General features: G+C 38.0%; 22 protein-coding genes across 35 annotated transcripts; 9 read left to right on the forward strand and 13 right to left on the reverse strand.

Annotated features, from left to right (window-relative positions):
* Window positions 1-450: 450 nt before the first annotated feature.
* Window positions 451-5,834, reverse strand: LOC129360084 (disks large homolog 1). 2 transcript variants are annotated; one of them, XM_055030177.1, is made up of 7 exons: window positions 5,599-5,834; window positions 4,294-4,533; window positions 4,030-4,119; window positions 3,735-3,812; window positions 3,388-3,471; window positions 2,944-3,039; window positions 451-1,885 (listed from the first exon to the last, which is right to left on the reverse strand). In XM_055030177.1, the coding sequence occupies exons 1-7, from the start codon at window positions 5,713-5,715 to the stop codon at window positions 1,793-1,795; spliced, it is 798 nt and encodes a 265-aa protein (XP_054886152.1). In that variant the 5' UTR covers window positions 5,716-5,834; the 3' UTR covers window positions 451-1,792. The 2 variants fall into 2 exon arrangements, with proteins under 2 accessions (XP_054886152.1, XP_054886151.1); XM_055030176.1 differs by having other exon boundaries at window positions 3,214-3,471.
* Window positions 5,835-6,280: 446 nt separating this feature from the next.
* Window positions 6,281-31,176, reverse strand: lrrc1 (leucine rich repeat containing 1). The gene is made up of 14 exons (XM_055030139.1): window positions 30,333-31,176; window positions 22,182-22,299; window positions 20,798-20,876; window positions 19,896-19,985; window positions 15,608-15,664; window positions 15,467-15,530; window positions 14,824-14,898; window positions 14,263-14,407; window positions 13,313-13,431; window positions 11,817-11,900; window positions 10,299-10,414; window positions 9,100-9,263; window positions 8,100-8,239; window positions 6,281-7,644 (listed from the first exon to the last, which is right to left on the reverse strand). The coding sequence occupies exons 1-14, from the start codon at window positions 30,489-30,491 to the stop codon at window positions 7,486-7,488; spliced, it is 1,569 nt and encodes a 522-aa protein (XP_054886114.1). The 5' UTR covers window positions 30,492-31,176; the 3' UTR covers window positions 6,281-7,485.
* A 1,398-nt stretch (window positions 31,177-32,574) lies between these two features.
* On the reverse strand, window positions 32,575-40,009 carry eloal (elongin A, like). Its single transcript, XM_055030133.1, has 11 exons — window positions 39,868-40,009; window positions 38,466-38,522; window positions 38,271-38,383; window positions 37,315-38,182; window positions 37,119-37,221; window positions 36,881-37,048; window positions 36,714-36,811; window positions 34,749-34,929; window positions 33,645-33,759; window positions 33,117-33,217; window positions 32,575-32,970 (listed from the first exon to the last, which is right to left on the reverse strand). The coding sequence occupies exons 1-11, from the start codon at window positions 39,943-39,945 to the stop codon at window positions 32,909-32,911; spliced, it is 1,944 nt and encodes a 647-aa protein (XP_054886108.1). The 5' UTR covers window positions 39,946-40,009; the 3' UTR covers window positions 32,575-32,908.
* A 1,303-nt stretch (window positions 40,010-41,312) lies between these two features.
* Window positions 41,313-45,183, forward strand: klhl31 (kelch-like family member 31). Its single transcript, XM_055030131.1, has 3 exons — window positions 41,313-41,418; window positions 42,429-43,628; window positions 43,700-45,183. The coding sequence occupies exons 1-3, from the start codon at window positions 41,324-41,326 to the stop codon at window positions 44,430-44,432; spliced, it is 2,028 nt and encodes a 675-aa protein (XP_054886106.1). The 5' UTR covers window positions 41,313-41,323; the 3' UTR covers window positions 44,433-45,183.
* A 3,853-nt stretch (window positions 45,184-49,036) lies between these two features.
* Window positions 49,037-61,621, forward strand: gclc (glutamate-cysteine ligase, catalytic subunit). The gene is made up of 16 exons (XM_055030135.1): window positions 49,037-49,646; window positions 50,869-50,981; window positions 54,571-54,753; window positions 55,038-55,151; window positions 55,356-55,414; window positions 55,612-55,748; window positions 55,858-55,932; window positions 56,090-56,206; window positions 58,193-58,331; window positions 58,735-58,847; window positions 58,942-59,034; window positions 59,120-59,224; window positions 59,309-59,390; window positions 59,471-59,580; window positions 60,656-60,776; window positions 60,891-61,621. Exons 1-16 carry the CDS (start codon window positions 49,497-49,499, stop codon window positions 61,070-61,072), a joined length of 1,893 nt encoding a protein of 630 aa, XP_054886110.1. The 5' UTR covers window positions 49,037-49,496; the 3' UTR covers window positions 61,073-61,621.
* Window positions 61,622-65,986: 4,365 nt separating this feature from the next.
* elovl5 (ELOVL fatty acid elongase 5) lies at window positions 65,987-81,029 on the forward strand. Its single transcript, XM_055030181.1, has 8 exons — window positions 65,987-66,248; window positions 70,405-70,470; window positions 70,589-70,776; window positions 74,070-74,147; window positions 74,454-74,625; window positions 74,925-75,049; window positions 76,775-76,909; window positions 78,012-81,029. Exons 2-8 carry the CDS (start codon window positions 70,413-70,415, stop codon window positions 78,138-78,140), a joined length of 885 nt encoding a protein of 294 aa, XP_054886156.1. The 5' UTR covers window positions 65,987-66,248; window positions 70,405-70,412; the 3' UTR covers window positions 78,141-81,029.
* A 1,235-nt stretch (window positions 81,030-82,264) lies between these two features.
* On the reverse strand, window positions 82,265-86,713 carry fbxo9 (F-box protein 9). The gene is made up of 13 exons (XM_055030156.1): window positions 86,532-86,713; window positions 85,804-85,875; window positions 85,540-85,662; window positions 85,377-85,434; window positions 85,077-85,176; window positions 84,653-84,783; window positions 84,452-84,566; window positions 84,241-84,359; window positions 83,572-83,662; window positions 83,385-83,480; window positions 83,216-83,309; window positions 82,811-82,965; window positions 82,265-82,716 (listed from the first exon to the last, which is right to left on the reverse strand). The coding sequence occupies exons 1-13, from the start codon at window positions 86,532-86,534 to the stop codon at window positions 82,608-82,610; spliced, it is 1,266 nt and encodes a 421-aa protein (XP_054886131.1). The 5' UTR covers window positions 86,535-86,713; the 3' UTR covers window positions 82,265-82,607.
* Window positions 86,714-91,703: 4,990 nt separating this feature from the next.
* Window positions 91,704-99,308, forward strand: LOC129360060 (serine/threonine-protein kinase ICK-like). Its single transcript, XM_055030134.1, has 14 exons — window positions 91,704-91,862; window positions 92,671-92,948; window positions 93,097-93,151; window positions 94,413-94,534; window positions 94,639-94,718; window positions 94,802-94,934; window positions 95,013-95,184; window positions 95,692-95,859; window positions 95,943-96,320; window positions 96,689-96,900; window positions 97,001-97,143; window positions 98,228-98,344; window positions 98,437-98,544; window positions 98,645-99,308. Exons 2-14 carry the CDS (start codon window positions 92,848-92,850, stop codon window positions 98,794-98,796), a joined length of 1,941 nt encoding a protein of 646 aa, XP_054886109.1. The 5' UTR covers window positions 91,704-91,862; window positions 92,671-92,847; the 3' UTR covers window positions 98,797-99,308.
* Window positions 99,309-100,076: 768 nt separating this feature from the next.
* On the forward strand, window positions 100,077-102,217 carry gsta.1 (glutathione S-transferase, alpha tandem duplicate 1). Its single transcript, XM_055030189.1, has 6 exons — window positions 100,077-100,333; window positions 100,417-100,468; window positions 100,696-100,828; window positions 100,921-101,056; window positions 101,131-101,256; window positions 101,893-102,217. Exons 1-6 carry the CDS (start codon window positions 100,247-100,249, stop codon window positions 102,028-102,030), a joined length of 672 nt encoding a protein of 223 aa, XP_054886164.1. The 5' UTR covers window positions 100,077-100,246; the 3' UTR covers window positions 102,031-102,217.
* Window positions 102,218-102,405: 188 nt separating this feature from the next.
* On the reverse strand, window positions 102,406-104,666 carry tmem14a (transmembrane protein 14A). Its single transcript, XM_055030200.1, has 5 exons — window positions 104,559-104,666; window positions 104,129-104,205; window positions 103,870-103,971; window positions 102,815-102,902; window positions 102,406-102,719 (listed from the first exon to the last, which is right to left on the reverse strand). The coding sequence occupies exons 2-5, from the start codon at window positions 104,196-104,198 to the stop codon at window positions 102,677-102,679; spliced, it is 303 nt and encodes a 100-aa protein (XP_054886175.1). The 5' UTR covers window positions 104,199-104,205; window positions 104,559-104,666; the 3' UTR covers window positions 102,406-102,676.
* A 2,085-nt stretch (window positions 104,667-106,751) lies between these two features.
* agpat5 (1-acylglycerol-3-phosphate O-acyltransferase 5 (lysophosphatidic acid acyltransferase, epsilon)) lies at window positions 106,752-117,361 on the reverse strand. The gene is made up of 8 exons (XM_055030163.1): window positions 116,560-117,361; window positions 115,199-115,268; window positions 115,008-115,123; window positions 114,818-114,907; window positions 112,908-112,998; window positions 111,951-112,112; window positions 108,336-108,459; window positions 106,752-107,155 (listed from the first exon to the last, which is right to left on the reverse strand). The coding sequence occupies exons 1-8, from the start codon at window positions 116,776-116,778 to the stop codon at window positions 106,930-106,932; spliced, it is 1,098 nt and encodes a 365-aa protein (XP_054886138.1). The 5' UTR covers window positions 116,779-117,361; the 3' UTR covers window positions 106,752-106,929.
* Window positions 117,362-119,365: 2,004 nt separating this feature from the next.
* On the reverse strand, window positions 119,366-153,503 carry mcph1 (microcephalin 1). The gene is made up of 15 exons (XM_055030129.1): window positions 153,416-153,503; window positions 152,405-152,457; window positions 152,228-152,319; window positions 151,352-151,470; window positions 151,153-151,237; window positions 150,622-150,733; window positions 150,418-150,549; window positions 150,265-150,345; window positions 148,936-150,039; window positions 146,814-146,929; window positions 142,957-142,994; window positions 142,650-142,812; window positions 142,464-142,541; window positions 119,973-120,210; window positions 119,366-119,881 (listed from the first exon to the last, which is right to left on the reverse strand). The coding sequence occupies exons 2-15, from the start codon at window positions 152,433-152,435 to the stop codon at window positions 119,829-119,831; spliced, it is 2,442 nt and encodes an 813-aa protein (XP_054886104.1). The 5' UTR covers window positions 152,436-152,457; window positions 153,416-153,503; the 3' UTR covers window positions 119,366-119,828.
* angpt2a (angiopoietin 2a) lies at window positions 128,762-141,216 on the forward strand. The gene is made up of 9 exons (XM_055030143.1): window positions 128,762-129,019; window positions 132,154-132,309; window positions 133,165-133,286; window positions 133,385-133,623; window positions 134,321-134,448; window positions 134,773-134,874; window positions 135,546-135,712; window positions 137,321-137,451; window positions 139,979-141,216. Exons 1-9 carry the CDS (start codon window positions 128,762-128,764, stop codon window positions 140,149-140,151), a joined length of 1,476 nt encoding a protein of 491 aa, XP_054886118.1. The 3' UTR covers window positions 140,152-141,216.
* Window positions 153,504-155,452: 1,949 nt separating the features above from the next.
* Window positions 155,453-160,686, reverse strand: LOC129360067 (neuropeptide Y receptor type 4-2-like). The gene is made up of 2 exons (XM_055030144.1): window positions 160,620-160,686; window positions 155,453-157,183 (listed from the first exon to the last, which is right to left on the reverse strand). Exon 2 carries the CDS (start codon window positions 157,177-157,179, stop codon window positions 155,791-155,793), a length of 1,389 nt encoding a protein of 462 aa, XP_054886119.1. The 5' UTR covers window positions 157,180-157,183; window positions 160,620-160,686; the 3' UTR covers window positions 155,453-155,790.
* Window positions 160,687-163,844: 3,158 nt separating this feature from the next.
* LOC129360070 (sphingomyelin synthase-related protein 1-like) lies at window positions 163,845-170,422 on the reverse strand. 7 transcript variants are annotated; one of them, XM_055030148.1, is made up of 7 exons: window positions 169,841-170,422; window positions 169,452-169,482; window positions 166,635-167,261; window positions 166,387-166,482; window positions 166,180-166,297; window positions 165,904-166,054; window positions 163,845-165,395 (listed from the first exon to the last, which is right to left on the reverse strand). In XM_055030148.1, coding segments are annotated over exons 2-7 (1,299 nt in total). In that variant the 5' UTR covers window positions 169,454-169,482; window positions 169,841-170,422; the 3' UTR covers window positions 163,845-165,090. The 7 variants fall into 7 exon arrangements, with proteins under 7 accessions (XP_054886123.1, XP_054886126.1, XP_054886124.1 ...); XM_055030151.1 differs by having other exon boundaries at window positions 166,635-167,264; XM_055030149.1 differs by having other exon boundaries at window positions 166,635-167,264; window positions 169,461-169,597.
* LOC129360099 (dual specificity protein phosphatase 13-like) lies at window positions 170,321-171,158 on the forward strand. 2 transcript variants are annotated; one of them, XM_055030193.1, is made up of 3 exons: window positions 170,321-170,535; window positions 170,646-170,860; window positions 170,954-171,158. In XM_055030193.1, exons 1-3 carry the CDS (start codon window positions 170,342-170,344, stop codon window positions 171,154-171,156), a joined length of 612 nt encoding a protein of 203 aa, XP_054886168.1. In that variant the 5' UTR covers window positions 170,321-170,341; the 3' UTR covers window positions 171,157-171,158. The 2 variants fall into 2 exon arrangements, with proteins under 2 accessions (XP_054886168.1, XP_054886169.1); XM_055030194.1 differs by having other exon boundaries at window positions 170,321-170,432.
* A 519-nt stretch (window positions 171,159-171,677) lies between these two features.
* On the forward strand, window positions 171,678-173,412 carry zgc:153981 (dual specificity protein phosphatase family protein). The gene is made up of 3 exons (XM_055030192.1): window positions 171,678-171,890; window positions 172,279-172,496; window positions 172,594-173,412. The coding sequence occupies exons 1-3, from the start codon at window positions 171,685-171,687 to the stop codon at window positions 172,803-172,805; spliced, it is 636 nt and encodes a 211-aa protein (XP_054886167.1). The 5' UTR covers window positions 171,678-171,684; the 3' UTR covers window positions 172,806-173,412.
* A 12-nt stretch (window positions 173,413-173,424) lies between these two features.
* Window positions 173,425-179,359, reverse strand: LOC129360062 (dual specificity phosphatase 29-like). Of its 3 annotated transcripts, XM_055030136.1 has the most exons (9): window positions 179,182-179,359; window positions 178,921-179,046; window positions 178,598-178,839; window positions 177,744-177,960; window positions 177,537-177,659; window positions 177,244-177,461; window positions 174,828-175,017; window positions 174,491-174,714; window positions 173,425-174,364 (listed from the first exon to the last, which is right to left on the reverse strand). In XM_055030136.1, exons 2-9 carry the CDS (start codon window positions 179,043-179,045, stop codon window positions 174,123-174,125), a joined length of 1,581 nt encoding a protein of 526 aa, XP_054886111.1. In that variant the 5' UTR covers window position 179,046; window positions 179,182-179,359; the 3' UTR covers window positions 173,425-174,122. The 3 variants fall into 3 exon arrangements, with proteins under 3 accessions (XP_054886111.1, XP_054886113.1, XP_054886112.1); XM_055030138.1 differs by lacking the exons at window positions 177,244-177,461; window positions 177,537-177,659; window positions 177,744-177,960; ... (1 more) ...; window positions 178,921-179,046; window positions 179,182-179,359 and adding an exon at window positions 176,132-176,650; XM_055030137.1 differs by lacking the exons at window positions 177,244-177,461; window positions 177,537-177,659; window positions 177,744-177,960; ... (1 more) ...; window positions 178,921-179,046; window positions 179,182-179,359 and adding an exon at window positions 175,771-176,650.
* Window positions 179,360-180,054: 695 nt separating this feature from the next.
* Window positions 180,055-190,005, reverse strand: LOC129360077 (adenosine kinase-like). 3 transcript variants are annotated; one of them, XM_055030160.1, is made up of 11 exons: window positions 189,856-190,005; window positions 187,665-187,739; window positions 186,860-186,913; window positions 184,197-184,275; window positions 183,929-184,101; window positions 183,748-183,856; window positions 182,944-183,114; window positions 182,827-182,862; window positions 182,631-182,745; window positions 182,466-182,552; window positions 180,055-182,390 (listed from the first exon to the last, which is right to left on the reverse strand). In XM_055030160.1, exons 1-11 carry the CDS (start codon window positions 189,945-189,947, stop codon window positions 182,266-182,268), a joined length of 1,116 nt encoding a protein of 371 aa, XP_054886135.1. In that variant the 5' UTR covers window positions 189,948-190,005; the 3' UTR covers window positions 180,055-182,265. The 3 variants fall into 3 exon arrangements, with proteins under 3 accessions (XP_054886135.1, XP_054886136.1, XP_054886137.1); XM_055030161.1 differs by lacking the exon at window positions 189,856-190,005 and adding an exon at window positions 188,983-189,803; XM_055030162.1 differs by lacking the exon at window positions 189,856-190,005 and adding an exon at window positions 189,029-189,798.
* Window positions 190,006-190,901: 896 nt separating this feature from the next.
* On the forward strand, window positions 190,902-197,248 carry ap3m1 (adaptor related protein complex 3 subunit mu 1). 2 transcript variants are annotated; one of them, XM_055030157.1, is made up of 9 exons: window positions 190,902-190,987; window positions 191,306-191,615; window positions 193,237-193,408; window positions 193,489-193,626; window positions 193,722-193,807; window positions 193,893-194,026; window positions 194,377-194,584; window positions 195,169-195,313; window positions 196,106-197,248. In XM_055030157.1, exons 2-9 carry the CDS (start codon window positions 191,343-191,345, stop codon window positions 196,204-196,206), a joined length of 1,257 nt encoding a protein of 418 aa, XP_054886132.1. In that variant the 5' UTR covers window positions 190,902-190,987; window positions 191,306-191,342; the 3' UTR covers window positions 196,207-197,248. The 2 variants fall into 2 exon arrangements, with proteins under 2 accessions (XP_054886132.1, XP_054886133.1); XM_055030158.1 differs by having other exon boundaries at window positions 190,906-190,987; window positions 191,303-191,615.
* A 125-nt stretch (window positions 197,249-197,373) lies between these two features.
* Window positions 197,374-222,851, reverse strand: LOC129360050 (vinculin-like). The gene is given in 23 exon segments (XM_055030120.1): window positions 197,374-199,502; window positions 199,597-199,701; window positions 200,126-200,329; window positions 202,155-202,331; window positions 203,380-203,565; window positions 204,355-204,479; window positions 204,577-204,879; window positions 204,979-205,087; window positions 205,179-205,328; window positions 205,472-205,600; window positions 205,833-206,032; window positions 207,150-207,340; window positions 207,561-207,736; window positions 207,860-208,013; window positions 208,107-208,254; window positions 208,352-208,442; window positions 210,419-210,579; window positions 211,517-211,639; window positions 212,990-213,098; window positions 213,657-213,807; window positions 216,011-216,081; window positions 222,359-222,420; window positions 222,423-222,851. Coding segments are annotated over 23 exon segments (3,375 nt in total). The 5' UTR covers window positions 222,526-222,851; the 3' UTR covers window positions 197,374-199,355.
* Window positions 222,852-226,807: 3,956 nt separating this feature from the next.
* On the reverse strand, window positions 226,808-231,673 carry LOC129360076 (tissue-type plasminogen activator-like). The gene is given in 13 exon segments (XM_055030159.1): window positions 226,808-227,474; window positions 227,477-227,627; window positions 227,831-227,979; window positions 228,067-228,207; window positions 228,928-229,073; window positions 229,184-229,324; window positions 229,326-229,356; window positions 229,443-229,496; window positions 229,582-229,664; window positions 230,450-230,594; window positions 230,751-230,784; window positions 230,875-230,968; window positions 231,580-231,673. Coding segments are annotated over 12 exon segments (1,170 nt in total). The 5' UTR covers window positions 230,929-230,968; window positions 231,580-231,673; the 3' UTR covers window positions 226,808-227,433.
* Between the last annotated feature and the right edge of the window lie 2,138 nt (window positions 231,674-233,811).

Below are 233,811 nucleotides of genomic sequence, written 5' to 3' on the forward strand. Positions count from 1 at the left end.
AGGGTGGACTTTCACTTTGCCATGACTGTACTACATTTTGAACAAGGGCACCTGATGGAAAATTAATTTTCCCATAAAAGCTGTGCTCCACCCCTTCAATCAACTCCCTGACTTACAGAAAGGTGTCCCGAGACACTTCCCCAGAGCGAGCCTGACCTTCCATTAATTGACTCTAAATTAGATTGTGACAATACACGAGCTTTCCAACAAGACTGTGTCCTCAGAGAAGTTTCACCTAAAAGCTGTTGTGGTACAGAAGCATTTTTATCTTTTTATCTTACCAATTGCAAACCCACAAACTTCCGCAGTGATTTTCTTGTTTTCAGCCTAAACATCATTTTGGAAATGCCTTCTGCTGCCTTTTTAAGACAAAAACAACAACTGGAACAGCAGTTTATTAAGAAAAAGAATTGCTTTTATTACTGTGAGAATATAAAATATGTAACACAAAATAAAGCTAAGTATAAACCGCATTTAAAATTTACATATACTTGTCTTCTGAAGTGAATATAAAGCTGTTTTATTATCTTCTTCTGCATTGTTTATTCTCAGGTGACATCATTTACTGTATCTTTAATGTGAAGACGAAAAGTAATTCTTCAGTGAGATCAGACTTCCTGCCGTGCAATCTGTTCAACAATGAGTGATTTCATCTCAGCAGACTGAAAAAAGTCAGAATCTTCACACTGTCAGGGGTAGAAACACTTGACAGTATGAGGTACGTAAGCGTGAGGTGCCTAAATCTTGCAGAGCGCTGTAACACAGAGATAGCAAACATCAGTCATTGCTTAATGGGTTTGACAAACAAAACAAGTGTTTTCACTTTCACAAATTGGTTCTATTAAAAAAAAGTTTTTTTTGTCAGTTTACAAAAGACTTAAATTCAACTCTAAAGGCTGACACTAAAAATACATTCCACTGGTTTTACAGTAATCCCCAGTAGCAACACTGGTAGTCTTAAGTTATGCTTATGCTAAAAATCACCATGAGTGTTCGGTGGACTTGCAGCTATTTTCAGGCTTTTGGTGCATCCTATGAAGTTTGAATAATGACACAACATACACAGAATTATAGCAAGTGGAATGAAGCTAATACTTTTACACATCATAATGTACTAGCTGCCTAGCATGGTGTTGGCAATATTATGCTATGATTCTGTTTCAATGTTGATGGGAGGGTTAATTCAGAAACAGCGCAATGTCCAGATTCATTATTATAATCTCATTGCATATAAACTTGGGCACAGTTAGAATAGAAAAAAACTTTTATTGCATCTATTTTTGAGTTTATCAAAATAAAAATGATTTCAAACATAATTTTTATAATAGATAGAGCCTGGTAGCAATAAGTTTATGTAGTGGATAAAAGTCTTGACTGTGGCAGGAAACAAAAAAAGTCTTTATTGTGGGTGTTGGTTGAGGTTTCTTTCCTAAGGAACATTCATCTAAATATTAAATGGGATGTATTACAATTGAACCTGGATAAAAAAAAAAAATCTGCTATAAATGTACACTTTTGCATCAGATTCTTGTTTCTAAAATCTATTCATTTGTATCTTGTATTATCAGTCCAAATGTTTAAAAATGTCTTAAGTAAATCCTCAAAATCCTAAAATTAATATGGTTAACAAGCCCATGCTGAGCGAATGTAAACTCCTATGCTTCAATGTATATCCCTGAAGAAAGAGGAACCACAACTGGCCCCTGTACTGCATCCACAAATCTCCAAAATGGGCTCCAAATGAGTGAAAAGCCCCATCATAACATCCAGAGTGCCCACATTGGTCTGCTTGTCAGTCACGAAGCCACTGTCTTCTGGGAATCTGTGACAAGAGCTCAACATCTTCATCTGAGGTAGAGGGGTGAGTGAGTATAATCCGGGGGATCTACAAGATGAAAAGAAAAAGAGTGAGGGGAAAAAAGCAAGTTGTCAGGGATGTGAAGTATTTAAGGAATAGTTTTTACATGCTTAAGGGGGAATTTGAGGTTTTGTGTTAAATACAGAGCCTTTCAACATATTTCTACCCCTTGACATTTTCCACATTGTGTCACGTTACAACCACAAACATCAGGCTATTTTATTTTACATTTTGCATAATGGACAAACAAAAGTTGAGCATCATTGTAAGGCAAGTAAATACTAACGTGTAATTTATTCCAAAATGGATTGAATTAGAAACTGGATGTATAGTAAAAACCAAGTGATCTACCCCACTGTGGGAAAGGTGTGTGTGAAAATGAACCAGGTGAACTGCTCTGCTTCAGATGAAGCATGAAGCAGTCTTTGGGTTATTTCAACACTTATATCAAGGAGCTTTGTGTAATCTATTATTCAAAAATAAAAGTTGCAAACTTACCAAGATTCTGCTTGTAGAATCTCTTATGAACATCGTTTTAAGCTGCACTGTCCATATGCAGACACCACTTTTAATTTGTTCAGTTTAGAGTTGCAGGTGCTAAATGTAACATTGATCCTCCCAGTATGAGGGCTCCCGGTATGTGAAGAGCGATCATACTGGGAGCTGGACGGCATGCATTAGAATTATCCAGTCAAACTTCAGTCTTTGTCCTTGATTTGAAAGTTTCTGTTCGTGAAGGCTCTCAGTTGGATTTGACTGAATTTATGCTATTTTGAAAAGAAAAATGGGCAAAAATGTAACTCTCAAAACGTACCAAGCTGGTAATGACGTATTCCTAACGATTCAACAAAACATCAAATTACCAGACCAAAAATTGAAATGTACATCCTTTTTGGATTTTTACAAATATTTTTAATACAGATTCAAAATTATACAATTTGTAATGGTTTAACACAATATATAAAAAAAACATAAAAGTCAAAGACATCTATGGTTGTAACCAGAGGAAAAATGTGAAAGAAATCAAGGGAAGCAAATACTGGCAGCATTAATAGCCAATTGTGAATCATAATTATTCTACTTACGGACATTATATGATTCATCTCTTTGAGTGAGTCCAATTTTAATTCCTCTGCTTCGATTTCAGACAGGGTTCTGTTCAGATCATTGTCAGAATCACACTGAAACACATAAAAAAAGGCTGCAGTATCAACAACACTGAACCAGCTGTACAAGAAAGACAAAATATTAACAGTGTTCTGTTCTGTATCTGTTGGGATTATGAGTTGTAACACATTGTCAGATTTTAAAATAGTTTTTTTTGCTCAAGTTGAAATTTGAGTGAAAACACCCACGGCACTGTTCCCATTGCAGACAACAGCCTCAATCTTCTTGGGCAAACATTTTTCTGACTCCTCCAGCTGGGACTGTTTGCTCATCTGGCACAGTGGCCGACCAGCCGGGTCCGGTGGATCCTGAGGCACGGCCGGGACGTACATGTCTGAGGGCGGCAGCCGTTCTCTGATCACCTTCAGCTTAATGCAGCACCCAGCATTCCTGAGGGCAGCAACTGCTTCGTGGTGGGTTGCACCCTGCATGCTGACGCCGTTGACCTGGAAGGCAGGGATCAAGTTAGAAATTGCTGCAACAGAGAATGGAAGTGGGAACCCAAAGACTGGAAATAACATGCATGCTTTCTGTATTTCTTTTTTTGTCAATCACATTGTCAATGAGTGAAGTCCAAGCTGAGAATCTTCTGTTAGTCATGTGCTGCCCCCCACTGGTGAGATGTGATAAACCAAAGATTTATAGCACAGCAGATACTCCATGCAATATTTTCCCAGAGCAAAAAGAAATTAAAGTTTCTGTTTTCTACCTCAAGTACTCTGTCTCCAACATGGACCCCAGCCTTTTCAGATGGCCCTCCTTGAGCTACTCTGGAAATAAAAATGCCCTGAGGGAAAAAAAAAGAAAGCAAACTTGTTGGCCGGGATGAAGATTGAGCTAACAGTAAAAGTAAAGTATTGTCAGTTTGTACATGCTGTTGAGATTCTAGAAGCGGCTGCTTCAGATCACATTCGTTTAGAGAGCCAAGAAGCTGCTGAGCGAATGACTGATGAGCTATGTTGCAAAAGATTGGGCAATATTTGCTCTCCTACTCCACCACTCACTTCATCTTGATCTTTATAAGGCAGAGAACCTTTTCCACCAGCGATGCTGATCCCCAAACGACCACTTTGGCCGGATACTTTGATCTGCAACTGAAAGAAATGCTTTCATCACTAATAAACCTTAGATTATATGACACGAGCAGCTCTGTATAACTAACAAGAGGCGAAAATATATTATAAATACGCAGAGAGGCGCTCCTGATATGGTTCTGGCAAAGCCAGAGGGATGTTTTGACATTTATGTAAGATGCAGAGCACATTTACTCTCAATGGCACTTGAATGGTGGATGATTCTGCAGGAAGACTCGTCTCGCTCAGTGGAGAAGATCTCAGGAAGCCTGTGACTGATGATGTCTTTATCTTGCAGACAGGGTCTCTATGGAGACTGGACCCTGCATTAAGAGCTCTGGGAGGTGAAAAATTCTTGCCCTCTTGTGCTTCACCTCTCTGACGGCAAAACAGGCACGGCCCAGCTTCTCTGGTGGACAGGCGACCTGCACAGCTCTGGTGACAACAGAAAAACTGATGCGTTCACTGTCCACCGGTGAAAAACATGCAAATATTTCCAAACAATAATTTATTGTTTCATTTAGATATCTTCCAAATACATTCTTGTAATAGACTGAAGTGTTCTTGGTCAACAGTTCTTATTTCTGAAGGTCTTTCAAAGGTTTTCTAATTTTTGAGAACATTTTGACTGGTTACAGTTACAAACCTCAATGAATTTTATTGGGATTCATGTGGCAGAAACATTAATTTCAGGAAATGCCTGTGCAGATTCAGTGTTAATTTTTTAGGCAGCCATCATATCCAAGGTAACTCTAGAGGAGCTGCAGAGATCAGGAGCTCAGGTAGGAGAACATGTTTGACAGAATATTTATTAAAATTACAACAGGCTGAGCAACTTTCAGTCTTTACAGATTTTAAAAAAAGACAGGTTGATTTCAGCAGAAGTAATCTTCAAAGAGGTAAAAAGAGGAAAATTCACACTTTCAACTGGGGCTGCTGAGAGATCACAGGCTACATGATTTGTTAGATCAACTAGAAATGACTGAACTCAAGAAACTTTCATAGAAAGCATCGACAAACTTTCAATGTTGCTTTTCTTTAAGACATGTTTCTTACATCTTAATAATGATTACAGTATTTGAACTGGACTGCATAAAAAAAGATTTAGTATTCAAGATGATCTAAGCAGAGCTAGAAATGTTCATTTTTAAAGCTGAATCCAAACCTTGGGAAAACGATTCTTCTAGCTAATATATTTCTTTCTTCTTAAAGAGAATTTTTACATTTGTTTAAAATTTGCTGTATTATTCTGCAAAGGCTTGCCATCATTATGACAGGAAGCTTTTTTTTCCCTTCTTTTTAATCACAATGTGTGCTCCTCTGCAATGTGCAAACTAACTGTGTTTTATCATTTCACAGGAAATCAGAGGAAACCAGTCATTGAAATACCCTCAGGCATCCTAGAGCAACCCAAAGTAAGAATAAAAAGTAAAGCAAGTCCTGTTTCTCCAGCTAAGACAGAATTTACACAGAACGTGAAATAACTCCGCTGAAACCGACCTCCCCTGCTGGTTCAGCTTTATCTTTGCTCCTCTCCAGCTCACAGCAGCGAGCACACACATTATTCTTGACAGCAAACATCTGAGGTCCCTCCTGCAGCCTCTCTTTAGTCGTCATCCAGCTGAAATCCGGGACTGTCCAGCTTTGACAGACGGTCCCGGGGTGCGCGTCACTGTGAGGATTTTTAATCTCCTATAGATAATCAGAAGAAATCAGCGATTGCTGAAGAAGAAGATGTTGGTGGATATGTGGAGGCGAAAAAAGTCTCCTATTTGTCAAAAAACAGGAGCTATATTAAAATCCCGTTCCCTTATCCACAAAATCTTCAAGGGTTAAAAGAAAAAGTGAGAATTCAGAAGGTAACTGCAAAACTGCTCTGCAACCACATACCTTAGATTAAACCTGGAATGTGAAAAGACAACATTAAAAGCAGAAGTAACATGCAACACATGCAGGGTGGAAATGCTCTATCATGCTCAGCTGGTTGGACCCAACAGGAAAAACTAAAGGATCTGGGATCTGATGCGTTATGTCAAAACAAGACAGTTCAATTCTCTTCAGCAGCCAATTTATTTTTCCAGAAGTCATTTTGAACCTATCGAGCCATTAATTTTGCTACGCTCTGTCAATCTCACATCACCTCAACACAAAAAGCAATCTGAAGGAATACCAAACATATGGATTTAGTGTTGCACTCATTTTTATTGATCAGTGGTTTGAAGAAACATCAGCAAATCTCAAGTTTAGAGCCAGTCTGAGATCTGTTCTGTGCAGCTTTATCGGAGAATAATTCGAAACAAAAAAGAAAACTGTTCAAACTTTTTGCTCTGGCTCACTTTGTGCCATTGATTTAACAACAAAACAACATTTTATCAAGTACCATTTAAAAAAAAAGGAGGAAAGCAGCAATAAGAAGTGCATCCGAGAGAAACCATAACATTTTAGAGTGATCATTATGCTAAAAATAAAACCCTCAACCTTCCCAAAGCTCTGATAAATCATCTACATAGTACTCCTTAAAAGGAGGCAAAATTTATAAAGTACAAATACGTCTGTTTTGGCATCTACTGAAAAAACAATGCAAAACAGTAAGGTACAGCACATTTAAATAAAACATGATCCTTACAGCGTAACAACACTGCAGATGGCAATTTAAACTTGATGTGCAGTACTTGAATTTCAATTTGAATAAGCTAATAAACATCCAAAAATAAGATCGCCCAGTGGATTAAATAAGACATTAGTGTTTTTGTTCATTACCTTTATTTTAGCAAAATAAAGATGTACCCAGTTAAAGAGAGCGGGAATCTTAAACCGATTAAGAAGATACTTGCTATACACTTATTTACATCTGAGCTGCCAAAAAGTATAAAAGTATCAATATTCACAAGAGATTTACAACAATTTTTAGATAAGAATGTCCAAAAACACTCCTGCTTTTGTTTGCCCCAAAATGTAGAAAGACCCAGTGTTTAAAAAAAAAACAACAAAAAAAAAACAACAACACCACATTTAAAAAAGTTTATAGTGCATCTACCTAAAAATTCTTTAAAGATCACTTTTGAAAAAGTATTTCATCTTAAAAATACACTGTCAAAAAAGAAGCATCTCTCTGCCATGGATTTTTGCTAAAAAGAGGAAGGCACGGCGGCCCAGGTACAGTTTTTTTTTCCACAGGACTGGAGTTGGAGATCTTAGGCTCCTGCATGGCATGATCAAACGAAGGGGGAGGTCAAAACTGGGACTTGTGAGTAAAAGAAAATCTAGGGAAAAAATAAAAACAACAAAATGCAACAACACAGGGCTGCAAGGTTGTGCAGGACGATATGGCGAGACACAGAAGGATTTTAAAAAAAACAAACAAAAACAACACTTCTGAGGTAAAGGTCAGACAGACGTAGTGACTCCATCTGCAGCATTATTGACCTCGTTTTTGTTGGAGTCCAGGCCTTTGGCAGCGTTCATGTCGTTGCGGAGGTTCTCGGCTGCTTTCTTCATGGTTTTCAGCTCACCGGGGTGAGGAGTGGCCCTTCGTAGCAGAGTTCCCTGTGAGACGGATGCAGATTTAGTAAATTATGGTTGTAACTTAAAATGTTTTAACATAGAATACTAATACATAAGAAAATAAAGTCACTGCTTATTTTGAGCATAAAAAGTCTTAAATATATTATTTCTTCTTGTAGCAACATAATCTGCTGCAAAGCAAACCTGTAAATTGACCACATCAACAACTAATCATGTTGTACAAAAATAATTGATTATAACTTCAGAAAATAGATTCAGGTGCAGAGGAGCAAAGCTGCACCTAAAAGTTGTAGGAGGGTAAAGGTTTAGGGAATGTTGCTGTTGCAGTAAGAAGGAACAAATATCCAGAAAAGTGTAGAAATTCTTTCAAGAATGATGATGAAGCATCACTTTATGAATGTAATCACAGAAATAAATACATTTTTCAAGGTTCTAATTTACTGAGGTGTTTCTGTGTGTATGCTCCTTGATCTTACCGGGTCGTCGTCGTCGTCCTCACAATCATCCAGGAAGTGAATGGAGCTGATTCTATTCATGGCTTTGCTGTCCCAAGCCTCATCAGCCATCCCATTCACAAGGCTCTCCAGAGCTCCAAAGCGGGCCAGGTTGTCATAACCTGAAGGTTTTTTTTTTTTTTTTTTTTTTAAGAAATGAAATATTTTGTCTTAGTAAGGCTCTGACAAAAAAAATAGCACCAACAAACTAAAGAAAGGTATTTCAGCTATCAATATGCTTGTCACAATCTGCTCCCAGCTCAATATACGAGAGCTGTCACACAACCAGCTGCTAATAAGAGCCGGGATTTGAAACTGCCAGATCACAGTTTCAAATCCCAGCTTAGTCAAAGGCTCACAGCAACACAGTCCCCTGCCCCCAACCGCAGCCTCACCCAGCTGACTGTGTCTCTTTAATACCTGCATCTCTGCCATAAGAGAAGGACACTGTGCCACATAACAAGCAGGTTTTTCAGTAACATACTGATGAAAAAAAAAATTGAATACTTGCAAAAATCTGAAATAATATACAAACAAGAATCGGTGAGATTTTACAGCCAGTCATTCGCATCCCAATGCCATATGGGTGAGTGTTCAATGTCAGTCAGCCAGGCACTGTTAAGCCTCTTTTTGCAGCATAGTCCACAACATTTCTGGAAAAAGTCAGCCAAAGAAGGCCTCAGGAGACAAGAGCGAGTCTGATCCATCAAAGGCTCAGCAATCCTTTAGAGGACCTTGCATTTGATATCGCAAGACCAGAGTGCACAGAACCCACAGCGGTTCGCCAAGCAGATAATGTGATAATATCATCAAAACTGCAGGGCAGTAAATATTTGGGGGAGAACTGATGAGATACTTCTGAATGTAATCAAAATGGATTGTAATTTGAGTCAGGAGGTAAATTGGCGTCAGAAAAATGTTTCTGCTTCTAATAACATGCATGACTTAAAACTTATTCAAGATTTTTACAGAAATAAAGTACCTGAGTCACTGGGCTGCTGAGGCAGCACGACGCAGGTGAGCACCTTCTCTCCTGAGTCAGGATCTTCATCCGTCTGAAAAGTGAGGAGCGGCTTGGACTGGTTTTCTGACAACCACAGGGCCTTCAGATGTAGCGAGGTCAGTGACATCGGCAAGTATAGCAGGCTAAACAGAACGAAAAAGAAACCACAGAACCAGCAATAATCTTGAGGTTATTGTTGCTGGAGTGATAATCACATTAAAATCCATCAAACATTCTTAACAGAAGAAAGATGATTATAAGGAACAGGAAATATGAAAATGTTTTTCAGTAATTTAATTAAAAGTGTGAAAAACATTATATGAATTCAAGTCGCTTCAGGCTAAAAAAAAATGCATCAAGAAGAGGAAATGAACATATACAAGTCACACTGGATTACAAATAACAAAACTATGAAAAAAGTGACTTATAGTTGTAGGAGCACAAGCTATTGACCACATGAGGAGTAAGTGCTTCAAGAGCCGATATGCACAGATATATCACTGAAATGTTGTTAGTGCAGCATTTTTGGGGCATCACCGATCCTGAAACAGATGCATTTGCACTTATTTTGGAAGTTATGGTCCCCAAGGCTGGAATGAGTGCGAAGAAGCAAAGCATCCAAATCGCTTGGGGTCCAGGATGAAGTTTCTACGTTCAGCGAGGATTTGAGGAGACGTGTCATCTGCTTGTGTTAGTCCACCACTTTCTATCATGATCTAAGTTCAGACTTGAGAAAGTTTGCCAGGAGATCTTAGAGAAACTTCAAACACACCTTTGTTGACAAGTTTAACAAAGGTCAGGATTTTAGTTTTCTGACCTTTGGCCGAAACTATCACTTCAGGAAAGAAGCAGGTTGATCATCTGACACACCAAAATAATACATGAATTGATGCAAAAGAGGACCTGACCACATGTTGAATGTATATACTACAAAATAGATGGAGTTTTTGTCATAAAAACATTTTTAATTGATCTGATGCTTTAATTTTCTAATATATTTTGGATTTTCCTTAGCTGTAAGGCAATATTAGCTGTAAGGCAAGTGTGAATTAAATGTAAATAATCTAATAGTTTCACCTATTGATTTACTGAGACAAAGCCCTGTGTGTTTTTCTTAGTTTTAATAAGATGTTGTTTTGTTGTCTGAACATGATCGCTACTTCTGCCATTAAACGTACCGGTTCCCAGAGACGTCGAGTACATGCAGTTCGGTGGCTTGCGACAGCTCTGGTGGGATCTTTTTCAGGTAGTTGTCGCGCACAGTGAAGACGTTAAGACTGCTGCAGCCTCCGATCTATACAACAACACAAGCATTCATGTCAATCACTGCACAAACATCTTGTGAAGGATGGTAACATGATCAGAAGCCTCCTCAATAAAAACATGACTGATGCAGTGTAAATACTGTGGTGCAAGACTTATTTTTGTTGTGAAAACAGCTGGGAAAAAAATGAAACCAGAGGAAATCCGTTAGCATGTGGGTGGTCGTGTGTCCCAGAATCGGTAATTATGAAGGAGAGGCAATTGTGTGTTAATGAGATGTGGCAGAGGGACCTAAATTAAGGAATAACTAGGGCTGGGAGCCAGACAAAACAAGGATTTGATGGGCCGGCTGACCTCCAGCTGTTGCATCATTTCATCTGCGATGCAGATGTTAAAATTATTCAAATTACTATTAGATTTATCAGCATAACAAGGCATAAAAAGCAAAAAAAAAAAAAAAGAAAAGAAAAAAGAAGACCACAAAATTGCAGAGATTGAAAAAAATATAAAAATATGTGATTTCTTAAACTAATTACCAGTTATAAACATATTTCTTCAAGTCTAATCAATAATGAACACAATCTGTAAAACTAAGCCAATCTGAGGTAATGGTTGCACAATGACAGTGGTCTTGTTGCCTCATAACCAAACAGTTATTTTTGTGCACACACTGCAGGCTTTGCATCTTTCCCACACAGTGGCATTGTACGAGCGTTAAATAAGCCTTTCAGATGAAGCTTTAAACCAAGCGTGACTTCACTTAAACAGACAAGAGGCTGGAGAAGAATGTCACACACTCTAACACAATGGAGACACTCAAGACAGAGCTGAAGCTGAACCAACAAGTAGACACACAACAAGCAAATGTATTGTAGGAAAAAAATTAAAATAAAGGGCTTCAGTTCAGTTTTTAATTCAACTGTTGCAGTATCTATTGGACCGTTATGTCGACAACAGCGTAACTTTGGTGTCAAATTCATGTTTCCAGTTTTGTTAAAAAGCTTCAGGTTGAAGATAAGCGCCCTGCAGACAGGTGAACACACCTAACAAATGTGAGCACACTGATGAGTGGTTTAAAAATTTTGGGAAAACTTTGATATAACTCTTGGCGGTTTTTGGTGTCAATGAGCACAGTTCAAGCACTCTAAAAAAACTCTTGCTTGGATGTGAAAGTAGGATCTAAATTGAAAAGTTTTTAGAACAAACTTTATGATAAAGGAAATTACAAGATTTTCTTTCCTGGGCATAAGTTCAGTCTCATAACCAATATCCATAGTATTATTTCACAGTGATGAAAGATAAAAATGAATTAATTCAGTTTTAACCACTGAATTTATAAAGTGAGTACACAGCACTCAATTTGTCCTACTTTCCCATTTTTATTTTGAGGTTGCATCTGAAAACAGATTTCCAAGTGATTGTGAAAGCCATACCTGCTTAGGTAATAGTGTTAGATGGTTTCGGTCACAGTTCAGGTTGGACAGTCGCTTTAACTTCCCAATACTAGCAGGCAAAGTCTGTCAAAAAACAAAACTGTGGTCAGACAGCATATCAGCATGTTCCTCCTGAGTTCAAACACAAAACAGTATCTTCATTGAAACATAGAATATGTGAGGCTTACTTGAATCTTGTAAATAAATACTTTTCTTTTAAGTCAAACTTTATTTAGTTGTTTGCCTCACTGATCAGTCACAGCCAAGAACACATCAATAAGGTTCCAGCTGGATTCAGTATTATATACCGTTACTCACACATCACTACACAAAGCAAATTGCAAATAGACTGCCCTAAAAGGCTTCAGTAGTCTGCTGTTTATCAGGGCTAAACTACATTTCCTGCACAAACTTCAATCTTTAATGCATTAAATTAAATCATGTGATCTGCAACAGCTATATGCAAACTTTAATAGTGCAGGGTAATAAAGCAGATATGGGTCAATAACTTATTTTATACTGAAGCCCTTAGTATTAATCATAATAAATTAGGTCATTATGGAGTTATGATGACCTCAGCATGCAACTATGCAACAGTTCTTCTGCTAGACTTGGATCAGATCAGTCAGGTCTGTACTAGGTTGCTTTCTTTAAACTAGCTATGTCTGTAAATATGGACAAATTTAGATGAAGAACTTTTTGGACATGGATTCAAACACTTGAATGGCATGTTCACTTGGGTTTCCTACTTTGAAAAGTCGGCCAACAAATGAGCTGCTGTGTCACAGCACATAAGAGAAGCGGAAAATCATGGATTCCCAGTTAAAATTTGATGCATCCACCTAGAAATGTTTTTTTATAGAAAATATTGGAATTCCCCCAGCTAAAATAGGTATTTAAAAGAAAGGAAAAAAAAAAAAATCCCAGGTTCAGATCAAGAATATCCACCCATTGAAAAACAAGTCTCCTGATTAAATGACTAATTAAAGTACAATTTGCTGAATATTCTCACAAATAAATTAGGCTACTTCAATAATAGATCAATTTATTGCAAAGTGTTTTCTACATCTTTGCCAGAGGTGCCAATCACTCAATACAATGTAATGTGAACAATTACTGGGAGTTGTTGTGAGAACATTACTACATTTATACTGGTTACAACATTATGTAACCTATGTACATAATTAAATTTATTTAGAAATGTATTACATTTTATCTTACATATTCTGAAAAATATTTTATCTACTACATAGGAAGTAATGGATAAAATATAGATAATAATTCGTTCTATTTATTAGAACGAATAAATAAACATTTTCCCACCGTCTAAAGTGGATTTAAATCACTAGACATGGTTGCTTGACCCATTTCCCTGATGTGTGGCATGCTTTTAGGCCTCTGCCCAGAGTGGCAATTACAAACTGCTCTCTGATTTAAACAGCAATCAGACACTGTTGTCATTTTGAGGCACTCAAACACAATAGAGAAAGACCAACCTGTATTTGATTCTCTGTGAGTACGAGCTCTGTAAGACTTTCACAGTTGCCAATTGTTTCTGGAAGAAGTGTTAACTTGTTTAGGTCAGCTTTCAAAATGGAAAGATTCTTTAATTTTCCTGCAGAGAGAAAAAACACATCTTGTTAAGTGTGATTTTTTTGAGGGGCAAAAACATAACATGTCGGAAATCTGAAATCATCATAGAATATAGAGGGACATTTTTTTTACAAACCTCTGTAAAAACTTGTTCAGATGTTTGTTCATTCATGTAATATAATGTAACGTGATTACAGTAAATGTACGCACTAAATAATGTCAGTACAAATACAACACTGTAAAATGTTAACTTTTTGTGAAGAGTTATACAAATGGTGTATGAGCCATCAGTTAAAGTACAAACACTCCAAAACAAGCTTTTAAATAAAATCTGACTAAATATATTCAACATACAATCTTGAACAAAATCTTAAAATCAGGGAGAAAATTACTACTATATTGTTAAAAATTGATATTTAGTGTTAAATAATTGAAGCTTAACTTATAGCATGGCTACAACACAAGGAAGCAAATTTCAATTCAGGTGGTTTTACCACCTATGATTTGTTTAAATTTAAAGGCCATAACCTAGAAAATGCAACAAAGGACTACCACGACAGCTTGACCTTTCAAACTTTAAAAAATGCAACGTCCCAATGGGTCACTGAAGAGACGCTCCACAAAAATCTAAGGGGTTTTTCCTCTTAAATGAAACAACAGAGCGAACATCCATCTTGGCTAAGAATCTTCTTCTGACTTGGTCTATCTACTCTAAAGGCTTTGGTCAGAAGTGTAATAGAATCGTCTGATGAGAAAAATGTCCTCTTCAAAAATATCACTAAGCCATACAAAAATAACCATAATAGGGAGTTAATTTATGGTGAAAAGAAACAAGAAGATTCCCGATGCTTACCAATGCTTTCTGGAATATATTCAAGGGAGTTTTGTGACACCAGCAAATCAGTAAGTGACACCAGTCCTCCGAGCTCTTCTGGAAGAAACTCCAGTTTGTTTTCAGATAGATCCAGACACAACAGGCTTTTAATATTGCACAGCTCCTAAAGTGTGACACAAAGACAGGTAATTGGTGAATGTACATATAACAAAAACAAAGCCCCAGTTTAACAAAAATCCATTTGTGGGGAAAATTTCTACCCAAGTAATTTTGATTGATTTTATAAAAATATTTATTGTTCTGGGTTTTTTGTGACTTTCTGGAATAGTTGTTAACCACATGTTGGAGTAAATTTGGTAGAACAGCCACTTCAGCGAAGGCGCAGCAAAGTCGTAAAGCCTTAGAAATGTCAGTCACCTATCAGCTTCCAGTATAACAGAAGTCAATGACTTTGCTAATATTCTTATCAGTTACATTTCTATATTAACAGTCAGCTAGAATCTTGTAACACAATAAGATTCTAAGGGACAAAGTTTCAATAGAAAAATCTGAGATACAGACAATGATTGAATGACTTACAGCAGGTATATCGGACAAATGGTTTCCATCCAGCCACAAGTTCTTCAGGCTGATAAGGCAGCCAATTGACTCAGGCTAAAGATGAAAGAAAAGAGAAAGAGACCAAGAAATAGAAAGCAGAAAAACATACGGTAGAATGAAAAATATCAAATTAACACATCCAACATTTTATGAGTTAGATGTGTTAATTATAATTTTATTTATTTATGATTGTTTACATTTATGTTGTGGTTGAAAGAATAGATAGAACAACACTGTAAACAATCATTAATCAGCCCTATTTAGTAGTCTTCAAAATGAAAACAAAAACATCCTGACATTGCTCAGCTAAATAGATAACAAAAAGTAATTCTGTCTTTGCTCTTTGTAGCCTCTATATCCATCACCGTCTGAAGTTAAGCCATTAACATGAGATTACAACTTAAAACCAAGGCTTAAAACAGACAGCCTGCCATCTGCATGATAAGATGGAAAATCTGTTCTCAGGGAATGCTAATCTGCCCGGATGTGACAAGAACAGGAAATAGGAGGACCTTTATTCATTTATTTATTTTATAATTTTGTTGTGGCTTATTTCTCAAAAATCAAAATATCTGAAAAAACAAACAAACAAACAAAAACAACAATAATTTTAAAAACTCACCAATTTGTAGAGTTCATTATTGCCTATGTCAAGTTCTTCAAGTTTGAGAAGTTGTGATAATGACCTGTGGGTGACAAATATTTTAAAAGCCAAACACAAAACAACAAAACCTAAATGTACATGTATAAATGCAATACTTACTCTGGCAGGAATGTCAGAACATTTTCTCTAAGTTCTAGCGATACCAAATGAGAGAGGCTGAAATCGGAAACCAAAAGGAGGATGATTATATGTTTGGAAATCAAAGAGTTCATGAAAACAGACAAAGTAGACCATATGGCCTTGAAATCAGATAACATGGAATAGGAAGTACTTTTAGAGGTGTGTCAGTCTTATCGAAAACTGTAAAATTGCAGCAGAATAAACAACTGCTCCACACTTAAAATTATAGAGTGAAATGTCTAACCAACTATGACAGACAAAAGTACAACACATCTTTGTGTCAACAAGTGTCCAATGAAAACCAGATTTTATAAGTCTACCTACTTTAGTCCAGCCTGTTCACTACAGGCTGAAGTACTGGAAGAAGACCAAAATGTTTTTGTGTTGAATGGATCTGTGAAATTTGAGGGAAAATGTTTACACAGTACACGTTTGTATTTTTTACACTAATGTGTTAAATATGGTGGTATATTATTATAATTTTAAGATTTTATGCTGCAGTCCACCTCAAAGTGTTTCAAAATTGTGAAGTGGAAAATAATATAACACACACTTTTTAAAATAATTCACAAATAATCTGATAACCCAGTGTTCATTTGTCAGTTTCCAAAAGTATATTTTTTTTTCTATTGTCAGAAGAGTGGATTTAAAACTAGGGATACTGCTTTATATCCTGCAAGAGCTCAGCTCATCCTCTCTACAACATCCTCCCTGACCTGTCTACTATACTCCTTTGTCTTCGTGATGCTGTTTGATGATTTTCTCTAGATTATGGGCATAAAATGCAAGTGACTGAAGTGAATTTTATTTGGGGTATCAAACTTTGGGGTAACACAAATGCACATAAACATTTTTTAGATGTTTGCGTGTGCCCAAACAATTTATCAAAAAATGTATCACTATCCTTCAAAACAGAGATAACGCTCTTACTTATTTATGCTTATTGCCTAACATTACAACACAATAAGTATCATTTGGTGATTGTAGCATAAGCCTTCCTATCTGTGCAGAGTTCAAGCAAATAAATGTGAAGGAGAAAACCAGAATCCTGTATTTTCTCACAGGATCCTACATTAAACCATATAAAGTAATTCTTGAACCACAAAAATATTATCGCCTAAGCCCACATGAAATACAACTGCTATTTAATCTTCCTTCGTCTTAATGACTATTTGTATTCTTTTTGACCACAGCAGATCACTAGGCTACCAAACAGATTTCTCGTCAGGGAAAAAAAAATAAAACACTTCCACTGCAGAGATAAACTACTGCTGGCTTCTAACCCCTCGTTCATTTATCTTATCTATTCTGAAAACCTGTAGCCTTTTACGCCAACTGGGTTCTGCTTTTCATTACCTTCTGTCTTGACACAGAACAGACATTCCAGCCAAAGTGTTATAAAAGAGAAATACAGCACGTGTTTAGGGAATAGGCTGTACTGCAGGGCAAAGGAGGGAAACACTCTGAACACTGTTGCAACATGTTGTTTCTATCATTAATTGCAAGCCACAACATTAATTTATCTTAAAGTAATTTGGGATGTGTAAGAAAATTACTCTCAATGAGGTTTCCCAAAACAAATCCACAAATGAAACTCTCAAAGTTGCAATGCTTATTCCAAAAAGGACTAAATCCTTACCTAGTTTGGTGAAAATATTTTTAAAGTTGAGTTTTATCCCTGTTACTGAATGTGATGCTGAGCGCAACTCAAAATAAAACAAAAGAATGACAGTATCAACAGCTCTCTCATTTTCATCCCATAACCATCCATAATCCCTGAACACATGGAGAACCTGAACAAGAATAAACAAAAATATTTTGTCTAGGTGTCGAGTGAAGTAGATACGCCAGGGATGTGAACTCTGACATTTGGGGACATCCTTTTCACTGATCATAAACATGAATGTAATGTTAAATGATTATTTCCTAGATAAAACAAATTACACCACATTGGCTTCTTAAAAATAAATAAAAATAAGCCAGAATATTGAACAGCTCTTAGAATGAAATGGATTCATAAGATTTGCCTCCCGACAAAGTAAATATCTAGAAAGCCCATGCTTTCTGGAACCATAAACAAATTTTGGATCAACTCTGGCTAGAAAGATGGCCATTTCTCATCAGTAATTGTAGCTCCTTTATATTGGCTGGTTCCTTGCTGTAGGGATTCTACAGCACAGTATGAATGATTCTTTGACTTAGCTTAGAGATGATCAAGGAACGTGAGATTTTGACTGAAGGACTGTTTAACTGAGGTTGGGTGGAACAGGCAGACAAATTCCAGAACTTTTTTCAGTCGTCTGCGTTAAATACCTACTTTACCCATAGAACCTACCAAACGGACAATTATTATTCACCTTTTTGTTACACAAAATATGTTCACATAATTTATTATCAGCTTCACTATAGTTAAAGCTATGCCCTGAAAGTAGACAAAGAAGTCTAATGCCAGCAAAGAAACTAGACATGAAAGATAACGATACAAAGACACACAAACGACAAGCTGTCCTCTGCAATGACAGGAAGCTGGTCAGGATGTTATGGAGCAACACAGGAATCACTGTGGCTCCAGTCCATCATAAACTGGAAAATAGTGAAACACTAGTGTTACTGTGAAGAGTTTAGCATAGACACTTTCAAGCTTCACTGAGATTTGCAGCTGCCCCTGAAGAAAACTAAATTACCATCGAGACACATTTCAGATGATACAAAGATGGAGATATCTGTCAATAACTACCTCTGAAGGACAAAAGGCAAGTCTTTAAAATCTAAGGACACTGTATCAACTCAAAGCACTAATCTAAAGTTAGATGGTTGAAACTTGAATATAATTGGGTGTTCCAAGAGGACATTTTTCAGAAACACATCTGAATAGGATTTGGACATGATGCTCCAAAAACAACCACAAAAAATGACCTCTCCCTCTTTCAATAAGAAGAATGGTCAAATATGCAGCCACAATTAAGCCACAAGCTTATTGTTTTCTAACAAAGGTGTGAGATTTCTTACTATAAGACTTCAAAAGCAATATAAATAAGAGTGTGGGTATATCTCTGAGTCTATGTAAATATTTTGGCCTTACTTATCTCCACAATAAATTTAAACATGTATAGTTTTATGTATTTATTACAGCCCATGTGTGGAGGCCTTAGTCTCAGCCTGAAGTCTAAGAACTCCTTCCAGTCGGCTGCCTTAAATACTTACCGTACTTTACACATAGAACCTACCAAACCTACCAAAGTTATTATTTCCCCTCTTTCCCCTCTCAATACCCACTTTCAGATAAAGGCCACTAAAGCCGATAAAAACATTTTTCTGTTTTTTTGTCTATTAAAAAGTAGAAGAAAATAAATAAATTGATAAGCTGACCCTGAACCAGCACTATATATTTTTCTCATTAACTGCATCTCTGTAAATCCTTCCCCTGTAAGGTTCAAATCCAGTTTATCCTTGCATTCCAGACCTTTTTAAAAAACATTCCCTGTAGCCCCTTCATCCCAAAACACATAACTTTGTTATTAAATTCACTTACAGCTAAACTCCACAATAAAGAAGAGCTTACATGAGACAGAATATTGGCAGACGTGTCATTCACTACTCAGGACCAACTATGAATCAAGACAATGCAGCCCAGGAACAGACAGTGACTAATGTATCTGGAAGCAGCAATGTGGTAGTTTGGGGAAAAAATTAAGACAATGAAAGAGAGCAGTCTTGCTGTGTCTGTTCCTGTTCCTGACAGCATTTGCTGCTTACATTTCAGTATCCGGGCGTTCAGTTATGATCTGAAAGGAACTTAGTTATGTTTTTCTGAAACAAAAACAAGAATGTGTGGGAGGTTTAAAGTCCAGTGGATTTAAAACAACAGAAACAATTGTATGCAAGCCTGTTTCACAGCCCACATGAGTTATTCACAAAAAGAAAGGCAGCAACATTTTAAAGCAAGTAATTTTTTTTTTTGGACCGCAAAGCCTTATTTGAAAGCACAGCCTGAACAGGTGTGCTGAACAGGTGTAATTAAGTTGCTAAAACTTAATTACGTTTTATCAACCTAATTAAGTTGTTAAAACTTAATTAAAGTTTTCAGCAAACTTTGGACATTAGGAACACGGTAAAAATAACAACCCCAACAATACGGACAGTTTTAGGGGTTTTTAAACATTAATAATTGGAAATCATTGGGACAACAATAAAAACAAATATCATAGTTAGGTGATAAGATATGATAAATGCCAACTCCTAATGCATAAAAAATCCAAATCCTTACCTTCCAATGTTTTCTGGAAGAGCCTGCAATGAAATATCATTGATAGAGAGGGCCGTTAGATGTTGAAGCTGTGTAAAGCTTTCAGGTAACCTGGAAAAAAAGAGACACAAAGCACAATTTGAGAATCCAAATACATTTGCAGAACATCATCCAGGATTCTGCTGGATGATGATTAGTGTTCAGAATGTTTTAATTCCAAATTATACACAATAGGGCCTTTTTGTATTTATCTGACTTTTGAATATGTAAAACAGAGCCGTCTGTCATAGGTGCCTTCACAACAATACAATAATTTCTACCTGTTTTAACAACATATGGATTACAGAAATCTGCTACCATTTGCTCCTATAAGAAAATGTGAGCATGTGACCATTCAGCTGATCAGACCTAAAGGAAAAACTGAAATTAATGCTAATGGTTAGGAAAAGTCTATTATGCTCTTGTAATGAATTCCTTTCTACCCACTGCACCTTTTTCTTGATGGACAAAATTGCTTCACATCCCAATGGATCCAGAGAAAAACCACAGTGAAATAAGAGTTGGAATATAAGTGATGCACAAGTGGAAAATTGGGTTCTTACAGTGGAAAAAGGGCTGATGGGGTTAAATGTGTAAACTATTGAATTGCAAAGACTTTTGCTTCCACCCACTGCAGCTTCCTAAACATCACACTGTCAAAGGCCTGTGGTGCTGCTCATGCTGCGGTGTTAATTAGACTGGATTTCAAAAAAAAAAAAAAAGATAAGCAAAATTGTTTCTAACGGTGAACAGAACAGCAAAGGAAGTTGAAAATCTATGAACAATGCAAAATGTTTTTTCTGAGTTTTAGGGCTCAGTTATATTTAAATTAACTGAGCCCTAAAACTAATTTGGGGAAAAAGCGAAATTATCCATCACGTTACCTTAATAATGGATTTCCACTGAAATCTGCCACTTGCAGGGATTTGCAGTTCGAAATGTTCTCTGGGAGTTCTATAATGTCTGAATAAAGAAAAAAGCAAATCCTTGTTAAGACATGTAGGATACAGAAGTAATGAGACATTACGAAACTGTTTTCATAAAGGTGATGCGTGAAATCTACAAAAGAAGAAAAAGATGTATAAATAATTCAACACAAATTCAGTTTAAAATTGTACATCCTGTGTGAGGTACATGGGAGATGAAACATTTAATGTGTTTGTGTTGACAATGAGCTACAGTCAGGTCAGCAGTGTGAGCACACACACATTCACTTATTTGCAAATCCATATAAATGTTTTGTTCGACAAAAAAACATCTTTTGCCCTTATTTATTTTTTAATTTGTAAAGCAGCAGAGCACAAATGAAAACTGCTTAGAGTAGACATAAACAAGCAGCTGTTAAAACCTGAATTATGAATCAAAAATACTCAAGGGAGTTAGAAGAAAATGTTTTGCCTGCACAATAACAGATATGAAATATCGCTAACGAGAAAGGGATGATCATCGCAGTTCATTGGTTATTTTTTACTTTTCTGTAGATGAGTAGTGAGTTCTCCCTCTTTATCTTTTATTCAGATTATAAAATGTAGATTTATTTTTAAAAATTCCAAAAATGTACTTTTTTTTTGACAAAAAAGACATTCAACAATAACTATTAACTTTTGTCTTCTGGGTGCTGTTTGTTCTCTAAAAAGACCTTTCGAGAACATTTTCATTTTCATTGAGATTGAATTACACACATGAGAAATCTTTTTAGTTATGCAACATAAAATGGATGGCAACTGATCTCGGAATAAAGAAATTAAAACAAGGAGGCTTCTCAGCATTCCATTTGTAAAAGAATAACATATCAAACATTTTCCTTCTACTTCATTATCTAATAATTGGTGTTGATCCATCCAACAAAATTCTGTTTTGAAGCTGCAACAACTTCAAATCCTTGCAAGACAGAGGATTTCCAACATTACATTCAAAATTTCACTGAAAAATTAGTTTTAAGCCTACTGCAAATCATCTGAAAGAGCGAAACTTACAATTTAGTTGCCCTTCTGAATGTATTTCTACACCCGAAATTCTATATAGCCATAGAGCTTCATGCTAATGGAAACCATTCTGTGTTTTTATGCTCTCTGGTTACATCAGCTTCACAAATGAGGAGTAAACCTGTCAACGTTAATTTATTTGCTGAATTCTGCACTGTTGCTCAACGCAGGCTGCATAGGCTGTTAGGAATAAAGATGTTTCTAAAAAAGCACACAAATGTAGTTGCATCTCTTGACTATTCTGGTTCACTTCGGTGTTGCAATGTTGCTTTCTTTCTTTTACCGTTTCGAGAAAGATCCAGTTCGACTAGTTCCATAAGGTTGCCGATCTCTGGCGGAAGTCTTGCGATCTCGTTGTCACTCACAGTAAGTTTTCGAAGTTTCAACAGTTGGAAAAGTGGCTGGAAAAACAAACGATATACAATCAGTGAAACCTTTAATAAGAAAGCACATTTTAAACCGCACACAAAACAATACTGTGGACATCCTTAACAAGGTTTAAAGATCAGCAATTATGTCCACATAATTGGGTTATTATTTTGCACAGCTGCTTGATAAAATACTTCCTACCACATATAATATGAGGCTGCATTTATCAGAGGAAAAACTGCAGAGGCTTAATATTGTGCTGCGTCAGTTTGCAACCCACAACAGCACAAGATAAAATCAGTGATGGTCAAACATATTTAGCTGTATCAGACTCTCTTTGCTGTCACACCAGACAGCAATACAACACATCCATAGGGGTAAAATTAAGATAAGCTTTCCTACTCTGAACTGGAGCACAAATCTGCTTCATTTTATGAATTTTTATTCATGAAAAAAAAATTCAAGCAGACAGCACATACCATGATCAGAATATTGTGGTATTATGCAATCAGGATGACAAAACTGTCATCCTGATCTCTGCAATCTTTGTCCCTCACAAGAAAACCCTGAGGAAAATAATAATAATAAAATAAAGAATAAAACAATAACAACAACAAATGAGGTGGAGAGAATGAAATTTTAACGCATCTGTTTATTGCAAACAGATTTTATTTTTGTATTTTTTTTTACTTTGTCATTATCTTTTATCATTTTCCCACTAAATTAAGGCTAAGGACAAGAACCAAATGAGAAATTATGCACACAGAGCAAGAGATCCAAATCAGCAAATATGTCTTTTACTGACTTTCATCAATAATCTGCAGGTCAATCACGCAAATGTCACATTTCACTCCATTTCTCAATGGTATGAATCTAAGAATCCCTACTATTTTTTATTTTTGTGCTACAATCCTAATGTAAGAGAAAAAAAATCTAAATTGGTCAAAAGCCGAGCAGACACCTCTAATAAACCGGCATTTGCAATAAAATGCCTCATCAGTGCATCTCTATCTTGCTCGTATCAGACGCTCCAACAAATTTTACCCTGTGGCTTTTGAGGTCTAATCACTCTGAATAATTGAAGCAAAATTGACTAATGAAACTCACATTTTAATTTACGCACACTTCCATTTGATAAAGCGAAGAAATCCAATGGCATCTTCACCGAACTATTCTGAAGAAATGCACATCCGAATTCAAAAAGGACGAAATCAGTTTAAAAAGTTGATGTCCTGACAAGAACAGACAGAAACTCGCCTGCATAGCTGTGCAGCACTTCGCTAACAATATTGCTTCAGGTTGCCTTAATATATTGGCAGGAAATGGGGTTTCCCCTTGGGGCTTTGCATTTTCTCTGCTTCGCAAGTACCAACAGCCATAAGGACTTTTCTATGAAGCCTATTGCTTAATTTTGCCCTACATATTCATTATTAAATCAATCTCTTAGTTTGTTACACATTCTATGCTATATTTAACTGTAAATCTTTATTTCTTAAGAAAGTTTAGAGATGTCTACTCGCTTCGCTTCATGCACAAACTTGTTCTACTAATATTTTAAGGGGCTGAGAGAGGATGAGGAAAGATTTTAAAACCTTCAAACATATGGAGCTCAACAGTTCTGGGATGTTACATTTTAAGGAGGAAACTAGACTATTGTTCCTCTTTTGGTTCCCTATTGTCAGACTGACACACAGTTACGCTTTCAGTCTTTAAATTATTTTTTTGTATATATGTGGTTACTGGCATCAAGGTGCACCGAGATTTTTAAAAGTTGTGGATTAAAAAACATCAACAATTTATTTTCTTCCCGTTTTTAATGAGCTACCACTAGCTCTTGCTAGTCACTCTAGCAAGTGCTAGACATTTGGGGCAAAGCAAAAATCAAATGCTGCTCTTACTCCACAGGTTGTTGCATGCTAAAAAAATCTAAATAAAAATCATAACTTTATTTTTAACTTAAAAAATTTAGGAAATATTTTCTAGTTGAGCCACAGAGAGAGAATACTGAATAACATGACAAGATAAAAGTTACAATGGGCAAGCTATGAGTGGTATGTCTGTTAAGGCAGGCTTTACCACAGCAGATAGCGAGACTAATTTACAAGCTAATATCAAGTTGTTTGGCATTTGTTTGGCAAAATGGCAAAAAAAGTATAACATTCTGCAAAGTAAGCAGTTGAAAACCGATCCTAAAGTGTAGATTTTTTATGTTTGCATACGTCCATATATTAAAAAAACAATGCATGAGAACATTAATATAATTGCAAAAATCAAATGATTTTAGCAACAGGAGGAATAATTGTTGCTTTTTGTTCCAAATAAAAGTCATAAGATCACTGAATCATAATGGTAGTTTTTCCTCAAGGTTTTCATACAAAGAGAATCTTATAATGACCCATTTCTGATCTGTAGTATAAATTTAACAAAATGTAATCATTGCTCCAACTGCTTAATTTTTAACACTGTGTGTGGTTACTTTGTTTATGAAGCACCCAGAGTGCGACTTTAGCGTAAACCCAGGCTGGGATTAATTGAATATGCAGTTTGTGGAGATTTAATCTTTAGAAAATGCAATGCACTACTTGGATTTTCCACGGTCCACGACCAACCACCATGTTTCACAGCTTGGATTTATTTTTGACATTGAATTCAGGTCAATTTCACAAAAGAATGATGGGAAATAACGCATGTTCTTCAGTGATTTCTAATTTATTTTTAAGAAATGAAAAGGAGAAAAAAATCTATTTTATAAGCCATATGGCCCATCCTTATGTCAACCAGCTCTGAATAACATCTGCAACTGGTTTTCCTTGTAATAACTGAACGATACTCAGAGTCCAGAGTCCAAAAGTCAAACTTTACCCTGGTGCAAAACACATTCCAACATCTTAAAGACAGTTTGAAAATCCTCTAATCCATCATTTCATCTCGCAAACAAACCTGTATGCCATGTTTGATTAGCATTTAGGTTCTAATTATTATTTTCACTTTCGGGTCTGTTTAAAACGGGTTTAATAATCACGAGGGAAGTGCTCGAGTTTGTCTCTTGTTCTTGAAAACCTTTCCTTTCCACTGAATGAGATCAGCCCAAATGAAACCAAAAGCAGAAACTGCAGGAGATTACAGCTTCAGAAAAAGAAACAGCATCTTTTTATCAAAAACAATAATAAAAACAAAGGTCTTATCAGCTGCTGGCTTCAAAACAGGACTGCTGCTTGGAGGCCAGACTGCAAACCTGTTCTTCCCGTTAGGTGTCATCAGCACCCCGCCCCAAAACAACCACCGTGAAAAACAAAGAAAAACAAAAACTGGTCCGGTCAAGAAAACACAGCGATTTTTGAAATCTACGGTGTCTGAATGACCCGTTTCACCCTTATGCGTGTTTCTGCAGACAAAATTCAACAAACAGTGGGCCTTTTTTTCTTTTGGTGACTAAAACTCCAAGTCGACTTCCGAGCCACAACACCAGAGGCAAATGTTCAGAATAAGACATTTCATAGTTTGATATTTTGACAACTAAACACGCATTTCACTGTAACATTACACAGCTTCAGAGCGCACTAGGTATTAGATATCGCAGCACATGCTCGAGTTAAAACGGTCCCAGGAATTGGTCAGACTCTTGACAACTCCACCACCTTTACAGCGCTTTTTCCAGTCATAACATGAGAGTTAGTCTGTCAGGTTGACCACCAGCGTTTGGCCCCGGCGCTCGCAGCAGCTCTTCCTTTACCACTTCATACAGGTCGTACACCCCGCAGCTTCCTGTTGAAAAACCCAATGTTGTTCTACTCTAATCTCCCCACCCCTGTGTGCAAACATTCGAAAGGCTTCAAATGAAGATGCACCAGCTGATTTCACAATGCTCTGCAGCAGCCAGATATCTACTTGCTCTAACTAAAATGACACAAGACATTTTTTGCTTGCTGTCTGACTGCAAAGATTACCGAAACTATTTCTATTTGTCAAGATACTAGGATCAGAACTGTAGTCCTCCGCAATTCTGGTTCACCCTGGATCCCAGATGTCTGAAGATATCCTGTTTATATGCACAATCAGTTACGTGCAACAAGGCAGATTAGAGTCTCAAATGCACTCTGACATAAATACCTCCATTTTGGAGGCATGTCTTATAGTCTGATGAAACTAAAACTTAATTGTTTGGCTATGTCATTTTGATAAAAATGGTGGAAGAACATCAGTGCACCTGTGAAGTGCAATGGTAGCAGAATCATGTTGAAGTGTTTTTCTTCAGGAGGAACTGATGCAAAACGGCAGCTCAGGCCAAAAATAAAACCACAAACTGGTGTCGGCCAGCAAAAGTCTGATTGATACAGCTCTGGTATAAATGCTTAATTTTAACATTTCCTTTGCTTCAGCAGTCTTGATGTCAATAATATATTTGCTTTAATAGAGTAATTATTACTTACAAGTGATAGACAGTGTTGTCAGTCATGATGACATTAAAAAATAAAATCAGGAATCAGTAATTAAATTATTCTACAATAATAAAAAAAAACACTGATCAGTTGAAGCATTGAAAAGCTTTGCAGCTGAGATCATAATACTTCCTGTCTTACAGCTTCACCTTAGCTGGGAAAGGTAGAAACTGCATTCATTTTTAAACCTGATAAACTGGCAAGAGCCTCTCAGCAACCAACTAGTCTCGAATGTCTGCCTTTTCATTTAAATTAAAGTGCTGTTTACCAAGCCATAGAAGCACACCGTTCACATTCTACAAAAATAACTTGAGAGAAACAAGTTAATGTTTGCCAAGCTGCTCAACTTCCTCAATACACATATCATATAAAAGAACTTACAAAAGACCAATAGGACATTATAAACCCATTGGCTTATCTCCTATACCTGCTTTTTTCAAAACTATTGAAGCCATTCGCTCCAGTTGAGCTTGTCTTGTCTTGTTTTATTGCAAACACGCCTTTCTTCCCATTCAAACTCCCAGTGCATGTTTTTATCTGTCTGCTGGTGAGAATGATCGACTGAGAACATGTTGTCATGTCCTGGTTCCCTTGCATCATTGCTGATACAATGATTAAGTTAGTGGCATGTCTCGTAAAAGATCTCTGAGTAAAATTTAGTGAAGGAGCAGAGTGAGCCCTGAGGTTCATCCACAAGGGTTTGGTCAGCAAGCACTTCAGACTCAATTTACATTCCAAGCAGCACAATAAAATCTTATCTTCTTGACATGGAAATAATCCAGCTCCATTAGCTGAAGATGCTTTGAATATTTGCAGACTGAGTCCCAAAGTGACTGAACTGTTTCGCAGTCATGTGAGTCCTGTCGCAATGAGAGTGCACCTGCTAAATACAAACTTTCAAGCACAAATGGGGAAAAATCTGTTTCCCTCTACCAAGCATCTAGTCTTATTCTTCCCTGTGTGTTGGTTGATGGTTTTACAAACTTTAACGATTCAACTCCTCGTTTTACTAAGATTTCATTAGAAAACCAACACAACACAATCAACAGCTTGATTGTGTTGTGTTTGGTTTTCACCATGTGTTTGGTAAAAACCAAACACATGATGCCATCCTTCATTTTCTGTCCAGATACCTGTTCCTCAGCCAAGAAAGCAAGAAATGTACCACAGGGATGAAGAGGTTTCTGTACACAAAGTTAATAATGTAACCAGAACTAAGTGATTATGCCTCACATGTGTCAATGCAGGAAAAAAAAATGTTGCAAAGACAAAATAGTTCTTCAGTCCAGCTAAGCTTCCCACCTGACACACAATGCCTGAGTTATGAGCTCAGGAGAGTTTCTCCAGGGGGCTAAAGCCTCATTTCATACTTCGCCCACTTGTCTGCAACAGCTGTGAATCCAATAAATTAGTATCTATACTTCTTTGCTTTTTAACAGTACCAGTACCATTGGGTTTTACCGTGTCCATTAATCGCAAGGACATGGTTAGTGTCTCAAAGAGCCGAACAGACAATGTTTTCTATGACTAAAACAGTTTACTGGATAGGTTTAAGAAAACAAATGTAGAAACACAAGAAATAAGAAGGTTGGAAAACATCTTAGATTACAAACACTGACATGAAGACTTTTTTAAAACCCTGTTGCATATAAGAGCAGACTTGTGTAACCCAAGTTTTCAAAAATGTCTCGCTGCTCGTCAACAGTCCTTCTTTGTGGTTTCTGCAAAGCTAAAATAGAATCCCTGTGACTGAGAACTTCTATCTTTACGTAATCTGGAAAGCCTGTGCCTGGAGACAATAATAAGCATCCCAGTTTTATGGTAGTGAGAAAAAAATGTTTTTATTGGAGCATTATTTCACTAGATTAAAATAAAAATCGAAATAAGATTCAACCTTGGGGACAGTTCTAATTTTACATCCTCTGTTTGTATGTCAGTAGTTTTAATTACCTATCTAACATTTTGGCAATATGGCAGCGAAGCATTATCTCATTCCCAACTTTGATGCATGTCATATTTGCTGATGATTGAAACAAACTTTCTATAATTTCCTCACACTCTCTAGCAAGGAAATGTGATGATGTGGTGGGTCTAGTAAATGTCTACAAACAGATAGTCCCTCACCAATGTTTTGGTTGAATCAAAGGACCTAATCTCTATTGCAGTCCACCGGTCAATGAGATCATAACAAAATCAATAATAATGTCACATAAATGTAAAAGACTTGTCTGCAGGAAGTAAAAATAACACTTGACAAATCGAAATAAGTAGAAAAAGTCATTTCAAAACTATAATAAGAATAGTTTGACAACAGATTTTATAATTTAATGAACATGACTTCACCATATTAGCATCTGTTCATGCTCAGGTACTGATGACACAAATATCTATAAAACAAAACATGCCAAAAATGCAGTTTCATATTTCAGAGTTAGATAAAACTATTCATAATGGTTCAACACTTTTTGGCAGTAAAAATAGATGTACTGTTCAGTAATTTCCTAGTTTTATTTATTTTTTTCCGTTCATACCCATTAGTCACATCTCATGACGTTTGTGAAAAGATACTTTGTCATATCAATCCCAAGTCCATGGTTAAATATAAACCAGGCATGAGTATAAGATTCTTACAGTAAGATAACTTTGAGTAAAATTGGAATGGCCTTACAGCAGCAATGTAAAACAAACATACAGGAATGAATTGCTGAATGCACATTTTTTTTGTTAATTAAATTCAGGATAGCCAGCAGTCAGTCTGGTACAGCTAGATGAGTGGCGCAAATTCATTTTCTACTGCGTAATCATCTGTTTTTTATAGACACATATTTCATAGCAAATGCATTACTCTTATTTTGTAAGGCAGGGAGAAACCCATTGTAGCCTTCTCTCAGCCAGCTGACCGGCAGTGAGCAGGAAGGAACAGTGCTGTGTTACTTTGTGGTTCAAACAACCACAGAAAGCACTGGAGTGGTTTCTGTGGCATTCCTTTAGGAGGACTTTAAATTGTAGGAACATTTTGGTGATTACTGGAACCAGAACCGGTTCCTCTAGCTACCATGGCTAATTTGTACCATGGCTTCTCAAAAACCCACAGCCTTGACAAATACATTTAAATACTAGTGTTTCTCATCAGGAGAAATAGTGCAAGGAGAATAACCTCCAGCTTCCAATGACAGTCATCGTGTCCTATGTGGAGATTTATCAATTTTTTTTTCTTTTTTCCAGGAAGTTAAACACTGCTCTCTGCATTTGTATCATAAACCTCTTAAGATAGTAGCTTAAACACAACAGGTCAAGCTCTCTTGACATTTGTTAGACATGAAGTCAGAGATCTGCTGTCGGGATGAAACATCTGGAACTCTCATAAAAATGTTTATCTCTTTCTGCCTCGTCCTTCCAGTTAACCTGTGATGGGTGGAGGTAGTTCAGGAGAAAAGTTTCCACCTCTCTGCCTTGCTGATCTTGCGTAATTATTGTCCCCCGTGTCCCACCGCTCTGTCGGTACGGTTCTCTGAATCACTAACCATCGGGACACATTTCTAATCAATAGAAACACGCCATTTTTTTTAAACCATACATCTGAACTTGCCATTTAAATGGACGAGCGGAAGCCGCTTTCTGCGTACCTTGGGTAAGTCTCGGAGTTGGTTGGCATCCAGCATCAGCTCCTCCAAACTCCGGGCGTAGCGATAAATCTCGTCGGGAACATAATTCAGAGTGCAGTGGCGTTTATCGATCGTTTCGACGTGACGGTTGCACCGCCACAGGGGGATGCAGTGAAACATCACGGCGGGGGGAAGGAGAGGGAGATAAATCCCGTATCCGTGCGATAAACAAACTGCGGAGAGGAAACGGGGGAGGGGGGGATGCAACAGTTTGCTGCGGCGGGACAGTCCTCAAACTCGACTCGCCAAACCAGAGCACAAGCGAAGGAGAAATTCGGCGCGAAGTAAACACTGAAAGTCCGGGTGTGAACAAGCGGCGACCGAGCTGGCGTTTGCAGGTCGCGACGAACGGGAGAATCCACTCTCCGTCGTTGGCTCACTTTGTAGTTCGTAGTTTGGCACCTGTGTTTTCTTCTTCTCTGCCTTCGCCGCCAAAAACAAAAAAACTAGTTTCGGAGTAAAAACGACGGGTTACATCTCCGCGTAGCAGAGGGTGGCATTCTGTAAGTATGTTGTGATTTTTTTTATTATTTTTTTTGTCGTTTTGTCCCGGAGTTAATTTCCTCTCCCGTCCAGTTTCTGACCCGGAACATTCACTCCCTCATTCCTAACCTGCGTCATCGCGCCAAGCTGCTCCTCCCACCGGTCCCTCCTCTGGAGAGTCCCGTCCCGCACAGGGCCGCCATGATGGCCCATAAGCTCAGAGAGCACGCAGGCAGGCAGCCTAAACAAATTAGGAATCCAAATTTACTGTGATGTGCTGTTTTCTTCTCTCGAGGAGACACTGGAGTTTTTAAATCACTTTCTAAATGTTTGTTAATTGAAAATTTCTGATATGAAGTTTGCTCCCCCACCATACATAAGAGAGATATGAAAATAGCCATTCAGTCATTACATCACTGTCTTTGCATTTTTGTCCTGTAATTTGCTTACTTATATCGATATTTATTTTCTAAATTATTTAATTTAATTTAGTTGAAAATGTCTTCCATAACTCTTATTGTGCTTGTTATTCTCTATAGATATTATATTCATGTTTAAGATGCCTTTCATTGCTTCCTGTCACTTGTCTTTAGTCGTGAGCAGCTAGAGTCCTGCAAAAAGCACAACTTGTTCCCAGTTGGTGTCTGGAAATTGAAAAGGGCAAGAATTTGGCAAGCTTAAAATAGATTTTTTGAAAAGGGGAGACAAGTTGCGACAAATTTCTAGTAACTTGTATCAAAATTAAATTTAAAGTTTGACAAAGTTTTGTTTTGACAGAAATCCTCACTTAAGCCATTTGTTTAAATAGTTAGAAATAAGACAACTTCATATTAACAACTGTCTTATTTCTTGAGCTGAGGTTTCTTTTATTAATTGATCCATAGCTCAGCATTTAGATAAAAATAAGCTTTTAGAAGAAATGTCTACAAGTGATCATGTACATGGGTTGTACATTAAAAATGCTTTGTCAAAATCAAATTTTTCTGGTGACTGCTTACTTTTACCACTTTGCACAAAGGTGATTACATGTACAGTTTCCTCAAAATGGTTTTTGAGGACACCATTTTGTGTTTCCTCAAAAACCATCCTCTGACAAAGAAGTACCTCCACCCTCCTTTGGCACGAGTAAATCATGCAAAAAGCATTCCTGCAGATTAACAGATCTGGATATATGCTGATGAAAATCCACCCCGTCTTTTTATCTGTGATTTCTTCCTTCTTTCCAGGTCGAGAGTTGACCTTAGTTCCATCAAACCGTATTAAACTCTAGAGTAATCTCTATTGCATAATTTAGTGCAAATCATCACAGGTCATGTCTATGTGAGGAGCAATGGGTTTGTATTATCACAAGTAACCAAAATGTGTTCAATTGAAAATATGCAAATGCTCTCAATTGTTCAAATGTTTGTTCATGCAGAAAAAAGATGAAGCATCTTGTGGCCACACACCAAAAATCCTCCTACAGATGACAAGCTATTACAAGTAATAAGAATATTTTTGCTATTGTTCAAGTTTCTGTTGGGTAGAAGTATCACATATCTACTACTGATAATTAACTAAAACATCTGACTTTAGCAGGGGAAAAAACTGTTTTCCAGTTTAGTGACAAATTTTGGGGACAAATAAATCCTCTAGAGGGAGCCATATCCCACTTAGCTCTTTTAGATTGAAGGATTCAAGACTTAAAAGTTTTTTTGTATTACTGGTGGCCTTTATTTAACAGTTTACAGAAAGGAAGTAGGGAAGATAAAGAAAGTGCAGCAAATAGTCCAAGGTCAAGAATTAAACCAGGAACAACTGCATTGAGAACTGCAACCTCAATATGGTACATCTGTTATACCACTGAGCTGTGTGGCACCTCCATTAAAGACAAAATATTAAACTGGTTCAATTTGCAGAGTTCATTCTCAGGTTTATTTCATTCAGGTTTAACAGAAAAGGATGGTGATGACCTTCATGTCAGTATATCACATAAGACACACAATATAATTTGAAGTTGATGATAATGTACATAATTTTTCATAAGCAATCTGTAAATAGAAACATCTCAGAGTTCATCTGCGTCCCAACTGTTTCTTAAATGCCTTTAAGGACTTTGCCATCATTGGAGCAACTTCTGTGAAAACAACAAAAATGCGATTACTGAGCAGGAATTTGACATTATTTAGTATTATGCTTATCTACTACATTTTCTCATTTGACTGCAGAAAAAAAGTTGCAACATTTATCTGAGAAATTGCTGTCAAGTCAGACGCAGCTCACTTATTTTTTTGCGAGGATCTTGGTTGTTGCTTCCGCTGGTGCTGCTAGACCTGGAGGGCTCATTGCAGCTAGATCCCATTGGGCTCTCCAGATGTTTACTACTGTAAACATGCAAAAATATATAGGTTTAGATGATTCATATAAATATTTAAAAAGAAAATAAGAATGGTGACTAAACCAGTACTAAACAGCAAAAGCTACCTCTGAGCAGAAGAAACCAGTTTGTCTGGCACACACTCCCAGTTCTTGTTTGTTTCGCATCACTCAAAAAGCATTTCCTGCACTGTTATGACACAAGTCTGACCTTTACAATCTGCTGTTGTCTCGTGATCACTTTGTACATTATGTGGAAGAGCCAGGTGTACATGTTTTTTAAAAGATAAGAGTATGCACAATGCTGCATCAGAAAGTCATGTGGTTTTTGCATAAAGTCTATACGATACAAAGAAATGACAAGCAACATCCAAAATAATTCCAAACAAGCTATTGAGAAACAGTCTTAAATTTCAGAATGTGGGTGGTATCCACCTGCTCTTGAGCTGATGAGGCTGCTGCACAGCAGTTCCATGAATTTCCTGCTGAATTCGCACATCTCTTGGCGGCTTAGCAACGGTGTGAATAAATGCCATCTTCACCTGCCGTCCTAAAAGGGGCAAAGACAGGGCATGGTGGCTGAAAGACTTTTATTAGCCATGAAAAATAACCTCTAAAATAGCACTTTAATTATGTGATGTGATGTTTAGCTATTTGAAATAGTTTTTACTTGATACGGCCAATTATTTATTGTGTTTTTATTTATACTCTTGTGATTGTCTTTCTCAAACAAATGCCACTATCAAAATTGTCTGGTTGATTAGGTCATTAAAAATTTGTTTTTTGCCATGTAGATGTCGAGTAAAAACTTAAAAAAAATTGGAGTAGCATAATTTCAACTAAATATATATATAAAAAAATAAAGTTGATTAAGTCAATTGGTCAAATATATCCTCTTAAGACAAGACTGTTTTTAACAATGTCTGGTGCTACAATTAATGTCTAAAACTTCCCATTAAATAAGTTTTTAATATGTTTTTAATATATAGTTCACTTCAGACTATCGAGGGTTGAAATCCATGTCTTCCTGGAAAATGTCTTTAAAATGTGAGCGAAAATGTCTTGCCATTCAAGTAAGGCAGATGTGTTTTAGGAAATGGTTTCAAGAAAATTGACTCATCAAAGTCATGCTTACATCTAAATTGAGAGTAATATTAAGGTTTTAAAACTCGGAATATCACAAGGCCAGATGAGGGTTGAAGTTCATCTTGCCAACATGAACAGTCAGGTTGATCATAATCTCGCTTTTTTCTGATTCAATTTTTGTCAAACATCAAAGACAACCTGAAGAACTTGTTACTACTTTAGCCATGCTCAGGATCTTGCTCGATTCCCAGAGATTGTGTAGATTTAGATTTTCTCAAAAATTCAGAAAATAATCTTTTAAAGATAAATCCAGAATCCTGCACCAAGTGCACATCTTGTTACAAAATTGTGGAATCATGAAATTAAACCGCTCTTTAAGGAGGAATGTACTTCAAAAATTCCATACTCGTCTTTTAAGAAAGCGAAGAGCTGTTTTCAGAGCAGAGAACCCACCCTTCGGCTTCTGAGATTGTGCCGAGACGATCGTTTTTGTCAGTCTTTTGAGCTTCCTCTCCCTCTCCTCAGATAGTCTGATATACATCTCTTTCCATGACTCATATTCCTGAAGTTGGCAGTCTTTGAAATCCCTCTGGCAGTGCTTTCCCCATAAATGGTCTGTCACTCCAATGTATATCTGTTGGAAGAAAAAGAAAAAGTCAACTCATAATCATAATCAAGTGAGAATTGCTTGCAAACGTGATGTATGGAAAAGAGATTGTCAAGCTGGCATGTAGCATGTAACATTAAATTGTTTTTCACATAAAGCAGTTCAGGAATGAATGTGGGAGGTTTTGTGATGGTAGATGGAATGATTATCTCAGGAAAAAGCAATGCTTGAGTAAGCTAAGCATCTTGACAAACATGATAAATGGTATGTAGCTATTGCTCATCTACAGACATGTCGGCAATAAAATGGCATGTACAATACTAGTGTGCAAAGGAAAGTGTAGAACTAAGCTAAATTCAGCATGCCTCTGAATGTTGTGCTCATGGGAGCCAGTAAAATAATATGTAATTGATTAATGGAAAATTAATCTGCAACAAAGCTTTTGGTTTATGCAAGTAAGCTTATTGTGGTAATCCGTGTTCTGAATCCTACTGCACCTAAATCATGTATTCTTAACATTTCTACAATAACGGTGATCAGACCAGACTTCAGACTGATTGGTTTGAATTTGGATAGTTTGATCTGTGAGCCACTTCAGATTTATTTTCCCCTGTTCTGTTGGCCGGATTCATGCTGCTCAAGTACGACACTTAGAGGCTATTTAAAGCAATTACATTATCCTGAAGGGATTTGATTTAGAGCTTTTGATCAGTTGATATCTGGTGTACTCTCAAAACTATTAGTCAAATAATACAATGTCAATGTACTTTTCTAAGTGAAGTCAACAGTTATTATCCTATGGCCAAACAGCAATAAAAACATTGCAGTTGCATATATTTTTTTTATATAATTGCAAGAGGTAGCTAAGAAGTTGAACCACTCTGAAATTTAATATCAAGCTTGATAGCATTAAAAAGATGTGTGATATCTACTTAAACTAGCTAGAATATTGGAATATTTACATCTTAAAAGGACTAAGAGTATTTTTAGTGAGAATAAATTCATATAGGAAACAAACTTCTAGTTTTTAAATTATATTTACAAGAGGAAATCCTTTTAAAATTTAGTCTGGAGTGCTAAGAAGAGCAACAAATTTTAGGCTCTTACACAGAGATATAAATTTTAGGTAACAAAACCTTTTCATCAATGTCATACTCTGAAGAGCTACAGCAATTTCAACAGTAGTAGTTTGATCACCGTTTTGTCCTGTTTGGGTAAATAGGTCTAGTGCACTGAAGAGGTCGGTCCTGTCCTGTCCAAGACAGTGACTCAACCACCTGAAAACACCAGGGACACCATTTTTACTAATTGTGGGGAAAAAATGGGTGCGATTATTATTTCTACAATAATAAACACAAGGATTGTTGGACAAGGAAACACCGAATTTGCCCACATGTAGCCTCCATACGTTCCTCTGTCTGACAGAACTTCAAAGTTTTTTTTTTCTTAGTTGGAGAAGTGAACTACCCCAGTGCAGGAATAGAAGTAGTAACAGCAGCAAGGAAGGATAACAGACAGGGTTCTTCGTTGACTAGCAAACAGGACATCTTCTGATCCAAATATATTTCTGTTGTGTTACTTTGGGTCAAAATAATAAAACATACTATAAGTTTAGTTATGTAGTTTAAGAGATACACTATGAGAGACATCAAGAAAATTATTGGGTGAATTTCTTCAGCTCAATGTTAGCACAAAGACAAAGTTTTAAATATGAAAGCTCTGTCACTATACTGGAAGTCATCAGCTGCCCATAATTTTCATTCTAAATATTGTGCTGGCATTAATTGAGAAAATATTGAATGTCTTCTTACTGGGTTATATTCTTCTATTCGGAGCAGCTGCTCTGGTGTACATCTCTCCAGTACTGGCTCAAGAAGTTCAAATGGGACACCACCGGTCTCGTAGAGCACTGAAAAGAGATGCATGCTTCTAAATATAAAATCCAAGCACCTTGCAAAAGCTTTCAGACATTACTCACAGTTGAGGTTGTTCTGGAGTGTGCGTATACACTGTTGAAACAAGCTCATCATAGTCGGGAGGAAAAGGGTTTTTGCGCCAGAGTACACGTGCATCTTCTTATTCATTCGCTGACCAGTGAAGACTACAGACTCCTCCGAAACGTCACAAAAATCCAGCTCCTTATCAACTTCAACAAAGAAAATATATCAAGAACAACTAAAAGAGAGATTACAGATGTAATTTCTACCAAGCATTACCTTTCTTTTCAAAGTAGTAGACGATGTTTGAAGGCTTTTCAAGTTCTGGCAGAGCGACGGGTAATGGGACATCCATCAAATGCATTAAAGATTCCTGTGTCTTCTGGCATATTTTTAAGAATTGTTACAAAAAAAAAACCAAAACAAAAAAAACTATGGCATCCATTTTACGCATAGTTTTACATATCAGGTCTACCTGTTCTGGAAAAGAAGCAGATGACTTCAGAGGCTTGGTCCCTGGATGCTTTGATGTTGGCTCTTTTGATGCAGTCTTGACCATTTTTGGAGCTCTCTTCACTCCTGAATGTTCTTTCTTCTTCTCCACATTCATGTCATAGTTCAAGTAAGATTCAAAAGACATGGAGAGTTCCTCCTCATCGCTATTACTCTCTGAATCTTGGTGCCCCATTTTGGCCTTTTTGCGTTTTGAATGTTTCTCACTTTCAGAATCTGGATGGGGTTTTAGATTGTCATGCTTTTCATAGTTTGTTTTTTTCCTTTTTCTGTTTCGAGTCTCTGAGCGCCTCGACATCTCCAAAGGTCTGTCCTCTTTGGCCCATTTCAATGAAAAGGTCTCTCTGTTTTTCATTGATTCTTTTGATGGCTTTGATTTTGTGTTTGATTCTTGTTCTCTCTCAGAGGTTCCTTTCAACTTTTCCCTAGACTCAGATTTGGATTTTTTATAAGAAGCCTCAAAGGATTTGTTTCCATGCGTGTTATCACTGTTTTGTTTCCTCATCTTGGAGGCAACATTGTCATCCATCTTGTCCTCTTGTATTTCAGCTCTGCTTTTTGAAATGTCCTTCTGAAGTTGTGTCTTGCTTCCTTCTTGACGCTTTTTATCGTTCTTGTCCACACTGAGTTTTCTTTTCTGCTCTTCAAAGTCTTCTTTCTTACTCAGCATTTTGTGGTCCTGTTCATCTGAAGTATCTTGATCCTCATGATTAGATGTTGGGCAGTTATTGTTATCGTCATTCTGCGGAGTCTCATTATCAGAACAGCGTTGGTCATCCTCGTTGTTTTTAGCAGAAACACTATCCAACCATGCTGCATTATCACCAGGGCTGCATAAAGTGACAATTTAAGATTGGGATAAAAAATTAATTCAGGAATATTCAAGCAAATTTTACAATCAAAAATTAAATAAAGTACCTTGTGGATTCCTTTGGAATCAGTTTTTTCCAGCCTTTAACTAGCAACTTAGCAAATTCTCCCGCTTGTTTGTGTCTCCGCAGCGAATTAACCGTTTTGCCAATTCCAGTTTCCTATTGTGAATTTCAAAACTCATTAGAGCATACAGTAATTTTTTTAAAATATTTGTTCTTGTTTTATGACATGCAAACTTACAGAAAGAATATCTAGTGTGATATCCAGATCCTTTAGTTTCTGCAAAATCTTTAGAACCTGAAAGAAGAATAGGAGACATTGGGTGAGTTCAGGTTTTTGAAAGTTGTTCTCATGAGAAAAATCAGTAAGGAAAGTCATTTTAAAATGAAAGTACAGAATGAAACACAATCCCATTTCCTGTTTCATGTAATTATTTGTGAGCAATTCAACCATTTATGAGCAGTGTGAGGGATGAAGCAAATACTTTGCTGCCACCTGAGGTGTGAAAGGATCTCAACATATAAGGAAAAGGGTGATTTATTTTGTTTTCATTACTTTATAAAAGAAAGTCAAACTAAAATTAAGAAGTTATTGTTTTTCTTTGCAAATAGATCATATGTGGGACATTTTTGTTGATAAGAAAATGGTTTTACACAAATACTCTTCATGCATATTTACAAATATAATTTATGTTTAGGAGTCATGGGACCCATTCAGGAGAATGACTCTTGTGTTTTTTCTCTACTCACCAGAATTTTAGAAGTGTCTTCATCTTATGTGTTTTTGAATATTCAAGAAAGAAAATTAAGCCAGATTTGCACTTCAATTTTTCTACTTTATTGAGCACAGAAAGCAAAAGTGTCCGTTTCATTTTTATATCTCTCATTTTGAAAACAGAAATCAAACTACTACCTTTTTTCTTCACATTTCTGGCGAGTAGTCTATTAAAAGAGCAGTGTGCTAAAATGTATTTTATGAATAAGCCGGCCAATAGGTAGATCACTGCACGGAAACTAACACTTGAAGCACCAAATAAGGTAGTGCTGGGTTGGGGTCAACTCAGCTGCTGACTGTGCATTTGGAGCAGATCTATGTATGGATACTCACACCCACCAATCTCGCTCCCTAATTTATAAATGGTCACTGGCTTCGTGTCTTTAAAACTAATACCATCTCTATTTCATGTCTGCATTTAAAGTGCTTTCTGTAAAATTTGGTGCAACACTTAAATGCAGCGTAACAACAGCATGCACAGCGCCCCCAGCTTCTCTGATGACGGACAACAGCAGTAAGTTGAGCAGATGGGTGAGATGCCAGTTTTAGCCTGAGGTTCTCCCATATAAACAAGACCGACTGTTACAGTTACACTTTCACCACGTTAGTCCTAAAGATGAACAGAGGACACTTTAAGTAATTTTCTTACACTCTCAGTACTAATTTGTGTTTTTTAAATTTAAATTAAATCGAGTGGTTGGGAACTTTTCTGGTTTTATGAGAATAACTGGAGCTCTTAAAAGTAGCCTACAAAATAGAGGGTTGTATCGGCTGCTATAAAAGAAAAATCAAAATTTAAACTTTTTTTTTTCTCCCCGCCTTGTTGGTTTTATGAGCGGACTTAAATAAAGAAAGAAATGAAATCTACCGTTGTGGGTTCTGCTTTGTCTGACAGCTGAAGTTTGAACTGCATGATTTCCTTCACCACATCTGAGCTTCCGGCCATCACGATGGTTCACGTGCAATCGCTCGCGCACACCGGGCAGCGCGCGCCCATTGATGACAGTAATATAATGGGCGGGACCGAGAAAATGAAACTTCTCGAGATAATAAATTAGATCAAACAACATTTGTGTGAAAACGACTCGGTACTTTAATAATGTTGTGAGAAGAAGTTCTTATATTTTCTTCTGTTTTTTAATTTTATGTATTTATATATTTGTGCTTTATTAAACTCTAGATATAATACTAAAGGGGTCACCTTTATCTTTAGCAGTAGGGACTAAAACAATGCTGATCTCCTACTATACATTAAATTAACTTAAAGGTTAAATTAATTACAATTCAAAATATATAAACAATAAATTCTTAATTCACAAGATTATGTAATGAGTGTGAAGTCGGTGAAGACTTTGCAACCATGAAAGCTTCACTTCTTTAGAAAAGTCTTTCCACAAGATTTAGGTGTTCAAGCTTCTAGGAATTAGTGTCTACCCTTGCAGATTTAGAGTATCCTGTCAATTGTGAGGTAAGACACTGATGTTGGATGAAAATTGTTCTTACAAGCTGAAGATAGAATTCTTTGAAGGACAAGTTCACCAAATCAAAATTGTTTCCAGAGTCACTTTAAGGGCTATTTTTTTGTTTGAGGTTGTTATTGAAGAAACAAGAATATTTTATATCCTTCGTGGGTCCTAAAGCACTTCACAGCACTTGCCCCAAAGCAGAAGAAGGGAGTGATGGATTACAGAATGGTAGTAACAATTTTTTACAGTTTAGTGTTGTGCTTAATGAAGAGGGTGCTGTACCATTGGACAAAGCTGCAGAGACTGTGATGTCAGCATAATCTAAGAATGTTAATCGTTTAATACAGCATTCATCCATCCATACTTTTTTTGTCCAGATTTTTGATTTTGAATGCTTCTCTTAATATTTAGAATACAGTAAAATATGTAACCCTTGCTGTAAACTATGTGTAAATAAAAAAAATATGCATTTTATCTTACTCCACAAATGTCCTTTGCATAAGAATGTCATAATCTTATGAGGATTCTGTATGTCAAGTCCAAATTGGCCATACTCTCTCTAATCAGAGCACATCAGGGGTCATTATTTCCATCTTACCCAGTCTGTTTAAATTACCTCCAAGATAATGTTAAAAAAAAATTATAATTCTGACCTTTATTTTATTTCCCATTTCAAAAGGTAGAAAAATATTATTTTCATAGGTTTTCTATGCAGATACAAATTGAGCCATTCAGTGTTTTGTCATAATAAATGGAGGTTGCCATGGGGAACTATTTGTTGAGAAGAATCTCTGGTCCCTGCTTGCTGCCATACAGTTGTTGATTGGCACTCAGATGTATGGAGGAGGAGTTTACTCCATGTCTTTCTGTGGGGGTGAAAGCTGGTCTCTCTCTCCTGCTCCAGTAACTGGAGGCACAGGTTCCTTCTTCTTTGGCCTCAACTCCATTCTCAGGTAAGCTGAGCTTCACAAAACTTTATGACGGTAATGACATTGAAAATGCAGCTGAGAAAATGGAGTGTTTTATTGCTAATTATATTTTATAGAGCTCTACAGAAATACTACAAGCATTAAGTCAACTGAGTATGTGATACAGTGAAGAGATTTTATTCCCGTGTGGAGGGTATTCACTGCAGACTTATTTAGGATGATCTAGAATGTTTATGATGAGTAAAAGGATACAGCAGTTTTTTGTTGTTGTTGTTTCAATTTGATTTACCAGAGGACATGAGGCCTGCTGCTCAAGTCCCAAAGACTATAAAAGGAGGGTCATGAGAGAGCCACCCAGCAATGCTATTCCTGGACTTGCTACTGATAAACTGCGACAGATGCATGGGGGGCATGTTGAAGTGCTCCTGCTTTGCAGAATAAACCGGTGGCACTCATGTTAAGCTGTCAGGGAATGGTTTTATCAAAATTCATTTAAATTTTTAGAAAAATAAATAAGAAATGTAAAGCTTTGAACGGACAGATTTGTGTCCTAATCTGTCACTAAACTAAGCAGTACAAAAAGTTAACAACCACTACCAACCTAATATTGGTTATGTTGGTGCTTTGCCACCTAAAGTAACTCCTACAATTTAAAGTATATACTGTCTGATTCTAAGAAATAATTGTCTGTATTGCCACTAAGATTGAGTCAGTATCTGTTAAGGTTTCATTTAACCGTTGTTTTAAAACGTCACAAGAAGTTTTAGTGCCAGGTGAACCTTCACGCATGACTTTGGTGTTTTTAAGAGTAAATGTTTTGGCCCTGACAGTTCAGCCATTGAGTTGTGGTTCTTCTATGAGGTTTAGTTGGTCAGAAATGTGTATTTAATGCCTGCAATCGCAATGTTTATTAGAGTATACATAGGTAGGATGCATTTGTTACACCTCATTTGCTGCATCACAGAATTATTTCTGCATTTTTCTTAATCTCTGAAATGATTTTCTGGTAAACTCTGACGTGTGCACATTTTCAGAAGGATACGGCTGAGTTCCACTGCTACAACCATGGCACCCAAAAAGAACAAGACAACCAAGAAGAGTAGAGGAGACATAAATGACATTATGGTGGAAAACAGTCCCATTAACAAGATTAATGGACTAAATGCTCTGATTGAGGGAGGAAATGGCTTCAGTTGCATCTCAACTGAAGTTACAGATTCTGTGTATGCACCAAATCTTCTGGAGGGTTTGAGCAGCATGCGACAAGAAAGCTTCCTCTGTGACCTTACTGTCACCACCAAATCAACAACATTTGATGTCCACAAGGTTGTCATGGCCTCTTGCAGTGAGTACATTAGAAATATCTTGAAGAAGGAGTCAAGCCTTCAGAAGATTGACCTGAATGATCTCTCACCAGTTGGTCTGGCAACTGCAATTACATATGCCTACTCAGGAAAGCTTACCTTATCCCTTTACAGTATTGGCAGCACGATTGCTGCAGCCAGGTTGCTTCAGATCAACACCCTGGTAAAGATGTGTAGTGATTTCCTCATGCAGGAACTCAGTGTAGAGAACTGCATGTATGTGGCCAACATTGCTGATGCCTATGACCTTAAAGAAACCAAGGAGGCCGCTCAAAGGTTCATGCGGGAGAACTTCATTGAGTTTTCTGAAATGGAGCAGTTCCTGAAGCTAACATATGAGCAGATTAGTGAATTTCTCTCTGATGATTCCTTGCAGCTGCCCTCTGAAGTCACAGCCTTCCAGATTGCCATGAAATGGTTGGACTTTGACGAGAAAAGGCTAAAGTACGCAGCAGATCTCCTAACTCTCATCCGCTTTGGTACAATCTCTGCTCAAGATCTTGTGAATCATGTCCAGAGTGTTCCCAGGATGATGCAAGACCCTGAGTGCCACCGGTTACTTGTTGATGCCATGAATTACCATCTCCTCCCGTATCAGCAGAATATCCTCCAGTCACGTAGAACAAAGGTACGCGGTGGCCTCAAGGTGATTCTCACAGTTGGAGGGCGTCCTGCTTTGACGGAAAAATCTCTCAGCAAAGATGTGCTCTACAGAGATGAAGATAAAGTTTGGAATAAGTTGACGGAAATGCCAGCAAAGAGTTTTAATCAGTGTGTGGCAGTACTTGATGGCTTCCTGTACATAGCAGGTGGTGAGGACCAGAATGATGCAAGGAACCAGGCAAAACATGCTGTTAGCAACTTCTGCAGGTACCAGCTACTCTGTTTGAGTTTACTTTCTGTCACTTTTCTGTGGTGACTTATTGCTTTTCATTGTTTAGGTATGACTCCCGTTTTAACAGCTGGATTCACTTGAACAACATGATCCAAAGACGCACCCACTTCAGCCTCAACACCTTCAATGGCCTCCTGTTTGCTATTGGCGGTCGAAATGCTGACGGTGTCCAGGCCTCTATGGAGTGCTACGTACCCTCATCTAATCAGTGGCAGATGAAAGCTGCCATGGAGGTGCCTCGCTGCTGTCATGCCAGCTCTGTTATTGACGGTAAAATCCTAGTATCAGGAGGCTATATCAACAATGCCTACTCCAGGGCTGTATGTGCCTATGACCCCTCCACCGACACCTGGCAGGACAAAAGCAGTCTGAGCACTCCCAGAGGGTGGCACTGTGCTGCTTCTATTGGAGATCGAGCCTACGTTATTGGCGGCAGCCAGCTTGGAGGACGAGGAGAGAGAGTTGACGTCCTTGTTGTTGAATCGTACAACCCACACAGCGGCCAGTGGAGCTACTGTGCACCCCTTCACACAGGGGTTAGCACTGCTGGCATTTCCATTTTGAACAACAAGATCTATCTCTTGGGGGGCTGGAATGAGGGTGAGAAGAAGTACAAGAAGTGCATTCAGGTTTACAACCCTGATCTCAATGAATGGACTGAAGATGATGAGTTGCCTGAAGCTACAGTTGGCATTTCATGCTGTGTCGTCACCATACCTACAAGGAAAACACGAGAATCCAGAGCCAGTTCAGTTTCATCTGCGCCAGTCAGTTTATAGGGGTTTAGAGCTCACCAGTGATAGTTCAGTCAATCAGATCTCCACTTTGTCTGTTGGATTCTTTCTGCCAAATGGACATCATGTTTCTTTATTTAACTAAAGATTTGCAAAATTGCAAGGTTTACCAAGTGTTTAGAAACTATTTCATTACTGTTACACTTTGCTTTTTTGATGCAAAATAATATTTTTAAATTATACAAAATGTAATATCACATAACAAATTTTTAAAGGGGCCAATTCAACTGGAATATTTTTACTTCAGCCATTACACTTAAACTAAGGCAAATTTCATCTTTAAACATGATGGGTTGAAAGAAACATGAGAACAATGTTGATAAAGGTTATAATGCAATTTGCTACTGTGATGTTCTCATACTGTACTTGAATATAATAAGAAGCTGCAGATGGAATGAGTGTGATGACACCTACCAGGAGTAGGTGCTTGTGATCAGTGCTTCAGGGTATTCAACTAATCCACATCATCTCAGTTGCAGCATACAGTACACCTATGCTGTACGCATTTTGTGTTTTAATCACCGCTGGTATAATTCAAACAGGTTCTGTGCTGAAAGTAGGTGACTGGGTTCATGAATGGGTTCCAAAGGGAATTATTTATTTTTAAAAATCCAAAGAAAAATCCAAGACAGCAACAAAGTTCAGAGCCTGAGCTTGTCCTGAAGGTCATAAATTTCCTGACTGCTCATGTCTTTATGTTTTATGTTTGTTTTTAAATTAAAGTGACGACTTCTTATCTTCTCTGCGAACTGTGTTTTATCACAAAGGAACATTTTGTAAAAAAAAATTTTTTCAACTATTTTTATTATATTTTGTGGGTGTCCATGTATCCAAGGCCTTATTGAAAAGCAAAACAAAAACACTTGAAAACGACCAGCATGTTATTTTGGGTTTCATATCATGGAGATGTTTAAATATTAATATTTTATTTTTAGTATCTCATTTTAAACCATTAGAGTATGATAGGAAAAAAAGTTAAATATTGCTTCATCAAATTTGTGTCGACTGAATCACTTTTTATCAAAAAATCCAAAGTTTAAAGCAGAAACATGAGAAGTATTCTGTTTTTGTTTTTGTAGAGCAGCTGAAACAAATACAAATTAAGTTTAGAGGGTTTTCTTCCCTTGCTGATGTACACATTTATAAATTAATGCCTCTGCTTCAGTATTATTCTAAATGAGAAAAAATGATTGCTTTACTTTTTTAAATGTTGTTTTACATAATTAACATGTTATTTACTTCTGATAAATATGAACTTTTAATAAATCAATGCCCCTGAGATAGCAGCTATTAAATATTTTTCTGATCTTTGAGAAACTGCAAAATGAAGAACATAATGGAAAGTCACTGTCATTTCTCCAAGCCACAATAGGGGATCATTTCTACTTTCTACTCCAAGCCTTCTATTTTGAATTTTTGATGAAAATAGTAGTTTAAATTGCTGCAACATTTAATTTTCCTATGAGATTAACATAGTATGTTTGAATTTGAATTTAACTTATTTGACTTATGATTTGACTTTTAATTTGAAATATGTTATTTCGACTCCTAATCAAGCTTCTAGAACCTCATATGTAAGAACACAGGAAGAAAAAAGGTAAGAACATAAGATAAAAGTTGCAAAAAAAAAACACTTATTTAGTGGTCATTGATATATCAGTTCTGTGGCATTATAGCACGTTATCCCTGTTTAAATATTGCATTAGTCTTGTACCCAGAGCATGACTTGCCCATCTACTACTGTTTGTACTGACTCAAAGCTTTATGCACAATACAATAACAACAGTTCATATCATGCCTGTACCATTATACTCTTTGTCTGAATGTGTGTAAAAGTTGCCCTTAGTCATGACTGAGCTGCACAATACTGATCACCAAGAGGCACTCCCTTTATTGAACACCTTTTACAAACTAGCCAGTGGCAACATGTCACTGCTTTACATAATCTTTGACTGGAGATGAAATGTGATATGGGCTGCACAGGTGCGGCATGTCTGCCAAGGGCCTCAGTTTCTCTACCATGTCCATTGTGTTGTTTTTAAATGTTTTGTGTTGTGCTCGAGATTCTTGAAAAAAATGTTTGGTGTAAATTTTTTTGCTTTATTCATTCACCCAGAACTTTAGAGTCTCAATAAAGTTATTACTGAGTATAATGTGAAACATGGTAAGCTCTTGGATTCTCCTGTTTCCTGCGTGGGTGTTTGTATTTTAAAAAGCAGGATAAGTAGCTCAGACTAATCACAACACTGCAAGCTAACTGCCTCCATATTTGGGATGGGTGTAATTGAAGTTAAAAGAAAAAATGCTTTATACTGACCCATGATATTGCTGTCAACACACCCTTCCCTGGAAGCTGCTGTGTCATTATTGCACATGCTTTTTTTCATAGAATAATGGTGCATTCAAGCATTTCTGAAAAACTGTCTGTCAGCATCAAATGACTAAGCAACTTTTCACTACTGTTCTGCACTCAACAGTAAAACACAAAGAAAAACTAAAATGAACACACATAAAAATATGATTTTTATATAAATAATAGCAGGTTAAAAGACAATAAAGATCTAATTTTGTGTCCTAAGCTTTAAAGATTTTTTATGTAAAATTGTTTTTCTTTGTTCTTTGTTCTGTATTTTTTCTTTTTGAACATGAACACTGACTTGATAATGTCTAATTCTGTTGATAATCTGTAGTACAGAATTCAGGTGAAAAGTTCACTCCCTGGACATGAATGAGACATTCATTTAGGTTTTTCAAAGATGACTTTGAAGTGTTTTTACAATGTGGAAACCATACAATAATTAACTTCATCAAATTGCTTACAACAACAGATGGATCTGAGTTTCACTTACACAGATTTTCTTTGTCTATGTGAGACAAAGAAAATCTCATATTTTCTTTGTCTGTATTTGAGTATTACTGTATCAAATACCATAGCAAATACAGTAATACTCAATAAATTAGAAAGCATGTTCTGTTTTTAAAAGAATGTTAATGGTCTGATGTAACGTTCTAATCTTAAATTACTATAAATCATTATTCATTTATTATAGAAAGTCCTAATTAACAAAATAAAAGCTTGAAAACATCTATCTGTATTTTTAGTAGCAAGGCTGTTCTTTAGAAAGAGTTTACAGGGTAATAGCCCACTGGATGTTTTGGGATCCCAAAATATTTTTATGTCTTCAAAACTGTTCATAAAACTTGTTGGTTTTTATGTGGATCACCAAGGGGGAATATTCTAAAAATGGTAATATCATAGCTCAACTTCTGACCTATAAGTTGTTCCTGAATACCTCAAACATAACAACAAACTTTCAACACACATGCTCCATGCATCCTTTTGGTTTCTTACACATTTCAGTAACTGATACACCACAACATACATGATAGTTACTAAAACAATCCAGTGCAGTTTTGTTTTTATAAAACTGAAGACATTGCTATAAAGTATGCTAATTATTCCCAACCCTGTCTTCAAGACTCACTGGCCTGTGGATTTTAGATGTCTCCCTGCTTTAACATACCTGATTCAGATGATTACAATTCAGCAAAAGTCTGTAAGTCAGCCATCAGCTGAAATGAGGTATGTCCAATCAGAGAAACATCTAGAACAAAAGTGCTGTCCCACAACTTTGAAGAATCAGGGTTGAAACCACTTACTGTAACTATTCCATGTTTATGAGTGACTATCTATGTAGGACAAAAAGATTGTTTTAGAATTATTATAGTTTCTTTCAAACAACCCTGAAATTGATGTGTACCCAGTAATAAGTATTGTCATTTGGATGCAAAAGAGAAACATTTGTGGGAAGAACACTGATAATGGCTGTAATTTAGGTGCCTTCCTTTTTGTGGAATTAGCATGACAAGTGGAAATGGCAAAATTATAATTACAAAAACGCCTGCGACAGACTGGCGACCTGTCCAGGGTATACGCGGACTCTCGCACGAAACATTCACTGGACATAGGCACCAGCACCTCTCCCGACCCCACTAGAAACAAGGGTGAATAGAAATTGGATGGATAGTTAAATGCAAAAAGCAAAGATCACAATGAAAAACCTTGTCCTCTGTTTTTATCTTACCTCTGTATTTTCATATGTAGATTCATATGAAGACAATAAAATTAGCTTTGTCACAGTAGTCTGCATCAATTTGCACAAGAGAAAATCATAGTTATTATAATAAAGATACATTATAACATAATAAACACTGATATCAAAAATGAGTGAAACAATAGGCACAATTTAGAGTAAATTATCAACAAATTCAACAACAATCAACAGTAACAGAATGAAGAGCAGTTCAACTGCCAGTATACACAGACTATAACATTTAAAAAGCATTCATGTGTTTTATTACTATTATTATTATTATTATTATTATATTATTATTATTATATTATTATTATTATTATATTATTATTATTATTATTATTATTCATGATAAATAATGCTTATTTCTAAGCACAATCGTTGTCTCTCACCCTCTGATTGACAGGTCGACAGGAGGAGCTTAGCTAAGAGGATGCTGAGTCATGATGACGTAACTACGCTCCTCCCGAAGGCGTCACGTGTTTCATATGTTTAACACAGCGTCACTCTGCGTGGAGCGGCAGTCTGTTTCAGCAACGGCAAAGTTCAACGGCTCACCTTTTAAAGGAGCTTAGGAGAAACGGTTTCAGTGCGTTAGCCGTCAACCAAACCGACATTACGTGACACCGGCGAGCTGGTCCAATTTGTCCCCAACTAACGATAGTGCTCGGCCGAGCTAACCAGACATTAGCAGGTGATGAGCAGGGGGGCCTGTCTGTACTTGGATACCTAGTTAAGGTTACCGAACTGGCACGCCGCGTAACCAGCATCAACAGACTCTTCCTGTGAGCTACCCGCTTCATCCTGTGGGACCCAGACTGTATCGCTTGTTTGGACTGAGACTTCATGCTAGATCTCCGCAAGTTGGACCAAGTAGCTAGGTAGCTAACGTTTGGCTTGCAGTTCGCAGTTAATAAGCAGCCAGTAGGACACCGGTCAACTGTCCGTCTGTGCCATGGGGTTACTATCACAAGGCTCTCCCCTGAACTGGGAAGAAACAAGGAAGTATGCCGACCACATCCGAAAGCATGGCATCATCCAGTTCCTCAACATCTACAATAAGGTCAAGGATCGTCAGAGAGATGTATTGAAGTGGGGTGACGAGGTAAAAACATGATTTTAAACAATGATCAGCGAGGCATGATGCAACCGCATGCTTCAATTTCTACCTCTATTTATATGCAGTAAAGTGAAATTTCTACATTTGTTTGATTGCTTTTTATAAAAACTTCTCTCTTTTTTCCATAATGTTGGCATTCAGGTTGTTTAATATGTTTTGTTTTTGTCTTTTATGTATTTTTTACATGGTGCCAAATTCAAAACAATGGTTATCTGAAAGTGCTTACCAACACATGGAAGTCTACCACATGGAGATGTGATCAAATAAATATTCAATAATCAAATTTAATGAAACGGCTTTTTTAGTTTATTAAAGATCAGATCAAGTTTTGGGATAGTGGTACACCATTCAGTAGAACAGAGATCAGAATGAGGATGTCTTTTTATTTAAGGACTTGCAGCATGTACCAACTGTGGACAATTGCTGACATTATGGTTGACTTTGCAGCTATCATTCATATCGAGCATGGCTATAACCACAGTGGAGAGGAAAACTCTCTTTCAAAAGGAAGAAATCTGGGATTTTTCAGTTTATTCAAAACTACTATCTCATGTCATATGTTTTGTTACATACTAAAAAAATGCACATCCAATGTAAAAAAGAAAAATATTAACATAAGCCTAATAGGTGCACTTCTACAATCATACTGAGAAGTTCAGTTTAAAAAACACCCAGACAAATTCTATGCTAGTTATAACATAATTCTGTTAAATCCTGTTTATTATACTAGTTGATAAAAAGACATCTCTCTTGAAAACCAGCTAATTGTATACAGTCAATGATATTGTGGTAATCAGTCCTCCTGGGCAAGCTTTGCTGAGTAATTGATGGTACAATCCCTCCTACAAAACGTATTCAAGATTTATGTGCTTGACTCTTCAACGCCCTGTTTGCATTACCAATTCTTTTAAGTTGTACCTTTTTTTTTTTTTTTTTCAACCTTTACTGAGAAACAAAATTTCACTGTGCTTCAACTTGAACACTGAGTCTTTAATTTGAATCGACATGGAATGCTGTTGTTATAGAATAATCCCCCTTTCAGACAGGGGATTACAGCCCAGCAGATTCCAAGTCAAGGAAACCTTCCTGATGAATTGGAATTGATGTGATGGCTTCCCAGTCTGCTCAACGTTAAGCCAGTCCTAGGATTAGGAGTCGTGCTGCGTTTGCGTGTAAATTTTCAGTGTCTTTATTTTTGTGTGTTTAGGTCGAGTACATGCTGGTAGAGCTGGACGACAATGATGAGAAGGTTCGACTGGTGCTGAATGGTGGAGATGTTTTGGAAACTCTCCAAGAACAGGGAGAAAATACAAACCCGAAGTGAGTCATTTGTACAGAGATCTTGATCCACACTTTTCTTTTTAATTAGCTTCACTCCCAACACTGTCATGAAAGGATTCTTGAGACATTTGTTGTACATGTGAAAGCATGTAAACACCAGCGTAAGGAGAAATTCAGAGCTTTGATTACACCGTGTTCCAAATTATTATGCAAATTGGATTTAAGTGTCATAAAAATCACATTTTTTATTGTGCAATAAAATTGATTGATGCTATTGTGTGTCAGGGCTCTTTGAATCTCTATAATTAATTTCAGAGAGGTGGGTTGATTAGTTTGTCTCAATTAAAGGAAATCTATGTAAGAAGGATGTTCCACATTATTAAGGAGGCCACAGGTTTTAAGCAATATGGGAAAGAGAAAGAATCTCTGCTGATGAAAATCATCAGATAATGTAGTGCTGTAAGACAAGGTATGAAAACATTAAATATTTAACAGAAACTGAACCATTAACATACTGTGAAGAGATTTATGGCTGATTCAGAACAAAGATGGGTTTGTACAGATAAAGGCATAATGAGGAAGATTTCTGCTAGACAAATTTATCGGATTAAGAGAGCAGCTGTCAAAATGCCCTTACAAAGCAGTAAACAGTTATTTGAAGCTGCTGGTGCCTCTGGAACCTCAAGGTGGAGGATCCTCCTGAGGCTTGTGGTGCATGAACCTACTAACCAGTGCTCACAAGCAGAAACGGTCGCAATGGGTCCAGCCGTACATGAAAATTCATTTTCAAACAGACTTGTTCTCTGATGACTGCTGTACATCCCTGGATGGTCCAGATGGATACAGTAGTGGATTGGTGGTGGATGGGCACCACGTCCCAACGCAGATGTGATGTCAGCAAGGAGGTGGTGGAGTCAATTTTGGGGTTGAAATTATGGGCAGAGAGCTGGTTATAATCCTTAAAATGTTTAGAAAGTCTGCTGTATAAATTGGAACAGTGCAGTTTGAGTGCAGTTTTTTACTTTTGAAAAAAATACTGTTCTCATGGGAATCTTTGTTCAGTAAAATCTTATTTATATTGTAATAGTTCATGACTTGAAAATTATACTCGTCACCATTTAAGAAAATCTGAGAAAACATCACTTGCATAATAATTTGGAACACACTGTATGTCTAAGTTGAAACTAGGAACTGAAGTGGAAGATAAGTTCTGTTGAAAATCTTGAATTTCAACATAGTTGAACAGTGGCGTTCATCAACACTTTTTGGATTTGCTCTGGCAATGAACATAGTTCCCATATTGGTACTATGGGTGTGCATTTATGCAAATATCCAGTAGCAAACATCGACTACAGTCTGAAGCATTATTTAAAAACCTGTTCCTGTGACAGAGAAACACTTACTTGGCTCAGTTGTTAAAATCTCAGAAATGAAACAGTTTGTTTCTGCTTTTTATTTACCTTAAGTGGGATTTTTATTTTTTAGTTTAAGATACTTCTAAAATTAAAACGTGTCAAATTAAAGGCAACTGTTGCTGTAGGTGTCTTTTTGCTTACGTGACTCTGTAATTCACACTTTTGTCGTGTTGAGAAGGATAGGTGTTACCTGACCGGACATCTGACCCAGCTTTGGTTCTGGTGAGGACATACAGTAAAATTGCTCTGGCTTATTCAGTCTCATTTTTTAACACAACCAAGGAGAGAAGTATACGTATAAGAACGACTTACACTTACATTTCAAAGGAAACTGTATTCGTACAACAATGAAGTATAGTAATCTATTTTTCTTTAAAAGACAAATCCTGCTGATGTGACTTTTTAAATATATGTCTCATTTATATGCAGGTATTACCTTTTTATCTTTTCTGGATTGATCATTTGGGGAAAAAATTTGTATTAAAATAAACATAGACATTTTAATTGTTACTACTGAGAGAACAGCCATGCAGATAAAAACTCCAGGTGATGTCATTCCAATCAGCCCTGTTCAGTAGCAAAAATAGACAGATTAGTTTGGAAAATGATTCTTCTCCAAAACTAAGTTCAGTGCCACTGTACTGACCTGTAATGTTGCTTGTTAATGTAACACAAGCAGAATATATTACTAATGAAAGAAAAGCTTAGAGATCAGTGAAATCAGAGCTAAAATTCAACCCATAAGTTGATTGTATCAGTTTGGATCTCGGGTCATCGCTGTGCTTCTGCTTTGCTTTGTTTGGTAGAATCTAGTTATAACTTTTGTTCTATGTGATTTACATTTGATTAATGCAAGTCACAGAACAACTGCCAGATGAGAAATGAAATGCTTGAAATACCAGGTCTGAGTGTCTGAAAAGCCACTCCTCTTCCATCTTGTTTCTTGAAGTGAAACTCTGAACCTCATCAACCGCTGTGCCATTATTGCTGTCTTTAATGAAATCCATCAATCACTGGCTGGGACTTTTTGTACTTACTACAGTCAGCATGCATGCACTGTATCGCGTTATCATACTCGTCATTAAAAGTATGCCCTCACGCATGCGGGAGAGTTATTAAACTGTTATTGTTACATGATTTAAAAAACAGCACATTCTTTCCCATGAGTTCTGCCAGGTGCCGGTGGACTGCTTTGTTTCTCTTAAAACAACTCAAGCCTGGATGACAATGAGAGTTTCTAATCATTACTGCTAGACTTAGCCTTTTACAGATTGGAGTCACATAACCTGAAGTTTACCCATTAAGACCTTCACAGACCTATTGATTTGTAAAGTGTTGCAACAGATTTTCAATTTGAAAGCAGTAACTGATTATTGCAGGAGGAAAGCACCTAAATCTCATCAAAAGGTGGAAAAGCTCCTCCTGCTTGTGTTTTTAAAAAGACACAAACACTTTTTTGGAGGAATTTCTAGTGGAAGACATTAGATTTGTATTGAAACTGTTTTCCAAAAACAGTTTCAATGTTTTCACAAAACATTGATGACGATTTTGTTTCCCAGTTTAGCAGTAAAATATAATAAATATAATCAGAAATGCCATAGAAATTTTCCAAGAATAATCTTTTTGAAATGCAGTTTTTCAAATTTGGACACTGCAGGACATATTGAAATAAACTCTAAATTTGGAAATATTATGCAAATAATTTTTTGTGCAGAGCTCCTGCACCTAATGCTGTTCAGAGACCTGAATTTCATTCATATGCAAGGTCCGACCACTGAAACCTCTTCAGTACTTTTATTTGGAATTTTATTTACCCCAAAATAACGGCAAACTCTGTAAAAGTACTGAAATTTGACATGAGAAGAGCTGTGTAGGAGCCTTGTTTAAAGAGCCGTCCGTCGTTGTGTTTATACAGGCTCCTGTCTGCCTGCCTGCCTCTGACGTCAGTGTAAATCTGTATGGCTAACTTGACTGGGGGGGAAATGCCAGCAGCATTGACCATAGTAGATCCCATGCATGCCTCATTACTGCCCCTCTGTTGCACACACCAAAGAGCACGCTCTGAAGCACAAACGCACCGTATTTGTTTATGGCGCCAGGATTACTGGTGCCATCTCCATAAAGGGAAAGCATGTAGTTTATTTTCTGAAAAAGGTCAAGAGAGCTGACATGAGAAAACAAAAGATTTCGCAACATATTTTGCACTTCCGCAGTCATCCGACACTTTGGAGACCGGAGTATGGCAGCTACATGATCGAGGGAACTCCTGGGCAGCCATACGGGGGAACGATGTCAGAGTTCAACACAGTGGAGGGCAATATGAGGAAGAGACGTCTGGAGGCTTCGTCTGTCCTGAAGAAGAATATGACGCTCTGCACCATCACCTCCTTTCCAAGGTTTTTATCTTTTGTGTTGGTCAATGTAGATCCATTAATTATTGATGAACTTAATAGGGCGACTGTTGCTCAGCTAGTAGTAATCATCTTGCAGTCAACAACTTGTGGATTTGATTCCAATCTCCTCTTGGCACTTGTGCTTACTGTTGCTGAACGGTGTATAAATGTGTGTGTGGTTGAAAGCAAGTTGTTGAATGTGGCTCCAGTATAAAGTTGAGTGGTCGGTATGTGTGTAATTGAAAAGTTTGTTTCCCAAGCCGCTGATACCTGCTTTCCTTTTTCAGATTAGGTTGTCCAGGTTTCACCAAACCAGAGTACCGACCCACTCCCGTTGAAAAGGGAGTGTCAAAGTCTTTGTTTTTCCCAGATGAAGCCATAAACAGACATCCCAGATTCAGGTGGGCTGGTTGACATTCTAAGGTTTGAATATCATATTCTAAATATTGTTACATTAAGCATTGACCTCAACATAATGTAAAAATCTAATTATGGATATGATAACCATTGCATTCATTTTAATAGTTTTATATTGGCATGAAAGTTCAAAGGACATGGGTACTTTGGTAAGGCTCTATATGTTGTCATTGTATTCTTCTCTTCAGCACTCTGACCAGAAACATTCGGCATCGAAGAGGAGAGAAAGTTGTGATAAATGTGCCAAGTAAGTTTGATTCATTTTCTTTCTTTATCTTATTGACTGCATTTATAATCTGCTGTAAATTAGGTCACGGGTGTAATATCGATTAATTTGAAGTGCTGTACATTCAGACTTGTGTGCTTAATTTAGTACTCCATAGACTTTAGACAGAATTTTGAATAAATGAAGCAAAAGATGTGATTTGGCTGCTTTTCTTGCAGTCTATAAAGATAAGCACACACCGTCTCCATTTGTGGAGCAGTTCCCTGAGGACGACGGCGAAGCAGCGAGGGCAGCCCTTCCTGACCACATCTACATGGACGCCATGGGCTTTGGCATGGGCAACTGCTGCCTGCAAGTATGTGTTTTTGAATATGCAAACCTGGGTTCTGAGAACTCCGACTGCTCCGTTGTCTCAATCAGTGATTTATAAAAGGACTTCAGCCTCATTTATGACGCTTCTGCAGGTGACATTCCAAGCTTGCAGCATTGATGAGGCAAGATATCTTTATGACCAACTAGCAACATTCTGCCCCATCGTGGTGAGTGGTTGCATGAAATTTGTGCTTCCCATTAGAAATGATTCAGCTGTGATCAAGAGATGCATACAAATACTAGGATATGTCTACATCTTTACTTTAAAAATACTAGATCATAATTACTGGTATTATTTGTAAATAAACCTGTCTTTCGTTGCAGATGGCGCTGAGTGCGGCCTCACCCTTCTACAGAGGGTACATGTCTGATATTGATTGTCGCTGGGGAGTTATCTCAGCCTCGGTGGATGACAGGACCCAAGAGGAACGAGGCCTGAAGGTGAGGACAAGCTGCCTCTCTGAGCTCCCGCTGGCTGTTTGTAAATTACAAATGTAGACTTGATATTCCACACTGCTGAGACTGTGCAAACAATAGCTGACAGTGCAGGAAGACAGGATGTGGCATGCAGCGTCGGCACTGTGGAAAAACGTAACTATCGTAACTCTCCCCATAATGTTAGTCACCCTGATGAGAGCCAAGCACAAGATTTAGATTTAGTTCACATATATGACTTAATTCATTTCTAATCAGAAATGTCTTGTTTATACTTTTAAATCGTGCTGCGGGTTGCACATCAACCATCACTTCCTCGACACAGGAAGCTGACTTGCCGCAGTAAAAGTCAGCTGATGTGGGCTGTGAACAACTCGCTTGGTGAGTTGAGGAGCATCACAATGGCAGACTTTGATTGGAGTTCTGCCAATCAAAGCAGAACTCCAACTATATCACTATTTCCACAAAGCACATGGAGATTGGGAAAAAGACACTTTTATCAACCCCTATTTATTTCATACACCACCTTCCCTGGTTTTCTTTTTGTTAATTTATGTCCTATTTAAAAGGACAGTATTTTTTTTTGTCATGTCATACTCCCTCATAAAAAATATTGGAGTGTTGCTTTGATTCTTACATGCATGTTTGCCAAATCCTTGAAACTCTTTTGGCAGCCATTTGCCTAAATGCTTATTCTCACAAAATAATCAAACATCTGGTGGAACTGCACGTCTGCTAAGCTTATCATATGAACTACTTCTCCGTCCAAAACTTTTATGTGCCTGGGAAACTACATAATGCTGTCCCTTTCAGCAAAAGAATCTTGTGACAGCTGATTCGCAGTTTGCAACAACGCGTGGGGAAGGGGCACCGGCACACTAATCTAGCCTCCATACAGCCAGAGCTTGTTTCTCCGATTTCTTGTTAAAATTATGTTAAAAAATATTTTTTAAACTTTGATTTATCTCAATATTGGTACCTGATACATGACCGACTGATGCAAAAAAAAAAAAAAGATTCAAACACTGTACCATTTCCTGATACAGCTCGCAGAGATGTATTGTGTTTCTTAAGGAGAGTTATAGAAACGGAGCACAGCAGCTTCCAGCAGTTTTAGTGAGTGCTGAAAGGCTTAATGTGTGGCTTTTTATTTGAACTGTGAAAATGACCGTGCTCAGTTCAAGCAGATCAATTAGTGACTGAGAGAGTCCAATTTGTCACCGTCTATTCAGTGGAAGAGCTGTTGGTTTCCTAGGAAGTGCATTTTTTTTCTACTTCTCAGCTTCTGGGGCAAGATAATGAACTGTGAGGGTTACTGATTCATTAGGTAGACGATACCTAATGAGTCAGGTATTGTGAATGAGGTATCACGATATCTGAATCCCTTCCAAACCCAACTACACAGGAATGTAAAACAAAATATGCTTAATAATATATAACGAGCAATATAATTTATCAAGCCTCACTTTACATACATTAAAACGGTAAACTGACAAATGTGGAGTAAATGCATTTTTCAAATTTCTTTTGAACATGGAAACATTTGAGAGAGGTAATAGAGGCATTAGAAAATATAATAAACAAATATGGGAAAAGTCTGTCTTCATGGGAAAATATCATCACTGAAATCAAATAGTTAAGCAGCTCAAACCAAATGATTATTAAATTCCCTATTTAAACCCAGTAAACAGAAGTATAACGGCCCAATGTTGGGGTCTTAGTTTTAATTAGAAGAAGCTTTGTTTTGTTGCTATTTTTGGTTTAGTTTCATAAATGCAGTTTCTGTGTTCGTACTCTGGATACACTGACTACAACAGTTGGCTGAGAGAAAGATTTTTAAAGTCTCTTCTTTCCCCGATCTTTTCCCTGTTGTCAGTAGCAAATAAAAATTAAATAAAAATTGAGTGATCCAAATGTTTAATTACAGGCAAATTTATAGATTTGCAGTTGGATATTATAATATAAGTGTGCTTTCTCATTTCTGTTTTGCAGCCTCTGAAGAACAACAAGTACAGGATCTTTAAGTCCAGGTATGACTCGATTGACAGCTACCTGTCTTGCTGTGGGGAGAAGTACAACGACATCGATTTGACGATAGATGAGGAGATCAGCAAGCAGCTGCTCGGTGCAGGTACTGATGTCTCTTTTAGATGCTTGTTAAAGTTATAGTCTACTTTACAATCTGTGCTCAGTAACGAATTACAGGAACATGGGTATAAATGCATAATGATACTGCATGGCGGTATAATTCGGGGGCACTGTTCTGAGTTTGAATCCCAACCTGGGATTCTTTTGCATGGAGTTTGCATGCTTTCCTGTTGCATGCGTGGGTTTTCTCCCAATATTTCTTTCTCCCACAGTTCAAAAACACATGCGTTAGGTTAATGGATCTAAATTACCTTTAGGTGTGTCTGCATGGTTCTATGTCATGTGAGGACTGATCACTTGTCCTCCAGCAAGGCCCCGCTCCTCTCCACCACCATGCCAGGACAAGCATGTCTACTGAATGTACATTACATATGTCTTGTGTGCAGGGATTGACAAGCTTCTGGCTCAACACATAGCTCACCTCTTCATACGAGACCCGCTCTCCGTCTTTGAGGAGAAAATACATTTGGATGATGAAAACGAATCTGATCACTTTGAGGTGAGGATTTTTCAAACTTTTTTTCAGAGAAGCTAATCTCTTGCCACAAACAAAACACAGGTCTAAGCTCAGTCAGCGTTCATTTTTCATTCAGAATCTTCAGTCGACCAACTGGCAGACGATGCGGTTCAAACCTCCACCTCCAAACTCCGACATCGGCTGGAGAGTCGAGTTTCGCCCCATGGAGGTATTTGTGATATAGACATTTGTTTATCTGGGCTCATTTTGGAGGACTTTCAATAACGAGTTACGTTTCTGGTTTTACTTTTCAGGTTCAGCTGACTGACTTTGAAAATGCTGCATATGTGGTTTTTGTTGTCCTGCTTACCAGAGTGATCTTATCCTACAAGCTGGATTTTCTAATCCCCTTATCAAAGGTATCAACAACCGCTTGAACACATTGTTTTTATTAAAATATTAGTTCTAAGATTTAAATCAAAATAAAACCTGTGATTTATCAGGTCGATGAGAACATGAAGGTGGCGCAGAAGAGAAACGCAGTCCAGGAGGGCATGTTTTATTTCCGCAAAGACATGTTTAAAGGTGGGCTCAACAGGAAGTGCAACTCTTAAGTGTCCTTGAATGGTTCAGATGGAAATAACTGTAAAGCTGTTTCCTAACAGGCTGCAACCCAGGCTTGGATTGTGCTTCTTCTGCTCAGAATGGCGTAGAGCTTGAGGGCAGTAACGAGGATTACACACTGATGAGCATCGACACAATCATCAACGGGAAGGTGAGTTTGAGAATAAACCCGAGTCAGATGAGTTCATCTCGTCACTGCTATGTCAGTCTTTAGTGTTTTAATTGAGTGCACAAACAATCGCAACTAGCAACACTCAGGTTCAGATACATGAAAGGAAAGTGTTGCAAAAGTATTCATACTGGTTAAACTTGTCACAGCCACAAACTTGAAACGTATTTTCTTGTGGTTTTGTGGAGTAGATCAACACAAAGTCGTGCAGTTGTTAAATAACATAAAGTTTTACAATGGAATATTTATTTAATTTGAAATAAAATTCAATTCAAACATTTGCCTTCAGAACTCATCTAATCATGTAAATAGCGTGGCCCTGTATTTAATCTCAGTGTAAATCCAGATGGAAATCCTGAGACCTCTGATGGTCTCTGAGGTTTGTAGGACATAATTAGTGAACAAACAGCAGCATGAATGCAGAAGACAGGTCAGGAATAAAGCTGTGGAGAAGTTTAAAGTTAGATTGGATTATAAAAGACAAGCAAAGTCCAGAACTAAATCCGTTTGAGGTATGCAAGTACATATCTCAATAAAACTGTAGCATTCGTTGCACAGAAAGACGCTTTTATAAACTATTCAAACCCATTCAATAAATTAGAATATTTTTGGAAAGCCTATTTATTTCAGGAACTTCATCAAAAAATCACATTATGTAGATTAATCACACACAGATGGGTGTTTGAAGGTGTTAATTTTTGACAATGATGATAATTTTCTGCTTATAATTAATCAAAACATAACACTTAATATTGGAGTATTCTATCATACCAATTTAAAAAAGATATATGTAAGTATTGTAAAAGTTGTTAATTTCCTCCTGCTTAGAGAATATTCACTGCTTTGTTTTGGTCTTTAACATAAAATTTGATTCTTTTTTCGTGGTTGTAAGACTAAAGCTGAAAAGTTTAAGATTTACCAATACTTGCAAAATACTGTATTTTGTTGGATCTAGTGCTAAAGCAAGGTATTTATATAACTGTCTATACTTTCCTTTATGCTATTCTAAGACATCAATTCACACCTGCAGCTTCACTTTTATGTCTTACATCATCAGGAGGGAGTATTTCAAGGCCTTATCCCAATCCTTAACTCCTATCTGGAAAACATGGAAGTTGACGTTGACACCAGGTGCACTATTTTGAATTATCTGAAGCTCATCAAGAAACGTGCCTCAGGTAAAGTACCAGTAATGGTTTTTATTTAGAGTCTAAGCAGAAAAAACAGAATCCCTGTCTGTGCTCCGATGTTCATTTGTTCCCACTGATTCCATGCGCTGTCGATCCAAACAGGAGAACTGATGACCATGGCCAAGTGGATGAGGGAATTTGTTGCAAAACACCCCGAGTACAAGCAGGACAGTGTCATTACTGACAAGATCAACTACGACCTGCTCAAAAGGTGCGACAGGATTGCTAAAGGCGAAGAGCAGTGCCCCGAGCTTTTTGGTAACCCAGTCAACCGAGTGAAGTGAGAGAGCTCCAAACGCACGTCAGATTATTTTTTGTTCAATCATGCACGAAGAAGACGCACCAAATGAAAGAGGTCCAATTAAAAAGAACGCAGCTGCATGTGTGTTGTGAAGAAACACACCTCCATCACATGCGTGTGTATATACGCTGTATGAGATTTTTATGATTACAGAATTATTTTAATAGGACTATGAAAGGGTAATGTAATAGAAAATCAGATGTGTATTTATTTTTGTCTGAAAATTAAGCATATCTGTGTGAAATTGTAAATGTAGCAGAGATGTACAGTAGGCTGCTATTAATCTCTTATCCTGTAAATACTGAATCTTTTGCTCTTTAAATTGTTGACGATTGTTTTTGTTTATTGTTTTTTCTATTTGTTGATTAGACATCTAACATTAGGGTTGATTTTTCTTTGTTTTGCATTTTGTTTGCTTCGTTCTGCTGACTTCTTAGAGGGACCTTGAAATTATTGTTGCATTCAAATTAAAATGTTAAAGCACTGTTTGCAACGTGACTTTTTCCAAATAAATCTATAAATCTGCAAGTCATTTAGTAATTTTCTTTGTTGTTGTTTTTCCTTGTTGCCAGTTGCATATTAACAGCTACATAGTTCAAATCAGGAGAGCTGAACTTGTTAATGATTTTTCACCAGATATAATGATTTTAGAACCTTTTGGTATAAATATATATCCACATGTATTTGCAAAAACAAGTTGACAGTAAAATTATTCAACATTAGACTTTGAATGTTTGAAAGTTTTGTTTTTAGCAAATTCACTTTAAATATTGTGACATCAAGTCATTTATGTAATTTTAGAGAGCTTAAAGTAAAAAAGAAACTCAGCTATTCGAATATTACATAAACCATTAAAAATGGATTTTAAAACACAAAGCCAGACTGTTCCAGCTCCAGTGGAAGAAAGTCGGGGGGTATTGTAATCAAGGTATTGTGGATTAAATAGAATCAACACTTGGCCTTCACAGGAATTACTTCATCAAAGTAACAAGGCTGAAATGTTGATCAGCTTGTTGCTTCATGAAGTGGTTATGCAAGATCATATCTCTTTAATGGCAGACTTCAGGTATTCTGGATTTTTTGAGTTGGGTGTCTCGTCTTCTTCCTGGCAACACCGTGTGTTTCTATTTCACGTCTGTCAGATGACTTGTTTCTATTTCTTCAACTAAACTTTCCATTTCGAGGCTTTTTCATAAGTCCCTGAACAGCATATGTCATTAGCTATGACTTTTTGTGACGTACCCTGCTTCTGAAGGGTTTCTATCTGCCGAGTAATACATCTATACAATATGAGTTCGGTTATTTTTGATTAAATGTCCAAGATAAACTATTTGATATTTTCTAACTCACCAAGACTTGTGACTGAGGCACATCATGAAATGTGTATGTCCAACCACGAGGTGGTGCTGTTGAACCAGAGTCTGATTCTACAGTGCGTTGCAGTGACAGATGAGAGTATTACCTCATTTTGACCTCTTAGATAAGATAATGATTATTGCTGCTGCAGACCTACCTAGTGGACACAGAGCTCTGGGAACATTTGTAGGTTTACTCAGATTAATTCTGATGTTTTAAAATTCCACATTTCAACTCTGAGACTATTCTGATTGATCCCCTGTAACACATTTTTATCTATCAGTTTCTATGTAATTATGTTAATATGATACGTTATAACTGTCTAAAAAGGCAGAGAATGATTAATATAAAACTAGCTGGCAAGAGGAACCTCCTGCCAACAGGTTTGTTACTTTATTCATAATTTCTCCTTGATTTCTGAGTCTTAATATGTCATCACCCTGAATGGAGAAGAAACCACACATTTTTGACCAAAAGTGGGAGGTCTAATGATTTGAATGCCTTTTTATATGTATGCCCTGCAGCAGGCTAGTGGTGCACTAGATGAGGTCTAGCTGAAAATACTTATCAAAGGTGGGAATAACCTGGAATGAATAATGCATGGAATATAAAACCCTATCATTTTGCATGTAAACTTATAAATTATGTTTGATTGAACAGTGCTGCAGCAGCACTTGTACAATCAAATGGAATGTATAAGTTTAAAAAACATTTCCCCCCTAGTGTTGCAAAATACTTTTTTCAGCTAAATCAGAACAAACAAAAGAGTTCTGTGTTTTATGACGGTTTATCATTACACTTTAAGTCCTTGAACATTTTTTTCCCCCCATACAAATGAGATGTTGCTATTATTTCATATTTCAGCAGAGCTGATACTGAGTGGGAGGTGGTTCCTGATCAGGCCACTGAAGCGACCAATCAGATCAGGTGACCAGGTTTTTCAGAAAGGGGGGCGCCCTGACTTTCTACCACTGGAACAAGACATCTCTACAGACTACAATTTGGCTCGGACAACATAATAACAGCTTGACAATGTGTTTCAACCTATTGATGCGTAATTTTTTATTTTTTGCATTGTATCAGATAAATGAATTACAGATGGAACCTCAGTTTGAGTTAAAGTTGCCAGTTGAAGTGAATACCCTGTGAATATAGTTTGTCATCCACAGAACAACATGTTTTGTTGTAAATGTTTATTTAGTCCAGTAGATAAAATCTTCCCTTCAAGAACATGGCACAACGAGAAATCAATCAATCAATCCATACTGACAAGCTGAGCAAGGAGACCCTTCATCAAAAAAGCAGATGTCATAGAGCTACACGCATATTTGACCTGCTGAGTGACATAAACACTGAAAAAAACAAGCAAAAAAATAATAATTCTCAAGACTAAAATGTGTAAAACAATACATAAAAAAATAATCATTTCAATAAAATAAAATATGAAAAACACTATTCTCATCAGGCTTGAGTGAAGGGATTGAAAGTATTTTTTGCAAAGTGTGGATCACTCAAATATAAAAGTAAGCTAAAGGAAATTTTTATTGGAAATGAAGGAAAAACATTTCCAGTGTCCAGATGGATTTGTTTAAAATCTGATGGTGAAAATCTCCAAATGAAATGCATTCACTATGGACATCAATATATTTGTATGAAAACATTAGAAGCTAAGAGTAATATTGATAAAATCCCATCACAAAACTATATTTGCTCGAATGTGTTTTGACTTTTGATGTTGCATTTTGTCTTTCAGTCTGGAGGCAAACAGGCTGCAGTTAAAGTGGCTTTTAAAAATCGACACACACCTGTTAAGATGGCAGGTTTATCACTTCTTTCAAAGATAATATCGTCTTCATCAGACAACTCATGATCAGACAAAAACAAACTGCAATGATCTGGCTGAATACATGAATATACCCTTAATATTATGCAGAGAAGTTACAAAGGAACAACATGATCTAGTCAAGAGATGGTTGCGACTACAGCATTATGCAAGATGCACACCGCTGCAGAATTAAGACAGTCATCAATGAGTGGAGGAAATATGGAACAAGAGCGACTTAACAAAAGCTGCACATTACTCCAAAAAATGAATGAGGAAACAGGAGATGAACTGCCAAGAGGAGCTGCAGGAATTTTTGCCAGGACAGGGATAACTTCTGACAACAATCTCTTGTATTTTGCTCAAGTTTAGACGAAGCAGCAGGAGTGCAAACAAATGGCTTATATTTCACATAAAACATGCAGACCTGAATGAAATCTCCCTAAACATTCTGAAATTAATAATATTAATTACGTGAAAAATTCAAGATTTAACTTTGGGAAACACTTTCCAAAAGGTCAATTTGACACAAAGCAGTGAAGCAAATCACCAAAGATAATATGAGAAAATTCAGTTAGGTAGATGAGCTCTGCGCAAGCTTCAAAGATGAAAAAGGCAGCTGCAGTGAAAGGTGGGTGAACAGTATGAAAAACTCCAAATGCTGGTCAACTTTGACCCAGAACCTACGGCGGTCAGCTAGTGAGCTGACGGTTAACAGGGAATTCAAAATATTTCCAAGGAAAATAAGGTTGGCAAAATGGCAAAATCTGATTAAAAGTTGCACAATTTAGAGGTTGCACAAGCAGGTTCCACCAGTTTTTACATCATGCAGTACTGGATATGTATTTCACGTTAAAGCTGGATATATATTTCACATTAAATTAAACGGTTTGAAATGACGAATCAGTCTAATTTGTTTTTATGTCCCAAAATCCCAGAAATTTAGGGGGTAGAGTGGACGTTCCAGAAAGCCACAGCTGTCTTGTTGCAGTTCTGTTCATTTTCTCCTCCGAGCTGTACAGAGGAACAATGTGATCTCACTGGGTTGTTCATCTAAAAGTATAACATTTTAAAGCTGCACTAAAATCAGTTCTTAGTCGAAATATTAATACTTTGGGTGTTTTCATGGGACCGAGAATGAAATTGTTCAGACCAGGAAAAAGCAGACTTCTCTGAAAACAATAAGAAAAGTGACTTCTGCCCCATGTTCCACTGCAACGTTGTGCCACCACCTTTGCCTCCTGTGAAACGTTTGTATTTTTTTTTATTTGAATTTCAGCAGAACTGGTGTGGAATGGTGGGCGTGGCTTGATCAGGTCAGAGCAGCTGACCAATCTGAGCAGAGCCGGCTCTGTGGGAGGGGAGGGCTTAACTTTACCCCTTAATGGTTTTACAACCCTTAAAATTTTCTTATCACAGATCAGATAAATCATTTTTAAAAAGGCGATGTACTGTAATTACAAAACGTTTTATCCTGAAACAAAAAAAAAACAAAAAAACATGGCAATTAAAAATATATATATATGGATGCTGCTTCATCAAAAGATGAGTGAAGGGTCGTGGATATAACGTTGATCTCAATAGTTTAAAAGGATGCAGAGATATATTTTTTTCTCTTTCTCTGAGAAGTCTTCTGACTCTCCCTGACACCTCACGTCCTCCCTGTCTTCACCTGCTTCCCTCTAGAGTCCATCTCCAGTCGTCCTCCTGACCACAGCCTGATGTCATCCTCTTGATAGTGAGTGGCATTGCGACACAGCAGGTCACCTCCTGGATATAACCCCAGCGGCAGGGCAACAGGCCAGGGCTGTGTGTTCCTCCCACTCCTCTCCACAGACACACACACACACACACACACACACACACAGGGAGAGAGGAAAGCAGAGCGGCACCGTGAGCTCAACACGGCCAGCCAAGGTTACTCATCAGTCTGCTGCACTCAGCTGCTTCTCCTCCACGTTTCCTCCACAGACCCTGTATGGTGAGTCTTTTGTTTTGTTTAGTTTTTTTCTCTCATTTTAACATGCTTCACTTCGCTTCGCTGTAGCGTCTGAACTTTAAAGCCGGGTTATTTATTGAAGTAAAGTTTGTGTTTGTATTCGAGTAATTCATCCCAGGGAAGTTTGCTGCGATTCATCGGATTGTTATGTAACTGCAGCAGCCGCCATCGGCTCGCTCGGCTCTTCCAGTTTCACCCGCGGCTGCTGGTTTGGTTTCCACTGTAAAGAGCAGCTTGATGTGAAGTTACTCTGAAACAATAAAGCGGTGACCCGAGGAGGAACCGCGTCTCCCACGATGGACGCTCCAACGCCGGCAAGAGGAGCTCAGCTTCGCCGGCGGAGGAAAGTTAAGAGAGCTCCTTCTAAGGAAAAGTCTGGAGCCTTCTTCAGGTTTATGATCTCCACTCTCTGGATGTTTTGACATTTTCCAGTTTAGCCAGTCGATATTGAAACATTGCGGAGAGCGACTGCTATTGCGTTATGTGATCTTTGGACAATCATTCATATATCATAGTCAAATGTACGTGTGCTTGCAGAATGACCTCATCTCTCGGGACAATTCTTAATTGGCTATAGAGGATTGGACTTTGACTAGGCCATTCCCACACTCTGGCTGCACTATCTTATTGGATAGTGTAGCTGAATGATGCTGTGATGACACTGATTATGAAAAGAACAAAAAACACATTTGTGGAGAAGCATTGTATGGAAAGTCCATGTTGTTAGCATATATAATTTGGATCACCCAGGATGTTATCATGCCGATCGTGATTCAATGTCTCATTCAGCTCTCTTCTAAAGTCTTATATTGTCACGCTGGTTGTTTTTTATGGTCGCTATCCTGCTTTTTGGGTTTTGTCCAGCTTTACCTCCATAATCATCTCCATCCATCTTCCCATCTACTCAGACCAGCATCCCTGCAGCATCATGCTGCCACTTCGTTTCAGTGTTAGTTTTCTGAATTCAGACGGAGGCCAAAAAGCTTCTTCCACATGTTTTCCCGTGTCTCCAACCTTTAAATTGGACTTCTCGTGGTATTTGTCCGAACGACGGCTTTCTTCCTGCAGCAGTTTCCCGTCAACAGAGTTCCCCACCTGATCTCTGCAGATAATCCAGAGTTTGACAGACTTGTAGCTGCTTCCCTGATTAATGCTTTCATTACCCAGTTTGTCAGTTCAGGTGGAGAGCAATGGTTTGGGGTGGCCATTAATGTGTTGATAATACTCAGCAAGATGCTAAAAGCTTCAGATACTGCTTTTAAATTTAAATCACTTTATCCCTGACCTGTAAGGGGTGTTCTTCTATTAACCTCTTAACTAATTAGGTGAGTTCGGAAGGCACTTTTTTTTTCTTCTTTATTTCATACATGTCAGAGGAACAAAAAAAAATCATAAAAATATTAAACATAAACAAAACTTTCACATTAAGTTTGAGAAAGAGCTAGAAGTAGCCAAAACTTGCTAAATCTTGTCCAGATAGGTTCGACATCATAGATTTACACACATCTAATTTTTACTCATTTCACAATTTCTACTCCTTCAAAACTGTATCTGCACAGTTACAGATAGGTCAGCATGAAAGTAATTCTTCACATGCTTTCCATGCATCCAGACTGACAATCTATCTTTTGTTTTGGCTCCAGTTATGGCCACTCAGATTATGGCGTTGCAGCCTAACATGTAACTGATAGACAGAGCAAGGGCATCACTGAGGTAGAGTTGACCGAAATAAGCCAGGTGTGGAGAAACGCAGCCGTCAGCAGTATTCTGTATTGTCTCTTGACAGCGGTTTAACCCACTGAGTTTGACCAGTCTGTTCACTGGGATAAAGGAGGAGGCTATCTGAACAAAGCGTCTCCACAAACACACATTATTCATTTCTTACCTGATTGATGATGTTGTTTCAAAAGGCTTAAGAGAGCATACTGGCTTCTACTTTTCTGATCTGAAACATGAGTTTCAAGGGATCATCTCTTCTGGTCAGGGTAGGAACCAAATATCATCTTGCCTGGAATTCACCCCAGAAAATGTTTCACTCTCTCTAAACGTGTGTAGTATGTTTTGTTTATTTTTTTTATTTTTTTGTATTCAGATCAGGAAATATAGCAGCAGTTTTTTGGGGGGTTAAAGTCTGGGGGTTAGGTATCATCAAGTATGGTGTTTTGTTATCTTCTTCAGAAGTCAAAATAAATAATATAAACTATAATAAAAGGTGGAAAAGTTTTTTTTAAAAAAAACAAACAAACAAACAAAAAAAACTTTTGTTGATGCTACTTCTTTTGCCATCGTTCCCTTAAATGAATCGATGCTTGTGGTGGGTTTGGAGTCGGCCCCAGGGCCACACAGGGAGACAGGAAGCGATGATTTATTTCAAAGAAGAGTTTGCGAGTGTGAAAAAGAAATAAGAGGAACTGGGAAAACCCACCAAAGAGCTCCGATAAGAAATGATGTGCTTGCAATTGTCTGGGGGAGACATGGAAATATAAATACTATAAAGACAAAACAACAATTTATCAAATGCAGCACCAAAAGATGAACAAAGCTTATAATGCTTGTATTCACGAATCCATAGTCTAAGCTTCTTCTGTGGCAATTTTGTGGGTCTGAAACTGCTGAAAACCATCATCCCAGAAGATGGTGTGCAAGTCGTTCTTTCATTTCATTTTTTATTAAACACCTTGAATTTTAAATCTGTTATATTTGCTTTTTTCCTTAAAAAAATCAAAACTTTAAGGTTTTTCTACCAACCTTTCACACTGTTTTGCGCTTACAGTGTAAATAAACAGCTCTGTGCCTCGACTCTTTCTCGCTCAAATTGTATATATTGTGTGTGTTCCAGTATCTCACAGAGGAAATAAACTTCACAGAAAACATGCTGCGTCTCCTGATGTGCGTCCAGCCAAGGACACAGGTGCTTATGCAGTGAGAGAGGCAGCTGTCTGTGATGTAGTGAAACGCATTTTAATGCATTTCAAGAAAATACATCACAAAGAGTGCAGACTATGTAATTCTCTCAGGATGTTGAAAATAGTATGACTGGTCATAGTAGCTCTGGGGAAATACCGACTTTAGGCTGTTTTCTTGAATGACCAGGTTTCTTGGATTTATTCATCTTTTCTCTCAGCAGCAGCAAAACATTATTTTTGAAACATTACAATAAAGATAGAAGCTTTCTTGTTCTCATTTTAATCTTCCATGAACAGTAGGAAGAAAACTGGAAGATGATCAGCGATGAATCCATTTATCTGTATTTTTGTATTGATTTTTGTGAGGTTACTGCAAACCAGTCTGACCTGAGACCCTTGAGTTCAAGCGGTGCTGCCGGTTCTACTGTTCACTCTGGGTCTCAGTAAACTACACGGTATGGACATTTATTTGGTCAGCTTCAAAGATCAATAGCACTGAAGCCCAACTGTATGTTTGACGCTTCAGCTTATGGCTTTGATGAGCTCTGCAGAATTACAGTTTAAGCGAATCACAGAGTTGACCATGTGACTGTTGTTATTCCTGAATTCCTTCGAATTAGTAACATTTGGAGTCAGATTGGTCTTTCTTCTTTCTACATGCATTCATGGGTCTTCTTGGGTAAAAGTTGTACTACACTCACTACAGAAAAAGGTTGAGCTCTACTCTCTGTTTAGCTTTCTTGACGATTAATGTTTTCAGAGAAGGGATGTAGAGCCATGCTTTAACTTTCCATTCAGCGTCTGTTAATGGGATTCCATGACATAAACTAACACAAAGTTGTGGATGTTGTAATACAGAAGGGAAATTAAACACGGTCTTCAATATTTTTCACAAATACAAATCAGAAAAGTGGGGTGTGCACCACATGGGTCATTGATAATGACTTACAGCTGCAATTACAGCATCAGTTCTTTGACGTCTCTACCAGCTTGTTTGGTTGCTATTTAAAAAACTTTTTTTTGTTTTCAAACTCAGTTGAACTGGTTGGTTGGGCCATAACTCCTTCCCTGTAACAACAATATGATATTTTATAACCTTTGTTTTCACTTTGCACGCAACGCTAGCTTTTTTTTTTTATAAAGATTTAAGCAATCATTCTTTAGCTTTGCTGGACATCAAATATGACATACTATGTCGTCAATTAATTTTTATCTCCACGTTGTGTTTGCAGGTAAAAAAATGGAGACCTTAAATCACAAACTAAATGCCTACTTTGAAACATGGATGGGTCCCAGAGGTAAGAGCCGTGATGCTCATTCAAACACCAATAAAATGATTCCTCTCTGCTTTTTCACCCACTGACCTTTCTTCTCTAATTCATCTCACTCGCATTCTTCTTTATCTCTTTGTTTCAGATAAGAGGGTGCAGGGAATGCTCCTGCTCGACAGTTACCTACCAACCTTTGCACTCACAGTCATGTACCTTCTGATCGTGTGGATGGGGCCCAAGTACATGAAGCACAGGCAGCCATATTCCTGCCGAGGCCTCATGGTGCTCTACAATCTGGGAGTCACCTGTTTGTCCTTCTACATGTGGTATGAGGTGAGCAGAGTGCAGAAATGAGTCAAAACAGTGCAACGTCACAGCAAAGACGCTTAGAAAAATACAGATAAGGACCAGAATCAGGTGTTTTGTTCATCTATATTTACAAGGAGACGTGTTGTCAGAAGTTCATGGGAATAAAGAACAATATTCATTTTACGCAAACATATACCTATAGAAATTAAAATCAGAGAAACTGATCATTTTAAATGTTCTTGTCATTTTTTTTCCAGTGGTGTGTTCTGCTGTCATTGTTATGAATACTTAAAAGATCACTTGTGTTTTTGGTTTTCTGTCATTCGTTAATGTTTCAGATGATCAAAATAATATCAGACAGATAACTTGAGTTAATATCAAAAGGCAAAAAAAAAAAAAATGCTGAAAACACAACTGCCCAGCTTGGTAAATCATGAATAACCTATGATTAACAATTTAATTTGGATTACTGAGTTCATTATTAATCCATTCACCTGTTGAAGTAAATTCATATCAGTCTGGAACAGATTATAATGTTATTTTCAAGACTTTGGGACTCCAGCAAACCTCACTTGGGAACCGTTATCAACACATGAAAACATTTAACAGGATTTCCTCCAGGAGCTCACAAAGAGTTCACAGTAAAACCCCAGACCAGCATCTAAAGCACTTTATCTCACTTGACTTGGTGAAGGTCAGTGTTCATGACAATAATACATAAACTGGGCCAAGAGAGCGTCCTGGGAGGAGTCCAGAGGTGAAAGTCGTCGGTGTGGGACCTTGGGTTCACATCATGGTGGCTGAAATAGCCAAAATAACAACACAACCATTAGTTTAATAGTTTGAAAATCTCTTTTTTCAAAATAAATGGCCGTTTTTTTTGTTACAAAATCTTTGTCTGGCGTAACATTTGTTTGATGATCCGAAACATTCAAGACATTTGCACCACATTGCTCACTTGCCCAGCCATTCTTTGCACTTATTTGAACCAACATAAGATCTTTCTCAACCCTCAGGAGACTGTTAGTTCATCTTAGCACGAAGCCTTAAAAACTATGGGCATCAGCAGGTGTTAGGATATAAACATAAACCAGCTGTGATGAATCTTCACATCTAAATTAGAGAAAAAAATATTTCAACCATTTCTTCACTGCTGCTCTTTGTTTTGATTGTGTCTCACTAAAAGCTGTGCCTGAGGACAATGTTATCAGGAAAAGACAAGGACATATAACAGGATGCTGATAGGCCGACTGTTTTAGAAATCAAAACTCTCACATGTCCTGATTAACGTCAGCACAGCCAGCCCTATATTTCTCTGTGTGTTTCCTCTTCAAAGCAGCTGACGAAGCTGCTGAAATTGATAGATACAGTGATGTAAGCACACTTGTGCGTATTTGGCAAGTTGGCATAGACTGAGCTGTCACAGCAGCAAGAATATATATTTGTTGATTTGTTTTTCTGTGACACAGATGTAGCGATTGTGTACAGCAGTCCTGAGTATCTGTCCTGTCGTTCACATCCGGCTTCCAGTCTTGCCGTCTGCATTGCGTAAGGTCCCAGTGAACAGTTGGCCGTTTTATTCATTAAACTCTGGACTATGCGAATGGCCCAGTCCCAGGGTGAACTTTTAGTGGGCCAAATCTGATGTCACCTGATGTGAATCAAAGTGCAGAGCAGCTCTCTGCTTCCTGTCTGCCTGCCAGCGCTCAGTCGATATTCAGGCTGTAATGTGTTTTGTTTAATATGCCGGATAGTGGTTGTTACAGAGAGGTTAATGTCTGTGTCCACATAATGAAACAATTCAAACTCAAACCAGAATTAATCTTCTGTCTGTTGACACTTCAGTAACAGCCTTTTGTTTTGTTGGCTTTTCATCCACAGATGGTGAATTCATGTATTTTTACTTTCATGTTCTTTGAACAAAGCCATCTCTCTTTTTCTTTTGTGTTATCACATTCAGCTCTCTCTACAGTTATTGGTACTCTGTGTACAAAACCTTTAAAATAGATGTATTATTTTCTGCAGTATCACAAAAGATTTTTAGTCATTTCAATTTTTATCTCCTTCAGCATCCTTGGCATGGTGGCAAGAGAAACTTTGTTCAGCCTTAATTTCTCAAGAGGTTTGAAACATTTCAATCGCCTGTGGACATTGGCATAGGATATTAATAATAAAACAACTGTAACACCACCTACTTGTTGTTATACTAGATCAACAAATTCACCAGTAATCCTTAGGTGCCATTCTGCTCTTTTTACAGTAATTCTAAAATAACAAGCTGATATTATCTGGTTAATTTTTCAGACCCGATTGTCGGACCCTTGACAGACTTTGCAGTTTAAATCAGGCATTACTTTAATAACTGTTATGGGTGAAGCTCCATTTTTCAAGAGCAAAACACGTACTCCGCTCTGCTGGTGAACCCAGATACGTATTTCCCCTCCAAACGTGGCACAAGTTAAAGGGAAATAAACCGCCTTTTCAATTAGATACAATTGTGGCCTTGAAAGGATAAAGAAATCACTCGTTTCCATACTTTGTTGTGTGTCGAACCAAATTCCACACAGTCAAATTTGTCTAACCGGCACAGCAATAGATAGAATAGAGGCACTATTGTCACTCTTGTGCTCATTCTGAGTAATTATCCCATTTTAAAAAAAACTAAAGATACAATTAAACCATCCTGTGACCTCTGCTAACCTTAAAAAGTACAGAAAGCTTTAAAAATGTTTCACTTAAAATTGCTCTGCATCAGTTGCTTGGGATACCACTGATTACAGCAATAGCTGTTTTGTTTGTTAAAAACAAATATTTCCAAACATGATTGCAAGAAACCAAACATATTTAAACATTTGTACATACCTTTGCATTGTGAGTGATATTGTAACATATCCAAAAAAAAACAGCTAAAAGAAACACTTGTTTATCATAAATCATTGGTATTTCTTTTTCAAATACTTACTGATCAGCAAAGTGCTTTCTATTTTTGATTTATTTATAAATTGTTTCGCTGTAGAAGACATGTGTGTCTCTCAGCTGGACCATTAATCTTCTTTTGGGGCTTGAAGGTTCTGCGGTTTTATCATCTGTGGTTCATGGTCGGCTCAAACCAGAGTGGGCTACTGAAGCCAAGTCGATCCAACCTTAAGCAAGAGATAAGAAACTTGATCTGCTTTTCTAAGTTGCTCTGTATTGATGTGTTTGTGTCGTTACGCTGGAGCAGTGCCTTTAGGCTCCTCGCCGTCTTTTTGTTGACTTCACTGTTGTGATTTTACAGCCAATTCATTCATCGTTTATCTTAACGGCTTCCTCTGCAGCTTGCTACGAGTGCATGGTACGGCGGATACAACTTCTACTGCCAGAACACTTACAGTGCGCCAGAAGTGGATGAAAAGGTCTTAACAATTACACAAACTTACTGTTTATCACTGCATGCTGTTTACTTTTGCGTGGCATTGTAATAATGATTTGTTTCGACTCACTTTAAGCAAAGAGTCGCATAAAGATAAATACTGATAACAATGAAAGTTTTTTTTTTGATGACCACTTGATTTTATTTATTTTGATTGGTGATTCATAAAATTAGCCTACACTAACTTTATGTTGTTCTGAACTAGAATCTACCTCCAGAAACGCTGTTGTTTGTTTGTTTGTTTTTATTTGTGTTTGTGACATTCCTTTGTGCCGTGACCCTCTTCCAGATCATAAGTGTCCTTTGGTGGTACTACTTCTCCAAGCTGGTCGAGTTCATCGACACCTTTTTCTTCATACTGCGGAAAAACAATCACCAAATCACATTTCTCCACGTCTACCACCACGCCAGCATGCTGAACATCTGGTGGTTCGTCATGAACTGGATACCCTGCGGTCACTGTGAGTGTTTCACTCAGATTCACACTCCTCCGCCTCCAGAATCCTTTGTTTTGTTTTGTTTTTTTTACCATTTGGCCCCTTAATAGAGCTAAATAATTCAAGAGCTTCCTCGTTAAAGTCACGTCTGAAAGCAGTTAGTTCTCCCTGCACAGTTGAAAGGGCACACTAACCTGAAAACTGCAGCTCTGTGCGAAAAGCTTTTTGTTTGGGAGCTTTTCATCCCGAGAAAGCTTTAGGAATTATTCATGTGTCTTTTTTTAGTGTTTGGTGCAGATAAATAACTTCGCGTCTCTCCTCAGCATATTTCGGGTCCTCCCTGAACAGCTTCGTCCACGTTGTGATGTATTCCTACTACTGCCTCGCAGCCATTCCTGCCCTCCGACCGTACCTCTGGTGGAAGAGGTATATCACCCAGCTGCAGCTGGTAGGTTCACTCAGAGCAGTCGGTTGCTTTTCTTGAGTAAAGCAGAAAGTCGCGGAAATGTCCCCGCTGAAATGTCCCCACATTTTTGTAATGTGAAAAAGTAAAACCACGATAAATCATGTCAAAGCTTGTCCTCTGATACAATTCAGTGGAAAAACAAATCGAGTTGAACAAGTATGCACACCCGTGCACAAAACTTGTTCATTTAATTTGACATTGTTCGCCCAGTTTGCCTGGAAAAAGTTCACCAAATGTGTCAAACTGAAAGGACATCTTCATTTTTTCTGTATGATTTCTCTGAATATTTTTCTGCCGGCTCAGTTGTATTTCAGTGTGAGCACAGTTTCATTGTACTGATGCACAGGGCTGTTTCTGTGCTTTTGAAGCCTTAAGCTGTGAGACATTTTCAGCTCTTGTCTTTTCCTCAGGTCGCTTCCTGCATTTTGACAAAGCTGTGACCTCGAGTCCGCTGCATACGTGGAGAGTTTGAGCATTGTTCAGATTGAGTTATATTGTAGCTCTGTCACGAGAATCTCCCTGAATTTGCTGCCTGTTCAATCATAATGCTCTCTGAAGTGGAAAGTTTATATGACGAGAACGTCTTGTTCACTGTATTCTAAAATGTCAATTGAATGGCTTAAAGAGCTTGGAGGATTTTTGCTGGATCTATTTGTGAGAATATTTCCTGCCTTGATGAAGTTTATTTGAAGAATTTTTCCCAAGGTGGACAGACACCATCCTGAATTTATCCTTCCTACACATTGTCTTATTTGCATTAAATCCTTATTAAAGCAAAACCTCAGATGCGCCAGGAAGAAATGGAAAGTGCACTGGCAGATATATGCTTATTTACTTAAATATTAACTTATAATCGTTTTTTTTTTTGTTTGTTTTTTTGTTTTATCTGAACAGTCAGCTTCATTTGAGTCAGTGTTTTGTTAGTTTCTAGCAGTTTTGTGCATCTACAGAATGCAATTCTGTCCATTTTTCTTTGGAAAACACCTCAAACTCAGTCAGATATATTATGTTGGGGGCACCCGTTTTTAAGTCTCTGCACAGATTTTCATCTAGGTGTTGGTCTTTACTTTAATTGGACCATTCCGACAAGTAGCTCTGAGTGTAGTTAAAGGGTTGTTGTCCCACTGGACGGTGTTTTGTCGCTGCTTCAGTTTAACTTGTTCCTGCTGAAGAAAAGCGTCCCCACAGCATAATACTGCCACCCCCATGGATAGTGCTAATTTATGGGTCTATCCAGATTCCTCCAGATCTCATTGGCATGTTTTACCTGCTTCCCTGATAAAACTCTCCTTGCTCTGTTCAGTTTGAGTCACTTTTCTTCACAGCACTTTCTCAACTGAAATGGCTTAAAATTCAGATCAGCAGATTTTGTGGGGACATCTTGCTAAAATAATTGCCCCATTTAGAGTCTAAATTGCCTGATCTCTTGTATCATATGGTGCATGGGAAATACAATTTAATATGCAACTTTTTTTCATAGAGTCTCCTATAGGTGTCAAAATTGTTAAAGAATTGGTGACATAGGAATTCAGTGTTCTTAATAGAAAAAAGGGAAACTTATTGTGTGTCTGCTGAGCCTTTTAAAAATAGCAAACAGCAGTTGTTTTATTGTTCTGTTTAAAAAGCGGATACAGACTCATTAGTCTGTTCGTCTTCCCTGTCCTTCAAGCGCTTCAGTGTTTGCAAGTTTTCTTGTTCTCTCCGCAGATCCAGTTCTGTTTGACCGTGATGCAGACGGCGTTGGCAGTGGTCTGGCCGTGCGGCTTCCCCATGAGATGGCTGTACTTCCAAATAAGCTACATGTTCTCGTTCATTGTCCTTTTCACAAATTTCTACGTCCAGGTGAGATTCTTCTGCCTTTTACATGTAATAGTCGAAGACATATACATGTGTGCTATAGATATATAGCACACATGCAACAAACCTCCCTGAACACGGATGTGTGGAATCTGTAGAGTAACAAACAGAATGATGCCCTGAGGTTCAATAGTTTCTTTGATAAATTGCGTCACTTGGGATGATTTGTTTGCTCCTTTTTTTTATTTCTGCTTTTAAGCTTTAGTCCTCATTTTGTACGATTCAGTGTTTTATGTTATGTTGCTTGTTTTTTCTTTCTTTGAAAATCATAACTTCGGTCGTAGATCCTTTCATATTGTGTGCATTATCATGCCTGGCTTAACAGGAAAGCTAACTTGACGACCCATTCTGTTTCCTCCACGCATTTCTGTGTTTTCAGAAATGCGTTTCATATTTTTAAGAAGAAACGAGAGCCTCTGAGGTCATGTTTCCATTGTCATATTACTCTGAACTTTTTTTCCCCTCTCTATGTTTATTGTGTGTGTTTCAACTGCTGGTGTTAATATGAGGGAAGTTCCTGTTGAGCGAAGAGGAAGAGTGTTACTGAGTGTGTGAGGGTGATGAAAAAATGCTAACTATTTTTATACTGGTAGACAGACGATGCAGTGAAATCACACAGGTGTCAATTCTGATCCTAGAAATCCATCCTGATTCCTGGAAAGGTGGAAAGCCTTATAAAAACCGTTTTAAAGCCATTCAGAATTAATTATTGTGACAGCAAAAGCTTTTAATTTCTTTACAATAAATATTTATCTGTCATAATTTTTTAACACATTGCATTGCCACACTTAGTTGCCTTTGTTTTTCTAAGGAATTTTTATAAAGATTTTCTTAGTTATACTGTAAATCTACCCTAAACTAGACTCATTCAAGTGTTTGTTGTTCTGTAATAGATATTCTCATGAGACAAAATGTGATTTATGCTGATTGCATATTTTATAACATAGCTATACAGTCTGTTACATCATAAACCATATGATTAAAGTGCAATTTAACCTTTTACTTCACTTTGTTTTAGAAGTATACATATATGTCACTGAAAACGTATTCCTCAATTGACTTTGTTTTTTCTCTCTTTCCACTCTAGACGTACAAGAAGCGCATCGATTCTCAAAAGAAGGGGAAGCAGAACGGTTCCTCCGCGTCGGTAAACGGACACGCCAACGGAACGGCGTCGATGGAGCACACAGCGCCCAGAAAGCGCAGGGTGGATTGATATTTGAGAAACTACCACCAGTTTCCCACTGTAGCCCCTTAGGTTATGCTGCTAGAGTTATATGAATATTTTTATCTAGAATAGACCAGACCAGCACTCACCTGGATAAAATAAGCCATAGCCACAGACAACACATGCAGAAACTTTTCCTTTATTTCCCTCACATAAATACAAAATAGGTCTGAACTACTGAATCATTATAGCTGTAAGTGAAGAGTACTTTAGTATTCCTGAATCTTTCCACTGCGCCTCCCTCGCCTTTCGGTCTGTTAATTCTAAGAAAAAGCTCAGTGCACTCAAACATACAGTCAGAAAAATTCAGCAATGCTTTGCACAACAAAGGTCCAAAGATTAACAACAGAGCATGTTGGCAGAACATTTTTTTGCACATCATGATATCAGTTTAAGAGACGCTTTAAAACAAACAGCAATTAGTATGTTTTTTTTATCCTGCATCATGATACATATGTGTCTCACTTTATCTTATTCCTGCTTGCACAATCCAAACTTTTGGTCTCAGTCAGGTACTTTTTGTCAGGTCGGTTTGAAATGCCGAGCCGTCTCATCAAGACCAAAGTGTTGCTCATATTAGCATTCAGGTCAACTGTGTCCACAGCGTGAAAGGAGAGCTCCTGTGTTTTCAAAAGCAGGACAATAAATGATCCAACGGTGAAGGAGTTTTGTCAGAACATTAATTCTCCTTTCACACTGTGTTGCATCGACTCAATTATTCATCTGAGAAATCATTGCAGGACATTATGAGAAATGCAAAAAGCTTAAATGTTGTGTTGTCTGTTGGTTCTGGGCAGTTGCATAAGCTTTCAACACGACATATTTTTACCTGAATAAGCTGATGTTCAGAAACTTCTGAAAAAAAAAAGTGAGTGCTGAAAACTCTAACGCGACTGGATAGTTTGGTATCAACACTACATTACAGTTTTAATGGAACTTAAAAATCTAGATTTAACCCTACATGAAGAACATCAGAAGAAAATTAAAAAAAAAAATTCAAACAGAAAAATTGAGTTTCAAATCCCTGCCTGTGAATGGCATTAGTAGTAACTCTGCTTGCTCTTTAATAGATACGTTTTGGTGCAGACATTGTGACTATTGAGTGGCTAAAAATAGCAAAGGTTTCTCTCAGTAATCCAGTGAACCTTGACCAGTATGCAGACCAGCAGCCGCACCATCTTACAAAGGGAGGCAATGGAAAAAGCTAATGGAGTTAAACGCTGTTAACTTTTTCTGTTAGGACAATTCAGGAAGGTGGCTTTGAGAAAACAACCCTCGAAAACGACATCAAAACATTTCAAGCACCTTCCATTCTTAAACAACACACAAAGTATTTTCCATGCAATATTAATGTTTTATATGAAATTTCAGTTTTGCAATTCGATATTTATCTAGACCTAAACTGTGAAACAAACATTTATCATCCCAACTTTCATTTATCAGCAAAATGCTGAAGTTAGCTCTCAGATCTGGCAGTGTGGTTAAGGCTATTTTACTCGTTTCTTGGACCAATTTTGTCAGCAATGCTTTGACTTGTCAAATTTGAACTGTATTAAATGCAATTGTTTAAAAAAAATGAAAGAAACTTTGGTCATCCATTGTTGTAGAGAGTATCATACATTTGCTTTTCTGAGACAATAATAACAGAAATACATAAATACATAAAAGCTTTAACTTTTAACACTCGTGTGTTAACCCTCTCAGGCTCAAATTACTTGCAAAGACTAGCTAAGTAGCATTTAGCTGTTGCAAATCTGCAACATCTGCCTGGAGAGGGTTAAAAGTTCAAACTTATAGCATTTTTATAAATAAACGTGCTGCCTTCTGGACCAGCTAATATATTTTGTCACACAGCTTAGAATTATAATTTTCACTAATCAAATTCATCAAATGTGTTTAGTTCCTTCAGAATCCCTCATGTTGATTTGTATCTCACTAACAATTGAAAATCAGAAATGTTAAGTTTTTTTAAAAAAACAAAACGTATGCGCAAGTTGATTTTGATAGAAATAAGACAGTGGAAGTGTAGTGCGTAAGGTTGCAGACAGCACGCTTAACTCAGCGTAGGCGCTGCAGAGTGAAGCACCCACTCTGTTCTGTCACAAACCGAACCCATCAGACCTCCTCTTTAGGTCTGATGGGTTCAGACAGAGCCAGGCTGGATGTTTCCCGCTAAAATCTCCGGCCCGGTTAACTGACTCCAGCTCTCAGGGCACACGTACGTAATGACTCAGTAAGACGCTGCCCAAACACGCAGACCTCCGTTCCCTCCTCAGTTGTTCGGAAATGTGAAAATCAGCAAATCCACATTTCTCAATGCCGTAGACGTCCACGTCCGTGTAACTGCTAATATTATAAAAACATACCATAACTGTAGCTGTTTTTGTTCAATTTCAGGTGTATTTGTATGTATTTATGAGCAGAGTTAGCACTGGTTTAATTCATAAAGAAGGCAAAAATGAATGTAATGGTATGATATATATATAAATATATATATTTCTGAGGTCTGGTGTAAATTTCAGGTGATATGTTATCACTGATGCTTTACTTACACATTAAAAACAAACTACAACTCTGACCAGTCACAGCGTCCAGCATTACTTTTTTTTTCCAGGTGGAAAAAGATGTAAAAATGAATAATGTTTCCATGGCAAAAATGAAACAACATGTGTATCCCTCACTCTGAGATCCTTGTCTGATCAGAACTGTGTTGCAATAATTGTCATTTGTCAACTGACGTTTGTTGGCTTTAGTTTGAAACTTACTTTGAAACTTACAACTTCAAATGGAAACTTTGCTTTGAAGCTGTAAAGTTTTAATTTTGTATCAAGTACTAACTTAAGTAATCAAATAAATATTTGCTTTTGTTATGTTTTATCTTCCTTGTCCCTCTCTATGAGAAAAGTTAAAAGTTAGGATGCTGAATGTAAAAACGAGATCAATAGATTATATGTTCAGTTTTTTTTCTTAATATTTTTCTGACAACGGCTCCCACCAATTGTGAACTCTGAGCGTGATAGGGTCAAGGTTTCACACATTTTTGGGATTCTTGGTCATAACACTGAACCTGATAACATTTGTAACTGATTTGGTTTGGCAGACTCGGACCACAAATTGTGAACAAAGAAAAATTAAGATACACCGTTCCAGAGAAAAAAAGAAACAAAGAAAGAAAGACTTGCTTCTGGAAGACTTTTTCGCTCTGACGTTCTCGCCTCACACACCGTGTGAGTGGGCTTGGTGGACTGGAGTGTGACACACTGCACCACGTGTTGGGAGCACAGAGAAACTCTTTGTGAAGTTTGGTGGCATGCTTCCCAGGCAGTATTTCAAATAGATACTCCCTGGTTTTGTGAAGCCGTCGTGTGAGGCAGCAGAGGAAGGTCAAGCGTACGCTGCCCTCCACATTTCTCCACACGTCTGGTAAAGGTTTGCAAAAGCCTCGGAAAAAAATTAATCTGCTACTCCCTTTGTCACAGAAAATTTGAAGGGTACATGAAGTCTGAATTTTCACCACTTTTCATACTCAAAGTGAAAATGATCCTGGTAGAAACTTCCATGTTAGAAATGGAGAAAAATTTTTTTTGTTCCCACAGACTTGCTGAAGTCAGACATCAGGGTGTGACATGGACAAAGGTAGTAATAGTAAGATCTCTAGTTTTACATAAGGCAAACATGGTGAGATGGAGGAAGTTAATAAAACTGTTCTTGTAATTTAATAAAACCTTTTTTTAAATCAGTCCATTGATCCAGGGCCACACTTTAGACAACCCTGCTGTACTGTTTTAAACGTGGAAGCTTTTTATCTTTTACATCAGTTCATTAAAAGCTTCTGAAACAGCTAAAGGCAGCAAATAATTTTATCCATTTTTATCTCCGTAAATCCCTTTGGCTCTGCTTGTGTTTGGTTCTCAGAAAATACATGGATTATACTGATGCGTTCAGCTGTAGGACAAATGCAGCAAGTCAGAAATCAGATCTGTACTGTCTGTTCACCGGGGTTGTGTAACAGGATCTCCACGACTTTTTCACGAATCATCATTTTATCGCCACAGCTGTGCGTGCACAAACAAATGTATTTGCATTGTTACATATTGCAATACCAAGACCCATTTTATTTTCATCTCATTTATTTGAGGAAGAAAGTGCACAATGAAACAAAAACAAATCACATTCATTGCTTGAAACAGGTGGGGAAGGTTGCTAATCAGTGTAGCTTTCAGCAAATCACTGTAATTTCTGATTATCAGAAAATAAGCAGCATCCTAACAGGCAAACCTGAAACAAAACATGCTGGCATGTGGGGTAACATGAGGGCGTTAGAGGCGACACCATAATCCTGCTACAGCACAAACTGCACAGACTGAGGAGGATTTGTTTTTTTTTTGTTTTTTTAGATGGCGAGTTAGCTTCTTCTGTGATTTTCACGGGATCATGCACGGCTGTATCTGCTCCTTACAGCGGCTGCTCGGAGAAAGCGGTGTAGCTCTTCACTCGTGCAAAGAAGAAGGGCGTGTACATCCTGTCGAGGTCAAATTTTGTGATGACAGTTTCCCCAGTCAACCTGAAGACATGATTATGGTCAATTAAAAACTACAAATGCAGGAAGCACGGGGTTTTTTTTTCTGCTAATTTACGACAGTACTCTGGAGTCTTACTTGTAAGTGATGTGGCAGGAGTGGTGGATCCACACAAGCTTACTGAAACTCTGACGCCCTCTGGAGGTCAGATGCAGCCCCACATGGAAGGCGTGCTCAGCCTCGGGAGCCTGGTTCCGCCTGCAGAACCGATTTCTTTGAAACTCGGTCGCTTTCTGCAAAGAAACGACGACGGTTACAAGCTGATTCGGGACCTGAAAACTCACCTGGAACATTCAAGTTCGAGTTTATTTGTACAGCACTTTACAGCCAAAAGGTAGTTTGAAGTGTTTAACAGGCAATAAACATTCCATTTTGTCAAGTTTTGCCGTCAATGCACATCAAATATGCTGATCATCACCATTTCACACACAAACGTTGGAGAAATTTAATTAAAATTAAACCACAAAAGGAAAAAAACTTTACATCCTCCTTTTTCTTGCAGACGACAGCAAAGACTTTGGTTTGGTTGTCCGTCTCTTGTGACAGACGGAAATGACCGAGCAGAACAGAATCCATTCTGTAAGAGGAAAGACAATTTCAGCAGTCCCAAATGCTGATGGTATTTCAGAGCTTGTGCAGCACAGAGCTGTACCTGATGTTTCTCGTACGCAAGCGGGGAACGACTGACAAAGGTTCCTCGGGGGTGGTCAGCATCAGGACAAAGCCGTCGGGGAAGAACCGGAGGTACCTTGAATGGCAATGTCAAAACATAACAGATACTGGTTTGAAACTTTGTGTGTTTAGCCTTTTAATTGAGACATGAATAAACAGTAGCGTACCTGTAGTACTCAACATGATGCCAAGCTCTGTAGAATCCGTCCAAGGACTCCTCTCCTTGACGGATGTACGATGTCTTGCTGATGTAGACACCTGACGAAAAGTCGCACGAAGGGACAATAAATTATACGCACTAAATACACACTTACTCCTAAAACAATATTCTCACAAGAACTCTTTAATCACATCTGTTAAATTTTTCTTTCATGAAAACAAGACTTGGATTTGGGATATCGTATTAATATGTATCATCCCAGTACCATTCCAGTAAAAGTTAAACTTATGACTTTAGGGACTTTTTATGAAATTTAACATCAATTGCAAAGCAAGCACAAAACAGGTTTACTTACTGACTTGTAAATAACTAACCTAATAAGTTAAATGAAAGTCAACCAACAGCCATTTGTGGCCCTTTCAATGATTTTTGTGCAGCCCCTTGACTGGTTATAAATATACTTTTATCTTAACTTGCAAATTTCTGAGTATTTTTTGTTTCCTTACAGAATGCTCTGTCTTTTTGTTTTATTTTTCTCTTAAGTAAAGGCCATTTTTTTAAACACTCGAAGGCATGATTTAAAAAACAGAAAGACTGAAATATTCCTTAAATATATTTCTTAAATATTCCGACATTTAAACAAAATAAAATTGAAGCTGAAACAATGTTTCGCTACCATCAAACCGGACACGTGGCCTTTGCAGGAACATTTCCCTCCAGGACTTGAAGGGCACTACTTTGGTGCAGTTTCGTCCCCAAACTCTTAAACAAGCAGAACGCCAAATCTCAGGGTCTCTGAGGAAGATACAATGAATAAATAATAGAAAAAGATGAATATTTCTGAACCTGTTGAGCAGAAACAAGTTGACTACAAACCAGCCACTCACCTGGCAGAGATATAGAACCCCCGGCAGACCAAAGACAGCTGCTCCAGGGCCCGCATGTCCAGTTCGCTCGACACAACCCAGCGAAATATGTACATCAGGATTTCCCGTGGCAGCGCTGCAATTGGAGAACGCAGCTTTCAATACAGACACAAACGTGAGGATCTCAGAGAGTTCACACAAGGTTCAGGAAGCCGTCTCTACCTGAAATGTGTGTCTGAGTCGCTTCAAGCTCAGGAGTGCAGATCTTTGGAAAGGAGCCCTCCAGAGTGAGCTGCTGCTCAAAGTAGGTGAGCAAATCCTCAATCTCCCCATCAGTGTCACTGTCCTCCATGCTGAGAAAATTACAATTCATTGATAATTCATGAGTCTGTGTTGAATAAGATGGTGATGCTGGAATTTATGATTTGATGCAATAAGACAGGTGTATCAAACTCGTATTCAGTTTGGGCTACATCAAGATTAAGAATGTCTTCAATCTAAGGCCGGGTTGTAGGAGAATATAAAGGGGAAGTTATCTATTAGCCAACTGTTAAAATATTATTTAATCAAAAGAAGAGAAGCAATTTAACTTTACATTGCATAATTTGACTGCGCTGACATTAATTGGGTGTAAAATGTAACTTACTAATTTCCTCCACCTCTGTCTGCGTCAGGAGGACGGCTGTAGTTGATTTTAAACTCAATGTCAGGGTCAAGCTGCATAGCCATGCGATAGAACTTGATAGCTGTAAATGAAAACGTACTTGGATGACACTGAATCATGCAAGTTCTCACACACAACTCAGACAGTACAGGTGGCAGTTAAACAAGCTCAAATACCAAAGGAATCATTTAAAAATAAGATTGTGATTGCTTCTGAAAGTAATTTTTGAAGTTGATTTATCATTTCACTAACAAGTATGTTCACCGCCTTCCATTTACTTGCCTTCATAGACAGCCCCACTCTGCTCCTCCTGAACAGCTCTCAGAAACAGCTCTGTAGCCTGACAGTAAAGTGAATCTCAGTTATCTAATGTAACACTTTACCAAACTGTTAGTCACGCAAAAAAAAATAAAATAAAAAAAAAAAGATAAGTAAACCAGCTCACTTTTTCCTCTCGAGCAATGTCTTGAGTCCTCTTCACACCTCTTACCCTCTGCAGTCGGTCACTCATTCCAGGGCTCGGCTTGAGTTCAGACATCCACTGAGCTCTGAACACATTGAGTTCAAGCTGGCGAGAAATTACAGAAGAAAACATAAAAGACATGTTTCCCCCTTATTAGCAGTGGATAGCTGTCTTTAATCAACCAAATAAATAAAAAACAAAATGCATATAAGAATATAAATATGAGTCTTTGCATGGTTTTATTACCTGAAGGTTTGGATCATCTGAACTGTCATCTTCATCCTCTAGCGTACCTCCAATATCAGCATTTTCATCAGCCTGCAAAGAGAAGCAACACTGTTGGAAGCCTGGTAGTTTTTCATACGACTAGGCTTTGCCAAGATTCTTTGCAAAAACGTTGTCTGGTCATGCTTACCACTAACCAGTCTTCATATCACTTTTCAGTTTATTACTGAAGTTTCTTTTGCATGTCACTTCCATGAGTGTACTTTGGTAATATTTCCTGGAGGAAGTCATTTAACCAATACTTCCTCCAGAAATAGTACTAACGCAAATCAATAACTGCCTTCCTTTTTAAAGTACAGTGCATTAACTTCAATGCTATCAACCTGTTATTTTGAACATGGGAAGTTGAGAACACTTGTGAGTTATGTGTCAGTTTTTAACTAAACTAACTTTAAATAAACATCTAATGACAAAAACAACTGTCACACGCCCACCAATGGCTCACAAATGCCATGTTGTTTACTAAACGCTAACGTTGATATCACATCAAGCGAAACAAGGTCATCTTTTTCCGCACTGTGTGCGGATTTTGTAGTTTATTTGCTAACTAACCCCGATGTTTTCTAGTGAGTTCGCGCAGAGACCTTGTAGCTAAACAGGTAACCTGGAGGAAACTGTTACTGTTAGCTTCGTTAGCAACAGAGCTAAGAGCCAAAAACCAATAAAACGTATTAAACACGGACACCCACCATGACACGTCGACCAATAGGTCTCTCTCTCTTTTTTTTTTTATCTTCGCAGGTGCTCACCGGTCCCGTTTACAGTTCACGGTCGGAGAAACGAACCACACAGCAGACATATTTACGAGCTCGCAGAAACGCAGCCATCTTGCTGAGCGGCCCCGGAGCGTCGGTGACACGTTCGGATAAAGGGTTCGCTGAGGCGGGGCAGAGAGAGCCAGTGAGAGCCGCTGTGCGAAGACAACGCCATACACCAGCGACCACCCATAGAAAAGCTCCACACTGATTCCAGTTTATTCACTGCTGGTCAGCTCATTAAAACGTAAATAATAATAATAATAATAATAATAACAAAATTCACAATAAATTAGACGAAGGTTAAATGAGGAAACTATGTTATTTTTATTCCACAAAACTTAAACAAACATAGTAATGTGTTTCTTAGTGTAATATTGATTTTACATAAAATATTATTACTGTCACAACAACTAATAATAAGAATAATAAGAATAACAACAAAAATAAAAAACTTTTCTCCCACATTTATACCCCAAAATGTCTTGTTTCATGAAACAATTTGAAAGTGGTTTTTTCCCCCCACCTCATTTACATACAGGGAATTTTCAAACTCGGTCCGCTACTGCGGACCGTAACTACACGGCACATCCACCCGCAGGGTCCGGGGCGGTTGTGCGCATGCGCGGGGCCGGGGTGGTTGTGCGCATGCGCGGGTCCGGGGCGGTTGTGCGCACGCGCGGGTCCGGAGCGGTTGTGCGCATGCGCGGGGCCGGAGTGGTTGTGTGCATGCGCGGGGCCAGGGCGGTTGTGCGCATGCGCGGGCCAGGGCGGTTGTGCGCATGCGCGGGGCCGGAGCGGTTGTGCGCATGCGCGGGGCCGGGGCGGTTGTGCGCATGCGCGGGGCCGGAGTGGTTGTGCGCATGCGCGGGGCCGGGGCGGTTGTGCGCATGCGCGGAGCCAGGGCAGTTGTGCGCATGCGCGGGGCCGGGGTGGTTGTGCGCATGCGCGGGGTTCATGCTTCCGGGTTTTATTAAGCGGATGTGGGGTTGGACAACTTCCGGTGGCTATCGCGTTAGCATTAAAAGGTTAGGAAAACGGCTCAGTCTCGGCGCAGTTGTCTTTGTTCAGTCCCTGGTTGTTCATGTGGGGCAAGAAAACAGCCTTATCTGTCATATCCTGCGTTCCCGACGGACCTGGACTAACGGAGGCAGTGGATCCAGGCGATCCGAAGAGATGAAGGTCCGGACTTTTGCATAAAGACGGGGAGCACTTTCGTATGTAACCGCCACTTCACACCGAAGGATATTGTTAGCGGATCCACCACCAGCCGTCTTAAAAGTGGAGCTCTTCCTTCCCTGTTTGCCTGGAATAACTTCACTGCACCGGCAATGAGAGAGTCTGCTTTCGAGAGGGCTAAGAAACGGCAGCTTGTCTTCTCTCAGAAAGCTAGTCAGGCTGAAGATGCTACTGCAGACCATAACTACACGGCACATCCACCCGCAGGTAAAAGATAGTATATTGCATATTTTCCATGTAAGATAATTTCCGTAAAATATAACTGTTGCTATAATATTATTTTTTATTATGATCACATAATAATGAAATTATGAGATTATGTGGTTATGTATTTTGTGGAGAGATTAAGTCAATGACTTTATACATACATGCTCCGACTCACAACATGTATTGATTTTCACAGAAGTACTGTTTCAAATATATAATTAAAACTTGTTGCTAACTGTATGTTTTGCTATTTTATTTTGTGGTTTTACAGGTGCACTTGATGAAGCTCTGGATTATATTAAGGAGTTGGAGGCCAGACTTCAAAAAGTGGATTTGTCTGCCACACTTTTTAGCCGCTACTGTGCCTCTAATGACCAGATCCGATTCTACACCAAATTTCCATCTGAATGTGTGTTCTGGATCTTCTGGGAGTCCATTGCAGCCTCTGCATCGCGCCTGGTGTTCTGGACCAGCGCACAGAAACTTGGAGAGGAAGCATGTGCTGAAGCCAGCCCTGCCCACTGCATGCCTCTGATTGATGAGTTCCTGATGTTCTCATTCAGGGTTGCTGTGGGCATGAAGGAGCAGCTCATTGCTGACATGTTTCAAGTCAGCATAGCTACTGTCAGCTGAGTGACCATCACCTGGGCCAACTACCTCTTCATTGTGTTTCTTCCATCAACCTGTGGATTAGTCGTGAGAAGGTAAAAACCAGTATGCCTCAGAATTTTCTGAAGTTCTCTCCAAATGTCCGTGTCATCTTGGACTGCACAGAAGTTGCTCTGGAAACGCCATCACCCCTCACCTTACAGTCTGAAACGTTCTCTGCCTACAAGAACCACACCACTCTGAAAGGGCTGATTGGAGATGCTCCCTGTGAGTTGGTGACATTTATTTCAGCGTTGTACACAGGCTGCATCTCCGACAAATAAATAACGAAGGTCAGTGGAATCCTTCCTCTGCTTGAGCTGGGAGATGAAGTCATGGCAGATAAAGACTTCCTTATTCAAGACCTCCTTCATGAAGTTGGAGCCAAACTCATCATTCCACCATTTAGGCATCCTGGTCAGTTCAGCAAGGAAGAGACAGAGGAGACCCAGACCATTGCTCGGCTGCGGATCATTGTAGAGCGAGCAATCGCTAGAGTAAAGTGCAACCACATCTGGGATTCCCCGGTGCCTCTTACTTTAATAGGAACTGTCAATCAAATCTGGCACAACTGTTTTGACAAATTATCAAGGCCCATTTTGTGTTGTAGACTAAATTATTTATGTATTGTGGAGGTTCCTCCATCTTCTCAGTGTTAGTATTCTTTTCTTTAGTGTTAGTATTTAGTTAATGTTTTATATTGATATTATTTATATTGATTATATCACTTTTTCTTTGATGGGTTTTTGGTATTAAGTTGTTTACTAGATTGGGTGCTCACCTGGACCTTGAGGTGAGCAACCAAGCATTTTAGTAAATCCTTGGTTTATTTAGAATATTAACTATTTTGTTTTGGTTGAGTTGAAGGACTGGCTGGGAGGAGTTGATTGTCTCAAACCAGTAATTGGAACGAACCATCAGGCTGCAGGAAGCAGGAAATTTGATGTGGAAGACTCCTCCTCTCGCCCTATTGACATCTTCCTTTCGCTCTATTGTTATAATATTTACGGTGTTAGGTTGTTTTGTTTTATAGTTGTGTTAAAGTAAAATGTTGTGATTTGAATTTGTTATTTATGTTTATGTATTGGTTGTTTTTGTTTTCTCCCCCGCCCCTCCTTGTGTGTGTGTAGGCTAGCCTTTGTATATAAATTCCCCTGTGTGTTCATTGAGAAGAGTCAGTTAGTTTTGTTTGTTGAGTTGGTATGCTTTAGTTGATTATTTTTTGGGCCCATTTTTCTTATATTTCTTTTTGAAATTTGTTGTAAAAACATCTTTAAACTCTTTTGAAAAATTAAATAGTTATTTTTTATATGCCTTTGTCCTTGAGTTTGCTGGTCGGACCATCACATGTATGTTAATTGTTGTAATGCTATGTAAAAAGTTAAATGTCTAGACTTTTGCAAAAAATATTAAATTAAAACACACTTTAGCAGCAGACTTGACTTTCTTTTTGTTTTAAGTTGAATTGCAAGGAAAACAAATCAAGTACAATTTACAATATCTAGTAAAAACAAAAAAATCCATAACTATTTTACATTTTATAATTGTACACCATACATTGATTTAAAAAAATACTTAAGACAACCTCAAGGAGAAAAATTTTAAAACAAGTTTCAAGACAACTGCAGTTAAGAAAACAATTTTTTGTAAATTATCCAACTGCCTTTTAAAGACATTTGCACATCTCTGTATGTTTCATGAGTAACAACTATAGTGATTCACACAGCTTGAGATTGGATATTTGAAATGCAAAGGAACAAAAGGGTTAGTTACACATTTAATAATTCTTATTGCATTGACATGAACACATCAATGAAGGTGTTGAAGTAAAATAAGTCCAGTTTAGATTTCATTTGATCAATGAAAGCCTCATCACGCCACACCCGCTCAACAGTTATTGTTGTTAGCGTGTCTGTAATAAAGTCTCACCATTCCAATCTGCTGATTGCCAGCTGACCCTGTACCTGCCAGTAGTAGGCGTGTGAACGCCTCAAAACTGAGTGGTCATCCTGGACCTTGAGGTGAGCAACCTGAGATGCATCATTCTTCATGCTGCTTTTCACCTTACTATCTGGAGTTGCACCAAGATATGAAGTGTCAGGGCGAATAATGAATCCCACAGGAAGCACGTTGACCCTCAACATCTCAGCATAGTTTGCCAGCACCTCAGACTCCACCTGCAGACCACGCTTCATGGCGGCAGTTTGTCTAGTGGAGCCTCTAATCATCCTAGATGCCAGTGCTGTGGCAGCAGACTCCTCCTCTGCATTTCCTCTGCAAGCATCACGGAAACGGCTAGCAGTAAAGTCTTGGTTGTTGAAGATGTATCCATGCAGGACATCTGGACTGCTGTCTTGTTCTGGCTTCTATTTCATAAGACATTTCCAGTGACACTTGCAGAGAATGAAGATGCATAAGTTGACCAAGTGTGGGCACAAAGCACATATTTGGAAAACTACGCAGCATCAAAGGAAGAGATGCTGCCGGTTGCCGTTAAAAAGGTCTATTACACTGAACACGTGACAGAGATTTGGAGTACTTTTCAAATTTCTCCTCACAAATATACTTCTTGTTGATGAAGCCAACTTTCGCAAGATAAATATGGATTGTTTGTACTACGCAAAGACAAATACCGTTAGATAAATATTCATATCTAGTTTTTTTTTGTGCCACATGAGTTATAATTTATTTCAAGGGAACTGCTTTTCTGATCCATGCACCAAACCAATGATTCAAAAGCAATATCAGCATCTCACCTTTGCAGTGACAAACTCTATTTATCTTTGAATATAGAAGAAATATTCTCCTTCCGTATTCACATTATAGCAGTTGAATACGATTATTTTAGTAATGTACGTATATTTATAACCATTAGCATTAAATATTTAAGTATACATCTATTTTGGTATGTTTTCGTTGCTCTTCTTAATCTCGGATGTTTTCCGCCTGCCCGCGAGGCTGTGATTTGTTGTGAAGAAACGAACTACTGTAACATCGCGAGATTTTGGCGAGCGCTGACGAAATGGCCTTGCTGAGAGTTAATTCTCGGCTGGCTGGACGCGGTGCTCGCATAGCAGTGCAACTCGTTTAAAAGCTGCCGACACTAGCAATAAGTTAAACATTAATTGCAGTTTCTTGGATATGTGTTGTTATCGCTTCGACACAGGAAGGGTGAGTATTACTTGGTCACATGTTATTTTGAGTCAGTTAGGAGGACCACCCTCTTCCCCCTCGTTTTTCTGCAGGGTTGGCCCGTTCTTCGGTTGTTGTGACACTAAAAGCCCGATTACCGATTATTTGACGTGTTTGCCGCGATTGACCTTTTAAGTCCTAACCTAAAACATCAGGAATAGGTTGCGGTAGCAAGCTCGGTTAGCTCGAAGTTAACGGTGCTTCCCAGGTTAGCAGAAGCAGCTGAGTGTCAACTGAGTTGCTACAAATGCATTAATTACATTGTCATCTTAATGGGAAGATGCATGCAGCTAAATACAAGGCAGGACTGGAAGAGAACTTGGGGTTTAGTGATTTAGATCAAATGATATTTATGCTTTAGAATGGCCCAGTCAAAGTCCAGTCCTTAATCCCAAACAGTAGCAATACTTGTGAGATGTTGTTGACAGACTTTCTCCTCTCAGTCCAACTGAGTTTGAAATATTTTTGCAATAATTACTGAAAAATTGCTGAAAATTGCACCTTTATTTTTGATTTTGTCCTTCTTCTTTACAATTATGCTACAATATGTTGGTCTGTCACATACAGTCAGTGGTTTCAATGTAAAAGATCAAAAAGTATACAGACTTTTGCAAAGCACAGTCTGTACCTGAGACAATCATGAAACTGCATTTGAAATATTGTGTTATTTCAGGTACGTTGTCTTCTTACAAACTAACAGAATTGCTTTTAAGTTATTTGGTGAATACATGTTTTTTTATCTGTTATTTCCCAATCAGATTTCTTCATTTTTTCCTTTGCTTTTCAGCTAAGAGGAAAAACATTTCTGTCATCATGAGTCCTCCAGCTCAGCCGAACGTCTTCTGCTGTTGCCACAGAAAAATCTGGTTGCATTCAGCAGTAGAAGGGGAACACAACTGTTTTTCCTCCTAATTAGTATCTGCGCTACGCTCCCTCCAAAGGATAACATGGAAGTACAAGCACAATGAATAGATACACCACCCTTAGACAGCTTGGAGATGGCACCTATGGCTCTGTCATCCTGGGTCGCAGTCTGGAGTCAGGGGAACTTGTTGCCATAAAGAAGTGAGAATGTAGAGAATATGGGATTTATTTATTTTTCACTTGTTACAGATTTTCTAGTTTTGTGCTGTGCTGTATCATTGTACTTAATGAATACAAAGGATTTTAGTGTTGAGCTCAAACTAACTAAGCAGAAACATTCGTTTTTCAGAATGAAACGAAAGTTTTACTCCTGGGAGGAATGCATGAACCTTAGAGAAGTCAAGGTAAGTTTATGTTGGACATATTTTAGATTTTTGAATCCCAAAGCAAAAAGTTGTCATATAAAAATGGTTTTACATAATTACAAACCAGAAAAAAATGTGGGGGGTTTATATGAATAATTAACAATTATTGATCTAATTTGTGCTAAGTGGTATTTTTATTTTAGTGATTTTTTTTGGGCATGCCAAAAATATTCCTTAACATAAATTTTTAAAAGTAAAAAAAAAAAGTATTATTTCTACTGGGAAATTATTTATATCTCAATAGATTATAAAGGAAATAATTTGCCAGTGGAACCAGTAATTTTCATCAATTTTAAGGAATTATTAACTTAAAACAATATTTATGTTTGCTTTTGGTTAAATATGTTTTTCAAGTTTTACAAAAAGTACTTCTTTCACTTCTCTAATATTCAGAATCCTTTTGAATCAGAGGTGAAACGTCCTTGTTTGCCCAGCTGTACAGTCCCCTCAGAGTAAAACTGAGTGGGCAGAACTTTGAGATTTTTGTTTTCAGAAACAATAAAATATTCCTAAAACGACACAACAGCAAAATAAACATGATCAACAAAATAGATTGCAAATCTCAGAAATGCAGATGCAAAGAATAGAGTTGTACTCGTGCTCTCACTGTATTTTGATTGGGTTTCAGTATTTCAGTTATCCTTCCTTTAAGATGAAAACCAAATGTGTTTCGGTGTTATTCTCGGATGTTGTTAGTAACTCAGCTGTCATGTAACCCAAACCTTTCTCCTGTTTTACTTCCACGCCATTTCAAAATGTCAGAGTCCAAATTTCTTCACCCCAGCTCTCAGAGCAGCAGGTGATTCTAGTGAGCTGTTAAATTCACAAAAACCGCTGGCCCGCCCATAGCACAGCAAATCAACAGCAAAGTCAACAAAATAATGCTACATAGATTAGCCGTAGCATGCCACTATTAAACTCCCTTTCACTTTCCCCTCCCTCCTGAAATGCTCTGGGTTCATGTTAAGTACATGAACCCGGTGCATTCACCCTGCTTCCAGGTTGTTTTATGTATAATTTTCCTTTTTTGAATTTTAAGCAAAAGTCCTCCTTCAGCAGCAATAGCCCCCTAAATCACACAGCGTTCTTACTCTGCTCTTATTTTATCCTGCAGGTCGTGCTTCTCAATGTGCTGCATTAAAGCTATTTGCATTGTCCAGCATGATTAGATTTATTTAGTTTCAAGTACATATTTCACATCTTTTTTTTTTTTTTTACATGAATTATTTTATTCTTTCAGTCCCTGAAGAAACTAAACCATGCTAATGTGATCAAACTCAAGGAGGTAATCAGGGAAAATGATCACTTGTACTTCATTTTTGAGTACATGAAGGAGAATTTGTATCAGCTGATGAAAGACCGGTCAGTATTTTTATTTCTTCCTTTAAAAATGTCCAAATATTTAAAGTGCTTTTGTAAATTATAATGTCTCCTAACAATTTCTTGACTTTTGTGTCTTGCTGCAGGACACGTTTGTTCCCTGAATCGGTTGTTAGGAATATTATGTTTCAGATCTTGCAGGGACTTGCATTCATTCATAAGCATGGTGTGTTTTTGCAACCAGAGCTTAATGTTAAGCACACTTGTTGTTTTAGTCCTGATGAGTTCTGCTCTCGGTGTCTATGTCAGGGTTTTTCCACAGGGATATGAAACCAGAAAATCTCCTGTGCATGGGCCCAGAGCTGGTGAAAATCGCCGACTTTGGGCTGGCCCGTGAGATCAGATCTCGACCGCCGTACACAGACTACGTCTCGACTCGATGGTGAGATTAAATGATGTGCGTGTTTATTGTACATTCGTACGATTTCAGGGTTTTAGTTGCCACCGTGTTTTTAACCAGGTACCGAGCTCCAGAGGTGCTCCTCAGGTCCACATCATACAATTCACCCATAGACCAGTGGGCAGTGGGCTGCATCATGGCTGAGCTTTACACACTCAGGCCTCTGTTCCCAGGATCCAGTGAAGTGGATACCATATTCAAGATCTGCCAAGTCCTGGGTACGCCAAAGAAGGTAATAATTAGTGACGGAAACAAAAATATTTGATCCATACAAACAAACGAAGTGAAACTTGACATACACTTCTTCTTTTGTATCTTATCAGTCATGTACACGGTGGCTTCCACCCATCTCTCTCCTGTAGGGAGTTTATCCAAGTTTCTCCGGATTCTGGTTAATTACATATAAATCTATTACCAATAACAGTTGTATTTTATAATAAACAGATATATTTTTTCCTAAGTTCTTTTCTGATGAAGTCAAATACTGTTTTATAATCAGCAACAAGCTTCCTGTTGATGTTTAGACCTTTTTCCTTTTTTTTTTAAGGCATTTATTGCTCCTCTAAGTTTGGATCAATATTGTTTTGTCCTCATAGTTTTTATGAAGGAGTCGGGAAGAGAGACTTTTTTAAGCCGTCTCTTATTCATGGAACTGTGATCAAGAGTTATTATTTTCTGTAATGAACCCAACTGCAGTGGAAATCAATCATTAAAGATGTACTGTGGCTTCTCCATGCAGACTGATTGGCCCGAGGGATACCAGCTGGCGAGCGCCATGAACTTCCATTGGCCTCAGTGCGTTCCCAGCAACCTGAAGACACTGATCCCCAACGCTAGTCCAGACGCCATCCGTCTCATGACGGACCTGCTTCACTGGGACCCCAAGAACAGGCCGGCCTCTGCTCAGGTACCGTCCGCCCACCGTCTTCCATTCTTGCAGCCAAACGATCTGAACAAAAAGTTAACTCTGTTGGTTGAAACCCTATTCAGGCTCTCAGGTACTCATACTTCCACGTGGGCCAAGCTCTGGGCACCCCTCAGCAGATCCTGGAGCAGGGCAGACCTCAGCCGGGTCGAGTGCAGCTGCAGCCTCCTCTGCAGCAGCAGCAGCAACAACAGCAGCAGCAGCAGCAGCAGCCTCTCCTTCTGCTGAAGCCCATGCCCCCCACCCAGCCTCCACCTTCGAACCAGCACTGCACTCCCTCCAGACCTCTCCAGCAGGTCGTGCCGCCCCCTGCATCAGCAGCTGCCCAAGCAGCGTCTTACCAGCGGCACACGGGGCCCAATCACATTCCGAAGCCAGAACACACTGAGGTCATGTCACAGAGTCACCTTCCTTACATCGTCGACAAGAGTCTGCAGAGTAAGGTGAGTGAGCTTTCTGGTCTGATTTCACCATATTAGGCCTGAAATCTGGGTTTGGTGATGGACTCTGACCTGATACTTCAGAACCACATCAAGACAGTTACAAAGTCGGCCTTCTTTCACCTGAAGAACATTTCCTGGACTAAAGGATTCATGTCCCAACAAGAGCTAGAAAATCTCATCCATGTGTGTGACAAAATGTAATGTCTGTTATAGGGATCTCAATTGGTACTGTATGATATTCTTGTGACTTTTATTTCTGTGTTTTTATGATGTAAAGCACTTTGAAATGTGCTATACAAAAAACTTGATTGATAGATAGATCCGATGTGGTTATTTGTTCCTCACATGTTGCTGATATCTGTGTTTAGCCAAGGCAGCAGGAGACAGGCAGCGCAAACCTTCTCAACTACCAGGTGAAGCCAAAGGGAGGAGGGCGGCGGCGATGGGGACACGGCGCGGGACACCTCAAGAGTGACAACTGGGACAACTATGAAGACCGAGATCTGTCCTCTTTGAGCATCCTGGGGAAAAATAACTTTTCCTCAGAGAAACGGAGGCAGGGAGAGGACGCTCTGAGCAGGTGAAGATGCAGTCAAGTGATTTACTCACCATCTCCCTCATATGTGGAAAACATAAAGTATGTTTAGATACAAGCAGCTCTCAACTTTTCCATCTTACAGGTACGGAAATGTTCTGGATTACAGTCGACCCAGTGGAAAAGAAGACACACCTTTGAACCTGAACAAGACCGCATCGTATCAGGAACCGTCGAGAACCGCCTCAGCCAAGCAGCACTACCTGAGACAGTCTAGATATTTACCTGGTAATAAAAAGATTTTTAAATACCTGCTTGTGTGATTGGAAGCAGTCCTTCTAGATGTAGTAGCTGCTTCTGAAAGGATCTTAAATGTAATTGTCAGAATGATAGACCTGAAGAAATCTTCAATAAAGTTAAATTCGATTTCTCATATAAAGTTATAAATTAGATTTGGAAGCTTTCATAGCTGTAATCATTGCACATCAGGGTTGAGGAATTAGGATGTTATGCTTTTATGTAGTGTAGTGATCAGCCCTGACATGGAAAAACCATCTCTTTCCTAAAGAACGTAATAGTTTTCTTGGTGAAATAAAGTTCGAAAAATGTTCTAACTTATTTTGTCAATTCGACGAGGGTCAGTGTGAAATTGAAGACTTCAGATGTTAACAACAGCTGGTATGAAGTTCACTCAGTTTGAAGGCATTAAAGTGAAGTAGGCTGTAGATGCAGAAACGCACGACCAGAACCGACAAGTAATTTGTGAATAAAGTTATTATTGTACTCATTTAACTTTTTTATGTAAATTATGTACAACGTGGTTGGCAAGCAACTTTTTAACTTACCTAAAGTTAATTTAAATTCACATAGTATTTAAATTTAATGCATAATGTCCTGAAAGCTGCAGTGTGTAACTTTTAGAAACAATGTTTTTTTTTACATTTTTGTTGAAACTTTCATGTTGTGACATGAGACATAATCTGAAAAAAATCGAGCTCCTCTTCCTTCTCCCAGTGTTTCATAAATAAATCACATCCAGTCACAAACAACCAATCAGAGCCAGGAGGAAGGTCTTGACGCTGGCTGACAAACATGCTTGTGTATGCACTGCTCAGTGTGCTAATGGTGGCGAAACAACATGGTATACCAGAAAAACTGTTTATGCCCCATTCTCTGTGGTCATGCTAACTCGCCTTAGCATTCATGCGGCATGGCAGGCTCTGTTCTGGAGAACTGGCTGGAGCTGCAGAGGTTAAAGGAAGGGAGGGTGTGAGCAGCATTTTTGATGGATAAAACTTCTTGTTTATGTTCATCACACTTGTGATATGTTAGAATACAGTTTGCAGTGATCCATTACTGTTTTTTCCCTCAGGCATAAGTACAAAGAAAAATGTGGCCATAGATGCCAGTAAGGACTTCACTGGAAGCCATCTTTGGGGCGGCAGTAGTATTCCTTTTGGAGGAACGCTGCCGAGCAGAGGAGCGCATGGTAACCCCCCTTTTTTTTCTTCCAACTTTTGCCGGTTTGTTGCCTCGAACTGTTTGCAGATAAATGTGTGTCTTCTTGTCTTTCATCTTCAGGTACAAATACAATCCCTGGTGGATACATCCCATCATTTTACAAAAAAGATGGTGGCTCTGCTGGCCACAGAGGAAGGCAGGGTACAACAGTGGAAGCTACGGCATCAAGTGAGCTTTTTCTAATATTCTAATAATTACAGCTAGAAACCAAAATGAAGGCTTAAGCAACCTGCTTGATAGGAATTTTTCTTGTTTTGTGTCGTTACAGATTATGCAACATGGCGATCCGGTCGGAGTCAGATGAACTCCTCTGCCAACGCGCCCACAGCCAACAAAAGCACGTCCAGTCTGCATCCTCGCCCGCCGCTACAGAGCATTCACGGCCGAACAGACTGGTCTGCCAAATACGGACAGCGTTAGTGGCATCCATGGAGCTCAAAAATGAGCTTCAATAACTCTTTCGCTTCCAAAGAGTAGGCCTAGTTGTTTTATAACCCAAGCATGTAAATATAAACTTTACACAGCAATAATTTTTGTTTCATAGATGTACAATGAATGCTTCGAGTTGTAAACTATTTAAAGTATGACGAAATGCAATGAGCCAAAAACGTGAGTGCAACCCTTCCCTTTCTCTCTCTCTTACTGTCTCTGTATTACAGCTGCTGCAAAGGTTATGCCTCAGTTTTGTTTCCCTGAATGCTGACCACCCACATGTAAACATATAATATGCATATTACAATGGTATAAAACCTTCACTGTGATTTCTTTTGGGCTAATTAATTGTTTTTTTTTTTTGGTACTTTTTGCATTTTGTTCAATGACAGTTGCCTTGCCAGTCAACTATTGTTTTGTGTTCATGTTTTCAGTAAAAAGATGTTGTAATTTTAGTGTTGATAAATCGCCATGTTGCATAAAGCTGTTTGTTGCATAAACCCAAACTTTCAGTCTCAAGTTATTAAGTATGAACATTTTGTGTGTCAAAAAAAATTTCACATTTTCACACTTGAAATGTGTGAAAATGTGCACTTAGAACTCGTTGGAAGTGTCAATCTTCAGCACAGATTAGTTAATCTCACAGTGTTATACTACAATGTAATCAAAAGGTAAGGCAGACTGCCACGTGCAGCGCCGCATTTGGATGTGTCTGAAGCTTGGAGCTTGACTTCCCTACGTTTCTCCTTTTGGCCTTGAGCTTGTTTGGAGGTTCTAGCAGGGGAGCGCAGCTACTGGTACACCGAAGGATGGTCGTCCGCCGCGGGGGGACGTCGTCCGCTGCCACCGAGCGCAGAGCTTCGGGAGGGACACATGTGGAGCAGTGAGGGAGGAAGGGGACACCCGCCTAGCCAGCCAGATCAGCCGAATCAACCCTAGCGATCAATGGGGTGACAGATGTCGCAGCCAGATCGCCCTCACATCCGAGAGAAACCGAACCGCCGAACCGGTTTATAGGCGAAAGAAAAAGCTATTAAAGGCATAACGGTTTTAATTGACTGGGAATTTTACTATCAACTGTAATTTACGTAACTTCACGTAAATAATCATAATTGACACGATCCTTGTTTTTCTTTATTTGTAAATAATAACTAAAAGATGGCAGCTTGACATTTATCCAGGATGCTTTGCGGTAATGTGTAACTTTACCATATTGCTATTGGATCACTTCTACCAATCACATGCTTCAGGAGTTGTACACGCCTCCGGTTTTTGGTGCTTCTTTATATCTTGAACCAAACGGTTTCTTCCTCCCGGTTTTCAGCTTTGAACTTAACTCTGTCCAGCTTCTTTTGTTTTTCGTTTTTGCACTTCTGTCTTTTGTTATAATACAATATTATATATAAGCACATACTTCTAGATTATATACTCCGCTGTCATGTCTGGAAAAGTTATCCTGCACTATTTCAACGGAAGGGGGAAAATGGAGTCAATCCGCTGGCTTCTTACAGTTGCAGAAGTGGAGGTTTGTTAAGGCAATTATATTCAATCATTACTGTTACTGGTTACTGTCATGAAATGTCTCATTTTGCTGCTTTGTGTTTACAGTTTGAAGAGCGTTATCTGACCAAGAGAGAGGAGTACTTAAAACTCCTGAATGGTGGGTGAGACAATAATTATGGACTCTATATGACCTATGCAAAATGTGATCTTTTTTTTCATCTTAACTGTTGATCTTTAACCCGCATATGTTGCATTGTATGCGGAAACACTGTTAAAAATGAAAAAAAAAAATGAAGGGAGGGAAGGGAGGAGATATTGTATGTCTTTCTTTTTTTTGCTGGGAGTGGTGTTCTGCATGACCTGGTTCTTTTCTTTTCTCTGCAGAGGGATCACTCATGTTTCAACAGGTTCCGCTGGTGGAGATTGATGGCCTTAAACTTGTGCAGACAAAAGCAATCCTGTACTACATCGCAGAGAAGTACAATCTCCACGGGAAAGACCTCAAAGAACGTGCCATGTATGATCCAGCTCTACCCTCATGCTAATCTAAATGTGTTTGTTGTTTCTGTGACTTTTAAATCTTTTGACACATTTAAACTTCCCCATCAGGATCAACATGTATGCGGAGGGACTGATTGATCACATGGAAATGGTCATGGTCCTCCCCTTCGTCACAGACACCAAACCCAAACTTGACAATATCCAGAGCAAAGCAAAAGAGCGCTACCTGCCAGTGTTCGAAAAGGTATGCTGTAATAACTCACTTTTTAAAAACGTAAATCATTCATAATTAGGGTAATTAAAGCAATAACTTTTCAGGCACTTGCTGGATCCGATTACCTGGTGGGAGGAAAGCTAAGCCTTGCAGATGTGCTCCTGGTTGAATGTACTTTGATGCTGGAGGAGAAATTTCCTGACATACTCAAGGAATTTCCCAACATCAAGGTGAGATTGGACCTGCAGAGTCTTGCAAAAGTGTTCATACTTCCTTTATAAATTTTTTTAAAAATTATTATTAAGTCAGTAATGTGTAGAAAATTTTTTTGCTGCTATTATAGCTGCAAGTATTTTTGGCTATGTCTCTCACCATCTTTGTTCAGGTAAATTCTGACCCGTTTTTCCCAATTTAATAGTTCAAGTTCAGGCAGATTGGATGGAGACATTTTTTAGGTCTTGCCACTAATTTCCAGTGTCATTTAAGTATTGAAATTATGTTTGATGGCTTGTTTAATAATTAAATCTTCATTTGTATGTAGGAATTGACATGTAGGCCAAAGAATTGATGAGTTGGGCCAATTTCTTTCCATTTGCAGGTGCAATCTTCAGATTTATGTTTGGAAAATCTTTTTTTTTTCCTTTCATTTCACAGCAATTCACCATTTTATCTCATACAACACATTGTTTCTGGTTGGAATGTTACAAAATGTGCAAAAGTTCAAGCGATGTGAATTCTTCTGCAAAGTACAATGCCTCAAACATTTCTTTCCTGTTTTGCTCCCCAGTTATCAGCCTTCACAATTTAAACTGTGTTGAATTTTAAGTTTTTTGTTTGTTTTATTTTGTTTGCATTTTCCTGTCCAGTCCTTCCAGGGCAGGATGACTCAAATCCCAGCCATCAGCAAGTTTCTGCAGCCGGGCAGCAACAGGAAGCCGCAGCCAGATGAAGGTTACGTCAAGACAGTGAAGGAAGTGTTCAGCATCACAGGACCCTTTCCATAATCATCTCTTCCAACAAAATTTGGTTCATTAATCAAGAAAGCACTAAAAAACCTAATCATGTGAACATCTCTGGTGTAGTTCTGTTGATAACACTGGACTGAAAAACTAATCTTATTCACAGGAGTCAATTGATGGAACCTTTTCAAAAAGGCCTCAACTAAATAAATGGAGAAGTTTTCAGATAACATCTCAGAGGCTGTTGCGTTTTTGTTTTTAATCACTGGCCTTTAGAAATGTTTATATATGAAAAAAACATGCACTGTAAAAGTCAAATTTCTTCAGTTTTTGTGCTTCTACAAATATTTTGGACATAGTTCATTATTTACTGTTTCCCAGTTGCAGACATGCAAGAATGAAATTTTACAGTTTCGACTGTTTAAAATTTCTGATCTTTATTTGCATTTTATTAACAGATATAAAGTACAAAAAAATTGCAGTGTTTAGAAATATTTGCCATAACAATAGGTAAATTAGAGTTCATTTGCACAATTTTGCTTACAATCACACAGCCTCACATAGAGGTCATGAGTAAATTCCTCTTAAAAACTCACAAAAATACAGATTTGGGAGAACAGCTTCCTTTTGTTTAGACTTGCTTGTCGAGAGTCAAGAGTCGTCTTGAGTCTGGTCAGTACAGCTTGGTCGGTTACATTATGGTCAGAAGGAACAGGCGAAACACCATCAGCAAACTGAAAAAGAGAGAACAAAACAGCAAATCGGGTGATTTGTTTCAACAGTTCATTGCAAAATCAGCTTTTCTGCAAGATAAGCAATTCTGACTGACCTTAGCCCCGACATAATCCCTGCTGGCATTAATTTCCCTGATTTCTTGTATCTCATTCCCATGATCACTCCCAGCAGCCCAGAGGAGGCTGAAACACAGACCAAATCCAGTTTGTGAAATGAAAGAAACCCCCTGACACGAAGCAGGGAAAACATGTACTTAACACATAAATATTAAAATGTATTCAGTTTTTTGTAGAAATGGCAGTACCAAGGTGTCTCCTTTGTGGAGAAACTACCCACATTGACCCATCTTTCCATTCAAACTGTAAAGGTTTTTCTAAAGCTGTTTGCCATTGTTTATTGTCCCTCGAAGAAATCTTTTGATTATTTTCATTGGATGTCAGAAATCTTTGATGGAGCAGTTGGTGGTTATCAGCAGACACACACAGCCTTGATAAAATGATTATTGGTGTAGGTTGTTACAGTGTAAAAATGACAACGTAAAAATTACGTAATTTCAAACCATTTCCTAAGTGACACACTGCACTGTTCGGTTGCAAAACATTTTTCTATTAGAGAGAAATCAGGTTATTTTTCCCTTGAATTTTTTTTTCTGACCAGATTTGTTCATTTTAAGTTTGGTTTTATTGGATATTTGTAACATAAGTTGGGAAAAGCTTAATTATTTTTCATGTTCTCAGGTTTATGTCATAAGACTAGGATTTTAACCGGCGTTGTAGATTTTATAGGCCCTGAATGTCTGTAAACAGAGAGATCAACATGTTGTGTAACAAGGTTGCAGATGTCTGGAGAGGCCTCTTGGTCGTTACCCAACATGTTTCTTCTGTGAGGCTTTGGTGATTAACAGTCCTTTCAATGGGCCATAAATTAGGTTTACAGTATCTTATATTGACCAGTGCTAATTGGAAGGAAAATTGTTTTCTCAATATTGACAGATTCGCTTTCAGTACATTTTTTGCGGCTTCTCTTCTTCAAATTTTCATTAACCATTAACTGTGTCATTTCACTAAACTTCTTTGCATGTGTGGATTAGGCTTTCTTGATTTTCTTTTTAGCCAAGATAAGGTCCAATTAACTTTGATATATACTAACCCAACAGCACCAGGGTATCTTTTGGGTCATTGGAGACGTTATAGGCTCCATACGCAGATAATCCACCAAAAACTAAACCAGCAATCAGGGACATCACGCTGCCTGCAAACATTTAAAGACAGTGATGATGAGAAAATACAGAACTTTGAGAAGGAGGTCTATGAAAATTCTAACTCAAAAATAGTCTTGTAACTCATTAATCCAGCGAGTCTTCAAAACGTTCTTGTAAATGAATGCAAATGAAATTGGTACGTTTGACCTTTTCTCTTGTATCCCATAAATCCACCAAAAACGATGGCTGCAGCATAGCCGAAACCAATCCAGTCCATAGCAGAGCTGCAAACACAACATTAACTTTTTCAATTGTCTGCATGAGAAAAGGAGCAGAACAATCAACTAAAACCAGAAATAATTCAATTCGCACACAGTCTTGTAAAAGGATTAGCTAACTCTGAACGTCGACTTGAAGTTTAACTTCCTCAGCATTGCTTCGCAATGTTAATCTCTGTAGTACACAGGATTAACCGCTAGATGTCGCTGTTCGTCTTTCAGTGACACAAGCAAACGACTGCAAAACAACCGAGGCAAAAACGAAGAATTAGGCCCTTAATAAGGCGACTTCTTCTGACACATATTCTTATCTTACGCTAAATAAATAGCTCCCAGATCGCCGAGGAACTCTTTCTTACCTGTTGTCCAAATCAAAGATCAGCACTGACAGATTTCAATTTTAGGTCCAACACTTCCTGTCGCTGCTGCTCACCCGTCTTACTGCGCATGGCAGATTTGGTGAATGTTGTGTTCGCGGACCTTCATCGAAATTGGAAATGTGAGTAGATCAGTTTGTTTGATACGCGAACCACTACAAATTTAAGTGTAGCTTAGTGTAGCGAACTAACGTCAGTACAAAATGTTAATTATATTCAATCCTTGTTCAGATTTTGATCTATGTTTGGACCCGATTCTAAATAAAATAAATACATTCTCCTACTTGATACATTATAGTTTTCAACCAAACCCTTTTTGTTTTGAATGAATCCTCTTCTTATGAGGGGAAAGTAGAGCCGCAGCACCATGCTGCCACTAAGTTTTCTCCCTGGTGGTTCTCATCTTGGAATTGGAAACATGTCTTTTTACATATAGAATACAAGTACTTAAAAGAATTGGTGTTGTGATCATCTTTTTGTCAGTCTCCCTGGCCTAGTATCTTTTTTTTTTCCCCTTTTGAATGCGGATATTAAATCATAATGGATAATATTCATAGTGGAAATAGATTTGATATGATTTATCATGGGCTTCTTGTTTTATGTCACAATAGCCTAAAAATTTGCCTGTTTAACTCCATAGACAGTAAATTATATATATAAAAAAGAAAGGTAACACAGAAAATGTAAATCCCCAGAAAAAAGAAAAAAAAATCTTTATTTCCATCTGACCCCAAGGTTCCACACCTCAAACCACATTAAAGGTTTCGTTATTTCATAATAGTCTTCAAAAAAGTATAAATCAAAGCATTTTTTGAGCAAAAAAAGCCACTACGAGCTGTAGACAACATGACCACAAGCTGCTGTAAGAGTCAAGTCCAGCAAAGCGGCCCGGTGCAGTCGCCTGGTGGAGAAGAGCCACTAGAGAAGGCACACGTTTCCAAAAATCTGATGGCATTTAAATACCGTCTACAGAGTTTCCTGACGATGTTACAAGTCCGCTCTTGTCAGGATAAAAATGAGTATAAAATGGCTGACAAGGATTTTTTTTTTAAGGAAGGATTCTTCAAGTGAGGTATCAGAGCAACATGTAAAAACGATGCGATTGCTGTACTAAGATGAAGAAAACACAAAAAACTAACAACAGAGGAGGACAAAACTGCTTACAGACAAAGTGACAAGTAAACAATGGACAAACAGTGCTTTTCTTAATACAATAATGTGATAATACAAATGGCATTGAGTGCACCTGCAATACATACTGGTATCATGGCTTTGTCAGCATTTTGTTAGGTAGATACTTGCACATGAACTGTAAGGTGGAGTAATAAATGTTATGAAACTGGTTACTTTACTGAAATAAAAGAAAAAAGACAGAAGCAAATCTGAAGCTGCAAGTCTGAGCTAAAAACAAAACGCATAAAACACACAGAGACACTCTCCACACGACATTATGGCAAACACCAGCTTTTGGCAACGACTGACACTTTAAAGGTTTGAGTAATACTTTACACTGGTAGAACACATTTTGCATCGTCGGCGCACATTCCTCCATGCGAGCTCCGTGACAAAGAACTGTGCTCAGACACAATCCCGCAGATTGCATTCTCTGCTTCTTCACATTTGCATGAATAAATGTGAATTTAGCGCTACATTCGCAGTCATTAGACAAAATTTTAAAAAAAGGACGCCAGCGTGACTATTTCAGTATGGTAAACAATGCGGCTGGTGTCGTGTTCATGGAGACCCACGGGGAGAGCTGTGCGTTATTTTGTTCTGCCAGGGTAAAAACATCACTGTGTGTGATAAAAGTGCATATTCCTCAAGATATGGGACTTGGCTTAAAAGTATTACAACTGGTATTGATTAGTCAGTGCACTTCATTTATGAGTTGTTTTTTGTTGTTTAGGTAACTAGCTCACTTGGCTTTTAAAAAATAACATGATCTTTATATATTGCCAAAGATTGATGGAAAAACTGCATGCAAGAATGCTAATTTGGCAAAAAAATCTAATAATATAAGGATATTTTTCTATTTAAATTTAGAGAAATGTATGATGTTGCAATAAATCTGTTATATATATATATATATATATATATATATATATATATATATATATATATATATATATATATATATTATATATACATATATATATATATATATATATTTTTTTTTTTTACATAAAGGTTCAAGTATTTCTCAGTGTCTCCGGTCAACAGCTGGACAGTCAAACACTCTTGGATCTCATCAGGTGCGGCTCTGCATCTGAAACACGCTGAGCGTTTCTGCGATAGAGGAAAGGAGCACCTCTTTCCGCGTGTCTCGCCATGGCAGTCGTCTCCCCTGCAGCTGTTAGGGAGAAATGTTCACCCAGAGCCAGCCCAGCAGCGTCCCATAAACCCAGGTTCTCACGTAAAGTTTTCTGCCGTTCTCCGTCAGCAGCATTGGCAGTGTTAGCCCTCCCAGAATTAGCGCAGAGGGAAGGGACTTGGAGAGGTTCAGCGGAGAGATTTTGCCCTCGCCGGGGAATCTGCACTTTTTATCCAGATCCTCTGACTCGTAGAAATTTGTCAACATCCTTTAAGGAAAGAAGAGAAAAAGAAAGACGTACTGGTCTCTTAGGGGGAGTTCATGCTGTCGGAGAAGTGCAAGAGGGAATGAAAATAAACTGCAAAGTGAAGGGAACTGGGCTGAACCAGCAGTTACAGCACAAACACAGGTCAGGCTTTTCTGTTGCTGAGCTGGCAGTGAAATCAATTATTTTACTCCAATAAAACGACTGCCTTTACTTCTTAAATGAAATAAACTTAATTTTTTTCAACAACATGGGAAGCTTTAATAACATGTTCAGCTTAATTCAAAAAATATTATAAAAGGAAGTTTATTTTTTTAATGCAAAAATTTTTATGTTTCAAGTTAAAAAAAAAAAGAGTAATGGTTCTATTTGTGACATAAGAAATCAGCTTTTAAAGGTAATGCTCCATTTTAATTTAGCATCAGTTTAACAGCATTTCAGTTCAGTCATAATCCAAGAGACTTGAATAGAGATTGGATTTCCAGAATGACTGGAAGTTGTTCTGAAGATCTGAGCTTCAGTGCACTGGTTACATATTCATATATTAGAGTGGCCTAGTTAAAGTCCAGACCTAAATCTGATTGAGAATCTGTTCGAAAGTTGATGTTCACAGACTGTCTCTACCCAATCTGGCTGAACTGTTTGCTTTGCAGAAAAGAACAAGAAAAAAAAAAAACGTGTAAATCTGACAAACACAATACTTTTAGTTTTAAATGCAATGAGAAATGATTCAACAATGTATTGAATTAATAGAATAACAAGGTTAAGGTCAACATATTATACTATTTATTTATTATTTGCATATACAATGTTTCTTCACTACAATTATGGCCTATTTTGTGTTGTTCCCATTCATAAAATGTCCCATCCCACTAATATACCCAAATCCTTTTTTTGTCAAAAGTAAATTTTTTTTTAAAATGATCTTTTAGGAATAAAAAGGGGGTGATTTTTTTTCTTTACAAAGTCTTAAGCCATTATCTTAGAAAGGTGACAACATGGGGATTTGTGGCAAAACCTAATTATAAAGTGTAGAATTCAAAAGATCTAAAGTTAGACTTTCAAAATAAAGTAGCATTTCTCTTCCACATACAGTTAAAGCTTGGTTCTTCAAAAAAATAATATAAAGAAATAAATCACTCATACTTCACAAGGACTGGTCTGCATTTCAACACACACTCACCGGTCCTTCATTTCGAATCGCTTGTGCATCCACCTGCGGAAAAGCTCGGGCTCTAATGGGATTCCCTTGATGTCCACGCGGTCGAAGTGGATGTGGATGCGGGGACATTCCTTGCATAGGAATTCTGTCAAACATAAAAAATAAAAAGGGGCTAAACAAAAACAGGAAGTCCCTTTCACCAAAGAGGCACGTACAGCGAGCTCTTAAAATCGGCGGAGGGTGACAGTGATGGAGTGGAGCTGCTGGGATGTGGAGCTGAAACAATCTGCAGCCTGAGGAGAGGAAGAGCAGCAAACAAGGCTGAGATCATGTAAAGCGCAAATATCTTGATTAGTTCATTGGCTTAATCTTTACAATCCATTTTTAATAATACAGTGCAAAATATTTATACATTTCCAACATGAAGCCTCCAGCCAAATTCCTTGCCCGGTCGATCAGTGGCAAAACAAAAGTCAGAGTGCCTGAGAAGGTCATACATAAAAGCGTAACCAAGCGTTAAGGCTCAAGGCTACACGTGTATTCCCCTGAGAACCTCAGGTTCCTGTTTCCACAACATGCAATATTATCAGGAAATGTGCCGCCGAAGGCCAAAAGAGGAAACGTGATCGAAGACCACAGCGACACGCTGCAGCTATAACACCAGCTGCTCACATTTACACCAGCCTTCAGACACAACATACGGCAGCTTAACGATTATCCATAACTCAGTGAGATACAGAGGCTCCGGAGGAGCAACAAAGAATTGAACTAAAAACATGATATGGAGAAAATGCCAGAGACGGCAGCGCTGGCTCCGTTAGAGCAAAGAAATCTCCACAACTTAAACAACAACTACATGGAACAGAAGAAGGAAATCAATTCTCTACTCTGGATAACCAAACATCACCTCATAATCTAAATAACATTTATGCACTTTAATAAATAAAGTATCCATCACTAGAAGTAATAAGTACTTCATTGGAACATTTTTAATGAAAAAAATCAATTGATTTCTTCAGTAACATGTATTTTTAACAAAATTAATTAAGAAAAGATTCTATCTTCTGCTATGATAACCAAACCTATCTGTTGTTTAACTTTTAATTGACAGAGTTGGAATAATAAAGTTTCTTTGTAGTGAAACGTTTAATCAGCAGGTTTTCACTATAATACGAGCTTCAAGAACCCACAGCAGATATAAGGGATAAAAAGACTAAATTTGTTAACTAAGGTTCCCTGGAGACCCAAGATGTCATGACTGTGCATTATTCTCCAACAGTCAGCTTTATTAAACTGTCTTTACCGTCATGCACACAGTTCTTGGCCTTAACTTAGACTTATTAGACCACACTTGCTTGTTGCAGTTCCAGTAGATTTAAACATATATCTACTGTTTTGTCTATAGATAAGGGCAAGTATATGTGATGTCTGGGTTTTCCTTCTGGACTCGTTTTTCTTACGAACTGATCTCAGATAAGTGGGAGACAATAAAGGACAGATGAGTAACTATAGTCACGTTCTGTGAGATTTTTCCATGTGACATGATACTACTGTAATGACAGGGCTGTTTACTTTACGGCTTTTTGAAACCAGCCAATAAATGTGAAGTGTGTTGGAGTAGTGAGTAGTAAACACCTCCTAAAGGTCTAAAACTAATAAAAGTTAAGCGGAAAACACAAATCAAGACTTTGGCTCATAAAGACAGCGACTCTAGAGTCACATGTGGACAATTTCCTGTTACAAGCTTTTAACGGACGTCAGGAGAAGGCACAAAAATCAATTGATCTATTGTGTTACTCACTAAGCAACATCATCTGAGCAACAACCGTGAAACACGTGCTTTGTGTAAAATAATTGAAATGTAGTTAAAAAAAAAGACAACAAAAAACACACACACGCATTCAGTCCAAGGAGAAACTTGCATATCTGAAATGATTGATCGACTATTGAAATAATCGTCAACTACTTTAGAAATTGATTGTCAACAAAGAACATTATATTTAGAGGAGCAAATAATCCAAAACTGTACAAAAATAATATTTTCTATTTAGAACTCCTCAAGTGGGATAGTTTCAGCTTCACTCAAAAGAAATTTTGTTTTTAAAAAAATGTATAATGTTTATAATAAAAGTACTTTATTTCGCATTTTTAATGTAGTCATTTCTCATATTGTATAAAAAGGCTTAAATAAAAATTAAGCCTTTTTATAAAGGTGTCAATCTTTTTATCTGAATAATCATCAGAATAATCAAATATCTGCAGCCCTAACCTCATGTCTTTGGCTATTTTACATAATTTACTCTAGCATTTTACAAATCTAAAAGCTCACATTGTAATCTTTAAAATTATTTAATTATAGAAAAACAAGACCTCGAGAAGGAAACCAACTGGTACTTAATGGTTTAAAGTCGAGGTTTAAATTTGTAGTTTTGAAGTTTACAGATCAACAGTAAAAGTTCAATTTTAATCCAATCATCTAAATTAATATTTTGTTTTTTGAGAGTCTAACCTGAGCCTTCACAGTGAGTTTAGAGAGCAGCGGTTGTGGCGTGGACGCAGGCGTGGGTCACTTCCACGAACGCCACTAAAGTCACCTTCACCGCATGAGGCCAGGAAGTGCGTGATGAGAGGAATGCTTTTCTATTCTCTGCCTTGTTTGTGAGAAACATCCACGTTTATTCCTGACTGTAACTGGATGTTTTTCTCCTGTTGTTGTTTTTTATTCTAAATTTCCAACAGTGTTTGTCAAAGAACAAGGAACAAACAACAATAATCAGAGACTCCAAAAACACGAGAGTCACGCAGCTTACAGGAAGGCAGGGCTGTTAAAAGGTGATGTTTGATGTGTGATTAATTACCAGGAAGGCTGAACATAGCAATATTTGTGCAGACTTGAGTTGCCTTGAAAAGACTACCTGTAACCCTAGTTTTATTTTTAAGAGAAAAAATAGCTAATAAATATTCATTTATCTAATAGTAGCTATTAAATATTGATTCATTAGCTATTTTTCCTCTTTTAAAAATAAAACTAAGGCTACAGGTAGACTTCTCAGTGCAACTTCAGTTGAAACAAATATATAAAATAAGGCTTCAGAATAAAAAAATAAACAATTTCCCTCTCATCTAGACTTCTTTTTTATACTTTTGTAATTTCTACAAGAGTTGCTCTAAACCTTTTGAGTAAATTTAATATGTAAAAGATCAACAGCCTGTTTGGAGAATGCCAGAATGCCTTTCATATGTTAGTGCACAAATTGGAGAAATGTTTATTCTTTATCGATCAAAATATTATCTTTTAATTTACAGATCCACAAAATTAATAGAAAACTGAAATTATATTTGTATATTTGAAGGAGAAGTACTGACATGGCACAAAAGTGAATATTTTAGTGTGATATAATGTGATAATGACTAGGGATATATGCTGCAATGCATCTTGTAGGTTTTTCATTTTCTGTTGGAATCAAAACTCGATTCCTATCAGAAAAATTGCAAAAAAAAAAATTTCTTTGTCAGATGTGATAGCTCTTGGGACAAAAACTAATTATCTGATAAAAACAATTAAAAAAAAAGTCTAATAAAATGATTTAATGTCTATCTAAATTCTTTGAACATGCCATGTGGTTGCAGAAGTACCTGCCATCGAAGGTGCTGGTTTTCTCTGACCGGAGTCGTCCAGCGTTCCCTCATAAGCTACTGTGACGTCATATACGGCATCCAGACTGTCATTCATGATCTCAATGGCGAGGTGCGACGCCTTCACCCTGGGTGTGAGAGTGTGCTTCAGAACAGTCAGCCCTGCAAAAAAAGTAAATAAAAAAAGCAACAGCTGGAATAAATTCAACAGCTGCACAAATATGAAGCAGCTCACATCTGCTTAAACTAAATTAGCATGAAAAAGTTAATAATTATTCATGTTTTAGTACACGAGGCCAGTTGAAATGAACTGAGCAACACTGCATTAGATTTTTACAAGTAATTGCATTTGCTGGTGGCTCTTATGATGCCAAAGTGCAGCCTGGCTTCATGTTGTTTGGAGATTCGGTGGCGATTAAGCCTATCTCCAGGCCACAGCTCTGAATATCACCTTCCCCTTTAATCCACATAAATCGCTTGGGAGGGATGGCATGTGCTCATCAGTTTATCTGCTGAGTGAGGCATTAGTGAGCAGAGAATGGTCCCACATTGACCAAGGACTAACTAATTGTGGTGACTGACTGATCGTCTATGTGTCTTCAATTTTGGTAATCCTGAGGGAGCTAAAACAAGAAATACTTAGTCTAATTTACAGACAAAAAGCAAGATTTTGTTTCTTTTTATACTGTGTATATAAATGTCTATTTTAACTTTATTTGAGCTGGTTTTTACAGTCAGAAATGTTCTATTTTCTAAACATAAAAAAGTATTATAAATAACATATAACTTCAAGATCTAGGGGTTTTCTAAATTTACTCATGGATACGGCAGCTACCTGCAAGGTCACCACGGGTTGCTTAACATAACTAACTCAGCTGTTTTCCAGATGTTTGTAGTGAAACAGTGTGCATGCAGTCTGCACAGCTGCAGCGAGAGGCTGCTGAATCCTGCCCCCACCTTCTCTCTCAGCAAACTCCTGACTGGCAGTGATAACATTCTTCAGCTCTGGATTATACCGAGTTCCTTCGGGGAAAATGACAAGGTACATCTGTGGGGAGAAAAAAAGAAAAATAAACATTCAGACGGAGGTGATACTGAGTAAATCGAAGTTTTTTAAAAAATGGGCAGGATTTATTAACAAGTAAACTGATTTTGCAAGGTAAAAGGAATCTCCTGACAAACAGAGTTAAATCCTTTAAGCCAGATCATTTTTCAGGATTCTAACTGAAAAATATCAATTGAAATTTATTTAATTTAATTTTTGCTTTTAATACCAAAAAAGACATCACACATTTGTTTGTTCTTCTATTTAAAAAAAAATCAAGAGAATAAAGTTTTTTTCCTTCCATTAGGGGCTAATTAAACTCATTAAATAAAAGTAATCTGAATGGCATCTTTAATCACAGGTTATTGGCAAAGTTTCCCAGCGTCATTGTTACATTGCAGATTTTTTTCTTTGTGAACACAAGTTTCACAACAGAGCTTTCATTGTACTAATTTGGCTCTAAAAAAGGGTTTCATGTAAGAAACAATGAAACAAAACACCTGTTTTTGTTACCTTAGAGAACTTCAAGACAATCTGAAAATGTTCTGTAATAGAAACCATACCTCCTAGTGAATAAATACCAACAGTAAAACCAATTCATATGATTATTCTATTTAATAATGTAATCAGTTATGCCTTTTGATTTTACAGTGCTGTGAAAAAGCAAAATCCTCTTACAGGTTCTGTTTTTGCCACCTCCTTCAGATCAAACATACATAGATAACCTGAGTAAATATAATAGTCTTCATTATAATCAATCAAGCCACACTATATAGTAATTACTGCCAGATCTACAGAATTAAGAGATCATATAAATAGAACATGTGGCATGACCTTAAAAAGGTCATTCATGCTAAAAAAACAAAAACAAAAACAAATGGCTGAATTACAAGCATTTTGCAAAGACGAGTGGTCAAACTTCCTGCACAGCGCTGAAAACTCACTGCAAGTTATTACAAGCACTTGATTACAGTTGCTGCTGCTATAGGTGAACCAACCAGTTATTAGATTTAGGGAGAGGTCACTTTTCTTCACACTGGGCCATGTAGGTTTAGATTTTTTTTTCTCCCTAAAAATTGCACACCTTAATTTAAAAATTGCATTTTGTGTTCATTTGTTGTCTTTGACTAATGTTGAACTTGCTTTGAGGTTCTGAAACACTCAAACATAACAAACATGCAAAAAAAAAAAAGAGGATATAAGAAAGCAGGCAAACGCTTTTTCACACAGCTGAATCTATTTCTGTTTGCTTGATGATCTGAAACATGTAAATGTGACAAAAATAAAAAGACATGAAATGTGTAAACAGGTCAGCTTTCTGTCACAGCAGTGTATGTTTAAGAACAAGTAAACTGAACTGTAACTGTGTCAATATGAAAAGGTCCCCGCAATGTTAGCGGTATTTAGATTGCACAGCTGCACACACCATAATCTCTGAGTCAAATCCAAAAAACATGATTACAAACAAACCCTGCAACTCAATCTGCACTGCTTCTCACATCAGTGAAACTTCATATGGGTGCTCTAAATTTTAACATAAAGACTAAAAGTTAATAATAAAAAGTTTTTACACACATATATTCACTCAATCAACTAAAAACAAAAAAATGTTGGGGACTTACTAGCAGAAAATTTCAAATGATTGAAATAATAAAAAGGTGTTTTCAGATTCCAATGTCACTATCTCATTGAAGCAGAATGTGTTGGAATTAAAACAGATGCTGAAATTTAAAAAAAGGCAACGACACAAAGTAGAGATGTTGATTTCACTAACTGTTTGCTGTGGTCTAGTCATTTTTTTCCCCCAGAGCTGCGTACTTACTGGAGCTCCACATCGAGTCTGACTGAGAAGCTTCCTCTTCATGGCCTTTTCATTAAACTTTGCACTTCTTCTCACAAAGATCCCCCCATGCTAAAAGGAAAAGCAAACAAAATATAGCAAAGAGTAAGACAATAAAAAAAAAAGGGGGATTTTTTTTAGATTATGATTGACTTCTTAATGGCAGGATCACCTGTGAAAAATACCAGCCGTACAACGGGAGCCACTTGAGTCCATCTTTTAGGACGTATCTGATGTGACCGATGGCATTCTGTCTGATGGCCAGCATGTCGGCGATAATCCAGTCAGCTAAAAAGATAGACAGAAAACAACCTTTAATAGACATTTCTATGTAATTACAGTTTGAAGCTGTATATACAATACCTGTGCATTGATGATTAGAAAGGTAGATGACGTTCTCTTTGTTCTTTGGTATATCTCCATATATAATAATCTGAAGAAAGAGAGAAAACATTTTTTAAAAACAGGTCAAAAAGTAGATGGTGAAAATATTTCACACCAAGGTAACAAGTTCGTGTTTTAGATTGCTCTTCAATCTAAAACATGATTGAAGGAACGCTTCAATCATGTTGAAGCGTTCCAACATGATTGAAGCGTGTTGGAACGCTTTCGAACGTTCCAACACGTTCGAAAGCGTGTTGGAACGCTTTCGAACAGATTTGTAAAATCACCTGAAGCATGTTCGCCTTGGAGTAAAAATCACAACAAAAATACTTTAATAAGTAACTTTTAATTTCAGTACATTTATTTATCCAGCCAGATTAAGCAATTAAGCAAACTGTCGTGTTTTTGGATTGTGGGAGGAGGGAACTGGAGTACCCAGAGAAAACCCATGAAGGCATGGGAAAAACAAGGCCACGTAGAAAGACTCCAGCCTAGGATTAGAACAGCTTCTCAAAAGAAATATGAGATGATGCTATTAATGGTAAACATTGCAATAACAATATCAGGTATGATATATGCCTGTATTCTTTCTTTGCTTTCTCATCTGTGCTCCAATCACTCTATGACCTTCAGCATTTTGAGCAATGTCATTAGAGTCCAGTGTGAGCACCTGCTGCCATAAGACTCAATAATTACATTAACATGCATATTAAAAACACCTGACATGTATAAGACAACAATCATTAAACACTGAAAAGTTCTTTGCAAATGAATATTGCGCACACTGATATTAATATTGTTTTTTCCCTCAAACTCAGAAAAAGTGCTCAAAGTAACAAATTAGATTTTTCAAAGTCTTGCTAGATTATACTACTGCAATTAAAGGTTAATTTTATTTTACAGAATTTGACCAAACAAATGAGAGCAGAGTCTAAAGAAACTTAGTCAAGGATTAGCTTCCAACCTATTCTACAGATTTCAACACTGTGGGAGTTTATATTGAGCACTCTAATCTTATCAAATACTCCTGCATCCAATATTGTACTTTCATAGTATGCACAAAGATTTTTATGGCGGCTTCTTTATCATGATTTGTCTACATACTCCCCTCTGTGCAAGGTGTGGCAAGAAGGCACCAGAGAAAAATGTGGACTTTCTTTCCATCCAACTGGTTCATCAGGATTGCTTTTATAAACTTGGTCAACTCCTTTCACCTTATCTACTGAATCCATTTCACGAGGCTTCAAGAAGTTGCACAAATGCAATGTTTTCATGAGAAACAGGCCTTCAGAACTAGACATCAGTTCAGTTTTATGCACACAAAGTGAAGGTTCACTCACCTCAACCCCTGTATAGTTTTCAAAGAAGAACAGGACCATGCTCTGGTAAATGCAGTACAGTCGGTCGTCTAGTTTATGGTAAACCCTCGCTGGTAAGACGGTGGAAAGCAACCGCCAAACGCCCCATGACAGCAGATATGCCGGGGCTGTACCCAGCATGATGGTGGCAGGAAACCAGTACCGCAGCGAGTATGTGTGCACAACCAGAGAGAGCAGCATGGTGGCACCTCTTTTACAAGTCCCTGAAGTCGGCTGTTGGACCAGCACCACACACCGTGATTATATTACAATGTACCCTATCTGTACCACTGCACACCTGGCCTACTTTCAGCACACCTGCCCCGAGAGGTCAGCATAGGAAAGTGAGAAAGCTGCAGAAGGAGGCAAAAAAAAAGAAAAAAAAAATGGACCCAGTTTGCAAACTCAGCTTAAGCTGCAGCACCGGAATAAGAAAACAACATTAAGTTACAGAGATGATCTCAACATGTTAGAAACATCCATGGAAACGAGAACAGTTTTAACTCCGAACTGTACAAGTTAAGTAAAAAAAAATAAATAAAAAAAGCGCTAGCCGATAATAAAACGAGTCAGGCTAAAGTAGAAGTTTTCTCCTTTCCTCTAAACTGCCTCTTCTAACGCTGGAAGGAGCACGAAATCCAAAGAAAAAGTCAAATTAGTTGCTAAAAAGAAAAAAAAATACTCTATTTCCTGCCTCAGTTCATTTTTATCCGGCTCCTAGCTTACAGCAGCAAATGTCACACACGCCTCCCTACGTCACGACGCGTAAGAGCAGTGAGGAAGTTGATTGGCTAAGTGATGCAATAGAAGGCGGCGAAGGAGCAGCTTTAGTATGGCAAGCAATTGTAACACATCATTTTTAGATGTAAAAATTCCTTTCCTTAAAGGTATAGTGCCTGTCTATTGAAATAATGTTTAAGATTAGGAGCAATGAGTATATCTTACGTGGAGTAGAAAACTTTATTTACGTCTTAAATAAATAGAGAAGCTAACAGCCAGTCAGGGAGTAAGAAAGCCAGGAAGTTTGTTTTGAGTGCCATGATTTCTACTTGTAGAAGTTTGAATATTTATACAAATTTTTGTTCCGTCAAAGCAGAGGGTGTACATTTGGTGGTTCTCCATGCTCAATATTAAGAAGGAAAGTAAAAGGTTTGATGAGCTGCAGCTTTTATTTATTTAAATAAATATCATTTTAGTTTTTGTCTTTCAGTGCCTTGTTTTGAATGTCTGTCACTCAGTCCTGGTGTCACCCCTCAAATAAAACCAGGATCATAGTTTGAAAAAAAAATTTATAACATTATTTTTGACATAATGAACACTAACTTTTGCAGAGTTTTTCTTTTTATCATCAAATCAATATTTTTTGGTGTGCAAGCACTTGGAAAAAATATTGTGTTATCTTACAAAATAAATCATTGGAATAAAGATTATTTTATTTCCTTAATCAAACCTTCTGAATGTGTTGTGGTTTACTGCATGAGTTGGGTGGTAATTTATAGAACAATTGATAATTATTTACATAGGAAATTAAGAAAAAAGGCCACCAGGAATATCAGTAGACTTGTTGAAACAGAGGATATATAATGCATTTCCAGCCAGGGTAACTAATAGAAAAGTAAAACAGCATAATAAATTAATAAGTAATATAGTTGATATAATAATGAGTATAAAGTATTTGCTTCACAATTATACCAGCTATAGTGATTGGAAACACTATATATGCTCTGATCTCAGTAAATATTTTACAGGAGTGAAATCCAGCCTTGAGAATGGAGTTGTGTTAATACTGCATAAGTCTGCTTTGGTTTTGGATTCTCTCATACTAATATTATGAGCAATGCAATATCCAAAACACAAATAAAAATTTAATTTCAAGGACTCTGCATCTAACATATCAACAGAAACTATGCTAAAGCTAAGAAAAATTTAATTTCATTTGTAAAGCTGAATAGTTCTGATGTATTCTTAGAGGAGTTATGGACGTCTACTTTGAAGAGGTTATTAAATGGTAACTTTGCTTACCGTAAGGGCACATCTGATTTAATAATACAGGTCCTGGCTGCAACCTAACATTCTTGCTCAGACCAGCTCAATCAGAGGGATATTCACCTCAGAATAAATGTGCTTAAAGCTCTATAAAATACTACATTTTTGTACACAAGAGATTTATTATCTGGAGTCTTATTTGGACTTCAAGTTGAGGGGGCACAAATAAGAGGTGTTGCAGGTTATATGGAGAATTATGCTATTCAAAAGTAACATAAAATATCAAGTAAACATTTAAGAAATGATTGGAAACAAAAAACAGACTTCTTTGTTTTCTGTCATTTGAATTGGTGGTATTTCTTGTGAAAAGAAGTTTATAGCAATCAAAGCATCTTTACGTTATCTATAAAGAAAAGGTTAAGTTGACCGCATCGCTTTATCCTAAGACCTTGAGAGACAGCACATTCAGATAAAAAGTCTCAATGTCTGAAGTCAAATAAACATTGAATCCCACCTTGATAAAGATGCACATTGACCTAGTGTGTAGGAAGATTCTATCTTAGCTGACAATACATGAACTCTTGTCACATATTCAGGGTTTTCTGTGCTTTCCGTGAAGCACACAAATCGATCATCTCTTGTTTAAAATTCCATCTAAAACTCAAAGTCAACCAAAGCAATAATTTTTCTGTCAAAAGAATAATCAAGGTCAACAAAATCTATCAAACTAGAGGGCATCAGAACCATACCAATGACCAGTGATCCTGATTGAAAACCTTATTTACTGAAAATAAAACCCAAATACCATATTAAAAAAAGAAGTATTTATTAAAAATGACATCACAACACATTTTTATCAGGATAAAGAATTTTCTCATGAACTGGCTAAGCAAGTCTTTCTAAAGTCACATTATCTAATATCCAAACAGCCTGTAGTGGTTTCTACTTAATGTAGGCACATGTAAATGGCAAGGGACCAACATACATCCTGCAAAGGCAGTTTGTCAGGCTTCACAGTAACATAAACAAGAGCAGAATTGATGCTGCTGCTGAGTCGTAAACGTTTTCCATAACAACCATAAAGCTTCTGAAAATCAATATATTTGATTGGATTTATATGAACTATATGAAGATACTTACAAACCATGAAACCGAGACAGAAAAGAGAAGATCAGAGGTTTGCTGGCGCTTGTTGAGTGATCAGTCACAGCAGGCGCTCAGAAAAATTAATGATAATGAACAAACCCCCGAACAATTAGTCCCCATTATTCCAAGTTATAGTTGTCAAAAGGTAGGATCTTCAGATTGGTTATGCTATCTGAAAAAGAACAAAGCAAAACAAGAGAAACACATTGAAATCCTGAAACAGTAATTTAGCTTTTATCACAGACATTAGAGGACTGTCTTACCCAGAACCCACTGCTCTGACAGGATCCTGCTTCCCTCTGGCCTCCTGCCACTGTACTTCCCTATGCAGATACCTGCCTGCCGAACCGTTTTGCAGGCTGTGCCTCCACACAGCTCGATCAGCTCCACCAGACTCTGAGTGGGCGGCTGGGAGCGCTGAGACACAAACATGGGTGGCTGGTCTTGGAAGAGGTCCTGCTGGTGCTCTCCTGCAGACAGGTGCCTCTGGAGACGACAGATCTACGGGAGAAACAGGCAATTGAACTCTGAACTCCACCTGGTGATTAAATTACCAATTTCCAGATATGCAGATGATGCACAACTTTATGTTGGTGGTGACACTATGCTATTGAATATCCTTCTTAACTCTATCCTAAACAAACACACTGCTCATAGTTTCCTGAAATGAACACAAAGACACTTTGAACATAAGTTTTCTTGTCCACGCTCATCAATAGTTATGAAGAACCTTGATTTTTTTTTTTGTTTATTTTTAAAAATTAGGCTTCTGCAAATTTCAGGAAGATTTTAATACCTTTATGAGCGACAATTACGATCAACATTACCAAAGTTTACCTAATTTACTAAATTCAAACGCCAACAGCACAAGCCGTTGCATAACAACAACAAAAAAAAAAAACAGATTTTAGCCAACTCCAAACATCCCTGTCCTCAAGCCAAGACTCATTAATGTCCAGTTTTCCTTGAAGAAGGAGCCAATGTTCCTTCTTCAAGGAACATTGAAGAATGTTCCTTGTATGTTTATTGCTTAAACATACAAGAAAGGAATGTTGGCAGCACTCAACATGGTAATAAGTGCTGCCAACATCTTTTGTATTCTTCGACAAAATTGTACCTCAACACAATTCCGCCTTGGAGGTCCAGAGGCAGCTGCTCTGACTTTGTTGCCTGGTTTCTGCTCTGCTCTATCGAGAAGTGTGCTCCATTAAAAACCATGCGCAGCATATTTGATCTATAATAGATGGACTCCAGTTAAATTGCAAAAGCATCTCCAGGATGACTAGAGGAAATAAGATGCGCCTGAGTTTAATTTCAGATGTCAAATCAAAGTGTGTGAACACTTGTGTAACTGTGACGTTTAGATGTTTTATACTTTTACAATAATGTCTGAAAGCATGGTTTCTTTTTATGTTATTATAGAAACTGAGACATACAACACAAACAAACAATACTTCTGCAACACTTATTTTGTGACGTGACAGGAGAAAAACACAGGTGTTACTGACAATTTTAACAATGGTTCACTTATACTCCAGGGCTCCTGTAAATCACACTGTGTTGCTGGCTCAGTGTGAGCCAGCAACACAGTCCCAGGAGTGTGAAACTGATAGAGATAAACCTTTTTAATAACGCCAACCCAAGTCATATTCTGTGTTGCATAAAAAAACGTGAAGCATCAGAGATGCCCCACAGTTCATTAAATGTGTTGAGTTAATCAAATCATCAGTTATTTCTCACTGTGGCTTACAGACTATGGCTTATGAAAATGTTTTCAGTATAAAACGTCTATGAACATGATTTATGTTGAACTGTATTGCTCAAACAAAATCAGAATGAGGCTGCCAAGGGAAGTACAGCAGAGAGAAAATAAGCTACTATATCCAGAATCACTGGGGTCATAAGAAAACTCATTTACAGCACACGCTACTCAATACTCTACCCTTTCAGACACAGGTGATGCTAATCTTTAATTTTATGAGCATGACTGGGCAATAATGTTGTGAAAAGGTATTTGGCCTCTGAAGATTTCTTCTGTTTTTACTTACAATCTCCAGATAATCAAACAAGTCCTATTATTAGACACAGACAATCCTAGCTTATATGAATAAGGATGTTTTTCTTTAATAATTTTATGCTTGACATAATAGCACTCCCATTTACCATAATGCCTTGTTTCTCATCTCACCAGTCTACAGAATTTTCCCCAAAGATTCTGTGGATAATCAAGATATTTTATGGTTAATCTGAAAAGGGCTTTCTGGTCAACAGTGATTTTCAAATTAGAACCCCTCCGGATACCATTTTCATTCAATGTTTTGATCCTACAGGCCACAGAGTAATTAGGGTTTAGTGTAGCTGTTTAAAGTGAACTCACATTTCCACAAGAGTTTTATAATTCAGTGTTAAGTCATGACGTTAAACTGGCAGACAATTCCTTTTTTAAATAAGGCCAAATATGTTTGGATCACTTTAAAATGTGACCTGCACTTTTTCCAAGTAATACAGATATGTTCTTTTAATTAAAGATCATCATAAACTTTTGAAAAATTAAGAGAACACCAATAGCCTTCTGTTTACTTGCATTATATTGGTGCAAATTATATTTGTATAGCCACATATATATGTGGCTACACAAATAGTTAAATTAAAACCTGTATTCAAATCGTGAGAGGTAATTGGGCAGCCTCCTTTGAGCTATTTAATTGCTGCAGTACTCCCACTGGCCTGAAGGTGGCTGCTGGAGCTACACCAAAGGGCTTTTCAAGCTTTAAAATCCTCACACACTGTAAAACAGTTCATTCATGATGTCAAAGGAAAACTTACTGCTTAATGAAAACTCAACACCAGAACACCGCAGTGGTAGCGATTGGAGATAAACATTTGTATGCAAATTATGAATCTTAACTTCTTTACAATCTATGAAAGTTTTAAGTTTGTAACACTAATTAATCCAGTTGAGGTATTTCTGCGACCCGGTCCTAAATGACAGCTCAGCCGGGTCCTGCCAGACTAAACAGGAGCTCTTTGAGGGTCTGTTTGTTCTCAGACTTGCTGAGTGACAAGCTTGGCTCTAAGTAAGGCCTGCTCCATATTCAACATGGGTCAGTTAACAAACTGAAGGGGACAATCTACAGCATTCTAAGTCAAACAGCTGGAAAGAAAGTTACAGAGTTCTGATGTTGTTAGTTTTACCTCATGTCAAGAAATCGGGGGTTACCAAGGCATTTTAGGGTACAAAGAATGACAGTGCAATTAAGTATCACTTAAAACCGGAGGGAAAACATATCTTGTTTTTATATATATATTATATATATATATATATATATATATATATATATATATATATATATATATATATATATGTAAAGGCCAACACTCAATAGACAGCAATTGTGTTATAATGTTTCCAACAAAGAAAGCCCTGAAATTAAAAAAAGGCTTTAACCTTTACAGGAACACTGTCTTCTTTTCCTATAAATGACCATCAAAGCCTGAATGTTGTTCACTATTAATTTAATCAAACACACCATTTCAGGAAACCTCTCAGTGACATTTACTTGCTTTGCTGTATTCAAAGGCAGTTTAGATTTGCATAAATTTCATTTTATAACTGGCTTCCAGTTGTATTAAAATTAACTTATAAATTCAGCTGAATGTTAAAAATGCCACTTAATTTCTCATGCACTAAAGTTCCTAATTATAGTGAAAAAGAACCAACAGTAATGCTGGCATATTTAACATAAGACTATACACCAATCAGCAAAGGCATTTAAAATCAGTGAATGCATTACAATGTAGTGACAGAAGAAAAATCCTGGGTGTTTGTATTCATGTGGATGCCACTTTGACCTGTACCGCCAACCCCCCATGACTACGGCACTCCCCGATGATGGTGGTCTCCCCACAGCAGGACAATGAGGCCAATCAAGCCACAGAAATGCCAACAAAGACCTCAAGGCTTTGATCAGTCTAAAAGACTCAACAGATTCTCATCTGACCAAGTAACAGTGGGATAAACCAAAACAATCCATATTCATAGTGGCCCCACATCAAACCCGATGGGTCTGCTACCCACATCCCTACTTTCAGTGAGTGTACTTAATTACAGCAAGAGTGATTAGTTAGATATGGTAGAACTAAGTGGGAGAAGCAGAATATGTGATTATGCTGTCATAAAGTGACAGTTTAATCAGTTCAGGACAAATGAAAAAGCCTGAATCCTTTCATATTTTTGGCTAGTAAATGTAGCAGAGGCAGCATTCAAATTGTTGCTTTACAAATGATCAATAACCTCATGAGCAAACCATTGCGATTTTTTAGGTTGAGAAATCATAGAGGGAAATTATTATGTAATATTCTTCATGTGGTGTGTTTTTCACTTTCAGTCAAACCACATCCAATAATATTGACTCCCTTTTAGCTCTGCTTTTTGTTTTGATGGTGGCTAAAAGATTCCCTGTTTTCACCAAGTAATGGTCTTAAGTATCCTTTTCCTGTTTGCTTCTGAGTTGTTAGGCTAAAATGGGTTTATGGAGGATTATTTTTCAGCTGGCAATGAATGATTTAAACAGCTGCAGATCATTTATTTGCCTTTTTCTTCTTAGTTTTGGGTACAAAAAGAGGGGTCATTTGCTGTGAAATATTTAAAACTGACCATGGAACATTTTACAACTTTCTTGGTACTTGCTTTCACAAACAAAATGCCAAAGTAATTATCAATAAACTACTCTTAGTTTGTTGTAATGGATTGCTGTTGTAATGCCAGTAAATAGCATGTAGGTTACTTGGTTGTTTTGAACCACACAGAACCACATCATAGAAAATACGGTGTAATGTTGAATGTTTGCTAAAAAGATTGATCTTATTTAATTAAAATATGAGATTTGAGTATTTAGATTTTGTATGTTCAATGGAAGTAGGTCAGAAATTAATTTCACCCTTTCACTAATTCATACGTCCATTGCAATCCTTTCTAGCTTCATTTGGATCTCCAGTAATTCATCATGACATTGTAATATTTTAACATGGTTTATTATTTGTTATAAATTCTGGAAATAATTTTTTTAATGAAAATGTCGCATATTTAATTGATTTCAACCATGTTGTATTGTCTTAGAATTTGTATTAATCTCCATTTCCGTTTGTTTTGATTCTGGTCCCCTTTTAGGCATCTTATAAAATATGCCTAACGAGAAAAGACTTCAATTTCTTGTGCTGTGTGAATACTACAAGCTGAATGCATACACATTATTTAAAGGAGGTGAAATGAAGCAGAACCCCGTACAACCATTTCAGCCCTACCACAAAGATTCTGATTCAACTGGTTGCACAAGGCTTTGATGAATGCAGATATGCAGGTTTTATAGTCTTGCTGTCAGAAGTGAGGACACAGCAGTAAGTTAAAAACTGATTCTTGTGTCTTTTTTGTAAACCCGACCTGATTTTTAAATGGAGGATATATATTTTTTCTATTCTCAAGAAACTTATTTGTAAGACACACTATGAGAAAGATATTTTCTTACATTTTAATTAAATCCAACAGAATTATTTCATTAATCCAAAAAGTGAGATTAAATACATTTTACGTATACATTGTAAATATGTATTTAGAGGTATGGCACAAGGAAGAACTTGTTGTGGAAAACAGGAGTTTAGCTTAGCAGTACAATTAGTAATGTCATCAGCTTGAGGCAAGAAAAGCTTTGTTTAATCAAAACTATGACGTTTAAACTGTGTCTTCTAAGGAAAACTATTAGGTGACAGCTATGTCTTCTGGCATAGTTAAAATATGAATAATGTTGCTAGCTAAAAGTTTTAAGAGAACAAGATGCTTTACTCATTTGAACTACTGAAGTCGTTCATCTCCTAAGGAAGACATAGTTTTAACAAAATAAAATATTTAAAAAAAGTATTAATCAATGGCTATCAGGCACTGAAAAAGCTATATGTTTTGATATTTGAAAGGCTGAAGAAGCACATGGATTACAGAGGTAAAACTGTATGAAGAAAGTGAAGAGATGAAGGTTCCTAATTGCCTCCTGCTGGTAACTAGTATCCATTGGCAGTCATATTGTATTGTTCTCTTACTGCTGACATAGAATACTGAAAACAAAAATACCACTGTGAATAAGTGTATAAATGCCAACCCCTGCCGGGCACGAACTGATGCATGGTGAGTACAAAATGTGCCATGCCATTTGTTTTTGGAAAGAAGTAAAAGTAACAAATGGAAAAAAATAACCAGGGACAAAATGACAACTGGTCCAGAGGCAAACTCAACCCTGATGGTAAACAATGAGCTGAAGAACTCAGAAACTCAAATTCACTGCATGACTGTTACTGTTTTAGAAATGGCATCCTAACAAATTTTACTGCAACGTATCAATATTTCCTTTAGGCTCCTAAAATTAACAGATCTCTTCTTCACATTGAAAACTCCACCTCCTTACGTCAGCAGACCAGTCGATATGTCTGCTGCCATATTACAGTAACATTAATCTTGCTGGGCACAGCAAGTCAGCAGGCGGACAGCCTGCGCTGCCTTGTAACCATGCAAGGATGAATTGATCTCAACATTCCCCATGTAGTGAAATGCAGTGTTTGCTTGACAGTTCAGCAGATGTTCCCTGTGCTCACAGCATGAGGAAACAGTCTGGTGTGTGGTATGCATAGGATGTGGCCCAGTGATAAATTCAGTGAATGAATGGCCCCTTGAGGTAATGCTGTTAAAATGAATAACTGTTCCTGTTCCCTGCCTCCCTTGTGCCGTCAAAAACCATAAAGCAAAAAAAGTGGTGCAAATGAACGTCCCATGACAGTGACTCAGCCAGAACACCTGAACAAAGTTGGTGTTTTTAAAATGACGACAAGTCCTTCCTCTTTAGTAATGCCCCTTAAATATGTTGCATTTCCCTCATACAGTCAGGGTTACATCAGCTCACTTCCTACAATTCTGCAGAGAGCCAGTCCGAGACTTTCCTGTCAAAGAATGATTTATGTCAAAGAATGATTTATGCCGTAGTTGACACTGAAAGGTGGCTAAATTGAACTAATATTTGCATACATCATACGGAATACAGAGGGAATTATGCATTAAGCTGTTTTCTTCTTGAAAAATGTTTGGGCCATAAAAAATGTTGCAGAGGACAATTCATAGGCATCTTTCATGATAACCAACAGGTAGTAAAGTAACCTACCGTGACATATTGCTGGGAAACAGTGTTGTAATGCTGTATTTAATTTACAGAACAGATCATTTTGGAGCATGTCTGAAACAATTAAGACCACTTTGCTGTAAAGCCTTTTTAAAAAATTTCCACAAAGATCAAATTAAAGTTAGAAACTTCCCAACACATTGTTTCTATGCTAAGAGAAAAGAGACCAACTTTCTCAAATATTAAAATAGTCACTTCAGCACTGTTCTCCTGTGATGAACAGTGCTCCTTTGGGCTCCTAAAATTAAAAGGAGCCCAAAATGTAAGTGTAAAACCACTTATATTTTCACAAAGATGGCAGAAATGTAGCAAATTACATTTTTGTCAGAATTCACCAAAAGATTACTTCAGGTAGCAGCAGCAGCTGAAACACATTTCACAAGTTGCTACATATTCAGTTTTTACATTTGACAGAACCTAGTTGGGTTTTATTATTCACATGACACACAAATCACAAAAAGACACGAGATTCAAGTTGGCTTCTGATTTCTCAGAGGTAAAGGCTTATTTTTTCTCTTTTTTTTTTGGCATTTGGTCAAACTCAGGTCAGATCAATTTAACGATCCTTAAAACGGACTTGCCAAATTTGGGAGTGTTTATTCTATCTTACAATCCTTTATGGTACAGAGAGTCAATTTTGAACACTATTCTCAGTGTCGAATGAAAATGCAAACAGCTGTTTCATTAAAAGCTCTCTTCTGTACTGAGGTTTAGTCATACTGGGTAAATAGAATCCTGTCCACAATAATTAAACCAGTCCGGAGCAGAGACGTTAAATCAGAGGATTGAGCTTCTTTTTTAGTTTCCCCAACTTGTGGAGTTCCTCTGGGATTTAACTTTGGCACTTTGCTCTTCATTCGATATTTGAGAGGTTTTGAGCTCATTTTAGAAAATATAATATCTTGTCACATTGCGTCGTGGATGATATCCAGGTCTTCATGCAAATTAAATGTACCGGTAGTAAAAATCTAAAAATCCACTGGAAACATCACTGAAGTGACATAAGAACTTGCCTAAAGTCGAACGATCATTTAAACTGTTCAGTACAGACATGCTGTATGTTTCATTTTAATTTTTAAAATCTGTTTATGTATGACAGTTTAGAAGATACACTTTTTAGCTCATAGATGTCGCACGATTTTAGCTCGACTGTGAAAAACTCTGGTCAGTTTTGGTTGCTCACATTCGTATTTAAATTAGCTAAGACTGGAGGCTTATGACAAAATGAATGCAACCTCTTAAAAGGACAAAGGAAGAAATAAGAGGAAACAAAAGCCTTCCGCTGAATCTCCCATTCAAGCTTCTGGTATGCGTGTTGTAAGCCGGGAAACAATTTTCAATGAATGGGAAGACACTGTTCGCATCAAAGACTGTGCTGAATGTGTGTGGCGGCATCCTGAAAACAACACGTGTGATCTGCAGAGGATATAGTGGAGGATGTGTAGTCTGTGCATCTGCTTCTGTGTGTTTAGTGAGGACTGAAAGGAATCTCCACTTCACATCTTTTCACAATGACTGGTCACAGTAAAGGGGGGAGTGGTTTAAACTCACAGTTAGTGTTTAGACCACTTTAGCAAGTGGTCAGGGGACTGATGAAAGGCGAGCACATGCAGTCCAGCACCACTGAGGTAAAGACACGCTACCTCAAATTCCTGATTGCCTTCTCTCCACCTACCAAAGAGGTTTTAAAAGGAGTTTCCAGAAACTTCAGAGAGCTGTTTACATTGGATGCAGCTTGGGAAAGACCTCTACTGAGAGAAGACTGAAACAAAAAAAATACAATAAAATAACCAATAATCAATCTCTTCAAAAAAATTTTTTTTTAGCAAAGAGTAATGAAGATGCTTAATGCAGATTTACTCATTTTAAGTTTCTGCTTTGGTTTGGGAGCCCAGTATGGTGCTGTTGGCAAGAGACAGTATCAGATCCAAAACGGCCCATGTAGCTACACTTTTCTGCTGCCTGAGCAAGAGAACTGCCAAAGCACGGACACCTATCCTGAACAAAAGGATGGACCAATGGACGAGGAGTCGGCTCAGAGACTAGAACAACTGGAGATGGGCATGGAGAACAACACACAGTGGCTGCTTAAGGTAAACCTTTTATCGCCTTATAATATCACTCTGTCAGTGACAGCTTTTATATCATTGAAAAGCTGTCTATTTCTTAGGAATTTCTAAGAAAAAGTGAATAACTGTTTGAGAGAAATGTGTAGAAAAACTGTAAAGTGGAAACATCAATGTCAGTCCATAGTATGTGTCTCAAAGTGAAAAAACATTTAAGGAAAGCCTAAGAAGCTGTTATATATAACTAATTGTGTATTAATTTTGCCAGTTTTCCCATGCAAAGTCACATGAATATATGAAGTTGAGTGACAAAGATTCAACACAGGTGCAGGATGCATTTCTGCCTCTGTCTACTAAAGATACATATATATATATATATTTTTGGTAAGGATAAAGAAAATGCTTTTCTTCCCTAAATCACTTTAATATCACTTTCTCATTATGAGATTAAAGACAAGAAACAAAATGAGCCAAATAGATATAGTCAACCTCATGTGAAATAAGTTTTGGTCGACCGCACGAGAACCATCAAGACAGCAAAATTCACTCATACACATGTCAAAGTAAGCTCTAACAACAGGGGGCATTTTTTAAAGCACACCATTTCTAAGAAGATTTTTTTGGGCTGATATTGTGTCTAAAAACTTATCTGTATATGTAGAAGATTACTTCAGAAATGTTTCCAATTGTGCAGGTAGTAGGAGTCTCTATTTTTCTCCTGGTAAATTTTATCTCAACAAAAGTGACAATAACATCTTAAACTTGCTGGGTATTAATTTATCACTATGTGAAACTAGAGCCCCACAAACACAAATGTTGTTCCAAAAACAAAACCTTCCCTATTATCCAATAGACTATCACAGTGCACCACAAATATTTTGTTAAAATGTACAGCTAAACTGCACCCAATATTTACATTAAATCATATGTTGAAATATACAAATTAATAATAGCATAATTGATTGAAATAAACAAATAATAATAAAAACGACTGCGAAAAAAATCACAACCATAGTGACAGTTTCTAAAGTTTGCAAACATAATCAATTAGAGCTTATCGTTATGATAAATCACAAATTAATTTCATTCCATACAATAAGAAATGACAATGCATTGGTAACATTTTAACATATTTTATTGTGCATTGAAAAAAAAGTGACCTAGCAATCAATGTGACTGATAACTACACTCCTAATTACTTCCAGCATCAAACCTTGCTCCAGAATGACAAACTGGTGAGAGCTAACCTGTTTTTGAAAAATTATAAACAGAGAATAAATAAAGAATGAAATAAAAATAAAAGTAACTATAGTTTTCAGCCCTGTAAGACCCTGAGGAGCAATAAGACAGTAAAGAGCAGTGAATGCTGAAAAAATGGATGATGCATTGGGCTCAATTAACTGTAAGTAAAGTGGCTCAACAAGGTTGTGAACCTCTTTCTGGACTGCACTGCTGGATGAATCAATGGCGAGATGAAAGAGAAACATAAATAACTTCAAACAATTCAGGGTCAACAGAAAGCAGTGTGCCAGTGCTAATTTAAACTCATCACCAATCAGTCTATTAATTTGTCCAATGAGCATTCATTCTCCAATAGCAGATGACAGCTAAGACAAAAGAAGTTGACGTTTCTCGTGATTGAGGAACTCCGTCATTCCTCTCTGACGCTTTTCAGGCACTCAGAGTAAACAACTGATTAGAACATGAACTGTCAATCGGATATCCTGCCCACAGTTGAAATAATAACGCCCCACACATCTGTATGTAGCCAAGAACATAAACAAAGCAGATACAAGAAAAAGGAAGACAAACAAAATTATAAATTGAATATCTTAGCTTTTCTAAATAGTAATAATGTCTTGGTGTGTGGAGTGGAAGAGAAGCAAAACTTATGCAATCTTGGTGTTGGTGACAGAAAGAAAACTCTACTGACGCTGGTTTCCAGTTGGACTGTAATGAAGGATGTAACTCCTCACTCAACACTTCCATCCTGTTTACGAGTCGTGTGACCTGATTGCTGCTCAGGAACACACAGCAGGAAATAACTTAATGATTAGTTTCAGTCTAAATGTAGCCTTTCTGTAAGGTAGATAAGAACAATTATGGGAATGTGTGTCGCTACGTCACAACTTTAATTGCTTTGAGGCATGAAATTTTAATTAAATTAAAACTCACTGAAACAAAATATGAAATTTTAGTAATATTAGAAATATATCAGACCTCATCAATTGACTTTTTTTTAGCCGTACTATGACAAAAATGTTTAAAACAAGCTGCCTTATTCAAAGGGGTGAAAACCATTATTCTTCCTGCTGCAAAAGTAAGGCGTATACCAAAACGTTCACTAATAAAATCACTGAATTCAGGTGTTCCTTATGATCACCTTCCAGCATCTGACCATGCAGACTGCATCTACAAACCCTTGTAAAGGAATTTCCAAACAGGTAAAACATATTTTCTCATAAGTTAGGGTAAAGTGTAGAAACAGGTGGGGGAGGAGCAGTCCTGTTATTAAACAGATTATTTCAGGACTTTCAGTGGTTCATATTCAAAAGGACTTTAAACAGAAGAAACTGAAGAGGATTTATTTTCTTTAGTTAACCAGAACTACTTGAGCCCTGCACATACAGGTACGTCTTAGTAAATGGGAATTTGAGGCTTGTTTGTCAAATTAAAAGTACCTTCAACAAATAACCTTCAAGGATGTATTAAAAATACTCTTCATTAAGCCAACACTTCTGTATTAAAATGTTTTCTTTGTGATCTGATAAAAAAAAATCCAATCTCAAATGTTGTGGAAGATTTTAATTAACAGAAATAAAGGCCTGAAAACATCAGTCTGATATTTGGAGAAATAAGTAATAAAATAACTCTTCAATAATATTCTAATACATTGAAGTGCCCCTGTTCTGAGATGCTGATAAACAAGAGTATAGAGGATGACATATTGGGTCCCTGAATTAACTTTTCTCTCTCCTCCAGCAACAGAGGGGGAGCCTTTTCTTCTTCAATTTATATTAAAACCCAACAAGTGTGAAGCACCTGTCATGAACCCTGACATCAATAAACAATAAAACTGCAGGTCATGCGGAAAAGAAAAAAGATCAATAACTCTTACAAACTGCCTCAAGTTAACCATTTTTCAAAAATTTGTGTTGCAGTTGGAGAACTACATACAAGACAGCATGAAACGTGACATGCTCCAGCTCCAACAGGCTGCCGTACACAACCACACGGCTACGATGATTGAAATTGGGGCAAACCTGCTGAGTCAAACTGCTGAGCAAACAAGGAAACTCACTAATGTGGAAGCGCAGGTGAGGTTGGACCTTCTGTTATTTCCAAACACATGGAAATAACATGCAAGAGGCAAAGCAACATACAATTGTTCACCCTTCCTGTTCTGTGCGAGCAAAATCTGACTTAAGTGCTTTCTGTGACACACTGTGGTGAATAATATAGCTTCGGCAGGTTAAAAAATAAGCAATGGAGAAAAACAGGCATGACGAAGTCGGTTTATTATTGTGGCTGCACGTCAGTGACCCTGTGTGAGCCAACTGTACAGCATTTCCTGTTATTAGCACACTCGTATTCCCAGAGAAGGGGTCTATCAGTTTGTCACAATCAGACATCCGTCTGTTCAAAGACATCAACAGCTCCAATGGAGACACACAGCCAGGATCCATGTAAACAACCTGCGTTTTGCTGAGTTCAGTTCCTCCAAACTGGGAAATTAGTGGCAAGGTCAACAACCCCAGAGTTTAGTTCAATACATTGGAGTGTGAAAATATGTGGGGTTTCAGTGGTTTGCCCTTGTTTAGGTACGTCTAGAGTATTGCAGTATAGCAGTGCTTTCCTGTGCAGCTTTTCCATTTTGCAAATGGTTATTAGTTCAATCTCGAGGTGCAAACAGGACTTTGTGTTCAACTTGATAATCCAACTGGAAATACAGCTAAAATTGCTGATTTAGTCATTAATGTTATCACACTTGCATTTACTAATTTGTTGTTCACGGTGTTCAACAGTGTCAGTGCTTCTTTACAATGAAACACCACATGTTTTTTAAGTCCAGAGCTAAATATATATTGTTTCAATTACTGAAGGTCTGTTTTGATTTTTTTGAATTGAAATGAAACAGGCTGTCAAAGTATGCCTTGTTATTTTGACACTAGGTAATCCATCATACAACTAGACTTGAGCGCCAACTTCTCGAAAACTCCCTGTCAACCAACAACTTGGAAAAACAACTCATAGTCCAGTCAAATGAAATCAGCAAATTGAATGATAAAAACGGGTAAGGAAATGCGATGAAAAGCTGAATTGTTACCAACAAATTGTTGGACTAAGTGAAGACAGAATGGCTCATTCTGTTGTGTTTTATCTCCTCTTTAGCCTTCTAGAGAAAAAAGTGATAGAGATCGAGAAGCAGAGGCAAGTGGAGCAAAAAACACTTCGAGAAGAAAAGGAGCAGCTTCAGTCGCTAATACTGAGGCAGACGGCCATCATCGGGGAACTGGAGCAGCAGCTGCTCAAAGTTTCCTCCAACAACTCTGTTTTACACCATCAACAGCAGGAGATATTGGACACAGTGAATGGCCTAATACAGATATTATCTACAGGTTCTGTTCAAGGTGAGTCGTAACAGCAGGTGGATCTTTAAGCAATGGGTACTCCTTGAATCAGAACAAGGAGGGATCTTTCAACTTTCTCTCACACAACAGACATTTACTTATTCAGGTCATGTAATTGTACAGCAATTTTCATATGTATTAGGACAACATATTAGGAACACTTTGAATCAAAATTGTCTTGAACTTCACAGAAGAAGAAAAAACAAACAAGAAAACCTTTCTCCAACAGTAACTTTTGGATATTTCTTCACTACTTTTAGCAACCTCCTCAACATATGTCATGCAAAGATAAACTTGGATCCTCGTCTAGTCTCGTTTCTCATTTCCACTTGTTTTGGAAACATTTTGTGTGGCTGCATTTATAGTTGGATTTGGGGAAGTAGCTATTTTTTTGTAAACAACTTTTCTTCATGATACAGAGAAATAAAATATTTGAAAGGCCTATAAAAGTATATTGCTTTTAAACTAATATATGCTGTTTTTGTTTGTTGTTTGTGAGGAAATTCTGTTTCATTCACAGAAACTACACTGATTTGTTCACCAAATTTCAGAACTAGAAAACAATGTCTTTTGTTCATTCATTTTACAGACTAATGAAATTATACATATCTGAAACTAATATGATTACTAGCTACATATTGCATCTAAATTCTCTTCAAACATATCCTGATAAAATAACAGAGTATGTGTTTTGCAGAACCCAAAATTGCCATGATGCAAGACACGCCAACCACATACTTGGACTGTGCTGCTGTCTATAAGTCGGGAAACATCAAAAGTGGCGTCTACACTCTCACAATCCCTAACACCACCACAGAGGTGAAGGTAAAGTGTCTCCAGTTTACTGTCTAACTATAAAAAGAGTGAACATGTGTATGAGAACCAAAAAGAAAGAAAAAAAAGCAGTATATGTATTACCAAATATTCAGAGGCCTTCTACATTGTTGTAGGAGGGTCGATTCTCAGGATATGCAATCTTAAACAAAAAAATGGGGTCTGATTAGAAACTTTTAAATTCTTTCCCCAGAATAGCGTCTTGATTGAACACAAACTAGGTGGCACCATCGCATTAAAAATAAGCATCACGTTCTAACTTTCAGGGCCACTTTTGAGCCTTCAATCACAGCACTGTTTTCTTTGTGTCTGAAGGCTTTCTGTGACATGGAGACAGAAGGAGGCGGCTGGACGGTACTACAAAAACGCTTCGAGGGCCATGTTGACTTTCACCGTACGTGGCAGGAGTACAAAAAGGTAGAGGCAATCAAGAAGAAATCGTTTACACAGAAAAAACATAACCTAGGTTACAGTTTTCACTCCAAATCTACATACCAGCAGCCTGAATTAGTCTGGGTCATTGACCATTTTCTCAACTTGGCTTACTCTGCATAGTCAGTCTGAGGTGTTTCCTGAACTCTATTCAAAGAGAACAACTGAGATGTGCATGAGAATTGAGCACAGGCTCCCTGCATTTTGAATTCATAATAATGTCAGCAATTTGCCATCATTAAAGGAGCCAACTCAACCACAGGGTATTTATTATTTCAGTCAGCACGTCTAAAACTGTGCTGACGACACGCCATCATCAAAGAGTATGGATGAACCTTTAGCATAGTGCGTAGTTCTGATGACTCAAAATGGGAGAGAAATGAGCCACCAAGACGCTGCAAAGATCCATAACCTCTAAATACAGTCATTACAACACAATGCTCATTTCTTCCCCCTGACACTGAAAGGTTGTATTGGTGGAGAAGATCAGTGTCTGTTTTGTTTTGATAAAATATGTTAGTAAGGGAAGGGAGGTTTTCAGTTTTATAGCAAAAATAGGTAGTAGTACTTTGCTGGCTTTGCTAAAGAGAAAAAATGGTGAATAACGCCACCAGGGGTTTAACGCAGTTTAATTACATTTCTTTGTGTCTTTTCAGGGATTTGGAGAACCGTCAGGTGAATACTGGCTGGGAAATGAATTTGTCTCCAGACTTACAATTCAACAATCATACAAATTAAGAGTCCAGCTGAGTGACTGGGAAGGAAACTCTGCTTTCTCTCAATATGATCAGTTCTCTCTGGACGGCGAAGCACAAAATTACAGGTTTGTTCGGGCACTTCAGCAAAATTGTTTTCGCATGCAATTTTGATTAAGTAAAAATAATTAAAGCTCACAAAATTCTCCTTAACATGAAAAAGCACTTACAACAGTGCTTTTGAAGTGTATGACCTGAAGACAACTAGTATAAAAACATAAAACTTAAGACAATTCACCTTCAAAGAGTGCTATGGAAGTTCAGCATAAAAGCTCACTCATTTCAATTATTCTGAATTACTTTTTTTCTCAACATTTATACAATTCAAAATATTACAGAAATAATTTTGATCAACCAAATTAAATGTGCACCTTCTTGAACAACATTAAAATTAAGAACTCTTCACAGCACAACAGGTAGGCCCAGGCTGGTTTATGGTATGAAGATATACAAAATTTAAAGAAAAAAAAGTTTTGACAGCTTCAAAAGATATAGACTTTTTAATAAGATGCTCATCAAGGAGCCAGAGAAACTGCAGTTTTCTCCAACTAATCTAAAAGCGCAATACAATTTTTACTTCCCTAATTAAAGACAGCTTCTTCTTTTTTTAACTTATTTCAGATTGTGTAAAACAGTGAAGAAACAAAGGGAGCTCTACCCATCATTTCTATTAATGCAACATTGATTTAAAACTACAGTTGATGAGCGATGCACGTTAAAATCTCTACAGCAGACTGGCTACTGTAGAGATTTATAGTACCCTGACAAAATATTAAGCCAATTATCAATTTGTACAGCTTCACGTATTCTATAAATAGCAGAACAGCAAGAAGGTTAATTATGATCCACAAGACTCACCTGGGAAACTCAGTGGGTATTCATTCTATATTTTCACTTTACGTATCAAAATAACAAAAACCCACAATAACGTTTTAGAACTAGAGCTGCAAAATCTTAGGAAAACATTTTATTTTTATTTTTGAATTTGTCAGCAGATTCTCAAGCAGTACCACCAGGGTATTTTTAATCGCCATCATGTTCCAAGCTAACAGTATTTCTGTTATGATAGTATGCAATTTTATTTAATCAACTTCTAAAGTTTTATCTTGTAGGCAAAACATGCCATAGCATTTTTTTTTTTTTAAGAAAGCGGATCTTGACACTGACATACTGGCATTGGCCAAAAGAAAATCGAATAAACCAGGTCAGTGTTTAAAAAATAGGAAGCACATGAAATGTGCGTTTTTGACATTCAGTCTGAAGATTTGGCAATAACAAAACCTTCATATCCAAATGTGGGCTGGGAAAAGGTTTAGGTTTTTTCCTATGAAATTAACAGACAGTATTCCTGTTTAACAACATATTTATTTTGTTTAGTTTGATTTTACTCTTAAAGCTGGTGGCTCAATAAGGATAAACTCCAAAACAGCAAACAAAAAACATTTCCATAATGTCAAAACATTGCTTATGAAATTCTCAAGGAAAACTCATCAAACAAGTAATTAAAGAAATGATAAAAACTAATAACAATAGTTTAGTTTGAATGCGTTATACCCAACCAAATTCTGGAAGAAAAAAAAAACAAAAAACTATGAGGACTAAGTATTGCCTTTTGAGGAATGGTAATCACAGACTTCCTCCTCCTCTTCCTCCATTTTTTCTTCTCCTTTCTACAGGATACACCTTAAAGGCTACAGTGGAACTGCAGGCAAAATAAGCAGCATTGGGCAGCCAGGAAGTGATTTTAGCACAAAGGATGCAGACAATGATAAATGTGTTTGCAAGTGCTCACAACTGACAACAGGAGGTAAGAAATATATTCTATAAACACTTTATGTACTTGAGTAATTCTGCAACCAAAAAGATATATAAATGCATTGATGAGAAAACAATTCTTCTCAAAGCACAAAAATGCTGGCACTTCTCCCAAAGTCTTCAAGGACATTTTAAAGGCCGCTCTACCTTTTATGGCTGTGTCAAGGAGCACAATTAGCTCAGGCTTAATCACCAATCTGCTCAATGGGGAATTCAACATTGACAATAGCTGACATTAACAGCCTGGGAACAGAGCTTTTCCCTCTCTCCTCCGGTAGCTTAAAAAGCCCTTCACAATTCCCCTGAAAGTGACTCAACTTTTCTTTATCTGAAACCTGGACTGCCAAGAGAAGTTCAGAATGATTAAAAACTGTAACCTCATCTCCTTTTCTACTATGAGGGTTCAAAGGCACATTAAAAAACAGTCATGACTGGGTGGCACTTGGTCAGAAAAGAAAAAAAGTAAAAAGAAAAAGCACAAAACTAAATACACAAATTGTATGTCTCAAATTTGTATGGAAATTGAATAGAAATGCCTCCAATTTATAAACAAGGACAAATAAATTCTATCAGAAACAGACATGTACTAGTTGTTCTGGAGGGAAATATGAATATTCTCTGAAAAATGTCAATAGAAATGTCATAGCAAACCTCATCGGTATGAACAACGAAAAAATCGTGTAATTATTGTTGTCTGATAAAAGCTGGATAATGAAAAAGAAGTGCAAGGGTGGATTTAATAAGGATATAATTATGTAGAATGCTCCTCATCAGTATCAGTGAGTGTATAATAATCAACTCCCACAAGCCTAATATAACCAGACCACTAGCTGAGCTATCACTCATCAAGTTGCATTGTCAATAATACTTGAAAAAGTGAAAAAAAAAATTTTTTTTTAATCTGAACTATTTCTAATGGCTGAGATTAAACATTACTTTAAAGATTTTTAAAGATTTTGACTTAATTGCATTCATTTGCATGCATTGTTATTTCTGGGCATAAAGTAAACCTGTGTACTAAGCAACTTAGATTTTATTTATAGTTATGTAACTTTGCTTCATGCATAAATTAGCATATGTTTATATTTTATGAAGGTGCTCCAAGTCTTAAATATTTTTTAATATATTATATGGCTGGTATTGCTTCCAAAGGTCACAAATAGTTTTTCATCTTCAAGGAATTAGTTTTATGAACTGAACCACTGCAAAAATCCTCAACTTCTAAAAGGTTAATATTTTACCTGAAGGAGATGAATCTCTTGGCATCTTAGTATAAATTCAGATTAATTGGTTTCTGACTCTCAAAACAATGTCACAAAAATGGCATAGCAGTTTTCCACCCTGGAAACCACAGTAACTGTCTTAAATAAAAGTAGTGGTAGAAAAGGTCAAAATATTACGGCAGTTCACTTTGACCTTCACTTTTTTAGTAGTTACAAAGTCGGAAAATATTTTGTTTTATTCTTTAAATAAATTCTGTCCTCACTACATACTAGACACAGGAGTATCATCACTGGTGCACCAGGTGCAACCTTCTCCATTTTCTGTATAAATAACAATCAGCTTCTGTTTAAATAAAGGCATCATGGAAACGCTGATGACATTAGAAGGTTCATTATTAGAGTCAGCAAAAGCTACTAGGTAATATGGAGATTGGAGTTGTTCTAAAAGTGCGGTATTATGCATTCTCTAGACACATAATGTCACTTTATGCCACAATCGAGTAAGTATGTTACTCTCAAATGCTATAAAATGCATTATATATATATATATATATATATATATATATATATATATATATATACATATATATATATATATAAAACATGACTTCAAAAAATTTGACATGAAATTGTGCGTCTGTCTCTTTAAGTTTCTTCTCTTTCCAACACTCTGCTTTCATCAGGTCATCTGAACAGTGCTGTTCATTATGCTGTTTACAACTGTTCTTATGAGTGGTGCAGTGACAAGCAGTTCCTACGATGAGCAAACAGAGCAAACTCTCTGTTCCACCAGATGTTTACTATTTGCTGCTGCCACTAGTATGGAGGAACTAAGTGTGGGAGGCACGGGGAGGGCAGTTCTATGACGCTGCAGCTCCGGGGCGGAGCTTTGTGGAAATAAATAGGACTTTGTGAGAGCAAGCGTTTAGGCATCTTCAGCCCTGAATGGATGCCATGGGAGATTCAAATATGCATGAAAGAACCTAAAAAAAAAAAGTTGCTTTTACAGAAGACTCCGACTTTCAGACAGTAGAAGTTCACTTTAGTGTTTGCCTCTTTGGACCAAGCTTTGGCTTTCAATTCCAACAAGTACACATATATACTAAATGAAGAAGCTAAAGGGTTGTTTACTATAGGTAAGATATTAACTGCTGAAGTCCTCTTGAGAAATGAAAAGTTGAAAACTACTAAACTATTCCTTTAATCACATAAGTATTCACTAACAGTGATAGAAAGCAGTAGTTAAGACACAAATTCAGTTGTATACATTAATATTAATGTGTTCTGATGTTCCAGGCTGGTGGTTTGATGCCTGCGGCCCATCCAATTTGAATGGGATGTATTACCAGAAAGGCCAGAATTCCAACCGCTTTAATGGAATCAAATGGTACTACTGGAAAGGATCAGGATACTCACTGAAGTCGACTGCCATGATGATCAGACCGACAGACTTCTCAGCCTTGCTTTGAGCCCATGTTCATTAAATGAAGCGTTTCAAAAATGCTGCCCAGAAAACATCAGTACCAAAAGTAAAGGTTCCAGTGGAAGCCAAAGTACTTCATAAATATGTCTCTTCATACATAAATTTCTCCTTATTTATGTCTTTATAAATTTGAGCTCAAGGGTTTGTGCACATTAAAAATGCTGACAGCTTAGACGCAGCATTTATATTCTGTAAATGCCATCATAAAAGTTCAACACAAAGATACATACTTCAGCACATTTTCAGTATTTGTCCGACTGTGATTCAGAATACCAGAAGATGATATTGTATAGACAGACCATGGTACAAGATAAATAACTGGCTCAAAGTGATTATTAGATATATTCAAAATATTTTTTATGATTTAAATGTTACAACTGCAAGAATGTTTTTTTTCTACAATTTTTTTTTTGCTGTTTTGTTCAGAATGTATGTACATTTGATGTTTAATTTATATGTTCATGTTAGGGATCATATTTATGTCTACTATACATATAGAGGAAATCTGAGTGTTAGAATCTGAGTTTCTTAATTATGAATGTGCAAGCAAGCTCAAAAATGATATATTTTAATATATTATACCAGAACTAAAATACAAGCAGGATGATTATGTTTTTGCATTAGAAAGGTATCTTGGAATGATTATTTTTGTTTTGATGGAGCTTAAATTGTTAACACTGGCTTTGCAGGTTTATTAGAAATGCCTTGGAAGCCATTTTGTTACTTAAGCTGAATACCATTAACTAGTCAGGACTCAAGTTTCCTTTGTGTTAGCTGACCACATCTTTTTACTGCTTCAACAAGAACGTTTTCTACACTGTTTAGCAAAAATGTTCTTTTTTAGGTTTCGCAAGTGCAGCATAAACAATAAATCTAAACGGATCAAAATCAGTGGAATGTTTCTTTGTATAAACAAACAGTAACCAAGTGTCTGAAGATGATTAACACAGAAATCAGTTTTTTAAGTAGAATCCAATGTGAGCTTTTCCATATGTCATCTACTTCCTATAAATATGCATAATATATTAAAAATGGGGGAGAGGGAATGTTTCCAAATAAAAAGCTTGTGCTTGTGTTTTATTAAAATGATGCAGAGTCCTACACAAAACAGACCATGTTATTATAAAGATTATATGTCACTTCAATAAAAAAAGCAAGCAAAAGAAACTATGCTTCTACATCAAACCTATTGCACAGCAAATTTCAGGCTCCGACCATTATGTGATCAGACGTTCTTAGCTCAGAGTTTTAAGTTTGATTCCCTTTTGGAGCTTTTTCTCTGTGATTCTTAACTGGCCACAAGTGACTGAAATAAACAAAAGCAAACTGATGGATTGTTGCAGTAACACCTGCAGCTGTATAGCATTGAGTACCTTGAAATTTTCCTTTAAATAAAAAAGAAAAGAAAAGTTATTGTTTTATTATCTAATCATCTGTTCTATTAGCAAAATTGTAGAAAATAAAATATCTTTTGTGTCAAAAGATATTATACACACACAGCTGTGTCAGTCTGAGGGTTAAGGTGGGGAATGCCAAAGCCTAAGTCTTATTGGTCAGTTTGCGTTTGTTTATTTCACGGCTTTGGGTTTAAGTTAAAAGTTAATGAGTTGGGTTTGAACCTCCCGTTGTTCTGAGATCAGCCTGAGCTTCTGACAGTCTGCGCGGTTCTGGCGGGTTGCCGGTTTATTAGCTTTTTTCGTGGTTTCGCGAACTGAACAGCTGACGGGTCACCCGCTGGCTGACACCAGCGGATGTCGAAAAAATAAAGGTCCGACACAAAACTATCACTCCACCTGACTTGCAAGAGCACAACCACCTCTCTAATGCGCAAAAATCAGCACAGACCTAAACCACAAGAGCAGTGGACTTTTTTTTCCAGACGATGCTAAATAATAAAGACATGGAAGCGAAGCCTCCCCATGTGGTTCACGGAAAGAGGTTGGTGCTGATTCGCAGGTTCAGGTGGTGTCAGACGTCCAGAGAACGAGAAGGTGAAGCTGTTTGCTTTATTTCTACTTTGGCTAGATTAAATTGTTAAGCCACAGTCTTAGCAGCAGGTATCAGACGTAAGGTGACCCATCAGCTCTCTAGTTCAGGAAACATCAAAGAAGCTCATAAACTGACGACCCGGTCTATGGAATATTCTAATTCCATATGTTCAGAATGTATGTACATTTGATGTTTAATTTATATGTTTATAATTTATAGATCAGTAACTTTGGTAAATTATTTTCTAAATACTACTTACCTTGGATTAGAGTAAGGTTGAGAATAATTGTCTGTTTTAGTGGCTCCTACCTGTGCAGCAGGAAACTGGTCTGAAAGCTCATATGGCTCCTCTGGAATCCACTGCCTTTGCTCCAAGCACCACAGAATCTACTCGCAAATAAAATGTGGGTCAAAGAGGTGCTTACAAGAGATGCTTACAAGATCCTTTTGTCTTTTTCAGAAGTGTATCGTAATGGCTTCTGAACATTTCCATACCCATTCAAAAGACAGGATCCAGCAGCCACGTGCGATACCCAACAGGATGTTCAGAGTCCGTCTGTGTTCACCAGACACCACATGAGTTGTGCTCTCACATACTCTGTCGATGATTGAAAAACCACCCAGAGCTTTCACCACCTGCAGCACAGTCTGCTGCTTCCTAAAGGAGGCAGAGGGGGTTCAAAACATCATAAACAAACAGTTAAACATCTCCAGTTTTTGCTAACCGTCGCATATGTGTTTTAAAACTTATTTATCTGAACGTTTGCTCTTGTATTGGGATAAACAACCAAGAAGAACTTACTCAGTGGGCATACTGGTCATGACAAGTGTCCTCGGAGCCTGAAATGAATGGCAACATGCAAATGATGGAAAGGATGACTTCAGCTAGACAGGTGCAATTCAATAACTTCTCACTTGTAAATTAATTTTAGTCACAAAAATGTAAAACTCCCACATTAAATAAAATATACACAGTGTCATATTCTAATTCTTTTATGATAATATTGATGATTATGGCTAAGAGCTATTAAAAGCCAAAAAATGCAGTTTCATAAACAATCAGAGTATTCCATAAGATCAATAAAAAAGAGTCTTAAAATGGAACTGTAAGCATTCTGCTCGTCTGCATTGGTGAATCTGGTGTTTTACTTCACTCTAGAAATTCACACATAGATTCTCTGAGAGGTTTAGATAGAGCTCCCCGATTTCTGGGCAAATGAGTACAGTGATAACATGGTTCATTAAAGCAGGTACAGGGATTTTCATTTATTTTTTTGTCAACCTGGTTAGGGGGCAATAATATTACAAGTCTCAATCAAATCCAAATGAAAGCAAAACTTATTTATTTTTTTTGTTGTTGTAAAATTAGGGAAGAAATCCTTAATTGTTTAAAACTCACTTTATCATGTTCTGGATACAAAAAATAAAATAAAACACAAAATATTAATGAGATAAGTGAAAAATGAACCACATTTTGAATCACTGAAACCAAATTGCAAATCTCTCCCCTGATGACTGCAGACCATCCAGGCACATAGTTTGGCCCAGATACAGAGAGCTATCATCGACGCAAACACCTCAGCGACAGCTACAAACAGGACCACCAAGCCCTTTTCCTGCCACACTCAGCTATCTAGTTCACCAGCTGGATGTCAGAGGTTAAGGCCTGCTGAGCACAGAGGTGTCAAAACAGTACACAAACCACACCCATGTTCATCAAACATCACATTATTCCTGACATGGCACGTTAAGCAGTCACTCAGACGATAATGCCCTTGCTGCACTGTTGCCTCTCTTCGATCGTTCAACACAATTTTATCTTCAAAGAAGAGAGACCTGAGTTTTAAGAGAGTAATTGGTCATTAATATCAGTAAGGTGAGTAAAGTGAAGTGCAAAAACTGTAAGAAATCTGAGAGCTTTTTTAAAGGTTCCTTAAAAAAAAAAAAAAAAAACGACTTGAGATTATTATATAGCACGTACATTTCTGGCAGCTGCACAAAAATCTTGCAAGAGCATGAGCTGTGCATAATGAGCCTGTGACAAGGGGCTGGTGTGAAATGCAGCATGACCTTTAAGCACAAACGCTCTGAGCACAAATAAGAAAAATGCTTCACTTTATGACTGAATCTTCTCTATAGTTACTGTTGTGGATACACTGAACTTAGCACGATTCAAACAATCTCTTCAAATGTTGAAATATAATGAACATACATAGTAGATACCAGAATAAAAGTTAGGAGATGAACCAATCAGAATATTTGCATTCTAGAATATGAAATGGATGAGCAGTGCTTGTCAACAACTGATAGCATGAGACTGCCATACAGCAAGTCTTCAGCAAGAGAGTCATGCAGTTGAAATGCAATACTGACTGCTACTGGAGGTCTTTCCTGTCCACAGCACCTCTGAAGATCTTGGATGAGATGAATTATGTTAACCTTTAATTTCCCTTTGTGATAAAGTATTTCTGTACTGAACTGATTGGAACAGTTTTTTTCTTTTTTGGTTTTGGTTTTTCAGAATCCACCCAGGCACAACTACATACAAACTGCTTTCATTCGACAATTGAATGTAAAACATACTGAACATAAAAGAGGTAGTTGTTTGAAGTCTGACAGAAAAATTCAAAGAATCTTGCTACTTAGTAGTCTTGTTTTAGTTTTGATGCATCACCAGACAAAAAGCTGTTTTTTTAGCAGTAAAAAAAATGTTGTTTTTTTTGTGGCTGACAATTAGATTGACTGAGAATGAATTGATGCACAAGTAAAAATAAAAAGTTACATTTTTGGACAACAAAACAATGATAATATTAAATTTAAGCCAAGTAGTATGAACATTAAAAACACTGATAATTGTAAAAAAAAAATAAAATAAAATAAACAAAAAAGTCTGAATCACATTAAACATTCTAAGATTCAGGGTCACAATCAGAAACTCAGAATCCATTAATATAATCTGTTAAGATTTCAGGCTAATGCGTCAGATAGAAGATAAAACATGGTACAGAGATTCAAGTAAGTGTGACTGCCTCTCAAGCATTTATTATTAGGATTAGGAACTATTTCGATCAGAATATTCTCTCATTTATAAGATAGAAATTAATTCGACTTACGGCAGCGCAATGTTGGAAAATAATGGAAAGGCAATATTATTGAATATTTGCTGCTATAAAACAACATTTTCTTTCCACTTCTATCATCTGCATTACTCTGCTTCCAACTCTCCCTGTGACCTTTAATTTCTTGGGAACCAACATCGGCATCAGTTGTGGCTTTCTACTGCAGAGAAGCTCCAACAGGCAGGTAGAGCATGTATTCCTGACACTTATAATGACGAATGAATAGAGCACTGCCGACAGTCCTTTGATATGTTACCCGTAATGATGACTTATTTGCAGGATATTGTGCAGCACTAAATAGAATGAAAAACTTAATTGAGTTTTGTTCACATGCTGACAATCAGGTGACTCTGGATGACCTGCTCTGCCAAAGGGGAAAAACTCTGATTTCCACAACTCTTCTTTGTGACACAATGTCTGTGAAAACAACTTATACTTCTGACAAACACTCAGATTGTGTTAAAAATAGAAGAAAGACCACCACTAACCTCAGCAGAAGTATTTGACCTACATAGTTACAGGTAGGTGTGAAGTATTTTTGCAAGATTATAGAGAAATTCTGTATTGATTCTTTGAAAGTGGTCTGTCATAACAAAGACAGTCTTGAAAAACTTTCATTAGAAAAAAAGCAGATTGCACGTGTTGCATTGAGGATTTATAAGCTGTCAAAACAAAATGACATACGAATCCTTGACATTTATATTCAACAGATTACCACCAGTTTTGTCTTCTTTCAGAGTAAGAGAAGGAAACAGTGGTTAGAATGTAATGCTTTTGACCTCATTTATCAGGTCCTCAGTTTATTATTTGGTAAACAACTTTCTTTGTTTTAGAGTTCTTGAGTAATAAACCAAATAAATGCACCTTGGAAATAGGGAATATTTTAAAGTTATGAATAAAACAAAGAGGAGCAACGATGAATTGAAAAGTGTGATTGCAGAGGGGCGTGAAACAAAGTTAAGCCGTTTTCAGCAACAGCTTGTTGAGGTTAGCAGCGTAACGTAAACAGAGCTGCAGGTGCATTTCCCAAGCAAGGAAGTTATGCTACCATCAAACAGCCAAAACACAGGAAGGACCAGACAGAAACTCTCATCTATGTGCTTCCAATGCCGTCAGCCATTCAAGCATGTATGTCCTTTAAGAGGAAGTCCGTACACGTCTATTAAATAAACACAGCTGATATGTTGTTTGTTTTCAAACCTTTCTACATCAGAAAGGCAGTTTTTTTTATCTACATATTCATGCATGGATGTCTAAGATGAGAAAGGTTAAACAATTCATTGCAAAATGCTCAAAATTGAGGCAGGAACCACATAAAAAACTGATTGCAAAAACATTTACTTTGTCTGAAAATCTATTTATTATCCAGAAAAAAAAAACTTGAGGCAAAAAAAAAAACAAAACAATAAAAAATCAATCTCTAATCTGTCACAGAATTTCATACCAGAGGAAAGTGTTCAAATTTATCCAATCAACATTCCCTGGATTTTGTCTACACTGACATCCAATTTAGCAACAAAAAAGCATTTCATCCATTTACCTTTGTTTTGTTAACCATCTTCTGAAGGCTCCCGTCAGCTTGCTTATTTTGATTTTCTTCAGCGACGGAGGTGATCTCTGTGAAACCAGCACCGACGGCGCATTCATTTCCTCCACCTACACATGAAAACAAAACAAACTATTTAAAATAGAGACGAGCTGGAGAATGGGAGTGTCAGTCAGGCTGTCAAACAGCTGTGGCTGTGTTCCTTTCAACTGTGACCTGCTTCAAAACTTACAGTTGAAGGATATTATATCATTTTTACACAAAATTACTTGCAGGAATTTCAGTACAAACAATGCAACTTCTAACAGTGCACACCGCATCAAAGGAAAAACACTCAAACAAAAACATACTGACATCAGAGCTAAAGTTATTCCAGTAATCAATCTTGGTTGGCATTTGTCCTACAATAAGTTATGGCATGCCAATTTAAGATTAAAACTATCTAATCAGTAAATTTGAATCAGATTATTTCTGCAGCAGGACACAGCACCAACAAACATAATTTGCACAAATAAATATGTTTTCTACACAACTTGTAGGGAGTATTTTGGCTCTTAGCAGACTGTCAACTAGAACCATTCCATACATCAGATGAACAGAGCTGGACCGCAATGCATACTGACAATCAGACTCAGATTAACCAAATATCTGTCTTCAGACTGTGGGAAGAAACTGCAGAAAAAGAGAAAAGGATCAGACCTCAGAAAGACCAAAGCCAAGATAGAAAACTGAAACCTTTTCAGAAATACCAGAAAGAGCAGAGGAGAGTCCTAATTTTCAGCTGTTAGGCAAAAGGCTCTGATGGCTCTATTATCCTCGACATGCATTCACTTGAATATACAAAGGGAAAGGTCACATCTAACCACTGAAAAACTTCTACCTTCTTCAAAGGACAAATTTGGTTGCTCCAAATCAAAATATTATACAAATATATAAAATGTCAAGTGTCTGAATAAGGTGACAAACTAAAATTCATCAAAATCAAGCAAGTTTTGCCAGTCAAAGACTCAAACCGGGTCAACAGTTATCCCAAATACACCAATTAAAGAAACATCTGTGGTAACAATGTTTTTAACCAGGAAAAAAAGTTTTATTGTAAAAGCAGCCTGCTGTTAATTTACAGTAGTTTAAAAATTAGAACATAAATTCAATATCAATTTTAACCAAACTAAAAAAAAAAATCTATGCAACTTAAATAAACAAAAAAAAAACTAAGCAATTACCCTCTTAAATGTTTTAAGTGTAATTTCAGGTTAGGAATACATTTATTTCCACTTAAAATGGCTACAATTGCACACAGGTGTTTCTTATCTGGTGTACATTAGAGCTGTTTTATTAAGTATTATGAAGAAGAATCACCATGTTTGAATCTCATACTGTATGTTCAGTCAAAACAGCTGACTGAGGTCTTCCGAAAGAACAATGCAGAAGCTACAGCCCGATAAGAGATTGAATAAAATCTCAAAATGACTGGAAATCAGTCATCGCAGGTGGAAGCTCCATGGTTTGACTGTCAAAGTCCAGATCTTGTTGTGGGACAACTTAAAACTGACTGAACATACAGGAAACCTCTCAAACATCTCACAGCTGTAAGTGTAAGTCCACAGCCTGGAAGATGGGCAAGAAATGTCACACTGAAGTTATTTCAACCAAAAGAGAACGTAAGACCAATTAATAGGGCTTGGGATGTCCTTTTTTACTTAGCTGAGAAAGTGCATTTTGTTGAATTAAGTAGGTCTCTTTTATATTCAAAATCACTTTTCCCCCCAGAGATTACAAATAAAGTTCATTTTAAAACAACTGATAAAACTAAGAAATATAAGCTTTTCTTTCTTTCATTAAAAGTGACTAACTGTAAGTATACCTGGAGTTTCTGAGGAGAAAATTGATCGATCAGGCCTCATTTTATGGTAAACCTTTATTCATTTCAATATTCAAATTCATGTAACAACTAAAATAAAGATGTCTTAAAAATAAGATAAACCAAGTTTAACCGTAAGTGTTAAGAAATATACACCAATTCTAGCACTCAAACACTGTTATAGCCTCTACAATTCAGGATGCTCAAAATGCCAGAAATAATAGGATTCTAGACCTGAATATTTGTACTACTCACTTTCAGAGCTATGGCAATTTGCAGTGAAATCTGAGTTTTTCTGCTGCTTTGATTCTGTGGCATCGTCTTTTTCTAAGGGCAGGTTTCCTGATGACGCTGGTCTCAGTTTCTCAACATCTTCTGTAGTTTTACTGTTGCCTGAAAACTCCAGAGAGTTTTGTCTTTGAGTCACTTGTTTCACATCAACAGCGGGACTATTTGGTCCGAGGAGGGGGATTTCAAGGTCTCCTTGAACACACCCACTGCTTCTTCTAGATTCATGCTTGAGATGTTTGTCACAATGATTTTCTTCCAGCTTCCTTTTTTTCTTTTCAGATCCACAAATTCCACCTTTTCTTGGTTTTTGCCTCTTTGGAAGAGGGTCCAACTCAAAGGGTATTTCAATTTTGCTCTCTAAGGGTAAACTGGGCAAAACAGGTCTTTTGTGATTAGAGGGAGAGAAGTAGTCCTCGAACACATCATTACCTCCATCCGTGGAACTGGAGGCAACATTTTTACATTCGTTGGGCACAGTGAAAGATCGAACCAAGGCAGAAAATGACAAGCTGGCTTTTTTGGGTGTTCTACATTCAGTTTTCTTTGCCAGGGAACTTTTATTAGACGTTTCAGTTGCAGCGGTAACCACTGTTGCTGATGATGAACAGCAAGACTTCACAGCATTTGGGGAAACTTGGGGATCAGTGTCTGTCCTTGGCTTTTTCACTGGTATTTTTAACTTATTTTCAGATTCCTTAGGTAACACTTTAGATGGTTTTACATGCGACTGCCGTCTTTCCTTGTGGAGGATTTGGCTCTTACCAGGAGTATCCTGGATAGGACTCTGTGAAACGTCTCCACATTTAACAACCTCTGGTGATTTTTTTCTTATTGAAATTCTTCTGGACTTTCTTTGTTTTTTCACATTTTTAACCTCTTTGTCGTGAAGGATAGTAACTACAGGCAACCTTGAAATCTGTTCAGGCACGTCTTGGCAAGGTGAGAGCCAAGGCTTCGTTGAGCCTCGTCCACTTAGATTGTGGTCTTCATCATCAGATGACCTTTCTTCTTCCTTAGCAGGTGAACCGCCAGGGTCAGCAACCAAACACTCATCAGACTCGTCATCTGCTGCATATTGGACAAAAGAAAATATTTTTGTTATTTTTGAAAAAAGAAAAAGCATTTTAATGCATTTATCACTATTTTTCTACCTTACTCTTCTTGCAGTTAAAAGAAGATGAATGACAAAGCCAAACATTCTGTCAGAAAATAGACAGTCTACAAAACAAAAGGCAAATTATCTGAAAATTGACTAAAGACTATTAGTAATATGATTAGACTAAGTCTTCTTACAGATGAATTTGAGGAAAGTTGGTGTGCTTCCAAGAGAAGGCTTCAAACCGGTGGGTGAGCAGGAATCAGCCGCTTGAGACGCTGAATAGCAAAAACAGGTGTATCAGGCATTTTATCAGTTTCAGTAGATTTAAGTTTTCAGTTTCAGATTACCTGTGGGTGAAATGTTTTCCCGTTTTTCTTTCATATCTTTCAAGCGTCGTGCCATGTAATCAGATCTTTTCAAAGCCGGGCTGTAAATTATTCCATTTTCTTGATCGATAATGATTGGTGACGTATCCACAACTGCAAGAAAATAAGTTAAGACGATCACATTCTGTGCAGTAAAATAAAAAATAAAAAATCCAGTATACTTACCCTGAGGTTCTAACGAAGGCAGTTCTTTCACCATTTTGTCAAATTTCTTCTTCAAACGCCAATCATTTTCAATAGTCCTTTCAGGAGAATGTTTTGGCAGCATGCAGCGATGCTGCAAGAATCACAAAAACCCCAAAATGTTTTAATGAAAAGCAATAAAGGCAAACTCCAAACACCTTACTTTGTCGACAAAATTTTAACTGACCCTTTGACCTGTACAGCTGTACATAAAGATATAACAAAATATAAGAAAATGCTATGAATTAATAAAACCAAAAATCACTTCAAAGATACTTTTTTACTTTGAAAACTAAAGAATCTTAGATGAAAATTTAAGGCCACGAATGAAACTTCTTTTAAAAAGCTTTCATTTATTCACTCGATATCTGTCACGATTAAGGCAAGGTCATTTAAGCAGAAGATATTTTATAAGAATTGAGAAATTTACTATACTTCTTGTTTCTATTCAACATTTTTATTTTTAATTTTCCAGATTAAATTTCAGAAACCATTAAATCTGAATCTACTCACCTGCCTGTTTTTCATCACAGGGTTTTTTTCATCATTTAAAGCTGGAAATAAACTTTCATCCGCACGTACACAATCATCGTAACACCTGGACAGAGCACAAAATAGAAAGGGTTGAGAACACCATCTTCTAAACGTTTAGGGCACTCTCATGATTTAGGAACATTGCTTCAACAAAGTAAGTCTACAAAGCTCCTCTCACCTGCCAACCCAGAGAACAGACACAAGCTGGACGTCCCGTTTCTTAGCCTTCGTCCATGTAGCTTGATGTCCATTGCTGAATACAACATGTGTGACTTGTTTATTAAATCCTTTTGATACCTTTAAAGGAAAGGTTAAAGCAGACTTATTTACTGCAAACAAACAGTTGAAACTAGATAGTTATGTACAGGGTGTGAAAACGTATACAAATTTCTCAGTGTCTGTCTGACAAAATATATCTAAAAAAAATCTGAATAAATGTTCTGCTTTAGTTCAGTTAGGATAATAAAAAATGAGTACTGTTTACCAAATGCAAAAACAATGAGGATAATAAATGGACAATAACCCTAAATATACTGCCAGACTATTTGAAAGTGGTTCATAGGGAACAAGGTGGATGTTTTTGGAGTGGCGGTGGTCTCTTGGCTATTTGTTGGCTGATCTTACAAGCCATGCGCAGTCAAGGTTGACAGCAAATCAGAGACTTGCATTAGTTCTGTTCGAAGAAATAGGCCAAAAATCTGAAAACTACAGTGAGAAGCATATGGAAGGATAACAAAAACATGTGACACAGATACCTCAATATCTAACAAGTCAGATGTTAAGGCAATTACATCATATGCTAAGAAAATGTATGCTTAGAATTTAGAATACAAAAAAATAAATCAATAAAAATAAAATAATAATAACAAAAATAGAATGATTATTCAGGCATTTAGTAATTTAAATCCTTTTGGTAATCCTCTTTAACCTAAAACAGAAAAAAGTGTAGCTTGAAAAAAATGGTTTTGCTTATTTTCATACAATGTGTGCAGATAACTGTGTTCAACTGTATGTACAATCTGAAAACACAGCAACATAAAAAGTGTTGTCTGACCCGAGCACCCATTTCCTCCAGCTGCTGGATGAAAGGTTTTGAATAGTTTGCTCTTTTATCCGAGGACCACACATCAACATAGGCAACAACATCTGCAAAGACATTAGGCATAATTACACATTTCAACTGGAAGCAGTAAAAATCACTCTAAATCCACTACAATAAAAAAGATGATACCTTTAAGAACTGAGGATTTGCTTGAGCTCATCACAGTCTTTCGTCTTCAGTTACTGAAAAACAGTGAGAAAAAAACTGTATGGAATAAAACGTTAAATGGTTTGGAACATGTTTAATTTAATTTTCTGCAATGTTTTTCAATAAGTCGCCTGTGACAAAAACTACCACAGCTCAAAATGATGTACAATGTTGACTATCACTCAATGAATTATGTTTTTAGAGAACGTTCAGTTGACATTTTCTGCAAATATCTAAATAAATAAATAAAAATAATAATTAGTAGATTTGTCTCATAGAGGAGGAGGTGAAAGCAGCCAAAACAAAAACATCCACATCATATTACAGTTGTTTTTGTATAATTAAATTGCACAATTATTTTTGACTGTCGTGATGTTTTATTTACTCTCTGGCCCATATCTAAATGTGTTATATGAACAACATATCAAATTTAAAATCTGATTTGTGCTGTATTTCAAAGATTAACGTCAGGAACTGTTTCGTTTCTACGTAAAGATAATGACGGTAGCATGCATGTCCTATTTGGGTTCAAAATTCATGTCCGGAAGTAAGGCAGTTTTAAGTCGAGCATTCGTCTTTTCTCTCAACTACTCTAAAATATCTCAGATACTATAGATCACGATCGAACTATTTTAGGCTAATAAAAGAATAACTTGAAGATTACAACACACTTGAAGATTACAACACACGTTCTTTTGCTGACATAACACTTGACGAGGAATTTCTTCATGCATTACCCTAGAATATAACCAAAAGCAAATTAACAACAGTAATTATGCATTAATCCGCGAATATATGACCCAATTAAAATACTTGGCCAATTTTCTGCTAAGTTAGCAAGCTAACAATTTGTTTCCGTTAGCACTGTTTTGGTGTGAACCCCGAAACGTCACACTTCCGTTACATAATAATCTTCATGTCACTCATATTTTGATTGTTAGGAGGACAATAATATCGCAGTAAGCATTACGGCGTATGTTTTAATGTACTTACCTGATATGTCAGAGAAGTTGAAATGTTACTAACTTTCAGCCAGCGAAAACACATGCCGCCTGCGGTTTGAGTTGCAAGACGTTCTGAGACGGACGGGCATGATTGGCTAATACGTGATATGCGTCATTTCCGTTCAGCTGAAGACAGGGAGTTGTTTTCGGGGGGTTTTCTGCTGAAGGCTGTTCCATCGGTACAGAACCACTTGTTGAATAATAAAATAGTCACAAAGTATTGACTCCAGGACTCAACAGTGCCACAGTGTTGAGTCATCTATAGAGAGCATTCTTGAGACATAGATCATTATATGGTTATCATAATCTGAAATTACTTTTTGAAGAATCCTAAATGAAGACAGTCAGGTGTAAAATTGAATATTATTTCATCACAAAACCAAATATTGAATATATTTGACAATATGAGCTATAATAAAACAACTTTGTTATTCTTTTTAAATGTCCATTTAGATACATAAATGTGGGTAATCACAAACTCAAATGGATTGCTCTTTTACTTCATCTACTCATTACTCTAACTTTCTGCTGCTGTAGCTAGTCTCTTCTGACCATGTGGAAAGTGTCATTTAAAGAGCCAAAATGAATGTTCAGTTTTTTTATATATAAAAATGTGCAAAGTAGCCATTGCTTAGATATAACTAGTACTAAAGAACAGAACAGAGTCAGATCAACATCAGACACAAGTTGAAATAATAAATAAAACATAAGGTGTGTCACCACCAATATTTAATGAAACAGTAACTAGTACAGAATAGTAATTCCAGTTGATATTTAAAATATATTGTAGCATATACAACTGAGCCAGCATATTGCATTAAATGACACATATCTATCTGATATTATATTGAACCAATTCTATTCTGTTTTAGATCATTCAGGGATACCAGAATTATTTTGTTAAAGCCAGAATAGAGTGAGAGAATGCTTTTTGAGAATTCTTTAAAACTTTCTTAAAATTTTTGTTTACTCAAACAAAGACTACTACGTATAGTTTAAATTTGATTCAGTTTATTTGTGTAGCACCAATTCACAACAAAGCAAGGCACTTTACAAAACAATCATTTCAGTCCAATTATACAAACAGATTTGAAGTCAATTAAGCAGATCCCATCTGCTTCCTAGTTTTCAAACAATGAAGTTCAGTTTATTATTCAAAATGGTATAAACGTATTCTATCTTGGGAAATCCACCTGACTCTATCGAGTCACGGATTTGGCGCAATCACTCCTTAATTAAAAACAATTTGGAAAAGCCTTGATGATAATGGTGTTGCTTTGTAAGCTTCTGATAGAATAATTCACAACAAGGTAAACAAAGGCACACCTATTGATGTATTTTCAGGCACACATACAAACAAATTTCCTCCTTGTGTCATCATGGGGAAAAGATAATTCAATCAGGCAAGAAATCAGAAAGAAAATTGTTGACCTCCACAAGTTTGCCTGTGGTACAATTTCCAGATGCCTGGAGGGGCCACATTTATCTGTTAAGATAATTACACACAAGCGCATACACACCATAATGACAATAAGAACATTTTGGTATGAAATGTGTATATTGACCTCAGAACAAAACTAAAACCTTAGATATAGAGGAAAAAGAGGGAAGTTTGCAAGCAGCATCATGTTGTTGGACTGTTGTGCTGCAGAAAACGCTGATGAATTTAATAAAACATACTTGCTGAAAGGACTGAAAGTGGGAAAATTGTTTGTGCCTCAAAAGTAATAAACCAATCAGGCTACTGTTTTAGTGGATTTGGAAATGTTATTGTTTCAATCATTATAATGTGAATTCTTAATTTTTCTGTTGTTTTGTAAACAATACATTGTCAATCTAAGCTACTGCACATGTATTGCTCACACCTTTTTGAGCAAAAGCTAAATAGTTATTTTAATAACACCATAAAGCGAAATATAAACACGGTCAATAAACAACCGAGGTCATCAAAAGCAGTCTTAGCAATATTGTAAAGCAATATGTTATCTTTATTTGTCACAAAAATCACAAAACAAGCCTAATTTATTCTTCACTGTGAAATGTTCACTTTTACACAAAACAATTGTCATAAATACAAAAAAATACTATAAATTTATCACAGTAGTCCACTTGAAAACAAATAGTCACAATGATTTTTTTACAGAAACTTTTAGCTAATACTTCCACATTACCCTTAATACTTTAAAACCAATGCTTTTGTACTATTAACAGTCCTTACTTAATTAAAAGGATGCACAGAACGAGAAAAAACAACATTATAGTACACTGTATTTTAAATCACTGATAAAACAAAGAAAATCAAAGTCCAAAAGCTGGACATTTTATCTGACTACATCCTATTATAGAGGCGTGACTTTCCTAAAGTCAGACTGAATTACTTCTGCATTGTAGAGGCACAGAGGTGCGAGACATTTCCATGTTTACTGTGGACATGGGAAAACGCTCAAGCTCCTCTTCTTGTGGGAAACAGCGGCAGTGGAGCAGCACCTCCTGCACTTCCTGACGAAAGTTGGAGTTGAGGAAGCCATAAATGATGGGATTGATGCAAGTGGAGGACATGGCCAGCAGGTGGCAGACGGAAAAGAGGAGGTTGTGATGGCAGACAGGCAGAGCTTCCAGGTTCCAGTCGGACAGCACGTTGAAGATGGTGAGCGGAAGCCAGCAAAGAGCAAAGGCCGTTATGAGTGCGACCAGCATGATGTTGATCCGCCGGCTGTTGGTCATGCGCTGGTTTTCTGGCGTCCTGGCACGGTCCAACATGTCTTTGCGGTGGCGAAGGCGAACAAAAACTCTGACATAGCAGAGCAGCACCAACAGGAGTGGACCACAGTACTGAAACAGCAGAAGCCATGTGGTGTAAGCCACCCTATGTTTGTGAGATGGCCAGTGCTCCACACAGGCTTCCATATGAGGAGAGGTGGGGACATAAGAGAAGAGAGAGCGATAGAGATTTAAAGGCATGGAGGAATTTTTGTAAGTAGTGGAGACAAGCTGAGTTGGAGAGGCATTGAGATAAACAGGAGGATACAGCTGAGGATGAAGTGGCAGGACTACATTGGTGTATGGCTCATTTGTGAGCAGTTGAAAGGCTAAAAAGGGTGTAGATGTGAAGCTGGCAAGAATCCAGATGAAAATGACAGCCATGTAGGCCTGGGGAATGCTTGGTTTCCATCCAGATGGGTTAATGATGAGTTGATGTCGTTCTAGAGCAATGAAGACTAAAGACAGCACTGACACCGTTACAGATACACACTGGATGAATGGCACCAGACGGCACAACAGTGACCCAAACACCCAATGGTCCATGAGTGTATAAATGACAGTGAAGGGGAGACAGAACATGCACACCAAAATGTCAGAGAATGACAGATTGCAGATGAAAATGCTGGTGACATTGACTTTCTCTCTGCGATGGGTGATGATGCAAATGAGGCCGATGTTTCCCACCAACCCCAGCACCATTGTAACACTGTACCACACCACAAGACATGTTGTGAGGACAGGAGACATATGGCACTGCTCTTCCTGCTCAAGAACAGAGAGGTCTGACATGAGCTGGGTTTTGTTCCCTGACATTTCCTGCACAGATTCATGATTGGCACTTTCCTTCTCCCAAAACAGAGAATGTGAAGAGGTAGAACCATTGAAAAGCAGAGGTGATGTAGGTAAAGAAGACAGGCTTGTGTTGGCACTGACGGACATGTCACCAAATCTCTCTGGACTTAACCATCCATTCCAATCTTTTGGAAACATACGTCTGAGACAGGGAGGAAAAACAGATAAAAACCTTTTAGGTGCAATGGATTCTAAAGAAAAGGTCAAATGATCTATTTATATATAAATAAAAGACAATATTTGGTAGAACTCTATTAATCCCAAACCATGCCTATTACTGAAACAATTGCAAGAGAGAGGTCTTATATTGAAGTTTTTATTTAGAGAAAAGCTTATGAGCATCATCAAATCATCTCTGAAATGATTAATGATGGACATTAATGTTTGACAGCAATGCATCTATTGTGCCTCGTGATGCATCTTCTCAAGGCTCACATGTTTTATAAATGTCAGTTGAATTGATTGCCATGAAACTTCACTAATTTGTCATTAAGTCAGGCTGGGGGGGCCTAAACAGTGAATTAATTGAGCAAAACGTAAAAAACACATGCAATGGAGTCTTCTGTCAAAAATACAGTGTATTAATTTGTAATACTGACAGCAGGGACCTGAACAAGGCCTTTTGCAAAGCAAACTACATAAGAGTATTTGGCTAAAATAGACTCTTGATCCATGTTGTTGTAGTTTCTATGATTTTTCTTTCTGCTGTGTTAATGGTTAGCTGGCTAGCTGTGTGGTCGGTTTTGCACTGCTAATTTTTAAAGTAACCTATTTTGTGTGCAAGGCTTGCAAAACTACATATTTAGTGCACACATAATTTTTTTCATCTATATATGAAGCGACTGTGTTGCTGTTGCACCTTCCTGTATGTCTGTGTCATGGGACCTGCTCTATGTGGACGACTCACATGGAGCAGAAAAAAGATTTTCAGAGTTTACCTGAAAACAGCAGTTAATAGAGTTTAAGCAAAGTTTAGGAAGCTCGATAACTTCTAGGAAGTTTCGTCACTATGTGATGAACTGCAACCATGTAAAAATATGTTACAAGCGGAATTCTAAACAAAAATAGCTGAATGTGCGAGATGGAAACATTTTGAAACACAAGACTGATCTGTAGAAACTGCACTTTGGTCAAAATATCTGTTGACATCAGAAAAACTGCAGTGACTGAATATGGTTGGTAAGAGTTAAGTTGGATATGTACACAAAATGTATAGGTCATGTTTACTAATTAAATGGCAATTGATATAATACTACACTTTGAAGCTACTGAGTTTTTAACCATGCACATAACATTAATATTCAATAGATTTATTGAAGTTCTAGACTGGAAATTAGTATCAGCAAATATCTAATCTTAAAATCTAATCTCAACACTCATATCAACACAGTTGTCCTTTTAAGACCAAGGCATGTCCAGGTGTTAGAACTTAGATTCTAGCACCTGGTTAAATCTAAAGCTTAGATTTAACCATCTTTTATAGTCATAAACTTTTTTTAAAAAAACACATACAACTAATCATTAAGCTGAAACTTAAATTAGGTTAGCAGGAATATTTTTGAAAATGCTCAAGCTGTTTCTTTGAATAATTTAAGTAGGGATTTGAAATTGCCAGAAGTCATTTTCTGTAGGAAGTTTCAGGTCAGTTTAAACTGAGGAAACAAGGAATCAATTGGTCATTGTGTGAGTTTCTTTTGATCCGGCTATTTAAAAAATATATTTTCATACTTATATATTCATGCTACAAAATAGACTTTGTTGGACTTTATTCAGTAAAACAATGTGTAGAAAATTCCACTTTAAACAAGTTCTATCAAGAAATGCTATAGATGCCAAAACCAAAATATACATATATTTTTTTTCACCTTATTGTTTGACCTAGAGTAGTAACCAACATCTTTTTATTGTTTATTTGTACACACAAAGACCTTTTCATTCATTGCCCAAAAATCCACACGCATTTCAAGATAAAGACACCAGCTTTGTGACTCTAAAATTATTGCGCGTGCCCTGCAGTACAGATTTGTCTTTTTCTCTTCAGCACAATGACTGATATTGTACGTCAAAGTGAAAGGGCGTGACATTGTCAGAATCCTAAAAATGGATTCAAGCCGTCTCCCCTCAATCCTTGGACATGTGCTGTGAAAGCCAACATCATAAACAAAATGAAACTGTCACTTTCTATTAGCGGCACACGCACTCAGCTATCAGTCACTTCACCCTGCCTCCTTACTAACCAACCCTGTCAGTGTGTGGACTGAGCTATGGGCACTGTGGCACAGCTCTGATCATCCTTTGTTAAGGGGTGGCAAAGCAATTGTATTGCCACAACTAGAAGAGCTTAATTCAGAACTAGAAACACCAAGGATAAAATACCCATTGCTATTAACTGTTTCATATTGCACTGATCCAACACCACAGACTGGACATTCAGCTTGTTGGTGTGTTATTCTTGGTCCCATCCTTGAGCCGAAGCTGTAGGTTGAGGGAACATCATAACCCACTCCATTGTACTCTTATCTTTTCAATCATCAAAGTGTCTTTCATTGTTCAGATGGACAGCCAACATAGTAATGTACAAATGGCCGACCATAAATTATGTTCACCTTGGGTTTTTCTTTATACATAGAAAGCAGCATTGTGCAGAACACAGAAGCTTTTTCCTTTTTCAGTCTAAGAGCATATATCCTCCACTTTATTATTTAGAAAATACGTTTCATTGAATGAATTAGAATTACATATTCTATTTATCAGAAACAATTGACCTTTGACGATGCTGTGATTAGTATTCATTGAGAAAATTTATTGTAATATGTTGTGGCATGTAAAAACATTTGAGGCTAAGCCTTTGGGGGAAATTAAATGTGTTTTTCTGTACAAGTAGAGTCACAGATCAAATGAATGTGCCTGAGAATGAAAATGACAGGGACACAGATTACTTGATGCATTTGAAACAAAAACGCTTTAGTGTGATTAAACTTATTTAGAAAACATTTAATTTTAATTCTTAAAAGCCATGCTGCTTACACCTTTTTTTTGTTTGTTTTTTTCTAAATTGCTTCCGTGAATCCATTGTAGATATACTCAATGAAACCAGATTTTCTTATTTTTTACCCTCTCTATGTGGAAGCTCAGAGTGAAGGCAGCTGGAATCTGTATGGTCTTCTCAATCTGTAATAATGACCTGACTCCCGTTGTTCTCTGCTTGGGGTGTCTCTGATTGTAGGTGAGTCCTCAAAATACATGTCCACTGTAATGAGATTTATCTTCACCTTTGCACACCGCGCTGTGAAAAGGCTTATCTTTTCCCCAGGTTTTTGATTTATTTTTTTGTCTTTTCTTCATTTTAGCTGCTAAAATGGCACACACTTCTGATAAAACAACAACAATCAAATACTATTGTTTAAATGTATCATTCAGAAAATATCTTTGAACATAAATACTTAATAAGCAAAAATGATTACAAGACATAAACCACACTGCATGCAATTTAAGTGATGAAATATTTAGAATCACTTCCACTGAATTATTATCCTACTCATTACATCATTATTGTCTGGAAGACATAAGTCACTCACGTGTGGCGGAGGCTGAATAAAGAGTTTCTGTGATGCCTTGAACACAGGAGATGATGCTCTGAACAGGTGTGAGTCCACAGGGAGGAGAGTTAAAGAAGGAGCTGACTATCATAATAGCCAGAGCGTTTCAGTCAGAATCAGCAGCGAGGGGAGAACAGCTATAATTGGGCTGTTGGAGCCGTTTGGGTGCCAGAGACCCTCGGAGAGTCGATCTCTGCTGTCACACAGTGGTGGGATCATTGAACTACATCAGCTGCTGCAAAGACTGTGGGCAAATTGCTTAGCAAAGACGAATCACAGCTGGAAGGTGCACCTTTATTACCAGTTGATTTTCAATTATGACAAGACAAAGTAGGACAGGCACTGCTGTTTTATTGGCTTTATGCTGAGTGTAAACTGCATAACTCCGAATTACTATTGTGAAATAGCATCAGGATATCGGACTGAAGTTGTGTCTTAAACATTAGAGTCTGTATTGTGTTTTCAGAAAGGATAACATGGATGTGTTTTGTCAGTCTTTTGCACCGTCTTGGCAGAGCAGGCGTCTTTAACCACAACAAGCTCAAACTCCTCAGTGGCATTAGGCATCCTTCAGACCCAACAGGGAGAAAAAACATAATTGTCATGATGGTTTTGTAAGCTAGATATAGTTTAAAAAAAGAAAGGAGAACAAATTAACTTACTAGGTTTTTGGTTAGTTTTTCCACAATTTGTCACATTACAGTATGATGTGATAGACAAAGACAAAATGGCACATTAGGGTGAACTGCAGGAGAAAGGATTTTATTTAAATGTTTTCTTTTTGAAAATTGTGGCATCCATATGTATTCAGCCACCATGAGTCAATATTTTGTAGAACTACCTGTTTTCTGCTGTTAGAGCTGTATGCTGTTGGGGTGTGTTTTTGCCAGCTCTGATCTAGGAGACATGTTTCATCCATTGCATTTTGGAAAATTTGCACCATCATATCAGGATTTTTCAGGTCTTGAGGATGATCATCAATAGGATCTGGACCTTGATTAAACCAATGAAACATATGAATATGTTTCATTCCATTACATATGCCATATATAATAATACATTCCATGGATGAATGATTACAATCATCCTGCTGGAATGATGGAAAGACGGTGTGTCTTTCCATCAACTCTGACCTGTTTCAAATTCTGAGCTGAAGAAAATCATCACTACAGCATGATGCTGCCACCACCATGTTTCTGTATCAATTTGATGCTTTCAGTGTGAAGTGCAGTTTGAGTTTTCTCCCACACAAAGCAGCTGGCCTAAATCAAAGTGATTTCCAAGAAGACTGCAAAGTTTAGTTTTGGTCTCACTTTATCTCAAACAGAACTTTTTTGGTTATCTTTCAGCTGGGTTCACAGAGTAACTGAATTTATACCAGCATTAAATAACACAGGTGGGCTTTGTTTTACTCAATTTAGTTGACCCTGAATTTAATTGAGGTAGTTTAAAAACATGCATGCCATGGTTTTGACATAATTTTATTTTAAAAAATGTGTATTTTAAAAAAAACAAAACACTTGTCCTCACTTTTACTTTGCAATTATTTGCTACTTTGTGTTGATCTAAAATTTAAAAAAATCCCAAATGAAATTCATTAAAATGGGTGTTTGGAATATGATACAATGTGAAAAGGTTCAAGAAGTTCGATTACCTTCAACAGGCTGAAGGTAATTTATTTTATCTTCTGATCTTTATGTAGCCTACCTATTTAATTCCCAGTCCTAGTGAGTAATTTTTCAGGATAAAAGTACTACTTATATGCTAAAAAACATCCATCATATTTCCACAAATTTTTCAGATATGTAGGCAGCTGTGTTCTGCACCCACACAGATATTTGCATTTATTATGGATGAACATTATCCGTCTTTACAACAATTATTTTGTCACACTTGCACCTAAAGAAAATATCCACTTTAAATCTCACAATTCTGCTCGTATGAGACTTGTGTTGGATTAAGTAGGAGTTAAGAACAAGATCTGATTTCATGCAATTTGAAGCTTATGTTTTGAAATGTTGAGAAGGATTACGATTTTTGTTTTGTGAGGGGTGACAATTGTATATTACTAATATTCAGGAAAATATTGTACGAAAGAGAGTAAAAACTGCCGGAGCACGCCATGTGCTCTCTCATCCATTCAGACCCAAATCCACGTTCCTTCCCATCTTCATCAACACACCCTTTGTGTAAACAAATTCAACCCATTTCAGAGAAGCAGGTGATGTGTTTATCTCTGATAAATCCTTGACAGCTGCTAATCCTTTCTGTGTTGATTTTAGTGGTGTGGTTTCTAAGTGATGTGAACCCTGCATTATTCGTCACCAAGAATTCTTGAAGTGCAATAGCTTTTGAATTTTCTATCATGCCAATCTTAAACGCTTGTGAGCAGCTAAACCTTTTGTTTGTATCTCTAAAAACTAAAGCAAACCCCAGCTGTTTTTTTTTTTCTAAAAGCACTTTGAGTAATGAAGAAAGCGTTCCACCTTCCCAAATCATCCTCTGCACTTTTATTGTTTATTCTACTGTCTGTCTTTGCAGGTGGCAAGATATTACTCACCCTTTGGAGGGTTTGTCAAATCCATCATCACCAACTCCTGGAAGAAGCAGACAGAGTGACACAGGACAAAAAGACCTAGGAGACAAAAAACAAGTACAGGGAGAGAAGTCTGAAGAAAAAGACATCTGTGAAAAAGGTGTTTTATGGTGTCTGGGGTTTATGAACATTGGATGAATTCAAATAGTTAAAATTGATGTAAAACATGCCTTTTGTTTCTGTTTGCTTCAAAAACAACATTGCAATTACAATTGCCTGCAATGTTTTGGTTTGGGAAAATTCATTGTTTCTTCTGCAACACATAATCTATATTTATAATCTGCAGCACAAAAGTCGTAAGCCTTCCCTGACTGAATCAAGCATGATTAATTGCTCTAGCAGTAAAAAGTTGCTTCAATAATTTCAAATTGGTTTTGCCCACAGACAGAATTAATATTTTTAGTTTTACTAGGAGATAAAACATTTTCCCCCTGTTTAAAAAAGGCTCATTTCAGCCACAGAACAACCTAAGAGAATAAAAATGCTGTTTTATAATTTTAGTCAAAAATTCAAAAAACACATTTTCACTGTGATTACAATGACACAGTTAGGCAATTTTATGACATTCGTTTATGAACCATTTAAAAAAGTGAAACCATAACCAGAGCCTACAAAAAAGTTTTGTTTATTCCAAATATATTAATTAGTAAGAATTACAGCAGCCCCAATTTGCCAAATACATATAATCTTCAGATGAGATCTGATGCAGTCATTAAGAGATTAGTGTATGAAAGCTGAGAGTTACAATGATGGTTTATATCAGTGGGTGTGCAGCCCTGCATTTCTTTGATTCAAATATTTGAACAGTGATTTGTCAGACATTTGTTTTAAGGTGGGGAACAAGTGCACAGATTACGTTAAAATTGCATGTTCAAGAACATTTCTTAGAACGAAGAGACTACATGACGCAACATGCTCTTTTTGGTCATTTACATAAAGACACATGCACACAGCTGCAGTGTAAAAAAAAGCTGAAGACCAATATGAAAGTTTTCCAAAACAAAAACTTCATTCATAAGACAAAAGAGAAGAAAATAAAACAAAAAATAAGCCACATTATTGTAAACAAACTTCCAGTCTTTGGTTGACAAAGTGTTTTCTTTCCACCAAGTAACAAAACAAATGTCAAGTATATCTACACTGTATGCAAAAGTAAGATAAAAATACAAAAAATAACTGAATCATAAACTTAATTTTCCATTTCAAATTCATTATAAGTCAACTATTCATTTAATGTAAAATGACAGAAATAAAAATGTCCCTGAAATAAATCTTTCCAGTTTCTCGGTGTGTCTGGAAGTACAAGTATTTGGTTGCATATTGATAAAAAGGCTATTTTGGATGAACTTACTAAAGTGCTCTTTGCAGCAAAATGTAAACTTTCAGCAAATTCACTCTTTAAAAAAGAACTTGTCATATTGCATTACTTTGTATACAAAATTTTATAAATTACTATTGAGCTGTAAACATCCAAAAGGTGGAAGTTAATAAAATTGCTACATAGTGTACAATCTTCCAGAAAATGCCAGTGTCCTCCGCTTTTATGATAAACAAGTCAGTATTATTAATTTATCAAAAGACGTGCAATTTAAATCTGAAAGAAAAGTTTCCTGTATGCTAAGCTAACTAGCTGCCAGCTCTATATAGCATACTGACAGAAGTCTGCTAAATGGAGCTCATCTTTTTAAAGATTTTTAAAGTACTCAACTTAAACTGCATAGCTGTTCACTTGAACCTGAGAAAAACAATAATTAATTTGCAAAAGAAGAAACATGAACATAACAATGTAATTAACGTAAAAAAAATATATTTGAGGCACTGCTACGAAAAAGCTCGATTATTGTTCAAGACTCTTTATCCAATTAGAATTTTCATGAAGGCTGGTTTACTGAAGGGCCAGTGATACTGGTTAGGAACGGGTCCATTCACATTGCACTCAAAAAAGGAAAACATGGGGAACCAAATGCGAGCCCTGCGACTGTGCTGGAAGGCACGTGTGTTGGCTAGTGTGTGGTAGTAGAGGAAGAGGCGTGTGGTGATGTAGAAGGCTATGAAGACATCGATGGAGTAGTGCTCATGGGCCGCCAGGATGAAGAAAATCCCAAACAGGTTCAACACCCAGGAGATGGTATGGATCAAATTCCAGTTTCTCGGTGTGTCTGGAAGTACAAGAAATTAGCAAAACAAATCTGGTAGATGTACGTGCAGGATTCTTTTACATCTTTATGTGAAATTGCCATAATTTTTCAGATTCAAATTTCTAGAGTAAATGCATTTTTTTTTCATATTCATGTTATCTTTTTTGGATTTTGCGCATTTTGCAAAGATTGAGATATTTTCTTAAGGTTAATATCAACATTAAGATTAGTTTGAGTTAATTCTGAGCCTTCTGTTCTTTCTCTACTCCTTTACTTATAGTTTATAGTCAGTGTAAGGACTATAAACTTAGCTTATGTGCTCTCTTCTCCTAGTTTTAGTGAGAACACTGCTGCTAGCAGAACTGAGTGCCTGGCATATAAGCTGAGGTGGTGCTGATGGATATTTTACATAGTTTTGATAATTCATTAACTGCTCCAACAACAGACACAAGAGAAACATTGAGCAATGTCTTTTCCTCCATTATTCTTAAGAAACAAGACAGTCATTGCAAACCAAAAAACAACTTACATTCAGTGACAAAGAAGTTGAGCATTGTGATGACCACAGTGTGGCCGCTGAACATGTAGTCTCCACAGGTCTGGACACCTGTAAGAGTCATCCCAAACCCACTCCATATGGCCAGGGCTCTCTGGATCTTTCCCCAAGTGTCACCATAAGACTTAAGGGACAAAAAAATATACTTTGACTCACACAGTTAACTCAGGACTGTAGCTACAGGTTATTTACTCAAGAATGAAAACATAGCAACTCTATTGTTTAGAGTAACACTTCCGTGTAACCTACCAGGCTGGCACATTTCAGGTGCTGCCCAGGCACAGAGAGCGAGGTGACAAACATGGTGCAACAACGAAGCAGAAACACTGTTCCCATCAGAGAACACAGCCGTCTGAGGAGAATTGACCTGAATTACAGACAGAGTGAAAGCTTGCATCAAAACTCCTGGCACAATGAGCAGAGTGCTCATTATTGGATTATTGGAAAAGGGAATACCTGTGCTTGTGAAGGAGCAGGATCAACAAAAACATGTAACACAAGATAAGGCCACAAGCTTCAGCCATCACAAATGCCCAAGGGATTCTGGGTACACTGTGAAAGAAGGAAAATATGTATCTGTAGATTAGGAGAAAGTGTTTGCAAACCAAGGAGATAAAGTCGCATAACAAGTATTGAAATCCTAGTGAGGATTTTCACTGTTGTTAGCATTGAAAAACACACAAGCTAAGCAGGTCGGTTCATACCTGTCCAGGAATATATCAGGAAGAGGCGGGTAAGTCCTCATGTCAGGGACACGCTCATGCACAATAACCATGACGAAGGAGGTCAGTCCACACACTAAGAATACATATACAGAACTAATGACCGTCTTCCAGACCTCAGGATCCAATCTGCCCATCATTGGCTGTTGAAACCTCCCATTGGAGTGTGCTTGACATAGCGCTGCCCCAGGCGCACACCCATGACTGCTACCGTTCCTCAGCCGCAGCTCCATCCCATTGCACAAATGATCTCCTCCATTACATCCCCTTCTTTCAGCTCCATCACAGCTCCACTCAGCCCTCGAAGCGCCCAGCGAGAGTCCAGCAGAGTTAGCATCTGGAGGCCATAGACCCAGCTCCTCCAGCTCAGCTTTATTCTCCCTCTGGAGGCGCCGGAGGGCTACATTCAGGCGTTTGATGTGTCCCAGCACAGTGAGGCTAAGGGGAGGACCCCGCAGGTCGGCTTCAGTCAGAGCCAGCAGACTGACGCCATCGATGCGGTGCTGCGAACACAACAAGTCCACGTACTGCCCGAAACCTTCGTCCTGCAGCCACTGGGCCACTTGGCTACTGCTCCAGGAGCTCACACGGCCGTTTGACTCTGACATCCTGCTGTACACAGAAACACAAAGCATCTGAAAAAAATTGTAAGTTCACTGACTTACAGTGAATTTCTAAAATTTGTTGCAGCAAAGCCACAAGAGCCAACACATTTTATATGAATCTTATATCATAGACCAAAAGAAAATAAAGAATATTTATTCATATAGCACAAATAAGTCTAAGAGTTTTAAAAAATCGAAAAATCTGAAGTGGGGAATGTGTTTGCATTCACATTCACAAAAGCAAGTGTTTTAAATGATCCTTCCTTCTAATTTCCATTCTCCTCTTAATTAATCCTGACTACTATTTGATAATTTTGGGAAGAAGATTTAGTTTTCTTATATTTCCTACAACATCTTTTTATTCATTTGCTCAAATTTAGCAATTCTATTCCTCATTCTGTCCCCAATTTTAGATGCCATGTTTTGGTGTCATTAAATGTTATGTTTGCTTGGTCTTCTCCAGCTCTTATTTCATATTACTTATGAAAACACCCTGCATTGTTTGTTCAGGGTGGTTTACACCACCACAGAACAGTACCTTGTATTATAAGCATGCACATGAAGCAGAAAAAGGTTAAACCAAAACAAATAATTGCCCTCTATATTGTACAACTGTTGTTTATCATTTATAGAAAATAAATGAACATATAACTTGGAGAAACACAGCAAGAGTTGCAAACTATGCAAATCTTCACATAGAAACAAAGTGAGTGACCTTCTGTACTGCACAAAGACTCAACATTGATTAATTAGCTGTGGTGCTTCAGCTCTTTCCCCCCCAGTTTTCACCCTTTGACCTTTTCGATAAGCTTGCGGTGATGCTGCTCCAAAGGTCTGCAACTCTGCACCAACGGGACTGGAGTTGTATCAACTTTGTAAAATAAATGATAGCGTTCATGCTCAGGAGACATTTGACTGGTTTGAACTCACCACCATATTTTGCAACATAGAATCCATGAAATGGCACAAGCATTTAAGATATAACACTTTATTTTGCAATTAATTGACTATTAAAGGATATATGAGGCTGCTGAACACTCTTATTTGTTGCACTGACCTTGTAACAAATGTCTTTGTACAAGTGTTAATTTTTAAACAAAATTATGGTTATTTTTTTATGTTTTCGATGTGCATTTAACAGTATCAAATGCAAAAAATCGTGACTAGTTTTAGACTAAAATACTTTTGTAAAACAGGCTTTTCACTTGCTAAAAACACATTTTTGTATATTACATTTTTACCATTATGTTTTGTTTACCATGACAAAGGCATACATTTTTTGCAAGATGATGCAAGTAATGAGTAAGACAAGTGCTTATAAATGTCTTTATATTCAGCATTTTGATTTCATTTCCTTAGTATGTGATGGAAATGTGTGGCTACCACTCTGATCCACTGACTTTGAAGTCCTTAATCCACTTTGTATTTAAGCTGGGGTCACTTTGGGTCACTGTCCATTTGGAATATTTAATGTATTGGTTGATGCCTTGAGACAATTTTTCAGCATGTCTTGTGCTCATGATGCTTTCTATCTTGATGAAGTTCACTATACCACCAAGTGGTAGTATGTCTTATCTCATTTTTTAGACAAAACAAACAAAAAAAAAAAGAAGACAAAGCCAGGTCTGAAAAGTAACCAGAAAATCAGGAAAAGCCTGAAAACCAATTATTTGGTTGCACCCTTATTTCCATTTATGCCTTAAGATGTATCCACACCCGTTGATCCTTTTTGAATAAAACAAACAACTGAGAAATACCACAAAACCTAAGTTCAATTTTCACATTTAAATGAAATTGTTGGAATAATGTTGACATCCTAGTTCTATAAACAAGAACTAGAACTAGTGGTAATCAGAAAAAAAAAAAATTAAAACTATAAGTAACACTAAAATCACCAGGTCAGATTATTATAATGGCGTTTTAGAGGATTTCCCAGGACAACAGTTTCGCCCACTATGACATCATTCTACTAATAGTGGTCATACTGGTTCAAACATGAGAAATGTTGGCTCAAGCTGCAACTGAAACCTCCCTGTTCCCAGCATGCATATATTTTATTTTACAACACACTAAATGTTGTGTGCAAATCAACATGCAAATCATCTGTCAGTCACTGTCACCAGTGAACAACAGAGCAAGTAATGAAACCAACAAGCAGACCAAAGAGTGCTACATATTCACATGTGAAACTTACATCACTCACCAGCACAGCTTCTGCTCCGCTCCTGAAAGAGAAATGGCTTATTTTCATCGAGGCTCTAGTGTTTGCTGGTGTCTTCAGTGGCCGAGGCTTTGCTTGGGATGAATGAGTGCCATGTCAGCACATTTGGTCAGCTTACACTGAGTCACAGGGAGCAGTGTCTCTGTCCCAACTGGGACAGAGACAGCTCCCAGTGTGTTTCAGACAGAGACAGCTCCACAAAGGGCTTACAGTGTCCCCAGAGCAGAGACACAAAGAGACATTATTTTAGAAACCTACAAAGGGGGACGAATATACTCAGCTGAGAAGAACTAGGTCACACAAGGCATATAATGTTGTTCTAAACTTCCTGTGGAAACAATTTCAAATCAATGTTAGCCTACCTTGTCAAAAAGGCCAAGTGTCACAGTGGCTCTGGACGTCTCAGACAAACTGTCTGCCTGTTTCTCCACTCCCAGGGTTGTGTCATGGCCAACATGTGTCAGACAGCTAGGCAACACCAAACAGGAAGACTCCACTAACAAACAACATCAGCAAAGAAGAACTCCTTGCCTCCTGCAGACATGCAGCTGGGAACATACTGACATCTGCAGGCCAGTCCTGGGAAAAGCAGGGATCTGATTACAGGCAATGTTAAACCAGATAAGTAAAAAAAAAAAAAAAAAAAAGGAACAAAATTATGACGTTGTTTGGCTGATTTGCAAGAACTATGAAGTGGCTTTTAAAGACTGACATGTTAAAAAACATGTGTTCAAATGATTTTACCAGCCTGTGCTAAAAGGCACCACCTGTCTGTGGCAGTCCACCCCACTGGTAGAGTGGAGGGGAAGGTCATTTCCTCTTCAGGAAAACTACAGAGTGGCGTAAGCACTGAAAACACAGAAATGTCAGGTGTTGTAATGGGGGAGAAATGCGGTACAGAGGACTCGAAGCGGGCAAATACAGAGGAGAAGGAAGGACACATGTGCAGCACAGGTGAGACTCCAGCTCTTCATGAGCTTGAGGAGATTTTACATTCAGCTCCTCGCTCGTGTCACCACGTAGATGAGGTGTGGCCGAGTCTTTTTCTGGGAGACATGTGAGTATCCCGGTCTGCAGTTAGCCTGACATAGTTACATACATTAATATTGTCCATTTGAAATGTATTGAATGCATGTGAATACAGCCCCATTATGTCACATGTTTCAGGTTTATGTCTCATGATAAGTTTGGACTCTGGCAGCTGGGAATCACTCATGTGCTGAACGCCTCCCACGGGAAACTCTGCTGCAAAGGCAGAGATGATTTCTATGGAACCACAGTGAAGTACTACGGCGTGCCCGCCAACGACCTGCCAACTTTTGACCTCTCACCTTTTTTCCACCCTGCTGCAGAGTTCATTCACCTGGCTTTATCATCGGGAGGTAGAGCTGACATGCTTTGACAAATTACATACAACAAGTGACAAACAAGTGGAGTTTCATATTTACGTTTTTTTTTTTTTTAATGGTTTTCAGGGAAGATTTTTGTCCACTGTGCTGTGGGAGTGAGCCGCTCGGCTGCGCTGGTTTTGGCCTACCTGATGATCCATCATGGCTTCAGTCTTCGGTCTTCAATACGCTGTGTGCAACAGAAGCGTTGGATTTTCCCTAACAGGGGATTTCTACGACAGCTTGTAGACCTTGAGCAAGCACTGATGTCAAAAGACAAAATGAGCTGAAATGAACATTTCTTTTGTCAGTTGGTTAAATTGGTTATGCTTTTATTGGATTTGTATTAGATGAAAAAAAGACTTACAACAAACAGCAGTGGAGCAAAACACCAAGGAAAACAACCAAAAGAGGATCTGACTAAGGAGTGACTGAATTGAGGGACTCCAATGCATGGAAAAGATGATTACTGGAACACATAACAGGAGAGGGTCATGAGTGGAGAAACAACCGAGTTAGAGAAAAGGAGCAGGTGTCTAAACAACAGAATATGAACACAAAAAACTTAAAAACTAAAATACAAATGCTGCTACGACAATTACTTTCTGCATTTGTGACCTACACTATTCAGCTGTGTTCCTCCTCCCCTATCTGTTTTGACCCTTGTGTGAGGAGAGAGAACTCCCATGTGAACAGACTAATCAATCCACCAGCAACATTAAATAACTCCTAACGTCCCGCCAGCAAGAGCACGTTGAAAACACCGGGCTAATTTTGGAGCCGGGCTGAGCGCCACTCAATAAATCAACCAGCTGCTCATGCCTCTCAGAGGCGGTGGGCTGTGGCATCAGGGGGCAGCGCAGGCGTCTGCTCAGAGCCGGATTCTGCGCGCAGGAAGAATGTCGAGGAACGGCCAGCGACAGAACCTGGTGGTCATCAAGGAACTTGAGCTCATCTTGGACTCCTGCACGCTGGAGCTCACACCTGTGGATGAAGTCTGGCCCAACTTGTTCATAGGAAATGTGTGAGTGTGATGTGTATGAAAGCAGAAACAATATAATACCGAGCTGTTAAATTCAATTTCTATCATTTTTTTTTTATTGTCTAATTTGATGGAGAAACTTTAATAATCTAGAATTTGGAAGATTTTATCAGGTCTATGATTTATGGCACACGTCAAAGCAAAAATAACTTCCATTATTAATAACCAACACAATCAGTTATCACAATGCCTATCAGCTCTTACAAACGCTGAAATTATATTTTATCCTGAACCTGTCAAAAATGTGTGTTTAAATTGTCAGGATATAACATTTATTGAATGCTTACATAGTTGTTTGTGCTGCTAAACTGTGAATATTTAGAATAATCCCACAGTTTTGTTTTATATATGTTCTCTTTGTGATTCTCAGGGCTGTTGCACAGAACAAAAACAGATTACATAAGCTTAGCATCACTCATGTTCTGAACGCAGCACACTCCAAGCAGGGCAGCATCGGTGACCAGAGCTTTTATGGGAACACGTGTGTTTACTTTGGCATCCCAGCGGAAGATTCAGACCACTTTGACCTCAGCCAATACTTTAAATCTGCTACTGACTTCATTCATAAAGGGCTGAAAAGCAAGGATGGTACATTCATTATCTTGCACATATATTAAGCAAAATTAAGTTTTTATTTCCTTTTCCCTCATGTTTTTATTATTATTATTATTATTCTTTTCCACAGGGAATGTGTTGGTCCACTGCATCATGGGTGTGAGTCGATCAGCCACTTTGGTTCTGGCCTACCTCATGCTGAGGCATCGTTTTTCACTAAGAGATGCTCTGACACATGTTGTCAAAAAACGGGCCATTTATCCCAACCGGAACTTCCTGACACTTCTCCTGAAGCTGGATGAAGAGCTGACTCAGAAAAGGACGCTGTGTCCTGTTCTCTGACGTCGTTCTCCCCGTTTTTAATCAGTCCTTGGTTTCTCATGACCTCAGCATGCTGTGCTCCAATTAAATCACTTTATGGAGGGGCTGTAAATAGTGTATTTGTGTGAACCATAGGAAAACATTTGGAGTTTCTATTTTATTTTATCTTTTCTTTATTTTTGCACTTTATGAGTATGTTGTTGTAGTTTCTAGGTCCCACAACATGTTATATGTAATTACTGTTCACGTCTGTCAACCCAAATATTTTTATCTATTTCTATGTTAATCACTGAACTCCAAAATTAAAAGAAAAGTATCTCCACACCATGATGTTAATAACTACGGATTAATCAGCTTGAACATGTCTTTCTGTGTGCTCTATTTTACATCTCGGACCAAATAGATAACACTGCTTTAATTTATGAATCGAATGCCCTTCTTATATTAAATTCTTGTTTGTTTCTCATTTATTAAGCTGTTCCTTTGTTCTTTGATTCAGTAAAATACCTTTTAATAATTCCCAATGACAAAATAAACAAAATAGATTTTACAATTAACTTTTAGTGGTGATTCTTTCAACTTTCTTTATTATTTCATTTTTTGTAGGAGGAAGCAAATGCAAACGGAAGAGAGACAATCATTACGATGAGGTGAATTTTAATGAAAACCTGAGGAGCAAACTAGCATAAGTAACTGGATACACAAAGACATAAACCCCCAAAGAGGTAACTGGCAAGACAAGGGGAGGGGAAAAAAAGTAGATCGAACAAAGATGGGGACACTGGTTAAGTGTTTGCTGGTGTGAAAACCTGTTTTCCTGGTGTGAAAACAAGTAAGTGGTTACCAACTCAGCTATTTTGAGGAGAAGCAGAAAGCTTAGACGCAGAAGATGAATGCTAATCAAAGGGAGAAACAGAGGAAAAATGACTCATTAAAAAGAATGAAAAAAATCCCAGAAACCCATGAAATGATAAAGAAGCAGACAGGTATATACAAAATACAGGGATATCTTAAAACAAGAAAACCTATAAACCGACCCACCCGACACCAAACTCAAAACCATAAAAGATTAGGTAATGTTAAGCTTTTGGAATGATTCACTGATGGTTTGACCTCAACTTGGATAAAAATGGCTTTTGATTTATGCATGGAAACCAGGTGAGTGCAAGAAGTATATGAACTAAACTAATCCTAATAAGAAATATAGTCCGATAAGAAGCCAAGGTGATCCAAGATGCCACAAAATGCCCTTTTCAGAGGCTCTGAATCCACAATAAAAAATATACACTTATGTTCAAATAAGGCCACATCACAGATAGAATTAAGTACAGAGGTATATTATCTTATTTTTTTGCCTTCTTGGTTTTCCATGTGTCTTTTCTGTCTCAGCTTGTCCTCTTGGAGCGTGATGTCCAGTGCTCTGAGCTGTTTCAGGAAGCCATGATTAGGCAGAATGCAGCGTTTCTGCTGCACATGCTCAATTGCTTCCACTACAGTTAAGCTGTGCTTCATCATCAAGTACGCCAAGACCAAAGTGGCTGACCTGCTTCGGCCCATCACACAGTGAACCAACACCTTGTCTGAAAAAACCAAAAACCAAAAAAAAAACACGTGGACACATTAGACTAAAGAACAAACTACAAGAACCTTCCTCTGAGGTAAAGCTTATATGCAATTATTACTCTATATCAGACTCCCTAACTCACTCTGTGGTTGGCTGAGGGCCTCGTGGATAAACTCTGCTGCAGGGAGGAAGTACTGGGAGATGTTGAATGTGGGTTTGTCATCAGCTTCCACACCAAGATACTGGATGTTCAGGTCTTTGTAGTAATTCGCACCAGTCAGCACATTGTTCCACTTTCCTTCTGCTGCATTCAGGACATGAGTGACACCCAGGTCCTTCAGCTCAGGACGCTCGAGAGCTGTTTTCCTGTTTTCATGCAACACATCCAATAGGTGGCTTTCAGCACAAACCTTGTATTTATTTGCACGATTAATAGTATGAGTGCATCCATGCAAACAAAGCTGTCTGAGTTAACTCACTCATCTCCGATGTAAATTCTTGGCCAGACCTGGTTCACATGGATGTATGGAGCTGTGGTGCCTGTCCAGAAGAGCTGCTCCAGGTCTAATGTACCTGGTGTGATGTAATCACTGTCGGGGTCTACCTGCACTGCTGCATATGGATTTCTCTTAGAGGTCACTGCACACGAGGTCATTTCCTTACACATCCCTGTGATAAAAAAAATATTATACACATTAAACACAAGGTATGATCTTTAAAATATATGCAAAGGATTGGATTCAAGTTATATTTAAACGTAAAACATAACCGTCGTAAAACTCACGCACAAATTCAACAAATATAAATGATCTTGAAAGATTGATTTTTTTAAAGGTTTTCTTCTGGCACTAGTGGCCTTTATTTAATGACGGCCAGACAGGAAAGAGGGTTCAGAGAGAGAGAGGGGGAAGACATGGGGCAAAGGTCAACAGGCTGGGAACCAAAACCGTGACGGCAAACCGTAGATTTCTAACAGCTTGACCTTGATCTTTTTACAGTAGATTCTTTACACAATTTACTTTAAAAAGTATAATTATTCTGCTTGCCCTTAATTGTGAAGTCATAGTTTTAAGATGATTTTACCATTACCAATCTGAAAATTATGGCAAGCATTTGCATTCTACACCAATTCCTCTGATATTCCTCTATTGCGAAGTCATAATGCAATAAATCCACTGCAACGAACTGTTATATAATCAATGGAGTGCACCAAAATGTAGCTTAGTACAAATTCAACTCCTCTCTGAAGACCTTGGAAGTTTGTTGGAGAACCTTAGTAAACAAACAACTTCATGAAGGAACACAGCAGTTGTAGAGAACTTTAATGTAGTTAGATGCTTTGAGCATTTCACAGAGCCCACTGAATATCCTGTTCTGTGTGCATTTTTGCCCCAGTGGATCTGAATGAAATTATTGCATTACCTCCTCTGTGTGCAAGGAGGTAATGGCAGCAGGAAAACACCTAAAACATGGAGCACAGGGGGCCCTGAGAACAAGAGTTCAGGAAGATGAATTTACATCAAAGCACATTCGTGAATTACAGTGACCCAGACAAGGTCAAGAGCTCAATCCAACTAAAAATCAGTGGCAAGACATGCAGCTGGAAAAGCAGCAAGAGTAGTTTTACAAAGTGTATTTCTATTCAGGGAGCCTGAATAGAAATACACACCAGATTTTGTGTGTTGCCTTGTTCATCTCTGACTCACTGAAAGACAAGGAAAGCTGGACTCAGATTACTCCAATGCATTAAATAGATACAAACAAATAAAGATAAAATACTCACCCTATATAAATCTGTCACTAAGCAGGAAGCAGGCGATCTTTCCTTAATAAACGCATGCAATGAACATGTGAGTGAGAATATGAACAGAGATCTCCCAACACAGAAAGACTAAAGACACGGATATGGATCTGGACCCAGATGTCTATTTTTAGACAGCTCTACCATAAAACTGATCTGGACAACATGACACACACACACGTGCACGCACACACACACACACGGGCACACACACACACACATGCACACATAAATAGTCCAAGCAGGGAAATGATTTTCGCAGTTCTTTTTCACTGTTCAAGTCTTTTATCATAACCGTCCTTGAATCAGCAACACAAATTATTAAAACAATGTTGAAGTCAAGAATGTATGACCGGGTGTGACTCAATAAACATTTGTTGACAATTGTTGTTGGAGAAAATCATTAAGCATTCAGTAGATACATCTTTGTAAACTGGTTTAGAACTGGGACACCCAATAAAACCAATTTGTCCAAGGGGAGACATTCCAGTAAAACCTCATTACAGAGAAACAGGTCTTCCTTCATTACTGTCTTCAGCGATCTGTCTGCTCTGTGTACGAAGGCTCAACTCCAGCTTCCTGAGTTGTTCCAGAAATCCAGAGTTGGGTCCGATGTCTCGACACAAACGCAGAGCCATGATGGCCTCCGTTAACATCAGGCCCTGGTGGATCATCAAATAGGCCAAAACCAAAGCGCCAGAGCGGCTCACACCCATGGCACAGTGAACAAGAACTTTCCCTGAAAGAAACTTTATTTAGTAAACTCATTTACAGTAAGAATAGCATGTTTGCTCTACTCAATGGTATTATTTGTAATTTTAAGAATCAGGAAATGTAAATATTTCTTTATTTAGGTAGCATGCATAGTCTTTTCCATACTTATTCTTGCTCCTAGTAAAGATACATAAATATTTTCATCTGGTTTTAGAAGGTTTTGTGACTTGTTAACGACAATTTGTGGCGATTGGTCAAATGTTTTGGGTCATTATTTGAAAGATCCAACTCATTATCTGTTTTCTGGCTGAGTCGACCTATTTTTTAATTTTTTTTTATTACAAATGTCCAGGTATTTGAATGTATTGTGATGGACTGACCATTTTCCTTCAAGGCGCTGTCTATGAACTGTGCAGCAGAGTTGAAAAATGGCTGCAGATTGAACGCTGGATGGTCTGCAGCCTCAACGCCATGGTACACGACTTCAATATCAGTGTAAAACTTCTGACCGGTGTTGATCCGATGTTGACCTGCTGCAGCGTTCAGCACATGAGTAACACCCAGAGATGAGAGTCTGGTTTTATCTCGAGCAACAGACCTTCAGACACAAGTCACACACAAAGTGTTTTACTCTATATATTTCTGCCACATTACAAGAGACTTAACCACTCACTCATCTCCAATGTAGAGTTTTGGCCACACTTCATCGACAGAACCGACAGGCTTCCTATTGGTCCAGAGAATTTCCCTCAGCTCTGTCAGGGACGCTGTTTCTCCCTGCTTGGCTAAATGACCTCTGGAGCAACACAGATGTATGTCTGCCCTGGTGCCTTTTTAGGTTAATGCTCATTTTTTAATTTGTGTATGAGTGTGCTTTTACAATGCCTGGGCCTGTCTTTTTCTTCTCCTCTCCCTCTCTAGGCTCATGTCAAGGCAACGTAGCTGCAGCAGGAAGCCTGGGTTGGGACAGATGTCTCTGTGTGACCTTACAGCGGCCACGGCCTCCTGCAGCCGCAGGCCCTCAGTGATCATCAGGAAGGCCAACACTAGGGTTGCAGAACGGCTCACTCCCATCAGACAGTGTACAAACACTTTCCCTGGGACACAAATGTTACCGATTACCTTCAACTTGGTCATATGTACACATAAATATCAGTAACGTAGAATCTCAAATGTGTAGAAAACCCAAATTGAAATGGCAGGTTTGTGAAAAAATTAGACCACAATTATTATTTCAAAACTTTTTCTAGCTTTTGTGATATTTATTCTTTTCAGTTTAATTGAAAACAAATGTAAAAAAATAAATAAGTAGAAAAACAAAAAAGCTGCTACACCCTTGTTGCATGAATGTCCACAACCCTAAAGTATGATTAACAATGTTTGTTGGCATTTGATCTTCTTGTATATGATTTTTTTCAACTCTCCAAATCTCAATCTGGTAGTATTTGCTTGAACCAAACTTTGGCTAGACCAAAATGGCATAGTGAATGTATATATGGAACTTTTTACTGTTATCCTGGGGTCTGTTCAATTAAATCTTTGGATTACAGAACCTACAGTCTTTCAATAAAGTGTTTGTTCAAAGGTTTGAACACATATGCAACCAGTTTTTTTTTTTTTTTACATTTACCTACTAACCAATTGATTAGTTAGTTGACTGTATTTGTGAAACAAGCTCTGAAATAATGTAAGCTGGGTTGTGCATACTATGCAACTCTCAGTATGCTGACTTGCCTCCCATTGCGCGTGCAGCTCTGATGTATCGTGCTGTTGGATAGAAATAAGGACTGAGGATGAAGTTTGTTGCGTCATCAGCCTCCACCCCATAATAATCCACATTCATGTCTCTGTAGAAACGTGGGCCAGTGTTGACATAAAAGCAGGGACCATTGCCATGGGTTGGAGGTCCATGAGCAGCATTGACGATGTGCGTAATACCCAGGCTATGAAGATCTCCTCTGTCACGTGCTGCTACCCTGAAACATGAACACAGATTCATGTCTGTAGTAAGGATGCAGGATGTTACTTTACATGCATGTTAATAGAGGTCAGCCTACTCATTGCCTATATAAATATTAGGCCAGACTTGATTGACATGGCCAGTTGGGCGTCTGTCTGCCAGTAAGAACTCCTGTAGTTCAGAGACGGAGGGAGGTTCATACGGGGGATCTCTAAGAGACATACTGTACAGACACACAAATACAATGACCACCATCTTTGAGTACATTCTGTACAAGTCAGTATAATAAACTTAGCCAGACATGACAAAAACCTAAAGCACATCCAATGTGTTTCCAATATAAAGCATTCAGGCTTACCTTGGTTTATTGCAGTAAAAACATTTCTCCTTCAGTTCTGTCTTCTTCTTCTTCTGCACCTTCGTTCCTTTTATAACTCAGTAATCAGACTCACTGATGACAAACACAACACACTAAAACTAAACCACGTCTAAGCTGCACATCCACGTTCTCAGTCATGTGGACAGCTTTGTAGAGAAATCTGAACCATAGCATCAGGTTGTGTATTTTCATACTGACCTCAGGCTATATTAGACATCTGAGCTTTGAGTGGACGTGTTGCTTTGAGACCATATTAATCATTAATAATCTAATTGTATGTTTTGTTTTCAGAATTATGTAAATGCATTTATGTTAAGTTTCACCTTGCTTTTAAACCCACAGTAAGTTGCGGTTATATCTTTGTTACGCATTTCATCTAACGTTAACTTTTTTTTTTTAAATAAATGTAGCCTTTACATTGGTAATGGAATTACTATCCACATTTTAGTTTAACATTATAATGTTTTCCATATGAAGACATTTTGTTTTACTGGTAATGTATTTAAAAATGTATAAATTAGCTTTGGGAGAGATACCCAAAAAAAAAAATCATAAACAAACAAACAAACAAGGAGAGTTATTTAAAACTGCTTCCTTGCAGAAACAAGTAAACACATAAATAAAGCTAAGCATATAGCACAAAATAATTTTAGGACAAAAGATCCAACAACTTTCTGCTATTACAGCCTTCAGGTGTTTTATGAAATATGATCCGAATCTGCAGTGCAATGGACAGATAGTTAAAAGTGGCCTCAGCTAAAATAAACTTTTATGTGCCCTTACCAACTAATTGCTTGTTCTTACAGTATTTTGATGTTTGTGTATTAAAAATATGAACAAGTTAAAATGAAATTGGCGTAGTTAAATTGAATTTTATTATTCATGTTCAAATATCACATGGTCTGCAACTGTTATGGACAACTTGACCATCACTTGAAACCAGAAAGACAAGGTCACATAAGGCTTTTTTGGTGCATCTGGACGTGGAGAAGCCTCAAATGGAGAAACATTCCCAGCAGGCAAGTTTTGAAACACCCTCTCCATTACTCTGAAACGGCACATTTTTCTCAAAATGTATTAACTTTGTCAATAGTCAAAGCTGTTCAAGTTGAATTTTCACAACATGACATAATTTAATACAAGAAGAAATTGTTTAAGCTGTTTGGTTCTATAACAGACTGCTGTTCAAGTGAAACCCCCTCACCCCCTCAGTTCGACACTCATCATCATGCTATTTATTCTGTGCCTCTTTGGCTGTTTGTCTTCTCAGATAAGTGATGAAAGTATTGGTTTTCTTCCAAAAATTTTCTCTTCGTCTTTCTTTTTTTTTAAAGCAGAGATTTTACCTCTGACAACAGCCGTATCAAACTTGATTGAAAAACATCCATTTTTTATTCTCCTGATCAGTCCTGACCCAGGTGACTTTAAGAAAATAAATGAACAGTGAGTGTTCATTTAATGCCCACTGAGACAACTTCCAACAACTCCAACCTCTTTGAAATGCCGTTTACATTTACCAAATACAAATTTTTTAAGTATAATAAGCTTGGCTCCACATGAACATAAATACCAGTGCCGTAAAACAGGTTGAACAACTTCAAGTTATCTTTTGTTTTTAATCACTTAAGTCAAATGGTTGAAAAAAAAAATGCCCAGAGATATCAAAATAGTGATTAGAAAGTCACCAAGTAATCACATGTAAAACTGACTAAACTAAATCAAGGTCAGGTTGTGGAAGTGAAATATTTTTAATGACAAAGAAAATTCTAAACTATAATTTAAATAATTAAAAGTATAAATGTATAAATTAAAGATGTTAACACTGAACACACCTTGGCCGTAATGGCACATGGTGGAGGTGGCATCATGCTGTGGTGGTTCTTTTCTTCAACAGAAAGAAGAAAAAAAACATTAAAGCACAAAATGGTTTTTTAAAATGATTTGTTTTGTATTTTTCCCATGAACACGATAAGGTTGTTTTCTTGAGACATGCGAAACTTTGAGGCCTTGTTCCATCAGATGGTGCGCTGCCTGATTTAAACATCACTTTATAACAAAGGCAAAATGAAATGATTTAGTCCAGTACCGTTTTCAGAAGTTTTAACCAGGATTCAACCTTTCATAGTACACACTCTGACATGAATCCAAAATAAAATATTTCAATGTTCAGGGATAATGTTAAGAAATGTAATAATAAATGCTCCAAATTTATACCTGTAATGAACAGAACAGAACTGTTTCAGCCAGTTTAAGTATTTCCCCAAGGGCATAAAGACATTTCGCTCCTGCAGATGTTTTTCACGTTAAACTTACTATTACTTAACCAAAACCATTAATTCTGGTTCATAGTCCAAGACCAGAGGTATGCTCATCCAATCAGCACCATGTGTAGTAATTTCAGAGCTGGGACTAAAAGACAAAAAAGGCCCACAGCTCACCTAAAACGTGTTAAACTGACCCGTTTAAACAGAATGAGCTGAGGTGGAAGCTTTGCTGCAACTAAAAATTGTGCATCAAAAATGAAAACATTTGGTTTTTCAACTCCTCAAAGTAGATAAAACACTTATCTAAAATTCTTGATGAAAGTTTCAGACCTATATCTTCAAAAATCCATTGTGATAGTGATGTTTTGCTCTGTAGTCCTCATTTGTGCTTGAAGTCAGTTTCTGAAAGTGGCTGCAGACTTGAGAGACGACATGAGAGTGCTTGTAGCGACGTCCATGTCTGCGCAGCTAGAAGCTGGAGGAGGAATTCCAACAGGAAAAAGGTACTGAATTTTTGGCATAATGAAAACTAGAAACTTGCAACCCTATATTCTTAATTGTCAGCATCAAGTAATAAAAATAAACCCTCTGATGTTGGCTGAATGGTCCTCTGCTGACCTCTTGAGGACAAAATGGAGACAGACAAGACATCAACAGGCAAGTAAAGATAAGCAGATGCTTTAAAAAGAATTGACATTAGGTGACCAATCAAAAAACACAAACACAATGGGGATCTGACAAGCATAGGCAGTGTGGGTCATGAGGTTTTCAGGCTGAAGGAAAAGCTTTGCGGCGTTCCTCATATGAAGTCAGGCTTTTCTGGGAAGGTGCAACCTGCTCGTCTGATGATGACATTAGCAGAGTAATGTGCTGCCCTGACGCACTGATCCAGAGGTTTCTCCTGGACAAGCCCAGACAGGAAGCCTGCACCGCCCAGAGGACAACATTATTATGACTGCAGAGGTAAAACAAGAGATACACAAAGTCAAATATTCTTACCTCCAACAAAAGCGTCACCTGCACCATTTGTGTCAACAATATCCTTTGGGTCAATCTTAAGGACAGGGAATGTCTCAATCTTATCACCTAAACAGACAAGACTTTAGTCTGGGAATATGAAACTCGAGATTAAAGACAAAAACGTGAAGAGAAAGAATATCTTACTGAGGGCCATGATAGTTTCGTCCTTTCCCTGGGTAAATACAACAATTCTCTGTCTCTTTGTGTTAACTTTGGGTAACGCCTGGGCTTTCTTGGCAATCTCCTTAATGTCTTTAGTCTGAAAAAAAAAAAGTACAAGAAAACATCAACTTAACAGAACCTGTTAATGGATGCACAGAAAACAAGAAAATCCACTCACTTCAAAGTCCTGCTCCTTAGCAAAAGCTGCTGCCTCCTGAAAAAGCAAATATATGACATTCATGATTCTGATTTACATCAAGTACAACAGATCAATATGTGGCAATCACTGTCTTACCGATTCATTGCCGAATAACACGTCAATGTAAGGCATAACCTGCATGAGGTTGTCCTTGAAGAACTGGCAGATGAAAGGTGCAGAAAGGTTCATGCAGAATAGCTTGTTCTTTTCAGAAGCGTGCTTTGCCACTTTCAGGATGGACTCCAAAGACACAGTCAGGAAGAAGCCCTGGAAAATCACACCGTTATCAAAACAGGCCAGACATCTGGTGCAACTAATGGATCGCTAACAACAACAAATCGACAGGGCTAATTTTAACACAGAAAATTTCAATGTTAGTAGGTCTTGTGAAGTCGATGTCTTTTTTAAGAGAAAATGTCTTATTTGCATCATACAGTGTTCTTTTACGTATCACACAAATGTAATTGTATCATAGTCAAGATGTTTTTCTCCTCCCTGCATTTTGAACATACTTATGAAACCCGTCAACTGCATCTCATCTCCACTTCAATTAGAGATAAAGTAACTCATTAAAGCTTTTTGAAGAAATTTCAACTGATAAACTAAAAATATTTCACAGCATTTATGCACTTAGAGATTAAAGCAATCTCAGCTACTGTGGACTGCTGAGCATTCACTAATTTTAGGTGTAAGTGGAGCAGAAGCTCCATAGCTGCTGCGTTTGGATGCTATTCCTCAAGAGACTTATTGCTCCGTCTTTAATTGTTAAAGATATGCAAAAGATACTATAAACTTCCTCTGAGGTAAAACTGGTTTTAATTCAGAGATTAAGCCTGTATTAGTATGCGTGCACCATATTTGAAGGAAAAAAAAAAACCTGTGGTAGGTTAATAGACTCACAGCAATATAGTAGACTTTCGCTTTTTCCACCAGCTCCCAGTTTTCTTCCAAGTCTAAATGATTCTCCTTCTTATAACAGTTAGCAGCTGCTAGGTTAGCTACCAAAGACCTGGAAGACAGAAACAATATAATGAGACATTTATCATTAACGCACTTTACAATTCTCCTTTTAATCACCGACCTGTTATCTCCGGTGATGCAAGCAGCGCACGTCCCCGTGGGCTCTTGGTCTTGCTCGTAGTAATGAGCGTCCACATGGGCCTCCTCCGCCTTCTGCTTGAGGATCTCTCCGAACTTATCTTTCCCAATGCAGCCGAAGAACGTGCCGACTTTGTGGGGCTCCTGGATCATCCACTGTGGGTCACCGCACCAGCTTAGATTAGCGCCGGCCAACTCAAGTCTTCACACAGAAACGAGCATTTATGGCATTAAGAGTGCGTGCGACTGACCTGAGCGATCTTAACCGAGTTCTGAGTGGCTCCACCGGCGTGATACTCTACTTTGAATTTCTTTACAAGCTCATCAAATCTAAACAAGTGAAAAAAAATATCTGAATTTATTCATCAAAGCCAGAGTAACCAATATAACATCATGTTTATATCAATGTAGAGATTTTAATATTGAAAAATTTTTATCATGTTTACCCCATTTTTATTCTACAAATACATCATGAAGCACTACATTCATTTTCAATGCCTATTAAAATCAGAACAAGGTTTTGCTTCATAAACAGAGATCAACTCCTAATCCTTTTCATTTCAATTAGATTCAAAACTTCTACATCTATCAAGAAACCTGCAGCACATTTTTCTTCTTTTGTGTTTGATGCCACTCACATTTAGGTTATAATCTTTAGAGAGAAAATAGTAATCAGCCTTAGAATATCTACATCGACCAGTAAAACCAGATGTGTTCATCTCTGGTACCAAGACAAATCTTTAATTGAGGTCTGGGAGATGTTTTAAATCAACTAAGTCTTCAACAAAAAGATACATAAAGAGAATGCATCAGAAAATTATTTGAGGTAGTAAAAAATCTACATATTAAAGTTACTTAATGCACACTTCAGTATATCATCATAGCTAACCCTAACCCTAAGCCCAGATATAGATATTTAATTTTCTCTAATAGAATTTCACTGCTGGTCAAAATCTAATGAAAACAATTGAGATCAGTTGATTATTTTTTAAAACGTGCAACGTTTTGGGGTTTGGTAACGCAGTCAATACATGTAAACCAACATCCTTGCATGGACTTTGGATTTTTTTTTTAAACAAAGAATAATGTGTTGTGCATCTGTAGTTTCAGATTTTCATGCTGGTCAGCACAAAACTGCAACTGTGACGTACGGTTGACCAGAGCTGAACTGCGTCTCTATGCCTTATTGCTGCTCGTTCTTCTGAGAGACGTTCTGCTTGCAGCGCTGCTAAATCATTCCGGTCCAACGGTTCACGCGTCTGCTCCAGGCGCTGCTCGTGATTAAACTCAGTTATGTCTGACAGCAAACAGCATTGTTTGCCGGGCCACTGCTAATCTGGATGAGAAATGCTGTTTCGAGTTTTCAGTGACATAAATCACGAGTCAATCAACAAATGTGGACAGCTGTCAAGCAAAAACGTCTCTGTGCAACTAATGGAGATGAGGGCAGATTGGGGCATAACTGGTTAAAGGTGCTCTAGTGGAGAAGAGGCTGAAAAGACTAAAGTAGCACAATCTACTACTGAGATAATTACAGCAGTTCTCTAATAGTGACCTTTAAGTTTTTTATTGTACCTCCCTTATCTGACAGACAAACATGGACCTGTCCAGCCTTGCCTGTCAACAGAATATTAAAGTCATTACTGTTCATTTGAGCCTTTAGGTGAGAAGCAATTTTCTGATTTAAGATCACATTAATGCTTTATTTCAATGTTCTCTTGTCTTACCCAAGTTGAAGACTGGCTAAGAGAAATCAGCTGGTGTGTGATGTCAGCTTTCTGCCACAGCGAAAATAAAACCAGCCATGCGGTCTCTGATTGAAGCATCACTGATTAGGCCAACAAGAATTACTCTTTACCATTTAAACAATTTATTCAGATCTTTTTATAACACACTAATGACCCGTCTGTGCTCCTTTGAAGATTTTCTGATAACAGCTGTGACTGGAAAGCCAGGAACATTGTAAGATGGCATCTCTGCAGAAAGCAGCATCATACTTTTCTCAAAATTAATGCACAACACACGCATGACTGACCGCTGATAATACAATCCATGTCATTTTTGTCAGTTACGTAATGCGTCACAGCCGTGCTTTCTTGTTTCCCTTTTGGGCTGAAGCCTGTTTAATTGACTGATATATTCCAGTTTGCCAGACCTGCAGTAGAAGAGTTGCCTTCACGCTGTCAACTGTGTATTTTCAGATATATTATTAAGAACAGCAACAACCCCACTGCTAGTAAAGATCCTGAGAGGAAGTGAAAGGTCAGAAAAGGGGAGCAGTGAAGCAGAGGGGGAAGAACATTTAGTTGTCTGTTGTAAAAAACATTTTTAAAATGAATATATTTATATATATAGTCAATATGATGGTGCTCTCAGAGATAATTATGAGAAAGTCTAATAGGGTGAACTAGCAGGTGCAAAGAGTAACAGCTTCTGCTCTATAGATACAGAGAAGAAAGAGAAGATTGGTTTTAAATCATTTACCAACCAAAAGATTTCAATCTGAAATGTTTATCAACAAAATTTCTAATTTATAGGGAACAAAAAGAGGGAGATCCAGTCCAGATCAAATCAACAAACTGTCACATTCTGGTCTCTTATCTCCTGCTGTTAAATGTTTGCTTTGTGGCTCTGGTCTCGGCGGGACTGGGGAGGTGAAGTGTCCCACTCTGTTATTGGACGAGACCGTCTCACTCTGCTCAGTTCGCTGCGCTGCCATTGGCCAAAAGCACAGGAACAGAGGTCAATGGTAGCAGCTTTCTTGTGTGTGCCTGTTTTGGCAGGCCCTCTCCAGAACAGAGAGGCGCAAACTCTGGATGAATTCAGATGCAAAAAACCCTGACACAAGTTCACCTGTGTGATGGCGCTAATATCGCAGATACTATACAGTAAATGTAAACCAGGAGGTACGAACAGTGCTTTGTGCTTGTCCTCAGCCAGGATCTGATCATTGGGCTTCAGAGAGTATCTGCAGATGATTTAAAAAAAGGGAGGAAAAAGGAATATAATATCAATTATTGTGAAAGATTGCAAAAAACACATTTACTAAATCATCCAACAGCATTTGTATCATACAGTAAATCCATTTCTGTCTACATAAATAGTCTTTTTCCACATCGATGTGCTAATCAGAGGGCGATTTCCTTGAAAGAAACACAAAGGTTTGCTGGGGATTAAAGGGCAGTTTTAGTCCTGCTTTAGTGAGGCCAAATTAGACCTGAGGCTGGCCGGTTCAGCTCTAATCCAGGCGTTTACGCAAGGGGTTTCTGACTGGACACGGAGACGGAAACCAAAGCAGCCCTTTGCCCTGTTAAATCTGGTCCATTTGAGACGAGAGAGCAAGCTCTCAGGGCAGATTCAAGATTCAGATCAGTCTCTGTATTACTGCAGATAGACTAATTCATTTTGAAGGGATACTGTACCAAAACAAAGAGTCGTGGACTGACAGTTAATTTATGTTCAGGATGCATTAAAGCAATGGATCAGCTGCTTTTTCTGTGCATATTGGCTTCCTTTCTTATCGATCACAGGCCTAAATGAATCTCTTTCCTCTATAATCTCCCCTGATAACAAAAGGCTGGATGTCAATTGATCTGGAGTCGCTTGTTGCGTACTTATTTTGTTTTGCCTATTTAGAACATTTGCAGCAGCAATCAATGAAAACCACTTGCATGGAAAAATACATATGTTTTTTGCATTGTTTTATTATTTAAACTTACTTGTCCAAGAAGTCTTTATCAACAACAGCACAGATGTCGAGTAAAGGGTTTCCCATCCCAAAGAGGGAGTTGGAGCTGCAAGAAAAACAGAAACGTGGTTGAAATTTTAACCGCTGATTAACAAACTGTAAGGCTTCTCAGCCAGAACCGTTTTTGAGAGAAAGCTTGATAAATAATTTAGCAAATCTAAAAATAATACTACTCATATGCAGCAACCTAACCACCACACTATTTAAATTATTAAAATATGTTGCTGAATAATATTTATTGTTAGAAATATTTTTATTAATGTATTTATATACAATTAAATATGCATAATTTTTTAATTATATTTCTGTATTTTTTCTAAATTAATTTTTATTACATATAACAGCTACATTTTTTAAATAGTCATCTTAAATATTAAAATAATCTACAAAGCTCAGTGCAGAGTGGAGACATTTTTTTCATTTTCAGAAGAAAAAACCCTGAGTGTGCAGTAATACTTTTGCAAAAACAGTAACCTCACAAGAGAAAAGCAGAAATAGTGCAAATAAAGCAGATGTTTGTACAGCATTCATAAAAAAAGAGATGTTTGTGGTCAGTGGCGAGGATCTGGGCAATCATGCATGCAATTATATTATGACACTCGCAGTGAGCTGGTCCACTGACAGAACTGCATATTTCTGCATTTTTCCAAGACAACAAAACTAACCGCAGGGGTTGACCATCTGAGAACATCGCGGTCTTGTGATGCCAACAGACAAAAAAAGAAGCTGCTAAACTACACGTCTGCACTTTGTGTCATGTAATAACACGAGCACCTAAAACCTGTTAGGCAACTTGGTAACCTATTTCAGAAAGAAAGGTTATAGTGTAGCTTCTACTCTCTGAGAACAGACAGAACTAAGTTATAGCCCCTGGATTTATTATGAGTAAGCAGACCAGGAGGAATAGGGATATGAGTAATACAAAAAGTCAGATTAGTAATGGTGCTTGTTTCGCTCCTGCAAGCCTGAGCGCACGCGCCGTTTCCATAAACTTGTCAGTGTTTGTGAGAACGCTACAGATGGCAAGTGTCACTGACAGATGTTCGCTCCATATGAATATCTGCTGCCATATTTCCCAGGAAGCCTCTCTGATGAACATAGAGGCTTTTCAGAAACCAAAAGCAGAAACCGGTCACCAGAGCCACAGAGAAGCGCACCAAAATCTGAAAATGACATCTAGCCACGGGATGCCACACCCTTCCTATCATCTCCTTTAACACAGCCTTCTGGTTGTATGCAGTCTGATGATTAATGGGCTTGTGCAGCCAATTACACTAACCCATGCCTACCTCCAGATCTGCTCTGCTGGTTGTACCTCCATCAGTATGCTCTTACCTCACAACAGACATGGTGTTCTTCTCTCCCGGTATGTGTGCACCAGCAAGACACTGACAGACCTGTTGAGCAACCTTAAAAAACCTGGTTGTGGAAAGGCTAAGCTTTGGGGGGAAAAGAAACAATTTGAGCTCAGTTCAGCGTGCGGGCGGATCGATTTCCTTTCCCTGCATCTCCAGCTCCTCCTACTGGGGACTGACTGATTGGAGGCATCTGAAGGAGGAAGGGCCACTGCAACCTGCCTCTGCCCTGTGATTGGCTTGCTTCTCACACTCCTGCAATATTCTACTGGCTTAAGCGTCCCGATATCGGCTGCTTATATGGACTAGGCTCTGATCTGATTTCTTCACAGTGAAACGGGGGAAGAAAGAAGAATGATAACATTGTCCAATGCGGACCACGTGATCGCTTGGCTGTCCTTTGTTGTCTCTGGAGGCTGGCGCAGGATGGACCCTGCGTGGACAGTCTCCAGGACACCGGCCCGGGCATTTATTTCTGCAGCTGGTCATGCTGAACTAAGGTTAAATATTTTCCCAGCTAGCACAGCCCTCACTGTTCCTCTTAAGGGGCGGCTAATGGTTAAATCTTAGCTGTCGGTGTTAAAGAATAACACTATAAAGACAACTTTGCAGCAGGATTTTTCCACAGCGTTGGTTGAGGAACACTAACAGACTCGAGACGCCACTGCACAAATGTGCAAAACTGTTGCTCCCGGGATAACACTTTACACAGCCATTGATTTGGCGCACAAATCAACGACTCGGGTAAACGTTGTTTCGTCCCCTGTTGTTGAAAACAGAGGAGCAGTCACAGCGCATTTTAGTCACCTTAGTTCGGCAGCAGCTTCTTTGCTCGGGGACTCTGTCTTTTCATCCTCGGAAAGTTTGAGTTTCTTTGCTTTGGGTTCATCCGAAGCCATGGCTGCTCAGACTGAGCACGTTGCAATCACCTTATGAAAAGCGGTCATCCCAACGTACGTCTTGACGTTAAACCCCGAGCAGAGACTCGCAGGCATCGAGAGCTAAAAGTCGCGCCGTTTCAAAGCGACACATAATTTTAAGTTAATGTTTATACAAAAGTTAAGAATGTATTTTACTGGGTCTTCGTATGGTTTAATCTTTGTGTCACATCCCCAGTCATTTCTAACATCGCCACTAACTGACAATATCAGGTTTGTTGTTAAATAATATGTATTTGTCTACGAAAAAAATTATATATTTTATTATTTATTAAATATTTTATTATTTTCAGATGTGTGCTTGTTTGTTCATTTGTACATGTGTTTTGTTTCCTATACAATTGTTTTCTTCAGTGACAAGTGAATTTTGACTTATGTGAAGGGGTCACGCCAAAATCATTGAACTTAAAAATAGCCTTAAAAAGATAACATGGTACAAAGTCTGTGAATTTCCCTGAAAGTAAATGAAGTGTTTACGACTATTGGATATAGTACCTGCAAGACTTTACTCAGGGAATAAGCTCTCCACAGCCAAACGCTTGTAGCTGACCACAAATTGTGCCTGATCATAAAAGAGGTGGAAAGAATCTTTAAGGGAGTCAGTCTCCTACACCCATTGTTTTTCCAAGCTCCAAAAGACCGTTAGAAATATTTGAACACTTAAAAAAACATTAAGAAGGCTCTATTTTGTGACTTAAACTTTTTTTTTTACACGTAACCCAGTTATGTTTACGTGGGCAAACATCTGCAGACGTCTCCATCAAATCTAGCCAGTAATACAAAATTAGCTGAGAGGATTTAGTATGTATGTACGTGTGAGTGTATAAGTATGTACATAATTGAGTTATTTTAAGATTTGAAGGTACATAGAAAAAATGATTTTATGAATTACATCTTCGTCCAGTTGATGGCGGTAATACACAAAGTTTCTAAACTGCCAGAAACGCTATATTAGAAGAAGAAGAAGAAATCTTGCCATCTCTAACAGCTGCAGTTAGCAGGTAAACTTTGTACAACTTTAATTTTAACATGCCATGTCTAAAACTTTACAACTCATGACACTTGTAAGTGTCCGATTGATTTATTTTTAAAAGTAAAGATAGTAAATATGTGCGAAGTCCGACTGCTAAGCAGACCGAGAAGTCAACTGATGCGAAAGTTAATTTCACAGACTTAACAGGAAGTAAAGCTGGTTAACAACTTGAAATAATAACATTTTGCGTGTATTAATTAGAGTAAGTTACTATAAAACACGTGCGAAAAAGTTATGTTCTTCAGTCTGCTGATGCTGTGTTGGTCTATGGAATTTCTTTCAGTAGCAAACCAACAACAATCCTCATCACTGTTCCAGCTGAAATGATCAACAGCCTGTTTCTGATCAGCCACTCTGGAGACATCTTCCTGGAGAAGCACTGGAAGAGTGTCATTAGCAGGAGTGTGTGTGACTACTTTTTGGAGGCCAAGGAGAAGGCAGGGGATCCAGAGAATGTGGCCCCAGTGCTGCAGACCCCACACCACTATCTCATCTCTATCTACAGGGGCAAACTCTTCTTCCTTTCAGTTTCCCAGACTGAAGTCCCCCCACTCTTTGTCATTGAGTTCCTGCACAGGGTGGCAGATACTTTCCAGGTGGGAATTTAAACTATTTGAGTTGATTATACCTGTAATTGTGATTTTTTTTTTATTTGTATTTTTTTTGCAGCAGAATGGATAGTTGGTGTTTTTCTATTTTTTTAAAATTGATTATACCTGTAATTATGATTGCTTTATTTGTATTTTTTTCTTTGCAGCCAAATGGATAGTTGGTGTTTTTCTATTTTTTTCTTTAGTCAGTTATATAGTTTTTTTGTAGTCATGCCAAGAAGCTGTAGTATTTTTGTCTTAAGTTTTTTATTCTTTGAAAAGAAGGAGAAGCATAACAGAACAATTAACCCGCACCTTTTTATAACCTTAACAAACAGATGACAACAGATGTTAGCTGAGTGTTACATGGTGGTTTTATGCTGGGGATTGTTATGCAAATATTTATCTGGAGTCTTTTTCACTGCACTCTTTGTTTCCTGTGTTGCATTTGAAAAAATGTATTTTGCCTTGGATTAGCTGTGTATTTATCAAAAATATTTACACACATTACAACTACAAACACACTTGCAATGGACTGGCATTAGATTCTAATGTGTATTGATTGTGAGGAGTAAATACTATAGTTTAACTGAGTTTCCACAAAAATATATAACATGAGCTAATTACTTTTATAGGACAAGCAGATATTATTCTTGATACTAAATTAAAACATGTATTTGTTTATTTACATTATCAGTCCTATCATAGAGCATTTTTCATGCTCACAACTGTATTCAAGACATTTTCAAACAGGTGGACTTGTATACTGTATATAACACATTATCTATGATGAAATTCAGTAGATTAAAAAAATAGGCAGACAAATCAAATAATTACTAAGGATTAAAAAAACTGATAAAACAAATTTGTGTCCAATTGAACAGCACATGAAGTAAATGCTGACATGTGCAGATTGTAAAATAAAAACATAAATATACAAAGTGATCTTAAAGAAGAATTTTCCAAAGATGACAGATAATATAAATAAATATGTCTCACTGTGAGTTTTATGACTCACCAACATAGGAACAATGTTACAGAACGATTTAGTGGTTTTAAAACCATAAACATTTTTAAAACATTTTTAAAACAATGTTATACCTCGATACCATTAACTCCTCACCCCTCAACTTCTCTATGTGCAAGGGATATCTGCCAGAACGTTGCATTTTTCCAAACGACAAGGCCCAAGTCATTGTATTGCATGCAGAGAACTGATTGGAATCATGTGGTTTTATACATGATGCATCAAATTGTTTTGCTGTGCTTCTCCTTTTTTAAATGAGGCACTGTTTTGGTGTAGAAAACAGGAATTGTTCTGTAAACCTACCACTATCATTGTCAGCTTTGTGTGATTTAATTCTGTCAATTTTAATGATTATTACTGACAGCTAATGAAAACTTAAATCTCAGTTTCTTCCAGAATAAAATAGTTAGACAAGGATATGCAATAAAGTCCATTAAGACCCACTATTTAAAAACTGGAAAACCAGCTTCAGTTTTAATCTAAAGAGACACCAGTCAGAGTTCATTTTTTGTTTTGCCAGTAAGAAATTCCACATGTTGACCCCTGGAGTCGAGAAGGCTGTTCTGACCTCAGTGAGACATTTTTCTTCCTTATCCGCAGGATTACTTTGGTGACTGCTCAGAGGTTGTGATCAAGGAGAACACAGTGACTGTTTACGAGCTTCTGGAGGAGATGCTGGACAACGGGTTTCCTCTGGCAACAGAGTCCAACGTCCTCAAGGAGATGATAAGGCCTCCAACCATCCTGCGGTCGGTGGTGAATACGCTCACAGGTAATCAGAGGTCAGCTAAGGCTGAAGTAGCCAAACTATATGTAAAGTCTTTATTCCTAATTGCGTCCTGTGTTTTCCAGGGGGTAGCAACGTCGGGGGGACATTGCCTACAGGCCAGTTGTCTAATGTTCCCTGGAGGCGGGCAGGTGTTAAATACACCAATAATGAGGCTTATTTTGATGTGATAGAAGAAATTGATGCCATTCTGGACAAATCAGGTAAAACAAATCAACTTATTTAACAATATCATTGAATATATTTGCTAAAGGCTTTTATGTATTTCAGAATATAACTAGGATTGTGTCTTCTCCAGGTACGACTGTCTTTGCAGAGATTCAGGGTGTGATTGAGGCCTGTGTGAAGCTCACTGGGATGCCTGATCTCACCCTGTCCTTCATGGTGGGTCCGTTTTATTTCAGCATACGTTAGCTGCTATATTTGACATGGTGGTGTGTCATCAACCAAGTTTTCCTAATCTTTTAAGAATCCACGACTTCTTGATGACGTGAGTTTCCACCCGTGCGTGCGTTTTAAGCGCTGGGAGTCGGAGCGCGTCTTGTCTTTCATCCCGCCAGATGGAAACTTCAGACTCATGTCGTATCATGTCAGCTCTCAAAAGTAAGCACAGTTGTCCCTGTGTTGTACATTGACTTACAAAACCATCTTAAGTTTTCTATGTTTTGTCTTAAACTCCAATATTTTAATAGTCCTGAGCTAGAGGTTGTTTTTCTTTTTTTTTTGTCCAGTCTTCTCAAGGTCAGTCAGGTTGGATGGAGAATATATAATCACCAGTTTTAAAACGTTGTCCTGTATTTAGCCTCATTGTCCATCATACATATGAGTATACCTCCAGAGATAGAGGATATACCTCTAACATCCAGTAGAGAGCTATTGTTTTTTTTTCAGTCAACAATCAGAGTCCACTCGTTACTGACGGAGACCTGCTCTGTGTGTGTTTCCTGTCCCAGTCTTGTAGCCATTCCGGTGTACGTGAAGCAGAACATCAGCTTCTTGGAGACGGGTTCTTGTGGTCGCCTTGACATTACAATTGGGCCCAAGCAGACCATGGGGAAGACGGTGGAGAGCTTGATGGTCACTATTCCAATGCCTAAATCTGTGCTCAGTGTCAATCTCACAGCCTCTCAGGGAACCTACACCTTTGACTTAACAACCAAGGTAATCAGCCAGCATGGCCTTCCTCACCAGTGATACATGATAAAGGGCAACTGACTTCATTATGCCAGCAATGGATGCTATTACTTTAGGTAAAAGCTGGTTGGAACTCAAACACATCCCTGTCTTATTATAAACACAGAAATTCAAATTTCTATTGGGATTTTTATGTGCTATGAGTTGAAACTAGATTAAGCTTTTTAACAACAAATGCTGAAAATGTTAAAAAGGAACAGGGTCCCACTTTAGAGGGAACATAGTTGGCACCATTTATTTTTTATTGAAAATAATAATTTTCCCTCAATGCATAAATAAATGTACTCCTAAATAAAGCCGTATTCAGAAAATAATTATCCTGTTGTAGTAAAATAGGAATATATCAAAAGACATTTGACAAGTCCTTGCCAGGGATGCTAGTATTTATGGAGGGCATAAATACTTATATTTTTATATAAATGCTTATATAAAAATATAAGCATTTTTATATACATCACCAGCTGGTCAGTGCAGATGTTAGAACCTGACGGTAAGAATAAAAGCAGCGTTTTGTTGTGTTATCCTGACCTCAAGCACTCATTCTGTGGTAGGAGGTCCTTTGGGACGTTGGGAAACTGAACCCCCAGAAGCTCCCCAACCTGCGAGGGAGCATCAGCATTCAGACGGGCGCCCCGAAGCCTGAAGAGAACCCCTCCATCAACATTGATCTGAAGATACAACAACTGGCCATATCAGGTAAAGGTCAAAAATCAATGATCAAAGATCAGCAGGAACTAAAATTGAGCTTTTACTGAAGTTTAACATTTTTAGGTGTCGAAATGGTGACAATTTTCACTATTCATGTTGTCAGAATGTGAGCATCATAATGAAGAGGGGTGTTTAAATCCTGTTGTGAATTTTGTTGTTCAGCTCCTTATTAAAGAACAGCAAGTTGTGTAAAAAGAAGTGAAACATTGAAAAGTTAGAAGTGCATTCAAACATTTACAGAAGCTGACATCAAGTGAACCTGTAAACATTTTAATGACGTTTAGGTTCATCCTGAAATTTCACAGAAAAGCCAAATATTTCCCACTTTTTGTGAGCAATGTAGCATAAACTATCATAGTCCCTTAATATTTAATTTTGGACTTTGGAAAATTGTTTGTTTGGTACTATATTAAACAGTGGAGCTATGGAAATAATAATGATAACCATTATAAATATGAATATTTAAAGTTCAGTAAAAAAAAAATATTACCATGCAATATTTTTGCAGGAGATTTTAGGTTCTTTAGGGCCTCAGAAGTGAATCTTTTTTTAAAATATTTTTTTCTTTCATTGTAGAAAGAAAATGATGCATCAAAATAAGTGTTGCTATCAATCATTTTTTAGTGCCTAAAATAGTGCCCTAATTTAGGCACCATTAGGGCCTAAATGTTATAATAACCAAATACTCAATATTCCATGGAACTAATTTTAGGATTTTAAAGGTTGAAGAAGCAGAAAATTCATTGCTAATTTGGCTTCCCACTCTTTTTTGTTGTTCAGGTCTCAAAGTGAGTCGTCTGGACATGTATGGAGAGAAGTACAAACCATTTAAAGGGGTAAAATATGTGACTAAAGCAGGAAAGTTCCAGGTCCGGACCTGAGCGAGGAAGGAAAGCTCAGCAGGGAGCAAGGGTTACCACACTGCCGAGTCAGCGACTCACTTATCTACATCTGCATGGTCAATAATGAAAAACTCTGCATTCTAACAGCTATTTATTACACCACTTAAACCATGCTTGGTATTGTATTTTAAATTCTCATGACTGAATAACTTTGGCCTGTAAAGGGAAGCCTTAAAATCAATGTGATTTAATGCATCATATGGAGATTTTCCAAATGCTGCATCAGTTGATATGTATGCATGTGTATTTCTTTAAGTAATATGCTCAAAATGTTGCAGAATATTTTGCTTTAAAAACAAGCTCCCTGCGTTGCTTTACGTGACATCTCTGAAATTGAACAGTACAATCTGCACGCTGCCTTAAGAGTTTGAAGGAATACCTTTGAAAAGGTTTTACATGATACTAGGCGGCCCTTTTTATTGGTTTATTTAAGATGAATCTTTGGGAAAATTGTATGTACTGCCTACATTCTGAATGTTTGCAATGCAGATATTTCTGCACACATTCAGCGTTTAATTCAGAGGCCTTGTACGAGGAGTCTGAAGACCTCTGTAAACACACACTACAGCATAAGCTGCAAGCTTGGGAGACTTGAGGGAAGTATGTTGAAAACTGTATTATTTAAAGAATACAGTAAAAGTGTGACATTGGAATGGTGTGGGTCCAATTTAGTTATTCAGGTGTTTTTGGAGAGTAACTATCAGCTGTTTTTTTCTGAGCAGAGAATTTTTAGTCTATTAGAAAAATATTCTATTTAAAAAAAAAAAAACCTAAGAACCTGTAAACCAGATGCCTTATTGTCAAATCTTTATACTCCTCCTTGTGTTTTTTGTTGTCTTTGTATCCAAACTGCCAGATTAGCTTTGTGTTTGAAGATCCTTTCTGCGGTGCCTTTTTACATGCTGAATTTTCTCCTATTTTTGTGTCAACTTTTCTCCTAAAATCTAAATGAGACATTTGTCCAAAGCTCAAATGTTAAATATGATGAAGAAAATGTAATAAATTACCTTCCAATCATGTGCCACAAGTCTAGATTTTTTAACATGACTCATCTGTTATATTTTGAATGCATTTCCTGAAATGCAGCTGATGATGCTCCGCTTTCCTGACTTCAGTTCCTTTATGCACAAAAAAACATGTCGACTCTTGTTTTTATTATAGTCTTTATTCTTTCAAGGCACAGCAGATGTTGGCAGGGCTAGAGGCTATTGGAGTACATTCTGTGACGACTACAGTCCGCCTCTTCGTCCCAAAAAGAAAGAAAACAGATAACAGTCTGTGCTGCAATTCAGAACTTCATCCCTCGTCCTACCAGGGACGGCTCAGTAATAGTGTTGAAATGAGACTACACACACACACACACACGCAGCCAGTCTCAATGAGACATTTACCCACCCACTGTTTTTTTTTTTTTTCTTTAAAGAATTTGTTAATGGAATGAAAAATGCATTTACTCCTTTAGTTGTAAGTACAGTTCTGGTTGGAAATTTCCATACACTCATCCTGGGCATAAATGCCATGTTTGGTTTTTTTAAATGATTAATAAATACATAAAGCAGATATAAAGATCTTTCTCCAGCTGCCGTGGTAAAACCCATTGAACTGCCAAGGAGGTAACCCCCCCCGACCTCCACAAAACCAGGAACCCTCAAGCCAAAAAACATCTTCTAACATCAGCGTAGGTTTACATCAACTCAGAGGAAAGAAATCAACTTCAAGCCTTGTGATTTCTGAAGAAAATAAATCTAGGGAGACCAATGCTGACCTGTATGGACACAAAAGAAGAATGTTTGGAGGAGTTAAGGTGAGGCTTTTAAAAAGAAAAAAAATGTAAGATAGACTCAAGCTTGTGCAGTTGATTCTTAACTTAAAAGCCATTAAAGTTCTCTGAAAAAAAAAAAGAATGCAGATCAAATAAATTGTCTGGAGCAAGAGTGACATTTATGCTGATGAGTGCAAGTAAACTTCTGACTGGATCTGTATATGACATCAGTTTTTCTTTCAGTTTCTTTTAATTTACTAACTAAAACCACTAACAATTATTTAAATGTTTAGATCTTTAAAAAATATAGTTTGTTGCTCTGGTTATTACAGAACTACTTCTCTAACCACCGGGGTCATCTAAAAAAAAAAAAAGTAAAAATAAAAGTTGCATCAGAGAACTCAGATTGGGATGGCGAAAAGCTACGTTTGTGCTAATACTGTAAATCCCAAACAGTTCAACTGTTGCAGAATGCAGCCATTAAAGAACTACAATTAGATAAAAAATGCAAAGCAGAGAAAACATTCACAAACCTTGGTTTTTTTTTTGTTTTTTGCTATTAACAAACATTAAACATTACTACAGCATCTTAAATGAAACCGATCTGCATTAATTTTTTTTATAATAACCTGAATTTTGAGTGTTCAAACAATCCAAAGAGGCTTGTAAATAATGTAAAAGAAATCCTTTGGCATCATTAAATGTAAAAGTACATACAAGTAAACACATGTTAATCAGCTAAACATCACCGTCTCACAAATCAATATTTTAGATATTACTAACTTTTAATAACCTTTTTTTTTTCATTTTTAAACCCACAAGATCTTTTCGTTACTGAAATATAAACATCAGAGGCAACAGCGATGATGCACCTCTGTTGATTTTATAGATTTTCAGATGACTGAAAGTATACATGAAGCTCACTCAAAACTCTACACTTTAGTGTCAAACTTGGTGAATCGTCCATGAAGCAGACAATTATTGTATATACAACATACATTACAAAACCAGGACTGAAAAAACAATGCAAATTTCAAACATCCTCTAAGCGTTAAGAGCCTCCACGTCAGAATCTGCTTTAAGAAAATAGAAAATGAGTCATGCAAAAAATATATACCAAGGATTTAGATAAAGTCTAATAACCCAAAATACCAAAAATATATATTAAAAAGTCTCCTGATAAACCTGTGTGTTTCCACAGTTGAGGACAAAAGTGAGCCAAGCTAAATTCTGACCTATAACAAATCAAAGATTCCCACCGAAAACCAAAGTGGAGAATGGCTCAAAATCCTGTAGTTTCCTCTTGATACGCCTGCTCAAAATAAGAGCGCGTGTTGCTACTGTCACTCAGCGAGAGCAGGCAAGTTCATTGGTACCAAGGCGTCTTGCGCACCCAGCGGAGGGTGAATCCTGCATCTGTGCGGATTTTAATGGAGGCAGCTTCTGCTTCTCGCACAGTCTCCTTTACAGACTGCATCAAATTCTGGGCGTTGTGAACCAACATCTCTGTAGCCTGGAATGGGAATTAAACGAACGAGGAGCTGTTAATGAATATGCAACAGGATAATATTGTCTTCCTGAAGTGCAGATGTGTTATTCTGTGTTACCTGCTCTGACTCCTCTTCACTAATGTTTGTTCGTCCCAGCATGGTAGCTTTGACAGTGGAAAGGATCTTCAGCTGAGTGCTGATGGTGGGAATTCGTTCACAAACCTGTACAAGGGGAGATCATTTAGAAACTACAGCAATCAGAGTTTCAGACTAAGATCAATTTGGGAGTCTGGTCAAAGGAGTATCAGAAAACATTTATTTATATTTTAGTTCAAATATGAATTTTGAAAATGATTAATATTCTTCTCAAAAATCAAAAGCAAACTCTTATTATCAGCACTCAAACACCTGAGCAGCTTTTTGCATGTTTCACCTTATATTTTGCTGATGTATTTTGGTTTGAAACCCTCCTTGCTATAACCCTAATCTTTAGCTTCCCACACAGATCTTCCAGTAAATTCAAGTCTGGATTCTGGCTGCTCCTCTGAAGAAAGTTACATTTAGTTAAAACCTGTTAGCAAATATTTCAAAAATTACTTAAAACCCAAGTCAAATCTGCACTGGTGTATGAAGCCGTGTGTTCTACCTGCAGCAGGTTCGTCCTGATGCGTCTGTCTGTGCACTGCTTGGCCACTTCTTTAGCCAGTCTCGTCACCTCATCCGAGGCCTTGGCGATGTCTTTTGCGCATTGAATCAGCGCTCGCTTGTTTCCGCTCCCGCCACGCACCAGCCGAGACATTTCAGCCATCAGCAGAGCCATTCGCTTGGCTGCTGCGATGATGTCATTACCCTGTGCAGAGAAAAAGGGGGCGGCGAGAAGTCAAAGCAGCTGTAATCAGAGGAGCAGGGCATTGCAAAGCATTCACTGAGCCATGTCTTTGCAAAGTCCTCTGTTAATATAATGTAGAACAACAAAATAGTGCTGTGAGGTAACGAATGAAATGACCAAGACAAGCATCAAATGTAAGGTTGTCTAACAGCCCACTGCATGCAGTGTCCCAGCAGTTTATCACGTTTATCACTTTAAACGATCACCCTGACATCACAGTCAAACTGAGATTAGTTCCTGTGAGGTAATGCCAGGGTGCTGAGATGATTAGTGCAAACTTGAAACGATAGGAAGCTGAAGCAGGTTGTCGTACTGAGTAAGCAGGTGGTTAGATGCCAAAGCTGCATCACCCTGGAGTCTCTAGGAAACTGTCATCCTTGGCCTTACTGGTCGGCTGGCCGTAACAACAAGAGTGAGACTGAAGCTCCTCCACTGAACCGTTATATTCATGAACATGTGGAGAGGACAGTCGTTGACCCACTGTGAAACTTCAGCAGTGGGATCAGCATACCTGTGTGTGTCAGTCATCTCTGAGTAAAAAAAACCAAAAAACACAGCAGCAGTGAAACAGCGGCTGCAGCTGGTGGGGCGTGTCCATGGTGGGAGATGCACAGCGGATGGTTCACACAGCCACAGTCACCGTCTGCTAAAACTCCAGGAAATGTTTCTCGTCCTGCATTGCCGTGGTCCACATGCTTTGGTGTGCTGTGCCTCGCAACAGTATTCATACCTCTCAAAGATTTGAACATTTTGCCACCTTGCGTCAAAAAATCTGAATGTGTCTATATATATTTTATGGAATAGACCAACAATCGCCAATAGACCAAGAAGTGCATACTTCTGAAGTAAAAGGGAATTATATGTGGTTTTCAAAATCGAGACATACTAAAGACAATGGCTTTTCTTTAAAATTGAGACAGGCATTATCATAAGAAAAGTCCCAAAACGTTGCTTTGAGTCATATAGGGGTAACAGTGATAATGAAAGGACAAGTTCAGGGCAGTTGAGAAAAACAATATTTTTTAAGCCAACCTGTGAAACCATATGTGGCAGAAAATGAATATTGGCCACCTCCCTGGACACAATATCTGCGAGTTGAAGCATGCTGTGGCGATCCTTTTCTTCAGCAGAAACATGCACAGATGATGTAAAGACAGATAGACTTAAATACGGAGTAATCCTGAGAGAAAAGCCATTAGAGGCTGGAAAAGACACAGGACTGAGAGGAGGTTCAAGTGTGAGCCTAAACATAATCAAATCAAAACATACTTGTATTAGAATGGCCCAGTCAAAGTCCAGGGCTTAATTTATTGGAAAATCTTTTGCAAGGCTTGAATTTTTTTGTTTACAGACACTCTGCTGACCTTCTCTAAATTTGTCTGTAAGTATGTAGAGGTGGTAGAGACATACCCAAAAAGATAGGCAATTTAACAACAGCAAAAGATGGTGCTCCAGAGTAACGACTCAGGGGTGTTGAATACAAATGCATATCACACTTTTTGTATTTTTATTTTCAATAAAAAGAAATCTGAAAACCACATATCCTTTTCCTTTCCCTTCAGAATTATGAACTACTTCACATCGATCTGTATTAAGTCTTTGGTAGCGCCCAATTGAAACATTTTAAACGGATTTGAATACTTTTGCAATGCAGCGTATTTCAGGGTGTGTGTGTGGGTGGGTGTGTGTGTGGGTGGGCGTGTGAGTGGGCTCAAACCAGGGCTAGTAGATTCTCCCACCAGTCTCAACTGTGTGTGTACGCTCATGTGCATGTACGTGCGCAGACCTTGCTGGACCACTTGCGGGCCTCCTGGTGGAGAGACTGGGCAGCTGCCAGAATGGGCTGATTGACAGGCTGGTTGGACGGCATCATCAGCAGCTCTGGCTCATAGTCATCCTCACCATCAGTAAACTCATCTTCATCATCTACCTCCCTCTCCTCTACTGCCTCCTCATCCTCAGGCTGGGTCAGGTGGGGAGTAAGACGAGTGGAGGGGCGGGGGATTTTTGTGGCGGTCGGAGGATTGACAGGAAACAGGGAGGGAAGGAGAACAAAAGGGGGAGGAAGGAGGAGAAATAAAGGAGGAGGAAGGGTACGGGGAAGCAAGGGAAAGCAGGTGGAGAGGGAGGCATTTAGTAAAGTATGAGCAGCACTGAATGAAAGAACAGAGGACAGGTAGTTTAACAGAAGCATGATAAAAGAACAGGGATAGGGTGGTGAAACGGGACGCCAGAGGGCAAAAAACAGCTTGGATGGGAGACGAAAAAAAAAGAGGACAGAAGAGATCTGCAAAGAGGGCTGCAAGTGCATGACGTGCCGGAGGGGATGGCTGAGTGGACAGTTCATGATCTGCCATCAAACAGGATCTAACTGCACCCAAAGTCACTGTCTGGCTTATTACTGGTAGGCTAAAGAGTTGAGCAGTGAGCATTACAGATCACCTTAATGAATTAACTTTTTTTGCACCCGTTTTTAAACAAATTTCTCATGCGTACAAAAGATCAAAGTCAGCTTTTAAAAAAAAAAATTTCAGAGGAACTGAAAAGGAGAAAAGTTATGAGACACAAAGAGATGATGAGAGCATCCTTGATTATCCTTGGTCATGAAGTGCTAATGGTAATAAATCAATCAATGCAACATGAGGTCCTATGTTAAGAAGCACCTTAATATAGTACATGCAGTACAGACTCCTTGTTTTATCCTTATGTTATGTACTTTTCTTACATTTCTCCATGTAAGTGTGCATGCCTTCAAACTAAACAGATGACAGTTTCCAGTTTTCCTCTGAAAGTGGAGTCGAACCACTGATCTCCACATTTCAGGATAATAAAAGAAAAATTCAGATTTTCTCAAACAAAATCACAGGAAAAGCATCTTTGGACAAATGGAGAGCAATGGTACGCTCTGCAACAGTAGTGTAAACATTTTCACTAACACAACCAGAGGTGGTTACAGAAAATACTACTTTTTCTGCAAAGTAGTATTTATGAGTGTGTTTGTTTGAACTGACTTTGCTTGACCACTTGCGCGCTTCGTCGTGCAGCTGCCTGGCCGCCACCATCATGGGTTCACTGAGCACCTCGCCGACCTTCTGCTCCGGGAACTCCTCGTCTTTCTCCTCCGGGGGAGGAGGACGGGGTGGAGGCACCTCACCCTCCGGCAGCGGGGGTTTAGGTGGAGCCTGTTCATCACTAACCTGGAAGAGCAGAACTTTACACTCATCTTCCCACTATTTACCCCTATAATGAGCATGAATTTCTTACTTTTCTATTCTTGCTCAAACCTTTCTCTTTCCAGAACACAATACTCTTTAAAAGCAAAAAGTTATTTCTCACGTTTCAGTTTACTCTGATTATTTTTCTCTACTTTCCACAAATGTCAATGTTTCATGTATGCCAAGTCAAAAACAGATATTTCTCCTAACATTTCAAAAATGTATTTTTTCCTTGGCAAGATGGAGACCTGCAAGTTTAAAATTAGAAAGCCTAAAGGCCTCAGTGACGATGGGAGTAATTTCCAAAAAGTTGTAGTGAATTCTCAAATTTAAACTCAAAGATGGTTGACCCTAGTGGGAAAGAATAAAATTCGATCATAAGAGGTCCTCAGATACATCTATTCTGTTTTTGGAGAAGAAACAGCAGGCTTATATTAAGTGGGCTCCCTGGAAAAACCTTGAACATTTCAAAAATCTTTGAACTTTGGTTTAAAATAAATGTTTATTCAGAGTGGCTTTTGCTTAATGTACTTTTTGTTTCAATTGTTCTACAATTGTACTCCAAATAACCCAAACATATTTACTTGAGCCTCTAAATATGTGTGGATGACAGCAACTCCATTATAAATTCAAACTCCACTCACATCTTATTTCTAAAAATTATGGAAGTTATTTGCTATATAACCCTTACAATCTGGAGAAATAGTGTCTCAAATGTAGCAACTAAAACTAGAGGAAGGCAGATGGTTTGAGTGATTCGTATGTGCCTACATGGAGTTGGTCCAGGTCAGGCGGTGGAGGCGGGAAGTCTGGTTCCTGAGGCTGGAAGGCTTCTCTGACTTTTCCCACCGCAGCCAAGATCCTTTGACAAGAGTCCAAATATGCTTTCTGTAAACCTGTGACCAAAATCATTCAGAAGAGACAGAGGTGAGAGAGACAATAGCAGTAACTCAGTATTGCAGCATCCTGTATGGCTGCATTTGGAGCAGTGACCTTTGTCTTGTATGTTCCCGGCCACAGCCTTGGCGTCCATCACCATGGGTGAGATGGTGTGTGAGAGGACGTCAGACGCATGCTTTACAATATCTCTAAACCGGGGATCTTCAGAGTTCTCCACTTCCCTCTTGGCCACCAACAAGACCCGGTTGGCTCGTCTCGCTATGCTTGTTGCCCCGGCAACGAGCATTTGGGGCTGGACATTTGCCATGGCAACTCGGCACTTGTCAATGTCTTTTTTAATGGCTTCCTCAGAAGCATCCAACAAGGATTTGGTGTCTATGGCTTCATCGACCAGACCTACGGCACACAAGGATGGAAATGCACATCGACTGAACATGCAGTTGCTGAAATTACAGTGAAAATGAACATTTTAAGTGGGTCAAGAAAAACCCTCACCGGTCAGTCTCTCCACATTGTCAATCCACTGGTTCTTCATGGTGTCAAAGTGCTCATAGGCTGCTTTGTTTCCTGGATTTTTTAGCAAGATCCGAGCAGCCGAAGTCACCTGAAAATGAACAGACATGACGCAGTCGTATTGACTTTGATAACAATGTGCCTCATCATTATGCAGGCAAACCTAAAATGAACATGCACACCTGTGGCGTCAGCTCCCTGGCGTGTTTCACGGCAGCATGAATACCCTCCACTGTGCTCTTATTCGCCGTTCCCACAGCGGCGGCCTTCTCTGCGGTTGCTCCCAGTCGTCCCGCATGAGTTTCAAAGTTCCCTGCACGCTCTTCAAAGACCTTTGAGAAACACTTGTTTTGGTCTAAACACAGCAATCCTTTTTAAACAATAACACCAAAAACGCCTGGTGTGACAAGAAAGCAATTGTTCGGAGCTGAGACCATGTCTTCTTTTGCTGCCGTTGTTTTGTTTGTTTACTGACCTCCTGCCTGTTGGGCGCATCAGGAGGAGCAGTTGCAGCCACCGCCAGCAGCTTGACGGGGGTGGTGGTGTCGCTGAACACATCGGATACCTCCTGGGTCATCACCTCCTGCATATGCTGCCTCAGGTCCTGGTAGAAGCAGAGAATGCTGCATCTATCCACAAGATGGAGCTCTGCTCTAAGGACGTTACATCATCCTCAACTGAGTCTTATCTATTTTTCTTACAGGATTATTTTCTCCACAGCGTTTGCCAGGCAAGCTTATGATCTTAACTGAAGTTCAGTTATGTTGAACAATAAGCCCAAGAAAAACTTTATTTGAATATAATCCAGCTTTTAATTTTTTTAAATGCAGCGATACCTTGAGGGTGTCCTGCAGCTGTGCCGCTGTGGCTCGTGCATGAGGAGCCTCAGCCTCTCCCCTGCTCGCCATGTCTGCCAAAGCTGTCATCAGGCCCTCTGTTCGGTCGCAGCGCCCGACCATGTCCTGTCGGTACGGACCCAACAGGCCTCCCGCCAGCCGCTTCCCTTCTCCAACCATTCCTCTGATTGCTGCCTGGCCTGTGGAGTGAGGAGAAAAATATCTAAGGACAAGAATACCTTATTGGTGTTCAGTCAGAACAATGACAAGTGAATATTAAGGTGACAGTATCAAGCATTGTGTGTGTATTGACTGCAGATTTTTTCTTCTTTAAAGGGAGAAACTGATTCTGTATTTTGTTGCAGAAAAATCAACAGCGTTTTGAAATTATTTGCCACTCTAATTATTTTGTTAGCCTGATGACCTGAGTAAATAAATAAACAATTTTCATTGTTCTGTTTCTTCTCGCTTGTCAAAAATAACAGCTGCTGTGGTTCACTGGAGTCCCAAAGAGCTCCTTAGAAATGTCTTTGCAATCCTTCCCAAACAATACATATCAGTGACCTTGAATTTCTCTAGATTGGGGCATGAAAGATAAATAGAAATATTGTCAAATAGATTCTCTTTAAGCGATTTGTTGATCTGATCAAAGAGGAATCAGAATTAATTCATGATTTAAAAAGAGGGGTAGTAATATTTCCACATGGGGTACGGGATGGCTTCGATTGCTTTTTCCCACAACACATTGAATCTTCAAGCTTTGTTGCCGTGTAGTTACTCAGGTTACCTCTGTCCGATTTTAAAAGTGTTTCAAATGAGAATCTGAAACACTTAAGAGCACAGAAGAGACAGAAGAAATTTCTTCTGGAGAAGAAAATACTCTTTCACAGCACTGCTTATAGAGTTTCATTTGATCTTTCAACATGGCTGACAGTGAGCAGGTACCTGTGTTCCACTCTATCCTCTCACACTCTGCTCCCAGAGGGAAGCATGGGAAAGAGAGGAAATTATCAAAAGACAAGACAGGAAGACAGTGTAACAAAGGATTAGGAAACAACACTCTGACTGAGTTAACCGAGTCATTTAATGAATCATGCATGAGTTGAATCAGTGTGAATGTCAGTTTCCTGAGCAAGACACTTGCTGTCATTACAGCATGGACAATCAGCATCCCACATCTTTCATCACCACGTTTACTTATTGGTGCAAACCATCCACTACTTCTGCACAGAATCCATCACTATCACAGGCTACACCAAAAACACAAAAAGGCAGAACACCATTACATCCTTTCAGCCACAATGCATGTGAACGCACCTACGCCTCTGTCATCCACCCCGGGATTATTCACCCAGCGCAGAGCCTGCTCCATTTTACCCTCCAGTGTGACAGCAGGCTTTGCTGGTCTCATGTTGGCCACCGCCCGGTTGGTCTTGGACTGCAGGTTTAGCAGAGCCGCTCCAATCTGCTTTGCCAGAGCTCGGGCCTCTGGACTGTCGCCTTTACCCCTGTCATGGTAGCACATACAGTAAATGACTTCATTGGAGGAAAAAGGAAATTTACAATACTTAGAGAAAAAAACATTTTTAAATCTGGTCTTCATACCCATCACCTGCTTAAGGTCTTGCTATTAACATGTTAGACGGCATCTTAAAAGGGAAATACCTTTTGGAAGCATTTATGAATTAAATATTTAACCTTAATTATTGTTTATGGTTGAAATCGTACTGTTTGCGTAGCTCCATGAGCCGGGCAGTGAGTCCTGCTATCTCGTTTATGGAGCGCAGGATGTCGTCCCTCTCCTTGGGGTCTTCACAGAGGTCTGCAATGCGTTTGGCCTCCGCTAGAAGCGCTCGAATGTTCTCCTCTCCCTCAGGACCACCATTAGGATCGGCCAACCATGCCTGAAAAAGCAGGATGCAACAACATTTACATCTGATGAACAACACTAAAAATAGTACAAGCTTTTCTTCAAAATAAACCGAATTAGAAAAAACTGCAGGAAGCTGAATATTTGTTTATCTGACTTGGGCAGCATCCAGCCTCCTGGCAATGGCCTGCTTTGCATTGATTAGAGCCTCCAGTCTCCGAGCAGCACTGTCCACTTTGCCAAAGAGCAGATCTAAGCCCTGTAAGCACTGGCCTGCGCGCTGCATGCACCCTGGAGTCTGGCCCTGGCCTCTGTCAAAACCCAGAAATACAGTCAGTCGAAGTATGAGATCAGAATATGCAACAAAAACACCCAGGAGGAGGAAGTGCACACAAACACACTACCTGACACGCAGATCTCCAATCTGATCAGTCATCTGCCCCAGAGCCCTGGTGGTCGCCAGTATGTCCTTCCTCTCCCTCCCAGCGCACAGCTCTCCCACCTTACCAGCTTCGTCCAGAATGACACGCAGCGCCACCTCGCCAGCGTCTCCTGAGGAGGGCAGAGTGGCGGAATCACAAAGATGGACATGTTGAATAAAATGAATGTGTTTCAGCTGAAGGTTTTGTAGAGGTCAATCCAGGGCCACCTGGCTGTCCTTGTGGGTCTTTGAGCCAGCTCTTAGCCTGCACCATCTTTGATTCGATCAAAGCCAGAGATCTTTTCAGGGCCTCCATGTCCTGAAGAAAAGAGAGAAAACAATGATGTGTATTAGAGTTTAGCTTTTTGATGCAGGATAATATATACGATAATATAACTGTAGCTATTTCTACAGTTAAGGTACAGCCTGTTGCGTTTTGGACTTGTAAGAAAAAATTCTGTAATTGAGTTTTTGGAAACTGCGTACCAAGGCTTAAGATTTAGGACTGATATTGTTTCACTAGACTACTGCAGCATTGGCCCTCCCCAGGGTCAGACGGCTGAAACAGGGATATGACACTTTCCCTCACTTACAAGAAAATATATTTTGAAATATATTCAAAAATAAATCCAGTCTTGGAAATCACAAAGAGCCATGACTTGGGAAACTAAAGAGACCCGCCCACCCATCAATCATATAAACATAGTTGGCATGCCAGAAGCAGCAACTCTGTTAAGCAGTCATCTGCAGGCTGCAGTTACCCAAGCAGCAGATATCCTGTTTAATTAACAAGCTTGTTAGACTTGTTTACTCTGTGAAGAGAAGAATGGCAAACACGGGGTAACATTCTGTAGAAGGGGGACATTTTCTTGAAAGGGTTAATAAGAGAACATTACTTTTATAAATACTGTACTACTACCACTACTGCTACTACTACTAATATTATAATAACCTGTGGGGATATGAATTGATGTTCAACTTTCAAATGAGACAGTGTTTGTTGAGACATATGCCTGTGTCCTATATTAATAAATGTCACCAAAATCAAGTGTTTTTAATTAGCTTACAACATACAATTTTATTTAAAAAGCAGAAGACCTAACATCAGATAAATGATAAGATCTATAACTTTTTATCAACTAAAATAGGTAAAAGAAAAGGCTTCATTATAAAGTAACTTATAAATCAGTAAAATCATTTTCTGAATAAGCTTTTGCTACGTTTACTGCAAACAGTGGACGCTGAGTTGGTAGTTATCAGTTAATCTTTATAAACTAGTAATTAGCCTAAAGCTTTACTGAAAAGAAGAACTGAATAAATAACAGAAAAATAATGAAGTTCAGCCTCCTCGCATATTCAAAGACTGTTGACTGCTTCCTAAGAGGAAAACAAAAAGCTTTTTCCAGCTGGGAGGAGAATGAAACGCTCAAGTGGAACAGCTCAATACAAGTCATTTATTATGAATGTGTCTGGACAGCAACCAGCTTATTTCTATAATTCATGACCCGGCATGAGGATGGCAGTCATCGTATGCCAGCACTTTCCCCTCGCGGACTGATAGAAAGTGCTTGTCACGGTCCACACACTACATACGCAGTGTCCCCACAGCAAACATGTACAGACAGACGGACAGATCATTGTCTGAAGACGCTGTGTGAGAAACATGCAGGGGTTACAGGTTGGACGAGTGAAACAAATTCCACCTCTGCTGGAAACTCGTTCAGCTGATGCTCTGGACATCACTTCTGCATAGTTTTTGATTCTCTATCAAAGAACAATCAGCTGCTGCTACATGAGTTTTAAAAAACTCATTTTCTACATCTACTGACAAACAGATGCACATAGAACCATTTATTGTAGTGATGAAGCACCTTACATCACCACATCTGCTTATAGGTTGACACAAACACTAGACACACTTGTTTTTGGATACCCGAGTGACAGATATGCAGAATGTAAGCGTGAGGACACATTCCTGTGTCGATCAGACACAAAGAAACTCACACACCCACAAGCTTGCATGCTGGAGACCGCAGAGGGGGAAAGAGACAGGCTTACCTTCTACAGGAAGGAAAATAATGAAGGAAGAAGGTAAAGAAAGAAAGAAAAGGGAAAAAGAAAAACCAAGAGTTACACTAGCGAGCAAAAACAAAAATGGAGACAGAAAGTAAGAGTGAATTTTTCAGAGATGCCCCTCCGTGGGAGAGTGTTTGTCTTAAGTTTGACTTTTTGTCAAATGTTTGTGGGCAAAAAAATGAAGAAAGTCGTTTTGCTTATGTGCTAAACAGATTTTACCTTGTTTGCCCAGGCATCTTCATCCCACGTGGTGAGCTGCAAGACTCTGATGATCTCGTTGATTTCGGCACTCATCTTTTCAAACGTAAATCTTCGGTTCTTTTCAGCCTCTTCAATGCCGGCTCCTCGGCTGCTTTTGGTTGCCACAAAAATCTTTATAGCTGAAGACACAAATTTGACTGAATTACAGGAATTGCCAGATGAATGTTTTCGAAGAATAAACTGTCTGCTAAATTAGCAATTTCTCTCGAAATCCCCCACTTATTCCCAGACATTAGGTTAGTGTTGAGGCAGAAGCATTTCAGCCTCACGCAGAGGAAAGCAGATTTGATTTGACCTTAAAAATTTGAGATTTAAATCAAGTTCCACATTAGATGTTTTTGCGTTTTTGGTTTCCATTTCACATGGTAATATTTGACCAAACAGCCATTCTGCCAGAACCGCTTTATCCATGCCAGAACAAGTTAAGAATTGAACTTGTAATTGAATTGAACATGTAATCAAATATTAGTGGAGGTGTAGGTACAATTTTGAGCGCGTGTGGTTTAAAGAAAATCAGAATTCAAAGTTGTACTTTTGTTTTTTCAAAGCCTATTGAATGTGTGTAGTATGAAAATTTGACTCTGGACACAAAAATGTTACTTAGCTAAATCGTCTACCAGCACATGGATGATGGGTGTATGTAAACTTCTGACCAGGCAGCATAAGTGAATAACACTGTTGGGATCTGGAACAAATCAACACAAACCAACTAAAACGATACAAAAAGCCTCTGTAAACCTGATTAGAGCAAACCTGTGAGTTCCAGCTGATACTGAAATTTAGCAAAAACTCTCCAGACTTATCAATATAAACATATGAATTAGTGCCTGTATCCCAAGCTTCCTTACTTTTACAGCTACAGTAATAGCTGAAATGTTTCATCTTTTCAATGTATATTCAGTATATCAGACTGTAGATGAGATGCTAGTGGGCGACGCATTGTCAGTCTCACATCCCGAGCACCAAATGACTGTAATTACCAGTGTTACTATAACAACGGCTGGATGCTCTGCGACCTGCGCTGTCGTTTGCCCACACAAGTTCACCCGTATGCACCTGAGATGAGAACGGGCAGCAGCTCCTTGATGGTGTTCATGGAACTGACAAGCATCTGTCTGTGCTCTTGGTGAGTCAGCTCCTGCTGCCGCTCCTCAATCATCTTTGACATCTTCGTCATGCCTGGTAAAGAAACAGAGACGAAAAGCACGGCGAAATGATTTTCTACCTCTGGGTAGGTGGCAGAAAATGTTTCATGACTTTGAATTTGACCCAGCTGGTGCAGTGATTAACAGACGCATTCAAATGTCGTTCCTTCACGAACCACCGAGCTCGAACAATGTCTGAACCAGTGGTGTGTGAGGAAGCCGTGGCATCAGACGTCCCCCAGCATATTAAGTCACAGTATTTTGAAAATGTAATTAACCCGAAGCTCTGATGATAAATGGTCTGTTTATGATCCTCCTGCCAGTGGAAAGACTCGCTAAGAGTGTTTTGATGTCAGAGGAGTCAATGGTGAAGTCATTTTTTTCCCCCATCTTAATAGATGGATCTTTGACCCAAACAAAAAAATGAAGGTTAATTGTTTCATTTAGAAACCTCCTATAAACACATTCAACTCAGTGTTGTACCTTTAAGTAGGTAAGTCCTTAATGTGATTAGTAAATTACTAAGAATATTTTAAATGAAAGTTCACACACCTATTGATATGTCTTTATTAAAGTATCATGAGTGTTCATAAATTACAAACAATGGTTGATTTTATGTCTGTATTTTCTGACTTTAGGCCTAAAGTTGCAATATTTATGATTCCCTATTAGACCAAATTAAGATACAAGACAACTGTTTGCATTTTGCTCCAAAGAGTGAATAAATAAAATGCTTACAAGAGTACCATGCTTGCAAAAGTATTCAATTCTCTTGAATGATTATATTCTAAGGTTGTGATTTTATGTGACAGACCAAAGAAAAAAAATGTGGATAATTATGGATTGAATGTTAAAGATGAATGATTTTAATACATTTTAAACAAAAGGAAATCTACAGTGAGGCTTGTGTTTGTATTCAGCGCCCCCTGAGTAAATGATCTTTTTGAACAACGATAAGTCTCAATTAAAGTTGCAGGTGTTGGGAGTATATCTACAAGCTTTTCACATGTACCGCTTAAGTGGTTAACTTAAAACTTTTTATGACTTTATCTTTGCCACACTTCCAAAGATCCGATTTGTGGAGAGCACGACTAATAGTTGTGCCAACATATTCTCCCACCTGAGCTGTGGGTCTCTGTAGCTCCTCCAGAGTTGCTGTGAATTGCTTCTCTGGTTGCTGTGTGGGTCTGCTGCATAAATTTTAAATTAAACGCATTGAAGCTTGTGGTTTTTAAATAGATAACATGAAAAGTTTCAAGTCGCATGGACATGTTTGCAAGGCACTGTAAATATTGTTTTTTTGATTATGTTGCAATGGTCGGCTTTAGCAAGATCTTCTCCCAGTAGTCAAGCTGTTCAATAACTTGCTTTGTGTTTTACTGACCTGGTCCGAGATTTTTTGTGTAAGTGATGAGGTCTTCCATGGTCTCCACCACTTCAGCTACTGTCAGATACTCGAGGATACCTTTACACACACGGATTATCTTACGCACCTGCAAGCACAAAGTAATAACAGGTGAGATCTCATGGAGCAAAAGCGCTTCTTTTCATAACAAGAACAAATACATTCATTCTGAGAGCTTTTCTCGCCCCTCGTTGTTTCTGCGGCGTGTGTGTGTGCGTCGACGATCTTGTGATGTTCATCTTGTGACTGGTAAAAGCTGCTCTTTTGAAAATGAGGTTGGTGATTAGACATGGTGAGCTTAATCACGTGCCCAATGTGATTTCACTTATGGAGCAGCCATCAAACCGTCATGCAATCACACACACTCTCCCCCTAGTCTGCCCCCCACCCCCTCCACCCCCTCAACACACACCCATGCACGCGCAAACACACAGACATCCTGAATTATGACACAGGGAGGTCATTTGATCTCTGTGATTAGATCTAGCTGCATTTGAGCCTCCATTACGGCTCCAAGAGTTCCTCCTTCCTCTGTGCAGCTGCTAAATAAAGCTTTAATTCCCTGAACCAATGCATGCTCTGAAGGGATGGCGAGCATGAAGACACTAATGTATATTTCTGTTGGTGTAAGTAAGAAAACACACACCTCTGCTTCATCAAAGGTAAGGAGGAGGTCACTCGTTCCAGACAGAATCCCTCTGGATCCATCGATCAGGTAATCCCTCGCAGGAACGGAGTATGGATCTGCCTTAAGCATCTGAGCCGCCTGAACGAGCTTCGAGCACGAGTTCTCCACCCTAAAAACATGCAGCTGGCTTAGAACATCCTCTTCCAACAAAAGCATTGACAAGCACCTGCAATCCATCCCTAAGTAAAGTGATTTGTGATGGTAAATAATGAATATTTATTTTTGCATCACATTCTACATATTGTAGAGAAAAAAAATTGTAAATAAAAAAAAAAGCATGAAACAATAAAAATCACACTCTGGTTCTATGAAGTTGATAACATAATTTTAAAATACACTCTTTAGAAACTGAGTTAAGTTACTAACTCAAAACCGGGTAAGCACTTCCACATGTGAGCGCTGGCGTAACATTTAGTATTTATTGACCAGAATGAATTGTCGTCTTGGCAAACCACCCCACCCCAAAAAAAACCAGAAAAGGGATGAAGGAAAGTGTGGGTGAGGATTTCTCCTCACCCAACAAAGACAGTCTCATCCCACAGCGACAACAAATAGCTTGAACAGGGAGTCAACAGCCAGACCACCAACTTGGTGTTGTTAGTGACCACAAAGTTTGTCAATCCAGAAAATGCTTTCTTTTAAAAGATAATTAGCTGCAGAGTTTTTGAGGCAAAACAAGGACAGAGGTTTTGACTGCAAGTGCCTCCTGATTGTGTGGTATTTCAGGGCCAAATTATGTGTTTCTGTGAGAAAATGAATGATAGATGTGCTCATAGAATTTGACTGGTTAGGCAGACAATAGGTTTGACAGATATACTTCTATGCAAAAATAAAAGATATATTAAACACAAGTTGAATATGAGGACAAAAGTGAGACTAAAACAAGATTTTATAAATTCCCATTACAATACTTTTTTTAAATTGAGAACATACTTCAGAGTGTGACTGCTTTGTTTTGGGAGACGTACAATTTCAAATCAATTCAAGTGACAACATGATCAACTTTGTTATCTTCAGTTTGTAAAGCTTTTAGGAAAAAATGTGGGCTCGACTTCTAAACATAAATTTTAATCTTCAGTCAGTGATTGACCCATAGGGGATGCATTTTATGAGGATTCAAATAAAGCTAAATCCCCCCTCATTCTGACCCCATTGGTCAGGGTATCAATGCCCGATGGCTCGTCTATATTTAGGCAGGTTCACATTCCCACATGCTCCTACGCCCCACAAGCGAGAATTACGGTGTAGTAGCCCGTGCATTCGTGAGAGAAGACCAGCAGATTTGACCTGCTGGAGATGTGAATAATTTCTGTGAACCTACAAAATATTTTAAAATTCATACATGTTCATACAAAAGGACTAAAAAAAGAAAAGGAAAGGAAAATATCAAAACTATTCGTATCGTTTGATTCTGTAGGTTTGGTCCAAGGACGCTGCTTAATTTGTTTTTTTCTCAAAAGTCAAAATTTTCATGTTGAAATGTTAAAGTGAAAAGTTCTACTTGGACTCTGACCTCAAAATTTAACATTGCTCGGTATTTGAAGCATAGTGATGGCAACATGAAGAGAATTACTAGCTTGTATTGCTAATAGCAGTTAGCTTAGGTTAGTGGTTTTCTGACTTCAAACTGGGTATGTTTAACTTAATTTTGGTGTCCTTCACAAATCCATGTCCAGACTTTAGAGGCAAAAGTGGCCACACATACTGTTGTTCACTCCAGATCATACTTATCATATCATAAGTGAAGCATTACAGCTGTAATGCTGTCAAAGTCCACTGCATATGAAATGAATCCAAAGCAACAAAGTTTTATGAAGAAGAAAATTAAGGGAAGAAAAGAAAAGGAAGAAGTAGTAGTTTTTGTTTGATGCAAATTTCAGTGTCCTTGAACAACTCATTCTTCTGGCTATTGATTACTTTACCATGTAAAGTACCATGAAAGGCACTTGCACCACAGTTTGAGAACCACAGAGCTGGGGCATTAACATTTGCATAAATGCTCTCTGTGAGCACCCTAAGCTTTTCTGGCAGCTCTTTGGATGCGAGCTGGAAAACAGCTAACAGCCTCTCAGCGGTCTGGATGCTGGAGCCGGACAAGCACCCGGGCTCAGCCTCAGAAGTAGCTTTTTGTTGTAGCTGGGAACGGAGCCAGGTTTCCTGACATTAAAACGCCTGGAATCCTCTTTTCAACAAGTTCTCTGTGTGCTGAGATAAAGTCCATTATTTCCAGCATTTTGACCCTGTCAGACAGAGATACAGTGGCAGTCATTTATTTTTCCAGAACATGCGCTATGGTTCAGCGATAGGCTTACTTAATAAAAGCAGGAGGCATGTCTCTCTTCATCACCTGGTCCTCTGTGGTTTGAACGGTTTCCTTCCCCACCTGAAACACACACATATTTATTCTATTATCATTAGCTGCAGCAAGACAGGAAATGTTTTTTAAAGGGCACTATTAATAGACTGAAAGGGTGAATGAGTGTGTATCAATTCACGCCTATTCCAACCATGCATGCATGTCATTTCTCATGAGCTGGGAAAAACAGCTTGGGGTCCAGTTCATTTCTCCTGTCTGTTACTCTGCAAGGAAAACTGTGTTTAATATTAAATCAGATGAAAAACATATGAAGAATTTAGTTTAATTTAATGTTAAAACTTGTAACATTACTACAGCCGAAGAGAGTAACTTGCTGCATGATTTTTCTGAAGACTCTCAGTGCTACTAAACTACATCCTTCACACACAACCGTTTTCAGCCTCATATAGGCGAGCACACCTTTTTGTACTAAACTTTATAATCACAGCTTTAATTATTTTAAATTAACTTACAGCCCTCAAACAGTCAGATAAATGCATGTGGTCTGGTATTTCAGTCTCCACATAGATTCTGAATCCCAACAGATTCCTGGTTGAAAGCTTTCAAAACATAAAATAAACTCTCTCTCTCATACACACTCACACGCGCGTGCACACAAACACATATATGCCTGAGCATTCACACGTTTGAGATGCAATTACAGCAAAATGATGACATCAGTTTCTTCCTGCTGCTTCAGTGAAATTTTGTTAATAGACTTTTTGGCTCCAGAGATTCAGGAAACGGCAAATGGGCTGTGGTGTCTGAATGAGCTGGAGCGTTTTCTTATTTTGACCACAAAAATTATACTCAGAGTTATGGTTTATTGGTTAGTCTTAGCAATCTAACAAGAAATCATGTTCAGTGTTAGTTGGTTTTGCAAACAGAATAAAGCTCCATAATGTTCTCACAGTACCAATTGAACAATATTCATACTGTTGAACCTTTCTCATATTTTCCCACATTACAGCCACTAATTGGTTTAACTGGTATTTTATGCGATATGCCAAAAGTAGAAATGCATAATTGTAAAGTGGAAGGAAAATGATACTTGCTTTGATTTTTTTTTTTTTTTTTTTTTTTTTTTACAAATTAAGATCTGAATAGCTTGCATGTATTTTTGTTCAACCTGAAGTCAATACTCTGTACTCCAACCTTTAGCTGCTATTAGAGCTGCTAGCCTTTGTCTCCAGCAGCTTTGCATATTTACTAAAATGTTACCCAATTCCTCTTTGCAACAGTTCAGTCAGATGAGATAGAGAGAATACCTGAGAGACAGCCAGAGATTCTCAATTAGATTATGCGTTGACCTTGGCAGAGCCAACCAAATTACTGCATAATAGCTCTAGATGTCCTGCCACTGAAGAGTTACGTCCTTTGCAGCATCTAACAGTTTATCTTACTGAATTGCTCTGTATTTAGATCCATCTATCTTCCCATCCGCTCTGAGCAGCTCCCTGTCAAAGAAAAATATTCCCACAGAATGATGCTGCCATTACCATGTTTCTCCCTGGGGGTGGTATATTTAGCGTGGAGTGTTAGGTTTCCATCCACACAGAACATTTTGCATGTATGCCAGAAAGCTAAATTTTGTTCTAATCTGGCCAGAGCATTTTTTTCTCCATATTTTTCATGTGCCTCTCACATAATGTGGCCAGCTTTAAAATGTTTTATTTATATAAGCATTGCCGTCAATATCTGTATTTTAACATTTGTTCCTTTTATGCAATGCTCTTAAACATAATTGTTTTCTTTTTGTCTTTCTACTGACATCCTGTAAAGTGCTATGGATTGCCATGTGTGTGAATGGTGCAATAAAAGAAAACATGGATTTCTGTGTCACCTGAGCTGTGGATCTCTGCAGCTCCTCCAGAGTTACTAACAGGATCTTAGCTGCTCTTGCTTAGCTTGCTAATCATGTTCTAATCTGTGTTCGACTATCACATAAAATCCCAGAGGATAAATTGTTTCAATAAAGAAAATTTTAAAACCTTTTCGTCTAATTGGAGGAAAGAGTGAGCCTTTTAAATCAAATACTGCATGTAACATTTTGTAAGAAATTGTTATATTCAGTTGCATAATAGGCATTGGGAGAAGCATAAGAAGTTTCACAGAATGTCTGCCTGCATTTGAATTATTTACAACTAATTTTCCAGAAACCATGGATTGAATACAAAAATAACATGATGTAGGAACTGAACAAGAGTTTAATTTGCAGGATGCAAATTAATTTGGAGGAACTTTAAATTCATCTTATACTTTTGTGTGAACAAAACACACATAAAAATGAATAAAGTAATGGTGCATTTTATTATAAAACCCTACTATATATTTACAAAATGGTGAAACTGAAAATGCCAAAATGACCTGATGAAACTGACCTGTCTTGAAAACTTTCTTTGTTAAAAAAAAAATACTCCTAAGGAATGCAGTTCTACAAGTGTTGCGACCCGGAAGGGTCCAGAAACTCTGTTTCCTGTAAGCAGCAACACTTGCTATTGATTGTGCAATGCATTAATAATGCAGAGTAAAGTGGTTTGCAGAGGACATTGAAGCGGGCTGTATGAGGTTTGTACATCTTTAAAAGAAGTGATTGCTCCAGCAGAAAACTGACCGCTATTAATCACAGCTATCAAACTGCGCTTTGTCTCACCTAAGACTCACAACTTAAAACAGTTTCTTCAGATCTTGAATTACACAAAAATGCTTCTGTTAGTGACTGTAACAAAACTCATCCCGACACAAGATTTTGATGTTTGAAGTAAATAAGATTGTTCCTGTCCGCTACTCCGTCACTCAGGGAGTGGCCGAGTGGCGCATTCTCTTCCTCTTAAAGTCACTGATAACTTTAAACCTGAAACAGAGTATCCAAACTTCTGTTCAATAGAAGGAGAGTTTGTCCTACAACTCAAAGTTGTGGGTTTAATTCCAAATGTTCCAGCACCATACTACAATACCCCCATTGAGCAAGGCATCTCACCCCATTCTGCCAGATAATGTTCTAAATGCTCCAAAGTAGTGATAGTACACTTGGAACAGTGGAATTTAATTATTGAAAGTAAACTTAATGTCAGCTTGTTCTGAAATGATAAATTTGAAATATGATATCTTACTGCAACATTGATTTTGTCTTTAAATCATCTGCTTCAATCCACCAACTTGACATTGCTGGGTTTAGGGATACTGAAGATCTAGAATTAGCCTAATAATATATTTTGGTCTTAACTTATTTTAATGCCACCTTTCATAAAAAAAAATGTTGGCATTTCTTCCACTGTATCATCTTCAGCTCGTTATGCATCATATCATCACTGTATTTCAGTTGACAGGCCTACTTCTCACATATGTCCTCTCCCTCTCTGTTCAGTGAAGTGTGCACTTTTTTTACTCGGTGCTAAGTCTATTTATTCCTCCTTTCTCCTCCCCCCCAAAGATGCACTCCTGAAGGAGTCCTTGTTGGCTCCTTCAGGAGCAGACGCTTCTATCCCTGAGCCAGCTCTTCAATCAGCAGAACGTTACGAACGCTTACACTTCCAACCAGATGCACCAGAAGCAGCAGTATGTCCTACATCTTTAGCTGAATCTGCATCGGCCCACGCTCAAGCTCAGGGCGGATCAAGAGTGACACTGCCTTGAGCGATTTTAAGAGTCTTCGTGGTCCAAGATCTTAAGTGCATACAAACACCCCTCCCTTCTTCAGCCCACCCTGGATGGAGTTAGCTGTAACCGTATCATGTGCATTGGGACCCTTGTGGCGATGTTGGCCTCTTCCTGTATAGCGTACTGTGTTAACTCGGTCTGAAATGAGTCATCCATCTAAAATAAAGCCTGTGTGCTCCAAACAGCTTCACTTTTAGGTTTTGGGTGTTCTTTACATCCAGTTAACTTGATCTACCCAGCAACAGAGCGGTGGATATTTCACAAGCTGCGTTCTCAAGCAGCGTTGGTGCGCTCTTATCACCCACTTCTTTAGACTTGCAAATCTGTCAGCAAATGCATCTTTTTCCCTCTGCCTAGAGTAAGTAGTCTGAAAGCTTTTCTGTTCCTTTTCCTAAAAATATATCAGCGATTCTCACCGCTGAGACCTTTAAGTGGATCCTTCTTCGCCTCTATCGTGATAGCTTTCTCATCATTCTGCTTTTTACTGTAAATCTCCATCCTGAGAGCTTGTTCTGTGTTCAATAGCTTCCTGTGAAACTCCCTGATCCCTCCTCCCGGACTCTCATATCCATGATGTGATACCCAGCGACAAGCCTGAGGCGGCTTTTAGCCTCCTTCTGCTCGCTGTCTGAATGAAGCAGACCCACAAGAACAGAGAGAGAAAGAGAAAGTGTCTGATGGCCAGCGGACATCAAGGGCCCAATCAAGATGAATAGCATTGCATAGAGTGGATTGACTTTCTTATCTCTAATGCAGACTGCAAATTACCCATTCATCAAATTAGTACTTCAACTCCAATCCTAAATGGAGTTGATGCAACAATTTTCTGTTTCAGAATAAACTTGAAGAGCAAATTCTTTAAATTGCAAATGACAAACAAAAAATACATAAAGTCAGGGTCTGAATAATCGAATGTCACATCAAAACATTTCTATTGACTGCATTTTATCCTGTATTTTTTTTTTTTATGTAAGGATAGCATGTTTACTTCTGTCTGCTGTTGAATTCTCCTGAGTGACCGAGCGAGTGAGTGAAGATCGCATCAATAACGACCTAGATTAGCATAAATGATGTATCCTATACTGATTTTTTTTCTCCTTCCAGCCAGAGCACACACAGAAAGCATCAATCTGACTTGAAACTGGGCTCCTACTCAAAACAACCAACTCAGTTGTGTCACAGATGAAATAAAGGAGAAAGTGAAGACGAAAAAAAAAATAAAAAAATGAAACACAAGACAACAAGATGAGGGAAACCTTATTGCTGAGTTTCTTCAAGAAACCTCAAAGCTTCTGGTAGTTTGACTCAGTTTGTTGAAGCTAAAAAAAAAAGCAAAACATGTCTCCAAGTGACATTTCTCCTGTCACTGGTCTCCTGTGCAGAGGAGCATCCTCTGAATTCAATCGACCCTCATTTCTTCCACCCCACAAATCTCCTACGGCTTAGCTGCCATCAGGGTTGCCAAATCTCTCTCTACTGGAATACCATGAAATGTCATTTTTTGCAAGTCCAAGTCAAGGCTCAAGTCTATGTAGCCCAAGTTAACATAAGAACATTCAACACAACTGAGCACCAGAATACACATTTGTGTCAAGGCTGTGGTCACTGGATTACTCACGGTTAATTCAGCTCAGACGTAAAACACAGACAAACTTGAAAGACTTCTTTAACATTTTTTTAATAGGCAGAAGCTGTCAAAACAGCAAGATGGGAAACACAACACTGCACAATGTGACCACAGCAAATAGTAACTCTGAGGGGACAAGTAATTACTAATTAATTACTAAAAATATCTCCACTTACTGGCTCACTTACATGAAGATAAAGATTGATCATGACAAGTTTCATACCACAGGTTTTCAGAGGGCGAGTCTAAGGCCAGGTCTTTGTTTTTGTGACTCAGTTGTAGAGGATGCAAACTCAAGTGCTACTTACTGGTATCATAATGGCAATCCATATATATATATATATATATATATATATATATATATATATATATATATATATATATATATCATCAATCAGTATTAATCATCCAATGACGTAAAAAAAATAAAATAAAAAAAACAGTAAAAACGGACTGTACAATCCTGAACTTTACAGTTCAATACTGAACAGAGGACAGGGGGCAGAAGGAGGGGCTGGCCCAGGGGACCATTCATGACCGAACCGCCACTGGGCATCAGCACATCCCACTGTTTTAATTTTTTTTAATTTTTTTTTAATACTGACCGCACCCCCTCCAACTCCAAGCTCCACTGAAAAGTTGGCATGTCTCCCTTCCAGTCTGTGCAAAGTTTGACATTTCATGTTGCGCCCTCACAGAAACTCAAGAACTAAAGCAGGAGCCTGTCACACAAACAAACACATGCAAGCATGAACCTCAGCTGGTGCACGACAGCTTTATGTCTTTTTAATGGTGAGAGAGGAGCAAGTTGGGATTTCCAAGCCACATTTCTGGAAGCCACAGAAAATAATCAGCTGCAGCTCCAGGACAGTTTTATGGTCTCTTCTCCTCATGACTCGTGGAACTGAAAGAATGAACCATGAAGCCGGCGGCTGCATTGCACCCCCTCATCGATCTCGGCGGCTCCCAGAGCCGCTGGAAGTTTGGACAGAAACGTGAGGCTCGGGACTCACTCACCCGCACAAGGTTGCTCACAGCCGCCTGCACCGCGGCCACCGGCACCGACAGATCCGGGATGGCTTTCCATCCACCTCCCCCTCCTCATGCATGATGACCAGGTGGGAGATCTGCTGGGCCACCGGCTCCAGGATGCTCTCAATGGTCTTGGTGTGAAACACCGGCATCGTGAACGACTTTCAGCACAGCTCCGACGGAGGAAAAAAATAAAATAAAAGGCAGCTGGTAGCTCCAGCACTGGTGATCTTTTATCCCTCTCTCTCTCGCCCTCTCTGCTTCTCTCTCTCTCTCTGCTGCTCCTCTCCTCCTCGGACGCAGACACCGAGCTGACAGCCCAGCCCTTTCAGAGGAATCCTGCCTCCCCTCCTGATACCTCGGCGAAAGCTGGACCCGAGCGGACGGTGTCCTCCGGTGGGAGCGACCCAAATCGTGACAGAAGGAATCACCGCCCTCCGCCCAATCAGAGCCAAGGAATACAGCTGCCAGGCTGCTGGGTGCGCACTGACGCTCTCCCCGCTGTACACACACACTCTGCAAACGAGAGCTCTTCCTAAATTACGTCATGCGTGCCAGTGCACCCTAAAAGGAAAGTGTTGGGGTAAGTTGACGAGTCTGGTGGGAAGAGTTTGTGATTCTGAGATATATGGGGAGATCTGGTTGCAGGTCAAACATCTCCAAGCCATGAGGTTTGGCCCCCTCCAAAAGCTCAGCCTCTCATAGTGGGGAGCCAAATCAGTGCCTGTGCTCTTAATGTGTGAACCGAAACGGGGGAGTTTCGATCATTTTCATGAAGCTTTAAATCTCGATCTGACATTTGAGCCCTGTTCACTAAAAGGTAGGTCAGGAGTTCGTGTCTCCAGGCCTCAATGTCCAGGTCTAAATAAAGACCAAGGATTCAGCTTGCTGCAGCCCGGAGCTGAAAGGAGTCTCAAAGATCACCACATGGCCCCAGCGCGTTACCAACCTATTGCGTTAAAAACGAAGATAAAGCTCAATATTCAAGTATTGCAACAACCACCTGACAAGTCCAACGGGAAACTGTGAAACCCCTTGTTATAATGCCTCATGTCTTACTTTTGGCACACTGGCTTGGTCTTTGTGTGTGAGTGTGTGGTTGTTGGTGGGGTTCCTCTGTTTCTGAAATCTGATCCTGTGTTGGGGAAACTGGAGACCCCAACAGCAAAACGAGCTGTATTTATACCCCCGACACCCCATACTGACCAAAGGGCCTGGGGCCAAGTGACCCTTGCTGTGTTTATGTATGCAGTGTGTCCTGGTGAGAATCTGCTATCCAAACAGGACAGACTGGTCTTTTATCTGCCATCTCAGCTCCTCTCCGGAGGAATTGCCCTTAAACAGGAGTAAAGTGTTGCACTCGTCGCATCTCAAGACCATATATGGATTTAGCCCGAGTAAAAGAAGCAGTAATATAAACTAGCAGTAACTGATGAGGACGAGTAAGGCAGGCTGTGATTGGTCCCAGAAGTCCTACTGTTAGCAATCTGTGTATGTGCGCTTGTCTAAACACAGTTTGATAGAAAGCAAACTGGTCTCTTTAGGTCTCTTGTGAAGGTTTTCAAGTATGCTTTCAGCAGCAACCAGCTGGAATGTGATTGCTCACAACAAAATGTGCTGCGATGCTTGGAAGCCCACTAATGATTTGTTTTCATTGCTGCAGAAGTGATGTAGCTTTCCTGTGAAGTGTTCCTTTTACAGAGTCGCAGGTATGGGGTCTCAGACGGAGAGGTGTGAGTCATAGGCAGTGTGACAAAATGTGACGCTACACCTGCTCTACTGAGCTGATCTGCTTTGTCTGCAGAATGCTGCACAATGAATAGCGTTGTGACTTATGTGTTCCTTTTCTCTAAACATACACTTGTTATAAACAGATGTAAAACCCACCCTTCTGTTTTAATAACGTCTTTATTGGTCTGTTGTAATATTCTCGTGTCAAATATTGTGTTTTCATTAGCAATTTATCTATGCTATGGCTTTTATTCAGTTATCTGAGTTACTGGAAAAAAAAACAGACTTGACAATAGTGTTGTAATTTCTTAAATATCAAAATATTCGCTAAAAACAAAGTGCATTTTTTAAGTCTCCATTGGCTACCTGCAAATTTTAGAGGATATTTTTAGGTGTTTATGTTGTAATTTTAACTCTTAGTGGTCCTAGCCCACACCCCTTCCCAGAAACCATCAGGCCCTTCAGTAAGGGTCTTCTGCTGGTACTTAGAGTGGGAACTAAAACACGCAGGGAAGCATTTTTCCCCTTTTATGGCTCTGAGCTGTGAAACCGCGTTGTTGAAAGGCTGGATGTTTTTGAAAGCAAAATAAGAATGTCTCTTTCCCGTCTCTCATCCAATCCAAGCTGATAGCTGTTTTATTTCAGCTTTGGTAATCAAAAAATATACATATTAAAGTTTTCTCTACTAATCTAGATGTGCTTGCACTGCCCTATCCCCTACAACTGATTAATTTATCACTGTTTTAAATTTGCAGTCTGTCATTTAGCCTTAGCTTTATAATCTCCTTAAAGGATCTTTTGTCTCATGATTGATTGATTGACTAATTGATTAAGTATAGTCAAATTAGAATAGATAAAATAAGGGGATTGTGTATTATATACAATCGTAAAAAATAGCAGACCACCGTGTATACATATTAAGCAGACCACTGTGTATACATATTAATGTCTTCCCTTAGGGTGAAGGGAAAGCGAAGTGGTTAAAAGGAACATATGATTATGAAACGGAAAATCAAGTGGTGAAGACAGAAGGGAAGGGGTGTAAATCCCAGCAGAGTGAGTGTGGCTGTGCCTCCCAGAGGGTGGACAGAGATCTGAAAGACAAGCAGCAACAAGGGCTTAATGACTGCAGGACAGCAACTTCATTCATGTTTAAATTCAGGAACTCTCTTGGTGGTATGAGGCAAGTGATCATAATTCCTGAAAGAGTCAAGCAAGTGAGATTAAAAAAAAAAAAAGAAAAAAGAAAGCAAACTATATCTGTGTTTATCAGTGATGGGCAAGATAAGTCTTAATTTCACTGCATACTGAAAGTATGCAGTGAAATACACAATTGCAGTGGCAATTGTGTGTCAGTTGTTTAGTCAGTACCACAGTTATGAATAGAATAGAAATATTTTTGGAAATAAATAAAAAAGACAATTATGTGTGATTACATATTCCGATATTAGTTCCCCGCACATACTGTAAAAAAATGTTAGCAAATGTGAATTGAAGTCCTGATTCTTGAGCTTCTCCAGGAATCTAGAAGCACTGCAGAAAATAAAAAACTGTTCTCCTACCTGATTTTAATTCTTTTATCATTATCTTTCTAAATGGATGTTTATTAGGGCCTGTCTAAAACATGTGCACTTATTCGTTCTCTTCTCCATAACACTAAATAAATGTTAGCACCTATCTGCTTCGTTCTCCTTTTGGGTCAGAGATAACTCTGAGAGGAGTGGAAAGAAAAAGTCTGGCTTTGACTCACTATAAGAGCAGGTAATGGTCAAGTGATCTTGCATTAATTAATAGGTAATTAATTAACAATTAGGTTACTAATTAACAATTGTTAAAGATTTTACTATGACTCTTGAGCGCCCAGAGAAATTTTATTTTTCTTAAATCTCACTTTTTATAACGATTTCAATATACAGTTCATGCCATTTGCAGTTTGAAGCTTTTGCATTTTGAACTCATTCAGTTTCAATATTGTGTCCATCTACTATTAAGTGTCAGCATTTCACCTCAGCACAACAGCGCCCTCTGGTGTTTTTGGAAGACGAAACCACACCAGACATCGAAATGACCGAAACATATCCTCTCCCTCTGTTTCGGATTTGTGTTTTCAAGGTATCGCTGTTCATGTTAAAACACTAATTTCAACCATTTTAAATTAGGGTTTCAAATGGTTCTGCTCTATCAGAACCAAATATTCTGATAGAGCAGATATTGTGCTTTCTGAGCAAAATCTTTCAGATGATAAAGTAGATATTAAGTACCAAAAAGAAATATGTACATTAAACTACTTTAATGTACTGTCTTCACAGAATTTTAAAAGGCTAATAATAATAATAATAGTTATAATATTATCATTAATAACAGCTATTATTACTATATTATATATTGCAATACAAATAATATATATTATGACAATAATTATATTAATAATTAATATAATTATATTATTAGAATATATAATATGATTACTACATCATTATATTATAATAATTATAACACAACAACAATAATAATAATATTATGTTACTATATGGTAACAATGCATAGTAATATATTATTACTATATTAATGTTATTATTATTATTATAGAAAAAATATAAATAAGAGAAAGATTTAGAGACCTCACAAAATGATTCAAAATGTTTATTTCATATTTTATATAACAACAAGAGCAAAAAGAACTAGCAGGACCAGCCTGCAGAATCAGCAAATGTTTTGTTCAAGTTAAATAAGTAAAATGCTGAAAACAATACATATTATTTTTATGCATAGTTCTTACATATATAAGAAACCCATCACTGTATATTTCCTAAACAAATTATATAAAACTCTATTTAAAAAATTAAGCAATTATGCAAAGATAATTTTAAATACACATCAAAGCTTATAAGCTGCCGTCAAAATAAGGGTGATATAAATAATTATTTATTTGTCAATGTTTTCAGCTTTCGCTGGTTTTAGCTCAGTCGGTGGTGGTATTAACCATCAGGTGACAACTGTAATCACACGGTCAAATTATGAGGTTTTCATAGTTGTAATGTGTCAATGGGGGAAAATGTTATAAGACAAATTAATGTTGGAAATGTAGTTTGACTGCAGAAAACCTTACAGCAAACATTGTCCTACTTTCCCAGTCAAGTAAAACAACCAAGAAGCAATCTTGGCTAAGCTCAAGTCAATTCGAACTTTCTGCCAATGTTCCTTTTAGGCTGACACGTTATTGTGCAGCCAAACCTGCTGCATCAGCACACGCCATCTTAAAATGGATGCCAGATTTTGCTTTTATAAACATGCACTAGCCAGAAGACTACTTAACATGTGCTGGAGTTTCATTTTTGAGGATACATCAATCCTTTTGTGTATTCAGAAAGCCGGTTTTGTCTGCGATCCAGTTGTTGTAGTGGGTCACCTTTGCGTAAACACCTGGCTTGTTCTCACTAGCACATCCGTCACCCCAGCTCACCACCCCAAAGAGAAACATACGTCCTGACACTTCACACACCATTGGACCCCCAGAGTCTCCCTGTGAAAAGAAGGTTGGCGAATCAATGACAATTTATCATTAATAAATAAAAATGTGTCATTTAAAGAATATTTCTATGTTTGGATAAATCAAATATAGAGAAAAATAATTATTTATTTATTAAAAGTTACAGTCTGGAAAGAACTATATACATGATTTCTCTAGATATCCAGACATATTTATACACTTCATCACATGCTTACTTTGCAGGAGTCGGTGCTCCAATCAGGGGTCGCAGCGCAAATCATGTTGTCAGTGAGGAAAGTTTTATAGGCCTCTTCGACTTTGCAGTTGGTGGAGGAGAGCAGCCTCACATTAGCCTGTTTCAGCCGATTGGCATAAGACAACGAATCTGCAGACGACACAGCGTGAGGTGTAAGCGACGCTGAAATGGAGGATTCACTAATGACGCTCAGGATATTCATTTTACTGTACTTACTTTGGGCTTCCTGCCCAAATCCTGCAATGCTGCATGTGAATCCAACAGGTAGGTAAGTGTTGAGCGGAGGAAGGCAAACTGTCCGAACAGAAGCTGTCTTCGATGCATCGTGTCCTTTTGTGTTTGAGATCTTTAGTAGAGCTGTAATGTAAATTTTATTTAAGTTCTGCACATAGAGAGTTTTCTTATTATGTCATATCTGCAGTGTCTTGCAACATCTTTATGGATTTTTTACACAATTTATTTTTCACATTTTGCCACCTATTAAAGTACAAACACTCAGGTGTATTATTGGAATTGTACGTACTTTGCCGATATAAACTTGTGAATAACTGTCAAGTGGAAAAAGAAGTATATTTTTTACAAATAAAAATGAGAAACAAATGGCACAATTCAGCCAAATCAAATTCTGTGCAGAAATAACATAATTAGTGTCTAGAATCTCTGTGTGTAATTTGATCTCGGTACAGAAAGAATCACATCTCAAACTTTGAACGTCTTACAACACACACTAAATGATCTGAAAATATAAAGATAACTTATATTTTCTGAGATATTGCTCTCCACATGAACTGCAAGGATATATATTTTTTGCAAATCACATGCAGTTGTAAATGCACTGAAACAAAGAGTGTTGAGTCAGGCAGGCTGACTACAAATGCATACCACAGTTTTCTGAAAACTGTTTCTAAAAAACCTGAAAGCCACAGAGCCTTCCTTCCACTACAGAATGAAGTGGATATTCTGTTGGTCTGTCACATAAAATCCCAATGAAACACACTGAAGTTTTAGTTATAATATATAATAAAGTTCAAAAGGTATGTATGAATACTATTGTAAGCAAAACATGCTCATACACACCGATGTCATTATCATAGGTGAACGGGTTGTATTTCTGGTGGATGATGAGTTTCTCCACAGAGAAAAGCTGCTCCCTATCAGGATCTTGGTTCTTGATGTCAGACTTTCCCAGATACACCTTCAGACGATGGAGAAGGGTTTGGTTTCTAAATGGACACACGTATAAAATGGCTCAAACACTCACGAAACATCTCATGTGAACATTGTTCTCATGCTATAATTAGCACGGGAAGTGGTAGGAGTTGCGCTTTCTCACCCATCAGCGAAGCAGTGTGCAGCTGTGAGAACCCAGCCGGGCGCGATGAGAGAGCCACCGCAGAGGAAGCTCCTTTGAAAGATAGCAGCGATCCACGGTTGTGACTCCACAGGTACGAAAGAACCGCCCACGATCTTATTTCCTCTGCTCAGAACGCTCGCCACACGTTCTCTCTGGAGGGATGAAAGTGTATGAATACCTGATGCATGAACTCACCTGATGCCACTGAGACATCAGAGGATTTTAGAAACAAACCAACCTGTATCCACAGCTCTGGGAGGTGTTCTTGTTGGTTTTACAGTCACCGTAGGACCTGTGTTAGGGCAAAAAACAGACACGATTAGAGAAATTTAAATCAAATGCAGAGAAATGTGGCTTAGAGGAGTTACTAATCTTACATTTGGGAATATCACAGTACTCCCTCTTGACCTGCTTTCTTTTTTGAACATAGCACCACGGCCTCGACCAGTTGTTGGGATTCCTAGAGTTGAAGGCCAAATATGTTAAAAGTCTGTAGTTTCTTCAAACGTGTGGTGTGAAGTAAAAATTGTGTTATTATTTCTTTTAAGAATTTTATTAATTCTTCAGTCATTTAACACCAGTATTGTTTAGTCTGTTAAACCATGTAGGTCAAGGAGTCTTTAAAGAATCAGTTAGATAGGTTTCCTTTTGACCTCTCCTTGGAAAAGTTTCAGTAGGTTGTCAGTAACTAAAATCAGGCGCCAGTGTTTCTTAACAGATAACAATAAACAGGTTAGGTAATTGTAGTGAGATGGAATAAACCCTAAGGCTTAACAAATTCCTCCATTAAAATGTCACAAGCTAAGGCTACGTGCTGAGTGCACGTACAAAGTTTGATAATGTTCTTGTTATGCAAAATTGTTCCATTAGTAAACCTGATTTTTGGAAATGCACTTATTTTTGAACAAAGATGTTTATCATCTGAACAATTAACTTATGGATGTTGCATTCTCTCTATACCCTGTTAAAAGTGACGGTGCATTAACCTGTTCGACTGGCTCTGGGCCAGTGAGTGACCACATTGTATAGAGAGTCCTATATATTGTGAGAGCTTGCAGCTCCAAATCAGAACTCATCGTAGGTACAGCTGTTGTGCTGTGGTTACTGTGTGTTCTCCGTTTGCAAACGACTGAAATAAAGATTTTGCTCTTTGCCATTTGCCAGAGTCTCAAGCCTGATCTGTTACTACAGATTAGATATTGTTTTTTTCCACAGTGGAAACATTACATGTAAAACATGGAGTACCTGCAGTAATTATGGTCACCAACTCCATTTGAATCACCCCAAAAGTGTCGAGTCTTGCTCCAATTGAGACAATTGCGACCTCTTGATGATACAGAGACCGTTCCCCTGTAGCTTGTCCCTTTCTCAAACCGACACTCTGCTGATGCTAAAACCAAAGCACACAAGAAAAAGATTTGATACATGTAGTGAAATAAAGCATTAGGCTGAATCCCATTTCCAGGGGTTATCCCCTGGAAAATAAGGAGCAGAAAGTAAAATGGTTTTCAGACAGAGATGGAAAAGAAAATCATTTGTAACTTACCCTGTCTGTTTGTAAAATAGCGTTGAGATAACGCCTAAAAGAAGAGATGTGGTGCAATAGATTAAAAAATGGTTCTGTTTTCCTATAAAGTTAAAGTTTGTTTTTTTTCTCACTTGCTTCTCACCATGTTGATGTTGAGCGCTGCAAGGATGGAGAAGATGACTAACAGGTTCATCATGAATTCTGGTTTTACTTCTGCTTATTGGGGATATTTTTGTCTGTGAAGAGAAAAAATACAGAAATGAAATATTGTAACAAGCTGAATTGGTCTAAAGTAAACTTCCTGTGGTCCTAATAAGGAGATTATCATAAAACACATGACGACACAAGTGGTATTTTGAACTAACAACTCTTAAAGACAGATTCTCAATATGACCTTTCTCATTTCTTGGTTTCAAACTTCCAAATAAAACTCAGACCACTGAGCCACTGTCTCATTCTGCACTAGACAGTAAAATATTATTATCAAGTTAAATTATGCAAGTATTGCAAGTTATCTATAGCAAACACATTTATTTGTTTCAAACTTATTTACTAAACTTAGTGCAAACATCTCTCAGAGGATGGTTACGGCATCTGTTGTAAACGAGTTTCTATCAGTACAATGAATTCATATCAATTTAGGTTAGTAGATTATGACAGCTGGCACACTTTACAACAAATTAGTTCAGGAATATCAAACATTTTTCTCCTTGATCTACCAGAAAACATTATTGACATGATAAAAACATATATATTTTTACGCAGTGAAAAATGTACTTGCTGGAAAATCTTGCATTATTTGCATTATCATGCAAATTTTAAAGCATGCTGCTGGTTTTCTGCTCACCTTTTTGACGCCTCTGTTTGACTTCTTTCTGCTTTTGCTGATGTGATAGAGAGTTGTGGCTAAACTAAACACACACTTGTTTTCGTGGTGTTGCTGCAGTGCTGATTCTCCCTCTGCTTCTTCCTTTTTAAAGATTTTGAAGGAGGAGGTGCTAAGAAGACTTAAAACATTACATACATGCAGAAACTGAGGAAATTATATTATTTGTCATGTCCTGTGATGCATACAGAAACACCCCCTTCCACTTAAAGAGCAGCACTTCAAAAAACATATCCAAAATAGGCAATGTGATCAAAGAAAGCATCTGACAGAGTGACATGCAGGATTACTGATGGAAATATCTGACAAGAAGTGACATTTAGGCATTCATAGCTAGGCTTCTTCCAAAGTGCTGAATTGTACAGTTTACATTGGAATATTCCTCTAGAATGGAGGCATTCATCATTGTGGAAGAACTCCTCTGGATTCAGATTTATTTCAGAATAAATAAACAAAGTTTAAATTTGATGTTTGGGATCAGGAATGAGATGAATTTTTGGGTTGCCAAATTCAAGATTTCAAAATAGAAATCTACACCAATTATCAGGCATCACTGACATATTGCACAAAGTAGAGGGAACCATAAAAAAGTAAATCCTGTTTTGTTGAACTGCAAAACAGGGCAACAGTGGCGGCTGCAAACTTTACTCTTATTGAAAATGTGAGGAGTCCATGGGAGATAATCAACCAAAACACATGACTGTACCATTTGAGACAATAAACTGAAATTGTCTGTTTATTGTCTGGATATTGCATAATTCTGGCAATATCCTGCCAGAATTATGCAAGAAGCTCGTTGATGGCTACAAAAAGTGGAAGATTTCTCTACAAGTCATAATGGCTATATATTCAAATATAAATAGGAGTGTGAACTTGTTTGAGCATGCATGTTTATATTTTTAACTTGATTGAAACTTGTGAACGTGTGTTATTTGTTTCACAGTCAGCCAATACCTACCCAAAGTCTAAAATAACTGTAAAATTCCTGTGTAAGAGGGGTCCAGATTTATAATGTTTATTCAAATGTTCTTACAAATAAAACCACATCAATAATCATGATTCTTTGAAATTGGCATGACAATGTTGGCTGTAGTGCTTTACCTCGGAGCAAAAAGGTCCGGGGTATTTCGATGTTGCAATCAGCAACATATTTCTATACATAAATGTGCCTTTACATAAATGTTTTTTTTCCAGGCACTTCAGCTTCCTCTTCACAGGAGTAAGCTCATTACGTTTGGCTACATAATAACTCAGCTAAATTTGGGTATGCATGTTTGGGTCTCCTACTTTCTATGCTTGTGGTGCTAAATGGAAGATACTGATGATCCATTTGTTTTAGAATTAATCTCACGTTCAAAAATTTAGTACGGACAGAAATGTTGGAATGCTTTTTGATGAAATGGCTCAGAAACAAATCAACGTAGCTTCAGACAAGCTGGTCCTGGAGTTTTACATGCGTGCTATCTGTATTGGTCCTCTGGTAGACCTAAATCTTAGTTTGCCAATTCTTTCCAATGCAATGCAGAACAACTTCCTCTAAAACAATGGGCATTGTCTTACATTTTGTAGGGGAATTTTTGAGTAGAAATCTCCCTCGCCTGACTTCATTAATGACTGCTGCCTGTGTTACTCACGTTTCCTCCACTTTGATTCTGATAATATCTTTGTGCAAGGATGTTGTTAACATTATTGCTCTGAAAAAACAAGCTTTGAATATCATTGAATTTTTATCCTTGTAAAATAAAGGTTAAATAAAAACAAACAAACCAACAAACAAAAAACAAATGAGTTACCTCGAGAACCATAAAAAAGTTTAATAATATACCCTATGTTAATTATTTCAGACAGTAAAATCTGTCCCTTATGCGTGTTTTGTGAAAAAAGGAACTAAATGGTAAAGTTGCTTCATCCAGGAAAACCCAGGATATTTTAGGTCAACACAGCTGCAGCCAAGCTTGTTTGATAAATCATTTTTGAAAAAAAAAAACTCCACACACCTGCAGACATGCTACACTTGAAATTAAAGCTCCAGACTGCCTGAGTCACTGATATATTACCCCAGATTTTCAACATTTCAACCTTTATTGCAGCTGTGAAAGTGGTGTAACTCAGCCCTTCTAGATTTTTTCAGGATGCATACTCATGCATTGATAGATAACGAAAAAGGAAAAAAGCGTCTAATGACTCTGAGGG

Source organism: Poeciliopsis prolifica, unplaced genomic scaffold, assembly GCF_027474105.1.
Source record: "Poeciliopsis prolifica strain line A6 unplaced genomic scaffold, Auburn_PproV2 SCAFFOLD005, whole genome shotgun sequence".
NCBI lineage: Eukaryota > Metazoa > Chordata > Actinopteri > Cyprinodontiformes > Poeciliidae > Poeciliopsis > Poeciliopsis prolifica.

Coding starts and splice junctions, on each gene's coding strand:
- LOC129360070 (XM_055030148.1), bottom strand. Junction 166,298..166,386: donor CTGCTCCTTCACAAGCACAG/GTATTCCCTTTT, acceptor TCTGTAATTCAG/GTCAATTCTCCTCAGACGGC. Junction 165,396..165,903: donor CAACTTCTTTGTCACTGAAT/GTAAGTTGTTTT, acceptor TTGTACTTCCAG/ACACACCGAGAAACTGGAAT.
- LOC129360077 (XM_055030160.1), bottom strand. CDS start 189,947: ATGGCTTCGGATGAACCCAAAGCAAAGAAACTCAAACTTTCCGAGGAT. Junction 182,863..182,943: donor TGTTATTCGGCAATGAATCG/GTAAGACAGTGA, acceptor TTGCTTTTTCAG/GAGGCAGCAGCTTTTGCTAA. Junction 182,391..182,465: donor AGGTGACGCTTTTGTTGGAG/GTAAGAATATTT, acceptor TGGGCGGTGCAG/GCTTCCTGTCTGGGCTTGTC.
- fbxo9 (XM_055030156.1), bottom strand. Junction 84,784..85,076: donor GACAGAGGTGGAGGAAATTA/GTAAGTTACATT, acceptor TAATTTTCTCAG/CATGGAGGACAGTGACACTG. Junction 83,310..83,384: donor TTGCGTACGAGAAACATCAG/GTACAGCTCTGT, acceptor TTCCTCTTACAG/AATGGATTCTGTTCTGCTCG.
- LOC129360060 (XM_055030134.1), top strand. CDS start 92,848: ATGAATAGATACACCACCCTTAGACAGCTTGGAGATGGCACCTATGGC. Junction 94,935..95,012: donor GACTACGTCTCGACTCGATG/GTGAGATTAAAT, acceptor GTTTTTAACCAG/GTACCGAGCTCCAGAGGTGC. Junction 96,321..96,688: donor ACAAGAGTCTGCAGAGTAAG/GTGAGTGAGCTT, acceptor ATCTGTGTTTAG/CCAAGGCAGCAGGAGACAGG.
- LOC129360062 (XM_055030136.1), bottom strand. CDS start 179,045: ATGTCTCTTAGAGATCCCCCGTATGAACCTCCCTCCGTCTCTGAACTA. Junction 175,018..177,243: donor CAGCGCCTTGAAGGAAAATG/GTCAGTCCATCA, acceptor TTTTTATCACAG/GGATGTGTAAGGAAATGACC. Junction 174,365..174,490: donor GGCCCTCAGCCAACCACAGA/GTGAGTTAGGGA, acceptor TGGTTTTTTCAG/ACAAGGTGTTGGTTCACTGT.
- LOC129360099 (XM_055030193.1), top strand. CDS start 170,342: ATGTCAGGTGTTGTAATGGGGGAGAAATGCGGTACAGAGGACTCGAAG. Junction 170,536..170,645: donor AGTCTTTTTCTGGGAGACAT/GTGAGTATCCCG, acceptor CACATGTTTCAG/GTTTATGTCTCATGATAAGT. Junction 170,861..170,953: donor CCTGGCTTTATCATCGGGAG/GTAGAGCTGACA, acceptor AATGGTTTTCAG/GGAAGATTTTTGTCCACTGT.
- mcph1 (XM_055030129.1), bottom strand. CDS start 152,435: ATGAGCTCAAGCAAATCCTCAGTTCTTAAAG. Junction 151,238..151,351: donor TCTGTTCTCTGGGTTGGCAG/GTGAGAGGAGCT, acceptor TGCTCTGTCCAG/GTGTTACGATGATTGTGTAC. Junction 120,211..142,463: donor ACCAGTTTCCTGCTGCACAG/GTAGGAGCCACT, acceptor TTTCTCCCGTAG/ATCTGTCGTCTCCAGAGGCA.
- lrrc1 (XM_055030139.1), bottom strand. CDS start 30,491: ATGTTTCACTGCATCCCCCTGTGGCGGTGCAACCGTCACGTCGAAACG. Junction 15,531..15,607: donor GTTCTGACATTCCTGCCAGA/GTAAGTATTGCA, acceptor TGTCACCCACAG/GTCATTATCACAACTTCTCA. Junction 9,264..10,298: donor CTCGACGTCTCTGGGAACCG/GTACGTTTAATG, acceptor CGTTCTGTTTAG/CCTGCTATACTTGCCGATGT.
- ap3m1 (XM_055030157.1), top strand. CDS start 191,343: ATGATCAACAGCCTGTTTCTGATCAGCCACTCTGGAGACATCTTCCTG. Junction 193,808..193,892: donor ATCTCACCCTGTCCTTCATG/GTGGGTCCGTTT, acceptor TAATCTTTTAAG/AATCCACGACTTCTTGATGA. Junction 195,314..196,105: donor ACAACAACTGGCCATATCAG/GTAAAGGTCAAA, acceptor TTTGTTGTTCAG/GTCTCAAAGTGAGTCGTCTG.
- elovl5 (XM_055030181.1), top strand. CDS start 70,413: ATGGAGACCTTAAATCACAAACTAAATGCCTACTTTGAAACATGGATG. Junction 74,148..74,453: donor CGCCAGAAGTGGATGAAAAG/GTCTTAACAATT, acceptor ACCCTCTTCCAG/ATCATAAGTGTCCTTTGGTG. Junction 74,626..74,924: donor CTGGATACCCTGCGGTCACT/GTGAGTGTTTCA, acceptor GTCTCTCCTCAG/CATATTTCGGGTCCTCCCTG.
- LOC129360084 (XM_055030176.1), bottom strand. CDS start 5,715: ATGACGACTAAAGAGAGGCTGCAGGAGGGACCTCAGATGTTTGCTGTC. Junction 4,534..5,598: donor AAGCTGAACCAGCAGGGGAG/GTCGGTTTCAGC, acceptor TGTTGTCACCAG/AGCTGTGCAGGTCGCCTGTC. Junction 4,120..4,293: donor CCATTCAAGTGCCATTGAGA/GTAAATGTGCTC, acceptor CATTTCTTTCAG/TTGCAGATCAAAGTATCCGG.
- tmem14a (XM_055030200.1), bottom strand. CDS start 104,198: ATGGACTGGATTGGTTTCGGCTATGCTGCAGCCATCGTTTTTGGTGGA. Junction 103,972..104,128: donor TATGGGATACAAGAGAAAAG/GTCAAACGTACC, acceptor AAATGTTTGCAG/GCAGCGTGATGTCCCTGATT. Junction 102,903..103,869: donor AGATACCCTGGTGCTGTTGG/GTTAGTATATAT, acceptor TCTGTGTTTCAG/CCTCCTCTGGGCTGCTGGGA.
- angpt2a (XM_055030143.1), top strand. CDS start 128,762: ATGAAGATGCTTAATGCAGATTTACTCATTTTAAGTTTCTGCTTTGGT. Junction 134,449..134,772: donor ACACCACCACAGAGGTGAAG/GTAAAGTGTCTC, acceptor TTGTGTCTGAAG/GCTTTCTGTGACATGGAGAC. Junction 135,713..137,320: donor GGCGAAGCACAAAATTACAG/GTTTGTTCGGGC, acceptor TCCTTTCTACAG/GATACACCTTAAAGGCTACA.
- agpat5 (XM_055030163.1), bottom strand. CDS start 116,778: ATGCTGCTCTCTCTGGTTGTGCACACATACTCGCTGCGGTACTGGTTT. Junction 112,113..112,907: donor GGAGTTTGCTGAGAGAGAAG/GTGGGGGCAGGA, acceptor CTTTTTTTGCAG/GGCTGACTGTTCTGAAGCAC. Junction 108,460..111,950: donor ACCAGCACCTTCGATGGCAG/GTACTTCTGCAA, acceptor TATGTTTGACAG/AATTCCTATGCAAGGAATGT.
- LOC129360067 (XM_055030144.1), bottom strand. CDS start 157,179: ATGTTTCCAAAAGATTGGAATGGATGGTTAAGTCCAGAGAGATTTGGT.
- gsta.1 (XM_055030189.1), top strand. CDS start 100,247: ATGTCTGGAAAAGTTATCCTGCACTATTTCAACGGAAGGGGGAAAATG. Junction 100,334..100,416: donor TTACAGTTGCAGAAGTGGAG/GTTTGTTAAGGC, acceptor TTGTGTTTACAG/TTTGAAGAGCGTTATCTGAC. Junction 101,057..101,130: donor ACCTGCCAGTGTTCGAAAAG/GTATGCTGTAAT, acceptor ATAACTTTTCAG/GCACTTGCTGGATCCGATTA.
- klhl31 (XM_055030131.1), top strand. CDS start 41,324: ATGTCTTTCTGTGGGGGTGAAAGCTGGTCTCTCTCTCCTGCTCCAGTA. Junction 41,419..42,428: donor GGCCTCAACTCCATTCTCAG/GTAAGCTGAGCT, acceptor GCACATTTTCAG/AAGGATACGGCTGAGTTCCA. Junction 43,629..43,699: donor GCTGTTAGCAACTTCTGCAG/GTACCAGCTACT, acceptor TTCATTGTTTAG/GTATGACTCCCGTTTTAACA.
- eloal (XM_055030133.1), bottom strand. CDS start 39,945: ATGGCCGGAAGCTCAGATGTGGTGAAGGAAATCATGCAGTTCAAACTT. Junction 37,222..37,314: donor CTGCTTCTTTTCCAGAACAG/GTAGACCTGATA, acceptor AAAATATGCCAG/AAGACACAGGAATCTTTAAT. Junction 33,760..34,748: donor ACAATCTCAGAAGCCGAAGG/GTGGGTTCTCTG, acceptor TGCCCCTTTTAG/GACGGCAGGTGAAGATGGCA.
- gclc (XM_055030135.1), top strand. CDS start 49,497: ATGGGGTTACTATCACAAGGCTCTCCCCTGAACTGGGAAGAAACAAGG. Junction 55,749..55,857: donor TGGGCAACTGCTGCCTGCAA/GTATGTGTTTTT, acceptor ACGCTTCTGCAG/GTGACATTCCAAGCTTGCAG. Junction 59,035..59,119: donor TCGAGTTTCGCCCCATGGAG/GTATTTGTGATA, acceptor TTTACTTTTCAG/GTTCAGCTGACTGACTTTGA.
- zgc:153981 (XM_055030192.1), top strand. CDS start 171,685: ATGCCTCTCAGAGGCGGTGGGCTGTGGCATCAGGGGGCAGCGCAGGCG. Junction 171,891..172,278: donor AACTTGTTCATAGGAAATGT/GTGAGTGTGATG, acceptor TGTGATTCTCAG/GGCTGTTGCACAGAACAAAA. Junction 172,497..172,593: donor AGGGCTGAAAAGCAAGGATG/GTACATTCATTA, acceptor TCTTTTCCACAG/GGAATGTGTTGGTCCACTGC.